The sequence below is a fragment of the Drosophila miranda genome (assembly GCF_003369915.1).
Source record: "Drosophila miranda strain MSH22 chromosome Y unlocalized genomic scaffold, D.miranda_PacBio2.1 Contig_Y1_pilon, whole genome shotgun sequence".
Classification (NCBI taxonomy): Eukaryota; Metazoa; Arthropoda; class Insecta; order Diptera; family Drosophilidae; genus Drosophila; species Drosophila miranda.
In genome coordinates, this window is record NW_022881603.1 from 29,309,267 (window position 1) to 29,597,624 (window position 288,358).

Sequence of the window (288,358 nt, forward strand, 5' to 3'; positions counted from 1 at the left end):
CTACCTTTATCGTGTGAGTGATTACAGACACTACAGATACTAGACCTTGCTTTGAGTAAGATGGGAAGAGAGCTATTACCTCTTGTAGTAATACTTGCTGTGAAGGCAGAAGCGCCCTTATTGTGGGGTCTTCTAAGGTTTCAATACGTAAATTTTGTGTCATCAAGTGCAACGGTAAAAGTTCAAAAGCCGTCCAAAAATCGATTCCTAAATAGAGATTACCCGTCAAGGAAGGTACAATATAAAAACAAAGTTCCTTGGATTCCCCTCTATACGTGACTTTTGCGGAAATTTTGCCGACTATACTTTGGCTCTTTCCGTCGGCAGTTCTAACTTTTAGGGACAGCGGCTTATATTGGACTTTATTCCGAATAACGTCGGACGCGCAACTTCCCCCTATGCAGCTAACTGAAGCTCCAGTATCCATTAGTCCTATGACTGGTTTACCAAAAAGCATAATCTGAGCATGGAGTCGTAAATCATTTGGTTTTCCAACTACAGAAGCTAAGAGCAGTCTTTTCTCAAGTTTGCAATGTTTCTTAAAATCGCTTCTTCGGCGCTGGGATCGATTTGGAGGGCTAGCAAGGTGGTCAGCGTATACGCTGTTTGACACGTCTGGTATAATAAGGTCAGTGGAAGGAGAAGAATTGATCACTCGGTATTGGTCGCTTGGTTGACCAGTTGTTTGCGTGCACTTTTCGGCGGTGCACGCGACAACGAGTTTTTTGCCGTGTGGGGGTTGCACTTCCTGCAACTAGGCTTATAAGTATCGGCCCTGCCACAACCATAGCAAAATACCCTACGTTCGGCCATGCACTCTTGGTATCGATGGCCTTTGCCACCGCAATTCCAACAGACGAACTCTACGGCTGATACTTCCAGATCTTCTTCTTCACCTACTTCTTCACTATCTGGGGCAATAGATTCGTCTAATATAGCATTGACTTGGCGGCGTGGTATCGTTCGGGGGGCCGCCAGGGGAGGCTTGGTTTTAGCTACGGACTGCATGAATATTTCTCGCGTTCGGACCAGGTGACGTAAGGATTTCACCGTCGCAGCCGACTCATATAAAATTTCATGCTGTATATCAGCCAAAAGGTTTGCTCGCAGTGTCTCAACCAAAGCTGCCTCAGACATGGGCTCAGACAGTTTATCTGCCAATGCGGCAATTACGCCATAAAAATCATCAAAGGACTCGTTTGGTCGCTGTTTCCTTAATTCGATCTCTGTTCTGATATTCCTATCTGTTCTATCGTCTTTAAATTGGCCACGCAAGGCTAGGCATAGATCTGCACAACGGACTTCAGGGACACTTTTATGATACCGCCAAAACCACTCGCTGGCGCTTCCATCAAAGAGGTTACGGGCGTATCGAGCTGTTATTTCAAAGTTACCGTCCAAAGTTTGCTTTGTAAGTGCTTCAATACGGTAAATGAAGTCCTCAATCGACATACCAGCCTTTCCCGTAAACCGCAGTTTCCAATTAGACATTATCTGGCTAACACGATCTGCCCGAAGGGATGAAGCGGAGGAACCTGTGGAAACTCCTGAGCCAACATTACGGGTTTGCCCCAAATTCGAGGGTGACGAACTATTTCCCGATTGATTAATCCCCGGCACTGGTACCTGTTCACTAGTGGACAGCCGAAAAAGTTGCTCGATCATTTGCTGTTCTAGTTCTGCTACCGGTTGTATCCGAGCTGCATTTATGTTCGGGGAGGGTACAGATGCCGTACTTTGAAGTCCATCGGAAATGGCTCGAACTAGCCGGTTAGTTTGATCAGCCATGCTGGTCGCCAAAATTCGGGTTTGCTCTACCATAGCTACTCTAATCGCGTCCACTATGGACTGCTGTATAGTTTCCGCCATAGTGGCCTGATTCTGTTGAGGGTCGACGGAGATTGGAGACCTGTTGGCATTCTCTGAGTTAGCCATCTCAAGAGGGCTTAACGCTTCAACTCTTTTGCTTGGACTTCTAGTCTGAAGGGACTGAGTAACAGATGGCATTCGTGCTCTAGACGTAGACGGACCAATGGGACTAAGATTCTCAGCTGAGGCCGATGTGATGTTCAGGTCTTGCTGACAAGTGGGACACTTCCGTTTGTTACCACTTTTAGCGGTGAAGCACACTCTGTGGAAGGTGTGCCCACAACTGGCCGACAATAGCAAATACTTCGGAGCAAATTTGGCAATGTTTCCCCGTGTCTTCTGAGAGGGCTAAATTCTCCGTACTACGAGACACCACCATTTCGGTTTGGGCACCACCAAGTATGAATATATTAGATATATATAGCAAATGCAAAAAAATAATACAAAAAAAAGTCACAGTCAATAGATATAGATATATGTAGATATCAAAACAGTTTAGGAGCCATGCAATCGTTTTTTGGGTAGGAATAGAGTAAAGCGGATTGCATTGTTTTCGGGTAGGGAAGGGACAGGAATGGGGTAATCTACTTATAACTGAAATCTGCCTCACAAGTTAATCCGTGGCAGGATAAATAATCCCTCATCCAGCGAAATCTAAAAGGTCAGATCAGAAGTATTGGGGCTGAGAAAGGTGCTGGATTAGTTCCACTAATCATCAGGTAGTATGGGAGTCCGATGTCACCTAGGCTTACCGAGGCTTGCAACCTCAGTAATCTTCTCAGGGGTTCCTCGGGACAGCCAAAACCCAGTTAATTAGGGGCAATCTTCGTAGAATTTCATCATAAACGATTTGGAATGCGCTCTCCTTTCCTGCAGTAGTGTTCTCGCTTAGCTCCTATAACAATCTTCAACTAGTTGATAGGCTAAGCTCGACCCACGGAGTTATACCCAATATAAGTTATAACACTTCCAGTGTATCGGACCTACTGCACGCCAATATACCCTGCACGATACTAGGCCCTGTAGGCCATGATGAGCTTACACGGATCCACAGTATCCACTGGATAAGTTGCAGAGGAAAGACGAGCAAAAAACCACAAAAAAAACGGTCTGGCAAGGATAAAAGTCAGGTGTTACTTTTGACCAAGTTATTTCTTTAAATGGGGCAAGCCGGATCGGCCCCACGTTGGTCGCCAAAATAAGATAAATGTAGCATATCACATACAATGATTGTTGTGTGTGGCGGTGCCACTCGAGCTGGTCGGGGGTGTATCGGGGGCAGGACTGGTGCACGCGCTGGCTCCGGCTGTATGATCGGTAGTATGGGGGGGTTCCTATACTGGTCCTTTCCTATACGTGCTCGCGTCGATCCCTTATCTTATTGTTATTTTTTTTCGCGTGCTATACCCTGCGTATGACCGTATGACTAGTGTTAGGGGGTTGGGGAAGGAGGATGAGGAGGCTGGGGGAATTAGAAGGGACAAAGGAATTAAGGGGACAGGGAAGTGGGCTTCCGCGTTGCATATCCGAACCGACGGGTAGCTGTGCTGGTGTTGGATGCAACAGCCATGGCCCTCCCAACCTTGATCATCCTAATTCCGAAGAAAATATGGCTTATGGATGATCCCTTTTCTCGCCGGGGGTCATACCTCACTCTCCCTCATCGATCCCTGCATGGCTCCTAAACAAAAATCTTCTAACAATTCATTTCCAAATCTTTAACAATATTTATTTTTATCGATAGTGCCTAAAGCTAAATACATGGGTAGAAGGAAAATGATAGATAGTTATGGGGTGAGTATAAGCTAGGGCAATAAGAGAATTAAAACTATAGGAATAATAATTTTAAATAATAGGAATAAAATATATGATCTCAAAAACAGGTGGTAGGGTACTGGGAATAATTTAACGAATAATAACAATAATAATGAATATTTAAGTAGGAACTTTTGTAATTTAAGATTTCTTCATTTTCGGTATTTTTGTATTAATGCAGAAGTAAGGGTAACTAATCACCGTCGCATAGGTGTGAAGCACCTGCTGCCGCTGATCTGCGCTAAAGCTTACAGCTTCCAAAGCTCTTGAGCTTTGCGTGGGCTTAAGACCTCTTTACAACAAAAAAAATCTCCAACATAATTTAGGGAAAAATCAAAGACTACGGGCGACCGGGCTCATGTATGGTTTTTTCTTTTGTCTCTTTATGTTAAAAGTTTATAAACGTTAACTGGGAGTTTGTTCACTTACGTACTTTCATGTTCCGGCCACGTCCAAAAGATCTTTCGGCGAGGGGAATACCTGTAAGTTTTAGAGAGAGAGCACACACACATGCACACGCATGACCACGGCTAACACCAGATTATCTTGATCTTCTTTTTCTTTTTGTTTAGGGCTTTTTTTTTTTGAGCATATATAGTTCATAAATCAAATTATTCCATCTTTAACTTCTATATTTTATACTTTATTCAATATTTATTCGTTTATTTAGATTCGTTGGGGTAGGTCTTGATCCATAGACCAAGGTGTGGGCGCACGGAAAAAGCTCCAAGCAGCTGGTTTCGTTTTATATGCACAAAGGGGTCAACGGCCTAACAAGCGCACATAAGTTCTTTGGGAATAAACGCACAATGGGCCACAAGAGGATCATACGAGTTCTGCCCGTTCCGTTGGGGTTTATTTAATACATTTAACCTTCACATGTCATGATCTGGCTTTTAGGTTAGGGCGAAGCACGGTGACAAAAAAAAATTCGGGTCAGGGTCTCTTTTTCCTTGGACGGGTCTGGTTATTCCTGGCAAGGAAGATCACTTGGCACTTTTTGTTTAAGGCTCTTGGCCCGGTGGCTGGATGGCCCACTCTCGGTCGCGACGGCTCGCGTTGGGGCGGCGAAGAGCTCGCTGCTGCCGGCGCTAAAGCTCGGAAACGGCTGAGGGGCCGCTCTCTGTCGGCGCTGAAGCTCGGGAACTGCTGAAGGGCTCGCTGTGGTGGATGGCGTTGGGGCTTTAGGTGGAGCTTCCCAACTCTACGGTGGACCGCGTTGTCGGAGGGCGTTGGGGCGTTGGGTGGAGCTTCCCAACTCTACGGTGGCCCGCTTTGGGGCGATCGTCAGAAAATTCGCACCATCCTCTGCACCGTGGATCGGGGATTGGTTTCTCGTCTGGGTGGATGGGATCTTTCTTCCGAAAGGCCGGCGGATCGTGCTGATCTCCCAAGAACTTTTATTTGATTTTTACCTTTTATTAATTTTATTTTTTTTTGAGCTGGATAAGTACGTCCGTACTGTTCGGATACCACGAGGAGAGAGCGAGCTGCTTCTCCCGGAAATCAAGGCCTCATCCCCTCGTTCTTCCCTTTTTCTTTTCGATTTGTCAAAATGACAGTGGGAGGAGGAGGCCGATTAAAACGTCAGCCAAACAAAATAATATGGGCAGCCCACGGTGACGAAGCGCACCCAGTAGATGGCGTGTTAAAAGCTTAGCTTTCTTGGACCCAACAGAAGACTTAGCCTATTCGCGTAGCATAATTTTAGGGAAAATTAAGACGTCGATGCAAACAATTTTTACTTACAACAAGCGCACTACATAATCCCCCCCACTTAAATCACGCTTGGGGTGGGACACCCAAAGTGAGATCCGCGCTTGTAACAATTCATGTCAAGGTTTTATATCCTTGGTATGAAATTTGCCTACAAGGCGGCCTTGAAGATCTTCAAGTTCGTAATAGCAGTTTCCTAGCTTCCTGCGCACTCGGGACTTTATAAAGGTTGGTGCTAACTTTGCGCTAAAGCCCTTAGCGAAATTGCTTTGCTGAAAGTTACGTCTATATACTTCCTGTCCATCCCTATAGGAAATTTGTCTCGTTCGTAAGTTATAGGATCTGGCATTTCGGAAGTGCTGGGCCTGTATAGAGCCTTTTGCTTTGCTGCGAATTATGTCGAAGGAATCTTCTCGCGAAAATTGGACACCGCGATCTTCTAACATGTCTAGGTTACGCATCAGTTTATAGCTACTGGCATCGGTTACCATATGCTGTCCAAAAGCAAGCCGATACGGGGTAGTGCTTATGGCTAAATGATGGCTAGACCGAAGTGCACAGCAAATGCTGCTTAATTTCTGATCCCAATTACGTTGATCCGGGTCAACATAACTTTTTATGGCCGCCAGAACGGATCTATTTACTCTCTCCGAAGCATTGGCTTGAGGAGAATAAAAGGCAATATAGACATGAGAGATATTATATTTGTCAAGCAAGGAGTTAAAAGTGTGAGATTTAAATTGGACCCCATTATCGCTTACGATGGTTTCGGGGACCCCGAAACAGTGAAAGAGGTCTTCTTCCAGGAAGCGTTTTATGGAATCTGCTGTAAATTTTCGTACGGGCTTCAAAAATGGAAATTTTGACAGATGGTCTAACACGACAAAGATGCCAATATTTCCTGACTTGCTTCTCGGATAAGGTCCTAAAAAGTCTACAAATAATTTTTGAAAGAATCGAGAAGGTAAGCCCGTATTTCCCATTGGTGGCTTTAAGGGTTGACTTGGATGCTTCGTGGTTTTACAGATATGGCAATTATTTATGAGTTCTTTGACATCCACCGCTAAGTTTGGCCAATAATAAGATCGCCTGAGTCTTTCAAGGGTTTTATTTATCCCACTGTGGGCACACAAGGGATCCTCATGGGCAGCTTTGAGGACGGGTTTTACAAGGGATGGGGGTATCCAAAGTTTCCAGCAGGAATCGTCTGTGATCTTGGTTCCATCGGCATGTTCCGCACGCCGAAAGATGCGTTCATCTTTGATTTTCAGATCAGGCAATCGGGAACTGTTCAACCTAATCTTCTCTTTAATTGACTGATATTCTGGTGACTTGAACTCAGGAGAATCAGGGTCGACCAACATGCTATCAATTGCCAAGAAGGACAAGTCTTCTGAGTGCGTACGGGACAAGGCATCGGGGACTATGTTATCACTCCCTTTTCGGTGTAAGATTTTAAATTCAAATCCCTGCAACTTTAAGGACCAGCGAGCCAATCGGGAGCTAAGATCAGCCTGCGACATTAGCCACTTTAAGGAGGCATGATCTGTAATGATTGTGAATTCTTGGCCCTCAATGTATGCCCTGAACTTTTTTACGGCTAAAACCGCAGCGTAACACTCTTTTTCAGTTACAGTGTACTGCCTCTGGCATTTGTTAAGCCGTTTCGACATAAAAGCAATTGGTACGTCTGCGCCCTCGTTGTTTTCTTGCATTAGAACTGCCCCTACGCCGGTATGACTGGCGTCACAGTGTATTGAGAATGGTATGGAGAAATTTGGGCTATGTAGAACTGGCGCGGAACACATTTGGGACTTTAATGACTCGAAGGCAAGCTGAGCCTCGTCAGTCCAAATAAACTTGCGCTTAGATTTCAGAGTATCTGATATGGGTGAACTAATAGCTGCATAATTGTGGATGAACTTGTGGTACCAGCCTGTCATTCCAAGAAATCGACGAACTTGTTTGATCGACTGGGGAGCTGGAAAGTCCTTAACGGCGGCTATTTTGTCAGGATCAGTGCGAATATTCCCACCACCAATCACGTGGCCTAAATATTTAACTTCTTTCCGGCAAAATTTGCTTTTCTCCACATTTATAGTAAGATTGGCCTTGGAAAGTTGGGATGCGACCAGGGACAACACCTCCAGATGGTGCTCAAAATTATCGGATATAACTAAGAGGTCGTCAAGATATATGAATATTTTATTCCGTAGATGGGCTGGTATGACTTTATCCATAAGTCGCGACAAGGTACAGGGTGCGTTGGTTAAGCCGAATGGCATGACGACAAACTCGTATAAGGGACGGCCAGGCACGGTAAACGCTGTCTTATCACGAGATTTTTTATCGAGAGGGATTTGCCAAAACGCGTCCTTTAGATCGATGCTTGTGATGAACTCTGCTTTCGGTAGTCTACTCAGGATTCCGTCTATAAGGGGCATGGGATATGCATCCTTTACCGTGACCGAGTTTACTTTCCTACAATCGATACACAATCTAACCTTGCCAGGCTTTTTAACCAGCACTACGGGCGAAGACCACGAACTAACCGATTCTTGTATAACCCCAAGCTTCAGCATTCGGTCTAATTCCTCGTACATTAGCTTCTCCGTTGCCGGTGACACCGCATAGTGGCGTTGTTTAATGGGCTTTGCGTCGGCTACCTCTATCGTGTGAGTGATTACAGAGGTCTTTCCTAGACCTTGCTTTGAGTAAGATGGGAAGAGAGCTATTACCTCCTGTAGTAATACTTGCTGTGAAGGCAGAAGCGCCCTTATTGTGGGGTCTTCTAAGGTTTCAATACGTAAATTTTGTGTCATCAAGTGCAACGGTAAAAGTTCAAAAGCCGTCCAAAAATCGATTCCTAAATAGAGATTACCCGTCAAGGAAGGTACAATATAAAAACAAAGTTCCTTGGATTCCCCTCTATACGTGACTTTTGCGGAAATTTTGCCGACTATACTTTGGCTCTTTCCGTCGGCAGTTCTAACTTTTAGGGACAGCGGCTTATATTGGACTTTATTCCGAATAACGTCGGACGCGCAACTTCCCCCTATGCAGCTAACTGAAGCTCCAGTATCCATTAGTCCTATGACTGGTTTACCAAAAAGCATAATCTGAGCATGGAGTCGTAAATCATTTGGTTTTCCAACTACAGAAGCTAAGAGCAGTCTTTTCTCAAGTTTGCAATGTTTCTTAAAATCGCTTCTTCGGCGCTGGGATCGATTTGGAGGGCTAGCAAGGTGGTCAGCGTATACGCTGTTTGACACGTCTGGTATAATAAGGTCAGTGGAAGGAGAAGAATTGATCACTCGGTATTGGTCGCTTGGTTGACCAGTTGTTTGCGTGCACTTTTCGGCGGTGCACGCGACAACGAGTTTTTTGCCGTGTGGGGGTTGCACTTCCTGCAACTGGGCTTATAAGTATCGGCCCTGCCACAACCATAGCAAAATACCCTACGTTCGGCCATGCACTCTTGGTATCGATGGCCTTTGCCACCGCAATTCCAACAGACGAACTCTACGGCTGATACTTCCAGATCTTCTTCTTCACCTACTTCTTCACTATCTGGGGCAATAGATTCGTCTAATATAGCATTGACTTGGCGGCGTGGTATCGTTCGGGGGGCCGCCAGGGGAGGCTTGGTTTTAGCTACGGACTGCATGAATATTTCTCGCGTTCGGACCAGGTGACGTAAGGATTTCACCGTCGCAGCCGACTCATATAAAATTTCATGCTGTATATCAGCCAAAAGGTTTGCTCGCAGTGTCTCAACCAAGGCTGCCTCAGACATGGGCTCAGACAGTTTATCTGCCAATGCGGCAATTACGCCATAAAAATCATCAAAGGACTCGTTTGGTCGCTGTTTCCTTAATTCGATCTCTGTTCTGATATTCCTATCGGTTCTATCGTCTTTAAATTGGCCACGCAAGGCTAGGCATAGATCTGACCAACGGACTTCAGGGACACTTTTATGATACCGCCAAAACCACTCGCTGGCGCTTCCATCAAAGAGGTTACTGGCGTATCGAGCTGTTATTTCAAAGTTACCGTCCAAAGTTTGCTTTGTAAGTGCTTCAATACGGTAAATGAAGTCCTCAATCGACATACCAGCCTTTCCCGTAAACCGCAGTTTCCAATTAGACATTATCTGGCTAACACGATCTGCCCGAAGGGATGAAGCGGAGGAACCTGTGGAAACTCCTGAGCCAACATTACGGGTTTGCCCCAAATTCGAGGGTGACGAACTATTTCCCGATTGATTAATCCCCGGCACTGGTACCTGTTCACTAGTGGACAGCCGAAAAAGTTGCTCGATCATTTGCTGTTCTAGTTCTGCTACCGGTTGTATCCGAGCTGCATTTATGTTCGGGGAGGGTACAGATGCCGTACTTTGAAGTCCATCGGAAATGGCTCGAACTAGCCGGTTAGTTTGATCAGCCATGCTGGTCGCCAAAATTCGGGTTTGCTCTACCATAGCTACTCTAATCGCGTCCACTATGGACTGCTGTATAGTTTCCGCCATAGTGGCCTGATTCTGTTGAGGGTCGACGGAGATTGGAGACCTGTTGGCATTCTCTGAGTTAGCCATCTCAAGAGGGCTTAACGCTTCAACTCTTTTGCTTGGACTTCTAGTCTGAAGGGACTGAGTAACAGATGGCATTCGTGCTCTAGACGTAGACGGACCAATGGGACTAAGATTCTCAGCTGAGGCCGATGTGATGTTCAGGTCTTGCTGACAAGTGGGACACTTCCGTTTGTTACCACTTTTAGCGGTGAAGCACACTCTGTGGAAGGTGTGCCCACAACTGGCCGACAATAGCAAATACTTCGGAGCAAATTTGGCAATGTTTCCCCGTGTCTTCTGAGAGGGCTAAATTCTCCGTACTACGAGACACCACCATTTCGGTTTGGGCACCACCAAGTATGAATATATTAGATATATATAGCAAATGCAAAAAAATAATACAAAAAAAAGTCACAGTCAATAGATATAGATATATGTAGATATCAAAACAGTTTAGGAGCCATGCAATCGTTTTTTGGGTAGGAATAGAGTAAAGCGGATTGCATTGTTTTCGGGTAGGGAGGGGGCAGGAATGGGGTAATCTACTTATAACTGAAATCTGCCTCACAAGTTAATCCGTGGCAGGATAAATAATCCCTCATCCAGCGAAATCTAAAAGGTCAGATCAGAAGTATTGGGGCTGAGAAAGGTGCTGGATTAGTTCCACTAATCATCAGGTAGTATGGGAGTCCGATGTCACCTAGGCTTACCGAGGCTTGCAACCTCAGTAATCTTCTCAGGGGTTCCTCGGGACAGCCAAAACCCAGTTAATTAGGGGCAATCTTCGTAGAATTTCATCATAAACGATTTGGAATGCGCTCTCCTTTCCTGCAGTAGTGTTCTCGCTTAGCTCCTATAACAATCTTCAACTAGTTGATAGGCTAAGCTCGACCCACGGAGTTATACCCAATATAAGTTATAACACTTCCAGTGTATCGGACCTACTGCACGCCAATATACCCTGCACGATACTAGGCCCTGTAGGCCATGATGAGCTTACACGGATCCACAGTATCCACTGGATAAGTTGCAGAGGAAAGACGAGCAAAAAACCACAAAAAAAACGGTCTGGCAAGGATAAAAGTCAGGTGTTACTTTTGACCAAGTTATTTCTTTAAATGGGGCAAGCCGGATCGGCCCCACGTTGGGCGCCAAAATAAGATAAATGTAGCATATCACATACAATGATTGTTGTGTGTGGCGGTGCCACTCGAGCTGGTCGGGGGTGTATCGGGGGCAGGACTGGTGCACGCGCTGGCTCCGGCTGTATGATCGGTAGTATGGGGGGTTCCTATACTGGTCCTTTCCTATACGTGCTCGCGTCGATCCCTTATCTTATTATTATTTTTTTTCGCGTGCTATACCCTGCGTATGACCGTATGACTAGTGTTAGGGGGTTGGGGAAGGAGGATGAGGAGGCTGGGGGAATTAGAAGGGACAAAGGAATTAAGGGGACAGGGAAGTGGGCTTCCGCGTTGCATATCCGAACCGACGGGTAGCTGTGCTGGTGTTGGATGCAACAGCCATGGCCCTCCCAACCTTGATCATCCTAATTCCGAAGAAAATATGGCTTATGGATGATCCCTTTTCTCGCCGGGGGTCATACCTCACTCTCCCTCATCGATCCCTGCATGGCTCCTAAACAAAAATCTTCTAACAATTCATTTCCAAATCTTTAACAATATTTATTTTTATCGATAGTGCCTAAAGCTAAATACATGGGTAGAAGGAAAATGATAGATAGTTATGGGGTGAGTATAAGCTAGGGCAATAAGAGAATTAAAACTATAGGAATAATAATTTTAAATAATAGGAATAAAATATATGATCTCAAAAACAGGTGGTAGGGTACTGGGAATAATTTAACGAATAATAACAATAATAATGAATATTTAAGTAGGAACTTTTGTAATTTAAGATTTCTTCATTTTCGGTATTTTTGTATTAATGCAGAAGTAAGGGTAACTAATCACCGTCGCATAGGTGTGAAGCACCTGCTGCCGCTGATCTGCGCTAAAGCTTACAGCTTCCAAAGCTCTTGAGCTTTGCATGGGCTTAAGGCCTCTTTACAACAAAAAAAAGCTCCAACATAATTTAGGGAAAAATCAAAGACTACGGGCGACCGGGCTCATGTATGGTTTTTTCTTTTGTCTCTTTATGTTAAAAGTTTATAAACGTTAACTGGGAGTTTGTTCACTTACGTACTTTCATGTTCCGGCCACGTCCAAAAGATCTTTCGGCGAGGGGAATACCTGTAAGTTTTAGAGAGAGAGCACACACACATGCACACGCATGACCACGGCTAACACCAGATTATCTTGATCTTCTTTTTCTTTTTGTTTAGGGCTTTTTTTTTTTGAGCATATATAGTTCATAAATCAAATTATTCCATCTTTAACTTCTATATTTTATACTTTATTCAATATTTATTCGTTTATTTAGATTCGTTGGGGTAGGTCTTGATCCATAGACCAAGGTGTGGGCGCACGGAAAAAGCTCCAAGCAGCTGGTTTCGTTTTATATGCACAAAGGGGTCAACGGCCTAACAAGCGCACATAAGTTCTTTGGGAATAAACGCACAATGGGCCACAAGAGGATCATACGAGTTCTGTCCGTTCCGTTGGGGTTTATTTAATACATTTAACCTTCACATGTCATGATCTGGCTTTTAGGTTAGGGCGAAGCACGGTGACAAAAAAAATTCGGGTCATGGTCTCTTTTTCCTTGGACGGGTCTGGTTATTCCTGGCAAGGAAGATCACTTGGCACTTTTTGTTTAAGGCTCTTGGCCCGGTGGCTGGATGGCCCACTCTCGGTCGCGACGGCTCGTGTTGGGGCGGCGAAGAGCTCGCTGCTGCCGGCGCTAAAGCTCGGAAACGGCTGAGGGGCCGCTCTCTGTCGGCGCTGAAGCTCGGGAACTGCTGAAGGGCTCGCTGTGGTGGATGGCGTTGGGGCTTTAGGTGGAGCTTCCCAACTCTACGGTGGACCGCGTTGGCGGAGGGCGTTGGGGCGTTGGGTGGAGCTTCCCAACTCTACGCTGGCCCGCTTTGGGGCGATCGTCAGAAAATTCGCACCATCCTCTGCACCGTGGATCGGGGATTGGGTTCTCGTCTGGGTGGATGGGATCTTTCTTCCGAAAGGCCGGCGGATCGTGCTGATCTCCCAAGAACTTTTATTTGATTTTTTACTTTTATTAATTTTTTTTTTTTTTGAGCTGGATAAGTACGTCTGTACTGTTCGGATACCACGAGGAGAGAGCGAGCTGCTTCTCCCGGAAATCAAGGCCTCATCCCCTCGTTCTTCCCTTTTTCTTTTCGATTTGTCAAAATGACAGTGGGAGGAGGAGGCCGATTAAAACGTCAGCCAAACAAAATAATATGGGCAGCCCACGGTGACGAAGCGCACCCAGTAGATGGCGTGTTAAAAGCTTAGCTTTCTTGGACCCAACAGAAGACTTAGCCTATTCGCGTAGCATAATTTTATGGAAAATTAAGACGTCGATGCAAACAATTTTTTCTTACAACAAGCGCACTACACAAGTTGAAGTCACCAAGAACTATCATACGATCTTTATCAGATAGCGAGGAAGAAACAGCGGTTAAAGCGGACAAGTGCTGCTCATAAATTGAAATATCCGAAGAAGGTGGGATATACGAGCAAGTAATTAATATAGCGAAAGCGGGAAGAATCAGTTTTACACACAGGAATTCCAGTTCCTGTTGAACTTGGACTGTGAAGTGTTCCGACGTGAAGTAAGAGTCCACTGCAATTAGAACCCCCCCTGCACGTCGAGACGAACGGTCCTTTCTAAAAGTTGTGTACCGACCTGCCAAAACCTCGGAACTAAGAATGTCCGGCTTTAACCAGGTTTCAGTAAACACAATAACGTGGGAAGCAAATGCAACACTATCCCGGAAAAGAATGCTGAGCTTACTCCGCAAGCCTCTTACATTCTGATAGGTTACTAAAAGAGAAGTTAGTTTTTTGGAAAGGTGGAAGCAAGACGGGAAGTTGAGGAAGAGGAAGTTGAGGTTGAGGGTGGCACACTGGAAAGATTTGGAAGGGATATGGGGGGCCTATTCTTCTTCTTAGCCTTAAACTCCTTCACCACCAAATGCTTCGGCCAAAATTTGGCGGAGCAAATGGTGTCAAATTGAGTTGGGTAGATGCTTATCTTAAACTAGGCGATCTCCCTGGCATAAGAGAAGTTAAATTTCTCCACCTTTAAACCCATGGCTTTTATTTTGCTTTGAATAAAAGCAATTACATCATTAGATGTGAGGTCAGGGGCCAGCCGTGAAACAAAAACTTGTCGTTTTGGTGGGACTCCCACCAGTGGTTTAGTCACCACAGGCCTAGTACCTGTGGTGGCAATATCCGGAGGTCCGGAACGTCTATTTACTGGTGGGATCGGGATAGACGGGACAACTAGCGAACTTGCGGACACCACGGACACGGATGCTGCAGACGTACTTGGCTGCACATTCTCCGAGGCGATGAATTCGGCTACCGAATCTGCATCGCCAGCAGCTGTCGTTGCCCTTGGAGTGGCAAACGAGATCAACTGCTGCACACTTGGAGTGGTCGGAGTCAGTTTTTCGGCGGCGCACTGCTGAGTGACGGTTGGCAATTGCAGATCCCGCGGAGTGACCTTTTCGCGCCTCGGAGACTCATTCAGCAGTTTTAAACCGCTAAACTGAGCCTCCATGGCTAGGAGCCGATCGTATTGGTTTTTAAAACCAACGGTCAGCTCCTTAAGGCCACTCCGCGTCTGCCTCATGAAAGATACTATGTCCTTCTCCACCGCACGGCATGCCTCGCAACTGTAATGCAAGCCATTACGTTTGGCTATAGCATCACTCACGAGGCCAGAAAATCCAGCGCATTTTGCGTGCACTACGCTGTCGCAGAGCCAGCAGGGGACATTCGGCTGATCGTGGGTGATCTGCTTCTTGCAGGTTTTTTTGGCACAGACCACAGCGTATTCCATTTTATTATTATTTATTTACAATTACTTGCAAAACAAACTGGTATCAGTCCAATGACACAATTACAATTTACAATTATTTGCAAAACAAATTGGTATCAGTCCAATGTGCCAGACAACGCTCAAAGCGGAATTGGTAAAAAAAAAAGAGAGCAGAGTGGAGAGCGGTTATAGCGAGAGCTACTAAACAGAGAGCGCTATTGCTCAGAAAGTTTAAAGAGCGAGAGAGAAAGAACAGTTATTGAAGTTGAGGGGATAGCGACAGAGAGATAAAACAACAAAAGCTACCAGACGAGAGCGGACTGCAATGCAATACTCACTCACTGCAACAACACAAACACAAGCCGACGCCGAAAAATAAAAAGTTAAATAATGTTTTAACACAAATCAAAAGGCATGCACTCGCGTAAATGAATAGGTTTCCAGATTGTTGTCTGGTTAGAAAGTATAATTAGAATTTAGTTAGGAAAACACCGGCTGTTTATTCAAAACAAAAGGAAAAAATGCGGAGCGCAAAACAAAAACACGTCTGATCACTACGAAAGATAATCGGAACGATTATGTTCAGAATGTTCATGACCTTAGCAAGAAAAGATATTACCACATTGTCTAATCTTAAGAAGGCAGCACAAGAAGAAGGATTGTACGAAGCTAGTACAACAGATTCAGGTACAAATAAAGATCAATCGAAATCGTCTCAATCAAATCGAAAGAATGTTGGAAACTATTATCCAAATTATAATACTACACTATCACAATCAAACTCAGAGTTCATCTGGAACAGGTCAGACTAATCGAACAAATCAAAATCAAAATTCCCAAAATCCTGGATTATACAATGAGTTCAAAAATTCCTTGAATCAAGGTAGGGCTCAGAATCCATTAAATCAGCAAATATCTCAAAACCAAGTTAGTGGGAGTGGACCCAACCAACCTACTAAAAGAGGGAGGGAGAGCCAGAGTGGCCAAACGAAGATGGACGTAAATTTTCATCAAGCCGCCTCGGAAGAAACCGAGGAGGACCCTATATAAACATTACCATTAATAAAAGAATATTAAGGTGTATCGCTGACTCGGGATCATCGATCAACATCATGAAAGAAAATTATACAGATTCCGAGATAAAAGACGATAACCTTACGGTCCATACCATCAATGGACCTGTCCGTTTAACTAAGAGTATAATGAGGAATGCGAACAAAACATGTCCGTCCGAACAAAAGTTCTACATACATAACTTTTCCGAAAATTATGATATTTTATTAGGAAGAGAATACTTGATGGCAAGTAAAGCCGTCATCGATTACAGAAATGACACTGTAACACTAGGAGCTATTGAAGCCGGCAAGACCGCACTGATCCCTCTACAAAAGAAGAGAAGATCGCACCTAAGTGCCTTGACCCATCTCCAGAGGGAGATCAATACTTCGCTTCCGCTCTAGACAGTGAATTAAGGGAATGTAATCAATTAAGATTGGAACACTTAAACGACGAAGAGAGGGAAGAGTTAAAGAAGGTCTTATATGAGTTTAAGGATGTGCAGTACAGAGAAGGTGACAATTTGACTTTCACAAGTACAATCAAGCACGAGATCAAAACTCAACATGAAGACCCGGTCTACAGACGACCATACAAATATGCCCAGATACATGATCAGGAGGTAAACCAGCAAATCAAAGATATGATCAGGCAGGGAATAATTCGAAAGTCGAATTCTCCTTACTGCTCGCCCATATCTATGATTCCGAAGAAGATAGATGCTTCAGGAAAGCAAAAATATCGAATGGTAGTAGACTATAGAAGTCTAAATGAAATAACAGTTAAGGACGAATTCGCAACTCCACGAATGGATGAAATCCTAGACAAACTAGGTAAATGTCAGTATTTTACGACAATCAATTTTGCAAAAGGTTTCCATCAAATACCCATGGAACCTAGCTCAATCCCCAAAACTGCGTTCTCCACTAAGCATGGACATTACGAGTTCACTCGTATGCCCTTTGGGCTAACCACTGCCCCAGCTACCTTCCAAAGATGTATGAACAATCTGCTAGAAGAGTTAATCTTCAAAGATTGCTTTGTATACTTAGATGACATCATTATATTTTCCACTTCATTGGAAGAACACTTGTTGTCACTAAGGAGAGTATTTGGAAAGTTGAGAGACGCCAACTTGAAGCTACAAATGGATAAATGTGAATTCATGAAAAAGGAAACTGAATTCCTAGGTCATGTAGTCACTACTAAAGGAATAGTACCAAATCCAGGCAAAATCTCTGCCATTGTCAAATTTCCAATACCAGAAACGACTAAACAAATAAAGTCATTCTTAGGTCTGTGCGGGTTCTACAGGAAATTCATTCCTAATTTTGCAAACATAGCAAAACCCATGACACTCAAACTAAAGAAAGGAGCTGTCATAGACCCCAAGGAAGAAAAGTACGTCGAGGCATTTGAGAGACTAAAAGTACTCATCACCTCAGACCCTATCCTTGCGTTCCCAGACTTTGACAAAATGTTCACGGTAACAACCGACGCTAGTAACATAGCATTGGGAGCGGTTTTGTCACAAGAACACAAACCGATCTGCTACGCTAGCAGAACCCTAAATGAACATGAAATAAACTATTCAGCCATCGAAAAGGAATTATTAGCGATCTTATGGGCAACCAAGTATTTCCGTTCATACCTGTTCGGTAGAACATTCGAGATACAAAGCGATCATAAACCCTTGATTTGGTTGAACAACCTCAAGGAGCCAAATATGAAATTACAAAGGTGGAAAATAAAACTGAATAAGTTTGATTTTAAAATGAAATATCTACCAGGCAAAGAAAATCATGTAGCTGATGCCTTATCAAGGGTAAAGATTAATGAAAATCTCCTTGGAGAAGCTTCCAATATCGTTGGTGCAACTGTACATAGCGCACAGGAAGACAATCTAAATCACATTGCTATCACGGAAAGACCAATTAACTATTACAATCGGCAAATTGAGCTAATAAAATGCAATGAAGATAAGGTAGAAACAATTCGTTATTTTTACAAGCTAATCATCAAGATCACGTATAAGGAAATGACTAACACCATAGCGAAGGATATAATAAAGGAATATCTATGCACCAAAAAGAGCGCATTATATTTCCATAACGAAATAGATTTTCCTCCATTCCAAAAAGCCTATTTAGAAATCATTAATTCTAACAATATAACCAAAGCTATTAAATCAAGCACGAAACTCCTAGATATTCAGAATTACGCTGAATTTAAAGAAACCATATTAAAGAATCATAAAGGCTTACTCCATCCAGGGATAGAGAAAACCGTCAATTGGTTTAGGGGAAAATACTATTACCCGGATTATCAATAACTAATCCAAAACATCATAAACGAATGTCCTACTTGTAATATTGCCAAAACAGAGCATAGAAATACGAAGTTGGCATTCGAAACTACACCGGAAATACTGAACATCAGAGAGAAATACGTCATAGATTTCTATATGGTTGGTAACCAACAGTTCCTATCATGTATTGACGTATACTCGAAGTTTGCCACTCTTGTAGAAGTAAAAAGTCGTGACTGGTTAGAAGCAAAAAGAGCCATCATGAAAGTTTTTAACGAGATGGGCAAACCAATTGAAATCAAAGCCGATAAAGATTCAGCTTTTATGTGCACAGCATTGCAAGCATGGCTGAATGCGGAAAACGTCAAAATAGAGATCACTTCCAGCAAAAATGGAATATCTGACGTAGAAAGATTTCATAAAACAGTAAATGAAAAATTAAGAATAATATCTAGCGAGGATAACCCAGAAGATAGATTCACGAAGTTTGAATTAATTCTTTACACTTATAATCATAAAACCAAACATTTTTTATTTATTTATTTATTAAATTAACAAATTATCTGTTAATAATGGTGCTTAGTTACTAAAGGCGGAAAAAGATAAGTTAAAAGTTAGCTAAATTTAAATGATTATAAATATTGCATGCAATTAGTTTAAGAGACAGTTCAGGGGATAGGGTTCGACAGAGGGAGTTATAATTATGGCATAAAACCCTAAAAGGTTCATGATCAGCATAATTAGACCTACATATGGGTAGACGGATAGGCCTAAAAGTACGGGTAGGTCTAGATGGAACGGCCAAGTCAATCTGACCCAAGAGAGTTTGGGAGTCAACAGTCCCAAGTAGGAGCTTGTGCACGAACATTACACCATTGCATATTCTGCGATGGTGCAACGATGGCAGGTCTATAAGATTTAGCCTAGACCGGTAGTGCCACAAATAGGACACCAGCTGATATATTCATTTATGCAGGCTCACCTGATTATGACACCCAACTAAATAAAGTGAATAAAATCACTCAATTAAATAAAAACCGCATAGAGTATGAAGTAGATACCCGCTATAAACTATCACCTCTAGTTAAGTCTAAGGTAACAAATCCTTTCAAAAGGACGGGCGAAATTAGACAGGTAGACGAAAAACATTATGAAGAAAAGAATAGGGGTAGGAAAATAACTCATTATAAATCAAAATTCAAGAAAAAGAAGAAATCTAATAGAAGCAAATATAATAATTCCAGAGAAACCGAGGAAGTTAATGGAATCGGCGAACTTCAACACAATTAAAATCCTCATCTTCCTCATAATTACCATCGTAATGGCACAGGGCCAAAACATAGAAATAAATCCTATAAAATCCCAAAACGGATATATGATAATCAAAACTGGATCGATTAACATACCTATCAATTACGAATACCATTATCTAACTGTTAATGTAACTAAAACCGAAGAATTATACCAAAATTTATTAATGCAAGCCACTAAATTCCAGGACATAATCCAAATAAAATATCTAGTAGACAAATTGCAAAGAGAAATGAACGGGCTAAAAATAACCAAAAGAAATAAAAGAGGCCTAATCAATATAGTAGGAACAGCCTACAAATATCTCTTTGGAACACTAGATCAGGAAGATGAAGTCGATTTGGAACAAAAAATAGAAAATTTAGCCAGCCATAGCATTCAAATGAATGAACTAAGTTTGGTAATAGATGCAGTTAATAGCGGAATAAACGTTATAAACAAACTAAATGAAGAAAAAGACAGGAATCAACAAATAGAAATTTTGATATTCAATCTACAACATTTCACAGAATATATCGAAGATATAGAACTAGGTATGCAATTAACTAGGCTCGGTATATTTAATCCAAAATTATTAAAACAAGACTACCTGGAACAAATAAATTCTGAGAAAATACTAAATATAACGAGGGGGAACGTTGTGAGTTGCTGCGGGCACCGCAACTCTACGGTTATACCCGATACTAAGTCAGTATGGCTCTCCTCCGGCAGACGCCGCTAATATTAAACGACACGACAAAGAGTGCGTGCAAGAGAGACAGAAAATCAGTCTGAGCGTGACGTCGGGCGCTGCGTAGCCACTGCAAATTGATTTGTTCCTATTGGCTATAAAAATGATCTGATCTGATCCAGATTCAGCAATCTGATAGATATGGTCATTATCTATGATTCTGCGTTTTTAGTTTTCTCAAATGTGCAATATTGTGGATGCAACAGATTTTCGTTCTTTGTGTGGGCGGAAGGGGGTGGGGCGAAATTTTGAGATACACGTTTTATAGTAAGATCTAACAGGAGTGCGGATACCAAATTTGGTTACTCTAGCCTTAATAGTCTCTGAGATTTTTGAATATCCCCAGATTTTCGTCCTTTGCGGGGGCGGAAGGGGGTGTGGCGAAATTTTGAAACAAACTCGTCTCGGTCCGATATATTAGGAGTGTGGATACCAAATTTGGTTGCTCTAGCTTTTGTAGTCTCTGAGATCTAGGCGCTAATGTTTTACTCTAAGCAAAGCCGCCTATGCTACGTGTGTGTTAGAGAGAGACAGGGCGAGAAAAAATGAAATTGTTTTCTTGATGCTGGCTATAATAATAATACGATCCAATTCAGATTCCGCAGTCTTAAAGATATGGTCATTCTCTACAATTCTACGTTTTGGTTTTCTCATATCTTTAAAATTGTGGATGCCACAGATTTTCGTCCTTTGTGGGGGCGGAAGTGGGCGGGGCGAAGTTTTGAAATATTTTTGTAGCAGTGACATATCACAGAAGTCTGGATCCAAAACATCGTTGCTCTAGCTCTTATAGTCTTTGATCACTAGGCGCTGAAGGGGCTAATATACCCCAATACTCATTTTGAGTATCGGGTATAAAAACCTCCACATGGCTGAAATCCGATACCAACGAAATTCTAATAATTTCCAACATTCCCAAAGCCATTACAAAAGTACCAATCTATAAAATCGTTCCGTATCCAGACGAATTAAATAACATGTTAACAGATATGACATACGACAAGTACTACATAAAAAACGAGGTGGAACGTTGTGAGTTGCTGCGGACACCGCAACTCTACAGTTATACCCGATACTAAGTCAGTATGGCTCTCCTCCGGCAGACGCCGCTAATATTGAACCACACGACAAAGAGTGCGTGCGAGAGAGACAGAAAATCAGTCTGAGCGTGACGTCGGGCGCTGCGTAGCCACTGAAAATTGATTTCTTGCTTTTGGCTACAAAAATGATCCGATCTGATCCAGATTCAGCAATCTGATAGATGACCATCATTATCTATGATTCTGCGTTTTTAGTTTTCTCGAATGTGCAATATTGTGGATGCAACAGATTTTCGTCTTTTGTGGGGCGGAAGGGGGTGGGGCGAAATTCTGAGATAAACGTTTTATAGTGAGATCTAACAGAAGTGCGGATACCAAATTTGGTTACTCTAGCCTTAATAGTCTCTGAGATTTGTGGATGCCCCATATTTTCGTCCTTTGCGGGGGCGGAAGGGGGTGTGGCGAAATTTGGACACGAAACGGTCAAGGTCCGATATCACAGGAGTGTGGATACCAAATTTGGTTGCTCTGGCTCTTATAGGTTCTGAGATCCTTGAACTCATATTTTGCAATTGACAAAACCGACCATGAAACCTGTGAGCGAGACAGAGCGAGAAAGAATGAAATTGTTTTCTTGATTCTGGCTATAATAATTATACGATCTGGTTGAGATTTTACACTCTAGAACATATAGTCATCCTCTACGATTCTGCGTTTTTGGTTTTATCGTATCTTTAAAAATGTGGATGCCACAGATTTTCGTCCTTTGTGGGGGCGGAAGTGGGCGGGGCGAAGTTTTGAAATATTTTTGTAGCAGTGACATATCACAGAAGTCTGGATCCAAAACATCGTTGCTCTAGCTCTTATAGTCTTTGAGCACTAGGCGCTGAAGGGGACGGACGGACGGACGGACGGACGGACGGACGGACGGACGGACGGACGGACAGACGGACAGACAGACAGGACTCAATCGACTCGGCTATTGATGCTGATCAAGAATATATATACTTTATGGGGTCGGAAACGATTCCTTCTGGACGTTACACACATCCACTTTTACCACAAATCTAATATACCCCAATACTCATTTTGAGTATCGGGTATAATGAAGAAGTATTTGTTAAAGAAACTAGTTTGAAAACCAATGACAATTGTATAAAAGGAATTTTAATGCAAATTCCCACTAAATCTCCATATTCCAAAACTTTTCAAAACTTTCAAATAAACTTTATTGAACCCAATATACTAATCACATGGAATCTTCCAAAAACAACGCTAAACCAGAATTGTGTAAACCAAGAAATCATAGCGGAAGGAAATACCATTATAAAAATCTACAACTGTTCAATCCAATTAAATGAATTTACAATATCAAACACAATGTTAGATTTTGCCCAGAATGTTTATGTCAACAACAACATAACTAAAATAAAACCACTGTCGTATGTCCAAACTAATGAAATAATTATGCAATACACCAAATATAGTAACCTATTACAAATAAGTCTACTAATTTCATTTGTCATAATTATATTAGTACTACTAAGTTATGTAGCTGTTAAATTTAAGAAAACTTCTAAAAGAGTCACGGTTAAATGTATTAACCCTATAATAGAAGCAGAAGAGGAACCAACCTCAGCCACCGCACTTGACACCCCGTCACTATACCCGAGGGTAATCGCCTAGGGACAGGCTAATAACAAACGGGGGAATATCCATAATTCCCCACATCCCATACACATTATGTTTATGTACAATTCATCCACCCCATCCACACAAGTAACAGGACCCCACTCAAGAATCAATAACTGTTTCTTCCCATACTCCAAGCTAGGGCCCCCCATAATATAAACAATGGACCACATTGTTTCATCAACATTAGAATCACGCCACTCTCGAGAAATCGATTCTTTAGAATCACGCCACTCATGAGGACCAATCAAAGCTAGACATAAAACCAAGGAGTATCACATTCCTAGCTCCGTCATGTAATGCAACACCGATCGCCAGCAGTGGATGCCTTTCATCAAAGCCGACGCATCCCCAAATATCGATCCAGGCACGTACGCCACCGACACGAAGATGCAGCCAAGGAAAGCAACGCCCGAAGCCAGAGTCGGGAGTTCCAAGAGAAGGGCTCATGGAAACTAGCCAGCAACAGAGAGATCAGTTCCGTTTGAGACAAGCAGACCCAAAGTCAAGTCGGGGAATTCATTTAAATCTTGTGACATAAAGATATTTAAGTTGTAAAATAAAAGTCTTTTTTAAAAAACTTAAAATCGAGTTGCGGATATTTAACTATATATTTATGCAAATTTATTTAAGTATATATATATTTTTTCTTATATTGTATATTTAGATACATCATTGTTTTAGTTATAATAAACAAAAAAGTCGAGAACCGACGGCGTTTGCATAATTTTTATAATTTATAATAAACCTGTTTAAAATAAGGAAATAAATGTGTAATTATATTATTGTAATATTTTATATTTTGTGGTATAAATCAAACAAATAACAGCTTTTATTTCATTTCCCGCGCCCTAGTGTACCATACCCCCACCCCCTGCCCATTCTTCATTTATTTTGTGGCGGTAGGTCAGTCCATCAAAAGACCCAAAACAAGAACCAAACTCAAATTTCAGTTCTAGCGGCCAGCAATACTAAACACACACACGCAAAGTACGTGAGAATGCATGTGCACCCATACACTAAAACAAGCTGGTGGCAAAACAGAACCAGACCTGAGAGAGTTCAAAAAATCTGAAAAAGCATACAATCACATATTTTTGTCGAAACATATTGCGTGTGTACTAACACATGCAAAGATGTTCTCTCTGCGCTCTCTCTCTCATGATGACGTCACTCTGGGGTACTGAACGCGCTAGCCAGTGTGTGACGCTTTCGTTGTATGAACTGGCACATCTATATACTGTATGGTTAGTGCATGAGTCAGAAACATGCAAGAAATGGGTACATTGTAGCCGAGAAATGGAAAATGGTCTCACATTTTATAGTATCGATAAGTCACAATTAACCCATTATGAGCCAAGGGGGTATTTTATTATTCCATTGAAAATAATGAAAGTTTAATAAATTTAGGTGAAAGAAATAGTGGTTTTCTTTTCATTTCTGAGGAAAAATGGCATGAATCTACAAGAAGAATTTACAATCGTTACCATTTTCCGACATTTACCTCAACTATTTAAATAGTTAAACTATATTTAAATAGAGGGGGCTTAAGTGGGCTAAGTACGATTTCCTATCAAGGCACCAAAAGAAAACACAATCAATGTAATCGCCGCCGCGCACCGTGCAACAACGAGATATTGTCGAATTTTTTTCTGAATTCAGAAAAATATGTTGATAAACAATACAAAATTGCCAAACAACAAAAAAAAAAACGAAAATATATTATCAAAACAAAAATATATATATGTATATAGATATAAAATTTTCGAACTGAACGGTGGATGTGCGCGTTTTCGTGCGAGGTGCGAGTGAGACGGGAGCAGCCGAGAAAACAAGTGTATAATGATGCGGGAAATAACGGTGCATGGCATCAAGTATTGAACTAAGATTCCGGTGCAAGCGTTTTCCTGAATCGTTTTAAAAATATTCGGAAATGTTGGCCCAAAATCAATCGAAATTCGTCAAGTGAAGTGCAGAATCGAAACCGGTTCGCCTCCGCAAAGAGAAAAGCCAATAGCAAAACCAAAATTAAAGCCAGCGCAAGAATTTTTGTTGTTTGGCCAAAGTAGCGCTGCCGGCGTCGTCGTCGACGTCGTCGCCGTTTGGTGCATCCGTGTGTTTGTGCGTGCGTGTGTGTGCTAGCATCTCGGTGAAAAGAAGTGAAAAAGAGAAGCAAAGTCAACGGCAAAGGAAAAGGTACGCCAAAAACAAAAGCAGAAACCTGTTCCCTGAAACAAAAACAACGACGACGGGCTCTGCTGCCACAAAAAGTGGCACAAGCGAAAATTCCTGCCTTCTTGTTGTTGTCTTGTATTATGATTTTTTTTCGGGTTTTTTGACAATCGCCAAAAGTGAAAATCAATTTGGCAGAGCGCGCGCGCATAGAGAGGAAAAGGAAGAGCAAGCGAGCGAGCGAGTCCTGTTTTTTACCCAGCCCAAAAATTGGAGAACGAAAACCTGACGAAAAAATACCACTAACCACTGAGAGCAACAAAAACAAAAACAAATGTAAACCATCGGGAGACTACAACAAAAGTAAATAAATTTGAGCCGGATTCCGGGGAAATTCGGGAAAAGCAACGAAATCAAAGAGAGAGAGAGAGAGGTCAGTATCCTGGCAATGTCAATCATGTTTTATGATACCAATACCGTGTGTGAAAGATTAGAAATAACGAAATGAAAGTCGAAAAGAGAGCAGAAAACACGTGAGAAAAATTCGAGTCTCCAGAAGATGGAAAGTGTAGAATTGATCATGCGGGATCAGTACGGGACTTGGAAGAAGAAGATGGAATTAGAGGGATATTTGTACGTGTATGGGTGAGAATCAGTTGGTGGAAAGCGCGTGGTGGAGCGAAGAAAGAATTGTAGAAGATCGAAATAATTTTGTATCGCGTGGAGCTTCAAAATGTACATATTTTCCTTTTCAAAATATTTATGTAAATGGTAACAATAAAATGAAAAAGCATTTAACAGGTGTTTTGTGTTTTCTGCATTTCTGATGCATGCCTTGTCGCTGTCCCCCTCACAGGCTCGACCTTCACCTGCATCCGGCACCCCTGAAAAGTGAACAACAGTAGTTAACCCTTTGCCCTGACCATCGGTACTCGTAATTGCCCGCACACGGTCATGGTTATTCGATTGCGAAATGGCCATTAGGTGGCGGTAGGCGATAGGCGGTACACGGCCACCCCTCGCTCTCTTTTCTATGGAATTAATACAGTCATTGGAGCCATTTGCTTTTCTTTGATTGCCGATCCGATTGGCATTTACTTTGCCCTGATTGTTGTTCTGCTTGTTTTTCCATTTAACGATTTGTATTCTTCGATATTTTTTGCTTGTTCTCGAGTGTTACTTTTCTCCTGTTTCTTCTTTTGTTTTCACACCTTGTTTTGCTTTTGTTGGTTCTTGTTCTGGAACTTCTCTCCTTCTTTATTCGATTCCTGCTGCAGTGAAGTAAAGCGTTGATACCTACATATTCTTATTGATTCTTATCATTTTCCCCTCCATAGGGGAGTTTTCGGAATTCCGAAACTCAAACTGTTTTCCTTTTCTATTTATTTTTCTTCCCCTTATCGCATCGTTTTATGGTCCCGCTATTGACCTTCCACTCTCGAGTGTTTCTTTTGTGGTTTGATTTGGGAATTGCACGCATTCCGCACGCCGCCTCTCCCTCTCTTTCTTCCCCTCTCTATTACACAAATGCACAAATTCTGTCGAGGGCCGGGGAGAGGGTTTTCTTGAGTGTTGCTTTTGCTGAACTTAGTCATGACGTGACTGGTTCTTGTTTTAGCGCATGCCATGGCTATTATATTCGTTGTTGTTGCTGTTGTTGCTGTTGCTTTTGTTGTTACACAAGCGTAACAATAAAATTTTAAACTGGTACCGCCACGAAATAGTTGAAACTTTTTATATGTGCTGTTACAATCGTGCTTTATCTGATAGTCACTCGCTTGCGGCACGTAACGTCGCTCTCCAATGGAGCTTTTCTCGTTTTTTATACCCGATACTCAAAATGAGTATTGGGGTATATTAGATTTGTGGTAAAAGTGGATGTGTGTAACGTCCAGAAGGAATCGTTTCCGACCCCATAAAGTATATATATTCTTGATCAGCATCAATAGCCGAGTCGATTGAGCCCTGTCTGTCCGTCCGTCCGTCCGTCTGTCCGTCTGTCCCTCTGGTCGGCATTGCCAATTGCAAAATATGAGTTCAAGGATCTCAGAACCTATAAGAGCCAGAGCAACCAAATTTGGTATCCACACTCCTGTGATATCGGACCTTGACCGTTTCGTGTCAAAATTTCGCCAAACCCCCTTCCGCCCCCGCAAAGGACGAAAATCTGGGGCATCCACAAATCTCAGAGACTATTATTGTGGACGTTGACATGCAATGACTGCATCTTTCAAGAGGCGATGCAGTTACTGCACCGTCAAGTGGCCCGTGTGACACCAGCAGAAGGCTGTTACGCGCGGATCCCAGGCAAAACGCAGCCCTCCTCCCGCCCAACCGACCGAGGGGCGCTGCCGCATGACGCACGGTGCGTAGCCGAACCAAACGCGAACATGCAAGAAAGATAGCTATTAGACTAACATTCGAGGAAAATTAGTACTAAACTTACTAAGAAACTAAGCATGCAATCAAAGTACAAATACCACTACAGTTACTAATTAATAGAAAGGTGTGTAAGGATTAATAATTTAATATAATATGGTAGAGGGAATTATAATCCGAGCATAAGACCTAGAGTAACCAAATTTGGTATCCGCACTTCTGTTAGATCTCACTATAAAACGTATATCTCAGAATTTCGCCACACCCCCTTCCGCCCCCACAAAGGAAGAAAATCTGTTGCATCCACAATATTGCACATTCGAGAAAACTAAAAACGCAGAATCATAGATAACGACCATATCTATCAGATTGCTGAATCTGGACCAGATCAGATAATTTTTATAGCCAAAAGGAACAAATCAATTTGCACTGGCTACGCAGCGCCCGACGTCACGCTCAGACTGATTTTCTGTCTCTCTCGCACGCACTCTTTGTCGTGTCGGTTAATATTAGCGGCGTCTGCCGGAGGGTACGGGTATCTCTACGGGTATAACCGTAGAGTTGCGGTGTCCGCAGCAACTCACAACGTTCCCCCTCGTTTGTTTTGGTGCGGCTCTGTGTGGAGGGATAGAGGGGCAGGCACGTAGAGATCTCTGAGATCAGAGCTAGATCGGCTGAGGCGGCTGGATGGATGTGTAATTGTTCCAACAAGTTTTGATATGATGCGATATACTGGCCGTACAGTGGGCCCAAATAGTGCATTTACAAATGGAAAACTCGTAAGTTTTTTGCGCTCTTCTTCATAAGGAAAGTACTATCCAAAATACTGTCTTTGATGGTAACAAATATTCTTTAAATCTTTAAAAAATGTTCAAAAATGCTACGTCCTCTGCCTATAGCTGATCCACCTACAATCAAGGCGATCCAAATATTTTCCGGTCTCAGTGTATCTCTAGGGGCTCAACCCCAGTGCGTGATTTATCAACGGTTTTTGTTTTCGTTTTCGTTTTCTTTTGTTTCATTTCAACCGAAAACAATTTACAACTTTTCGACCAATTTGCACAAATTACGAGATTCGATTCATTTAAATGGCCCAAATTCGAAAGATTCGACTTTTATGGTCACCCTGTGAGCCACAAGCAATTTTTGATTCATTTAATGAGCCCAAAAGTTGGTAGTTTTTTCATCTCCCTCTGCAGATCCGTGGGGGCGTAGATCGTAACAAATTTTGAATTTGTTGCCATTTTTGGGGTCAATTAAATGGCGAATGGATCGTACCAGAGAGGGAAAGATGGAGAGTAGTGGTCGCTTAAGCTTTAAAAGTAGATCTAGGACATGAAATATTGGCCATTGCCTTCCAGCCCGGGCACAGGGCCCACCCACCACTCACCCGTACCCACCACTCAACAAACTAGCGAAGAGAGCGAAAAGAAAAAGTGGGTAACAAACGAAGCATACACATAAAAAAAGGAGAGATGGTAGGCTCGGGAAAGAGGAAAGCGAGCAACAAAGAAATATTACCAGCACAAAACGACAAAAAACAAGGAAAATCGATTTAAACAGATGATTTGCCATTCACCCCCTCGCACATTCCTCCGCAACGGGCCTTCCTGCTTGTGGCCCCTCGTTATGTATCCCTGTCCCTGTCCCTGTCCCAGGTCCCGGTTCCAGTCCAGTCCCAGGGCCTAATATTTCACAGGCTGTTAAGATGTCGTCTGCACGGTGTTGTCGGAGACCGAGAGAGACTGAGGCGGCTGCTATTCCGCTGATTGCTGCTCAGCCAAGGACATGGTACAGTGGAGCGCCCCGCAATGGAACGCGATGGAGTGTGGGCTTGGTGTGGGAGAAAGCTTAAGTGATTGTGGATTGAATGCGGGCTATCTAACAGAACAGAATCGCTCGATGGAATGATTATAAATGGTATAGTTTCACATTCTGATTGTATCATTATTATAATGAAATCATGGCAAAGATTTCACTCTTTGGAAAATAATTACATTTGAATCATGGAATCCTCTAATTGGTATCCTATCTAATCATTATACAAAAGTATTATATGGAATAGATATACCCTATTTTCCTTTTGAAGGTTTAAAACCACTGTAACTTTAATGCCCCTCACTCGTCCTTTGCTTCGGGCTCTCTCTCTCTCTCTGCCTTGGAAACTCTTCTTTCTTTTATTTTTATCTTCAACCTCCTCCCTGCACCTTCTCTTTGCTCTTGTTGTTTTGTTTTTTCTTGTCTTTCTCTCATTTTCCTTGTGCCAAAATTCTCGTTAAACTTTTGAAGCCACACAACACACAACAGCTGTTCGTACGGCCCGGGCAGACAAGACTCCCCACACCCACACACACCCACACACATCTCTTTCTCTTTCTATATGTGGCTGATCCTTTAAGTGCTTTCTCTCTTTGACTTGTTTCCTCCTCCACCACCACCGGAGGAGGATTTTTTCCCTGGCAGAAGTTAATAGTTGAACTGAAATCTCTCCCGTCCCCGCTCTTTTGTCTGCCATGGCACTGATAAGGGAAGGGAGTAGGGAAGGAAGTAGGTGATAAACGGGAAACAGGGACCGCAGTGGGACACGTGCCGCATCAGGGGGATGGAGCAGGACCTGGACCTGGACCTGGACCTGGACCTGGACCTGGACCTGGACCTGGACCTGGACCTGGACCTGGACCTGGACCTGGACCTGGACCTGGACCTGGACCTGATCCGATCCACACCCCCCACCCACACCCACACCCACAGATTTATGGCGAACCAGATTAAAGGAAACAGCAAAAGTAAAAGAGAAAGAAATGGGGGTAAAAAGTGAAAATAGTTTAGTTTACTTTAAGAACGGAAATTTGAATTATGTCAATTAAATTTTTTTCCTCAATCTACTTTGATGAATATTGGTATTATTTTTTTTTTAATTTATGCTTAATTGAATAGAGATTTGAGTAAAATTCAAATTCACCGTTTTCTTTGGCTTGTGCCGGAAATATTGGTGCCTAAAGTGTACATTTTAGTATGTCGTATTCAAGTGTCGGGGAGTGCATATTTCAAAATGTTCCTTAATGCTCCACTGCTCCACTGCTCCACTGCTCCTCTGCTCTTTGTCATGAGAATGTAGATGAGAATACTTCGCCAATGAGAAATGAGTGGAAATGTGGAAGATACCGATTCTGGCAAGCAAGGTTCGATCTTTTATCACGTCAAAACAATGAGAGGACCTGCACCACATCCTGCCCAATCAGGCTGCGACCCTCCCCACCTGACCCTTCCGTCCTGCCTCTGTGATTTTCCTGCATAATGCAATTAAAAGAAAACACAGCAAAAGTACAGCCGAAAAACGATTTCCACAACAACAAAAAACGAGAGAACAGACGTGGAAAAAAGCAAACAAAAAATCAATAAGAGAATGTGGAATGCGCAACAGCAACAACAACAACAGAAGGTTGGGGGGGAGTGGCAGTGGAAAGGAAAATCCATCTGGCCCAAGGATTCCACTCGTTCAGTAGATATATAGTATATACGCCCCCCCCCTCCTCCACCCCCCCCCCCCCCCCCCCCCCATTTGTGTCCCCAAAGCGCCAAATGCAAAACAATCTACCAGTGTGGAAACAGGTGTAAAATGTAAACACAGTACATATGCACATAGAGTGTGTCCACACAGTGTTATTTGGGTGGAAAAGTGCTCTCTTTGAATAATTAATCAAAAGGGACTTATGTTTTCGATAGAGATTTCTGCTTTGTGCAACGATGGAAATCGTGGACGCAGAAGAACGATTGATGCCATTTGCTTAAAGGCAAGAGAAGGCCCAATAATTGCAGTAAAACAGCATGCATTGCGTGTGCATGATAAGGATTTTCCTTCAAAAAGATTACCCACCGCTGTCGGACGATATTAAGAGACTTCCCATCTTCTAAAATCGTTCAAACAATCAGAGGATGGGACCATATTTTCATTTGAAGCTATCTGAGAGAGTCAACCAGAACCAAAAGCCGATAGCCCACAACAAATAGTCGTAAATCGCGGGTTCTAATTAAAGTGTTTTTTTGTATTCTTTTTTTTTGTCAAAAGCCGCCCGTGTGTTTGTGTGAGGAGGCCTCTGCTGGGAAATGTGAAGAGGAAACAGTGTGTGTGTGTGTGTGTGTGTGTGTGTGTTAGCCAAATGGAAATGGAAAATGTCAATAGTAATTTCAATAAACTCAATTGTTTTGTTGTTTATCCACTTATCGGATGAAAGTGACAGCTAAATAAACGAATCAAATGAATCAATCGGTTTCAATGGGCATTAATTCCCTTGTTATACCCAATACTCAAAATGAGTATTGGGGTATATTAGATTTGTGGTAAAAGTGGATGTGTGTAACGTCCAGAAGGAATCGTTTCCGACCCCATAAAGTATATATATTCTTGATCAGCATCAATAGCCGAGTCGATTGAGCCCTGTCTGTCTTTCCGTCTGTCAAAGACTATAAGAGCTAGAGCAACGATGTTTTGGATCCAGACTTCTGTGATATGTCACTGCTACAAAAATATTTCAAAACTTCGCCCCGCCCACTTCTGCCCCCACAAAGGACGAAATGCTGTGGCATCCACAATTTTAAAGATATGAGAAAACCAAAAACGTAGAGTTGTAGAGAATGACCATATCTTTATGACTGCGGAATCTGAATTGGATCGTATTATTATTATAGCCAGCATCAAAAAAACAATTTCATTTTTTCTCGCCCTGTCTCTCTCTAACACACACGTAGCATAGGCGGCTTTGCTTAGAGTAAAACATTAGCGCCTAGATCTCAGAGACTACAAAAGCTAGAGCAACCAAATTTGGTATCCACACTCCTAATATATCGGACCGAGACGAGTTTGTTTCAAAATTTCGCCACACCCCCTTCCGCCCCCGCAAAGGACGAAAATCTGGGGATATTCAAAAATCTCAGAGACTATAAAGGCTAGAGTAACCAAATTTGGTATCCGCACTCCTGTTAGATCTTACTATAAAATGTGTATCTCAAAATTTCGCCCCACTCCCTTCCGCCCACACAAAGGACGAAAATCTGTTGCATCCACAATATTGCACATTCGAGAAAACTAAAAACGCAGAATCATAGATAATGACCATATCTATCAGATTGCTGAATCTGGATCAGATCAGATCATTTTTATAGCCAATAGGAACAAATCAATTTGCAGTGGCTACGCAGCGCCCGACGCTCAGACTGATTTTCTGTCTCTCTCGCACGCACTCTTTGTCGTGTCGTTTAATATTAGCGGCGTCTGCCGGAGGAGAGCCATACTGACTTAGTATCGGGTATAACTGTAGAGTTGCGGTGTCCGCAGCAACTCACAACGTTCCCCCTCATTTTTATACCCGATACTCAAAATGAGTATTGGGGTATATTAGATTTGTGGTAAAAGTGGATGTGTGTAACGTCCAGAAGGAATCGTTTCCGACCCCATAAAGTATATATATTCTTGATCAGCATCAATAGCCGAGTCGATTGAGCCCTGTCTGTCTGTCCGTCTGTCCGTCTGTCCGTCCGTCCGTCTGTCTGTCCCCTTCAGCGCCTAGTGCTCAAAGACTATAAGAGCTAGAGCAACGATGTTTTGGATCCAGACTTCTGTGATATGTCACTGCTACAAAAATATTTCAAAACTTCGCCCCGCCCACTTCTGCCCCCACAAAGGACGAAAATCTGTGGCATCCACAATTTTAAAGATATGAGAAAACCAAAAACGTAGAGTTGTAGAGAATGACCATATCTTTATGACTGCGGAATCTGAATTGGATCGTATTATTATTATAGCCAGCATCAAGAAAACAATTTCATTTTTTCTCGCCCTGTCTCTCTCTAACACACACGTAGCATAGGCGGCTTTGCTTAGAGTAAAACATTAGCGCCTAGATCTCAGAGACTACAAAAGCTAGAGCAACCAAATTTGGTATCCACACTCCTAATATATCGGACCGAGACGAGTTTGTTTCAAAATTTCGCCACACCCCCTTCCGCCCCCGCAAAGGACGAAAATCTGAGGATATTCAAAAATCTCAGAGACTATTAAGGCGAGAGTAACCAAATTTGGTATCCGCACTCCTGTTAGATCTAACTACAAAACGTGTATCTCAAAATTTCGCCCCACCCCCTTCCGCCCACACAAAGGACGAAAATCTGTTGCATCCACAATATTGCACATTCGAGAAAACTAAAAACGCAGAATCATAGATAATGACCATATTTATCAGATTGCTGAATCTGGATCAGATCAGATCATTTTTATAGCCAATAGGAACAAATCAATTTGCAGTGGCTACGCAGCGCCCGACGCTCAGACTGATTTTCTGTCTCTCTCGCACGCACTCTTTGTCGTGTCGTTTAATATTAGCGGCGTCTGCCGGAGGAGAGCCATACTGACTTAGTATCGGGTATAACTGTAGAGTTGCGGTGTCCGCAGCAACTCACAACGTTCCCCCTCATTTTTATACCCGATACTCAAAATGAGTATTGGGGTATATTAGATTTGTGGTAAAAGTGGATGTGTGTAACGTCCAGAAGGAATCGTTTCCGACCCCATAAAGTATATATATTCTTGATCAGCATCAATAGCCGAGTCGACTGAGCCCTGTCTGTCTTTCCGTCTGTCCGTCCGTCCGTCTGTCCGTCTGTCCGTCTGTCCGTCCCCTTCAGCGCCTAGTGCTCAAAGACTATAAGAGCTAGAGCAACGATGTTTTGGATCCAGACTTCTGTGATATGTCACTGCTACAAAAATATTTCAAAACTTCGCCCCGCCCCCTTCCGCCCCCACAAAGGACGAAAATCTGTGGCATCCACAATTTTAAAGATATGAGAAAACCAAAAACGTAGAATTGTAGAGAATGACCATATCTTTAAGACTGCGGAATCTGAATTGGATCGTATTATTATTATAGCCAGCATCAAGAAAACAATTTCATTTTTTCTCGCCCTGTCTCTCTCAAACACACACGTAGCATATGCGGCTTTGCTTAGAGTAAAACATTAGCGCCTAGATCTCAGAGACTACAAAAGCTAGAGCAACCAAATTTGGTATCCACACTCCTAATATATCGGACCGAGACGAGTTTGTTTCAAAATTTCGCCACACCCCCTTCCGCCCCCGCAAAGGACGAAAATCTGGGGATATTCAAAAATCTCAGAGACTATTAAAGCTAGAGTAACCAAATTTGGTATCCGCACTCCTGTTAGATCTTACTATAAAACGTGTATCTTAAAATTTCGCCTCACCCCCTTTCGCCCACACAAAGGACGAAAATCTGTTGCATCCACAATATTGCACATTCGAGAAAACTAAAAACGCAGAATCATAGATAATGACCATATCTATCAGATTGCTGAATCTGGATCAGATGAGATCATTTTTATAGCCAATAGGAACAAATCAATTTGCAGTGGCTACGCAGCCCCCGACGTCACGCTCAGACTGATTTTCTGTCTCTCTCGCACGCACTCTTTGTCGTGTCGTTTAATATTAGCGGCGTCTGCCGGAGGAGAGCCATACTGACTTAGTATCGGGTATAACCGTAGAGTTGCGGTGTCCGCAGCAACTCACAACGTTCCCCCTCGTTTTGTTTGTTTTTTATACCCGATACTCTAAATGAGTATTGGGGTATATTAGATTTGTGGTAAAAGTGGATGTGTGTAACGTCCAGAAGGAATCGTTTCCGACCCCATAAAGTATATATATTCTTGATCAGCATCAATAGCCGAGTCGATTGAGCCCTGTCTGTCTGTCCGTCTGTCCGTCTGTCCGTCCGTCCGTCTGTCTGTCCCCTTCAGCGCCTAGTGCTCAAAGACTATAAGAGCTAGAGCAACGATGTTTTGGATCCAGACTTCTGTGATATGTCACTGCTACAAAAATATTTCAAAACTTCGCCCCGCCCACTTCCGCCCCCACAAAGGACGAAAATCTGTGGCATCCACAATTTTAAAGATATGAGAAAACCAAAAACGTAGAATTGTAGAGAATGACCATATCTTTAAGACTGCGGAATCTGAATTGGATCGTATTATTATTAAAACCAGCATCAAGAAAACAATTTCATTTTTTCTCGCCCTGTCTCTCTCTAACACACACGTAGCATAGGCGGCTTTGCTTAGAGTAAAACATTAGCGCCAAGATCTCAGAGACTACAAAAGCTAGAGCAACCAAATTTGGTATCCACACTCCTAATATATCGGACCGAGACGAGTTTGTTTCAAAATTTCGCCACACCCCCTTCCGCCCCCGCAAAGGACGAAAATCTGGGGATATTCAAAAATCTCAGAGCCTATTAAGGCTAGAGTAACCAAATTTGGTATCCGCACTCCTGTTAGATCTTACTATAAAACGTGTATCTCAAAATTTCGCCCCACCCCCTTCCGCCCACACAAAGGACGAAAATCTGTTGCATCCACAATATTGCACATTCGAGAAAACTAAAAACGCAGAATCATAGATAATGACCATATCTATCAGATTGCTGAATCTGGATCAGATCAGATCATTTTTATAGCCAATAGGAACAAATCAATTTGCAGTGGCTACGCAGCGCCTGACTTCACGCTCAGACTGATTTTCTGTCTCTCTCGCACGCACTCTTTGTCGTGTCGTTTAATATTAGCGGCGTCTGCCGGAGGAGAGCCATACTGACTTAGTATCGGGTATAACTGTAGAGCTGCGGTGTCTGCAGCAACCCACAACGTTCCCCCTCGTTATACCCGATACTCAAAATGAGTATTGGGGTATATTAGATTTGTGGTAAAAGTGGATGTGTGTAACGTCCAGAAGGAATCGTTTCCGACCCCATAATATATATTCTTGATCAGCATCAATAGCCGAGTCGATTGGGCCCTGTCTGTCTGTCTGTCTGTCCGTCTGTCCGTCTGTCCGTCTGTCCGTCCGTCCGTCTGTCCGTCCTCTTCAGCGCCTAGTGCTCAAAGACTATAAGAGCTAGAGCAACGATGTTTTGGATCCAGACTTCTGTGATATGTCACTGCTACAAAAATATTTCAAAACTTCGCCCCGCCCACTTCCGCCCCCACAAAGGACGAAAATCTGTGGCATCCACAATTTTAAAGATATGAGAAAACCAAAAACGTAGAATTGTAGAGAATGACCATATCTTTAAGACTGCGGAATCTGAATTGGATTGTATTATTATTATAGCCAGCATCAAGAAAACAATTTCATTTTTTCTCGCCCTGTCTCTCTCTAACACACACGTAGCATAGGCGGCTTTGCTTAGAGTAAAACATTAGCGCCTAGATCTCAGAGACTAGAGCAACCAAATTTGGTATCCACACTCCTAATATATCGGACCGAGACGAGTTTGTTTCAAAATTTCACCACACCCCCTTCCGCCCCCGAAAAGGACGAAAATCTGGAAATATTCAAAAATCTCAGAAACTATTAAGGCTAGAGTAACCAAATTTGGTATCCGCACTTCTGTTAGATCTTACTATAAAACGTGTATCTCAAAATTTCGCCCCACCCCCCACCCCACACAAAGGACGAAAACCTGTTGCATCCACAATATTGCACATTCGAGAAAACTAAAAACGCAGAATCATAGATAACGACCATATCTATCAGATTGCTGAATCTGGACCAGATCAGATAATTTTTATAGCCAAAAGGAACAAATCAATTTGCACTGGCTACGCAGCGCCCGACGTCACGCTCAGACTGATTTTCTGTCTCTCTCGCACGCACTCTTTGTCGTGTCGTTCAATATTAGCGGCGTCTGCCGGAGGAGAGCCATACTGACTAAGTATCGGGTATAACTGTAGAGTTGCGGTGTTGCAGCAACTCACAACGTTCCCCCTCGTTTTTCATTATTTTTTATTATACATTGTTCCAAATAAGATAATGGTTTGCTCGTGTTTCTTTTACTATCTACAAATAAGAGACTTTGAAGTACTTCCCCCAGCGAGCAGTGGAGCACTGCCTTGGCTCGCATTTGCACTCTATGAAAACATATTGTTTCATTCATTTATTATTGTAGTCCGATTGTTTCTCGCTTGATAAAGCCGCAATAAACATCCAAAAAAAGCCACGCGAACTTCCTCTGCGGTTCTCGGAGCGGAGTTCAAGGTTAAAGGCGTTCGCAGGGGGCTAAGATTGTTTTATCGACATCAGAGCCTCTCTCCCTCTCTGTTTATCACTCAAAAATTCTATGGAAATGTGTATTTTGCTTGTGCATAAATTGTGGCACTTGCCGCTGCTGAAAAATTCTGTGGCACTTACTTTGATGTGTGTTTTCTAATGGAATTTGAAACAAACAAAATGGCATATCAGATTTTATGCATGGAGAGTGTGGAGGGGAGTGTGGAGTCCTGGACTATCATTTCTAGTTCTTCGGATAAGGATCTAATGAGCCGATTGTACCTGAAAGCCGTTTCAAGGGCTTAAAGTCCATGCAATTCCAGTATCGTGAATTATACTCGGCAGATTATATCGTTTCGTTTTGTATTTTATTCTAATTTTATTGTAAATACTCGTACCTCTCCCCTTGGCCAAGCAGCAAGGTCGAACCTTCGTCAAACTTGAGAGATTTCTCTAAACATATGAACACAATTATAGCCACATTAAATGGCCATTACAATTATGGCTATAACAAAAGTAGGGGCAAAAGTTGATTGCCATTCAAGAGGCAGGGCCAGGGGCAGGGGCAGGGGCAGGGGCAAAATGGTCTTCAATGGAAGGTAAATCAGCATTTTTGGCTACAGAAGCAGGAGTTTCATCGTTTCAGGGACACCAAACCTCACAGAAGTCAAGAACGTGCCAAAGTTCACAGAGGGGGAGACCGGCGCCTTTTTAAGGGGGCTTTGGGCCAGCTGAAGAAAGTTAAATCACGAAGAAAGTTACGATAGAACTTTCTCAGCTGTGAATTCAATTAAAGTTTCGTTCGCTCAAAGCCAAAATCCAGTTAATTTGCAAATAATTTTCACAATCCAATTAAAACGTATAGCCCCCCCCCCTCCCCCCACCTACCCTTTCTGTGGAAGGGGAATTATGATAAATATCCCCATGAGCAAATCTCACAAAAAAATAAGGGGAGGGGGGGGGGGCATAAAAACCGCAAAACAAAACAAATTTCTTTAATCGGAACTTCTTCCTCTCTCCTCTCCCCACCCCTCTCATTGTATCTTCTCTCCTCGCATCTTCTCCGTTTCCGACAAAAACAAAAAGAAGACAAAAAAACACTTTATAGTTTTATTTCCGCTTCTTGAATGCAACTAAATTACGCTAAATGCCGGTTTGCCGGTGACAACAGGTTTTTATACCCGATACTCAAAATGAGTATTGGGGTATATTAGATTTGTGGTAAAAGTGGATGTGTGTAACGTCCAGAAGGAATCGTTTCCGACCCCATAAAGTATATATATTCTTGATCAGCATCAATAGCCGAGTCGATTGAGCCCTGTCTGTCTGTCCGTCTGTCCGTCCGTCCGTCCGTCCTTCCCCTTCAGCGCCTAGTGCTCAAAAACTATAAGAGCTAGAGCAACGATGTTTTGGATCCAGACTTCTGTGATATGTCACTGCTACAAAAATATTTCAAAACTTCGCCCCGCCCACTTCCGCCCCCACAAAGGACGAAATCTGTGGCATCCACAATTTTAAAGATATGAGAAAACCAGAAACGTAGAATTGTAGAGAATGATCATATCTTTAAGACTGCGGAATCTGAATTGGATCGTATTATTATTATAGCCAGCATCAAGAAAACAATTTCATTTTTTCTCGCCCTGTCTCTCTCAAACACACACGTAGCATAGGCGGCTTTGCTTAGAGTAAAACATTAGCGCCTAGATCTCAGAGACTACAAAAGCTAGAGCAACCAAATTTGGTATCCACACTCCTAATATATCGGACCGAGACGAGTTTGTTTCAAAATTTCGCCACACCCCCTTCCGCCCCCGCAAAGGACGAAAATCTGGGGATATTCAAAAATCTCAGAGACTATTAAAGCTAGAGTAACCAAATTTAGTATTCGCACTCCTGTTAGATCTTACTATAAAACGTGTATCTTAAAATTTCGTATGTATCTTAAATTTGAATTAATCTTTTCAGCCCCCATCCCATGTAGATTGTTGCAAAATGTTATTTAAATCGAAATAAAATTACCCCTAAGATTCAGCTAATATTTCATTCTGTAATGCATATGTACACATGTATAGATGTACATTTACTGTATAGAATAAGGATGTATATATGTAGGTTCTTTTGGGACATTTTACTTGTGCGTCTCGAGTCTTGAGCAGAACACTGACAGATTCATTAAGAAAATAAAAACTTGCCGCTTATCAAAAATTCCGGGAAAATCTGTAAAGAGTCAAGTGTCATTTCATGCATTTGCAGACCTCTGCATATTCCTGAGCTTGCTTTTTGGTTTCTTTATTCATGGCTCGACATTATGTACCTTATGTTCCTGTCCCCTTGATCTCCTACAGAGAGAGAGAGAATGAGGTCCGTCTTCTTGCCAAAGGATGACTTCTTGCCGCCAATCACGTGCTTCTTCCACTCGGGCACCTCGGCGGTGGCGGCGCCCATGCCACGCATGTTGGCCGCCAGATTGCGAGTGTCCTCCTCGGGCAGCGGATCGATCCAGTTCTTGTTGAGGTTCGTGGGCAGGGCCTCCATTTCTGGTTCGCGCTGCAGCATTTTCTGCTCCCGCCGCTCCTTGGACAGGGCCGACTGCATCATGGCCGCCGGGGTCAACGAACCGTCGGGATTCTTGACAATTCTCACGGGCGATAGGTCGTGCAGGGCCCTGCCATGGCCCGAGAGGAATGGCGGCTCTTCCTCCACAATCCCAATCTCGATGTCCGCCTCGTCGTCCTCGTCCTTGGGCAGCAGACCTGTCTCCTCGTCAAAGTCCGGCATTTCGCTCCTGTCCAGGACCCCAGAGCTAATCATCTGTTTGATTTCGCATCGCTCGGGGCTGGAGATCCTGGTAACCCGCTTCCTTGACTCGTTCTCGTCCCCGTCCAGGCTGTTGCCCTGCAGATTTAGCATGGAGGTGCTGCTGCTGAAGGGACCATCTGGATTGCGGTCCCGCAGCGAGTCATCATCCTCGGGGGTGTGCGAGAGGGGATTCAAGTCCCTGCCCGACTCCTGATCGACTTCCTTCATGGACAGCGACACTTTCTGACCCGTCAGTGACATCACCTTGACCCTCACGGTCTGATTGCGGACCACCACTTCGGTCACGTCGGTGACCCTGCCCTCGGCTCGCAGCTGCGAGATGTGCACCAGCCCCTCCCAGCGCTTGCGCAGTCCGAAGAGCTGGACAAAGCACCCGAAGGGCACAATGTTGGCCACCTTGCCGGAGTAGATCTTGCCAGCCTCGGGATCGTCGGCCATCACTGTGCTGGGGGGCGGCATTTTCTCCTGGCGGCGATCGCCACGGTCGCCAGAGCGCGACCGACTGCGTTGTCGACGCTCGTGGCGGTCTCGAGAGCTGGACCTGCGGCGACCACGATCTCGCTCGCGATCGTCGCGGGACCTGCTTCGGCGGCGTTCCCGTTCCCGATCGCGATGCTCGCGTGATCTGCTGCTTCTGCGGCGTTCTTTGTCACGAGATCTACTCCTGCGACGCTCCCTATGCCGGTCCTCGCGTGATTTGCTCCTGCGGCGCTCCCTATTCCTATCCTCGCGAGATCTGCTCCGCTTCCGAGTATCCCTGTCCTTCTCGCGACTTCTGCTGCGTTCCCTTCGCTTGTGGGGTCGTTCTCTCGATTCCTTAATCTCTTTCTTATCATCGGTCTTGCCCTCGCCAGGCGCCAGAGCCTCAAGCTCCATCATGGCCGCGTCCACGTCACTCAGGTCTGTCTTTTTGCCAACCGAATGCTTTTCCTTGGCTTCCTCGTCCTGGCCCTCGCTCTGGCTGTATTTATCGTTGGGCATGGCCAGGCCAGGGAACATTTTCATCAGCTGCGTTTTCTTGTCATCTTTGCTGCTGCCAGAGCCGATATTCTCTTCGCTCCCGCCTCTCGGCCGACTGGGCCGCATTAAGTTGATGATGCGCTGCAGATTTTGGACGAGGGAGTCTGGAAACTCGGCGCCGTTCTCGAGCAGAGCTTTGCGGAAGGCATCGTACGATTGATTCTTGTTCTCCAAATCGATGATGAACTGGGCCAGGTCCTTGTCATTGATGCCCAAGTGATTATCGAGCTCTGTGCAGATCTTCGAGACCAGCGACAGATACTCCAATTGCTGCAAATCGCAACCGACGACGGTTAACATGGCAGCTGGCACCAAAATCAAGATGATACCCTCCAGCCAATTTGTGCAGATCAAATCCCTGACGCCGCAAAATAAACTGATCAATTATACGGTGAACAAGCCCTCCACAACGGGCACCATTGTGAAGACTCTAGGGGGCCCTGCCTCGGGCGGGCAACAGTACTTTACTCTCAAGACTTCGACGGGACAGACAACGAAATTTGTGGCTACCTCCTCGCCAGCAGGAGCAGCAGGAGCGACCCCGCCGCAGCAAAAGTATACGGTGTTCAAGAATGCCAGTGGCATGACCATGCTGCAGTTGAACAAGAATCAGTTAACCGGTGTGGACATGTCGAGCATCATTGATATGCCAATTATGTTTGCCGACAATGAGGGGAACATACCCGAAGGGGAGAAGGATCCGAAGATAGGTGAGAGTATGGGCTTTTGGATGTACGCTCTTGCGGTCGGCTCTAACCAGAAGATTCTAATCCACAGTGCCAGCCACACCCGGTCGCAATCCCAACAGCAAGAGTCCAATCATCATCAGTCAGAAGATCATAAAGGAGGCCAATGCCTCCAAGACAATGCCGTCAAGCAGCACACCCGTCACCAGCAAGGTAGGCAACAATATCGTTCTCAACAAGGGAATCCAGCAGCTGTTCACCACCTCGCCGAGCGGAGCCACCACCACAATTGTTGGCCAAAACAAGGTGGTCTATCTCAATCGGAATCAAATGAAGCCAATAAGCAATATAGTGACAACTGGCCAACGCGTGCCCGTACGTATTCTCAGCAGCACTCCGAAGAGTGCCACACCCAGCGGCAGCACAGGCAGTCCGCTTCTGTTGGACACCTTCTCGGGATCCCTAGTGTCTAGTGTCAAGGCGTCGCCCATGCCCTCGGGCACACTCCGCCACACGGGCATCATTAGCGTAGGCAACAAGACGTATCCACAGTTCCAGATGATCCACACACGCCCACACAAAGGACGAAAATCTGTTGCATCCACAATATTGCACATTCGAGAAAACTAAAAACGCAGAATCATAGATAATGACCATATCTATCAGATTGCTGAATCTGGATCAGATCAGATCATTTTTATAGCCAATAGGAACAAATCAATTTGCAGTGGCTACGCAGCCCCCGACGTCACGCTCAGACTGATTTTCTGTCTCTCTCGCACGCACTCTTAGTCGTGTCGTTCAATATTAGCGGCGTCTGCCGGAGGAGAGCCATACTGACTTAGTATCGGGTATAACCGTAGAGTTGCGGTGTCCGCAGCAACTCACAACGTTCCCCCTCGTTTTGTTTGTTTTTTATACCCGATACTCAAAATGAGTATTGGGGTATATTAGATTTGTGGTAAAAGTGGATGTGTGTAACGTCCAGAAGGAATCGTTTCCGACCCCATACAGTATATATTTTCTTGATCAGCATCAATAGCCGAGTCGATTGAGCCCTGTCTGTCTGTCCGTCCGTCCGTCTGTCCGTCTGTCCGTCTGTACGTCCGTCCGTCCGTCCGTCCGTCTGTCCGTCTGTCCGTCCCCTTCAGCGCCTAGTGCTCAAAGACTATAAGAGCTAGAGCAACGATGTTTTGGATCCAGACTTCTGTGATATGTCACTGCTACAAAAATATTTCAAAACTTCGCCCCGCCCACTTCCGCCCCCACAAAGGACGAAAATCTGTGGCATCCTTAATATTGCACATTCGAGAAAACTAAAAACGCAGAATCATAGATAATGACCATATCTATCAGATTGCTGAATCTGGATCAGATCAGATCATTTTTATAGCCAATAGGAACAAATCAATTTGCAGTGGCTACGCAGCGCCCGACGCTCAGACTGATTTTCTGTCTCTCTCGCACGCACTCTTTGTCGTGTCGTTTAATATTAGCGGCGTCTGCCGGAGGAGAGCCATACTGACTTAGTATCGGGTATAACTGTAGAGTTGCGGTGTCCGCAGCAACTCACAACGTTCCCCCTCATTTTTATACCCGATATTCAAAATGAGTATTGGGGTATATTAGATTTGTGGTAAAAGTGGATGTGTGTAACGTCCAGAAGGAATCGTTTCCGACCCCATAAAGTATATATATTCTTGATCAGCATCAATAGCCGAGTCGATTGAGCCCTGTCTGTCTGTCCGTCTGTCCGTCCGTCCGTCCGTCCGTCCGTCCGTCCGTCCGTCCGTCCGTCCGTCCGTCCCCTTCAGCGCCTAGTGCTCAAAGACTATAAGAGCTAGAGCAACGATGTTTTGGATCCAGACTTCTGTGATATGTCACTGCTACAAAAATATTTCAAAACTTTGCCCCGCCCACTTCCGCCCCCACAAAGGACGAAAATCTGTGGCATCCACATTTTTAAAAATACGATAAAACCAAAAACGCAGAATCGGTGAGGATGACCATATCTTCTACAGTGCAGAATCTGAACCAGATCGTATAATGATTATAGCCAGAATCAAGAAAACAATTTCATTCTTTCTCGCTCTGTCTCTCTCTAACACACAGGTTTCATGGTCGGTTTTGACAATTGCAAAATATGAGTTCAAGGATCTCAGAGCCTATAAGAGCCAGAGCAACCAAATTTGGTATCCACACTCCTGTGATATCGGACCTTGACCGTTTCGTGTCCAAATTTCGCCACACCCCCTTCCGCCCCGCAAAGGACGAAAATCTGGGGCATCCACAAATCTCAGAGACTATTAAGGCTAGAGTAACCAAATTTGGTATCCGCACTTCTGTTAGATCTCACTATAAAACGTATTTCTCAGAATTTCGCCTCACCCTCTTCCGCCCCCACAAAAGACGAAAATCTGTTGCATCCACAATATTGCACATTCGAGAAAACTAAAAACGCAGAATCATAGATAATGACCATATCTATCAGATTGCTGAATCTGGATCAGATCGGATCATTTTTGTAGCCAAAAGCAAGAAATCAATTTTCAGTGGCTACGCAGCGCCCGACGTCACGCTCAGACTGATTTTCTGTCTCTCTCGCACGCACTCTTTGTCGTGTGGTTCAATATTAGCGGCGTCTGGCGCAGGAGAGCCATACTGACTTAGTATCGGGTATAACTGTAGAGTTGCGGTGTACGCAGCAACTCACAACGTTCCCCCTCGTTTTTTGTATTTTTTGTATTTTTTGATGGTGTATCGGCATAATTTGCTCAAAATCGCTGCGCGGAGATATGTCGCTTCTAAGCGTCATAGCTCCGCGCGGAGATATGTCGTTTGTGGAACGGCGGAGATATGTCGTTTCAAAACGTCATATCTCCGCGCGGAGATACAGTGGGGAGCAAAAGTGAGTACATACTCATAATCACTGACTTTAGCCTCCCATAACAGGCAAACGAATAAAGCAAAAGAAACCAAATTTCTTCCCCATATAAATACTTGTATTCTTAACAAATAAACAATAATTACAAGAACGAGTAAAAATTTTTCAAAGAATGAAAAGTAAAAAACCAAAAGAACTCGCATGTACTCGGTTTTGCACTTTTTCATAAAAATTAAAGTAAATCATAATATTAACATTTTGCGCATAGACCCATATTAGATAATACTTTTTTAATACGGTTTGGAATGTTCTCTATCAAATTCCCAAAAATATCTTTTGAAATAGGATTGCACTCCGCATCTATACATCCCCAGAGATCGCTTTGGTTAGATGGCGCTGATTCGTAGTGCTCAAGCCGTCGTTTCACGATTGACCGTACGTTTTCAATCGGATTAAGGTCGGTTCTTTGAGATAACCACTCCAGCAATTTAAAATTTTGATTAACCAGTCATTCTCGAAAAATTTTCGCAATTTGCTTCGGATTCCTGTCTTGTAAACAAGTTAGTTAAATTCAGGATAAATACATTTCTCCGGAAAATTAAGAAATAACATAAATTTTTTGTAGAGGACCAACGTGCTACCATGTAAAGCAACTTCAGATTTCAACTTTCAATATTTCATATTATTCCTTATTACTATGGTCTGAAGTTGCTTTACATGGTAGCACGTTGGTCCTCTACAAAAAATTTATGTTATTCAGTTCAGAGAGAACTATTTACAACTTCTACAAGCCTAACTTCTTAATTTTCCGGAGAAATGTATTTATCCTGAATTTAACTAACTTGTTTACAAGACAGGAATCCGAAGCAAATTGCGAAAATTTTTCGAGAATGACTGGTTAATCAAAATTTTAAGTTGCTGGAGTGGTTATCTTAAAGAACCGACCTTAATCCGATTGAAAACCTACGGTCTCCTCCCTCAGACGCCGCTAATATTGAACGACACGACAAAGAGTGCGTGCGAGAGAGACAGAAAATCAGTCTGAGCGTGACGTGATTTGTTCCTTTTGGCTATAAAAATGATCTGATCTGATCCAGATTCAGCAATCTGATAGATATGATCATTATCTATGATTCTTCGTTCTTAGTATTCTCGTATTCTCAATATTGTGGATGCCATAGTTCTTCGTCCTTTGTGGGGGCGGAAGGGGGTGGAGCGAAATTTTGAGATATACGTTTTATAGTGAGATCTAACAGGAATGCGGATACCAAATTTGGTTAGCCTTAATAGTCTCTGAGATTTGTGAATATCCCCAGATTTGCATCCTTTGCGGGGGCGGAAGGGGGTGTGGCGAAATTTTGAAACAAACTCGTCTCGGTCCGATATATTAGGAGTGTGGATACCAAATTTGGTTGCTCTAGCTTTTGTAGTCTCTGAGATCTAGGCGCTAATGTTTTACTCTAAGCAAAGCCGGCTATGCTTCGTGTGTGTTAGAGAGAGACAGGGAGTGAAAAAATGAAATTGTTTTCTTGATGCTGGCTATAATAATAATACGATCCAATTCAGATTGTGCAGTCTAAAAGATATGGTCATTCTCTACGATTCTGCGTTTTGGTTTTATCGTATCTTTAAAAATGTGGATGCCACAGATTTTCGTCCTTTGTGGGGGCGGGGCGAAGTTTTGAAATATTTTTGTAGCAGTGACATATCACAGAAGTCTGGATCCAAAACATCGTTGCTCTAGCTCTTATAGTCTTTGAGCACTAGGCAGACGGACAGACGGACGGACGGACGGACGGACGGACGGACAGACGGACAGACAGACATGGCTCAATCGACTCGGCTATTGATACTGATCAAGAATATATATACTTTATGGGGTCGGAAACGATTCCTTCTGGACGTTACACACATCCACTTTCACCACAAATCTAATATACCCCAATACTCATTTTATAAAAAGCGCCCTCTCTGTTCTTAAAATTATTGTAAATATCTGAAAGTATATTTTCATTTTATTTATTATCTATCTAGAACCTTGTGATGGACCTATTTCAGGCTGAGGTAAACTCAGTCACGTCCAGGGGTCAATACATAAGAAATTTGTAGAAATGGATGGAACCTTAAGGGCGGCGTCGGGGGGCGGCCTATCGTAGAGAGGTGGATCGGGGCTAGAATGGGCGTCGCTCGTCGTGTATACGAAACGGCTGCGTAGACTCGGGGTGGGGTGGCGTCGGTGCCTCGACTAATTGGGGTGAACTTACGCAATCGGGGGTTTTTACTTTGATAATTCGACACTTTATTGTAATTCTTAGGGGTTTAAATGAACTTATTTTAATTGGTCGCCGATGTCTTCTTGTGAGTTCCGGGTACGGCGTCTGTACTCCGGAGCGGGTCTCTGCGTAAGTTTTGGTACCACGACCGTACTGTGAGCCGGATCTCTGCGTAAGTCGCTCTTTGGTTCTCGTCGCCGTCTTTTTATAGGCCCGTATTGCTGGGTCGGCGGGTTTGACAAATGCACTTCCGCGTCGGGGTGCACTTTGCCGTTCTTGGTGATCGTCGCAGATTTTCACGCCGTCGACTTTCCTCCGTCGATGAACCCGGAAGACCGCACTTGGCCGATGGCTTGGCCTGGAGTGGGGAAAGTTCGCGTGACCTGATGTCTTTGGTCATCGTTATGGAGTTGGCGCGTGTTGATCGGTGGTTCTTGCGGAGAGAGGGCGTTGGTTGCGGGGTGTGGTGCGATGCTCTCATTATAAGTCCGGGGTTGTATCGAAACCTTTTAGGTTCGTTACACCCTCCCCTTTCTTCCCCGGCGAGAGTTACGAAGACTCGTGCGTTGGGTGTGCGGCGGTGGATGAGTCTTTGACTGAGGGTTGCTGGCTCGGACGACTTCGTCTTCTCTTGGTGAGAGTGCACTGATCGATGTGGGCCAGCGCTGCGGCTATTTAAACCGTTCTGTGAGGCTGTACTCGCGGAGTACGCTCTTCTTTTCGCTTCCGTGTTGCACCGGGGGTGCGTTTTGGGATCGCCTGCCGCTTTGCTATCATCTCGTTTCTTGCCCCGTCGGCGGGTCTGCGTTGGGATTTCCGCGTTCTCTTCGCTTCGTCAGTGGGTTTGTGGGGCGCGTGGTCGTGAGCGTTACGTTACTTCTCTCGCTGGCGTCAGCGCTGTTCGATTAATTGGTGGTCGCGCGGTTCGCTGCGCTTGCATTCTCGGCGGTATTATGCCATCGGGCTCTTTTTTTTTTGCCGGTGCTGTCTTTTGGCCGGGTGTCCCGGGTCTTGCTGGTTGGAGTTGGTTGGTTGGCGCGTCGGGTTGAGGTCTCGTTGCTTTCTTCGTCGATGTCAGCATTCTCGGGTAGGTCAGTGGGTTCTTCGGACTCGTGATTGTGGAACTCTCTCAGGTCGTTGATATTTGCGGTTTTGTGTTTTCGGCTTTCGCAGTGTTGTAATTTGGCGATGTTTGGCGATGGAAAACTCTTGACCCGGTAGGGGCCGTCGAACTTCGGGGCTAGCTTTGCCGCAAAGCCCTCGGCGGCGTTTGAGAGGTGGTGATGGCGTAGTAGTACCAGTGATCCGACGGCGGGGCGCCATAGTCGCCGGCGGAGGTTGTAATGTCTCCCTTGTTCTTGACTGGCTCTCTGGATGTTGTTCCGGACGATGGCGAATACTTCTTTCAGCCTCGTCGCTTTGCTGGTGGCCGTCTCTGGCGTACTCCCTGTCCCGGGCGTGACTTCGTCGTAGAGGGCGCCGGGGAGTCGGGGCTCTCTTCCTTGCAGGAGGAAGGCGGGGCTGAATCCGGTTGTCTCGGAGACGCTGGAGTTGATCGCCAATGTCATCTCGGGTAGGAGCTCGTCCCATGTATTCTGGTGGTCGTCGACGAACTGGGCGATCATCGTTTTCACAGTCCGATTGGATCTCTCCGTCGGGTTTTCTTGGGGGCAATACGGGGCTGTGTGTTGCAGCTCCACGCCTGCGCTTCGCATGAATGTTCTGAACGATCGGCTGGTGAACTGGGTTCCGTTGTCGCAGACGAATAGTTTCGGCACGCCGAAGCTGCTCAGTATTCGTTCTCTGAAGGCTCGTTCGAGGTTCGCCGTTGTCGCTTTCTTGAGGGGTACCAGTTCGACCCACTTGGAGAAAGTGTCGAAGAATACCAGTAAGATGGTGTTCCCGTGCTTGGACCGTGGTAATGGTCCGACGAAGTCGACACACAGGGTGGCGAAGGGTTCTTCGGCTTTACGTGTGAGCATCCTGTCCACGGCCTTGCGCTGCGTGGCTTTGAACTTCTGACAACTTACGCAGCCCTGCACGTACCGACGCACGTCTCGGTGTAGTCCTGGCCAGTAGTATCGTTGTGTTGTCCTCAGGATGGTTTTCCGGACGACAAGGTGTCCTGCCGTTGGTTCGTCATGGCATTCGCGGAGTACTCTCGTCCGGCCGTTTTTGGGCACGCATAGTTTCCACGGTATGTGGTCGTCGTCGTCGGCTCCGTGCCCTAGGTAGCGGTATAGCTGCCCATTTTCGTACGTGTAGTCTGGGTACTTCTGGGGTTCGTCTTGGACTTGTTGGATCCTTTGTTTAAGCCAGGGGCATGGTGTGTCGCCTTCCTCAATGCGGGAGAGGGTCTCTAGTGGTTGTCTTGACAGTGCGTCTGCGACTACGTTCTGGTTGCCGGCCCGATAGTGCACGTCGTATTGGTATTGCTGTAGTTCGAGCGCCCATCTTGCAACTCTATCGTAAGGGCTCTCGAGGGTATTCAGCCACTTTAGTGCGAGATGATCGGTTATGACGTCGAATCGATAGCCTTCGAGATAGCATCGCAGTTCTCGGATCGCCCAGATGACGGCGAGGCATTCCTTGTCGGTGGCCGAGTAGTTTTCTTCTGCCTTGTTGAGGCGTCGACTGACGTATGCAATGACCCGCTCTTTCCCTTCGATCTCTTGGGTGAGGACCGCGCCTACTCCAAGGTTGCTTGCGTCCGTCTGCAGGGAAAATTTAACGTTAAAGTCTGGGCAGGCGAGTACCGGTGCGGTGGTGAGCAGTGTTTTCAGCTCGTCGAAGGCGTCTTGTTGTTCTTGACACCATGTCCATGCTTTCCCTTTTTTCAGCAGCAGTGACATTGGTTGGACTGCGGTGGCAAAGTTTGGGACAAATCTGCGGTACCACCCGGCCATGCCTACGCATTGTCGTAGCTCCTTCAGGTTGGTCGGTGGCCTCAGATCCTTTACGGCTGCGATTTTGTCGGGGTCCGTGTGGATACCTTCTTCGCTGATCATGTGGCCCAGGTATTTTATCCGGCGTTGGAAGAAGGCGCACTTGTCCGTGTTGACCCGTAGGTTTGCCTTCCGCAGTCGTGCGAAAACTTCTTTCACGTTGTTCAGGTGTTCCTGGAAGCTTTTCCCGACGATGATGATGTCGTCGAGATATGCGAACGCGAATGGTTCCATGTCTGCGCCGATAACGGCGTCGAGGGTCCGTTGAAACGTGGCTCCCGCGGAGTGTAAACCGAAAGGCATTACTCTTCATTGGTATAATCCGCGGCCGGGTATCGTGAATGCCGTGGCTTCCCGGCTGTCGCGGGCCATTGGTATCTGCCAATACCCGTTTTTTATACCCGATACTCAAAATGAGTATTGGGGTATATTAGATTTGTGGTGAAAATGGATGTGTGTAACTATTAGCGCCTAGTGCTCAAAGACTATAAGAGCTAGAGCAACGATGTTTTGGATCCAGACTTCTGTGATATGTCACTGCTACAAAAATATTTCAAAACTTCGCCCCGCCCACTTCCGCCCCCACAAAGGACGAAAATCTGTGGCATCCACAATTTTAAAGATATGAGAAAACCAAAAACGCAGAATCGTAGAGAATGACCATATCTTTTATACTGCAGAATCTGAATTGGATCGTATTACGCTTATGCTGGCGACGATGCCGGGTGCCTCGACCATGCGTAGGGGGCTCGTGTGTGTCCTGGGGGGTGCTTGCGCGACGTTGTACTCAGCGTGATGTACGAACGTGCGGGTCTCGATGGCGATCGTAGCGTTTGACCGACGGCTAGTTTGGGCGGTGAGGTTCACCGACATGGCTCCAGGCGTGGTGCTGGGCCGCATGCCGCCGCCGTACGAGGTGTTGCCCGGGAGGCGTTCCATGATGTCGGGGACGATCGATAGTGCGTCGGGGTTCCGATGGGTGCCTCGTGTGGCAGTGATCGCCTTTCCCGGTTCCTGCCTGAGAGGACGCGGTCGTAGCGGGTCGGTCGGTGTCGTAGGGGTCGTTTTCGCGTCGAGGGCGGTGTCGACGCGTTCGTGGGCCAGGGTGGCGGTCGAAAGGTGGTACCTCGAGCGCCTGGCTGCTGCGTGGCGGCTGTCGTTGCTGGGGCCGGGTTGTCTTCTGGAGGGGCGTCCTGGGTTCTTTTCCCTTCGTTGGTGGAACCGCGTCGGTGCCCTCGGGGGGCCGGCTCGTTTTCTTCGTGGCTTTGCTTAGTTTTGGTTTTCTTGGAGTGGGCCTGGGGCTGGTGTGCCTCGTCGTGGCCATGGGTTCTGTGTTCCTTGTTCCTTGTGCTCTCGTCTCGTGTCGTGGCGGCGAATTCGTTGGCGGCGGAGGTCTCGAGTTCGTGGGTCCGGGGGCGTGTACTTGGCTAGCGGTGATCGTCGGCGTGTTTGGGGTGGGGCGTCGGGAGCCTTGGAGATGGAGGTGTGTGGCGCCACCTTGTATTGTGGTTTCAATGGCGCACAGGAAATCTATCCCTATGATGGCTTGCTCTACCATATTGGGTAGTACCAAGAGTGGCATCTGTATCTCTTGTTCGTCTAGTTTGACGCGCGATAGCAAGATCTGAGATATCTCGCGAGCCGAGCCGTCTGCTAGGCGTATAGGGACGCATGCGGCTCGCAGGTCGTTGTCGCGGCCGAGTTTGCGGGCGAGGTCGGCGTTGATGAAGCTTCGGGACGCCCCGGTGTCGACCGTGGCTTCCGGCCGTCGTGTACTTGTAGCGGGTTTCTTAGTTGGTTGTCTGAGGAAGCGTCGTGCCCGGCTGTTCCCGTGTCAGCTGGGGACGCGAGTCGTTTCCCGACGGGTCCCGGCGGCAACAGCCCACGGTGGGCGTTCCGCGCCTGCCACATTCCCAACAGAAGAGGATCGATGGGTTGATGCAGTCGCGAAAAACATGTCCAGCTTCTCCGCAGCGTCGACAGGCTGCGCGTGGGTTGGCGATGGGGGTGGTGATCATTCTATGTGCCATTTCCTGTGCTGGATCGCCGGCCTGGTGCGGCTTCCTTGCGGGTTCCGAGGTGTTCCAGTGAGGCCTTCGGAATTAGGCCCGATTCGTCCCGCTTTCGTTTTGTTGTGCCGTTGGCCGCGTGTACCTGGGAGGTTGTCGAGGGGGATGAGGGTCGCTGGTACGTTTCGTTCCTGGATACTCTCGAACTCTGTGGCCAACATTGTTAATTGCGTCAGACTTCTCAGTTCGTGCCTTCGCACGTACAGCTGGTACGCCGGGAGGGTGTTGTCATAGATCCGGCTAAGTTCCTTGGCTTCGTCGTACCCGGCGTGGTGCATGAGCAACCGGAGCTCGATGACGAAGTCCTTAAACGGTTCACCCACCGCTTGTTTCCGGTCCCTGATCTGGTCTTCCAATTGCTCGAAGTACCGGGGAGGCAGGAAAAAGGCTAGGAATTCCTGGCGGAAATCGGCCCAAGAGGCGCTCTGGAGTCGGCTGGTGCGGGACCAACGGTTGGCTCGGTCGGTGAGGAGCTCTGCCATGGCTCGCGGCACGTAGTTCATGTCTACCCCGTACGAGAGGGCACGCTCTTCCAGTAGTTCGACGAACGACAGTGGGTCGTCCTGCCCGTCGAACTGGATTCCCCACTTTCGGATCCGTTCCGCCATCTGTGCGGCGTGACTGTAGTAATGACCGTCCGTGGGGCCATTTCCTCCTGCTGTCGGCAAGATCCTTCTCATGGGCGAAGGCCTTGGCTCCGGGGGCGGGGGCTTCGGTAGATCTTCGATGGTTATCGATGTCGGTGAGGTGCTGGCTTTGCCCTCCATGACTCCTGGAACTTGTAGGCTGAGTTTGGGGCTGTCTTCCGCTTCTCTGTTAGTGCTGAGATGTCGGGCTGGGTCGATCTGGCTCGTCCTGGCGATCTGGCGTACTGCCGCTCGAGCTCTGCCAACCTGCCCCAGGCATCGTGTTCGAGGGGCCCGGCGACTAGTTCGGCGAAATTTCTCCGCAAATCTTCCACGTTACCCTCGCGGCTGAATCCGAATTCCTCCGCGAAGGACTACAGCTCCTCTAGGCGGCGTTTGTGTATCCAGCCGGTACTCACCCCTGGGTTGGCGACGAATTCTCCAGGGTAATACCCACTGGGCTGTTCCTCTGTATGGGATTCCATCGCTTCGATTGTTACTCGAGTTGGCTGTTTCGCTGGCCTTGCGCTTTTCCTTCACTAGGGCACTGTGTCGAGCTTCGCGGCTGACGCTTCGAATTTTTTCTCGGGGTGACGGCACTGTTCGCGTTTCTCTGTCGCTGTGTCGCGCTTTCGGCTGGTATTGTGCGAGGTCGGGGTTTTCTTCTGGTCGTTTTCTTGTGTTCTTCTCTAGTGGCCGTGGGGTTTTATTCCACGAAACCTCGCTGACGTTCCCTTGGGTCCCTGCTCGGGCGCCACTTGTGATGGACCTATTTCAGGCTAAGGTAAACTCAGTCACGTCCAGGGGTCAATACACAAGAAATTTGTAGAAATGGATGGAACCTTAAGGGCGGCGTCGGGGGGCGGCCTATCGTAGAGAGGTGGATCGGGGCTAGAATGGGCGTCGCTCGTCGTGTATACGAAACGGCTGCGTAGACTCGGGGTGGGGTGGCGTCGGCGCCTCGACTAATTGGGGTGAACTTACGCAATCGGGGGTTTTTACTTTGATAATTCGACACTTTATTGTAATTCTTAGCAGTTTAAATGAACTTATTTTAATTGGTCGCTGATGTCTTCTGTACTCCGGACCGGGTCTCTGCGTAAGTTTTGGTACCACGACCGTACTGTGAGCCGGATCTCTGCGTAAGTCGCTCTTTGGTTCTCGTCGCCGTCTTTTTATAGGCCCGTGTTGCTGGGTCGGCGGGTTTGACAAATGCACTTCCGCGTCGGGGTGCACTTTGCCGTTCTTGGTGATCGTCGCAGATTTTCACGGCGTCGACTTTCCTCCGTTGATGAACCCGGAAGACCGCACTTGGCCGATGGCTTGTCCTGGAGTGGGGAAAGTTCGCGTGACCTGATGTCGTTATGGAGTTGGCGCGTGTTGATCGGTGGTTGCTTGCGGAGAGGGTGCGTTGGTTGCGGGGTGTGGTGCCATGCTCTCATTATAAGTCGGGGGACGGATTGTATCGAAACCTTTTAGGTTCGTTACAACCTGCAAATGAAGGGCACGCAATCCCCCACTTCCCAATCCGTCAGGCAATCAATCAATCAATGTAGCGATCAAGAGCCATCAGTCAGTGATGGAGCCTCAAAAGAAACTCAAAGAACGTGGGGACAGACCGTGGACAGGGCGCTTCCGTGGTCTCTTCTCTTTGCGGCTTCTCGCGCGTCGGAGATTGGAAACCCGTTTGATGCCACAGCCAGCCCATGTGGCAAAGGTAGTAATCATGAAGAAAAATACGTTAATAGAATCTTAACGGGTCGGTAATGGAGGGAGGGCATAAGGCTGAAACCCCAGAAGGTCGTGGCATATAGCCAGGCGGAAGACAGGTAACAGCAACAACTATGGCAACAGTTAGGCAACAGATAGATAATCTCTGGGAGCCACAGCGCTACAGTTGTTGGGTAACTGTAATCAATCAGTGCGGGGCCAGGCCCAGGGACAGTCCGAGGGCGGGCGGGATGCCAGTGCCAGCCAAGAACTAGGAGGCTTAATTAACTGCAAAATTCAAGCAACAAATTGTGTAATATTTAAGGCTACAGACGCCTCGGTATTCCACTGTCGGCATAATCTTTTTTTTAATGGGAATCGTTATATTTTTAACGCCTTTTCTTTCGCTTCTACAGTATTTCGTCAGAAGAAACCGATTGAGCTTTATTCCTTAAACACGAGGCTGGCAATTGACACTAAACTCATACATACATACATATGTTATTTCCAATGCGAGATCTTCTTATTAAAAAAACAAAAGCAAAGCAAATAGGAGAGCAATAGAGACACACATTCGAAGCGAGCTGCAAAAAAGGGGTCTGCAAATGAGCAATAAACCGCAAGCGAGGTGTTTGTGGGTGAGAGAGCGAGACAAAGAGTTGATCTCTATGCAGAGCTTTATCTCGCGACCGCAGGCACACACGAACACGCAAACATCCATACGCAACGACACTATGGGCAGCGCAGCCTCTGATCGAGTGAAAAAGAAGAAAAAGAAATAATTCTGCCTGCGAGATCTTCTTATTAAAAAAACAAAAGCAAAGCAAATAGGAGAGCAATAGAGACACACATTCGAAGCGAGCTGCAAAAAAGGGGTCTGCAAATGAGCAATAAACCGCAAGCGAGGTGTTTGTGGGTGAGAGAGCGAGACAAAGAGTTGATCTCTATGCAGAGCTTTATCTCGCGACCGCAGGCACACACGAACACGCAAACATCCATACGCAACGACACTATGGGCAGCGCAGCCTCTGATCGAGTGAAAAAGAAGAAAAAGAAATAATTCTGCCTGCGTGTTCCTTGCGTGTTTGTTTTTGTTTATTTAGGAATATTTTCGAGCTCTGCCAGAAAGAATTCCTTGCGAAGCATACATTTTCTTGGGTGTTCTCTCGCGGCCAGTTGCTGTCAAACCTCTTATTAGAAAGAACCCCACAAATATGGGCCAAATACCATTTATTTCGATTCGGTTCAAAATCATTTGGGCAGCTCATTTAACAATTTACACAAATGGGAATCCATTGCCATTCCCATGGACAATTTTCGAATTGTAATCGATTTCCTAAAGCCTCCCCGTGGGAGGAGTAATGTATCCATCCACCCCATAGATATTGTAGGCCGTCTAACCCGGGAATTGTAGTGACCAATATCGGTGCGTGAGTGAAAATCGCCATTTACAAAGTGCCCTCACTCTCTTCTCGATGTTTCTTATCCGATATCTCACTATTGGTATTTCCCACCGAGTGTATCGATGGTGCGGTAAATACCAATGCGCGCTGTATGCTATTTTAAATACTAGTTGAATGCCTCACTAATTATTACCTTGCTACAATTCGGCCATCCTGACCGGAGTGCTCCTGAACTCCTTACATTTAATTTAGTTTCTAGATAGGTTGATTTATTACAGTTGGGTGTGGTTTACTCTTAATATTCTAAGTTTACGTGTTACAATCATTTTCTTCATTTTGATTCCCTGTGACATTTGCATTATTACCATTTTCAATCCACGGCTTCATATTTGCCACCGCCCAAACTCCTTTATACGGGATCCTTGATTGTTGAAACCCCTCTACATCTTCTAGCAAATACCTATCATTTTTTAACACCTTTGATATCTTATAAGGTCCTTTGAACTTCGGGATAAGCTTTTTAGACACCCCTGTATGAGTGTCGAAATTTCTCACCATAACTAGATCATTATCTACGTACACGTGTGGCTCCCTTCGCTTTGAATTTGTTGCTTGTTTGTTATAAGACTGTATTTTTTCCTGATGAGTGCCTGCTACTGCTCTAATCTTTTCTATATCCCTTGTTGCCCGCTGTTCGGTTAGTTCGTCTAGATGATCTTTTAGTAAATCTGAAACCTTTCCTTTTTGTACGACCCCAAACAACATTCTGCTCGGGTGTTCATTAATTGTTCTTTGAATTGTGTTGTTCATCGCGTGTTCTACTGTTTCCACTACCATATCCCAATGTAATCCTTTTTCCGGGTCAACAAGCTTTGCAATCATGGGTCCCAAACTTCTGTTCACCCTTTCTACCTGCCCGTTGGCCTGTGGCGACCCTGTTGCTATCTTTACGTGTTTAACATTGCTCTGTTCTAAGAATTCTTCAAACTCTTTTGACGTGAAACAGCTTCCTCTGTCTGACACAATGCATCTGGGTCTACTGTAAGCTCGGAAATAATCTTTCATTGCAATTACTGCTTCCTTTGTGCTAGTGGTTTTGGTCGTATAAAGTCTTACGAATTTGGTGAACGCGTCTATTACTACTAAAACATGTTTGTTGGCCCTGCCTTTGTCGACTGGCCCGAAATGGTCGATATGTACTACCTCGAATGGTCCTGACCCTTTTGGTATGTTGTGTAAAAACCCTTCCTCTTTTCCGTGTTTTGCTGAGTACGCTATGCATTTTAGACAGTTTTCAATGTGTCGCTTGGCTTTATACCTTACGTTTGAGATCCAGTAGCTTTTCGATATAGCGTCGGTCATCTTGTCTATACCGACGTGCCCTAGTTCATCGTGGTACTTATAGAGTACGTGGCCTTCCATTTCCTCGGGTACGCAGAATAGGATAGTATTGTTATCTTTTTTCCTGTATATTATTCCGTTTCTCATCTCATAATGTTTGTGTTCTGATTTCTGTAACGTTTCTCTCAGCTCCATCAGTTTGATATCTCTGTTTTGGCATATAATTAAATTTTCTTCAAAGGTGTTTGTGTCTACCGTGAGTATCTGAACGGCTCTGCTTAGCGCATCTACGTGTTGCATTCTACTTCCTGACCTGTGTTCTAACTTGTAGTCATAATTTTGTAACTCTAACGCCCAGCGGGCAATGCGTGGATTGAGTTCTTTTTTGTTTAGAGTCATAGTTAGCGCGTTGCAGTCTGTCACTATTTTGAAGGGTATGCCTTGCACGTATACTCTAAACCGTTGTAGTGCATAAATTATCGCTAGTGTCTCCAGTTCAAAGCTGTGGTATTTTGCTTCGGTAATTGTTGTCCGCTTGGAGAAATAAAACACCGGGTGCATTCTGCCATCACCCTTCTTCTGCATTAGAATTGACCCGAAACCTAACGAACTTGCATCGCAATGTAATTCTGTCGGATCTCTGGGATTGTAAAGTGCCAAGATCGGTGCTTCCAACAAATTACTTTTGAGTTGTTCGAAACATTCTAGTTCTACGATACCGAATTCAAACTTCCTGTCTTTTTTGACCAAATCATAAAGGGGCTTAGCTTTCGTAGAAAAATCTTTTACGAACCGTCTAAAGTAAGAACATAACCCTAAGAAACTCTGCACTTCGTTCGTTTTCGTGGGGACTGGGAACCCTTTTACTGCCTGTAATCCCTTCGTATCTGGTTTAATTCCGTTACCCGATATGGAATAGCCCAGGTACTTAACTTCTGACTGTAAGAATTCGCATTTATCAATCCTTAATTCAAGTTTATTCTCTACCAATCGTCTCATCACTTCTTGTAAAATTTCCATGTGACTATCACTATCTTTTGTTGCTACCATAATATCGTCCATGTATATTATAACTTTGTCTTCCTTTACCATATCTGCAAAAATGTTGTTTGTGAATCTTTGAAACACCGCCGATGCATTTCGTAACCCGAACGGCATCCTCAACCATTCGTATTGTCCCATGGGGGTCGTGAACGATGTGTATTTAACTGAATCTTTATGCATAAATACGTGGAAGTATCCATTCTTCAGGTCTAACTTGGTGAAAAGTCTTTTCCCTGACAGTTTATCTAGTAGGTCGTCTATCAGAGGTGTTGGGTAATTGTCCTTTATCATACCTTTATTAAGTGTGCGATAATCGACGCACAGTCTCAACTCTCCCGAATTCTTTTTTACCAGTACTATAGGCGAAACGTATTCTGACTCACTGGTTCTGATGTAACCTTTTTCTGTGTATTCGTCTATCATTTTCTGTACTTGGGCTTTTTCGCTATACGACAGTCTTCTAGGTGGGCAATGAAACGGTTTTTCGTGTTCGAAATTCAACTTCATTTCCCACTTGGTTTGTGGTAAGTTTGGTCTTTCTGCGTTTACATACGCTGTCCTAAACATGTATTTAAGTCGTCCTGCGAGTTCTTGGCTACAATCTGTCCCTACTTTCAACTCCCAGTCGTTTTCTTTGTCTGGATACTGGCTTGGTAGTTCGTTGAAATTGGTTTTTACGCTCTCGCAGGTATCGCTGTCTTCCAGACACTCAACCATTGCAGAACACTCATTTTCTACCTTGCCTCCACTTTCTACTTCATGCTTATTCTCTTTATCACCCTCATCTTTAACTTCACATTCATATTCTCCTAAACACTCATTCTCTATTTTCCACTCATTTTTTTCTAAACACTCACTTTCTCCTAAACACTCATTTTCTTCTAAACACTCATTTTCTCCTAAACACTCATTTTCTTCTAAACACTCATTTTCTCCTAAACACTCATTTTCTTCTAAACACTCATTTTTTTCTAAACACTCATTTTTTATTTCACACTCGTTTTTTGTCTCACTCTCCTTCTCCTTGCAAATGTCACTTACAATTTTAAATTTGCATAAATTCATAAAATCCCTACCTAACACAGCCTCATAGCCCATCGACTCGTCTGCCACTACTAGTAATTCAAAGTTGATTCGATTTTTGTTAATAATTACAAAACTGGGTATTTTACCAAAGATGTTAAGTTTGCTATTATTTAGTCCAACATAAGCGTAATCCGCATTTTTATTCAAAATAAATTCAATTTCTCTGTTTTTCTTGTCTTTGTTAAACTTATATAAACTTAAATCATCTTCTTTGATTTCGTTCGAACTTAATCGTGAGCGCTCTTCCACTTTATTTAGGTTATTTTCCGACTGGTGCTCTAGACACGATAACTTCATAAAACTTATTGGGCTCCCTGAGTCGATGAGGCAATTTAAGGACAAGCATTTGTTATTGTAATTGCTAATGTATATATTAAATTTGTATATATAATCGTTATGTACCTTGTACTTCTTTTCGTCACAGTGTGACACCTGGTGACTCATGCTGCCGCATCCGTAGCACGCTCCTCTTTCGCGCTTGGGCTTGCGGCACTCCCCTGCCACGTGGCCCAAAGAGTTGCAGTTGTAGCAGCGAATGGGTGTTGGCGAGGCTCCAGTGTTTGCCCCTTCAGTTGAACCGTACTTCTTTGGCAGCATGATCTTCTCGAACGCCTTGAGTAGTTGATATGGAGCGCCAAAGCACTGCATGTGGGCTTGCCTACGCAGGCCTACATCTGGGATACCTTCGATGACTCCGTCAATAAACTCCTCGTCGTCAATGACTATGCGGGATGCCAGCGACACTTTGGCGTTGAAGTACATCGAGAACTCCTCGCCACGTGCCCATGAACGGGACTCGAACTTGCGACGGAGCAACAGTTTGCTTTCCTTGGGATGGAAAGTGTCTTCCATGACGTTCAACAATTGATCGATTGGCAGCGACATGTGCTCCGGACTCGAATGCAGCCACACCAATGCTTTGTCCTTAAGCTTCGACATTAGCAGCATTAGTAGCTTCTCATCCTTCAGTTTGTTCACTTTTGCGACGGCCTTAAACTGCGCGATCCAAGTTGTGACGTCATCGTTGTTTCCAGAAATGTTGCCATGATATGTTGGCAACATGTCTTTGGCGGCATTTAGCAACATGACGCCAGCGTCATTGCTGGCGGCTGGTGTTGTGTTCTCTCCTCTCCCTTCCTTCTCCCTCTCGCTCTGCAGCTTCAGCAGCTCGATTTGCAGTTTTAACATTTCAACCTCTGCTCGATATTCGCCATGGTTGTTGTTGTGCCCAGGCGCTTGCGGTGCTTTTTCGTTCTTCTCTTTGCGTTCGCTCTTCGTCGAGTCTTGATCTGCGGCCGCCTCATCTTCCCTCTCGTTCTCGCATGTTTCGGCTGCCGGTGGGCCCTGTCCCCGCAGCTCTACTGGTATTTCGTTAAGTCTCGCTGCCATGGCAGCTTTGCTTCCACCTTTTGGTAGATTGAGGGACTCCAGCCATTCGCGCAGCTGGGCGGCCGAGAACTCCTCCGTGCCGACCAAGTCCGACATGTTTTTTTCCAGCGATGGCGTCTTCGACGGACGAGATAATAAAAATTTTCGCTATTTTTCACTGGCGGCGATTGATCGTATCCCACTTCTGAAATTGTAGGCCGTCTAACCCGGGAATTGTAGTGACCAATATCGGTGCGTGAGTGAAAATCGCCATTTACAAAGTGCCCTCACTCTCTTCTCGATGTTTCTTATCCGATATCTCACTATTGGTATTTCCCACCGAGTGTATCGATGGTGCGGTAAATACCAATGCGCGCTGTATGCTATTTTAAATACTAGTTGAATGCCTCACTAATTATTACCTTGCTACAATATGTACATCCATATATTCTTTCATATAGAAGATTCGCATTTGTTGTTGCATATTTTTGCATTAAAATGCAAATCACGTCAATTTGAGGAGCAGGAGCGCCATACATACTCCCTCGTTGTCTCGTTTATGGCCTGCAACAAGAGATACACATTAAGATACAAGATACGCAGATACGCGCACACATACATTTGTCGGATACATGTGGGTTTCTCCATACGAGTGTGTGTGTGTGTGTGTGTTGAGCAGGGGAAAAAAGAGTATGCTGATTATGCGAGTGGACAAAAGGCGTGGCTCTTATACTAAGAAGGAAAACATCCTGTTTTTCATACAGAATAAATACATTGATTCCTACACCCAACAAGCAAAAACAGAGCTCAAATCTAACAAATACAGGCATTCGGAACTAATCTCCAAACACGTGTGTGGGAGGAAATTCCTATAAATTAGTCACCACTGTGACTGTGACTGTGACTGCAGGGCTCTAAACGGAAGATACAAGCAATTTGTAGCCTTTATTGATTGATAAGGCGACCATACAATACAGTACTTCCCCAAGAAAAAATATCAACAAGAAAGAAGACGGAAAGATCCTCCAGTCAAACAATAGGCGCCACAGAATTTGCATAAATATTTGTTCATAATTGCGGTGTTCCCTTTAAAAAGGGCTTTGCTGCCCACAGATTGTCGTCGGACTTCTATTGTCATTTCGAGTGCACATGAACATATTTTTAAATATTTATGTATGCATGTGTTCATGTAAATATTTTCCGAAAGAAGGGTCTTTAAAGGTTCTTTTTCCAACGAAATTACAGAACAAATTTCGAGTGAAAAGCACACCTCCCCAAAGGTGGCCCTCCACACAAAATGCTGCCAAATGTGCTGCTAAACTGTTGGCCAGCGAACATACTCACGTTGTTTGTAATGTGCTGCCCAAAACAGCATGGTCCCAAGCTTTTTGGCCATTTCATCGATTTTATCGTAGGCGGCCAAACAACAGGCGGGGTTCTGTATTGCTTTTTCCACTTTTGTGAGTTGCCAAATCAAAACAATGTTTTCATAAATAATTATGATGGATACTTGATGGACAGACAGATGATGTGACGATGCGACAGACAGGTGGATGAGTGCCACAAATGGAGGGTCACACAAATGTAATCAAAACAATTAACACGAAAAATGGTCTTTGGCCACGAAAATACTAAGAAATATCTGGCTGGCTGGCTGGTTACAGGGGAACCTGTAACCGGCAACCGGTTTTTGGGGCAACAAATTTCAACTGGTTCGAGTCTGGGCCAACACATTCTTTCTCTTCTTTCTGTCTCTTTCTCGTGTTTCGCTTAGCGCCAACGTTACGTGTCCGTTAGCACTCAATAACAATTTTCTTTTGGGCGGCAAATGTTTCAATTCTGCTCCCCGAAATCCAATTCAATTTTCGGCGAAAGTTGAATGAACCTCCTCCCCCTCTCCCTCCCCCTCCCCCTACACAAGAAGAAGGTCGTTGCGAATGCACTAAATATATTTGGGGCCACCCCAACAAATTTGTACTTATATTTGATTTGCTCTTTTCTTGTTTTGCTTCTTCTTTTCTTTCAATTAATTGAATCAATGTCAATCAGTGGGAATGTTGAATGGAAATTGTGATTGTGATTGTGATTGGGTTAAATCAAGATAAATGTTTGCCAATTCCAAGTTTTGTTTTGGCTTGAATAATTTATGTGGGAATTTCGATTGCTGTTGTCTCTCTCTCTCTTTCTCTGTCTCTTTGGTTTTGTAAAGAGGTACATACATATTCGTAGTAATATTTATGGGTAAAGGAGATCAAATATGTGTACACCCCAGATAAGAAAAAACCCTGAAATTTATATATTTTTACTTAGATTTAAACATTTAGAGTGGACATTTTTGTTCTAAATATATTTCATATTTTCATTGAATATATTTAATATTTAAATTAAATATTTTCATATTTCAATAAAATACATTTCCTACAAATTAATTATATGTCAATTATTTATTTTAAAGTGTTATATATTTAGATTAATTTTATTAATTAGTTATATATTTAAATCAATGAATATTCTATATTATTTTCCCAAGTTTGTATTTAAATATGGGTTTGCTTGATTTTACTATGCCATTTTTCTCTCAGTGCAGATGTGTTGACGATGCAGCGGATTTATATCCTAAATTCCATACATTTTCGAATAGAATTCGCTTAGAATTGATTGTTTTTTCCTTCAACTAAAGCTCTTCTCCATTTCAAGTTTTCATTGAGTCTTTCACTTTCGTTGGTTTTCCTCCTTTCTCTCTGGCCTGTATTGTTCTTCTCTCTCTCATTCCTATCCACCATTCCCCCAATACCCCCAATATGCTTTTTCTCTCTCACGCAGCTCAAATAAATAAAAAAATAAATAAATATCTTTCTTTGGTTTTCTTTACTTGCTCTGTGCCCCTCTGTGCCCCCGAACACCTGCCTGTCACTCGTCTTCTCCTATTTCTCCTACTTCTGCTTCTTGTTTTCACCTTTTCTCTATTAGGTTTTTCGTGTATTCGGTTTTCCTTGTTTGCATATTATGCACTTTTCGTTGGCTCCACCAAGTTTTTCCTGCTTTTGAATTCAAATTTCTGTAGATACGAACAAAAAACGAGGGGGAACGTTGTGAGTTGCTGCGGAGACCGCAACTCTACATTTATACCCGATACTTAGTCAGTATGGCTCTCCTCCGGCAGACGCCGCTAATATTAAACGACACGACAAAGAGTGCGTGCGAGAGAGACAGAAAATCAGTCTGAGCGTGACGTCGTGCGCTGCGTAGCCACTGCAAATTGATTTGTTCCTATTTGCTATAAAAATTATCTGATCTGATCCAGATTCAGCAATCTGATAGATATGGTCGTTATCTATGATTCTGCGTTTTTAGTTTCTGCAAATTCCGCAGTCTTAAAGGTATGGTCATTCTCTACGGAGGACGGAAAGATCCTCCAGTCAAACAATAGGCGCCACAGAATTTGCATAAATATTTGTTCATAATTGCGGGGTTCCTTTTAAAAAGGGCTTTGCTGCCCACAGATTGTCGTCGGACCTCTATTGTCATTTCGAGTGCAAATTAAATAACTGCGGTAGCGGATTGCGTTTTTAAAAAGTTTTTATTTAACTTCTAAGTTTACAGATATAGATTTAAGTTGAGGGTCACAAAGGATTCCGGACAAAGGGTTTGCGCGATCTTAGTTTTTAGCTTGACTTTTCGGTGTCGCTTCTGGATCAAGACTGACTTGAACTTTTTGATGTTTGCATCGTCGATCCCTTTCGGGAATAGTTTTTCTATAAACATTTCAATTGATTTCGCCATCCCGAGTATTGGATTTCGTCATCCAAAGAGAGAACTGTAAAATGCCTAAAGTGCAGGATCTGCAGAAAGCCGGGTGTGAGATTGTTTATGAGAAGCCGGGTGTGGGCAAACATTGGTTTTCCATTTAGGCGAGTGTCAAAGATTGGGATTGTGGCGGGGAGCCATTGAGATTGTACATCTTAGAAATCAATTAGGCGGAGGCCCAAGATTGAAATTGTTTTCGTTTTGGAAAGCCAAAGATTGTTTTGCCTGAAACTAATATGGCACCATCCTGAATGATGTCTATTTCTTTGTTTTTTTTCCCTTTTTTTAGTGCAGTTGGCTTTAAAGCCATTAAGTAAATTGGTGAAACAGGTCTTCTTTAAATTTATTTGTGCGTAATTGTTAAAAGTTTCACTTTTAAAATTATTCATTAAATAGAATTTCTCCTTACATTCACAAACTTTTTCACTTATAACTAACATTCCATCATTTTGTGAGATGGCTCTTGCATGGTAAAACTTACAAATATCTTTAATTTGAGGATATTTTATATAAATGATTATTAAATCTGCACTTCGAATTATTTTAACCGTTGCAATGTCCAGCAGATCAGACAGTTCAACAGGATGTTTTTAATGCTTATGTTTCATAAGTGTAAACGTCTCTGTCGTCTTTGAGCAATAGATAGTCACTATGCGTATAGTCAATTACTTCCGAAGTCGTCAATATAACAAAAGTCAGTATAAGTATATTCGCATACATTTTCTGGAAAAAATACTTAATATTTAATGTTATCTTTATGTATAATTCTGTTTCTATTGTTGATTACAATTTTATTCGGTCGATTTTCCTTAACTACCTGCTTTTTGTATCGGGATTGAAGTTTATTTCTTTCCCCGAATTTCTTTTCATAAACTACTTCTCCTAATTTATAATCTTTTTCTCTTCTATCTTTGTTATGTAGCTTAAGCATTTTGGTCTGAGCTTCCTTAAGTAATATTGGATTATATTCGTCAGGTTATATTTCAGTGCCGCCCTTATTATTATTTCTGAATAATCTGTTAGATTTAGTTCATCCTTGATGCACCGCGCTATTTCTGTTAGTGTGGAATGTACCCTTTCTACCTGACCATTTGAGGTGCTGTGTCTGGGATCAGCATATTAAATAGTTAAGTTACTTCTTTGTATGAATGATCTAAATTGTGCTGAAGTAAAGCTTGGTTCGTTGTCAGTCATTAAAGATGTTGCTAACGGAAAGTGTTGCAAAATTTCCATTACCTTATTTTCAATGTTTAATTTACTTTGAATTTCCTTGACCACCAAGTATTTGGAATAAGAATCTATACAAGTTATGAATGTTAGTTTTTGGGCATAGTATATGTCTAAATGTAATTGATCTCCTTCTTTTGCTGGAATGGGAGCTTCCCCAATTGGAATTTTTACAGGGTGTCTGTGATATTTGCTTTTGTTACAGATCTCACAATTTTTTATATATTCTTTTAATTTTTTGTGCAGGTTTGGCCAATAATACAACTTAGTAATTTGTTTGTAATTTTCGGCTCTGCAATGTGTTTCTACTATAATTATAGCTTTATCTTCTGAATTTAATACATCTTGGAGGAACTTTCTCGTGAAGAGAAATTTATTTATGAAGTTTTCCTTTAGCTTATTTTGGATAAGGTATAAATCTTCTAAAGTGCAGTGTATTCCTGTGGTTAAGTGAGGCTGAATAAATTCTTTTAAAATGATTAGCAGATTGTCCACCGTATCAAATTCAATAATATGTCGGGTATTTTCATAAACTCTTACTAACTCATGAACTGTGAATCTCCCTTGCGCTAATAGTAGCTGCTGTTTAAATTGGTTTAGAGGCTTGCTAGTCTCTTGAATGACGTTTTCAAAACTACTCTCTGCTGAATGCTGAGTATTTATGTCTGATTCTGAATCTGTCTGGTCGACATCACTATCTGTCATATGATTTATTTTAATCCGAGATAAAGCGTCCGCTACTACGTTAGTTGAGCCTGGCTTATAAATGATTTTTGGTGTGAAACTTTCTATGAAGTAATACCAACGTTTCATTTCAACATTTGGATTTTTTTGCGACATTGCAAAGGACAAAGGTTGGTGATCTGTATGTATTTCAATTCCACTCACTCCGTATAAATAATTTCGCAAATTTTTTAATGCCCATACAATAGCTAATAATTCCTTTTTATTAGTAGCATATAATTGCTCGGTTTTACTTAAAGTTTTAGAAATAAATGTTATGGGATTCCCATCTTGCGACAAAACTGCACCTATTGCTATGTCCGATGCATCTGTGGTTAATGTGAATTTTTTATTGTAATCTGGTTGTACTAATTCAATATGTGCTATTAAACTGTCCTTTAAATTATTAAATGCTCCAATTGCTGGTTCATCCAGCTGTATTAATGTTTTCTTGGATGCCCTTCGTGAAACTTTCCCATTTACTCCACTCAGATATTTTGTTAATGGTTTGGCAATTGTGGCATAATTTCGGACAAATTTTCTGTAATACCCTGTTAGTCCTAAGAAGCTACGTAGCTCTGTGCTATTTTTAGGAATTGGATAGTTTTGTATTGTGGAGATTTTGTCTGGATCTGTTTTAATGATATTTTGGGAAACAATGTATCCCAGAAATTTGGTTTCCAATTGAAAGAATTTAGACTTCTCTAGGGAAATTTTCATATTAGCGTTTTGCAATATCTGTATTATATGAATTAGATCTTTATAATGTTGTTCTATAGTTTTTGAAAATATTATTATATCGTCCATATAGACGTGACAAGTTTTCCCAACTTGTTCTCTAAGTATATCGTCCATTGCCCTTTGGAAAATTCTGGGAGCGTTCGTCAATCCCATAGGCATTCTTAGAAATTCATATTTGCCGTTATTTATGGAAAAAGATGTTTTTTCAATATCTGATTCCCTCATTAAAATCTGATAGAAACCTGACTCTAAATCAATGGCCGAGAAATACTTTGCCTTACCTAAATTGGCAAGGATTACTGAAGGATCTTGCATAGGGTATCTATCCGGTATGGTGTTTTCATTAAGTTTCTTAAAGTCTAATACTAATCTATGCTTAGGAGTTCCGTCCTCATTTACTCCCTTCTTTGGTACTACTATTACCGGTGAATTATATGGGCTTTTACTAGGTCTGATTATACCTTCATCTAACATTTTACTTATTTCGTTATTAACGAAATCGTTAACCGAATAAGCGTATGGAAACTGTTTGCCATATACCGGTCTATCATGTTCAGTGTTAATCTCTCCTTTTATATCCGTTCTGAACGGTAACTGTAAATCTATATTGGCATGGTCTTCTTCGATGATAGATACCATTTTCTCTCTGAGATTTTCTAAATTGTCCTCTTGGTAGGTTATTGTGTTATACAATTTCATTTTTTTCAATTCAGAATTTGCATAACTTTGTATGTCGGATATTTCTACGACGGCGCGTTCAGGATTTTTGCATCCCAAACTTTTAAATTGTTCATTGTCGGATAATTCAACGACGGCGTGTTCAGGATTCTTTAATCCCAAACTATTCAAACTTTTAGTGTCGGATAATTCAACGACGGCGGGATAATTCTTCGTCGGCGTGCTCAGGATTTTTTGATCCCAAGCTATATAAACTTCCTTCTACCTTTACTGAATCACTTTTCATTTCTTTTTCTTCTTCAAAATATTTTTTTATTATATATTCCTTTAATGGAAGGATGGTTTTTCCTTCTATAAAGGTTAATTTGTTTAAAGAAAGGACCTCGTCATATATTAGTTTCTCTTCATTGTCTTTATGACTTAAAGTCCCCTTTCCTGTATCAATAACAGCTCCGATTTTCTTTAATAGGTTAAATCCTATTAGTAAATCTGCCTCCATTCCATCTATTTCGTAAAACACTTGTTTTGTGTTGAAAATAGTTATATTATGGAAATATTTAATTATTGAAAACCCATTTACTGTAGCAACTTTCTTATAAATTGATAATTCTTTTTTATTTTCGTATGTAGAAATGGAATCGTAATCGAATAGAAACAGCGAAAACACTTCTGTTCTTTCTTTGGGTTGTATTCGGAATGAATTCAATTTATTCTTCATAAGCTTATTTAGCCTAAAGTACATAATGTTCTTGGTTGAGTTCTGTCGCTAAGGGCAGCGGCAGAACGGGATCATGTAGCATGCCATATGTATGTGTATATTTATGTTTGTAAGAATGTATATGCAGAAGGCATATACATTGGAATGCTCATTTGGCCACTTGGAATATATTGCCGACACTGCAGTTCTCACGCTGCAGGCCAGTCCACATATAAGGGACTGATCGTATTACGGCTCTTGAGTGTGGCTATGTTACGTAAACATTGCGACAAAGTGTCTTTATGTTTATGAGCGTGATACTCTACATTAACTTTGGGCATATGACCACATACATATTGTATACACTACAATACGGTGAGCATATGCTTCTTTGGCATACAACATACTACACCTCCCTTTTTAGAGAAATAACGTAATATAACTATGTAGTTATTTATTTTTATTTAAAAAAAAAAAATCCTTCTTTTTTTTGGATATTTTGTATGTTGATTATTTCTTTTTTTATTTATATATATATATATGTGTATATAAATCAATAATTAAAAACAAATATTTTTATTTTTATACCCGATACTCAAAATGAGTATTGGGGTATATTAGATTTGTGGTAAAAGTGGATGTGTGTAACGTCCAGAAGGAATCGTTTCCGACCCCATAAAGTATATATATTCTTGATCAGCATCAATAGCCGAGTCGATTGAGCCCTGTCTGTCTGTCCGTCTGTCCGTCCGTCCGTCTGTCCTTCTGTCCGTCTGTTCGTCCCCTTCAGCGCCTAGTGCTCAAAGACTATAAGAGCTAGAGCAACGATGTTTTGGATCCAGACTTCTGTGATATGTCACTGCTACAAAAATATTTCAAAACTTCGCCCCGCCCACTTCCGCCCCCACAAAGGACGAAAATCTGTGGCATCCACAATTTTAAAGATATGAGAAAACCAAAAACGTAGAGTTGTAGAGAATGACCATATCTTTAAGACTGCGGAATCTGAATTGGATCGTATTATTATTATAGCCAGCATCAAGAAAACAATTTCATTTTTTCTCGCCCTGTCTCTCTCTAACACACACGTAGCATAGGCGGCTTTTCTTAGAGTAAAACATTAGCGCCTAGATCTCAGAGACTACAAAAGCTAGAGCAACCAAATTTGGTATCCACACTCCTAATATATCGGACCGAGACGAGTTTGTTTCAAAATTTCGCCACACCCCCTTCCGCCCCCGCAAAGGACGAAAATCTGGGGATATTCAAAAATCTCAGAGACTATTAAGGCTAGAGTAACCTAATTTGGTATCCGCACTCCTGTTAGATCTTACTATAAAACGTGTATCTCAAAATTTCGCCCCACCCCCTTCCGCCCACACAAAGGACGAAAATCTGTTGCATCCACAATATTGCACATTCGAGAAAACTAAAAACGCAGAATCATAGATAATGACCATATCTATCAGATTGCTGAATCTGGATCAGATCAGATCATTTTTATAGCCAATAGGAACAAATCAATTTGCAGTGGCTACGCAGCGCCCGACGTCACGCTCAGACTGATTTTCTGTCTCTCTCGCACGCACTCTTTGTCGTGTCGTTTAATATTAGCGGCGTCTGCCGGAGGAGAGCCATACTGACTTAGTATCGGGTATAACCGTAGAGTTGCGGTGTCCGCAGCAACTCACAACGTTCCCCCTCGTTTTTTGTATTATTATTCTCAATGGTTGATCAGACCGTTTCATGAGGTATTTCAAATTTTATACCTGTATTTTTAGCCTATCTTTATGAACTGTTTGTCTCTTAGTTTTACTATCTTTAATGGTAATGTTATCTTTATCATCTATGCATATGACCTCAAATGGTCCTATATACCTAGGGTCTAACTTGTGTCCTACTTCGTTTTTTAATAGTATTTTGTTTCCTATTTCTATGCTTACTTCTGATGCTTTGTTATCATAATATTTTTTATTTCTGGCTTTATTATTTTCTAGCGATATCCTAGCTCTTTGATATGCTATTTCTAGTCTAAACTTTATTTCTTTTGCATAGTCATCTATGTTATATAATGGGTCTATTCTAGTTACTTTATTAAAATCTATAAACTGTCTTGGTAATCTGCCAAAGACTAGTTCATATGGACAATATTCATGCGATGCCGAGGGTGTTGTGTTGAAACAATAAGTAAAATATTGTATCCAAACATCCCAATCGGTTTTGTCTGCAGATATGTATGAACGAACGTATTCATTGAATGTTCTATGACTTCGTTCTATTGTCCCTAAGGTCGGGTAGTGGTGTGCAGTGGACGTTATGTTGTCTATCTTAAGATATTTGCACAAATCATTTATGATTGAATTCTTATATTCTGTTCCCATGTCCGTAATGAACGTCTTCATCGGACCGTACTTCAGAATAAAGTTTTCAAATATTGCTTTGGCAACGGTTGTTGCGCTTTTATTTGGAATTGGTATGGATACTAAATACATTGTTAAATCGCATATTAGCGTAACTGCATATTCATTGCCATTTTCTGAGCATGGTAGTGGACCTATAGTATCCACTATCACTCTATCAAAAGCCATGGTTGGTATTTCCGTTAGTGTCATTGGGGACCTAATATGAGTTGTTATTTTAGATTTCTGGCATTTTTTACATTTACGTATGTATTCTTTGATATGACGAGTCATGTTTTTCCAATAGTAATGTCTTTTTTTTTTGCCTAGCGTTTTCGAAATGCCATTATGACCTCCTTGAGTTGGATCGTCGTGAAATTTAGACAGTATCGCTTCTTGATCTTTTTATACCCGATACTCAAAATGAGTTTTGGGGTATATTAGATTTGTGGTATAAGTGGATGTGTGTAACGTCCAGAAGGAATCGTTTCCGACCCCATAAAGTATATATATTCTTGATCAGCATCAATAGCCGAGTCGATTGAGCCCTGTCTGTCTTTCCGTCTGTCCGTCCGTCCGTCTGTCCGTCTGTCCGTCCCCTTCAGCGCCTAGTGCTCAAAGACTATAAGAGCTAGAGCAACGATGTTTTGGATCCAGACTTCTGTGATATGTCACTGCTACAAAAATATTTCAAAACTTCGCCCCGCCCACTTCCGCCCCCACAAAGGACGAAAATCTGTGGCATCCACAATTTTAAAGATATGAGAAAACCAAAAACGTAGAGTTGTAGAGAATGACCATATCTTTAAGACTGCGGAATCTGAATTGGATCGTATTATTATTATAGCCAGCACCAAGAAAACAATTTCATTTTTTCTCGCCCTGTCTCTCTCTAACACACACGTAGCATAGGCGGCTTTGCTTAGAGTAAAACATTAGCGCCTAGATCTCAGAGACTACAAAAGCTAGAGCAACCAAATTTGGTATCCACACTCCTAATATATCGGACCGAGACGAGTTTGTTTCAAAATTTCGCCAAACCCCCTTCCGCCCACACAAAGGACGAAAATCTGTTGCATCCACAATATTGCACATTCGAGAAAACTAAAAACGCAGAATCATAGATAATGACCATATTTATCAGATTGCTGAATCTGGATCAGATCAGATCATTTTTATAGCCAATAGGAACAAATCAATTTGCAGTGGCTACGCAGCGCCCGACGCTCAGACTGATTTTCTGTCTCTCTCGCACGCACTCTTTGTCGTGTCGTTTAATATTAGCGGCGTCTGCCGGAGGAGAGTTATACTGACTTAGTATCGGGTATAACCGTAGAGTTGCGGTGTCCGCAGCAACTCACAACGTTCCCCCTCGTTCATTTTCTATTTGGGTCACCGGCTTGAGTAGCGCTACTCGTAATGATTTTAATATTTTATTGCCCATGTTCTTAAAAGATTCAATTGAACTTAATTCAAAGATGTTTTCGCTCGGTGCCATTTTGAGCTGGCTGATCGCAAGTATACCGGCTTGCATTTCAAGCCTTTGGAAGAACTGACCTAAGTCAAGGGTTCCATTGGTATACAGATCGCCAACATCAATTCTTGCTACAACTTTTCTTCCATGTTTCAAAAAACATATCTGATTTTGTATGTGCAAGGCCACTTCTTTTCGTACTTCGTCATTACAAATGACTTCATATACGTTGGGCTTAGAAGCGTTGTCAAGAGTTTGCATAGGCAAGTCTTCTTGTACATTTCCTGCGCAGGAATTTTTCTGTCTATTTTCTTGCCTGGTAGTGACTTTCAGGACTTTGTTGTGCATGTCTTTTAGGTCGGATATTGTAATCCTGGATAGGGCGTCTGCCACGAAATTGTCTTTACCCTTGAGATATTCGACTGTGAAATCATATTCTTCTAGATCTAATCTCATTCTGGTTAGTTTTGAACTTGGATATGTCATTGAGAACAAATAAGTTAGTGGTCTGTGGTCTGTCCTTACTGTAAAATGTTTTCCATAAATATATGGTCTGTAATGTGAAATTGCCCAGTGAATTGCTGCTAACTCTTGTTCTGTAGTAGTTTTGTTGCTTTCACCTTTGGTAAATGAGCGTGAAGCATATGCAACTGGGAGATGTTTATCTCCATATTTATACCCGATACTCAAAATGAGTATTGGGGTATATTAGATTTGTGGTAAAAGTGGATGTGTGTAACGTCCAGAAGGAATCGTTTCCGACCCCATAAAGTATATATATTCTTGATCAGCATCAATAGCCGAGTCGATTGAGCCCTGTCTGTCTGTCCGTCTGTCCGTCCGTCCGTCTGTCCGTCTGTCCGTCTGTTCGTCCCCTTCAGCGCCTAGTGCTCAAAGACTATAAGAGCTAGAGCAACGATGTTTTGGATCCAGACTTCTGTGATATGTCACTGCTACAAAAATATTTCAAAACTTCGCCCCGCCCACTTCCGCCCCCACAAAGGACGAAAATCTGTGGCATCCACAATTTTAAAGATATGAGAAAACCAAAATCGTAGAATTGTAGAGAATGACCATATCTTTAAGATTGCGGAATCTGAATTGGATCGTATTATTATTATAGCCAGCATCAAGAAAACAATTTCATTTTTTCTCGCCCTGTCTCTCTCTAACACACACGTAGCATAGGCGGCTTTGCTTAGAGTAAAACATTAGCGCCTAGATCTCAGAGACTACAAAAGCTAGAGCAACCAAATTTGGTATCCACACTCCTAATATATCGGACCGAGACGAGTTTGTTTCAAAATTTCGCCACACCCCCTTCCGCCCCCGCAAAGGACGAAAATCTGGGGATATTCAAAAATCTCAGAGACTATTAAAGCTAGAGTAACCAAATTTGGTATCCGCACTCCTGTTAGATCTTACTATAAAACGTGTATCTTACAATTTCGCCCCACCCCCTTCCGCCCACACAAAGGACGAAAATCTGTTGCATCCACAATATTGCACATTCGAGAAAACTAAAAACGCAGAATCATAGATAATGACCATATCTATCAGATTGCTGAATCTGGATCAGATCAGATCATTTTTATAGCCAATAGGAACAAATCAATTTGCAGTGGCTACGCAGCGCCCGACGTCACGCTCAGACTGATTTTCTGTTTCTCTCGCACGCACTCTTTGTCGTGTCGTTTAATATTAGCGGCGTCTGCCGGAGGAGAGCCATACTGACTTAGTATCGGGTATAACCGTAGAGTTGCGGTGTCCGCAGCAACTCACAACGTTCCCCCTCGTTTTGTGTTAGAACAGCTCCACATGCGTGTTTACTTGCATCTGTAATTATGCAAAATTCTTTATTGAAATCTGGATATTTTAATAATGTGGGTTTAATTAAAGCCTTCTTTAAGTAATCAATGCATTTTGGCATTCATCTGTCCATTGAAAGGTGACATTCTTTTTACATAATCGAGTTATGTGCCGTGAATAGTCGGCGAAATTTTTGATGAAACGTCTATATAGTAATTGCAAAATGCAACGAATCTTCTAGCGCTATCTGCGTCTGTAGGGACTGGATATTTTTCGATGACGTCATATTTTTTATCGTCGGGCAAAATGCCTTGATCAGAGCACTTGTGGCCTAGAAAAGTCACTTCGTGCATGAAGAAAGCGCATTTTTCTGGATGTAGCTTAAGGTTGTTTTTCCTACACAAATCAAAAACGTCTGTTAAGTTTTTGATCATGTGGTTTTCGGAACAACCGATGACTATTAGGTCATCCATATACAAGAATGCTTGTGAAGTATGAAGTCCAGAAAAAGCAATTGTCATCATTCTTTGAAAGGAATTTGGCGCTATTTTAAGACCATAAGGTAGTCTAGTGAATTGGTACGAGCCATTGCTCGTTGAAAAGGACGTTGAATCTCTAGAGTGTTGTTTCAGCTCTATTTGATGAAATCCAGACATTAAGTCTAGACATGAAAAATATTTGGCTCTACTGATCAAGAATATCATCTATTCTTGGAAGTGGAAATTTATCGGACAATAATTTTTTGTTTATTTGACGATAGTCAATGACTAAACGCCATCTTTTATTTTCAGATCCTGGGAGACCTTTTTTGGGTACAAGTAGTATTGGACTATTGTACTCCGAAACTGATGGTTCTACTATTTTGTCCAGAATGAGTTTTTCTACCTGTTTATTGATTTTGTCTTTGTTTGCGTATGGAATTCTATAATTTTTTGTGTATACCGGGTTCTTATCCTTCAATCTTAGCTCTTGCCTATAAAAATTATTAGTTGTTATCGATTCGGTTTCAAGTCCGAATATGTCTGTATACTGTGTGCATAAATCTTGTAGTTTTGTTTTAAATAGTGGCGGAAAGTTTTTAGTTAGCTTTTTCATGACATCTTCGTGTCTATCCTTGCTAATTTCTTGGACTATATCATAGTCACTTAGCATTTCGGTTTTTATTTTATTAATATTTAGGATTTTGGTTGAATTTGTTGTATTCAACACTCGGACAAAAATGTTGTTTTTATTGGAAATTGTATTTCCAATGAATATTCCGTCCTCAATTTCTTGATTCGGGATTAGAACAGTATGTTCTGTTGACGCTAATTTAATTTGTCGGACAACTTCAGCGCGTGCTGGAAGAATTGTGGCATTAATATCACAAGTGTGTGTGATAGGTATGTTTATTGGGAAGTTAAGATTGTTTGGCCGTAGTATTAGAGTGTCACTAATATGTGTACAATCTAATAGGCAATTGAATTTTTTAATGAAGTCTATACCTATAATGCCATCGCTAGGGATTGGAAAGTTTTGTTCAACTAAATGATAATCGTGTGGGATTATATAGTTTCCTTTAGATAATTCTACGAATGCTAACCTTTTGAAAAAACTGAACCTTCGCCGATTCCTGATATTTTGGTTGATATGTTAACATTAACATTATCAAAAATATCGATATTTTCTTTTAGTATTGAAATGTCTGCACCAGTATCTATTAATAAGGTAAATGTATTACCTGTTTTCAAAATTTTAAGCTTTATAAATATTCCTGAACTAAGATTGATGTTGTATACTATCGCACAATTTGAATATCTTAAGGGGTTTATTGGTTTTCCGAACTACTTTAAGTGGCTCGTACATTTACATTGTTGGCATTGTTTTGGCCTCTGTTTGAGTTGCCCTGGCCCCTAGAGTTTCCTCTATTTTGGCCTCTATAATTGCCCCTGTAATTATTTTGGTTATTGTTACTATAGTAATTACCTCTGTTTTGGTAATTACCTCTGTTCCATCTATTATTTTTCTTTGGACGTTGACATGCAATGACTGCATCTTTCAAGAGGCGATGCAGTTACTGCACCGTCAAGTGGCCCGTGTGACACCAGCAGAAGGCTGTTACGCGCGGATCCCAGGCAAAACGCAGCCCTCCTCCCGCCCAACCGACCGAGGGGCGCTGCCGCATGACGCGCGGTGCGTAGCCGAACCAAACGCGAACATGCAAGAAAGATAGCTATTAGACTAACATTCGAGGAAAATTAGTACTAAACTTACTAAGAAACTAAGCATGCAATAAAAATACAAATACCACTACGGTTACTAATTAATAGAAAGGTGTGTAAGGATTAATAATTTAATAAGAGGAAGAGAATTAGTGGTGGATATAATATGGTAGAGGGAATTATAATCCGAGCATAAGACCCTAAACGGTTCATGCAAGGAATAATTCGATCTACAAAGTGGAAGGAACAACGGTATAAAATTTCTAGTCAGTCTAATAGGAATCGTGAAGTTTATGCGGCTCAACAGATCAGGGCTGTCTATGTCACCCCTGATCAAGTTGTGCATAAATATCACACCAAGCATTTTTCTACGGTTAACTAAGGATGGGAGGTTTACTAATAGTAGTCTACTAGAGTAAGATGGGAGTCTTATACCCGCATCCCAGTTAAGGCCCCGCAGAGCAAAGAGTAAAAAGTTTTTCTGTACTGATTCTATAAGGTCCTGGTGTACTTTGTACTGAGGGCACCATACACAGGAGCCGTATTCTAAGATCGGACGAACAAGCGAGGTATAGAGAGTCTTTGTTATATAGGGGTCGTCAAATTCCTTTGACCACCTCTTTATAAACCCAAGCACGCCGATGTGCTTATTTACCATGGTAGAAATGTGTTCGGAAAACTTTAACTTGGGGTCTAACATAACACCCAGATCATCCACCGGGATAATTCTCTCAAGAGAACCACCAAATAGGGTGTAGGGAGCCAACAAAGAGCTAGAACGATGAAATGTCATAACTTTGCATTTCGAGGCATTAAGGTGTAACAAGTTTGCACAACACCATGACTGAAAGTTATAGAGATCGGATTGCAAGCGAGAATGAAATGAAATGTCCTTGTACTGGACACAGAGTTTAACATCATCCGCATACATAAGTACTCGAGAGTATGTTAATACTGAAGGTAAGTCATTAATAAAGAGTGTGAAGAGTAAGGGGCCTAGATGGCTGCCTTGTGGTACTCCCGAAGAAACCTTTACTGGTAAAGAGAGGGAGTTTTTGAAGAGGACTCTTTGAGACCTAGAACAAAGATAGCTAGAAATCCATCTCAGGAGGTTGGGCGGAAACCCTAAAAGGTCAAGTTTATGCGCTAAAAGGGAATGGTTTACAGAGTCGAATGCTTTACTAAAGGTGGTTATAAATCCATGCTGAGTTGGAGATATAAGTGACTTGCAGAGATGTTGCAAGTGCGGAGTTAAAACCTTCTCAAACATTTTAGGAATAGCGGATAACTTTGCTATACCTCTATAATTTTTTGCATCAGACTTGCTACCTTTTTTATGGAGAGGAATTATAAACGATTCCTTCCAGATCGGGGGGAAGCAAGAAGAATCAATGGACAGGGTGAATAGTTTAAGCAAAGGTCCACATGAGCCTCGGCGCAGTACCTGAGTACACAACCTGGAACCCCGTCTGGACCCGGTGAAAACACCGGCTTAACTAGTCGAAGATCATGAAGTAGGGAACATTCATTAACCAAGGGACTGAAAATGCCGTTCGACCTCGGTAAACCGTATGGGTACGGATGACCAGAGTAGCTTTCCTCAGAATAGGTGGTTTGGAAAAATTGGGCAAAAAGATCGGCAATTGCCTGATCATTATTTGCCGACGTAGCGAGGATGGGTGTGCGGACGTTCTACGCTTACTGTTTACGAAGCTGTAAGACTGTTTAGGGTCCTGAGAAAAACGTATCCTGCATCGAGATAGGTAGTTCTTATAGCATTGAGCATTAAGAACTGAAAAATTTGACCGAGCTATTACATAGCGAGAGTGAGAAGTAGGAGAACCCACTTCTTGAATTTTTTTATAAAGTCTTGATTTTAAGTTTTTTAGACTGGATAACTCTTTGGTAAACCAAGGGGGTTTTCCAGATCTAGTCGGACAAGAAAGCGGGACACAAGAATCGAAAAATGTGCCAAGAGCATTGTAAAAAATGTTTGTGCCTTTTATGATATCAGTGCACAAGTACAAAGCGGACCAATCAAAATCCCTAATGAGGTTATTAAGCTTCGCAAACTCGGCTTTACGAAAGCAGCGGACGCGTTCGGGCAGCCTACTCGACCGATCCAAAACAGTTGGTCCTATATCTAGCCACCTCGAAAGTAGGGTGGTAGGCGTCTTCAGGTATAGTGAGCGGAAGGGCTCGGGTTAACAACACTATGGTCGGATCCGATACAAAGCACAGATCAAGCATTCGACCCAAGGAATTTTTCACATGGTTGACTTGAGACAGGGATAGGTCAAGCAAGCCGTCAACAAAGTCATGTCGTGACATGGGCACTAGGATACTAGACTCGTTTACCGAAGACCAAACAGTTCCTGGCAAGTTGAAGTCACCAAGAACTATCATACGATCTTTATCAGAGAGCGAGGAAGAAACAGCGGTTAACGCGGACAAGTGCTGCTCATAAATTGAAATATCCGAAGAAGGTGGGATATACGAGCAAGTAATGAATATAGCGAAAGCGGGAAGAATCAGTTTTACACACAGGAATTCCAGTTCCTGTTGAACTTGGACTGTGAAGTGTTCCGACGTGAAGTAAGAGTCCACTGCAATTAGAACCCCCCCTGCACGTCGAGACGAACGGTCCTTTCTAAAAGTTGTGTACCGACCTGCCAAAACCTCGGAACTAAGAATGTCCGGCTTTAACCGGGTTTCAGTAAACACACTAACGTGGGAAGCAAATGCAACACTATCCCGGAAAAGAATGCTGAGCTTACTAAGCAAGTCTTTTACATTCTGATAGGTTACTAAAAGAGAAGTTAGCTTTTTGGAAAGGTGGAAGCAAGACGGGAAGTTGAGGAAGCGGAAGTTGAGGTTGAGGGTGGCACACTGGAAAGATTTGAAAGGGATATGGGGGGCCTATTCTTCTTCTTAGCCTTAAACTCCTTCACCACCAAATGCTCCGGCCAAAATTTGGCGGAGCAAATGGTGTCAAATTGAGTTGGGGAGATGCTTATCTTAAACGAGGCTATCTCCCTGGCATAAGAGAAGTTAAATTTCTCCACCTTTAAACCCACGGCTTTTATTTTGCTTTGAATAAAAGCAATTACATCATTAGATGTGAGGTCAGGGGCCAGCCGTGAAACAAAAACTTGTCGTTTTGGTGGGACTCCCACCAGTGGTTTAGTCACCACAGGCCTAGTACCTGTGGTGGCAATATCCGGAGGTCCGGAACGTCTATTTACTGGTGGGATCGGGATAGACGGGACAACTAGGGAACTTGCGGACACCACGGACACGGACGCTGCAGACGTACTTGGCTGCACATTCTCCGAGGCGATGAATTCGGCTAACGAATCTGCATCGCCAGCAGCTGTCGTTGCCCTTGGAGTGGCAAACGAGATCAACTGCTGCACACTTGGAGTGGTCGGAGTCAGTTGTTCGGCGGCGCACGGCTGAGTGACGGTTGGCAATTGCAGATCCCGCGGAGTGACCTTTATGCGCCTTGGAGACTCATTCAGCAGTCTTAAACCGCTAAACTGAGCCTCCATGGCTAGGAGCCGATCGTATTGGTTTTTAAAACCAACGGTCAGCTCCTTAAAGCCACTCCGCGTCAGCCTCATAAAAGCCACCATGTCTTTCTCCACCGCACGGCATGCCTCGCAACTGTAATGCAAGCCATTACTTTTGGCTATAGCATCACTCACGAGGCCAGAAAATCCAGCGCTTTTTGCGTGCACTACGCTGTCGCAGAGCCAGCAGGGGACATTCGGCTGATCGTGGGTGATCTGATTCTTGCAGCTTTTTTTGGCACAGACCACAGCGTATTCCATTTTTATATTTATTTATTTACTATTATTTGCAAAACAAATTGGTATCAGACCAATGTGCCAGACAACGCTCAAAGCGGAATTGGTAAAAAAAGAGAGCAGAGTGGAGAGCGGTTATAGCGAGAGCTACTAAGCAGAGAGCGCTATTGCTCAGAAAGTTTAAAGAGCGAGAGAGAAAGAACAGTTATTGAAGTTGAGGTGATAGCGAGAGAGTGATAAAACAACAAAAGCTACCAGACGAGAGCGGACTGCAATGCAATGTAATGCGTACTCACTCACTGCAACAACACAAACACAAGCACAAGCCGACGCCGAAAAATAAAAAGTTAAATAATGTTTTAACACAAATCAAAAGGCATGCACTCGCGTAAATGAATAGGTTTCCAGATTGTTGTCTGGTTAGAAAGTATAATTAGAATTTAGTTAAGAAAACACCGGCTGTTTATTCAAAACAAAAGGAAACGAGGGGGAACGTTGTGAGTTGCTGCGGACACCGCAACTCTACGGTTATACCCGATACTAAGTCAGTATGGCTCTCCTCCGGCAGACGCCGCTAATATTAAACGACACGACAAAGAGTGCGTGCGAGAGAGACAGAAAATCAGTCTGAGAGTGACGTCGGGCGCTGCGTAGCCACTGCAAATTGATTTGTTCTTATTGGCTATAAAAATGATCTGATCTGATTCAGCAATCTGATAGATATGGCCATTATCTATGATTCTGCGTTTTTAGTTTTTTCGAATGTGCAATATTGTGGATGCATCAGATTTTCGTCCTTTGTGTGGGCGGAAGGGGGTGGGGCGAAATTTTGAGATACACGTTTTATAGTAAGATCTAACAGGAGTGCGGATACCAAATTTGGTTACTCTAGCCTTAATAGTCTCTGAGATTTTTGAATATCCCCAGATTTTCGTCCTTTGCGGGGGCGGAAGGGGGTGTGGCGAAATTTTGAAACAAACTCGTCTCGGTCTGATATATTAGGAGTGTCGATACCAAATTTGGTTGCTCTAGCTTTTGTAGTCTCTGAGATCTAGGCGCTAATGTTTTACTCTAAGCAAAGCCGCCTATGCTACGTGTGTGTTAGAGAGAGACAGGGCGAGAAAAAATGAAATTGTTTTCTTGATGCTGGCTATAATAATAATACGTTCCAATTCAGATTCTGCAGTCTTAAAGATATGGTCATTCTCTACAACTCTACGTTTTTGGTTTTCTCATATCCTTAAAATTGTGGATGCCACAGATTTTCGTCCTTTGTGGGGGCGGAAGTGGGCGGGGCGAAGTTTTGAAATATTTTTGTAGCAGTGACATATCACAGAAGTCTGGATCCAAAACATCGTTGCTCTAGCTCTTATAGTCTTTGAGCACTAGGCGCTGAAGGGGACGGACAGACGGACAGACGGACGGACGGACAGACAGACAGGGCTCAATCGACTCGGCTATTGATGCTGATCAAGAATATATTTACTTTATGGGGTCGGAAACGATTCTTTCTGGACGTTACACACATCCACTTTTACCACAAATCTAATATACCCCAATACTCATTTTGAGTATCGGGTATAAAAATGCGGAGCGCAAAACAAAAACACGTCTGATCACTACTAAAGAGAATCGGAAGTTTTTTCCGCGGTTATTGTAACTTCTTCGATAACCGCGACCACTGTTGCCTCTGTAATGAAATACTGTGCTGGCATTTCCAGTTATTTCGGTGATGCAATGGATGTATTTACCCATTGCGTCGTTGAAAGTATTGAAGTTGCCTGCTTCAAGTATTAGGCGCAGCTTGTCATGCTCACAATTGTGAGTCATGGCTGCTATGGACTCTTTCGTCGAAAATTTGTTGGCGTTATCTGCGTCTAGCCCTTCATCAATATATGATGCTTCGAGCTGCTTGAGCAGATTGTCAATATCGGTGGTATATTGAGATGCCGTTTTTCCTTTTTGTTTAATATTGGATATTTTGGCTTTAATAACGTCAGAGGATTCTCCCTTGACGTTATCATTAAGCTTTTGGATTATGCCATTGATCGTTTGTTCACTTTGGACTTTATAAAGGATAGAGCCCGTTATCTTTGATTTGATAACTTCAATGGCTAGATCTTCTTGATCTCCTCTAGTCCTATCCGTGATTTTAAACGCTGTTAAGAAACGTTGAAGAGACTGTTTACTGCCGTCAAACTCTGGGATAGAGGATGAGACTAGTTTCACGTACTGCCGATCTTTTTCTACTTGGTTCATTTTGTCTGATATTGTTATTTCGATTTTTAGTTCCGAGTCGCTTCCGACGTCGGTGTCTATTATATCTTTGCAAAGGTCTATACTTTCTAATTGAGGATTTAATTCTGTGTCGCTTTCGACTTCAGTGTCTATTATCGGCTTTGATTCATCTATATTGTCTAGTTGACTTTCATCAAAATGAGCTAACGAACCTAGACTTTTTGGGACATGTATCTCAATACCTCTTCTTTCTGCAATGGTTGTCAACCTTGTATTCAAAGATCGTAATAGCCTTTGGCATTGATGCTGGTTTTCACTAGTTAGCTTGTTATCTCGAGAACTTACTAATTGTGTGATTCTATTATATTGTGCTACTATGTTATTGACATGGTGTATTAGCGTTTCTGTTTTTATTACTGTATTCTTGTTGATACATTTATACGACTTTTCAAAAAGTTGTTTACTTTCTATAAATTTTTCGCTAATACTGGCCATTCCATAATATTTTATTCGTTTTCTGCGTGCAATAAACAAGTATTAGGTGAATTTAATGCTGAAAAAAAAACTTTTATTTTTTTTTTTTTTTACCTAAGCTTTACCCTATTCTGAGAAATGAAATGTGAGTAGTTTTACTGAACGGCTGTTAGCTTACATAAATGTTTACAATCTTTTTTAAAAAAAAAAAAAATCCTAACAGCACGTTTGTTAGTTAAAGCCTAACAGAATTAGTATTTCGCAAGCTGCATTTTCATGCATCAGCTTGCTTTGTGGTAGGACTTATATTAAGGCAAGTTAAGGCTTGCGCATTTCTGCGGCCCCTTTGCGTTTCTTCGCTCTTTGGCGAAGTGTTGCCTTTATATTTGCAATACGCTCTATTCAGCGTTGTCGGTCCTCTTCTTCAGTTAACGACTTCAGGATGTCCTCTTCTAAATGTTTTTGGGTTAGAAGTTTCCTTACTTCTCCTCCTCGTTGGGTTTTGGGTTTCAGCTTCTTTTGCTGGCGAGCCCTGTACTCAGCTATTGTGAGTGGGCGTGGTCCATCAGCTGCACACACCTCAAGCGCCTCTTTCAGCGTCGGTGCGTCCCATCGCACACGCTCTTTGTAGCGTTGTCGGTGCCTTTTGAGGTCTTTATCTTCTTCCGTTTTCTTTTGTCGCACTTTTAATTCACTTTTAATTTTAATTGTCCATTGGTTAATTGTTCCATTGTAGTTAAAGAATGGTTATTGGCGTGTGCTCCTTCCGGTTGCGTATTTATAATTTTTTCACTAATTTATTTTTCACAAAGGGTCCTGTCACGGTCGCCATGTAGAAATGGAATCGTAATCGAATAGAAACAGCGAAAACACTTCTGTTCTTTCTTCGGGTTGTATTCGGAATGATTTCAATTTATTCTTCATAAACTTATTTAGCCTAAAGTACATAATGTTCTTGGTTGAGTTCTGTCGCTAAGGGCAGCGGCAGAACGGGATCATGTAGCATGCCATATGTATGTGTATATTTATGTTTGTAAGAATGTATATGCAGAAGGCATATACATTGGAATGCTCATTTGGCCACTTGGAATATATTGCCGACACTGCAGTTATCACGCTGCAGGCCAGTCCACATATAAGGGACTGATCGTATTACGGCTCTTGAGTATGGCTATGTTACGTAAACATTGCGACAAAGTGTCTTTATGTTTATGAGCGTGATACTCTACATTAACTTTGGGCATATGACCACTTGACATATTGTATACACTACAATACGGTGAGCATATGCTTCTTTGGCATACAACATACTACACGTAAATTCCCTTTTTTATATAACAGGAAGTTGCTCCCGTATCTATCAAAACTTTTAATTCTCTGTTTATTTTTTTATCTACTCTTTTTAAGTAGGGCAGACCTACTTCGGGGGCTGATCTAAAAAATGGTCCTCCTCAATGTTATTTATCCGCATTGCGTTATTAGCCGGTTGTTCCGACGTTTCATTTGGTTTACGTTTCTGCGCTTGATTTGCGTTAGATTGATTATTCGGTACTACGTTTTCCCTAAAATGCTGAGCTTGTTTATAATTGTTATTATTTCTCCTATAATAACCATTTGTATTCTTCCGATAATATCTATTATTATTATTATTATTATTTCCCCTGACTTGATTGCTGTTCTGTCGGTTCTGGATTTGTAATGATTCGTCTACATCCATTGGTTCTGGGGCCTGATTTTGTTGTCTATTACCCAAGAAATAGGGTTGTCCCCATGACATGTTATTCCTCTGAAAATCCCTTTTTTGGTCGAATGGTGAACTATTAGTCCTTGGTTGTCGTTGGTTGAATCTTAATGTATTGTAATTATTATTCCCTGAATTTCTGGGGCCACTGAATTGGTAGGCAAATTGGGCCCGAATGTTATTTGATTGCAATTCCTGTACCTTTGCCAAGGCATTCGGTAAATCTGGGGGATTCAATGAAAATAGGATTTCTGCAATGCCGCCGTTTAGGCCAGTGACAAAAATGCGTAAGGCATTGTCTCTAATTTTTATACCCGATACTCAAAATGAGTATTGGGGTATATTAGATTTGTGGTAAAAGTGGATGTGTGTAACGTCCAGAAGGAATCGTTTCCGACCCCATAAAGTATATATATCCTCGATCAGCATCAATAGCCGAGTCGATTGAGCCATGTCTGTCTGTCCGTCTGTCCGTCCGTCCGTCTGTCCGTCTGTCCGTCCGTCCGTCTGTCCGTCCCCTTCAGCGCCTAGTGCTCAAAGACTATAAGAGCTAGAGCAACGATGTTTTGGATCCAGACTTCTGTGATATGTCACTGCTACAAAAATATTTCAAAACTTCGCCCCGCCCACTTCCGCCCCCACAAAGGACGAAAATCTGTGGCATCCACATTTTTAAAGATACGATAAAACCAAAAACGCAGAATCGTAGAGGACTATATTTTCTAGAGTGTAAAATCTCAACCAGATCGTATAATTATTATAGCCAGAATCAAGAAAACAATTTCATTCTTTCTCGCTCTGTCTCTCTCTAACACACAGGTTTCATGGTCGGCTTTGCCAATTGCAAAATATGAGTTCAAGGATCTCAGAACCTATAAGAGCCAGAGCAACCAAATTTGGTATCCACACTACCGTGATATCGGACCTTGACCGTTTCGTGTCCAAATTTCGCCACACCCCCTTCCGCCCCCGCAAAGGACGAAAATCTGGGGCATCCACAAATCTCAGAGACTATTAAGGCTAGAGTAACCAAATTTGGTATCCGCACTTCTGTTAGATCTCACTATAAAACGTATATCTCAGAATTTCGCCCTACCCCCTTCCGCCCTCACAAAGGACGAAAATCTGTTGCATCCACAATATTGCAGATTCGAGAAAACTAAAAACGCAGAATCATAGATAATGACCATATCTATCAGACTGCTGAATCTGGATCAGATCGGATCATTTTTATACCCAAAAGGAACAAATCAATTTGCACTGGCTACGCAGCGCCCGACGTCACGCTCAGACTGATTTTCTGTCTCTCTCGCACGCACCCTTCGTCGTGTCGTTTAATATTAGCGGCGTCTGCCGGAGGAGAGCCATACTGACTAAGTATCGGGTATAACTAGTAGAACTGTAGAGTTGCGGTGTCCGCAGCAACTCACAACGTTTCCCCTCGTTTTATTTGATTCTTTTGTGATTGTTTGAGATGCCAAGCTTTTTGGCACCTATGTGTTTCAAAAATGAAAAGAGATTTTGGGTTAAACTTCATAATTCGTATTTAATCTTGGTGGCTTAGCGGAAGCCGATTGCTTGCTATTGCCAGATAAACTTTATGCGAGATCGATATGCAACCAATGCGTAGAGGGGTTAGCATAGAACTAAACTATAGACGACGGCGTTAGATCAAAGTGATTGCCGAAGTGGCGGCAGCAGATCAAAGTAGTTGCCGAAGTGGCGGCGGCAGAGAGCCCCTTTAGCGGGAGAGCGCAGCAGCTCTGCAGAACGTCAACGTTTTACAACATACAATAATACAATAATAATGTTAAAGTTACGGTTATTCTTCAGCGGCTGGCCCGAACATACTCCCCCCGTTGGGAGCTAGTCTCTCAACATATTCCTTAAGGGGCAGCAAACATAGCCGAGTGACGGCCCTCCTGATGTTTCCTGAGGATGTCTTCAGGTCAGCGACGCGACACACTCCGTCCTTGCCCAAAACGACATCGACCACTCTAGCCAGTGGCCAACGCATTGCAGGAAGATTTTCGTCCTTCACCAGAACGAGGTCGTTCTTGCAGATGTTTTGCGCGGGGGTACGCCACTTCGCGCGCTCTTGCAAAAGAGTGAGATACTCTTCGCGCCGACGGCTCCAAAATATTTGCTGTAGTTGGGTGACCCGCTGCCAGCCATCCAGAAGATTGTAGTTCAGCTTCGTTAGGTCAGGCTCGAGGATTTTCTCATGGGGGCCGCCTAAAAGCAGATGAGCAGGAGTCAAAACGTCTAAATCATCAGGATTTTCTGAAAGCGAGAGCAAAGGGCGAGAGTTAACAATTGCAGTGATCTGACAGATCAGAGTGCGCAGCTCGTCGAAGCTAAGCACAGATGGTCCAACTGAGCGGTACAGGTGATATTTTGCGGTCTTCACGGCCGCTTCCCACAACCCGCCAAAATGCGGAGAGCGAGGTGGTATGAAACGCCAGTCGATCGAGTCAGCCAAGCAGGATTCGTGGACCTCCTTCATATGCGGTTCGCTCAGACAAAGCTTCTTTAGCTCCAGAAGCTCGTTCTTGGCCCCAACGAAGTTTGTCGCATTGTCCGACCAAATTTGACTTGGCCTTCCTCGAGTGGAAGTAAAACGCTTTAGTGCGCCTAGAAACGATGCGGTGGTCAAATCCTTTACGAGCTCCATGTGTATAGCCTTAGAAGTGAAACAGATGAATACGCTAATGTAGCACTTGATCGGAGGCCTAGTGCGGATTTCTGTTCGGTAGAAAAAAGGTCCACAGTAATCTACTCCAGTGACTTCAAAAGCTCGAGATCCTTCCAAACGTTCCTTAGGTAGGTCTCCCATGATGTGTTCGACCATGCGCGGCCTAGTCCTGAAGCATCTCACACATCTGCTGACGACCCTTGACACTGCCTTAACACCTCCAATGGGCCAATATTCCAGCCGAATTTTGGATAGCAAGGCGCGAGGTCCGGCATGGAGGTTTCTTTCATGATAATATCTTATCAGCGCAAAGGTAATGGAATGTCCCTTTGGCAGAATGAGCGGGTGCTGAGCGTCAAATCCTAGCGATGAGTTGCCAAGACGACCTCCAACTCTAAGTAGTCCAGAATGATCGATGAACGGGTTAAGCGAACTAATAGAACTGGATTTCATGACTTGACCATTGCGCCGAATCTCCTTTATGTCCATCCACAAATTTGCCAGCTGAATGTGTCGAATTAGAAGATGCGTTCCTTGCCGAATATCAGAAACGGTGAGTCCTGGATGCCTAAGACGATGTATAAATTTATGCATGTAGGCGAATGTGAGCTGCATGCGAAAGAATGAAATCGCAAATTTGATTAGCAATCCTCTCTTGCGAAGCTCCAATGTTGCTATGTTGTTAGATGGAGATACAGGCCACTTATCCTTGGAGCCTAGCAAACAGGATGGGCCGTGAAACCATAGCTCTGACTGGATAAGATGGTTGGGAAGCGAGCCTCTCGAGAGAATATCAGCAGGATTTAAAGATGTGGGAACATAGCGCCATTCCATGGCTGCCGTCAACTCCTAAATTGATGCCACTCGATTTGCCACGAAAATTTGAAATTTAGCTGGCTCGTCCCTAATCCAAGATAATGCTGTTGACGAATCCGACCAGCAATAGAACCGACCTGTAAAGATTCCCATGTCCTTTACATTCTGCATGATTCTCGACTTCCGCGGCGGTCAGCTTATCGATTTTATTCCCCGCGAAGGATTCGCCAAGCCTGTGCAATCGATCATATAATGACTGACTTTTACGCTTATACAGACTCAGTCTGGAATCAGCCACCACAATATTTCCGCCCGCGCCTGTATTCGGATTGTTGTCCATGTTAACCGTTGTGCAATTCGACACAACAACGGAAAATGAAATACCGCTTAAGCGACGATGTATAGACGCGAGAGCGGGAATGCAAGACACGAAAAGTCAAGAACCGCGGCTGCAGCTGCGCAGAGAATGAGAGATTCGACGCTTAAAGTACCGGAATTTGTCTATAAATATTCCAGCCGCACTCTCACTGAATTTGCACTTTAAACTGTTTTTCAACGTGCACCCAAATGTATTTGTTGGTTGTTAAACTACCCAACAAAATATTGTATAAATAATAAGTTTTTTAACGGAACGCGATTAAGCAATGGTTTTATATCACGTCGGGGGGTCACCAATGTTTGAGATGCCAAGCTTTTTTGGCACCTATGTGTTTCAAAAATGAAAAGAGATTTTGGGTTAAACTTTATAATTCGTATTTAATCTTGGTGGCTTAGCGGAAGCCGATTGCTTGCTATTGCCAGATAAACTTTATGCGAGATCGATATGCAACCAATGCGCAGAGGGGTTAGCATAGAACTAAACTATAGACGACGGCGTTAGATAAAAGTGATTGCCGAAGTGGCGGCAGCAGATCAAAGTAGTTGCCGAAGTGGCGGCGGCAGAGAGCCCCTTTAGCGGGAGAGCGCAGCAGCTCTGCAGAACGTCAACGTTTTACAACATAGGCGGCTCTCTCTGCTCATACAATAATAATGTTAAAGTTACGGTTATTCTTCAGCGGCTGGCCCGAACAGTGATTTCACTGTCCTTTCCGTGAATCATTATTGTCTTATTTATTAACAAGGTCATTTTCTTGTTAACCTCGTTATAGAAATCTATTATTGAAAGGTTCCCTTGTCGGAGAACGCTTAAGTCCTGTTCTATTATGTAAATTGGTCTCTTGTAACTGTAAACAAAGTCAAGTCGTGAAAGTATGGCATTAAAATTTAAAACTGCCCCGTGGTTGGTCAGTGCGTCATGTCCTGGTCCTGTTATTTTGTTTCTTAAAATTGTTAAGGCAATATAATATTGCTTACTTCCTTTCTTATATAATTTCACTGCAGTTTCTGCAACCATACTACGTATTGGTTCAATCCACCATTGAAAATTGGTAGGGATTCTATTACCTTAAATGTGGTGTCATCTTTTATTGTCTCGTCTATTGTTTCTGCCTGATAATCTAATACCTGATCGGATTTAGTTTCTATTTGTTGTTTCAAATTTACTATTTGCTCCTGTACTTGTGAAATTTGAAGTGCTATCAATTGTTTGACCAGATCTGCAGTGAGATCGGTCCTTGTTTGTGAGTTAATCATTTTAAGTTTTCCAAACTCTAAAGTTAGTTGATCCACCTCAAATTTTGTTTATATGTTTGTTTTTATATTCTTGAACACCGCTGGGCTTAAACTTAATTGAACTTATATATTTGGTACTACAACTTTCGCTCACGAACTATCCGGTAGGGGTCGTCCTTCTTAGGGCCTTCCTTCTTGGTTTGGCTGACAGATCTTCGAACGGGTCTTCCTTCTTGATTTGGCTGACAGATCTTCGAACGGGTCTTCCTTCGTAAATTTCTTTGTTGTTTAACTGGGTCTTCTGGGGGTCTTCCTTCTTTGGTTTAGCTGATAGTTTCACTTTCTTTGTGTTTTGTTTTGATTGGTTTTGTTTAAAGATTGTGGTTTTTTTGGTTTTATTGTATTTTTGAATTGTCTTGATTAGCTTTTCTTGTATTTATTTTTGCACACCCTAAGCTCGGGTTTGTTTCCTTTTTATCTCACTTTTTCTTATCTAATATCTCACAGTCACTCCGCGTTTTTATATTGAAGGATTTATTCCATTAATTAATTGTCCTTCGGGTTTCGGCACGACGCAACACTTTTATTATTCGGTGCTTTTCATACAACGTCGCCCCACGTTGGGCGCCAATTAAATAACTGCGGTAGCGGATTGCGTTTTTAAAAAGTTTTATTTAACTTCTAAGTTTACAGATATAGATTTAAGTTGAGGGTCACATAGGATTCCGGACAAAGAGTTTGCGCGATCTTAGTTTTTAGCTCGACTTTTCGGTGTCGCTTCTGGATCAAGACTGACTTGAACTTTTTGATCTTTGCATCGTCGATTCCTTTCGGGAATAGTTTTTCTATAAACATTTCAATTGATTTCGCCATCCCGAGTATTGGATTTCGTCATCCAAATTAATGTCATATTTTGAAACAAATTTCGAGTGAAAAGCACACCTCCCCAAAGGTGCCCTCCACACAAAATGCTGCCAAATGTGCTGCTATACTGTTGGCCAGCGAACATACTCACGTTGTTTGTAATGTGCTGCCCAAAACAGCATGGAAGCCTCAACTCCATGTCCAATTTTATGGTCTGTCCCAAGCTTTTTCGCCATTTCATCGATTTTATTGTAGGCGGTCAAACAACAGGCGGGCTTTTGTATTGCTATTTCGACTTTTGTGAGTTGCCAACACATTCTTTCTCTTCTTTCTATCTCTTTCTCGTGTTTCGCTTAGCGCCAACGTTACGTTTCCGTTAGCACTCAATAACAATTTTCTTTTGGGCGGCAAATGTTTCAATTCTGCTCCCCGAAATCCAATTCAATTTTCGGCGAAAGAAAGTTGAATGAACCTCCTCCCCCTCTCCCTCCCCCTTCCCCTACACAAGAAGAAGGTCGTTGCGAATGCACTAAATATTTTTGGGGCCACCCCAACAAATTTGTACTTATATTTGATTTGCTCTTTTCTTGTTTTGCTTCTTCTTTTCTTTCAATTAATTGAATCAATGTCAATCAGTGGGAATGTTGAATGGAAATTGTGATTGTGATTGTGATTGGGTTAAATCAAGATAAATGTTTGCCAATTCCAAGTTTTGTTTTGGCTTGAATAATTTATGTGGGAATTTCGATTGCTGTTGTCTCTCTCTCTCTTTCTCTGTCTCTTTGGTTTTGTAAAGAGGTACATACTCGTAGTAATATTTATGGGTAAAGGAGATCAAATATGTGTACACCCCAGATAAGAAAAAACCCTGAAATTTACATATTTTTACTTAGATTTAAACATTTAGAGTGGACATTTTTGATCTAAATATATTTCATATTTTCATTGAATATATTTAATATTTAAATTAAATATTTTCATATTTCAATAAAATACATTTCCTACAAATTAATTATATGTCAATTATTTACTTTAAAGTGTTATATATTTAGATTAATTTTATTAATTATTTATATATTTAAATCAATGAATATTCTATATTATTTTCCCAAGTTTGTATTTAAATATGGGTTTGCTTGGTTTTACTATGCCATTTTTCTCTCAGTGCAGATGTGTTGACGATGGTTTGTCTCTCTGCAGCGGATTTATATCCTAAATTCCATACATTTTCGAATAGAATTCGTTTAGAATTGATTGTTTTTTCCTTCAACTAAAGCACTTCTCGATTTCAAGTTTTCATTGAGTCTTTCACTTTCGTTGGTTTTCCTCCTTTCTCTCTGGCCTGTATTGTTCTTCTCTCTCTCATTCCTATCCACCATTCCCCCTGTGGAGATAATGTTTTTTATCCCCAATCGGCCGACTAATTATTTCGAATTAAATAAAACTCGGCGCAGAAATAAAATTACGATATGTTCTTTAATGCGTGACATCCAAATTGCAAGTGTGGCTTGCCTGCCCTTTGCATTGCCGCTCCGATCGCTAAGCGCAGCTTCGCTCGGCCGACGTCGGTAGGCAGACGCAAAGCGGAGATAGCGAAGAGCGAGCTGGCAGAGAGCGTTTAGCAGGGCAAGCAAGCGCAAAGCTTTAACAAACAAATGAGTGACATAGACATAAGTAACAAACAAAATAAGCGGCTGAGGGCCAAGAATTAGGTGCTATTTGGCAAGCAGCTAATCGGCTGGGTTCTGCTCCGAACATTCACCCCCCGTTGGAAGGCAAAGGCTTTCAACAGATCCATCCTGAAGGGGCAGAACCGCTATTTTTCCAATGGCCCTCTTGAAGATGCTTGCTGGGGCGCAGCTGGCGGCTACGCTGGGATGATCGTCGAACGCAGCAATCGGCGCTTCTTTACGAAGGGGGCCTGTCGTGATTACGTCTTGATCATCGGGAACCTCTGTAATTGCATAGAATGGCAGGAAATTTGGCAATGTAGAAATTGTTGAAAGTTGAATTTCATTTAGCGTGGATATGTAGGTTTTTAATATATGGAAAAGTTCGCGCTGCAGTTCCTGATTCTCCGATCGCAGTTTTTCCACTTGCACCTGGCACTCGAGCAGCTGCTTCCTGCATTGCTGCTCTAAGTTTTGGTACTCCAGCGTTGTGGGTCGAAAATCGTCAATAGAGATGCACGAGGAATTTTCAAAAGCGGTTAAAGCTGCACGCTTATTCTCCGAGCTATCAATGCTTCCTGATACTATCCAACCAAGTTTTGTCTCCTGCAATGTTGGCAATTGGGCTGATATTCGAATCTGTCCGACGCACATTAAATCGAAGAACAAACCAGAACCTATCAACAGATCGATACGTTGGGGCTTGGAGAAATTAGGATCAGCTAGTTTTAGATTATTCGGCATTGGCCAATCCTTTGCGTCTACGCCGAAGTTAGGCTGCATTTCCGTAATTGAGTTGGTGACAATTGCAGCGAAGGAAGCTCGATAGCTTGCGTCCTGGGATTGTACAACTATATGTACAGACTTGCTCGAAGGTAGAATGGAATCTCCGATTCCAGAGATGTGAACATAAGACGAGCGATGATCCAACTGCAACTGATCAGCAAGTCTAGATGTTACAAAGTTTGCCTGTGATGCAGAATCCAAAATGGCACGACATGGGATAAGTCCTCCATAACGATCTGTTACATGGACGAGGGCAGTAGGTAGCAACACGTTCTGGCTAGGCTGAGATTTCTGGATCGAGGGCGGAGGGCTAGAACACCCGCTTGCTAGAAGCACGGTCGCGGCCTCTTGCTGGATCGATTCCTCGGCCGGTGAAGAGGAAGATGAAGCACCAGTTCCCGATGGAATGTGGAGTAGCGTGTGATGTTTGGCCTGGCAATGCCTGCAAAGTCCTGACCTGCACCTTTGCAATTCATGGCCTTTGTTGAGGCAGTTCAAACACAAGCGGCTCTTCTTTGCTTCTTTGTATCGTTCAAACGCAGAGAGATTTAGGAATGCCTGACATCTAGATATGTAATGCTCGGAGGAATTGCAATGGTTACATATGGGGTTAGGATGGTCGTTACTGGAGGTGATAAGGGTGACAGGTTTGTCTTCTCCCACCTGTTGACTAGGAATTGTTGCCATGGCTGATCCCAAACTCTCCAGCATCCGACATCTCGCTTCCAAAAATGAGGCCATGCTTGACCACCGAGGCAATCCTGACGTCGGCAAGTTCTCTTCCCATTTCTCCTTTGTTTTATGGTCCAGTTTCGTGCCTATGATGAAGATCAGCAACCCATCCGAAATCTCCTGCGGGGTCGCCAAGGTCTGAAGTGCACGCAAGTGCGAATTGATTTTGTCGCTGAGCGCGCGCAAGCCGACAGCTGAGCCCTTCTCCACCCCTTGCAGACCGAAAATAGCCTTGACGTGTGCCTGAAAATAGAACAGTTTATTATCGAATCGCAACATTAGCAAATTCAACGCCTTGACGTAATTCTCCTCAGAAAGTTCGAAGGAACGAATCGTATCCAGCGCATCCAACCATCTAGACATCCACGAAGATATTGGAATTTTTCGATGATTGGTATACGATGGTCTTTGTGCACCATTGTCGAGAACATCGAGTGGAATTCTGGCCAATCCATGTAGTTCCCCCCGAATCGCGGAAGCTGCAACTCGGGCATTCGAGAACGGCCTATACTATTATAGGCGAACAACGACGAATTCCCCTCGAGAGTATGCCGAGCCGTTGAATTGGCAACATTTACCGTGCGAGCAGCCATAAACTCCCGCGACAGCCTGGACCTAACCTTCACATAAACATTCGAAAAGTCCAGTCGGGCATCATGGGCTAACTGCAGGAAATCCAGCCTTTCAAGGCTCGTTTGAGCGGCATCGAAATCCGCATTCATTCGCTCGATCTGCTCTAAGCGAGCTTGAAGTTCTGCCTCATCTAACTCGGCAAGCTCTTCCTTGGTGAGAAAGCGATCCATGGCCTTTAGTTGGCGCGCGATGGACTCGGCCTTGTGCTTGTAGAAATAGACATCACTCGGCATTGCTGCGTTCGCGACATTGGTAGGCTCAGGTGCTGCCATGTTGAGGTTTTAAAAGAGTCACTCAGCACGACCGAAAAAGACACCCTGTATACGTATAAACGTGGGATCCGAAAGCAAAGGGAATACAGCTAATGCCTTTAGCTGTGCGGCTGTGCGAGCTGTCCGACTCCGCTTTGTACTCCGCTTGTGTGTATTAGTGAGTTCGCTGCACTGCCTACCGCACTGCACTGACCGAATTGTCGCGACAGAGAAATTAATAGCCAGCAATGCGTGTATGTAGATGTATGTAAGTGTGTTTTAGAACCGAATTGTGCTTAACCACCGAAAATTTGCTAGGGCTAACGAATGTCGATCGCGAATGATTATTAATTGACACTGCAACTCAGAGATCACGTCGGGGTCACCAAATTTTAAAACTAGGCGCAGAAATAAAATTACGATATGTTCTTTAATGCGTGACATCCAAATTGCAAGTGTGGCTTGCCTGCCCTTTACATTGCCGCTCCGATCGCTAAGCGCAGCTTCGCTCGGCCGACGTCGGTAGGCAGACGCAAAGCGGAGATAGCGAAGAGCGAGCTGGCAGAGAGCGTTTAGCAGGGCAAGCAAGCGCAAAGCTTTAACAAACAAATGAGTGACATAGACATAAGTAACAAACAAAATAAGCCGCTGAGGGCCAAGAATTAGGTGCTATTTGGCAAGCAGCTAATCGGCTGGGTTCTGCTCCGAACATTCACCCCCCGTTGGAAGGCAAAGGCTTTCAACAGATCCATCCTGAAGGGGCAGAACCGCTATTTTTCCAATGGCCCTCTTGAAGATGCTTGCTTGGGCTCAGCTGGCGGCTACGCTGGGATGATCGTCGAACGCAGCAATCGGCGCTTCTTTACGAAGGCGGCTTGTCGTGATTACGTCTTGATCATCGGGAACCTCTGTAATTGCATAGAATGGCAGGAAATTTGGCAATGTAGAAACTGTTGAAAGTTGAATTTCATTTGGCGTGGATATGTAGGTTTTTAATATATGGAAAAGTTCGCGCTGCAGTTCGTGATTCTCCGATCGCAGTTTTTCCACTTGCACCTGGCACTCGAGCAGCTGCTTCCTGCATTGCTGCTCTAAGTTTTGGTACTCCAGCGTTGTGGGTCGAAAATCGTCAATAGAGATGCACGAGGAATTTTCAAAAGCGGTTAAAGCTGCACGCTTATTCTCCGAGCTATCAATGCTTCCTGATACTATCCAACCAAGTTTTGTCTCCTGCAATGTTGGCAATTGGGCTGATATTCGAATCTGTCCGACGCACATTAAATCGAAGAACAAACCAGAACCTATCAACAGATCGATACGTTGGGGCTTGGAGAAATTAGGATCAGCTAGTTTTAGATTATTCGGCATTGGCCAATCCTTTGCGTCTACGCCGAAGTTAGGCTGCATTTCCGTAATTGAGTTGGTGACAATTGCAGCGAAGGAAGCTCGATAGCTTGCGTCCTGGGATTGTACAACTATATGTACAGACTTGCTCGAAGGTAGAATGGAATCTCCGATTCCAGAGATGTGAACATAAGACGAGCGATGATCCAACTGCAACTGATCAGCAAGTCTAGATGTTACAAAGTTTGCCTGTGATGCAGAATCCAAAATGGCACGACATGGGATAAGTCCTCCATAACGATCTGTTACATGGACGAGGGCAGTAGCAACACGTTCTGGCTAGGCTGAGATTTCTGGATCGAGGGGGGAGGGCTAGAACACCCGCTTGCTAGAAGCACAGTCGCGGCCTCTTGCTGGATCGGTTCTTCGGCCGGTGAAGAGGAAGATGAAGCACCAGTTCCCGATGGAATGTGGAGTAGCGTGTGATGTTTGGCCTGGCAATGCCTGCAAAGTCCTGACCTGCAGCTCTGCAATTCATGGCCTTTGTTGAGGCAGTTCAAACACAAGCGGCTCTTCTTTGCTTCTTTGTATCGTTCAAACGCAGAGAGATTCAGGAATGCCTGACATCTAGATATGTAATGCTCGGAGGAATTGCAATGGTTACATATGGGGTTAGGATGGTCGTTACTGGAGGTGATAAGGGTGACAGGTTTGTCTTCTCCCACCTGTTGACTAGGACTTGTTGCCATGGCTGATCCCAAATTCTCCAGCATCCGACATCTCGCTTCCAAAAATGAGGCCATGCTTGACCACCGAGGCAATCCTGACGTCGGCAAGTTCTCTTCCCATTTCTCCTTTGTTTTATGGTCCAGTTTCGTGCCTATGATGAAGATCAGCAACCCATCCGAAATCTCCTGCGGGGTCGCCAAGGTCTGAAGTGCACGCAAGTGCGAATTGATTTTGTCGCTGAGCGCGCGCAAGCCGACAGCTGAGCCCTTCTCCACCCCTTGCAGACCGAAAATAGCCTTGACGTGTGCCTGAAAATAGAACAGCTTATTATCGAATCGCAACATTAGCAAATTCAACGCCTTGACGTAATTCTCCTCAGAAAGTTCGAAGGAACGAATCGTATCCAGCGCATCCAACCATCTAGACATCCACGAAGATATTGGAATTTTTCGATGATTGGTATACGATGGTCTTTGTGCACCATTGTCGAGAACATCGAGTGGAATTCTGGCCAATCCATGTAGTTCCCCCCGAATCGCGGAAGCTGCAACTCGGGCATTCGAGAACGGCCTATACTATTATAGGCGAACAACGACGAATTCCCCTCGAGAGTATGCCGAGCCGTTGAATTGGCAACATTTACCGTGCGAGCAGCCATAAACTCCCGCGACAGCCTGGACCTAACCTTCACATAAAAATTCGAAAAGTCCAGTCGGGCATCATGGGCTAACTGCAGGAAATCCAGCCTTTCAAGGCTCGTTTGAGCGGCATCGAAATCCGCATTCATTCGCTCGATTTGCTCTAAGCGAGCTTGAAGTTCTGCCTCATCTAGCTCGGCAAGCTCTTCCTTGGTGAGAAAGCGATCCATGGCCTTTAGTTGGCGCGCGATGGACTCGGCCTTGTGCTTCTAGAAATCTACATCACTCGGCATTGCTGCGTTCGCGACATTGGTAGGCTCAGGTGCTGCCATGTTGAGGTTTTCAAAGAGTCACTCAGCACGACCGAAAAAGACACCCTGTATACGTATAAACGTGGGAACCGAAAGCAAAGGGATTACAGCTGATGCCTTTAGCTGTGCGGCAGTGCGAGCTGTCCGATTCCGCTTTGTACTCCGCTTGTGTGTATTAGTGAGTTCGCTGCACTGCCTACCGCACTGCACTGACCGAATTGTCGCGACAGAGAAATTAATAGCCAGCAATGCGTGTATGTAGGTGTATGTAAGTGTGTTTTAGCACCGAATTGTGCTTAACCGCCGAAAATTTGCTAGGGCTAACAAATGTCGATCGCGAATGATTATTAACTCAGAGATCACGTCGGGGTCACAAAATTTTATGTGGAGATAATGTTTTTTATCCCCAATCGGCCGACTAATTATTTCGAATTAAATAAAACTCGGCGCAGAAATAAAATTACGATATGTTCTTTAATGCGTGACATCCAAATTGCAAGTGTGGCTTGCCTGCCCTTTGCATTGCCGCTCCGATCGCTAAGCGCAGCTTCGCTCGGCCGACGTCGGTAGGCAGACGCAAAGCGGAGATAGCGAAGAGCGAGCTGACAGAGAGCGTTTAGCAGGGCAAGCAAGCGCAAAGCTTTAACAAACAAATGAGTGACATAGACATAAGTAACAAACAAAATAAGCGGCTGAGGGCCAAGCGGCTGAGGAATTAGGTGCTATTTGGCAAGCAGCTAATCGGCTGGGTTCTGCTCCGAACAGCGGGTATTAGGAACAGGAAATGGGTCTTCTTGGGTACGCGAAAGTGTCGGTGCTTGGAGTAAAAGTAACACAATGGCCATCAGAGTTCATTCGCATGATGATGAAATAATATATAATGCTCACCCCAGTCATAAATATTTATAATCGGACCACAAAGTGCCTTCTCACGTTTCAAAGAACTAAACAAAATATATTTTGCAAACAAAGGAGTAGATTGTTGCTGTTTTGTCCCTCGGATCTTGGTGAAATATTCCATGAAATTGATGAGAAATTGCCCTTTATTAACCTGCAAAGAAACAGAGAGAGAGAGAGAGAGACAGAAAACGATTAGATACAGTTGGCTTTCTGTTGAGTAAACAAAGTTTTCAACTGATTAACTATTCAATATTCAGGGAAAAGTTTGCCATAAACCATAATCGAGAAAAACCAATTTGTCTCCGACTTTTCCCAGAGTTTCCTCCGTTGCATCGTTACTGTTTTCACCCCTCTGAGAAGCAGTGCACGCGGAATAGTTGGGGAATGTTTAGGCCACCTTTTACTTGGCCAAGAACTGTGTAGAGGAAGTATTTACATATTCATTGAGTCGCAAGTTCCATAATTGTATTACTCGTATTAATTTCTATGGACTGGTATTTGTTCTATCGATAATTATCGATTTGGCGATAAAATTATAATTATATTCGTGGCAGGATTTGGATTCTACTTCTGTTTTATGTGCAATCGATTGGTGTTTGATCTACCGATAATAATCGATTGACATCGTGTGTAATCAGCAATAAACTATCGATAAATATGGCATGTATTTAGTACATTATTTAGATTTGTACACATTCCCTCTTTAATATCCACCAGAGTCTGTTTGAGGAAATTCGCGTGTGTATCCCTGTGTCTCGTCTACTTTTTATTCTCTGCTTCTATTCGTCTGTTTGCCTGACAGAGAGAGAGAGAGAGAGAGTGTGTGTGTGTGAGTGTGCCCACACAGTGGCTGTCAAACTGTGGGCTGGGATCCCTTTTTGTGGAACGCCTCGCTGGCTGCGGTCGCTGTTGCTGCCGCGGCTACGCGTTGCATTCATTTTAGGCGTCTGCGCATAAAATTGCATCGTTTGCTTTGCTTTACTTAGCCATGGGGCATGGGGCATGCTGCTGCATCTCCCCGTACGCGTGGCGTACCCGTCTAAAGGGTGTTTTCTATTCGTTCATTTAAAATTTACCAAATAAAACCATCAAAAATCATTGCAATCTGTTAATTACTACAACCAGTTTTTCTCGATTTGTCGGAAAGTCTTCGCCGGAGTCTTTTGAACTGTTTCCGACTGCGATTTAGGGTATCTTTGAATCGGTTTTCGACTTACTTTTGCGCTAATTTATATAAATACATTTCGGTCTGAGGTACAGGAAAAATTCCCTTCCCAGAGCCTCAGATCGGACCATTCCAAGTGCTACTGAAGGATGGACGATGGTGACGATGATGTCTGTGGGTAGCAGTGTGGACTCTTATTCAATATTCATCAAGAGCAGAGCAGAGCATTCAAGAGTACATTCAATCTTTCACTTGATGTCAAAGCCGAATAAAAACCACAACAACCAAAGCTCAAAAATACACCTCTGTTTTACCATAAACAACTTTTGCAATTGTCAGACTTCATGTCGACACTTCAGACATTCGAATGGAGTGGAGTGGAGTGGAGTGGAGCAGTAGAAGCAGCGGGAGATGGAGCAGGAACGGGAGTAGGCGTAGGACTCGGAGAAGGCAACAACGCATTGCACTTTGTGGGCGAAACTCCCAATTGCAATTCCAGCTCCAAGTCTCCGTCCCACAATATGTTGAGTGAGTTGTAAATGAAGCCCACACATGGTCCTTCTTCGCTCTCGCTCTTTGCGTTTGCCTTTGCTCAATTGGAGTCAATGTCTCGGCGGAGATTCATGCAGAGATTTTCTGTATCTGCATCTGTATCTGTATCTGCCTTGGGCCTCCCGCCAGCCGCACCGAACTGGAATGTTCTCGACGATCATGCGGCGTGTGTGAATTGCAAAATGTTGCCTCCTGACAATTATTAAGGTGATATATGTTTTTCTTTTTCTATTATGCTCACACACACACACGCAGGGAGCACAGGGAGCTTTCACACGCATGTGGCACACGGATGGGAAGAGAATGTAACGGACTGGGAGAAGCAAAAGCTCACCAACACCAAGACACACAGGAAGCAAATGATAAATGACTCGTTCATTAGTTCGCTTAGAAGAATAATAAAGGGTTAACCGTTTCTTCCATTAGATTTACGTGTAACTTCCGAATGAAATAATCATTATAGATGGAAAATATGTAAAGACCTATTATCTTAGGGCCTGAAGATTAGGCTTTCCATTAGAAAGCTTTCAAAGACTTTCCCAAGAACCTGTGGCCCGCTGGCTGGCAATCCATCCTACTATAAAAAATCATTTATTATTTTCACGTTTCTTTGACTCGTTTCACGCCCATCAGCATCCACTCTACCCCCATTCCTAAGAGGTATAATTATTTTCAGCTTGGATTTTTATACCCGATACTCAAAATGAGTATTGGGGTATATTAGATTTGTGGTAAAAGTGGATATGTGTAACGTCCAGAAGGAATCGTTTCCGACCCCATAAAGTATATATATTCTTGATCAGCATCAATAGCCGAGTAGATTGAGCCATGTCTGTCTGTCCGTCTGTCCGTCCGTCCGTCTGTCCGTCCCTATTAGCGTCTAGTGCTCAAAGACTATAAGAGCTAGAGCAACGATGTTTTGGATCCAGACTTCTGTGCTGTAACTGCTACAAAAATATTTCAAAATTTCGCCCCGCCCACTTCCGCCCCAACAAAGGACGAAAATCTGTGGCATCCACAATTTTAAAGATACGCAGAATCGTAGAGAATGACCATATCTTTAAGACTGCAGAATTTGAATTGGATTATATTATTATTATAGCCAGCATCAAGAAAAGAATATCATTTTTTCTCGCCCTGTCTCTCTCTAACACACACGTAGCATAGCCGGCTTTGCTTAGAGTAAAACATTAGCGCCTAGATCTCAGATACTATAAAAGCTAGAGCAACCAAATTTGGTATCCACACTCCTAACATATCGGACCGAGACGAGTTTGTTTCAAAATTTCGCACCCCCCCTTCCGCCCCCGCAAAGGATGAAAATCTAGGGATATTCACAAATCTCAGAGACTATTAAGGCTAGAGTAACCAAATTTGGTATCCGCACTCCTGTTAGATCTTACTATAAGACGTATATCTCAAAATTTCGCCCCACCCCCTTCCGCCCCCACAAAGGACGAAAATCTGTTGCATCCACAATATTGAGGATATGAGAAAACTAAAAACGAAGAATCATAGATAATGATCATATCTATCAGATTGCTGAATCTGGATCAGATCAGATCATTTTTATAGCCAAAAGGAACAAATCAATTTGCACTGGCTACGCAGCCCCCGACGTCACGCTCAGACTGATTTTCTGTCTCTCTCGCACACACTCTTTGTCGTGTCGTTCAATATTAGCGGCGTCTGCCGGAGGAGAGCCATACTTACTTAGTATCGGGTATAACTGTAGAGTTGCGGTGTCCGCTGTAACTCACAACGTTCCCCCTCGTTTGAAACTGTATCTGTATCTGAGAGCTGTCACTTTAAATAAAATACAAGACACAAATACGTGTAGATATGTAATGCTGTGTGTGTGCAAATAGTAAATGTGCCTAATTAGCATAATTACAGGCAACTCCAGTAAAATTTAATTAATCTGCCAGCTTGCATTTGGCTTGGTGTCGGATTCGGACTCGCCAATCGAAAGCAATTAGTGTGCAATCACACAATCGCACGAGTGCCTTCAATTGGCATTAAAATAAACTATTAAAAAAAAAAAACAACCAACCTTCGAGGCGACAAAGAAAATGTGGCCTGCACTTCAAAGGGCCTGCTCCTCATTCCTCCTCCAGTCATCGTCTCAGGGCCGCCGCCAATCAGGCCCCCGCTTGTTGGGCGGCTATGAAAAGCGCAGCGCCGTTTCGAAATAAATCAAGCACAAAGAGACTACCACAAGGAGAGGAGAAGCCGAACACAAAACAAACAGAAAAGAAGTGAATTCCAATTCGAAATGAAATGTAAATGCTGAGCCATCAAAAGATTCCAAGCTGCGCCGACAGCTGAGAGCATATGATTCGTTTGTGAGTAGCAAAAGATAGTAGCCAGAAGCGGAAGGGGCAGGCGGGAGGGGCAGGCACCAAGCCGAATGGTGGGTACCCCCTATATATGTATATTCCCAAGGACAAATCATCACGGAACAAATTGGTTGGTTGAATATCTACTCGAATCATGTAGCCCCCCTGGGCTGGACCAACCTCTAGGTCCACCGATATACCCTTCCTGGCTTAGGGTAATCCATAAAACATATTTTTATTTTATTATACCCGATACTCAAAATGAGTATTGGGGTATATTAGATTTGTGGTAAAAGTGGATGTGTGTAACGTCCAGAAGGAATCGTTTCCGACCCCATAAAGTATATATATTCTTGATCAGCATCAATAGCCGAGTCGATTGAGCCCTGTCTGTCTGTCCGTCCGTCTGTCCGTCCCCTTCAGCGCCTAGTGCTCAAAGACTATACGAGCTAGAGCAACGATGTTTTGGATCCAGACTTCTGTGATATGTCACTGCTACAAAAATATTTCAAAACTTCGCCCCGCCCACTTCCGCCCCCACAAAGGACGAAAATCTGTGGCAGCCACAATTTTAAAGATATGAGAAAACCAAAAACGTAGAATTGTAGAGAATGACCATATCTTTAAGACTGCGGAATCTGAATTGGATCGTATTATTATTATAGCCAGCATCAAGAAAACAATTTCATTTTTTCTCGCCCTGTCTCTCTCTAACACACACGTAGCATAGGCGGCTTTGCTTAGAGTAAAACATTAGCGCCTAGATCTCAGAGACTACAAAAGCTAGAGCAACCAAATTTGGTATCCACACTCCTAATATATCGGACCGAGACGAGTTTGTTTCAAAATTTCGCCACACCCCCTTCCGCCCCGCAAAGGACGAAAATCTGGGGATATTCAAAAATCTCAGAGACTATTAAGGCTAGAGTAACCAAATTTGGTATCCGGACTCCTGTTAGATTTTACTATAAAACGTGTATCTCAAAATTTCGCCCCACCCCCTTCCGCCCACACAAAGGACGAAAATCTGTTGCATCCACAATATTGCACATTCGAGAAAACTAAAAACGCAGAATCATAGATAATGACCATATTTATCAGATTTCTGAATCTGGATCAGATCAGATTATTTTTATAGCCAATAGGAACAAATCAATTTGCAGTGGCTACGCAGCGCCCGACGTCACGCTCAGACTGATTTTCTGTCTCTCTCGCACGCACTCTTTGTCGTGTCGTTTAATATTAGCGGCGTCTGCCGGAGGAGAGCCATACTGACTTAGTATCGGGTATAACCGTAGAGTTGCGGTGTCCGCAGCAACTCACAACGTTCCCCTTCGTTTTTTGTTCGTATCTAAAGAAATTTGAATTCAAAAGCAGGAAAAACTTGGTGGAGCCAACGAAAAGTGCATAATATGCAAACAAGGAAAACCGAATACACGAAAAACCTAAAAGACAAAAAGGAGAAAACAAGAAGCAGAAGTAGGAGAAATAGGAGAAGACGAGTGACAGGCAGGTGTTCGGGGGCACAGAGGACACAGAGCAAGTAAAGAAAACCAAAGAAAGATATTTATTTATTTTTTTTATTGATTTGAGCTGCGTGAAAGAGAAAAAGCATATTGGGGGTATTGGGGGTGTTCGGAGCAGAACCCAGCCGATTAGCTGCTTGCCAAATAGCACCTAATTCTTGGCCCTCAGCCGCTTATTTTGTTTGTTACTTATGTCTATGTCACTCATTTGTTTGTTAAAGCTTTGCGCTTGCTTGCCCTGCTAAACGCTCTCTGCCAGCTCGCTCTTCGCTATCTCCGCTTTGCGTCTGCCTACCGACGTCGGCCGAGCGAATCTGCGCTTAGCGATCGGAGCGGCAATGTAAAGGGCAGGCAAGCCACACTTGCAATTTGGATGTCACGCATTAAAGAACATATCGTAATTTTATTTCTGCGCCGAGTTTTATTTAATTCGAAATAATTAGTCAGCCGATTGGGGATAAAAAACATTATCTCCACATAAAATTTGGTGACCCCGACGTGATCTCTGAGTTGCAGTGTCAATTAATAATCATTCGCGATCGACATTCGTTAGCCCTATCAAATTTTCGGTGGTTAAGCACAATTCGGTGCTAAAACACACTTACATACACCTACATACACGCATTGCTGGCTATTAATTTCTCTGTCGCGACAATTCGGTCAGTGCAGTGCGGTAGGCAGTGCAGCGAACTCACTAATACACACAAGCGGAGTACAAAGCGCAGTCGGACAGCTCGCACAGCCGCACAGCTAAAGGCATTAGCTGTAATCCCTTTGCTTTCGGATCCCACGTTTATACGTATACAGGGTGTCTTTTTCGGTCGTGCTGAGCGAATGAATGCGGATTTCGATGCCGCTCAAACGAGCCTTGAAAGGCTGGATTTCCTGCAGTTAGCCCATGATGCCCGACTGGACTTTTCGAATGTTTATGTGAAGGTTAGGTCCAGGCTGTCGCGGGAGTTTATGGCTGCTCGCACGGTAAATGTTGCCAATTCAACGGCTCGGCATACTCTCGAGGGGAATTCGTCGTTGTTCGCCTATAATAGTATAGGCCGTTCTCGAATGCCCGAGTTGCAGCTTCCGCGATTCGGGGGGAACTACATGGATTGGCCAGAATTCCACTCGATGTTCTCGACAATGGTGCACAAAGACCATCGTATACCAATCATCGAAAAATTCCAATATCTTCGTGGATGTCTAGATGGTTGGATGCGCTGGATACGATTCGTTCCTTCGAACTTTCTGAGGAGAATTACGTCAAGGCGTTGAATTTGCTAATGTTGCGATTCGATAATAAACTGTTCTATTTTCAGGCACACGTCAAGGCTATTTTCGGTCTGCAAGGGGTGGAGAAGGGCTCAGCTGTCGGCTTGCGCGCGCTCAGCGACAAAATCAATTCGCACTTGCGTGCCCTTCAGACCTTGGCGACCCCGCAGGAGATTTCGGATGGGTTGCTGATCTTCATCATAGGCACGAAACTGGACCATAAAACAAAGGAGAAATGGGAAGAGAACTTGCCGACGTCAGGATTGCCTCGGTGGTCAAGCATGGCCTCATTTTTGGAAGCGAGATGTCGGATGCTGGAGAATTTGGGATCAGCCATGGCAACAAGTCCTAGTCAACAGGTGGGAGAAGACAAACCTGTCACCCTTATCACCTCCAGTAACGACCATCCTAACCCCATATGTAACCATTGCAATTCCTCCGAGCATTACATATCTAGATGTCAGGCATTCCTGAATCTCTCTGCGTTTGAACGATACAAAGAAGCAAAGAAGAGCCGCTTGTGTTTGAACTGCCTCAACAAAGGCCATGAATTGCAGAGCTGCAGGTCAGGACTTTGCAGGCATTGCCAGGCCAAACATCACACGCTACTCCACATTCCATCGGGAACTGGTGCTTCATCTTCCTCTTCACCGGCCGAGGAATCGATCCAGCAAGAGGCCGCGACTGTGCTTCTAGCAAGCGGGTGTTCTAGCCCTCCCCCCTCGATCCAGAAATCTCAGCCTAGCCAGAACGTGTTGCTACCTACTGCCCTCGTCCATGTAACAGATCGTTATGGAGCACTTATCCCATGTCGTGCCATTTTGGATTCTGCATCACAGGCAAACTTTGTAACATCTAGACTTGCTGATCAGTTGCAGTTGGATCATCGCTCGTCTTATGTTCACATCTCTGGAATCGGAGATTCCATTCTACCTTCGAGCAAGTCTGTACATATAGTTGTACAATCCCAGGACGCAAGCTATCGAGCTTCCTTCGCTGCAATTGTCACCAACTCAATTACGGAAATGCAGCCTAACTTCGGCGTAGACGCAAAGGATTGGCCAATGCCGAATAATCTAAAACTAGCTGATCCTAATTTCTCCAAGCCCCAACGTATCGATCTGTTGATAGGTTCTGGTTTGTTCTTCGATTTAATGTGCGTCGGACAGATTCGAATATCAGCCCAATTGCCAACATTGCAGGAGACAAAACTTGGTTGGATAGTATCAGGAAGCATTGATAGCTCGGAGAATAAGCGTGCAGCTTTAACCGCTTTTGAAAATTCCTCGTGCATCTCTATTGACGATTTTCGACCCACAACGCTGGAGTACCAAAACTTAGAGCAGCAATGCAGGAAGCAGCTGCTCGAGTGCCAGGTGCAAGTGGAAAAACTGCGATCGGAGAATCACGAACTGCAGCGCGAACTTTTCCATATATTAAAAACCTACATATCCACGCCAAATGAAATTCAACTTTCAACAGTTTCTACATTGCCAAATTTCCTGCCATTCTATGCAATTACAGAGGTTCCCGATGATCAAGACGTAATCACGACAAGCCGCCTTCGTAAAGAAGCGCCGATTGCTGCGTTCGACGATCATCCCAGCGTAGCCGCCAGCTGCGCCCCAGCAAGCATCTTCAAGAGGGCCATTGGAAAAATAGCGGTTCTGCCCCTTCAGGATGGATCTGTTGAAAGCCTTTGCCTTCCAACGGGGGGTGAATGTTCGGAGCAGAACCCAGCCGATTAGCTGCTTGCCAAATAGCACCTAATTCTTGGCCCTCAGCCGCTTATTTTGTTTGTTACTTATGTCTATGTCACTCATTTGTTTGTTAAAGCTTTGCGCTTGCTTGCCCTGCTAAACGCTCTCTGCCAGCTCGCTCTTCGCTATCTCCCAGCTCGCTCTTCGCTATCTCCGCTTTGCGTCTGCCTACCGACGTCGGCCGAGCGAAGCTGCGCTTAGCGATCGGAGCGGCAATGCAAAGGGCAGGCAAGCCACACTTGCAATTTGGATGTCACGCATTAAAGAACATATCGTAATTTTATTTCTGCGCCGAGTTTTATTTAATTCGAAATAATTAGTCGGCCGATTGGGGATAAAAAACATTATCCTCACACCCGCCTCACATGCAACTATTTTCAAGATTTTTCATTATGCTATAGAACAGAGAGAGAGTGAGAGAACGACCGACTATTAACTCCCATTGCCGACTTTCACTGATAATGTCTGACAATTATGTATTGCTCTAGCTGATGGCTTTTCATGCCATCGTTCATTGTAATGACATAATTAAGCAGCTTGTCCGAGAGGTCAGAGTTTCGTGTGCGAGGTCAAGCACGTGTCTTTCAACCCGTTCGACCCATCCTTCCAATTAGCATTCACAGTGGAGAACGGGGTGACACGAACGTGTTAACTCGTGAGGTAAACGGGTCTGTGGAGAAGAGGCAAGAGGCCTCTTCACCAGCCAGAGACTTCTTCATCCGCATTGATTTTTGTACAGAATTAGCATTTTCTCCCCCTCTGGTGGGCCGGCTTGGGAAACAATCTCAATCTCAACAATGAGGAAGACGAATTTGTACAGTTTACGCTTGGCTGACTCCTCGTCCAACTCGAAGCAGGGTCTAATGGCTTTTTAAAGTGACCAAAATTTGGCTTGTGCCCCGCGTTAAGTGGGTAAATTAAATGCTGACGCTTGGCCAAGAGGTGGGCCAACCGAACGAAGTGCTGGAGCAGAGGAATGGAGGGGAATGGTAGGGGCTCGTACAGTGAAAATCAGCTAAATGATGGCTTCAGAGCTTTTTATGGGGCATGTCTAGAAGTGCATTGACCAAGAGCTGAGTAATTGCCGATCGAGATGGTTGAAATACGAAAGCCAGTGAAAGGTGAAGGCAAATGAAGAGTGAGTGGGACAGGGAATAGAGGAGTAAAACGATCGATAGTTATGTAGAAAGAAAGAAAAACAATTACCCGTCCTCAATAACTTTTAAAGAATTCGGTAAAGCATCCATATGGCCTAAGACAAGTCCAAGATGTTCCGTACCATTGGAATCTGTCTAAAAGGATCTCTTATTTGTAAGATCTATCTATCCTTCGTTTCATTTATCTGATGAACAGCTGATTCATCATTTCTTCCCACAGAATGAAGTTGGTGGCGCCTTTGACCCTTTGGTGCAATGGGAACTAGTTCTAAGTCCACTTTCGTGTGATCCAGATCATGGTTATCCTTCCTTAAACGAGTGGCATTCGATAGCTTAAAGATCAAACTGCAAACCAGTCACAAATTTTTAAATAATCAAAAACTTATTGGTATTTAAGTCGTATCCAAATTGTTTGCCATTTCCTGCCATCATTTCATTTCAATCGTTTTTATTGGCCATCTATTTTGAGCTAGTACCAGTTCTCAAATTAGAACACAATAAATTGCCCAAATAAAATGAATTTCATTTGATCTATACGCAATCTGGACAGAGCTCTGCCCCACAGTAGCCAACAGTCGAAACATTCAAACAAAAGCTGAAATTGAAATTGGAATTCACTTGGAAATCCCGTATCTCGTATTTTGTCAACCACTTTCCGCTCTAGGAGATCGCTTAGTCGATTCCCTGGGCTTATTCATTGTGCACTGATTTATGAATACACGCGATGCTTGAGAGTGGCTCGGGATCTGGGGCGAGTATCTTTTGTCGCCGGTATTTTTGGCACTAATTTGACAAGGTCGCCCGCCAGCTGTGGTGCTTTTAGTCGGTCTGGTAGCCGCAGCGGTGTTTGGCTCAAAGAAATCACGACACAAACACGCTCGAAGTGATTTCATTTTGCAGCTAAGCTTTTATTTTGGCTTTTGTTTGTATTTTTTGTGTGTTTATTTTGCATTTTGGTATCTCTGTATCTTTGTATCTGCGAGTCCCGCAGTCAGCGCATTTAAAATGAAATTTGCATAAACATTTGACGTCTCTTGACATAGGTGCGAAATAGTTGCCGTGAAATGTGGTCATTCATATTAATTTAGTGGGTCACCTCACCGCCTCCCTGGCTGTAGCTCAGACGGTGACCCCGATCGTGCGGATTTCCTGTTAGAAAGGCTCTGATTGTTCCCAGTCCAAGAAATCTCTTTGAATTGATAATGAATAGTCAAATTTGGCTTCGTGACTGACTCTGGCAGACAATTAACCCTAGAGCTGCTCCACAACTGCTGTGGTTGCACTCTGAACCCGTGTGCAACCCTTCCCCTTTCCTTTGGGTTTCCTTCCATTCCATTTCATTCGTTATGTAAGGATGATTTCGGTGCGATAGGAGCTCCGGCAAAAGGCAAAGCTAATTAAATTATAAGCAAGTCCAAGACTTAACCCGAGATGCGCAAGTGAATGGGGTCGCCGCAAGAGGCACAAGAAGAGGTGGCCTTCCCCGCCCCCACCAAAACTTGTTAAATAATAACCAAATGGATGTTCGTTGTTGGTGTTGATTTGACCATAAATTTTGTATGCTGTTGACGCCGAACCAAGCGACCTGCCCCATTCCCGGGGCTATAGATACACATTCACTAAATCTAAGGCAAGCAGAAGTATATACATATGTGTAGGATATGCTTTTATTTGTATTTCTATTGGTTGGGACTCCCCTCTGAAACAGACTTGTGATAGTTTCATTGAATAGGAGATATATTGTGTTGAAAATGGAGACCGAAGAATGTAGTGTCTCGGCTAATAGTGCGCAATTTTGGTTTTTGAAGGTTCCCCTCTGGAAATTTCGACCTTGAAGATGCACTTTTCACTGGTAGAACGGTGCGGTATGTGTGGTATAATGGTTGGTGCTCTGTCTGTCATATTGATTCCTAAGAGGTCTAACCTTCACTTTTTATACCCGATACTCAAAATGAGTATTGGGGTATATTAGATTTGTGGTAAAAGTGGATGTGTGTAACGTCCAGAAGGAATCGTTTCCGACCCCATAAAGTATATATATTCTTGATCAGCATCAATAGCCGAGTCGATTGAGCCCTGTCTGTCTGTCCGTCCGTCCGTCTGTCCGTCTGTCCGTCCCCTTCAGCGCCTAGTGCTCAAAGGATATAAGAGCTAGAGCAACGATGTTTTGGATCCAGACTTCTGTGATATGTCACTGCTACAAAAATATTTCAAAACTTCGCCCCGCCCACTTCCGCCCCCACAAAGGACGAAAATCTGTGGCATCCACAATTTTAAAGATATGAGAAAACCAAAAACGTAGAGTTGTAGAGAATGACCATATCTTTAAGACTGCGGAATCTGAATTGGATCGTATTATTATTATGGCCAGCATCAAGAAAACAATTTCATTTTTTCTCGCCCTGTCTCTCTCTAACACACACGTAGCATAGGCGGCTTTGCTTAGAGTAAAACATTAGCGCCTAGATCTCAGAGACTACAAAAGCTAGAGCAACCAAATTTGGTATCCACACTCCTAATATATCGGACCGAGACAAGTTTGTTTCAAAATTTAGCCACACCCCCGTCCGCCCCCACAAAGGACGAAAATCTGGGGATATTCAAAAATCTCAGAGACTATTAAGGCTAGAGTAACCAAATTTGGTATCCGCACTCCTGTTAGATCTTACTATAAAACGTGTATCTCAAAATTTCGCCCCATAATGACCATATCTATCAGATTGCTGAATCTGGATCAGATCAGATCATTTTTATAGCCAATAGGAACAAATCAATTTGCAGTGGCTACGCAGCGCCCGACGTCACGCTCAGACTGATTTTCTGTCTCTCTCGCACGCACTCTTTGTCGTGTCGTTTAATATTAGCGGCGTCTGCCGGAGGAGAGCCATACTGACTTAGTATCGGGTATAACCGTAGAGTTGCGGTGTCCGCAGCAACTCACAACGTTCCCCCTCGTTCTATTACTAATTTGTTTGTTTTTTAGAAATAAATGTGCCTTTTCCCTGGACTGGGGTAAATTCTTAAATTATTTATTCATTTTACCTTTTTATTTATTTTTTTTATGATTTTTTTTATATTATTTGTATTTAATTTATCTTTTAATATTTTTATTTTTTTGTTTTTATTTATTTGTATCTATCCATTTTATTTCCGTCTAAATTTGTGTCATAACGACGAGCGCTTCGGTTGCTCGTTTCGCGCGTCATGCAGCACTGCCCCTCGGTCGGCTGTATTTGCGTCTAAGAATCGCACTTGACGGTGAAAAATCATAATTAATTATTGTCTAAGCCGGTGAAAAATGTTTCGATTACTGCACAAATGTGTGTCTGTTTTTGTATTTGAAGATTTTAGAAATAGTGTGGAATACTAGTGTTTTTTTCACATAAAATCCTTTCAGTTCTGTTAGCGAAAGCATAAACCTGCTATTCCTGCATAAACCTGTTTTTTTTTTTTTTTTTTTTTTTGATTTTTTGGGCTTTTGGATGTCGTCAGGCGTTGTCAACGCTGTTTTCGGGACTGTCGGCGGCACCATTTTAATTTCATTTGATGGCCATAAATAAGCCCAATGGCCAAATGAATGATTTCTTGCCAACAGCCCAGCGACGGGGCAGATGGAGTGCCTTGCAGACGCTGCCACTCTGCAGTGGAGTCGTGATTACAGCATCGTGTGTTCGCTAGTTGCTGGACAGGCTAATAATTCGATCAGCTGCACAGAGAGCGCCTCTTTGGACCACTTTGCATACGGCGAGGGCCGCTTTAATAATGGCCGAGTGTGTGGCAGCCAGCCCGATGGGCGGTCCGGCAATCTCTGCAATGAAATTCAATTAATTAGCCCGGCCAATAGCGTTTGCTGGTAGTTCTTTTCTTCTTTGGCTGGTTCTGCTGTTGCTGCTTTCCGCTGTGCAACAGCTTCTCTGTGTGCCTCTGTTGTAAGCTGCAATCAAAATTAATTAAGGCATAAATGGAGGCAGGCAAGAGAAGCCAGGAATGATGGTACCAGGGGGGGAGGGGTAGCGACTATTGGCATGGGGGCATGTGGCATGTGGCATGTGTAGCATGTAGGCATCGCTCGCTGCTGCTATATGTATTCTCTATGGCGACCTGCAACTTTATTGCCTTTTACCGCAATGTTGCACCAATTTCCATTGCACCTGCAGCGCGTCCGACTCCGACTCCGACGATGTCTTTGTTTTTCCTTCTGGCAGCAGCCGTAGGAACAGTAGCAACAGCATCTAGTGCATAATAAGATGCTGTGCTGCACGGCCAACAGGCAACAAGCAACCAAGCAACAGGCGGCAGTCAATCACTGAGTCGCCTCCTCTCCTGGCCTCCTCAAAAATGTGCGCCAGCTGCAAGTGGATGCTGATCCTGATGCTCTCCGTTGAGGGTGCATAAATTAATTAACCTAGATGTCCCCAGTGATGTCTCTTCTGGCATTTCATAGTGAAACGATTGAACGAGAGATCTCCATCATTCAGGCAGACTTTGAGTGCAGTTTCCGAAGCATTTCCTTATGGGCAAAGTGCAGTTTCACTTATTGTTTTGTGTGTGATTGATCTATCAATAGATAGATATCGGTAGCGTATAGCAACCACCAGAGTGGTGGAATATATTGTATAACCGTCCCCCTTCCCCCTTCACAAATGTTGATAATTTGTGGCCACGCAGAATCGTAGTAAATGATAATATCTAACAGATTGCCGAATCTGCATCAGATCATTATTGTAGCCACTCATTCTCTATCTCTCTCCCTTTCTCATACACAATCCTCCTCGTGCAATGTGCGACATCTGGCGGAGGAGAGCGGGATGGTAACACACATACCAATCGGGTATAAATGTAGGGCCGCGGTCCTTGCCGCAACTTTCCCAACCAAAGTGTTCCCACGGAATCACGGGAGCCACAGTCACTTCTGAATCACGTTCCAAATCGGAGCTGGTTCCCTGCGTATATCATGACCCCTGACGTTCTCTGGTCATTTGGCGAATTCTCAAATGAATTTATTGACGAAGAAAATCAACATAAATTTTAATTTATTTCAATTAATTTTATAAATATTAATCACTGTCGCAGCCCTTGTAATTGCTGTGAAACACGAATGGAGAGAAAGAGAGAGAACTTTCCCATAGCTTCAGAGAGAGAGATAGCTTAGAGATAGCATAGCTTCAGAGACAGAGAGAGGGAATCCGGAGGTTAGGGGGGTGCATGGCGCTGCAGTTGGGGCCTGCATCTCCAGCAGAGTGAAATGTTAATATAATGTTAGCATAATGTTGCCGCTGCACGATGCAGATGCAGATGAGAATGATAATGATGCCTTCCAGACGCAGACGACACCTGAGAGAGTGCTGCCTGAGAACCAAGAGACAGGGAGAAATTTGAGAAATGTGAGCAGTAATTAAATGCAAAATCTAAAGCTCAAGAAAGAAGACGAGACGCCAAGACGACAGCGTCAACGATTCAAGATAATGCATAATTGTGGAAGACAAAAGGAAACGTGTCCGGGAGAGAACGCGAGAAGGCCAGAAGGGGAGAAGGGGTGCCTCGCTGCATGCAAAATATGAGAAGAATATGTAATGACTGGGGGCCATGGATTCGCTCATATGCTGCACTGCTGCTGCTGCCACAAAACGGCGTTCAAATTAATGGCCAAGTTTCACATGGCTGAAAGCAGCGGCGGCACAGATGCCACACAATTGCCAATGGAAATTGCTGCTATCTCTCGCGTGTGTATCTCTGTCTCACAGCCCCCCCCCCCCCCCCCCCCCTGCCAAAGTTGTGTGCACAAGATACAAGATACTCGTTGGCACAAGTGGCAAGATACAAACTAGAACAACAGAATTGAATGGAAGAAGAGCGCTGCCAAGGCAGATACCCAACGACGATGGAATGCTCTTTGGAAAATCCATGAAGAATCGGAAAAAGACTACTCTTTTAATGGGTAGAATTCATAGAATTCGAATGACATTTCCAGGGTCTTAGTCCGTACGAATCATCTTTTTGAAACAATTCTCTGGAAAGGAGTACTCCTTCTTCGACCTGCTTTTGCCCATCGCGTAATCAAATGTCTTTCAGCTGTGTTTAACATTTCTCCGACAGAAGTTCTTGTTATTATTTAGAAGCCACTGAGGAATGCTCCTCGTAAGACAACATTCAATCAGACGGCGACAAGAACAGTGGCAGCAACCGGAGTGCCAGAGAAAGATACCACAGATATTAACAATACTACATGGTTATAGAAGTGGTAATTAATGAGTCTCTCCCGGCCCCAAAAAGCCTCCTAACAAGTGCTGCCTCCTCCGTTGGGTTCCTCATCCTGCTGCTGGCACTTTCCTTTTGGCCATAAGGCCTATTTGTGTGTGCACTGCTTTTTGTTTGCTCCCGCTCCTGGGAGAGCTCGTAAATATACACGAGAAAGCAAGAAACTTTATTTGGGTTAGCGATTGTTTAAAAATGCATACCAGATGGAGGGCTCTGGGAAGAGCTGGCAAAAGTAGCTCTGGGCGGAGGGCTGGGTGACCTGGAGGGTCTTTAAAGAGCTGAAAGTGCCGCAGGAGTGGCACGAGCTGAATACAGCTCCGGCAGGAGGCAATTCAAGTGGCGATAAGGAGAGAAGAGGGAAAAAACACCCAGCTAGAGGAGCCAGTGGAGCTGGAGAACATTGAGGGTGCTAATGGCGCAGAGAGGGAGGTGTTTCCATCTTCTTTTTCTTAAGAAACTATTCCTGGGAGAGGAGCAGTACACAAGCCACGCGTCATACAGCAGAGCCCCTCGGTTGGTAGCAAACTCTAGCTTTAAGCAGCGCCTGAGGGGTGTACTAGTCGAGGTGCACGTGTGAGGCGATACCACATAAGGCCATAAAGTTGTGGCAAATAAAATCAGTGCCACTCTATTATTTATATGTCAATCAAGAGTGCTGGCTTCGGGGTGTACGAGTATTCAAAGCGAGTCACCCACTGAAACCCACTCTAACCACTGAAAGCCGCAGAGCAAAAGTTTTTAATTTTAAAATTATGGCCTGGCCAAGTAAATGGCTTTCTCAGATACAGAGAGAGAGAGAGGGGCACACACAGTGGGTGCAACTGCAGCAGCAACGGCAGCAGCACGAGGAGTGTGGAGTGTGGTTCAAGTGGCTTTTGCGTCTCTCGGTGAATGCAATTTGTTTAAAATTGATTATTAATGGTTTTGTCATTGAGCAAATTGCGAAGGATTTAAGGGAGTTAAGGGGGGGGGGGGGGGGGCGAGGGCTTTTTCTTGTATTTGTTTCTTCTTTGCTTGTGTTTAGTATTTTCTTGGTATTATTTTGTTGTGTTCCTCTTTCCTAGGTCGCCGTCGCCTCACGATTGCCCCCCCAAATCCGATTATTATCGGGTCTCACGTGAGTGCATGCTTCATTGTATTTTTCACTGTTCCTTGTTTTGCTGTTGATTTTTACAGTTTTCGTTTTCTTTTGAGGAAAATTGCTTTGAACTTGAAAATTTTCCCACGTGACGCGAGCAAAATGGACATAGAGAATCAATCCCTTTCCGTCTCTCGTCTCACGTCTCCTCTCGTTCTTCCTTACCTCTTGCCTCTTGCCTTTGTCGTGCCACATGTGGCAGTGGCACCCCCACCTCCAAGCTGCACTTTGCATGTCATCGTCAACGATATTTGTTTATAATTTTCTGTGGGAACTGAAATTGCTGCCGAAATTTCGAGTGACTGGCCTTTCGCTTATGGCAATCCCTCTAGGATAGACAGGTGTTAAATAGGTCCAAGGTGTATCTAAACGTAAAGATATTGTTGGGAATCAGGAATTGGAACCACAGTTCCAATGAAAACTCGGAAAAATTGAAGTATTCCAGTGGAATAGTCGAAGAACGTCTGGGGTTTGGCCTGAGCAATGATTTTGTGAGGACCAAGTGGAAAAACGAAGCTGTTCCCGCATATCCATTAGCGCTCATGGAAGCTGCTACCAAGTGCTTCTGCCTTTGAAGCCACTTTCTATGAAGGTACTCGGGAGGTTCGTGCCATTTCTTGGATCCAGCTGGCAATCCAATCGAGAGTTTAGTGAACACTGAACACTCTGCGAGCACGTTCCTCCAAGTTGGCAAAAGTCGCACAAAGCGACCACCTTTTTACGATTGCCGGCCAGGGCGAGACTTTGGCTGAGGCTCTCGGCCATCCGCGATGCGATGGCGAGAAGGTAATTAAAAAGAATTTAGCACATGGTCACAGCGACACAGAGACACAGCCTAAACATGGGAGCTAGGGACAGTTCACGAATGTCAAGTTCAGGGCTAGCTTGAGCCAAAGGGCCCCAGGTCTCGGGCTGGTCGGCTGGTTCTGGACAGGAATCACCTGTCTGTCTGTCTGTCTGTCAAAGTGAGTAATTAATTTGGGGGCCTCTTAATCTATCAAACCTCGCACCAGCCACGCCTCATGGGAACCGCTGTGATTGAATTTTACTTTCGATTTAATGAGTTTTTGTGTGTTTTTTTTTTACTGTGTAGCGATCGAAAAGATTGAATTCTTTGTGGAAACAGTTCAATGAGCTTTCCTTTAATTAAACACAAATTAAAAGGGGGTTTTTACTGTTTTCGTGGAAGCTCGTTTTACGAGTAGAAGGGGCCCCCAAGGGAATCCAGAGAAGGAGCATTTCTCAAAGCTATTCCTCTTTCTTATGCAAACTGTATTTATGTAGCTCCTACTTTGATTGAGAGGCATGCTTCTGCCTCAGCTCCTCCACTGATGTCCCCTCTAATTGCCCATCATAGGGGAGGCAGCAGGCTGGGAGAGGCCCCATATGTTCCTCTGCTGATGCTGATGATGATGATGATGAAACCTAAGCGGCTTAAGATTCAGAGACCTCTAAATGCACAGAGAGCTGCGTAATCAAATGCATGTAATTTGAGTTTAATGAGTGTCAAAGTTATTAAAAATCATTTGCTGTTTGCTGGCCAGTTATGGCAGCCGCCAACTGGCTTTAGGCTTTGGGCTTTGGCTTACGGCCAAGTCGACTCGCGTCGCGTCGAGACACCATGAAAGGCAAAACTTACAAAATAGTTTCGGATCATTTTTGGGTACGTCATCAGGCCTAATTGCTATCCATCTGCCTCTCGCCAACGTTCTGGCCAAACGAAATGTGTCAATAGGTTTAAATGGCGTTTGGTTTAAGACCAAAATTGAGTTATTAGTGGGACAGGACACCGAAACTACAGACAAAAATCTCTCAATAAAGTGGTTTTCTTCTGCCAAAAAAACGAGTGGGGCAGCTATTCGAAACTTATTCAGAATTCATGCTAACGAATCCACGTCTGATCTCATTTACTGCCTTTCCTGCCAAGAAATCCTAATGAATGCTTTGAGTAGATTCGCTCTGGCATCAGCCATGAATCAATTCAAAACACCAGTGCCAGTGCTTTTAAAATTCCCAGGCGCTGCGATGGCTGCCAATTGGAAAATGCAATTTGTATGCTCAAATTGTGGGCGTTGGAGCCGAGCTGTGGATGTGTATGGATCGTATGGTGGCACTGCACCCACAACATAACACTTTGTCCCTCACTCGTACTCGGACTTGCACTCTCCTTGCACTCTCCCTGCACTCCACTCAATCATTGATTTGATTGTCATTTGCTCCGTGTGTGTGCTGGCAGCTGCCTGCTCACATGGCGTATGATTGATGGCCCAGCAGCCACAGGCAGCAGCCACCAGATGACGATGAAGGAGTCCTTCTCCGGAGGAGTCTGACATTCTCGTAAAATATGAAACTATCCCAGGCTGCTGCTGCTGCACGTAAATTGAATTTAGTAAGGAAATTGACAAAAATCATATTTACACGTTAAATTTAAATTAATCCTGAGAAGAGAGAGGGAGTGAGAGAATGCTTACTGATACCTTTCCTTTCCTTCTTTCTCTTGCAGTTGTCCACTTATCCAGAGCTGCACTTGATCGAACGCCTGCCTGAACAAGTCTTCCGTCGGCGAGAGAGCGGAGTGGTGAGTGTCAAATCTGTATATAAATATGTACATACATATATACCCAGCAAACCAAACGCTCACAAATGATATCGCATACGAGTCAAATGCGAGACTTAACCTGATAAAACGCTCGCACTCGGACAAATGATAGAAATATGATACCTGTATCGTTCAGTTTGTGGCAGTGAAAGTATCATTTATGATAGCTCGCAAAGGAGTCGTTTTCGAGCCTTATGCGATATCGTTTGCGAGTGTTTTGCGATACAAGAAGTAGAGCTAATTTTTGGCTCGCTTGCGAGCTCGTTTGCGAGCATTTTGCGGGACTCTCGCAAAAGGCACGTTTGTTGGTTTGCTGGGTACGCTCCTGTTCTTACATGTCTGCTTATGCCTTTCATGCTCTCTTTCGATCCATGTGACGCAGTCCGTGAGAGCGGCCTCCTTTAATGCGCGTTAGAGTGAGATATCTACAAAACAAAGACAAAATGAGAGGGCAGCGAGAGGGCAGCACTTCATTCTATTGCTCGCTTTCTCTCTCGCTCAGCAACAATGCGCTTCATTCGGGTGAGACGCTCTCTCTCTGCAAAGACGGGACTTTCGAACGGGGCTCCTGCTATTTGTTTTTGTTTATTTAATTTACTTATGGGTCGAGTCAACATTTATTAATGTTTACCCTTTATTTTATAATCTCGCCGGACTGTGGCTTTTTTATGGTCATGTTTTTGTTCTGCTGTGCTTTTTTTCGGCCCGATTTCAATTTCGTTTCATTTAATTTTAGCTGATTGCACAAATCCCACCATTTTTTTTAGTATTAATTAATAATTAATAGATCTCTGATTAACCGCACGATTATCAATTGATTTTCGAGCTCGAATTCGTTTGCCATACAAATATTATGCATATTGTATGTACAATCGCACTTCCATGCAACGAAGTTTTCTACGAATTTTCCGTACAACGAATTCCCCTCGAGATTCACTGTATGGAAGTTCGAATGTACTATAAATCATCCACGGATTACACCAACAAGTCACACCATTCCAATTGAACTGTAAAACCGATCTTGGCACCTCTTCCATTGGGACTCCTGTCGTGTTCCTGTGTAAAGGCGTGTATCACGATGTCGAGGCACGTGTGCGGCGCCTCCCTGTCCACCTTTCATACTAGCAAGTGGACTTTGGGCTTCATTCAATTCTGCTTTCAACAAGGTTAGGTTAGGTTAGGTTGAGGCGGCTGCCGGGCTCGCTCGGAACCCGTCACACTTAGACCGGTTTCGGCCCGTTCTGATACCGCATAGGATCATTTCCTTCCTGCGTTGTGAGACTTCCTGTCAGCAATTATCCCATCCAGATGCTCTCACAAAGTTCGCTATCCTCCTGGGACATAGTTTGGACATCTCTGAGATGTCGTGTAGAAAGGCTGAGCCCAGGTGCTGTAGCATTCTTCTGCTGAGAGCTGGGCAGGAGCAGAACAGATGTTCCACTGTCCCACAAAAATCGTTATGTGGGGCGCCCAGCCTATTAGCGTGGGTGCCTATTAGCCAGTGTCCCGTGAGGGAACGTGTGACTACGCTGCACCTTTTCCTGCTTAACTTGAGGAGCTCGGAGGTGCGCCTCATGTCCATGGTCGGCCATGTTTGCCCAGTTGTGCGACATCGTGGCACTTTTTGCCACATATCGTTTTTTAGTCGCTTGTATTGCTCCCTTATAATGAGCTTACAGGTGGCCATTGGCATACAGATATCCTCCTTGTCTTGGAGAAGGGGGATTGTAGTGCCAGATCTGGCCAGCTCGTCCGCTATACAGTTGCCCTCGATGTCCCGGTGGCCCGGGACCCAAATCAGGCTAATAGCAAATTGCTGAGCCATCTCGTGCAGAGATTTGCGGCAGTCTGCCACGGTGGCCGAGTTCGAGGAAATCGCGCTTAGCGATTTGAGAGCCTTCTTCACTCTGTCTTTGACATTCAGGTTCCAGCGAAGCTTCTTGTCAATTACCAACCCTAAGTAACTGGCACTGTCCTTGTAGTATTGGAGGGTTGAGGGGCGGGACCTTGTATTTATTTGTGAATAGTACGAGTTCCGTTTTTGAGGGATTTACTCCCAGACCGCGTGATTCTGTCCAATCCGACAGTTGCGCTAGCTTTGTGGACATTAAGTCGCACAGTGTTTGGGGGTATTTCCCCGAGAAAATAATCGCAACGTCGTCCGCATAGGCCACGACTTTGCAGCCCCCCCCCTTCTAGGTCACATAGAATCTTGTTGACTGCTATGTTCCACAGAAGAGGAGACAGGACACCACCTTGCGGGGTGCCTCTGTTGACATACCTTGACTGGGCGGACGATCCCATCGATGATGTCACCGTCCTGCATGTGAGCAATTGATCAATGAGCATCACCAAGTGACGGTCCACCCCCAGGTCAGTCAGGGCTTCTGTAATGGCGCCCGGTACAACGTTGTTGAAAGCTCCCTCAATATCGAGAAAGGCTATGAGTGAGTACTCTTTGTGATGCAGAGATTTCTCTACCGCTGAGATCACTTCATGAAGAGCCGTTTCCGTGGATTTTCCTTTCCGGTAGGCATGCTGTGCGCCTGACAGCAACTGAGGGTGTATAGTTGTCCTCAGTTGCAGCCCGACGAGTCTCTCAAAGGTTTTGAGGAGGAAGGACGATAGGCTGATTGGTCTAAAGTCTTTTGCAGCTGAGTGCGAGGCTTTCCCAGCTTTGGGAATGAAGACTATCTTTGCCTTAAGCCATGTTCGCGGGATTGTACCCACAGCCAGTATCTTCCTGAAGATACCTTGTAGCCAGTTGATGGCCGTATCCCCGGCCTTCTGAAGTTGGGCCGGGATTACCTGGTCTGGGCCTGGCGATTTGAACGGGTTGTGAGGATGTGATCCATCGAGGTTACCGGTCCCTCTCCTGGAAGATGTGCCGTCTCGATGGTTGCACCCTGGAAAATGTGTGTCTAGTAGAATGTGCAGGGACTCCTCACTGGAGTTAGTCCACGTGCCGTCATTCCTTTTAAGATACCCTACCGAGGGGTTAGTTTTTGAGAGAATCCTGCGAAGCCTTGCGGCCTCTGACGTTTCCTCAATTTCCGAGCAAAATTTTTGCCAAGAGGCCCTTTTTGCTTTCCTTGTTTCCTTTTTATTATACCCGATACTCAAAATGAGTATTGGGGTATATTAGATTTGTGGTAAAAGTGGATGTGTGTAACATCCAGAAGGAATCGTTTCCGACCCCATAAAGTATATATATTCTTGATCAGCATCAATAGCCGAGTCGATTGAGCCCTGTCTGTCTGTCCGTCTGTCCGTCCGTCCGTCTGTGCGTCCCCTTCAGCGCCTAGTGCTCAAAGACTATAAAAGCTAGAGCAACGATGTTTTGGATCCAGACTTCTGGGATATGTCACTGCTACAAAAATATTTCAAAACTTCGCCCCGCCCACTTCCGCCCCCACAAAGGAGGAAAATCTGTGGCATCCACATTTTTAAAGATACGATAAAACCAAAAACGCAGAATCGTAGAGGATGACTATTTGTTTTAGAATGTAAGATCTCAACCAGATCGTATAATTATTATAGCCAGAATCAAGAAAACAATTTCATTCTTTCTCGCTCTGTCTCTCTCTAACACACAGGTTTCATGGTCGGTTTTGCCAATTGTTTTGACCACCAGGGGGGTTTTTTTTTCCCGCTAGGTTTGCTAGAGGGGCACGCTGCCGCGAAGGCTTTGTTGCATGCCTCTGTGAACCTGTTCACTAGGCGATCTAGGTCGTCTTTTGTGTCAGGGCATGATGGTGTTTTGGAGGGGAGTAAGGCCTCCAGGGCTGAGCTATATTTTTCCCAGTTGGCTTTCCTGGGATTAATATAGTCCTTAGGTTTCGGAAACTCGAGGGATAGTGTGGTCTCGATGTATCTGTGGTCAGAGAAAGAGTGGTCATCAAGGACTTGCCAACTCTTGACTATGTCTAACAGGTTGGAAGACACTAGGGTGATGTCAATAACCTCCTGTCGATTTTTAATTATAAAAGTGGGGTCGTTGCCCCGATTACAAATAAATAGATTCGAGTTAAGGATGAAGCTGCTTTCAACAAAGTTATCCCACATAAAGTTGTACCTTTTAAATGGGCGAATACTTTCGTCAGTCTAGTCCGCATCTTTCAGCCTTAATTCTATGTTGACTACATTTGGTACATTCTTTGGCAACAACTTTTCTTGTTATCCTTTTCTGACGCTCCGAAATGTTGCCCAAAAACACACACAATCCAAATAAACAGAACTATCACACCATTCCCCTTTGAATAAATTCCAAGTTCTCAAAGATGTGTGTATGCATGTGTTTTCCTTTTCGATGCAGCATCCGTGTTGTGTTTTCCTCTCTAAATGGAGGTTGGATGTGGGACTTGGGATGGCTGGGGGACTGGCTGTAGGAATAAGTTGTGTGGTTTTTAGTTGGTTTTCAGTTTCAGTTGATTTGGCGGTTGATTTGCTGCTGTTTTTGCTGCCGGTGGTCTGTGTGGTGGTTCTGTTCGCTCTCCGACAAAGGACTGATTGCTGGTGGCCACAGAAAAGAGTTAAGGGCCCGGAGTGGCCCCTGGCTCTGGGGTCAGAGTTAATTTTTCGTATTGTATTACCCATTTCTGAGCTGCTGGTGGTGGTCTCCTCCTGCTGCTCCTCCTTCTGCTCCTCCTTCTCCCTGGAGGCTTCTCTCGTTCGGATTTTTATTCCATCTTGAGTTTGTTTGAGGAGCATAATGATGCCACTTGATTGAAAATGAACGTGACTGGAAAACAAGTGTCGGGGTTAAAGTTTTCTCTTCTTTTATTTTGCTTTCCATTCGCTACGTTCCGTTCGTGAGCTCCTCCTGATCCTTCTCCTCTGCTGCTGCTGCTGCTGGTTCTCCTTCTACCCTTGGAATAAACAGAAAATGGCAAAATAAATTAGCCAAAAGATGTTGATTGTAGTGGGGCGGATCGAAGCTCCACTCTCCCACAACGCAATTGATGTAGCCGTCATAAGAAATGAAACCCGTTATGTTTCGTGGTATATATATAATTATGTAAGTGTATTTGGTTGGACGGTCGCGCGGTAGATCGGCCGTCTGAAGCGGGGGTGAAATCGTAACTGCTTAACTCTATGCCTTATGGTGCTGCCGTGAGCGCCGTGTGGATCGTGGATTGTGGATCCGAGCGCCCCTCCGAGCGCGCGAGAGCGAGTTGGGACCGGGGCGCACGGAGTTGGCACAGTGCGCGGAAATTGTTTACGGCTGGCCTGAACATCCACCCTTGCGAGATCGGATGCGATGGAATATTCGCGGCCAATTCCGGAATAATTTAGGCTGTGGCATTTAGTTGTAAGCCCGGCTTAGTCGGAGAACGGATGGAAAAACTGCAGAGCTTCTTTGACTGAGCGGATACGGCATTATTTAGGCCGGAGAGCTGTGCCTGGATACGTTGGAATGGCAATTTGATCATGTACACAAGACGTTCTGTAATGAACGTCGCCTCTGAGCCAGAGTCGATCAGAGCGCGGGCGTGGAAAGTTTTTCCCAGGTGGCAAATATTAACGATGGCCGTGCCTAGGAGGACAGCACTCGTGCCGGAGGCGAAATATGACTGAACGTTTGGCTGGGCTTCGGACGAACTTGGATTTTGTACGCTTGGTACTCGTAGATGTAGCTCGGGCCACCCTGAGGAATTTTGTGCCGTTGTGGAAATCGCCTCGCTGGAGTTGGCTGGATTGCTACGGTGCAGAAGCGTATGGTGCCGGTCTCCACAAATTATCAATTGTGGGCGCTTTGGCATGCTCGTATCTGGTGGCCCCTTGCAAAGCAGTTCAAACAAAGCTGCTTTTGCTTAATGTAGTCGTAGCGAGCGCCAGCGGGAATTTGAAGGAAGTAAGGGCATAACCGGATTGGATGATACTCTTTGGAGCAGAGATCACACGTGCTCCTCGTTTGATTCACTGTGGTCTCGAACGAGTGGGCACTCCTAGGATAAGGACTTCCTTGAGACCGAAACGGATTGCTTCTCGAATTGTCTGCAGTGCGTATGCTCGCCCTGGAGTGGGCCTGACTCTTCATGCCTGGATGGTCGTCCTCGGTCACTTTGAGAGACAGGTACCGCTCCGCCAGGAACTTGTCCATGGCGTGCCAGGTGGGAATTTCGGACTTGAGCGTCACGGATTGCTCCTAAAGCTCTAAGGTCGTCTTTGGCAGCTTAGCGGAAATGAGGTACACTAAAACTCCGTCAGCGAAAACGCTGTCTGTGGAGACCTCGGAATGGGTGAGTGTCGTGAGGCACTTGTGGACGGCCCTCTGGAGCTCTTTTAGCGCTGCTGCTGAATCGCTACGGATTTGGGGCAGACTGAAAAGGATCTTCAGCTGGGCCTTGAGTATCAGCCTCTTGTTTTGGAAACGCTCACGGAGGGCGTTCCATGCGGACGCGAAACCCTCGTTCGTAAGTGGAGCCTGTGCCACTATGTCGTGAGCGCCACCGCTGGTCTTTTTGTTGAGGTGGAACAGTTTTTCCACTGGAGCCAACCTTGGGTTTTCTATGTAGATGGCGGTGAACAGCTCTCGGAACGTGGGCCACTGCTGGTAGTCCCCACTGAACACTTCAGTGTCACATGGAGGGAGGCGGCAACCGCCGGAAGTCGGTACTTGAACGGCCAGTTGCGGCGTGTGAGGGACAGTCGGGGGCTCGAGCTGATCGTTCAGTTCGGCCAGGCATTGCGCGTAGACCGCGTAGCAGTCATCGTCCATCTCTTGGACATAAGCTACACCCTCTGGATCCTCTTCCGCCACCGTCACCGAACAGGCCGCAAACTCCGCGTCCACCTTTGCCCACAGGCTTCGGAGTTGTTCTCGCTGGCGCTGAGCTTCTGGTCGAAGCGGGTCAGTCTGCTTGCAGCCAAGGCAAACTTAGACTGTGCGGAACTGGCGGCCATAGTGCTAGGAGCCGTGCGAGGGACTCCCGAGGGGAGCAACAAATCCTGGAAGGCATGTGGTGCGTGAGCCCTGGACGTGGTCGGACCTCGATAAGCTGGGGCCGGACGGGAAGATGTGGGCGTAGTGACTAAGCCGTTGGAGCTGGGTGGATGGGTCAAACTCAGCGAACTCACCCGCTTAAACTTCTTGCGAGATTTATTCTCAACAGTGGGCATTTTTGCTGATGGATCTGCGATAACGCGTAGTAGAGTCGCAAAGGTAGGTGAGCGGAAATGGCGACGTGGAAGTTCAGAACTACGAACCGTGGATATGTGGTTTTGGTGGAATTTATTGCGAGTATTTAAATTATGGAAATAGTACACCGTGGCCGAAATATATAGATATAAATACTACGATTGAACTACGGTTGAAAACAATACAGTCTCGAAATGCAGGGTAGCGCGTCACTTGGCGTTCCACCGGCAAGCGTTCAAGCGCGGCACCGAAAAATATTCTCCCAACAACTACAACGCAGGCAAACGGTGGAGAAGCGAAAGCGAAAAGAAAAACGAAAAGAATGCACCGCTGCTGCTGCTTGTATGTGTGTATGTATGGCTGTAAGTGCTATGTACCGCGGCTTGGGTTGAAGAGATGTCAAACAACGGGTAAAACGGTGGATAACCGTTTTATATACAATATGTATATTATATAGATGTGCAAGAATATGCTAATTTAAAATGCGTACGTATAGATATGTAAGATAAATACATATGTATGTGCAGTATGTATGGATCGTTATTTTGTTGTGTGAAGGCATAAGCCTCCACAAAAGAAAACCTGACCACAACACCATCCCCTGAAGGGACAGCCCCGGGGGGGCTTATTATCCCATTATTACTTCATTTTTTATTACTTCATTTTTTAGTACTCTTATGACAAAGACAACGCTGAATCTTTATTTTCCCCAAATTAAAAGTAAGAAATAGGCTAAGAGAACCCCAAATGGTGAGGCCTTTTTACTTAGTAGTAGAATTAAGAGAACCGACACGAAAGAGAGACGCATACTACGCAACAAAGAGAGCCAGCATGGAAGAGAGCGAAGCGGCAGAGAAGCCGTCGATCGGTCTTACGCCCACGCAGCCAAGGGAGAGAGCCGACGGCGAACCATGCAAACACCCCCGAGCCGAGGCCGGCAGCCGAAAGCTGCGCAGCAGCGAAGCGGCAGAGAAGCTGCAAAAAGAAAAGCAGAGGCCTGGCACGTGCCAGCGCGGGCCAGGCTCGGGAGTGATCTCCAAGGGCTGAACCAGAACGGTTGGGAAAAATAAACAGTGCCCCGACCCCGCGAGAAGTGAAAAAAAAAAATATATAAGTCGTGACCACCGTGACGAGGACCGGCCGCCGGACCCAAGGAAGGGAAAACAAGGGTGAGCCACCTCACGTATGTGAGCTCTGGGGGGATAGATCATCGGTGCAGTAGGCAGGGGGTAAGCTCAGGAGTAGGAGTTTCCCAAAATGTTAAATGCGTATCGATATCCACATGGTAGCTAGTAAATTTTTGTCGTTTATTCCCCCACAATAAAGACACCCATCTCAACCCACCCTTCCCACCGGCTTCAGAACTTTCGCCCGTAGGAGTCCCTCAGCCCCTCCCCCTCGCTTCCCTATTCCCTGGGGGCCCGGCGAAGTGGATGTGAGTCGTGAATCATGCGGCATCCACCAAGCTGGGCTTCCCTTTCCCATACCTTTCTCCCCTGGGGACCCGGCGATGCTGGATGTGAGTCGTGGATTCACGCGGCATCCGCAAAGCTGGGTTCCCTCTCCTACACCCTGGCCCTGGGGACCCGGCGATGCTGGATGTGAGTCGTGGATCATGCGGCATCTGCTAAGCTGGGCTCCCCTCTCCCCTACCCTTCCGACCCTTGACCCAAACCCCCTTCTCCCGCCACGCATGCCCCCAACGCACGTCTCTGCAGCTCCCCAAGCACGGGTTCACCCACGCCTCGATCCACCCCACGGGTGCGCTTTCGCTGCGAACGGCTCTCCCCTTAGGTCCTCACACAACAAATTTTGCTGTGGGGAAGGACTGGGCCATGGACAGACTGAGAAGCTGTACCTCGGCCTGAGAACTTCCTTACAGATGGTGCCCGAGCAGGGACACACGAGGGGAGAGTCCGTGAGCATAGGGGAGAAGTGAAAAGCAGTGAAAAGTGAAAAGGGAACTAAGCAGCAGCAGAAAACTTCAAATCAGGGATTAGCAGCCCAAAATCAGAGCCCCGGCGAATAGCCAGCACCAATCTTTGATCCCTCGACTTGTGTACAGCTGAGGCTGGTTTACCTAATACCCCCCCAAGCAACAGCCGCCGGCACGTGTCCCAGACGCGCCGGCGAAAACCACGCGGAAAACCACGCAGCCAGCCACCTACGCAGTAGAAAGAGACGGGGAGAGACGCCGAAGACACCGCGTGCCGGGAGAAAATGGCCGCGGACAGCGCCTAGAACTTTGGCACGCGACGGCGACAAAGCGGCACCAGCGACAGAGCAGCAAAGCAGCCGCGACAGAGCAGCGAGCCAGCGGCGGAGCGGAGAAGTGCAGGAAAGCAGCGGCAGCGGCGCAACGACAGAGCAGCAAAGCAGCAGCGGCGTCCCAGCGACAGAGCAGCGAGGCAGCGGCAGAGCGGAGAAGGCGCCGCGACAGAGCAGCGGGACAGTGACAGAGAAGCCAAGCAGCGGTAGAACAACGGAGCAGCGAGGGACAGCCGGCGAACGCAGAGGAGCCCTCGGTCACAAAGGGATGGCCACGGCCAATATAAGGCGGAGTAGGAACACGAGTCAGGGAGTCACTACCGAGCAGTCAGGGAGCTACCACCGGACAGTCAGACAGTTAATACCGAGCAGTCAGAGAGAGATTACCGAGCTTCCACAGGGAACCGTTCCCTGTACCGTGCCACGTATCCTTCGATAGGATCATCCAACCCAGTGCTGTGTATCCTAGTACAGGATCAACAATCGAGTACCGTGCCGCGTGTCCTTCGAACAGGACCCCCCACCTCAGTGCCGTGTATCCTAGTATAGGATCACCGATCCAGTACCTTGCCACGTATCCTTCGACAGGACCCCCCACCCAGTGCTGTGTATCCTAGTACAGGAGCCCTGACCCAGTACCGTGCTGATAACGACTCACACCGGTGCCCCGATTAGTGGAACAGGATCAGGATGAACATCCGCTGGATAGCGTCCCGCAGGAAGGACGAGCTGCAGAGCCTGGCTAAGGAGTTTGGACTAGGAGAAACCGGGACGGTGGAGGATCTACGGAGCCGGATCACCGCATTCATCGCACGCCCTGGGCACCCCGAAGCCGTGCAGGCAAGGCTGGATGAACTGGCTACGCACTTTGGGAACATACCGAGCCCCAGGGACCACCGGAGCCCAGCCACGTCACCCGGGCCAGGGAGCCGGACGAAGATGGAAGACAGCAAGGAGGGACCAAAACTGCGATTGATTATACCCGAGCTGCCCAGCACGAGCCAAGGATCCACCCACGGATACCGTGAGACAGCAACCGAGACACCGGCCGCCCAGGACGAGCCACCACAACGAGCTACCCAAGGACCACTCCAAGGAACCAGACCAGAGGCGTCCAGCAAGAACCACGAGCCAGTACCCATTACCACTGGACCCCTGGCCACGCCTAGCCACCAGACAACCACGGAAGGAGAACAGCCACGTTTTCCTCAGGGACATCGGGTCTCACGCCCCGGAGGGGGTGAGATCTCGTACTCGTTACTGGCGGACAAACTCCGGAAATGGGGATTTACTTTCGACGGCCACGCGGACCCACTAGCGTTCATCGAAAGGCTCGAGGAGCGAGTGGAATCATACGGCGGGAGCACCGAGCAGTTGCCGCGAGCCATCTCCGGTCTCCTTACAGGGACAGAATTGGACAGACTTTCGGAAAGAATTCCTAGAATTCTTCCTGCCCCAGATACTTCCAGCGGCTGGAAGACACCATACGATGTCGGGAACAGAAGCCCAAGGAATCCTTCCGGGATTACCTTATCGAATTACGTCTGATGATGCAGCGAGCCTAGTACACTCGGGAACAGGAACTCGAACGGATCTACGAAAATCTCCGCCCGGAGTATCAAATGTACACGCGCAGACAGGATTTCCGATCCCTCACAGAATTGACCCAGCTCGTCTCTGCCTACGAAACCGCGCGGGACCGAGAAGCACTCCGCAGCATCGGGACTGCACAGAACCATCGACCCCGTGCCGCCTTTACCGGCAATGGAACCAAACCCCAACGGGGCAAAACACACGAGACACCCGGGAAAACCGAGATCGCCAACCGAGGAATCGGCCAGGAGGAAGAGCAAGCGATCGATGTACAACGAGCCTTCCGGAACTGCGGGGAAAACGGCCATTTCAGTGGTGTGTGCACAAACAGACAGAAGCTGTTCTGTTGAGAATGTGGCCTCCGAGGGGTCCGGACCATCAACTGCTGCCGGAAACCCGCGTCGGGAAACGGATCGGGTCTCCGCCCAACTGGGACATGGACGGAGGCGCGCACCCAGGAACAGGAGAAATCCACCCATTAAGAATGACCGGAGGAAGGATCGCTGCCCTGGTGGACATCAATGGGAGAGCATTTGCTTCCACCCTCGACACTGGAGCCACACGATCCTTCATCAGTGAGCGGCTGGCGAAGGAGATTGGGACGACCAAGAACAGGCGAGAGGTGAGGACCAGGATCCGCCTGGCAGATGGAACTAGGAAGGAGATCAACCAAGCGATAGCAGTCACAGTGCGCCTGGATCAACAAGAAACACAGGTATCTCTTCTTATACTCCCCACGGTATTGGACGACTTCATCTTGGGACTCGACTTCCTCTGTGGCATCCGCGCAAGAATCCACTGTGGACGGGCATATCTACAGCTGAAGTTGCAGCAGAAACCCGCCGGGACGATACCATCATGCACCGCCCAGCCACGCCAACGGGCCGTCACGTTTGCGGACTCAACTGCCATCCGAGACCAGCCCTAGATCAACACCCCACAGCCAACCACGAACCATCCAACCGACAACAAGACCTTACCCGACAAGATCAAGCAACAACCCCAGGACTACGCCACCACAACAGGACACGAAGAAAGCTACGACGGAAAGAACTGCGACACCGATGGATCCAACCATGGCCAGTTTCCCGGCACGAATCCCGGACAACGCAACACAACAAGGACTTTGGCAGAGACAGCTACGGCTCGTCGGGCCAGCTCGTCGAACCAGGAGTCACCAACAGGATACAGCAGGAAGCAAGGGACTTTGGCAGAGACAGCTACGGCTCCACTGGATCAATCCAGGGCCATCTCGTCGAACCAGGAGTCACCAACAGGACCCAGCAGGAAGCAAGGGACTTGGCAGAGACAGCTACGGCTCCACTGGATCAATCCAGGGCCAGCTCGTCGAACCAGGAGTCTCCAACAGGACACAGCAGGAAGAAAGGGACTTTGGCAGAGACAGCTACGGCTCCACTGGATCAATCCAGGGCCAGCTCGTCGAACCAGGAGTCACCAACAGGACTCCGCAGAGAGCAGAAGACTTCGGCAGAGATAGCTGCGGCTCCGCTGGATCAATCCAGGGCCAGCTCATCGAACCGGGAGTCACCACGTAGTCACCCAACACGACAGACATCACGCAAGCCACGAACCCCGATACCACAGGACGAGATCACAGAAACCCCGACGACGGACTACCTGGAGCCATTAGCCGACGCCGAGATAGCTCGGGAAAGCAACCCGTTTCGCCCAGCCGACTCGGATGACTACGAGAACGCGATCTTGGCCACCATTACCGCCATGGAATTGGAGGACCTATCGCCGTGGCAGCAAGACCCAGACCCCGAACCACCCCCCACGCCGGCAGGCAAGTTTCTGGAAGAAGAATTGGCGAAATTCGACGGACTAACTGGAGTCTCCCCCATCGCCGAACACACGATAACAATGCGAGACAACAGGCCCGTGAAGCAGCGCTACTTCCCGAAGAACCCGGCCATGCAGAAGATCATCAACGCACAGGTGGACGAGCTGCTCCGGGACGGAAGGATCGAACCATCCCGAAGTCCCCACAGTGCCCCAATCGTTTTGGTAGGAAAGAAGACCGGAGAAATGCGAATGTGCGTGGATTATCGCCAGCTAAATGCCCGCTCGGTGCCTGACGCGTATCCGCTGCCACGGATTAACCACATTCTCGAGAGACTACGCCACGCTCGCTACATCTCCACGTTGGACCTCAAAAACGGATACTGGCAGATCCCGGTGGCCAAGAGCAGCAGAGAGGCAACAGCATTTACCGTCCCCGGCAGAGGACTCTTCCAGTGGAAGGTCATGCCTTTCGGCCTGCACTCAGCCCCAGCGACGTTCCAGCGAGCCTTGGACAGCGTCATCGGACCCACCATGGAGCAGTACGCGTTCGCGTATCTCGACGACATCATCGTCTTCGGAGCCACACTAGAAGAACACATCGACCACCTTCGCGAGGTCTTCAGGAGGCTGCGAGAGGCGAACCCCCGACTAAACCGAAACAAGTGTAGTTTCTTCAGGAAGAGTTTAGTCTACCTCGGCCATGTCATCAGTGAACAAGGCATCCACACGGACCCAGACAAGGTCAGCGCAGTCCAGAAACTAGCACCGCCCACCACAATGAAAGAACTGCGACGCTGCATCGGGATGGCATCCTGGTACCGTCCCCAACTTCGCCACGGTGGTCCAGCCCATGACCAACCTGCTGAAAAAGGATCAAAAGTGGGAGTGGACAGACGAACAACATCAGGCATTCGAGACTCTCAAGGAAAGACTCACGCAAGCACCAGTCCTGGCATGCCCCGACTTCGCCGAGCGATTCGTACTCCAAACGGACGCCAGTTCGTATGGCCTCGGAGCAGTGTTGACACAACAGATCGACGGAGCAGAAAGAGTCATCGCCTACGCAAGCCGTCGACTACTCAAGGCAGAGGAAAACTACTCGGCCACCGAGAAAGAGTGCCTTGCCATAGTCTGGGCAATCAGGAAGCTCCGATGCTTCCTGGAAGGATACCACTTCGATGTAATCACGGATCACCTCGCCTTGAAGTGGTTGAACTCCATCGATAATCCAACAGGACGCATCGCCCGCTGGGCCTTGGAGCTCCAGCAATATCGGTTTGACATTCACTACCGTCGAGGAAGCCAGAACGTTGTGGCTGACGCCCTCTCACGACAGCCAGTAGAAACCCTGCAGCGAGTGGACGAGGACCGGGACCCCTGCCCCTGCCCCTGGCTGCAGAAACTCCGCAAGCGGATCCAGGAACAGCCGGAAGGGCAGCCGGAGTTCATCATCGAGAGCGACCAAATATACAAACGAGCCAGCAGCAGAACCAGCGAAGAAGACCCTATCAAATTGAAACTATGTGTCCACAGGGACCACCGCCGACGCGTGCTGGAAGAGTGCCACGACCATCCGACAGCTGGACACCTCGGGATCAGGAAGACAGCGACACGAATAGCCCAGAGGTACTACTGGCCCGGACTGCACCGAGATATCGCCCGATATATCTGGCAGTGCGCCAAGTGCCAGCAGTACAAGGTAAGCCAAACCAAACCAGGAGGGAAAATGCACACTCGCCAAGCCCAAGAACCATTGGACATCGTCTGCGCCGACTTCATCGGACCATTGCCCCGATCCAAACACGGCAATACTATGTTGCTGGTGTTCCTCGACGCGTTCAGCAAGTGGGTGGAGTTGGTCCCCCTCCGCAAGGCCACCACCGCATTACTGGAGACCGCTTTCCGGGAACGGATCCTGAGCCGCTTCGGAACCCCACGGAAATTCGTATGCGACAACGGGACCCAATTCACAAGTCGCTCTTTCCGAAAGTTTTGCAAACTCGCAGGCACGGAATTGGAGTATACGGCGCCCTATACCCCACAACAAAACCCCACGGAACGAGCCAACAGGACGATCAAAACCATGATCGCCCAGTACATCTACGGAGACCAGCGGACATGGGACGAGCTGCTGCCCGAACTCACCCTAGCCATCAACAGCAGCACATCGGACACCACAGGCTTCAGCCCAGCATTCATCGTACTCGGCCGGGAACCTCGGTTGCCTGGAGCCTTGTACGAAGAGGCGACCCCAGGACTAGGCGAAGTGACAGAGATCCCAACCGACAACCGTACAGGAAAATACCCAGCATGCATCACAGACGCAGAGCAGGAACTACAACCTACGTCGACGCGAATGGAGACCCACGATCGGGATCTATCCACCTATCCAAAGCGGCGGACAACTTCGCTGCCAAACTGGCTTCCAAATATGAGGGGCCTTACAAAGTAGTAAAATTTATTTCCCCCACCATAGCACGACTCCAGAAGCACCCGGGAAGACAACGACGAACGGCCGGACTAGCCGACCTCAAGGCCTACCACGACCATGAGCACACCCTCACCAGCGACGACAACGAGCTCCCCCTCACCAGCGAAGACGAAGAAGACAACGAAGACAACGATGATGGCGACCCCAGCACCAGGAAAACCGCGAGTTCATGAGGGCCACTTATGGTAGTGCGCTGCCATAATGTCCTCGCCCCACAAGGGGCAACCGCGTACACACGCAGTAAGATAGCTTAACACCCCTTAAGGGATTAGAGTAAGAAATAGCCAGAAACTAGAGAACGCACCGATCGGGGAAACCCAGAGCCCAGGGCACACAAGTGGCACAGGTCAAACAAGGTTTCTTCCCCCCACCAGATCCGACATGGACAACATGGACAACCCAAGGACGAGCGACGCACAGCCTCTAGAGGCAGAGGATGACACGGAGGGGCATCCTAGGGGTGCGTCGCCGCCCAGCTCAAGGCAACCACGGTCCACGAGGCCAAACACAAGCAAGTCACCACTCCCCGACCCCGCAAGCAGAACCGGGCAACACCACGCAGCATGGCCCATCAACTGGAGCGATACGGCGACCACCCAGGCCGCCTAGGCCATCCCGACGTCGGGCCCGCCCCGAAGGCCCACCGTCGCCACGCCGTGCGACAACCATGACCTCGGCATGGCTCAACGACATCGTCCATCCGAGCACGTCGCGAGACAACCCGTCTGTGATCCTCACAGTGGAGGCAATGCGATCATCGGACTCAGACGAGGAGGTCCGAGCAGGCCGGGCCCAGCAGGAGCCCCCCAGACGCCCACGACGCCGCAAGCATCCAGGCCAAGGAGCAGTCACCGCCGTCACCCCACGCGCGACGCGAAGACGCGTCGAGCCAGGACACGTCGACCTGGACCCCAACTCCGAGGTGCAGAACAGCTCCCCAGTCGCGCACAAACTGCGGCTGCGGTCCCCACCACCACCGCCCTATTACCTGTACCGCATGGAAAACCCGCAGACCCCACGGCCGAACCACGACAGCAGCTCCGACGAGGGGTTCACCAGCCCGACGATGGAGGCCGACAAGCACTGGGAGCCGACCCACCTGGCAAGCACCGATGATGAGGTCTTGCATGACCACCGTTTCGGAATAGCGGGTGGCCGCCCATGGGTCAAGCACTCTGTCCTGAACCTAAACCGCAAACTGGAGGCCGGGCGGGCCACGACGGGCTCATACTCGGACGTGAGCGAGGACGAAGATGGGCCGGCCGATTGCCAGAAGAGCGCTCCAGCCAACATCGCGGTTGACGTGGCACCCTGGACCACCTGGCAGGACGCCGACAAGACCCTGCAGCTGCTGCTCGCCCATCCACGACCCATCACCCCATCCAGGCCAGAGAGGGAGATCATCCCTGCGTCGGACAACGACACAGCAAGCAGCGACGAGGTACAGCTCCTAGGAGAGGACGACACCACTCCGCTACGGATCCGCGACAGCAGTCCGGACGAAGCCCTGCCCCGACGGCTCCGGAACATCGCCCTTCAGGGCGAGGACGAGCCACCGAGACGCGTAACCGGCAATGAGCTGCCCCAGCTACTCCAGGAACTCGGCCTGGAGGACGGACCCGTGTCCCCGATACCCAGGAATGACGGGGACGAGGAGGTAGCCCGCATTCTGGGAGGGCAGGAGAACCCAAACGGCCCGATCCCGGACACCAGCTGGGACGACGGTTGGCACGCCCAACTGCAGGAGTGGGACGCGCAGGAGGAGGCGGCATCCCCGGAAAGAAAGAAGAATCGCGATTGGCAGCCGCTGGACTACGCACCAATGTAGTGGCTATCGCCAGCTCCCACCGACCACAACGCCCCGAACCCGGACCCGACAGACTGCACGGCCCGAGAGGCCGAACCAGGAAACCCGAGTCACCCAAAGGAGGACAACGACCTGTCATTGGGCTTGGAAGAGGCCGAGGCGGGCGTACTGCTCACAGCGTTCGAGGAGATGCCCGAGCTGAACGTGTTGCAGGAGGAACAGGCATGGCCAATCGCCCCAGTCGCCTGGCGGGTAAGCACGCCTGACCGCCGCATCCCGCAAAGCCTGCTGGAAGGCGCCAGCGCTCAGGCAAACGCGGCGCGGCACGGGCGCAGCCGGATCGGCAGCCTAGAATACCACGACGGCCAACGCTTCCGCGTGTCCATCAGCGGAAATTTGGTGCGCATTTCACCGCGCCCCACCCCGAAGTAGGAAGGGAGTGTGAAGGCATAAGCCTCCACAAAAGAAAACCTGACCACAACACCATCCCCTGAAGGGATCAGCCACGGGGGGGCTTCCCATTATTACTTATTATTATTATTTATTATTTATTATTTTATTATATTATTATTATTTATTATTTTCCCCAAATTAAAAGTAAGAAATAGGCTAAGAGAACCCCAAATGGTGAGGCCTTTTTACTTAGTAGTAGAATTAAGAGAACCGACACGAAAGAGAGACGCATACTACGCAGCAAAGAGAGCCAGCATGAACGAGAGCCAAGCGGCAGAGAAGCCGTCGATCGGTCTTACGCCCAAGCAGCCGAGGGAGAGAGCCGACGGCGAACCATGCAAACACCCCCGAGCCGAGGCCGGCAGCCGAAAGCTGCGCAGCAGCGAAGCGGCAGAGAAGCTGCAAAAAGAAAAGCAGAGGCCTGGCACGTGCCAGCGCGGGCCAGGCTCGGGAGTGATCTCCAAGGGCTGAACCAGAACGGTTGGGAAAAATAAACAGTGCCCCGACCCCGCGAGAAGTGAAAAAAAAAAATATATAAGTCGTGACCACCGTGACGAGGACCGGCCGCCGGACCCAAGGAAGGGAAAACAAGGGTGAGCCACCTCACGTATGTGAGCTCTGGGGGGATAGATCATCGGTGCAGTAGGCAGGGGGTAAGCTCAGGAGTAGGAGTTTCCCAAAATGTTAAATGCGTATCGATATCCACATGGTAGCTAGTAAATTTTTGTCGTTTATTCCCCCACAATAAAGACACCCATCTCAACCCACCGGTTTCGAACTTTCGCCCGTAGGAGTCCCTCAGCCCCTCAGCACCTCCCCCTCGCTTCACTATTCCCTGGGGGCCCGGCGAAGTGGATCCACCAAGCTGGGCTTCCCTTTCCCATACTTTTCTCCCCTGGGGACCCGGCGATGCTGGATGTGAGTCGTGGACTCACGCGGCATCCGCAAAGCTGGGTTCCCTCTCCTACACCCTCGCCCTGGGGACCCGGCGACGCAGATGTGAGTCGTGGATCATGCGGCATGTGCCAACGCACGTCTCTGTAGCTCCCCAAGCTACTGCTGTGGGGAAGGACCGGGCCCTGGACAGACTGAGAAGCTGTACCTCGGCCTGAGAACTTCCTTACAGTTGGTAGTATAATTAGTTAAATAAGGAGGCGCAGTGATTTGTTATTTTATTTACTTATAAAACCGACAAACTATGGAACGTTGAGCATGCACGGAATAAACCACAAAAATAATTGCAAAAATATGCCTTTATGTTTTTTGCCAGCCGCTTGGATTGCGTTGCGATGTGTACATACATGTATGTATGTAAGTTAACGTACCCAATTCTATTGAGCTCTTATACGAGTTGTAAACAATCTTTGGCTTTCCAAAACGAAAACAATTTCAATATTGGGCCTCCGCCTAATTGATTTCTAAAATGTACAATCTCAAGGGCTCCCGCCGCAATCCCAATCTTTGACACTCGCCTAAATGGAAAACCAATGTTTGCCCACACTCGGCTTCTCATAAACAATCTCACTCCCTGCTTTCTGCAGATCCTGCACTTTAGGCATTTTACAGTTCTCTCTTTGGATGACGAAATGCAATACTCGGGATGGCGAAATCAATTGAAATGTTTATAGAAAAACTATTCCCGGAAGGGATCAACGATGCAAAGATCAGAAAGTTCAAGTCAGTCTTGATCCAGAAGCGACACCGCAAAGTCGAGCTAAAAATTAAGATCGCGCAAACCCTTTGCCCGGAATCCTTTGTGACCCTCTACTTAAATCTATATCAGTGAAGTTAGAAGTAAAATAAAAACTTTTTAAAAACACAATCCGCTCCCGCAGTTATTTAATTGGCGCCCAACGTGGGGCGACGTTGTATAAAAAGCACCGAATAATAAAAGTGTTGCGTCGTGCCGAAACCCGAAGGACAATTAATTAATGGAATAAATCCTTCAGATATAAAAACGCGGAGTGACTGTGAGATATAAGATAACAAAAAGTGAGATAAAAAGGAAACAAACCGGAGCTTAGGGTGTGCAAAAATAAATACAATATACAATACAAATACAAATACAATACAAAATACAAATAAATACAAAAGCTAATCAAGACAAATCAAAAATACAAAAAAAACAAAAAAAAACCAAAGTTTTTAAACAAAACCAACCAAACCAAAACACAATGAAAGTGAAACTATCAGCTAAACCAAAGAAGGAAGACCCCCAGAAGACCCAGTTAAACAAAGAAATTTAAGAAGGAAGACCCGTTCGAAGACCTGTCAGCCAAATCAAGAAGGAAGACCCGTTCGAAGATCTGTCAGCCAAACTAAGAAGGACGACCCCTACCGGATAGTTCGTGAGCAAAAGTTGTATTAATAAATATATAAGTTCAATTAGGTTATAGTAGATTATAAAAACAAACATATAAGAAAAATTTAAGGTGGATCAACTAACTTTAGATTTTGAAAAACTAAAAATGATTAACTCACAAACAAGGACCGATCTCACTGCAGATCTGGTCAAACAATTGATAGCATTTCAAATTTCACAAGTACAGGAGCAAATTGTAAATTTAAAACAACAAATAGAAACTAAATCCGATCAGGTATCAGATTATCAGGCAGAAACAATAGACGAGACAATAAAAGATGACACCACATTAAAGGTAATAGAATCCATACCAATTTTCAATGGTGGATTAAACCAATACGTAGGATGGAGGGAAGCTGCAGAAACTGCAGTGAAGTTATATAAGAAAGGAAGTAAGCAATATTATATTGCCTTAACAATTTTAAGAAACAAAATAACAGGACCAGGACATGACGGCATTGCAGAAATCCTATTTTCATTGAATCCCCCAGATTTACCGAATGCCTTGGCAAAGGTACAGGAATTGCAATCAAATAACATTCGGGCCCAATTTGCCTACCAATTCAGTGGCCCCAGTAATTCAGGGAATAATAACTACAATACATTAAGATTCAACCAACGACAACCAAGGACTAATAGTTCACCATTCGACCAAAAAAAGGATCTTCAGAGGATTAACATGTCATGGGGACAACCCTATTTCTTGGGTAATAGACAACAAAATCAGGCCCCAGAACCAATGGATGTAGACGAATCGATACAAATCAAGAACTGACAGAACAGCAATCAATTCAGGCGAAATAATAATAATAGAAATTATCGGGAGAATACTAACGGTTATTGTAGGAGAAATAATAACAATTATAACCAAGCTCAGCATTTTAGGGCAAACGTAGTACCGAATAATCAGTCTAACGAAAATCAGGCGCAGAAACGAAAGCCAAACGAAATGTCGGAACAACCGGCTAATAAGGCAATGCGGATAAATAACATTGAGGAGGACCATTTTTTAGATCAGCCCCCGAAGTAGGTCTGCCCTACTTAAAAAGAGTAGATAAAAAAATAAACAGAGAATTAAAAGTTTTGATAGATACGGGAGCAACTTCCTGTTATATAAAAAAGGGAATTTACGAAAATAAAAAAGAATTATCAATTTATAAGAAAGTTGCTACAGTGAATGTAGGGTTTTCAATAATTAAATATTTCCATAATATAACTATTTCCAACACAAAACAAGTGTTTTACGAAATAGATGGAATGGAGGCAGATTTACTAATAGAATTTCACCTATTAAAGAAAATCGGAGCTGTTATTGATACAGGAAAGGGGACTTTAAGTCATAAAGACAATGAAGAGAAACTAATATATGACGAGGTCCTTTCTTTAAACAAATTAACCTTTATAGAAGGAAAAACCATCCTTCCATTAAAGGAATATATAATAAAAAAATATTTTGAAGAAGAAAAAGAAATGAAAAGTGATTCAGTAAAGGTAGAAGGAAGTTTATATAGCTTGGGAAATCCTGAGCACGCCGACGAAGAATTATCCGTCAATAGTTTGGGATTTAAATATACCGAACCCGCCGTCGTTGAATTATCCGACACTAAAAGTTTGAATAGTTTGGGATTAAAGAATCCTGAACACGCCGTCGTTGAATTATCCGACAATGAACAATTTAAAAGTTGGGATGCAAAAATCCTGAACGCGCCGTCGTAGAAATATCCGACATACAAAGTTATGCAAATTCTGAATTGAAAAAAATGAAATTGTATAACACAATAACCTACAAAGAGGACAATTTAGAAAATCTCAGAGAGAAAATGGTATCTATCATCGAAGAAGACCATGCCAATATAGATTTACAGTTACCGTTCAGAACGGATATAAAAGGAGAGATTAACACTGAACATGATAGACCGGTATATGGCAAACAGTTTCCATACGCTTATTCGGTTAACGATTTCGTTAATAACGAAATAAGTAAAATGTTAGATGAAGGTATAATCAGACCTAGTATAAGCCCATATAATTCACCGGTAATAGTAGTACCAAAGAAGGGAGTAAATGAGGACGGAACTCCTAAACATAGATTAGTAATAGACTTTAAGAAACTTAATGAAAACACCATACCGGATAGATACCCTATGCAAGATCCTTCAGTAATCCTTGCCAATTTAGGTAAGGCAAAGTATTTCTCGGCCATTGATTTAGAGTCAGGTTTCTATCAGATTTTAATGAGGGAATCAGATATTGAAAAAACATCTTTTTCCATAAATAACGGCAAATATGAATTTCTAAGAATGCCTATGGGATTGACGAACGCTCCCAGAATTTTCCAAAGGGCAATGGACGATATACTTAGAGAACAAGTTGGGAAAACTTGTCACGTCTATATGGACGATATAATAATATTTTCAAAAACTATAGAACAACATTATAAAGATCTAATTCATATAATACAGATATTGCAAAACGCTAATATGAAAATTTCCCTAGAGAAGTCTAAATTCTTTCAATTGGAAACCAAATTTCTGGGATACATTGTTTCCCAAAATATCATTAAAACAGATCCAGACAAAATCTCCACAATACAAAACTATCCAATTCCTAAAAATAGCAGAGAGCTACGTAGCTTCTTAGGACTAACAGGGTATTACAGAAAATTTGTCCGAAATTATGCCACAATTGCCAAACCATTAACAAAATATCTGAGTGGAGTAAATGGGAAAGTTTCACGAAGGGCATCCAAGAAAACATTAATACAGCTGGATGAACCAGCAATTGGAGCATTTAATAATTTAAAGGACAGTTTAATAGCACATATTGAATTAGTACAACCAGATTACAATAAAAAATTCACATTAACCACAGATGCATCGGACATAGCAATAGGTGCAGTTTTGTCGCAAGATGGGAATCCCATAACATTTATTTCTAAAACTTTAAGTAAAACCGAGCAATTATATGCTACTAATAAAAAGGAATTATTAGCTATTGTATGGGCATTAAAAAATTTGCGAAATTATTTATACGGAGTGAGTGGAATTGAAATACATACAGATCACCAACCTTTGTCCTTTGCAATGTCGCAAAAAAATCCAAATGTTGAAATGAAACGTTGGTATTACTTCATAGAAAGTTTCACACCAAAAATCATTTATAAGCCAGGCTCAACTAACGTAGTAGCGGACGCTTTATCTCGGATTAAAATAAATCATATGACAGATAGTGATGTCGACCAGACAGATTCAGAATCAGACATAAATACTCAGCATTCAGCAGAGAGTAGTTTGGAAAACGTCATTCAAGAGACTAGCAAGCCTCTAAACCAATTTAAACAGCAGCTACTATTAGCGCAAGGGAGATTCACAGTTCATGAGTTAGTAAGAGTTTATGAAAATACCCGACATATTATTGAATTTGATACGGTGGACAATCTGCTAATCATTTTAAAAGAATTTATTCAGCCTCACTTAACCACAGGAATACACTGCACTTTAGAAGATTTATACCTTATCCAAAATAAGCTAAAGGAAAACTTCATAAATAAATTTCTCTTCACGAGAAAGTTCCTCCAATATGTAGTAAATTCAGAAGATAAAGCTATAATTATAGTAGAAACACATTGCAGAGCCGAAAATTACAAACAAATAACTAAGTTGTATTATTGGCCAAACCTGCACAAAAAATTAAAAGAATATATAAAAAATTGTGAGATCTGTAACAAAAACAAATATCACAGACACCCTGTAAAAATTCCAATTGGGGAAGCTCCCATTCCAGCAAAAGAAGGAGATCAATTACATTTAGACATATACTATGCCCAAAACCTAACATTCATAACTTGTATAGATTCTTATTCCAAATACTTGGTGGTCAAGGAAATTCAAAGTAAATTAAACATTGAAAATAAGGTAATGGAAATTTTGCAACACTTTCCGTTAGCAACATCTTTAATGACTGACAACGAACCAAGCTTTACTTCAGCACAATTTAGATCATTCATACAAAGAAGTAACTTAACTATTTATTATGCTGATCCCAGACACAGCACCTCAAATGGTCAGGTAGAAAGGGTACATTCCACACTAACAGAAATAGCGCGGTGCATCAAGGATGAACTAAATCTAACATATTATTCAGAAATAATAACTAGGGCGGCACTGAAATATAACCTGACGATACATTTAACGACCAATCAAATGCCATATGACATATTGTATAACAAAATAAAACACAAGCATAATCCAATATTACTTAAGGAAGCTCAGACCAAAATGCTTAGGTACCATTTGGAAATGGATAGCAGGCAGCCCTGATCATGACGACTTTTTGAAAATACAAAATAAAGTAAATGAATTAACTGAAAATAATAATAAACAATTTGTAATAAATTCCAAATTTTTCAAAGAAATTGAAATGCTATCAAATTCATTAAAAAATGTCATCTTCAATGAAGAAACGATACTGAGAAAGCATCGTTTAAAATTAATAACTTTTGACCTACTAAATTTAGTTGATACTATAACCCTCTTAAAAGTAAACATTTTCAATACAAAAATTTAAAATAAAAACGAAATAGAGGATATTTATAAGCATGAAAAACATCCTGTTGAACTGTCTGATCTGCTGGACATTGCAACGGTTAAAATAATTCGAAATGCTGATTTAATAATCATTTACATAAAATATCCTCAAATTAAAGATATTTGCAAGTTTTACCATGCAAGAGCCATCTCACAAAATGATGGAATGTTAGTTATAAGTGAAAAAGTTTGTGAATGTAAGGAGAAATACTATTTAATGAATAATTTTAAAAGTGAAACTTTTAACAATTACGCACAAATAAATTTAAAGAAGACCTGTTTCACCAATTTACTTAATGGCTTTAAAGCCAACTGCACTAAAAAAAGGGAAAAAAACAAAGAAATAGACATCATTCAGGATGGTGCCATATTAGTTTCAGGCAAAAATATCGTAGACAATACTACTTTGTTAGGATCGTATCTCCTTATATTCAACAACACAATTGTAATAAATAATATAACCCACATAAATGATAAGGGTAAAATTCTAAGATATATATCGCAATATAGATATAGCGATTTTGAATTAGTTGATTATATACAATCGAATGATAAGCAATTTTCTTTTGATAATGTTAATATTTTAAATCCCCTTATAACATTAGGTAATACGGCCTTACCATTAACAACATTATTCTTAATCATTTTGATATTGATAATGTTATTTTACTTCGGCTATAAATTAACCAAATTTGTACTTATTAAATCAATAAGAATACCGTCAGAAGAAATAGTGGAAAACAACATTCAAATACTGTCAGAAGAAATTAGAGCTCTATCAGAACTTCAAAATGTATCGGGACGAAACATTTAAGAATGGGGGGAGTTAACGTACCCAATTCTATTGAGCTCTTATACGAGTTGTAAACAATCTTTGGCTTTCCAAAACGAAAACAATGTCAATCTTGGGCCTCCGCCTAATTGATTTCTAAGATGTACAATCTCAAGGGCTCCCTCCGCAATCCCAATCTTTGACACTCGCCTAAATGGAAAACCAATGTTTGCCCACACCCGGCTTCTCATAAACAATCTCACTCCCGGCTTTCTGCAGATCCTGCACTTTAGACATTTTACAGTTCTCTCTTTGGATGACGAAATCCAATACTCGGGATGGCGAAATCAATTGAAATGTTTATAGAAAAACTATTCCCGAAAGGGATCAACGATGCAAAGATCAGAAAGTTCAAGTCAGTCTTGATCCAGAAGCGACACCGCAAAGTCGAGCTAAAAATTAAGATCGCGCAAACCCTTTGCCCGGAATCCTTTGTGACCCTCTACTTAAATCTATATCAGTGAAGTTAGAAGTAAAATAAAAACTTTTTAAAAACACAATCCGCTACCGCAGTTATTTATTTTCCTAACAGAATTATGTGCGCATTTCCGTTTCCGGCACACGCAACACTGCACCAAGAAAGAGCAGCATCAGCGAGCAAAATTCTTCTTCGATTTGGCCGAAGGCACAGTGGGACGAAAACCATTCAAATGGGAAGAAAGAAAGGAACTAGAACGTCCCTTCGACAGATGTGTTTTACAAGTGAAATCTTCAACCATTTCGTTCCACAGGTGGCTAAAGCTTTAGCTTCATCCAATTTCAAATGTGCATGGACCATTATGTATAAACGATTGTAAAGGCGTGTTCGAGTGCCACATGAAACTGCAACTGCAACTGCAGCACTCTGTGGCACTCTGTGGCAGTATTGTCGCAGTGGGGCTCGCTATCCACTGACCCACAAACGGGTCTCGGCCCCCAAAGAGACTGCAGGGCCGAAGACCCGTAGCTGAAACTAATCCCAGCTAAGCCCCATTCGATGTGGCATATTTAAAACTCAATTTACACAGACATGACCCCTGCCCCACACCCCGACCTTTAGCCCCGACAGCTTCGTGTCATTTCCAGTTGGTCACACTTTTGCACAAATAAAATTTCATCGCCTTCCATAAAGCCTTGAGAGGGAGGGAGAGGCGAGTGTCACAACCACTTAACTCGAGGTGTTGCCCCGCCCGAACGAGAGGTGGCGGCAGGCAACAAGTGCAGGAGAGAGCCCTCAAGACCATTGACAAGTCTGTCGCTCTCAAGTAGGCCAAAACCTCGACCAAAAAAAAAGAACAGAAAAGCGCTGCTGAAAAGTGTCCGCACAAAATTTTTCATGTGCCAAAATCCATGACAACATTTCGACTGCAGATGGAAGATGAAAAAGAGGGTAAAAAGGGAAGAAGAAGTAGAGGCAGAGGAACCATCAGGAAAAAACGATATAGAAAAAGCAGTAGATTAAATATTTAATATATACTAATTTGAAAGAAGCTTTAGATTAAATACTTCATATAATTTTTAAAAATCTTGAAGTACACAAAAAACAGTCAACTCTTGATTGTTAAGCCACATTGGGAGAGAGAGAAAGAGAAAGAAAGGGCTAGACTGGAGACTTATTTTCTTCATTCGGGGACTATCTCTGGTAGAAAATATTTTTTTTTTTTTTTTTTTTTTTTTTGTACATTGACATGCAAAGACTGCATCTTTCAAGAGGCGATGCAGTTACTGCACCGTCAAGTGGCCCGTGTGACACCAGCAGAAGGATGTTACGCGCGGATCCCAGGCAAAACGCAGCCCTCCTCCCGCCCAACCGACCGAGGGGCGCTGCCGCATGACGCACGGTGCGTAGCCGAACCAAACGCGAACATGCAAGAAAGATAGCTATTAGACTAACATTCGAGGAAAATTAGTACTAAACTTACTAAGAAACTAAGCATGCAATCAAAATACAAATACCCATACAGTTACTAATTAATAGAAAGGTGTGTAAGGATTAATAATTTAATAAGAGGAAGAGAATTAGTGGTGGATATAATATGGTAGAGGGAATTATAATCCGAGCATAAGACCCTAAACGGTTCATGCAAGGAATAATTCGATCTACAAAGTGGAAGGAACAACGGTATACAATTTCTAGTCAGTCTAATAGGAATCGTGAAGTTTATGCGGCTCAACAGATCAGGGCTGTCTATGTCACCCCTGATCAAGTTGTGCATAAATATCACACCAAGCATTTTTCTACGGTTAACTAAGGATGGGAGGTTTACTAATAGTAGTCTACTAGAGTAAGATGGGAGTCTTACACCCGCATCCCAGTTAAGGCCCCGCAGAGCAAAGAGTAAAAAGTTTTTCTGTACTGATTCTATACGGTCCTGGTGTACTTTGTACTGAGGGCACCATACACAGGAGCCGTATTCTAAGATCGGACGAACAAGCGAGGTATAGAGAGTCTTTGTTATATAGGGGTCGTCAAATTCCTTTGACCACCTCTTTATAAACCCAAGCACGCCCATGGCCTTATTTACCATGGTAGAAATGTGTTCGGAAAACTTTAACTTGGGGTCTAACATAACACCCAGATCATCCACCAGGGTAATTCTCTCAAGAGAACCACCAAATAGGGTGTAGGGAGCCAACAAAGGGCTAGAACGATGAAATGTCATAACTTTGCATTTCGAGGCATTAAGGTGTAACAAGTTTGCACAACACCATGACTGAAAGTTATTGAGATCGGATTGCAAGCGAGAATGAAATGAAATGTCCTTGTACTGGACACAGAGTTTAACATCATCCGCATACATAAGTACTCGAGAGTATGTTAATACTGAAGGTAAGTCATTAATAAAGAGTGTGAAGAGTAAGGGGCCTAGATGGCTGCCTTGTGGTACTCCCGAAGAAACCTTTACTGGTAAAGAGAGGGAGTTTTTGAAGAGGACTCTTTGAGACCTAGAACAAAGATAGCTAGAAATCCATCTCAGGAGGTTGGGCGGAAACCCTAAAAGGTCAAGTTTATGCGCTAAAAGGGAATGGTTTACAGAGTCGAATGCTTTACTAAAGTCCGTGTAAATAACATCCGTCTGTAAGTTACATTGAAAGCCTTTAATAATGAAAGAGGTAAACTCTAACAAGTTCGTGGTGGTTGATCGCCGCCTTATAAATCCATGCTGAGTTGGAGATATAAGTGACTTGCAGAGATGTTGCAAGTGCGGAGTTAAAACCTTCTCAAACATTTTAGGAATAGCGGATAACTTTGCTATACCTCTATAATTTTTTGCATCAGACTTGCTACCTTTTTTATGGAGAGGAATTATAAACGATTCCTTCCAGATCGGGGGGAAGCAAGAAGAATCAATGGACAGGTTGAATAGTTTAAGCAAAGGTCCACACAGAGCCTCGGCGCAGTACCTGAGTACACAACCTGGAACCCCGTCTGGACCCGGTGAAAACACCGGCTTAACTAGTCGAAGATGCCGTCGACCTCGGTAAACCGTATGGGTACGGATGACCAGAGTAGCTTTCCTCAGAATAGGTGGTTTGGAAGAATTGGGCAAAAAGATCGGCAATTGCCTGATCATTATTTGCCGACGTATTACAAAATGATAGCGAGGATGGGTGTGCGGACGTTCTACGCTTACTGTTTACGAAGCTGTAAAACTGTTTAGGGTCCTGAGAAAAACGTATCCTGCATCGAGATAGGTAGTTCTTATAGCATTGAGCATTAAGAACTGAAAAGTTTGACCGAGCTAATACATAGCGAGAGTGAGAAGTAGGAGAACCCACTTCTTGAAATTTTTTATAAAGTCTTGATTTTAAGTTTTTTAGACTGGATAACTCTTTGGTAAACCAAGGGGGTTTTCCAGATCTAGTCGGACAAGAAAGCGGAACACAAGAATCGAAAAATGGGCCAAGAGCATTGTAAAAAATGTTTGTGCCTTTTATGATATCAGTGCACAAGTACAAAGCGGACCAATCAAAATCCCTAATGAGGTTATTAAGCTTCGCAAACTCGGCTTTATAAAAGCAGCGGACACGTTCGGGCAGCCTACTCGACCGTTCCAATACAGTTGGTCCTATATCTAGCGACACCTCGAAAGTAGGGTGGTAGGCGTCTTCAGGTATAGTGAGCGGAAGGGCTCGGGTTAACAACACTATGGTCGGATTTGATACAAGGTCCGATAGGATCCGATAGGTCAAGCAAGCCGTCAACAAAGTCATGTCGTGGCATGGGCACTAGGATACTAGACTCGTTTACCGAAGACCAAACAGTTCCTGGCAAGTTGAAGTCACCAAGAACTATCATACGATCTTTATCAGATAGCGAGGAAGAAACAGCGGTTAAAGCGGACAAGTGCTGCTCATAAATTGAAATATCCGAAGAAGGTGGGATATACGAGCTAGTAATGAATATAGCGAAAGCGGGAAGAATCAGTTTTACACACAGGAATTCCAGTTCCTGTTGAACTTGGACTGTGAAGTGTTCCGACGTGAAGTAAGAGTCCACTGCAATTCTAAAAGTTGACCTGCCAAAACCTCGGAACTAAGAATGTCCGGCTTTAACCAGGTTTCAGTAAACACAATAACGTGGGAAGCAAATGCAACACTATCCCGGAAAAGAATGCTGAGCTTACTACGCAAGCCTCTTACATTCTGATAGGTTACTAAAAGAGAAGTTAGTTTTTTGGAAAGGTGGAAGCAAGACGGGAAGTTGAGGAAGAGGAAGTTGAGGTTGAGTGTGGCACACTGGAAAGATTTGGAAGGGATATGGGGGGCCTATTCTTCTTCTTAGCCTTAAACTCCTTCACCACCAAATGCTCCGGCCAAAATTTGGCGGAGCAAATGGTGTCAAATTGAGTTGGGGAGATGCTTATCTTAAACGAGGCTATCTCCCTGGCATAAGAGAAGTTAAATTTCTCCACCTTTAAACCCACGGCTTTTATTTTGCTTTGAATAAAAGCAATTACATCATTAGATGTGAGGTCAGGGGCCAGCCGTGAAACAAAAACTTGTCGTTTTGGTGGGACTCCCACCAGTGGTTTAGTCACCACAGGCCTAGTACCTGTGGTGGCAATATCCGGAGGTCCGGAACGTCTATTACTCTGGATGATTCTGCCTCACTGTTCAATGGATATTGGAAGCTTGAGAACCGTCCTGTACGTGCCATGGGACCCTTCTTATGTAATAACACTACCCGTCATGTGTCTGTGGCCCTACGGATAGAGAGAGTGTGGCACACCTTAGCGGCGGGATGTGTCCAAACCAAATAAATGTCAGACCGAAGACCAAAGACAATAGACAACAGAAAAACAGAGAGACAGACAAACAGATAGACAGCTGATAAAAGAGGAAGGTGGATCAGGGACAGGGCCAGAAGTTGCTACTTTGACAGCCGCAAGACAGCTGTCTGTCTGTCGCCACTGGGGGGTTGCAGAATATTAACAAAAAAACACTCACCAAAAAGGGGGGCAAAAAACCGACAGCATAAATTTTGATTTACTTTACTGACAGTCCCCCATGCCATCCGCAAAGGTCGAGCATAATTTTCCCATTAGTTCAAGTGAAAAATCGCTGCCAATCAGTGAATGTGCGAGACCATTGGGGACGGGTGTGGAGCAGATGCAGATGCAGAAGCTGAGGCCATTTGCTGATCAGCAGAATCTGTAAATCAAAGCAGGCCCCCCCAGGCAGCACCACATTATAGATCCACAACTTTTCCAATTAAAAGCGAAATAAACTTTCGGAAAACGCATTGAAAATTCAATCAAAGCAAATGCTGACTGGAATAAATTCGGCTATAAAAAAACCCATCAAACGGTAAGGCCAAATCACATGCCAAGTAAATCCTTTGACCTGATCTAACCTGACCTGTGCCTCCGGTGAGAAGGGAGAGCCAGTAGATCAGTGGACTATCGGTAGATCGTTGATATATTCTTTATCATAGTACAGATAGTCGTAGTCTAAGTAGTACTTACACTAGACCTATGGAGATGGTAGTGCAATTTCGTAGTCCCGTCGAATCCCGTAGTTCTCGATGCGACTTCTTACCAGTAGATTGCGATTGAAAATCCCCCTCACTGGATTATTCGGAAATAAGAAAGTGCCAAGAAAGTGCTCAACTTCATTGAAAGCCGAAATACACAGGGATCTTACACATAATCCTATAATACAGGCGCTATAAAAGATCGATATGTGACCTCGCATAGAACCGTCGTCTTAAGAAAGATTCCATTAGACGGAAATTCACAGGCGCGCATGATTTTGGTTTCATCTTCGAGAAGATTTTGTCCATTCGCTTATGGGAAATCATGGGTAAGAGCAGCGAGTCAGCAGCGCATCATCTTTGCCAGAGTACACCTAACATAGTCATTGGCTTTTATCTTTCTGCCCTGATTAGGAGCGCCGCTAATGACCTCCAATCGATTTATGAGCGTCTGCCACGTGGCGTATGAGTCGTTGCCAATTAAAGACTTTGCGGCAGAAAATACTCCAATGATTGGCCCAATCCAAAGCCACTTTCGACTTATCAGCGCCGCACGTCGGCCTCTCTCCCTAGCAAATATCAATGCCCTGGCCACGTTCCCGTCTTATCAAACAGAAGTCTCCTCTGACTCTCGCGATTGTTGCGTGGCTGATAATTTCACTTCAACCACTTGGGGAGGCATTCGTATGAGTTTTTTGTTTGTTTTTATACCCGATACTCAAAATTAGTATTGGGGTATATTAGATTTGTGGTAAAAGTGGATGTGTGTAACGTCCAGAAGGAATCGTTTCCGACCCCATAAAGTATATATATTCTGGATCAGCATCAATAGCCGAGTCGATTGAGCCCTGTCTGTCTGTCTGTCTGTCCGTCTGTCCGTCCGTCCGTCTGTCCGTCCCCTTCAGCGCCTAGTGCTCAAAGACTATAAGATCTAGAGCAACGATGTTTTGGATCCAGACTTCTGTGATATGTCACTGCTACAAGTATATTTCAAAACTTCGCCCCGCCCACTTCCGCCCCCACAAAGGACGAAAATCTGTGGCATCCACAATTTTAAGGATACGATAAAACCAAAAACGCAGAATCGTAGAGGATGACTATATGTTCTAGAGTATAAAATCTCAACCAAATCGTATAATTATTATAGCCAGAATCAAGAAAACAATTTCATTCTTTCTCGCTCTGTCTCTCTCTAACACACAGGTTTCATAGTCTGATTTGCCAATTGCAAAATATGAGTTCAAGGATCTCAGAACCTATAAGAGCCAGAGCAACCAAATTTGGTATCCACACTCCTGTGATATTGGACCTTGACCGTTTCGTGTCCAAATTTCGCCACACCCCCTTCCGCGCCCGCAAAGGACGAAAATCTGGGGCATCCACAAATCTCAGAGACTATTAAGGCTAGAGTAACCAAATTTGGTATCCGCACTTCTGTTAGATCAAACGTATATCTCAGAATTTCGCCCCACCCCCTTCCGCCCCCACAAAGGACGAAAATCTGTTGTATCCACAATACTGCACATTCGAGAAAACTAAAAACGCAGAATCATAGATAATGACCATATCTATCAGATTGTTGAATCTGGATCAGATCGGATCATTTTTGTAGCCAAAAGCAAGAAATCAATTTTTAGTGGCTACGCAGCGCCCGATGTCACGCTCAGACTGATTTTCTGTCTCTCTCGCACGCACTCTTTGTCGTGTCGTTTAAGATTAGCGGCGTCTGCCGGAGGAGAGCCATACTAACTTAGTATCGGGTATAACTGTAGAGTTGCGGTGTCCGCAGCAACTCACAACGTTCCACCTCGTTTTGTTTTGTTTTTGTTGTCGCTGAAGGAAGGCAGTCTCTGAGGCAGTATCAGTCTCCCCTGTGGCATTGACGGACTGATGTGGCGGCGACGGAGCTGCGTTTCGGTTTGCTGCAAATGTAAACCAATTTACAAATTAAGTATTCAGCAGCGCCAAGTAAACGGGTTTTACTTACGTGACGGAGAGAGTGTGAGAGAGAGGGGGGGAGCACGAGAGGGGAGTCCATCAATGAGGATTTACCCCATTTGCCTCATGAATATGTGAATGAAATTGCCAGGGAAATGGGTAAACCATCACTAAAGACCAAGGCATTCTGTCACATTCCGTTCTATCGTTTGAGGGAAAATTTAAGGTCCCAGGTCTTCGCAAGAACCAAGTAACGAGGCATCTTGGGCTCTAATCTGAATTTTTATAGGGAATACCTATAGGCACCTGCAGATCTCTTGAAGCCGTACAATGAAATCTCACTAATTTGATGATTTTTCTTCGCTTTTTAGAGATCCATGATATGTCACAATCAACGGAAGATTACTTCTACGAACTTCCACGAAATGTCCAAACGAAACGCATTCCACCAGCAAAAGATACGAACCTACCGACCAATCAAATAAGCAGCCAAGAGAGGGAGAGATTAGCATTAAGGAATCATCGAATCGAATCGAATCGATAAATCGTAAGCCGCAAAAAGGAAGCAGAAGCGATAGAAAGGAAGGCGTTGTTTACACAGGAGAATACCCTGTAGAGAAGCCCCTGCCTGCCGCACAGGGGAGCCAATTGCGGAGAGTTGGAGAGAAAAGCCGCCAAAATTACGACGTATCACCCACCAACGCCCAAAGTCAAACAGAACCCGGCCAATATGGACGCCACGTCCGGGCCGGGGGCGTTTGACGATGAGCCGCCGCCAGAGCCGCGCGACGGATGGCTGCTGGTGCGCATCCATGTGCCGGAGCTGAACGTCTACAAGTGTCTGCAGTTCCCATCGGAGCGTCTCGTCTGGGATGTCAAGCAGCAGGTGCTCGCCTCGCTGTCAAAGGTCTGTACAGCCGCCCAGCCCAGCCCATCATCATTATCTCGTCATACTGTATATAGAGCGAAGTGCGCAACACACATGTTTGACCTGGAATCGTGATGCTACCTCCTAGAATTAGATCTATGGCGAGCGATAGACGATAATCATGGAATGTCTCTATTCGCATTCATTCGCATGAAACGAAATACTCTCTCGTTTTTTGTTTGCTTCTCATACACAAATTTAGAATAATAATTGTTAAAGTTATTTTATTTGTAAGACAGCAGAAGATTAGTGTACAGAATTATATGTGCTTCCGAGTAACATACGCAAGAGACAGACGCCGAAAGAAGAATATCGATATGAGAACATCGATATGAGAACATCGATATGAGAACATCGATATGCAGCAGGGCACATGCGCAGTGTTGTTAGAGATCAATATCTAATTATCGTGGCGGTCACTTTGAACACTCCTCCTCAACACAACGCATGTTTACAAACTTTAAATATACTTAACTAATATCCAATAACATGTCAAGCACTTATAAACGATCTTTTAAACCAAATGCGAATACAAATTTATGGTGCTTAACCTTGGCTAAGTTCTTTGTGAGGACATCTGCTATCATCTCATCGGTTGGCAGATACGCAATGTTGACTTCACCTCTCTTGAGAACCTCTCGAATATGATGTATCTTGACGTCGATGTGCTTTGTTCGTGCATGAGACATGGGGTTTCTAGCAAGCTGCTGTGCTCCAATGTTGTCGCCGTACATCTGAATAGCTGACTCCTTGGACATCAGCTTCAAGTCAATCAGTAGGCTGCGAAAGTATATCGCCTCTTTTGCTGCAGATGATAAGGCTATGTACTCTGCCTCCGTGGAACTGAGGGCAACCGTCGATTGCTTTCTTGACTCCCAAGGAACCGCTCCTCCTGCCAACATGCATACATAGCCAGTGAATGACTTTCGTTTCGTCATATCACTTGCCCAATCTGCATCAACAAAACACTCAATTGCCTTTCCTTGCTTTGTGTAGCATATCTCTTAGTCGATAGTTTTTGCCAAATATCGAAGGATGTGCTTGGCTGCCGCTTCATGCTCGGAATGAGGATCCTTGTTACGTTGTGCTAATTTGTTCACCGAATGCGCAATGTCCGGACGAGTCATAACAGCAAGATAAGATAACTCTCCAATTAGCTTTTGGAACGATGTGATGTCGACCCTGCGGCAGTCCTCTTTGTTGCATGCCACCTGGTAACCAGCTTCAAGAGGCGTGGACGACTGTCGAAAATCTTTCAAATTGTACTGTTCGAGCAACTCTCTAATATACTTCCGTTGGCTGATTGAAATCGCACCCGTACTGCCTTCACGTTTCACCTCAATACCTAAAAAGTATTGCATAGGCCCGATGTCAACCACATCAAATTCTGCTGCGATCTTTATCTTGATATCAGATATATCATCTAGGTCCTTGCACGCCAAAATAATGTCATCTACGTAGACAGCTATTAGACACATATTTTTACCTGGCTTACAATACAGACAGGGTTCGTTGACAGTCGGTATAAAACCAATGCGTCTCAGCGTTGCATCCAACGTAGAGTTCCACACTCTTCCTGATTGTTTTAGGCCATATATAATTTTGTGAAGCCTCAAAACGTGATTTGGGTGAACTTCGCTGATGAAGCCCTCAGGTTGTCTCATAAAAACCTCATCTTCCAATTCGCCGTTAAGATACGCCGTGACAACATCCATTTAATGTAGGTGGAGACCATGTTCGACTGCAAGTGCAATTATCAACCTGATAGTTGCGTGGCGTACAACTGGTGCAAATGTTTCCTTGTAGTCGATCCCGTAGCGTTGGCTACAACCTTTCGCCACCAGACGTGATTTGAGCCTGTTCACGCTTCAATCCGGATTGGACTTAACTGCGTAAACCCATCTGCATCCAATGGACTTTTTCCCGCTAGGCAATTTAGTAAGCCACCACGTGCCGTTCTTCACGATAGATTCGTACTCGTCCTTCATTGATGCTTTCCATATCTCGCCTTCAGTAGACCGTTCAGCTTGTGCGTAGTTTTGTGGAACTTGTACGTCTGCTGCCAGTATCGCATTGAGCATATGATACTGCTTCCTTGGTCGTCCTGGTTTGCCCGTCCGTACTATGGTCGGGCGTCCTGGTCCTCTTATTGGTTCTGGAATTACAAGAATGTCATTACTAGACCTAATCTCCTCCTGATTTTCTGGCTCATTTTGTGGATCTTTAAATTGCTCGCTATCCATTTCGGGTTCAGAGTCCTGGTTTTGTTGAACCTCAATTGATGCCATGTCATTGGAACATGATGCATCTAGTTTGCCCCCTTCAGGTTCTACAAAAATGACATCCCTACTCTCTACGAGTTTCCTGGTTTCTTTACTGACCAAACGATATGCTTTGGCCGTATCCGAGTAGCCCACCATTATATACTCTAAGCCTTTCTGTGCAAACTTTGATTTCTTTGTTTTATCTAGAGCTATCGCTACTGAGCCAAAAACTCTTAAATGCGATACCACTGGCTTTCTACCTGTCCATGTTTCAAAAGGTGTCACCCCGCTCAAGCAGCTGCTTGCCACTCTATTTCGCAAATACGTGGCACTTCGAATCGCTTCTGCCCAATAGCATTCACTTAACCCAGCATGCAGCAGCATACTTCTTGCCATTTCTACCAATGTTCTGTTGGCCCTTTCTGCAACTCCGTTTTGTTGAGGTGTATATGGCACTGTTAAGTTTCGCTTTATTCCATTTTGGTTTAGGTAATTATCAAAAACGTTTGATATGTATTCTCGGCCATTGTCGCTTCGTAAAACCTTGACTTTTCTCCCAGTTTGGCACTCAACTTGACTTTTAAATTCTTTAAAAGCCTCGAAAACCTGATCTTTGGTTTTTAGGAAACTTACTGATACATATCTTGAACAATCATCAATAAATGTGGCGAAATATCGGTTGCCTCCCATTGACTGCTTTTGCATTAGACCGCATACATCAGTATATATTAAGTCTAGAACGCCCTTTGACCTGTTTGTGCTCGATTGAAATAACCATTTCACGCAAATTCGCACGCAAATTTTACTTTTTGCGCATGTTGCACACACTTGTTTTGGCTTGTATATGCCCTTGAGACCTATTACCATCTCCTTGTTAACCATTTCCTTTAATGCGTCAAAATGTACGTGGCCGAAACTATTGTGCCATTTGAATGCATATGCCTCAACATTTACAATGTTCATACACTTTTCCTGATTGTCCTGAAACATAAACAATCCATTTTCCAGATGTGCCTTTATAACTATTTTTCCGTTTTCAAAAATCATCGCTTGATTTTTCTCAAACACAACTTTTTTTCCATGTTTTAATAGTTTTGTGACCGATATAAAATTGTACTGCAAATCTGGTACCAAGATAACCTTTTCCAGCGTAACGGATCTATCACCGAACTTTACTTGAACAGTTCCATGCCCTTCAGCAATAAGTGATTTACCGCCGGCTAAAAATACTTTTTGATTATCTTCCGTGAACGACACAAAGCGTTCCTTGTCACAACATAGATGCGCCGTTGCGCCACTGTCTATGCACCATGCATTTAACATCTGGTCATTTGGCTTAGCTAAATTTAGGATTGGTACATATTTTTCTGGTTCCACTTTGGCATATTCGGTTACGCAAAGCATTGTACCCAATCTTTCCCCGCTTTTACTGTTTGCGCCCTTGTTGTTTGCTCCTTCCTGCTTGCTTTTAGCACGGCATTCCGATTTAAAATGCCCTTCCTTTCCGCACTTAAAACACTTTATGCCCTTCTTAAAGTTTTTCTTAAAATTGTTGTTGTCATAACTGACGTGTAGTTCCGCGCTCCTTGAAATTTCCTTGCTAATGCTATCTTCCTGCCTATTCGCTTCTTCAGAAATTTTTATTTTTAGCATGCTCAAGCTCGGCAAATCATCTCGCGTCTCAATCGCAACAACAAAACTTTCATACGATTTGGGCAAACCATTTAGCAACACAACTGATAAGATCTTTTCATCAACCTTTATGTTGACCTCTGCTAAAGCCTCGTGTACCACCTGGAATTTCCGCAAATATTCCTGTGCACTTATACCATCCGACATTTTTAACGTCAACAATTGTTTAATTAAAAGCACTACCCTTGCTGGTCCGCTTGGCCTGTGAATTTTATTTAGCTTTTGCCATGCCTGTGACGACGATACAAAATTTTTAATATTGTTTAGTTGGGTCGATTTAACACAAAGTAAAATTGACGCCAACGCCTTTTGATCCTTTAGTTCAAAAGCTGCACGTTGCTCATTTGTTGTACTTTCACTAAGCTCAATTTTACCACTGACGATTGGCCACAAATCATTTTGTATGAGAACACTTCTCATCAAAACTTCCCATGTGCTATAATTGTTTTCGTCCAGTTTCTCAATATTGAAATTCATATTTCCACTCATTTTTTATACTTATTGTCCCACAGTGCAAAATTTGTAACTGTCGATCGTCTCATGCACAAAGCAACTACGACGACAATACTGTTGTCCGTGTCTTTCTTTTGTTTTTTTGTTTTCTTGTAAGTATCCCTCCGAGTTGCTATTTACACACACACACTCGCGATTTTCTAAGGCTTGGTATACACACTTTTGGGTATACACACTCGCGGTTTTGTGCGGCTTGGCATACACCCTTTTTGGTATACACACTTGAGTATCCGTTCGCTTTTGTGTTTCTTGATCCGTTGGGACTGCTTTATTTTGGACTTTAAACCACGGCAACGGTCCGATTCGCTGCAAAAATCTAATCAAAAAAAACGAGGGGGAACGTTGTGAGTTGCTGTGGACACCGCAACTCTACGGTTATACCCGATACTAAGTCAGTATGGCTCTCCTCCGGCAGACGCCGCTAATATTAAACGACACGACAAAGAGTGCGTGCGAGAGAGACAGAAAATCAGTCTGAGCGTGACGTCGGGCGCTGCGTAGCCACTGCAAATTGATTTGTTCCTATTGGCTATAAAAATGATCTGATCTGATCCAGATTCAGCAATCTGATAGATATGGTCATTATCTATGATTCTGCGTTTTTAGTTTTCTCGAATGTGCAATATTATGGATGCAACAAATTTTCGTTTTTTGTGTGGGCGGAAGGGGGTGGGGCGAAATTTTGAGATACACGTTTTATAGTAAGATCTAACAGGAGTGCGGATACCAAATTTGGTTACTCTAGCCTTAATAGTCTCTGAGATTTTTGAATATCCTCAGATTTTCGTCCTTTGCGGGGGCGGAAGGGGGTGTGGCGAAATTTTGAAACAAACTCGTCTCGGTCCGATATATTAGGAGTGTGGATACCAAATTTGGTTGCTCTAGCTTTTGTAGTCTCTGAGATCTAGGCGCTAATGTTTTACTCTAAGCAAACCCGCCTATGCTACGTGTGTGTTAGAGACAGGGCGAGAAAAAATTAAATTGTTTTCTTGATGCTGGCTATAATAATGATACGATCCAATTCAGATTCCGCAGTCTTAAAGATATGGTCATTCTCTACAATTCTACGTTTTTGGTTTTCTCATATCTTTAAAATTGTGGATGCCACAGATTTTGTCCTTTGTGGGGGCGGAAGTGGGCGGGGGGAAGTTTTGAAATATTTTTGTAGCAGTGACATATCACAGAAGTCTGGATCCAAAACATCGTTGCTTTAGATCTTATAGTCTTTGAGCACTAGGCGCTGAAGGGGATGGACAGACGGACGGACGGACAGACGGACAGACAGACATGGCTCAATCGACTCGGCTATTGATGCTGATCAAGAATATATATACTTTATGGGGTCGGAAACGATTCCTTCTGGACGTTACACACATCCACTTTTACCACAAATCTAATATACCCCAATACTCATTTTGAGTATCGGGTATAAAAACACAATGCGAATTTGTTCAACTTGTTCTTTTGCCTTTCTATGTACACACATACACTAATGAGTCTATGCCATTTTTTTAGCACTGCTTTTCACTAAGCACCAAACAATGTTTATTGTTTCTCACTGTTTCTGTTTTATACTGTTTCTGGGTGAATTGGTGTCTGGGCCCATAACCTGTTAAAGTTATTTTATTTGTAAAACAGCAGAAGATTAGTATACAGAATTATATGTGCTTCCGAGTAACATACGCAAGAGACAGACGCCGAAAGAAGAATATCGATATGAGAACATCGATATGAGAACATCGATATGCAGCAGGGCACATGCGCAGTGTTGTTAGAGATCAATATCTAATTATCGTGGCGGTCACTTTGAACAATAATCGATGGTAGCGAAATATGAAGAAAGCCAGTCAGCCGCTCTAAACAAAGCCGGGACGCAGTTCCTCGTCGTAGGCGTAGACCAGTTCCACGTAGTACGAAAAGACCACCAGCCAGGCGTAGATCAAGACACCTGAAAAGTAAACGTTGTAGATGTACGTGTATCTGTAATCTTTAGGCGAAAAGTTACCCGATGTGAAAATTGTCAGCAAAATCAGCACCAGAACCAGGTTGTACAAGATCAGGACCAATATGTGGACTATTATCCAGATTGGTGTGAAGATCAGAAAGGGTGTGAAGAGCATCTCGTTGTTCTGCGGGGCGGACAAGAGGGTGGGGGGGATAAAGATGAGGGACTATGAGGAGGGTCCATCCACCCTACTCACATTATGCACTCCGATGCAGAGCAGGGAGGAGGCCACAATGACCATCGTTGTCTTGAGGGCGGCCGGGGCGGTGTGTCCATTCGCCTGGTACTCGTTGGGGTAGACGCACTCCATCATGAAGGCGGTGCCGAACACGATGTACACGTACCACGTGAGGAAGACGCACCCGAAAAGCAGGGTGCCGATGCGCAGCGAATAGCAGAAGCAGCAGCTCGAAAAGATCTTCTTCAGATACTTGCAGTGACAGGCCATGTTGTGGCTGCTCAAGGATATTCGATTTCAATTTAAATTTCTACCTTAGACACAAAATTTGAAATTACAAAAATATTTTGGAGCAAATGATTTTGTACTGAGTTGTGAGCCTGTCTGTATGTTCTTCAACTGATTGAGCAAGAAAACACACTACAGCTACAGATCGTTGACAGACGATTGCTTGATCAGAAAATATTCTCATTCTGCAGTTCGGAGTAGTGGGAATAGACGACCAGCAGGACGTACAGATGAATCACTGCGGGGTTGTGGCACTGCATGAGATCTAAAATCCATTGAGTCGTCCCATACTCACGCAGGTTCAAGGCCTGTACTAGGGGTCGTCGCATGAAGCCGGAGCCGACGTGATTGTCCTCCACATTGCTCTTGGTGGAGCCCGCGATCAGGCTGCCGATGAGGGTCAGCACAAAGATAATCGTAAATACGCTAAAGGTTATCAGCCAGGGCCACAAGAGCCTCGCCCTTTTCTTCAGGGCGCCCACGAACAGGGCCACGGACACGGCCACCGCGATGGTGCAGGGCACGGACAGAAACAAGTAGAAGATCTGACTCTCGGCGTACTCTGTGCGGGGAGCGGAGAGGTCAGTGATCAGTGATGGCTGCACAGCCTCCGGAGGACGATACCCAGGCACCTTCGATTAGTCCATACATCAGCAGGGTCACCAGCTGCAGGCTATAGGTGAGTCCCGTGTAGATGGCGACCAAGAAGCATCCGTACTTCAAGCTACAGCAACCGCAACATGTTCTTAATAACATGCTCAAATAGGGCTAATATATTGTACGAGAATTTTGAAGGTAAACTCGAGGTTTATTCGATAGTAACACAGGCATATAGATGACAATTAGGCGACAAAATCTTCGAATTCGTCGTCTGCGTATTTCAGGAAAATGTAGAAGGAGTGGACTACCATTAGCGAGTAGATCAGCAATACTGTGGGATATCCAGCGGTTATGGAGGATGGATCGATACGGAGATCGATGATCACTCACCTATGATCAGTATCTCACAGAAGATGGTAACCACGGGCGGGTTTGCTGTAGCGATATCGACAATGCCCAAAATGATGTAGAAAAAAAGTATAATAAAAAAGACAGTCAGCCAGAAGAGGACCGGTCCTCGGCGTTTCTGAAATAAAGCAGTCACAAGAGGAAAATGGACTTAGGCTTTGCACCCTTTTCGGATTTGATTGTTAACCCACCCTGCGGGCACCGTAGATTAGCAGCCCGGAGGAGATGATGCCCATCATTAGTATGCCCGCCATGAGGATGACTGCCCACGCCTTGTCGGTTGTTTCTCTCACGAAAATGCAGTCGGTGGAGTAGCTGACCATCTCGCCCACATGGAAGGATAGGAAGAACAGCGCAATGATGAAGCACCCCGTGTCCAGCGGCAAAAAGAAGCAGCATTTCTTAAAAAACATCTTTTGCAAGCTATTATTCTATTTAAGAAATAAAACTCACAAATAATTTTGATTGAAAACAGTTGACCGAAAAGGTAGGGAGTCTTTGTTTGCCAGCTAAAAGCGAGGTTGAGTTTGTTGTTTACCGTAACCGCACGAATGTTGACTGTGAAACGCGGTAGTGCGCAGCCAACTTCACGCCGTACATGAATCGAGACACACGTGCCTGGACACCAGGATACGCGTTACTCCGTTTGGCCCTATGGCTTAACGATGGGCATTCCCCTCGGAGTACTAAGAGTCTAAATGTAGCGTTCCATTGATTGGCACCGCATTCAAGGCAGAAGCTGCCACGTGCCCTTGCAGCAGGCTCCGCCCCTGCCCTGCCCACAGCTCTCTTTTTGAAGTTCAATGCAATTCGGGCAATCAAGACCCAACTCCGGACTGCCGGAGTCGTGCCCAGAAAATCGTGACGTTGCAGATAGAAGAGATATTTGACAGCTGAATGGCAGCCCGCCTGTCAAGGAAAACTCCAGAGAGAGCGAAAGAAGTACATTTTGAATGGATCGAAGATTAAATACCGTGGATGATTCACTTCTCTGTGCTAATCCTCTTCCTCCATGAGCATCCCGTCCAGGGGCACATCACGTTTTTGTATGCCGGAAACTGAATTTCCGCTTGAACAAACGCTGCCTGCTTCTGCCTCATCCTTTGTGGCTCTTCCTGTGTTAATTAAGGCCCGAACAATGGCCCAAATCGATTGAACACATTTAATAACAATTTGCCGGACAAATTGTTGTCCAAACATTGCCGAATCCGATGCGGGGGCCGGGTCAGGCCGCGCCCATTTCGTTATTGGAACCGCAACATTGCAAACCGAACGGAAACTGGACCGAACCTGAACATTCAGCTTTCAGCGTGAACTCGGTTGAACCGAAAACACAATGACCTCCAGTTAATTGCATGGCCTGGTCCCGGTTCCGTTTTGGGCCAAGTCAGCAAGTGGCAGTCGCAGTGTCAGGCAGTGTCAGGCCGTGTCGACAGTGTTCGGGGGCGATGGAGTGGTTTCAGTGGTGTCTGTTTCGGTTTTTAGTGAATTATGTTGTAAATTCTGTGTGTTGCTATGTGTTGCGGTGTGGGAACAGACTGGCGGCCACCTTCTGTCGATAGATATCGGATCAGATTGGATTTTGATTGGATCTTGAAGCCGACTCTCGGCTATCTTGAATTCCCCTATCATATAGCATATCAGGTTCTTAGCACACTTCCTGCTTTCCCAGATATGTAAGGGCTCATATAGGAGGTACATAAGTATATCAATCAGACGTCAGGTCGCATATCTTATTGCGATAGAGAGAGAACTATTTATATTGTACGCATAGTAGGTGCCATAAAGAACACAATTCGTGGCATCATGGCGCAAATATTTGCACCTCAATCGAGGTGTTGCCTTCGCAGGAACTGAAGAACTGATTAGATTCAGTCCGAACCAAAGGCCAAAGACACCGTTTTATCGGATCCTCAAGCTTTATCAGGTTTCATCATAAATTTATGGCCCAAAAAAAGTATTTTTACAATCGGCGAGGGTTGCTTCAACTCTACGCTGCAGTGCCGTCCATCAATCAATCAGTCAGCTTGGAGTGTCAATCATTCAGTGCTCCACTCTAGAGCACTAGGGTGTGTGCGTGTGTGGGCCTCTTGGGAGTCTTTTTGCATCGCCACTTCCGCCTGCTAATCAAATCCAATCAAATCCACTCAAAACCGAAGCTGTTTTCTATGATCTGTTTGGGTACGAGTCGTTGTGGCTTCTGGGTGGGCGTTACGACGTACCGGTTTCCATTTAAGTTGTTTTCCATGTACTACCACTCGTAATGCTCAGGGCTCTGTGGCTCTGTGGCTCGAGGTTTAGCTATTAAACCACTTTGGCTCCATGGCTCTTTGGCAGATAAGAAACCAGTAAGCAGATCTTGGCCAACTGTTGGCCAACGCATATGGAAATCATATATTTGGCTGATCTCGCGGCTATGTCGCGGCATATTCGAGGCTCGACTCGAGACGCCCAAGCGAATCCTTCAGAAGAGAATGCCCGACAATCCTTTAGTTTTCGATTGGGTTTCGATTGGGGTATTCCATCAGTAAAGGCAGTCCTTCAGTTTGATTCCTACCGAGAATCCATAAACGCTTGAAGCGAAGTGTAAAAAGTATCTCCAATCGAATGCCAGGCAGAGGCTGAGGGGAGCATCAGAGAAGGGACCGACAGGCCAAGGGCCATGAAGCAGAAGAGTGCAGCCATAAAGGGGTGTTAAGAGAGATATTGATTTTAGCCAGAGGGAATGAGGACGTTGGACTCTTCGCGGTTTAGATTTATGGCTGGAGCAGAGAAACTTAAATCAATTGGATAAATGCCTGCCACCGAAAGTCCCTTGAATTTGTGTCCAAAAGCCAGGCAATGGCAATGGCAATTAGGCCATGGTATAATGGCCAATTCCTCAATTAGGCCAAGTTAATGGGTAACGCGAGAGGCAGGCACACATCTTTACTGCGAGATGTTTCTATCAAAAGTGCATGATAGATGCATGATAATGATGCTGCATAGTTTGGGCACGCACGACATCATTTCATTTCAGCGACTGGCTGCTGCCCCACTCCGTGCCCCATTCTCGCTCTTGAGCCAAAGTGGCATAAAGACCTACATAGATGTAAGCGAAGACACAAGGACGTGTGTGTGAGTGTGCCGCCTGTCTATCGTTGAATCTCTGTCTCTCCATTGAACCGTTAATTCCGGCAAGAACTTGGCTTGCAACAAAGCCATACTTATTCTTCCTGCGGCCTTCGGCGCCTTCTTTTGCGAGTAAATGTCACCAACCAGTAGCGAGACCTCCTTGAGGCTCGGCTATTGTTCGGAACAATAAAGATGCCTCCGATAGGGAGCGCAGAGTGTGGAAGTAGAAGTGTTTATATGTACCAAAAGAGTATATATAAGAAGAAACTGTATTATCTGGGGTATGCATGTAAAGGTCATAGTTTTTTGCCCCGATTTAAAGCATGCATCTCATATTCGACCATCAAAATATTCACAAAGTGTACAAAATTCCATCCTGCCATGCCTCGAACACTGCATATGCGTGATATGCAAAGGAAACGTCAGACATGAATACATAATGTATGTATGTATGTACATTGCTTATGTAGTTACATAAGCAAAATGGAATGCGGCCTGACAGCCACAGAACCGCAGGCAAACCACTGAAAACAGCACGAATTCCGCATTTCCTATTATTATTAATTACATTTTGTTTATTTTTGTTGGCGTTAATTTAATTTGTCGCGCTCTGGCGTTTTATTTAATTTAATTTTGCTGTCAAACCAAAAAATACAAACCTTACCAAAACCAACGATGACAACTCTGGGTATGGAATCGGAAATGGTGCCCCTTGCAACCCTGGCAACCGCTGGCAACCACTGGCATCACCCATCTCGTGTGCGTATACGCAATGGAACAATGGAAATTGGCCACCATCGGAAAATGCAATCGTATCTGCCGTTGCATTCGTCTTGTGTCGTCTACATGAATAAATGATATGCCTACGGTGAAGTGGCTCAGGTGGCCAGAAGTGGCCTTCTGGTTTAAGGTTGGTGCTTGGCTCTCTACCTATCTATCTATATATATGAATATAAGTATCTATGTACTATGTATAGATAATTCCATTCCATGATGGCCTTAAAGCCTCAAAGGAAAACCCTCTGGAGTTACAGAAAACCGAGTCGAATTTTCAATTAAATTTATATACATATGTTATACCACACAGACGTTAAGTATTAATAATATTATTTTAGTTTCCACACCATACATATTTGTATTTGTAGGCGGAAAAGGGATGGCCTCCGCCTCATTGAATATTTATTAATATTTAAGTTTAAGTTTAATTTTAATGGACACGAGGCCTGCGGCGACTCTCTGCATATTTTACTAGCCACAAAATTTGCTTTAGTCTGCCACAAAACGGGGCAACTTCAGTTCCAACTACGAAATGTGTCAAGTACAGCAAACAGTTACAGATTTATGGCTCGAAGCGACCACGTGACCAGCAACTCCTTTTCTTTCCACCTCGAATCCCTCTCTAGAGCTCTGGCGCTGCACTCCGTCCTCCTCCTCCCACCTTCTCCTGGCTACCCATGTAATTCAATTAAAATACAAAAAAGGAAAAAGATTTTAGCGCTTCAGGCGTCAGGCAATTCGCAAATGGACCACGAGAAAAGGAATTGGGAATGGAAATGGGAGTAGTACTCCATGCTGCCACATGTCTCTGTCCGTTTTACACAGTCTGTGAGTGGTTTGGGGTCGCCTTTGGACAGTTCTCGATAGCATTATCATTTGCAGAGAGACAACCGCAAGGGAAGGGCAGGAGCCAAGAGGGAAACCACAAAATATTTTAACTGAATTTCTGACATGTTTTTTATTTTTTTTTATCCGTAGGCAAACAAATAATTTGGGAAACTTTTGCGGCATGCCCCCAAAAAAGAGAAGAAAACGAGGGGGAACGTTGTGAGTTGCTGCGGACACCGCAACTCTACATTTATACCCGATACTAAGTCAGTATGGCTCTCCTCCGGCAGACGCTGCTAATATTAAACGACACGACAAAGAGTGCGTGCGAGAGAGACAGAAAATCAGTCTGAGCGTGACGTCGGGCGCTGCGTAGCCAGTGCAAATTGATTTGTTCCTTTTGGCTATAAAAATTATCTGATCTGGTCCAGATTCAGCAATCTGATAGATATGGTCGTTATCTATGATTTTTAGTTTTCTCGAATGTGCAATATTGTGGATGCAACAGATTTTCGTTTTTTGTGTGGGCGGAAGGGGGTGGGTCGAAATTCTGAGATATACGTTTTATAGTGAGATCTAACAGAAGTGCGGATACCAAATTTGGTTTCTCTAGCCTTAATAGTCTCTGAGATTTGTGGATGCCCCAGATTTTCGTCCTTTGCGGGGCGGAAGGGGGTGTGGCGAAATTTTGACACAAAATGGTCAAGGTCCGATATCACAGGTGTGTGGATACCAAATTTGGTTGCTCTGGCTCTTATGGGTTCTGAGATCCTTGAACTCATATTTTGCAATTGGCAAAACCGACCATGAAACCTGTGTGTTAGAGAGAGACAGAGCGAGAAAGAATGAAATTGTTTTCTTGATTCTGGCTATAATAATTATACGATCTGGTTGAGATCTTACATTCTAAAACATATAGTCATCCTCTACGATTCTGCGTTTTTGGTTTTATCGTATCTTTAAAAATGTGGATGCCTCAGATTTTCGTCCTTTGTGGGGGCGGAAGTGGGCGGGGCGAAGTTTTGAAATATTTTTGTAGCAGTGAACATATCACAGAAGTCTGGATCCAAAACATCGTTGCTCTAGCTCTTATAGTCTTTGAGCACTAGGCGCTGAAGGGGACGGACAGACGGACAGACGGACGGACGGACAGACGGACAGACGGACGGACGGACAGACGGACAGACGGACGGACGGACAGACAGACATGGCTCAATCGACTCGGCTATTGATGCTGATCAAGAATATATATACTTTATGGGGTCGGAAACGATTCCTTCTGGACGTTACACACATCCACTTTTACCACAAATCTAATATACCCCAATACTCATTTTGAGTATCGGGTATAAAAACTGTAAAGTTTGTATGCAGCTGTGACAGACAATGGTTCTAAGACTGGCACTAACAAATCCATCATGAAAAAGTAGCTCTTAGTCGTTCGGTATAGGGGGATCCAATATAGGAATCCTGTCCGATTTATTCGCTTCTAGCTCTTGCTTAAGCCGGTTGTGTTTTTTTCTTGCTCCCGCATTCTCCGCCCTTTGCCACAATATCACACAACATTGTTGTGTCTTTGTTTTGATTTATTATCGCATCTCTTTAATTTGATTCTACCTTGTGTTAACCACCAGTGTTTTGTTTGTAAACAAGTGTTAAATATAAATTCAATATTGCAACGTAACACATCGGACTCGTGCAGGCAATTTGTTATTGTTTTTTTGCCCAGTCTGCTTTTCGTTATCGCTTCTTCGGTGTGCACTGTTCTCGCGCATCAGCGGTTGCATCGCCCACACTCTCTCGTGAGCATAAGCGGGCTTCTCGCATTGTTGCTCTCACTCTCTCTGGATTGCCTATACTCTCCCTCTCTGTGGACTTTTCTTTTGTGTCTCTGCTTTGGTGAGTTTACTGCTCGTTTTCTGCACTTCGTTGGATCATCTGCTTTGAATTATTGCCGCTGCAGCTGATTGTCTGGCTCGCTCTGCTGTCTGCTCTCCTACTTTACCTGCTATCTCACTCCGTTCTTCTTTTATTCGTGCACAGTGATTCTACTACTGTCCATAATGGCAATTGTTTGCAGTGCAAAGAAATGTGAATTCGGTGGTGTTATCATTGGTGGTTCATTTCTTAGCTGCTGGCTGTGCGACAATTTTGCCCACATAAAATGTGCTGGTGGTGGAAATTTTGGCCGGCTGAATGATCTGATCTCGAAACGCATGGGCCTGTCTTGGTCATGTCTGGCTTGTCGGGAGATTGAGGCCGAAATGCGCACATTTATGAGACAGACTCGAACTGGGTTTCTGGATGTCCGGAAACAATTTGTGGCTCTCAACGAGAAATTTCTTGCCCTTGAATCACAGTTTCTTGGGCTCAAACTCTTGAGCGAATCGCCTAGACGGAAAATTCCGCATATTGTTACCAATCTCTTGCAACCTAATCCGATTGGTACGCCTGCCTCCCACCTTCATCCATCGGAAGCATTTCCGTGTAGTCATGCCACGCCGTTGTCTGTAAATCCGCCAACGGTGGTTCCGGAGTTCTTTACACCGAGCAATGTGCTTCCTTCGAGCACCCAACTCCCCAACAGCATCAATCCCATCCCTGCAGTTTCTGTGGCCGTCACTTCTAACGCGGAGAGTGCTCCTTGTGCGGGTGTGCTGGTTGCTGAAGACGTCTTGCCAATTCCTGCTCCAATTCCTGCTCCAATTCCTACTCCAATTCCTGCTACAGCCATTGCTGCCAATTCCTCTGCCCTTGTACCGAGATCTCTTTTAGGAGTGGCTCCACCATCTCGATCTCGCTCGGGACTTCAACTTAAAGCAGTGGTCCCTCGGAAAGCAATATTTGTTTCTCGTCTTATTCCTGAGGCTACAACGGAGTATGTTAAACAACATCTTGCCGCTAAACTTAACACTTCGCCTGTTGATATAGTTGTGACTAAATTTACATTTAAACATAAGCGCAACATATCATCCTTTAAAATTCTTCTCCCTGATTCTTTACTATCCTGTTCTCTAGAACCGTCAATATGGCCTGAGCATACAATTGTGCATGAGTTCCTTCTCAAAGATTCGAACTCGAATCCAAGAATTACCGAACATGCTCCAAAAAACTGATGTACTATTTTTCCATGCACTATCAGAACGTTCGCAGTTTGCTGGGAAAATTGCGTCAAATTCATACTAATAGCGCGTCCTTTGATTTCTATGCCATCGCGTTTACCGAAACCTGGCTTAACTCCTCTGTCAATGATCACGAAATTTTCATTGATAGTTACACTATTTATAGAATGGACCGCCCATCTTTTGAAGGTTGGGTTCTGATTGCAGTTAAATCTGTTTTCTCATCTGAGTTATTCCCATCCAATAACATTCATGGAATTGAATTTGTTGCAGTCAAAGTTCGTGTTGGCTCCGCATTTTTCTATTTAACCTGCTCTTACATTCCTCCCAGGTCTGATGATGAGCTTTACTTACACCACCTTTCAGCAATTAATAATGTTGTTTCTACATTAGGGTGCAATGATCGAATTATTGTCATGGGGGACTTTAACCTCCCATTTCTTTCTTGGCTGCCTTGTGATGACGCTAACCTGTTGTTTCCCAATTGCCATAATGACTCTATCAATGGGCTAAAAACATTAGGGACAGACTTCTTGACCTTGTTTTTGTTAACGATGGTTCTCTTGCTACTGTATCTAGAGCAAGCCCAATATCTCTCCCTGAAGATCCTTACCATCCAACTTTGTTGATATCACTGGAGTGTACACAATCTGGAGGTGCTGACAGTTCCATGGCTCCTTGTCACATAAAGTGTTTTCGCAAAACAAACTTTATTGATTTAGATCTACATCTCTCGTGTGTTGATTGGTCGTTTCTTTATTCATTACCGAACATAGATGCAACTGTTAACTCGTTTTATAGTTCTATTTACTCCGCCCTTAATACGTTTGTTCCAGATATCACTGTACCTGTATCGTCCAAGCCTCCCTGGTTCTCCAAGTATTTGTCATACTTAAAAAATAATAAATCCCGGCTCTATAAAAAGTACCAGAAGTCGGGCTCCACGTTGGCCTTAGCTCTATACTCCTCCGCTCGCTCTCTGTTCCTTGCCGTCAATAGTCAGTGTTAGTCAGTATTTGCTTCTAGCTCTTGCTTAAGCCGGTTGTGTTTTTTTTTCTTGCTCCCGCATTCTCCGCCCTTTGCCTAAATATCATACAACATTGTTGTGTCTTTGTTTTGATTTATTATCGCATCTCTTTAATTTGATTCTACTTTGTGTTAACCACCAGTGTTTTGTTTGTAAACAAGTGTTAAATATAAATTCAATATTGCAACGTAACACATCGGACTCGTGCAGGCAATTTGTTATTGTTTTTTGCCCAGTCTGCTTTTCGTTATCGCTTCTTCGGTGTGCACTGTTCTCGCGCATCAGCGTTTGCATCGCCCACACTCTCTCGTGAGCATACGCGGGCTTCTCGCATTGTTGCTCTCACTCTCTCTGGATTGCCTATACTCTCCCTCTCTGTGGACTTTTCTTTTGTGTCTCTGCTTTGGTGAGTTTACTGCTCGTTTTTTGCACTTCGTTGGATCATCTGCTTTGAATTATTGCCGCTGCAGCTGATTGTCTGGCTCGCTCTGCTGTCTGCTCTCCTACTTTACCTGCGATCTCACTCCGTTCTCTTATTATTCGTGCACAGTGATTCTACTGCTGTCAATAATGGCAATCGTTTGTAGCGCAAAGAAATGTGAATTCGGTGGTGTTATCATTGGTGATTCATTTCTTAGCTGCTGGCTGTGCGAAAATTTTGCCCACATAAAATGTGCTGGTGGTGGAAATTTTGGCCGGCTGAATGATCTGATCTCGAAACGCATGGGCCTGTCTTGGTCATGTCTGGCTTGTCGGGAGATTGAGGCCGAAATGCGCACACTTATGAGACAGACTCGAACTGGGTTTCTGGATGTCCGGAAACAATTTGTGGCTCTCAACGAGAAATTTCTTGCCCTTGAATCACAGTTTCTTGGGCTCAAACTCTTGAGCGAATCGCCTAGACGGAAAATTCCGCATAATGATACCAATCTCTTGCAACCTAATCCGATTGGTACGCCTGCCTCCCACCTTCATCCATCGGAAGCATTTCCGTGTAGGCATGCCACGCCGTTGTCTGTAAATCCGCCAACGGTGGCTCCGGAGTTCTTTACACCGAGCAATGTGCTTCCTTCGAGCACCCAACTCCCCAACAGCATCAATCCCATCCCTGCAGTTTCTGTGGCCGTCACTTCTGACGCGGTGAGTGCTCCTAGTGCGGGTGTGCTGGTTGCTGACGACGTCTTGCCAATTCCTGCTCCAATTCCTGCTCCAATTCCTGCTGCAATTCCTACTCCAATTCCTGCTACAGCCATTGCTGCCAATTCCTCTGCCCTTGTACCGAGATCTCTTTTAGGAGTGGCTCCACCATCTCGATCTCGCTCGGGACTTCAACTTAAAGCAGTGGTCCCTCGGAAAGCAATATTTGTTTCTCGTCTTATTCCTGAGGCTACAACGGAGTATGTTAAACAACATCTTGCCGCTAAACTTAACACTTCGCCTGTTGATATAGTTGTGACTAAATTTACATTTAAACATAAGCGCAACATATCATCCTTTAAAATTCTTCTCCCTGATTCTTTACTATCCTGTTCTCTAGAACCGTCAATATGGCCTGAGCATACAATTGTGCATGAGTTCCTTCTCAAAGATTCGAACTCGAATCCAAGAATTACCGAACATGCTCCAAAAAACTGATGTACTATTTTTCCATGCACTATCAGAACGTTCGCAGTTTGCTGGGAAAATTGCGTCAAATTCATACTAATAGCGCGTCCTTTGATTTCTATGCCATCGCGTTTACCGAAACCTGGCTTAACTCCTCTGTCAATGATCACGAAATTTTCATTGATAGTTACACTATTTATAGAATGGACCGCCCATCTTTTGAAGGTTGGGTTCTGATTGCAGTTAAATCTGTTTTCTCATCTGAGTTATTCCCATCCAATAACATTCATGGAATTGAATTTGTTGCAGTCAAAGTTCGTGTTGGCTCCGCATTTTTCTATTTAACCTGCTCTTACATTTCTCCCAGGTCTGATGATGAGCTTTACTTACACCACCTTTCAGCAATTAATAATGTTGTTTCTACATTAGGGTGCAATGATCGAATTATTGTCATGGGGGACTTTAACCTCCCATTTCTTTCTTGGCTGCCTTGTGATGACGCTAACCTGTTGTTTCCCAATTGCCATAATGACTCTATCAATGGGCTAAAAACATTAGGGACAGACTTCTTGACCTTGTTTTTGTTAACGATGGTTCTCTTGCTACTGTATCTAGAGCAAGCCCAATATCTCTCCCTGAAGATCCTTACCATCCAACTTTGTTGATATCACTGGAGTGTACACAATCTGGAGGTGCTGACAGTTCCATGGCTCCTTGTCACATAAAGTGTTTTCGCAAAACAAACTTTATTGATTTAGATCTACATCTCTCGTGTGTTGATTGGTCGTTTCTTTATTCATTACCGAACATAGATGCAACTGTTAACTCGTTTTATAGTTCTATTTACTCCGCCCTTAATACGTTTGTTCCAGATATCACTGTACCTGTATCGTCCAAGCCTCCCTGGTTCTCCAAGTATTTGTCATACTTAAAAAATAATAAATCCCGGCTCTATAAAAAGTACCAGAAGTCGGGCTCCACGTTGGCCTTAGCTCTATACTCCTCCGCTCGCTCTCTGTTCCTTGCCGTCAATAGTCAGTGTTAGTCAGTATTTGCTTCTAGCTCTTGCTTAAGCCGGTTGTGTTTTTTTTTCTTGCTCCCGCATTCTCCGCCCTTTGCCTAAATATCATACAACATTGTTGTGTCTTTGTTTTGATTTATTATCGCATCTCTTTAATTTGATTCTACTTTGTGTTAACCACCAGTGTTTTGTTTGTAAACAAGTGTTAAATATAAATTCAATATTGCAACGTAACACATCGGACTCGTGCAGGCAATTTGTTATTGTTTTTTGCCCAGTCTGCTTTTCGTTATCGCTTCTTCGGTGTGCACTGTTCTCGCGCATCAGCGTTTGCATCGCCCACACTCTCTCGTGAGCATACGCGGGCTTCTCGCATTGTTGCTCTCACTCTCTCTGGATTGCCTATACTCTCCCTCTCTGTGGACTTTTCTTTTGTGTCTCTGCTTTGGTGAGTTTACTGCTCGTTTTTTGCACTTCGTTGGATCATCTGCTTTGAATTATTGCCGCTGCAGCTGATTGTCTGGCTCGCTCTGCTGTCTGCTCTCCTACTTTACCTGCGATCTCACTCCGTTCTCTTATTATTCGTGCACAGTGATTCTACTGCTGTCAATAATGGCAATCGTTTGTAGCGCAAAGAAATGTGAATTCGGTGGTGTTATCATTGGTGATTCATTTCTTAGCTGCTGGCTGTGCGAAAATTTTGCCCACATAAAATGTGCTGGTGGTGGAAATTTTGGCCGGCTGAATGATCTGATCTCGAAACGCATGGGCCTGTCTTGGTCATGTCTGGCTTGTCGGGAGATTGAGGCCGAAATGCGCACACTTATGAGACAGACTCGAACTGGGTTTCTGGATGTCCGGAAACAATTTGTGGCTCTCAACGAGAAATTTCTTGCCCTTGAATCACAGTTTCTTGGGCTCAAACTCTTGAGCGAATCGCCTAGACGGAAAATTCCGCATAATGATACCAATCTCTTGCAACCTAATCCGATTGGTACGCCTGCCTCCCACCTTCATCCATCGGAAGCATTTCCGTGTAGGCATGCCACGCCGTTGTCTGTAAATCCGCCAACGGTGGCTCCGGAGTTCTTTACACCGAGCAATGTGCTTCCTTCGAGCACCCAACTCCCCAACAGCATCAATCCCATCCCTGCAGTTTCTGTGGCCGTCACTTCTGACGCGGTGAGTGCTCCTAGTGCGGGTGTGCTGGTTGCTGACGACGTCTTGCCAATTCCTGCTCCAATTCCTGCTCCAATTCCTGCTGCAATTCCTACTCCAATTCCTGCTACAGCCATTGCTGCCAATTCCTCTGCCCTTGTACCGAGATCTCTTTTAGGAGTGGCTCCACCATCTCGATCTCGCTCGGGACTTCAACTTAAAGCAGTGGTCCCTCGGAAAGCAATATTTGTTTCTCGTCTTATTCCTGAGGCTACAACGGAGGATGTTAAACAACATCTTGCCGCTAAAATTAACACTTCGCCTGTTGATATAGTTGTGACTAAATTTACATTTAAACATAAGCGCAACATATCATCCTTTAAAATTGTTCTCCCTGATTCTTTACTATCCTGTTCTCTAGAACCGTCAATATGGCCTGAGCATACAATTGTGCATGAGTTCCTTCTCAAAGATTCGAACTCGAATCCAAGAATTACCGAACATGCTCCAAAAAACTGATGTACTATTTTTCCATGCACTATCAGAACGTTCGCAGTTTGCTGGGAAAGTTGCGTCAAATTCATACTAATAGCGCGTCCTTTGATTTCGATGCCATCGCGTTTACCGAAACCTGGCTTAACTCCTCTGTCAATGATCACGAAATTTTCATTGATAGTTACACTATTTATAGAATGGACCGCCCATCTTTTGCAGGTGGGGTTCTGATTGCAGTTAAATCTGTTTTCTCATCTGAGTTATTCCCATTCAATAACATTCATGGAATTGAATTTGTTGCAGTCAAAGTTCGTGTTGGCTCCGCATTTTTCTATTTAACCTGCTCTTACATTCCTCCCAGGTCTGATGCTGAGCTTTACTTACACCACCTTTCAGCAATTAATAATGTTGTTTCTACATTAGGGTGCAATGATCGAATTATTGTCATGGGGGACTTTAACCTCCCATTTCTTTCTTGGCTGCCTTGTAATAACGCTAACCTGTTGTTTCCCAATTGCCATAATGACTTTATCAATGGGCTAACGGATATTTCCCTTGTCCAAATTAATGCCGTTAAAAACATTTTTTTTTTTCATGTGGAAAATTTGTATTTTATTGTAAACAAGTTTACTGCTACCTTTCGTGGCAACTTAATCTAGTTTTACATTTAAGGGGAAAAACAATTGATCACAGGAGATACATACTTAAACTTAATGTGACATATATGGAGTAGGTACATACATTATTTAGAATATTTACAAAAAGTTAATGAGATGTTATAGGAGGGATCTAGTAGGGAGATCCAGTGGATGACTCCTTTTGAGTCTTCTTTTCCTTGGCGGGTTAATTAGACGTCTGGCTAGCGCATTAGGGTGACCACCAAGTCGTTGCAAGTACCTTGCTGCATGTAATTGTATAACATCGCCCACTTTGGGAACCTTTAGGTCCCTCTCGATGTCGCTGTTTCGTATGTACCATGGAGCATTGCATATTCGTCGTAGAATTTTTGACTGAGCAACTCTAATTTTATTTAAGTTGGTTTTTGACGCGATGCCGTAAACTTGAAGTGCGTATTTCCATATGGGGCTGAGGATGGACTTGTATATCGTGACTTTGCTGTACAGCGATAGCTTATTTCTTGGTGCAAGTAGCCACGCCATCTTTCCCGCTTTCGCCATCACAGACTGTCGAACCATGGTAGTATGGGTTTTGATATTTAGTGACCTGTCGAGTACAACACCCAGGTATTTGTACGAGCTCTTGTGCGTAAGTGTGGAGCCCAGCATATTAATGCCTCCGCAAGAAAGTGTTCTCGTAGCAAAAGTAACATTAGCACATTTGCTGCTGTTGATGCCTATGTTCCATTTCTGAGCCCAGACCTCAAAGCTGCTCACATATTGTTGCAGAGCTTCCGTAGCTAGATTTATGCTTGGACTTCTGGTCAGCACTGCAGTGTCATCCGCGTAGGTTGCTATCAACACATCGTCCTCGTCCAACCCAGTTATTACCCTTGAGGAAGGCATATCGGCTGTATATAGGGTATATAACGTTGGTCCAAGAACGCTGCCTTGTGGGACGCCTGCACAGATTGGGCGCTTCGATGATTTTGCTCCATTTACAACAACTCTAAAACTTCTGTCCATTAGAAAGCTACTCACCAGCTGGAATAGCTGCGGCGGCAATATGTTTCTCAGCTTAAAGAGGAGGCCATCATGCCCCACCCTGTCAAACGCTTGATGAATGTCCATAAACACAGCTACCGAATACATTTTTTGCTCCATTGCATCAAGCGCGAAGTTGACCACTCGATGAAGTTGTTCTGGCGTGCCGTGACCTTGTCTAAATCCAAACTGCCACTTTGGAATTCTTTTCTTTACAGGTTCAAGCTGCATGATGCGGTTCAGTATCATTCTTTCCGCCATCTTCCCTAGCGCTGAGAGCAGGCTAATTGGTCTGTAGCCATCGACTTCTGTGTGTTGTTTTTCTGGCTTAGGTACCATGGAGATTAGCGCCATCTTCCAGCAGGTAGGAAAGTGTCCTATCCTAAGAATGCTGTTGAGGAGCAGCACTATAAATATATGCTGATCATGAACCTTTTAGGGTTTTATGCCATAATTATAACTCCCTCTGTCAAACCCTATCCCCTGAACTGTCTCTTAAACTAATTGCATGCAATATTTATAATCATTTAAATTTAGCTAACTTTTAACTTATCCTTTTCCGCCTTTAGTAACGAAGTACCATTATTAACAGATAATTTGTTAATTTAATAAATAAATAAAATAATCATTACCTTTCACAATGTAGTAGTAACTTTCGTAGTGATCCTAAAAAATTCTATTCGTTCGTTAATTCTAAGCGCAAGTCAAACGTTTTTCCTCCGTCCCTTCATTACCAGAACAAAACAGAAGCTTCTGCTGTTGGTATTGCAAATTTATTCGCTAACTTTTTCCAAACAACGTACTCGTCTCATATTTACAACGCATCCACTCCGTATACGTACCAGCTACCTCAAGCTAACAGCATTTTTCTGCCCTTTTTCGAGGAAAGCGTTGTTCTGGAAGGTTTGTCATCTATGGACATATCGGGTCCAGATAAGGTACCAAGTTGCATCTTAAAACACTGTGGCCAGTCCCTTTGCAAGCCCTTGACCTTTCTCTTCAACCTCTCCTTGGAACAGTCTTGTCTCCCAGTAATTTGGAATGAGTCCTACATCATTCCGCTTCACAAAAAAGGTTCAAGATCAAACATTGAAAACTATCGTGGTATCGCAAAGCTTTCCGCCATCCCGAAGCTTCTTGAGTTCCTGGTCACCCGGCAACTGCAACATCTTTGTTGCCGCTTGATATCTCCGTCGCAACACGGTTTTTTCAGACATCGTTCAACATCGACTAACCTTCTTGAGTTTTCTAACCTAATCCACCGTGGTTTTCAAATTGGTTTGCAGACGGATGTAGTTTTTACGGACTTCAGCAAGGCATTCGATTCTGTGAACCATGCTCTGCTTATTCAAAAGCTCTCTTTATTAGGGTTCCCAACGAATCTTCTAGATTGGATTTTGTCCTATCTCTCTAACCGTACTCAACGTGTTTTGTTTTCTAACGTGTTGTCAAATACTGTTAATGTTACTTCAGGTGTGCCACAGGGAAGTCATCTGGGCCCGCTTCTGTTTATTTTATTTGTGAACGACCTTCCTCAAGTTATAACATACTCTACTACACTAATGTATGCTGATGATGTCAAAATCTGTCTTTCTTACTCTGATTGGTATTTGCACACACGCCTTCAACTTGATCTAAGTGAACTACTATTGTGGTGTTCAACTAATCTTCTTTTTCTGAACCTTTCCAAATGCAAACTTATGACATTTTACCGTCGCGCTCCTCATTTTGTCTCATATGTTCTAGGAAATCATGTCCCTGAGCGAATTTCGAGTTCAAATGACCTCGGAGTCCTTTTTGATCATAAGATGTGTTTCAACACCCATATAGCTGCAACTGTAAATAAAGCTAAGGGTGTTTTAGCGTTCATCAAGCGTTGGTCCAAGGAGTTTGACGACCCGTACGTTACGAAAGAACTGTACATCTCGTTAGTACGTCCTATATTGGAGTATTGTTCTTGTGTGTTATTGAATCCGTGCAAAAGCAATTTTTAATTTTTGCCCTTCGGAACTTTAACTGAGACTCGGGTAGAATCTTGCCACCCTACCGGTCTAGGCTAAATCTTATCGACCTGCCGTCGTTGCACCATCGCAGAATATGCAATGGCGTAATGTTCGTGATGTTATAATCATTTAAATTTAGCTAACTTTTAACTTATCTTTTTCCGCCTTTAATCTAAGTACCATTATTAACAGATAATTTGTTAATTTAATAAATAAATAAAAATTGAAATATCTTGTCCATGGCTCTGTAGTATCGGTAGAACCGTTTGAAATTGTAACTTTGCGAAAAACACTGCTCTATACCGAAGAAAATAGGCTCATAATACGGGTAGTTCCGTTCAGTTAAAAAAAATACAAAAACACATAAAAATACGATAATATTCCTAACAAAAGTAACATCTACTGGAGTGTTTTCGGTTGTGGCTAAACAATGGCATTTCCATTCGCTTATGGGTAATTTCTACAGCGAATCCACATACGTCATTCGGTTTATTCGACGAATGTGGATGCTCCAGTAGAACAGGGGTAGAACCTCCTCTAAAACTGTAAAGCGACTGCTTTGAGGTCGCATCTCTCTCCCTCTCTTAAGTGGAAGGCAGCACCCCCTCCATGTGTGTGTGTGTGTGTCGCTTTTTAATGGGTTTTTATGCTTCTTTTTTATACCCGATACTCAAAATGAGTATTGGGGTATATTAGATTTGTGGTAAAAGTGGATGTGTGTAACTTCCAGAAGGAATCGTTTCCGACCCCATTAAGTATATATATTCTTGAATAGCATCAATAGCCGAGTCGATTGAGCCCTGTCTGTCTGTCCGTCTGTCCGTCCGTCCGTCCGTCCGTCCGTCCGTCCGTCCGGACTGTCACTGCTACAAAAATATTTCAAAAATTTCCAAATTTGGTATCCACACTCCTGTGATATCGGACCTTGACCGTTTCGTGTCCAAATTTCGCCACACCCCCTTCCGCCCACGCAAAGGACGAAAATCTGGGACATCCACAAATCTCAGAGACTATTAAGGCTAGAGTAACCAAATTTGGTATCCGCATTTCTGTTAGATCTCACTATAAAACGTATATCTCAGAATTTCGACCCACCCCCTTCCGCCCCCACAAAGGACGAAAATCTGTTGCATCCACAAAATTGCACATTCGAGAAAACTAAAAACGCAGAATCATAGATAATGACCATATCTATCAGATTGCTGAATCTGGATCAGATCGGATCATTTTTGTAGCCAAAAGGAACAAATCAATTTGCAGTGGCTACGCAGCCCCCGACGTCACGCTCAGACTGATTTTCTGTCTCTCTCGCACGCACTCTTTGTCGTGTCGTTTAATATTAGCAGCGTCTGCCGGAGGAGAGCCATACTGACTTAGTATCGGGTATAACTGTAGAGTTGCGGTGTCCGCAGCAACTCACAACGTTCCCCCTCGTTTTTTTTTTTGTATTCTATTACTTTTATTATGCTTTAATACTAGTTCTTATATAAGGTTAGCAACTAGTTGTGGGGGTCTGGGACTGTGGTTTGTTGGTGGGGTAATGGAGCGTAGCTATGCGGTACGGCCGCAAAGCATTGCTTTGCACAGCCGTTCCTCCTTACTCCTCCGACACTTTCCTTTCCCTCTCCGCTCTCCGTAGTTCCCGCATTATAGTGGCGGCGAACCTAGTGGTGGCATCCCACGCCTTGGGATTCGCTACCATGAGCGGCACGATCCCTCTGACGCTAATGCTGGTGGCTAGCTCATCCATTCAAAGAAGACGTGGTGAGCGTCCTCCACGATACCTCGACCACATGATGGGCACCAGTCCTCCGTTTCGTGTCCAAACCGCTTCAGGTACCATCTGAAGCATTCGTGGCCGCTCAGCATCTGAGTGAGGTGGAAGTCCACCTGTCCGTGCTTCCTCTCCAACCACAGCTTGATATCCGGAATCAGCTGGTGGGTCCAGCGTCCTTTAGTCGAGGAATCCCACTTCATCTGCCACCTCCTGACGGTCTCGTGCCTGGGTGATTCTCTCGACTCCGGTGGGAGGATTGTGGGTGTCCCTGCGAGATAGCTCGTACACCTCGGCCCTTTCCCTCTTGCTCTGCTATTGGGACTAGTCCCGCGATGACCAGGGCTGTGTCGTCAGATATGGTTCTAAACGCGCAGGCGATCCTGATGGCACATAAGCGGTGCGTTGCTTCGACTCCTCGCATATAGCTCGGCACCTTCGTCGCTTTGGACCACACTGCGGCAGAATACAGGAGCTGAGAGGAGACGACGCTGGTGATCAGCTTCCTCCTTGCTTGCTTTGGCCCCCTGGTGTTGAGCAGGATTCGCGAGAGTGCTCGGCAAGTCTGTGCGGACTTTGTGTTGGCGTACTCCAAGTGCTCTCTAAATGAAAGCCTAGTGTCCACCATTACTCCTAGGTATTTAAGAGCGCTTTGCGAAGTAATGTCGTGTCCGCCGACCGACACTCGGGCCGTCTCCACCTTCTTCCTGCTGCTAATCAGAACAGCCTCGGTCTTGTGGGCCGCCAGCTGTAATCCCGCTATGGCGAGCCACGTCTCCACGGCACGGATTGCCCCGTTTGCAGCTGCTTCAACTGCTGCAAGGTCCTTGGCTACCACTACGATGGCGACGTCATCGGCAAACCCGACGACCGTCGTGCCCTCGGGAAGATTCAGTCGCAGAACTCCATCATACATCGTATTCCACAGGAGCGGCCCTAGCACCGACCCCTGCGGGACTCCAGCAGTCACTCTATATGATCTTATCCCTTCGCTCGTCTCGTACAGCAGCACCCTCTCACTGAGGTAGCTGTCCACTATTCTCAGGAGGTATTCCGTGATCCGTAGCCTCCGTAGGGCTTCCATCGTTTTACCCCAGTCCGCAGAGTTGAAATCGTTTTTTATATCCAGGGTAACCAGCAGGCAGTACTGCTTTTGGCCCGCTCTCCAGCGGGTCCCACTTATTGCATTCTCCACTATGTTGGTGACTATGCCAATGGCATCCAGGGTTGATCTGCCTTTCCGGAAGCCATACTGGTTGGGCGACAAGCCGCCGGCATCTTCAATGGCACGGCTGAGCCTACGTGCAATGAGCTTTTCGCATACCTTCCCCGCGTTGTCCAGGAGACAAATTGGTCTGTACGAGGAAGGCTCGCCTGGTGGTTTCCCTGGCTTGTTGAGCAGCAGTAGCTTTTGAATCTTCCACCTATCGGGGAAGGTACCTTCTAGCAGACACTTATTGAAGACCTCGGCGAAGGCGGATGGCTGTAGTGCCAATGCCAGTTTTAAAGCCCTATTTGGGATTGCATCCGGGCCTGGGGCTTTTTTGCTGGGCAGGCTCCTACCGGCTTCCAGGATCTCCGCTTCCGTGATCATTTCGATGCCCGTGATCGGTGCGTCGCTTTCTAAGGGGCCTGGACGCCTCTGTTGCTCGCTGGGGAACAGGGTGGGCACTATGTCCTCGAGGGTGCTGGGGTCCGTTGGCGCCTTGCTCCCGGCACTTAGCCGCTTCATAACGATGTTGTAAGCCCTGCCCCAGGGGTCTTGTTCCGCTGTGTTGCAGAGCTGGAGAAAGCATTCCCGCTTGCTGCTCCGAATTGCATGCTTCAGTGCCTTCCTGGCGGTCCTATACTCCTCATGCGATGTGACGAACCGAGTCGTGCGTCGCGCTCTCTGCATAGCTCGTCTGGCCCTTAGACACGTTGTCCGGAGCGTGTCGATATCGGCGTTCCACCACACGATTGGCTCGTGGTGCCGCATGAATGGCTTCCGCTGTCTCATGCTCCTGTCACAGGCCTCCTCCATTCGCAAGGCGAGCTGGTTGGCCGATTCGTTGGCACTTGTGTCCCCGAGGGCCTCCCACGTCTCGAGGCTTCTAGCCAGAGCGCTGGTGTTGCCCCACGGTTTCTTGCGTCTTCAGCTAGTTCCTCAATGATTCGGGCGAAGGACTCGAGGGGTAGACTGGGCGCTAGGTAGCAGCTGTATACCCATAGGTTGCCAGCTCTCGCGCGCACAAAGTTTGCAGGGATCGCCTCCACATGCCCACAGGGATGCCTTCCCTGTTCTGTCGGTTGCCCAGGATTCGTTGTCACCTGATTTGTACGGCTCGCTGAGTATGGCCAGGTCCGATTTGAGTTCTCTCACCGTCTGCAGGAGCAGATCCTGTGCGGCCCTACAGTGATTCAGATTGAGCTGGATCACTTCCATCCTCTTGTTCCGGCTACCTCTCCTAGCTTCGAGAAGGGACACTGCCGGCTTCCCGATTGATGGCCCCTGTCCTCTCGGCCTCTCCCGGCGCAGACGAAGCAGGTTGCCTTGTTTGGACAGTCTGCTATCTTGTGCCCATTGACGCCGCAGCGAATGCAGCATCCAGTTCGGTCCACCGCACTATGGCAGTTTGGCGCAATGTGCCCAATCTCCAAGCACTTGTAGCACCTAGGCTGCGAGTCGTTCTCCTTGATCTTACATACCGTCCATCCCACCTTGACCTTGCCCTTGCCGAGGACCACTTGAACATCCCTGCTCGGCAGTCCAATTACGGCAGTCTGGGTGTCCCGGTATGATGGGCGTAGGCTTCTCACATTCACCGAGTCGGCTTTGATGGCAAATTGTTCAGCTAAGGCCTTGACAAGGTCCTCCGCGGTTACTAGCGGGTCCAGGTCGCTGATCGCTAGCACCCTCGTCCTCGTGTCTTCGGAAAGGGCTCGTACCTCCGCTACTCCATCCAGTACCGATTCGAGGCTCTCCTTAATCCTTGTTGCGCTTTCTTTATCGCCTCTGTTCAGCTCAAGGAGCAGGTTACCATTTGCGGTACGGCGGACCTTGTTGACGCTCGTACTCAGGTCCTGAAGCTGACCGTCTTCTCTCCGGGTAACCAGGGCCAGAACCTCGCTGTAGGTTTTTCCTTTCGCCTCGACGACCACGGCGTCCGGGCGGTGAGGTTTCCTAGCCGGCTTCTTGGCTGCCCTCGTCTTATTGGCCACCTCCCTCCATCCGCTGACCGGAATCTCGGGGCTCTTAGTCTGGCTCATAACGCTGGGCGTCGCCACGTCTTCTTGTGGCGGCAACGGGGCTTTCTTCTGCGGCCTCCTGGTTGCGTTGGCGCCTTTTGGCTGCCTTGGCCGCGTGGGGGGAGGGGGGGACCCGGATCCACCAGTGGCTGGCTTAGCCTACGCCACGGCTCCGTTTACGCCGCGGCATCCTTCTTCCAGACTGTCGTTGTCTGCTGCTCTTTGTCCATGCTCATGCTCTTGGTGCTCTGTGAGCATTTTGAGCACAAAACTGCGGCGTCGAGGCCTTCCTGCCTGGCGCTTCTGCCCGCTGCTGATGCTTGGCTTGCTTCATTGATGCTCGTGTGAAGCTCCTTCATTCGCACGAACATGTTTCTCGTCGCCATGTTGATGTGGCGCGTATTCTTATCCATCATTCTGCTATGGACTTCATCCAAGATATTTCCCAGCTCTTGGAGGTTTTCGAGGCAGGTTGCCTCCTGGCAGGCCTTACTTCTCTTAGGCGGCGTTTTTCTTTGCAAACTCTCTGGGCTGGCTGGGTTCCGTACCCTCTTAGGGGTCTCCCGGGCGTCCGGGTCCATGCTCTGTAACTCTGCTCCTGGAGCTGACGCAGCTGCTGGCGATCGGGCGAGCTTGCTGCCCTTCCTGAAAGCCAGGTTTTCGTCCTCTTCCATTCCTTTGCTCGATGTTCCAGTTAATTCTGGGTCGATTTTAATTTGAAATTTCAAATTTCGTTTGGCGCGTAACTCTGCTCCGGCACTCCGGCAGCCCTGTTCCGTACGAGGCTGTCCGGCAACACCGTCCGAGCTGCCACCCTGCGCGATCACCTGACTGGCAGCTCAGTGATCAGCTGCTGAGTGGGAGGCTCCCGGGGGGGAACCGTAAACAGAAAAAGAAAGACAAATTTGAGTGAGAAAATTGTCTTGCTTCGACTCCACCAACAATGTGTATAGCGGAAGGCGACAAACAAGAGTTCACCCCTCTCCCCCTCCTGCACGGAGCGCACTGGATATGCCCCTGCAACAGAACGGGTGGTCGGCCAGGGCCGATTTCATACGCAGTACGTACCGGTGCTTCAGTGACCTGCTCTTAACAGCTTTCCTTTCAGTTGCCAGGCGTGGCGCGGATTTTTTTGCCGGAAAACTTGGAGCTCGTGATAAACACAACCGGGTCAACCGCACTGCGTGTGAGTGTGTGTCTGTGTGTCTGTGTACATCAATTTGTTTTAAAATATAGCAATGTTTATACGATATCCAAGCGGATAGATGGTGGCGGGGAGCTCCCTCGAAACTTTGCTGCCATAACGGATATTATAATTATAAAGAATCATGTGTTGGGAAGGGAAGGGAGGCAGACCAGCATTGCTGCCAACACCATACAATTATTAACCATTATCGAGTCGGCTTTATCGTTGTTGTTCTCTCATTTTGCTTGCAGGTAAGATCCAAACCGAACCCGACCGACCCGTATATGTACGTACGTTCGAGTAGTGTGCCCTGAGTGCCATTGAGTGAGGGCAAAAGTCGCAATCGTCGTCGCTGCCGTCGCAGAGAAGTCCTCGTCGAGTATCTCAATCTCGCACTTCAGCCACTTATGGCGTACTTAAATCACAGCTCAATTGGTGCGATTCGAGGCGACTCTGCTCGAGAGCTGGCACAAAGGAGGTCCCGGCCAGAGCTTACCTATGACCAAATGCGGACAGAGAACTCTTTTCTTCTTGGGAGAATGAAAACCACGGCCAACACTATGTACGCCCCAAGCTGAGGGAGGAATACTCCTGTTCCTGTGCTCTTCCAGTCCGCAGCCACTCGAGCGGTGGCAAAGAGAGCGAGGCAAGGGGCAGGGGCCGGCGGTGCCTCCATCTTCAAGAATGCCAGCAATTTAGTGGGCGTGGCCAGGCCCTAGTTGAAACTAACGTCAAAGAAAAGAACATTTGACGCCAGCAAAAATGCTCGCAGCGCGGAATGGGTAAGGGGCAAAAAGGGGAGGACAGTAGGAGGATCGCAGCGAAATATCTCGAGTTCATTTCTGGCCAAATTGACTCTCTGGCTAAAAGGAGAAGCAGCAGCAGGAACCAAACTTAGCCTGGAAGCCAAACAAGCCGCAGAGCCAAACAAGTCTCTATATTTGTGCACCCCTGTAAATGTTTTGGCCCAAACGAAGGCTGGCGTGAGGCGCGTACTTACTGCAGGGTATCCATCAGGTCTGCCCCCCATTCGAATCGATTTGTTTTTCTTCTAGCCTCTGCCAAGACTGTTTTTCTCTACCTTTCGCTGGGGCCCGGGCTCTGTGGCAATTTCTGTTTTCTCGCAGTTTTTCCACCTCGTTTATCGGAGACACCAGCGAGGCCCCAGCCAGCGAGTGTCCTTCAGCTGCAGGCGGCCGTTGCACGGCTGTCTATTGGATGCAAGCCGCCGCTGCTGCCAAGCCTGCCATGTGGCTGGCTAAATTAAAGTAGCAGAAACCCGTTTGCCGATACGGCGCACGTGCAGCAGTCATCGAGTCGCCCCGCAGCCACCCGTTTGGGGAGCAGAAGGAGGGAGCAAAAATGTTGGGGTTTCGCATTTGTTTGGTCGTTCGTTGGTGGCATAATTCGCGCGCCAGGCGACGCCCCAAAACGTACACAGATGCTGGCCGGTGGGTGGTGGCGGCTGGCTCTGGTGGGGTGTCGTGTGTCTCTTTGTCTCTGGGGGGAGCTGCCATCGATTTACGAGCTGTGAGATTTCATGCATTGCCGCCTTTCCCGACCAATTGGCAGCATTTTTTTCCCCAATTGTTTGCTGCCGAACACTTGGCATCATGGCCCTGGTCCCTGGTCGCTGGTCTCTGGCTTTATGGCCAGCTGATAGGGAAATCGTTGCCACATCGGTAGCTAGGGGCCCCAGCTGAAATTTCCCTAATTAAAGGCCCAAAGAGTAGATAAATTCTAGGGATAAATTGTACGTATACCTATACTTTAGAATAGTGGGTGAAAATTCTTTAAAATCCTTAATAAATTTGGTTTTGGCATTCCTTTGGTTGTGCTTTATTCCCTGCTCTATATTCAAGTGAAACATATTTTTTTTTAGACATAATTTTGTGCGGCTGAGAAGCGCTGCTCTCTTTTACCTCAAGCTCTGGACCGTAAATAAAGGGCAGCCAGGCCACGCCGCAAGTCTGCCCACTTTCCTGGCCAGGGCTTTCACGAGAGGGAGCTGCCCCAGAGATTGATTTAATGCACCGATGGGGGATAGAGAGAGGGAGACTGAGCCAAGAACGGAGAACGGAGACAGAGCTCTCAGATGCTGCCCAAGCGCGTTCCGTTGTCAAATATGACTGCGGTCAGTTTTTGCAACGGGGAATTGCTGCAGCAACTGGCCTGACTCTTCCACTGACTCTGCCCCTGCCACGGCAGCTGCTGCTGCATAAATTTACGTACTCAAGTTGCTTTTACCATTTGTGGGCACCCTTTTTGCCTCCATTTACCGTAAGCTGCTGCTGCCATTAAGCCACTAAGCCACTAAGCAGCTAAATTCAAATCGAGAGACGAGCACCAAAGAACATTCATCCATAGCTTGGGCCCTGCTGTACATGCAGTGCACTCCAGGTAAAAATAGCAAACAGAATGTTAATCTTTGACAGTTATGCCAGCTGCTTCGAATACTAGACTAGTTTTCCCCATATTTCCGTCTGTATCGCGTATCTCTGTTTAATTTCACATTTGGCCAGCAGCTGGGTTTTATCAGCCAGCAGTGGTAGGCCATGTGTGCCGCTGCTGCTGCTGCTACTCGGAATAGCCTGAAAATATTGTTGACCCCCACCACCAACCCCAAACACACAAATTTCACGCCTGAAACTGCGGCATTTTTGCAAATCTTGAGAGTTTTCCGATTTTGTTTATGGAGCGCAACGATTTGAAGTGAGCTCCCATTTGCCGCATTCCGACGTTAATTGCATTGCTGACTGATAGATTTTGTTGTACCCCTGCAGGGGGGCATTATTGGCATTGTTCAGAGTCTACGCTTTAAGGAGTATGTGTCAGAGATGGACTAGCAGATAAGAACAGATTTCCTCTATATTGAACAAGGCGACGTCGTCCGCTGTCTTGAGGACCATCCCCATCTCTCGGCTCTCAGAGAGACAAGCGCTTGAAAGAGAGAGCAAACGTTTAAAGTGCTGAACGTTTGCATCGCACTGACAGTCGGATGGTCCTCGAAAGAGAGAAGATGTGGCGACGACTCCACCTTATTACTCTGTCCACACTCTCCCCCGATCTCTCTCAGCCACTAATACAATAAAAACCAATAAAATAAGCTCGAAAGAGAGATGCTCTCTGCAAATAGGGGAGCTTCGTGTAATAGTCTTTATTTTGTAATCTATGCGTATGCTTCAGTCGATGGCCAAGTTGATTGCCACTGCCACACGACACCAATGGGAAGGTCTCACAGCTCATCTGAATCGCATCTGTTTTGATTTGATCTGTTCTGATCTGCTTTGATAATTCGATTAGGCGACCAAAGGGCTAAGGCCCCGAGCTGTCATCTGGGGTTGAGGTGACAACTCCCATCCACTCGGCTAATTGCGGCATTGCTGCCTTGCTGCCTCTCTATCCACACCTTTGTTGCGCTTTCTTTCCTGTGGCAACTGGCGGCTGCAACTGTTGACCGATTGGAGTCTATTTGGGTCACATGAAGCTGCCAGCCAGCACTAGGCTGGACGGCTGCACCACACATCATGCCTCGTGCCGCTGGCCGCCTGCCGGCTGCCGCTTGCCACTTACTGCCTTGCATCGTGTTGAGGTGCACTGAGACGGAAGTTTGTTTACCAACTTGTTTGCCAGTTTGTTTGTCGGTTTGTCCGCTCGTCCCCTTGCTGTTGCATTGATTGGCCGAATGGCTGCCAGCATTGCTAGCGGACATGGACACGGACACGGACACAGAGAGGCCATGGCTATGGCTGCAGTCCGAAAGTAAATCTAGAAAGAGGTCAATGGGCATGTGGCTTGGATGGAAAGGGAGTGGTGCAGGATGGAATTGTTTTGTGCCTAGATGGAACATGGAACAGGGCATGGCATTGTTTCACTTGTCGAATTTAGATTAAAATTCTTGTGCTCAAACGAAAAGTTAAGCAAATAAATTCCATTGCCTTGGCCAAGATAGAGAGAACGTTCGAAAGAAAGAACAAATGGGAGAAATAAAGCCCAATGCGGATTGGATTGGATTGGAGCTACGATCAGATCGGATTGGAGCGCACGTTTGCCATCAAATCGATTAGCGATTTGAGTGCTCAAGCAAATGATCAGTTCAGTGAAAGAGGAAAATGATCGCTGGACATAGACACGTTGCCCATGTCCGAGGCGACTCTTGGCTTGGATCATCATCATCAGCATCGTCATGATCACATTGTCATTATCACTAACAGGCCTCGCCGTTTTTATACCCGATACTCAAAATGAGTATTGGGGTATATTAGATTTGTGGTAAAAGTGGATGTGTGTAACGTCCAGAAGGAATCGTTTCCGACCCCATAAAGTATATATATTCTTGATCAGCATCAATAGCCGAGTCGATTGAGCCATGTCTGTCTGTCCGTCTGTCCGTCCGTCCGTCTGTCCCTCTGTCCGTCCCCTTCAGCGCCTAGTGCTCAAAGACTATAAGAGCGAGAGCAACGATGTTTTGGATCCAGACTTCTGTGATATGTCACTGCTACAAAAATATTTCAAAACTTCGCCCCGCCCATTTCCGCCCCCACAAAGGACGAAAATCTGTCGCATCCACATTTTTAACGATACGATAAAACCAACGAGGGGGAACGTTGTGAGTTGCTGCGTACACCGCAACTCTACAGTTATACCCGATACAAAGTCAGTATGGCTCTCCTCGGGCAGACGCCGCTAATATTAAACGACACGACAAAGAGTGCGTGCGAGAGAGACAGAAAATCAGTCGGAGCGTGACGTCGGGCGCTGCGTAGCCACTGCAAATTGATTTCTTGCTTTTGGCTACAAAAATGATCCGATCTGATCCAGATTCAGCAATCTGATAGATATGGTCATTATCTATGATTCTGCGTTTTTAGTTTTCTCGAATGTGCAATATTGTGGATGCAACAGATTTTTGTCCTTTGTGGGGGCGGAAGGGGGTGGGGCGAAATTCTGAGATATACGTTTTATAGCGAGATCTAACAGAAGTGCGTATACCAAATTTGGTTACTCTAGCCTTAATAGTCTCTGAGATTTGTGGATGTCCCAGATTTTCGTCCTTTGCGGGGGCGGAAGGGGGTGTGGTGAAATTTGGACACGAAACGGTCAAGGTCCGATATCACAGGAGTGTGGATACCAAATTTGGTTGCTCTGGCTCTTATAGGTTCTGAGATCCTTGAACTCATATTTTGCAATTGGCAAAACCGACCATGAAACCTGTGTGTTAGAGAGAGACAGAGCGAGAAAGAATGAAATTGTTTTCTTGACTCTGGCTATAATAATTATACGATCTGGTTTGTTTTGGCTGATTCGGGCTACGCTCTAGAGAGTTTTGTTCTGACTCCTTATAGGAGCGCGGAGATAGCCACCTATCAGCACAGATTCAACATAAAGCATACTGGAGCACGAAATATTATAGAACGCACCATTGGAGTCCTTAAAAGCCGTTTCCGTTGCTTGCAACGCACTTTAAATTACCCACCAATATTTTGTTGCCAAATTATAAATGTATGCTGTGCCCTGCACAATATTTGTAGAAGACGTAATGTCTTAATCGAGGAGGATGTTCGATTTGACGACCCTTTAGACACTGAAAATGAATTCGACGACACTGAAAATAATGGATCATCTATACGCGATGAAATAGCTCAGGCCATTCCTTATTAAAATGCAAAATTTTTCATGTTTTCTTCTTTATGTCATTCGATATTCTTTATAACTAATAAAGCTAAGTTTCACAAAAAAACTAATAGGAAACTAATTATTTCGCAAATTTGTCCAAAATTTGGCTAAATTTGTCTACAAGCGCCTTTTGGACCTCGAGCTTCTCCTTCTCTAACGATTCCATTCGTTCGAAATGTTCCGAAATTTTCTTGGAAATTGCCGACATTTCATCCAGCTGAGCAGCGCAGAGATCGTTGAGGTCCATGGTCTGCGCTGGTCTAGTTCGACGGCGCTTCGGCATGGGCTCCTCCTTCTCTGAGGGTTCGTCCTTCTCTGGGGGTTCCTCCTCAATGGGGTCTTCCATCACGCACTTAACCCCAGTGTCGGCCTCCTTGGTCGTACGGGGGGAAGTCCATACGCTGGCCCACCTACTCCTTCCACCATTTCGTAGAGGCCACATAGCTTGGCCACTTCCTCCTCCAATTCCCCAAGCGATTGCTGAGCGAAGGGCCCTCCACCTGTAGCTCGAGTTTCTGATTACTCGTAATCAGTAATATAATATCTGGAGTAAACCCTCGTCTCCCAGCCATATTTAAGTGTATCCCATGTTCGTTTTGCTTCGTTCTGGTTTTTGTTTATTCCTTGTTTTTGTTGTTTGTTGGCTTGCCATGCAGCCAGCCGCATTCCTTCCTTGCTCTCCTCCCCCTTTGCCTCCTTCTGCCTCGACAGAATTTGTCGCATGTTTTCTGCCCAGACAGCCGTGGAGAGGGGAGGGCTTACAGAGGAGTCTACTTATACAGTCATAATCGGAATATACACGGGTATGCCACAGATGGATGTACATACATACATATGTATGTTCTCTGTTTGGGTTTTTGTTTTTAATGTCTGCTTTTGCTTGTTTTTGTTTGTTGCTGCCGGGTCTTGTTTCTATGTAAATATTGATTTTCGCCAGTTCTGTGAGGAATTTCCAGCATGAAAACCGAATGAAAAACGATACTCTGTGGCTGGGAAGGAAATATGCTTTCGGGGTATAAAGCAGCTTGCTAGCAATCCAGTTGCTGCTTGTCAAACTGTACAGTTGAAGGTGTACTGTGTAGCAGCAGAAAATCTCCTCTAATAAGTCTTGAATAGTGGAACTCTGCCACTACTTGGAAAAGTCTTGGAAAAGTTTGCTATGCTGGGAACCGAAACCCACCGCCAACCGCACCCCCGTCATGCAACAAAAGACGAGGCATGACATTTCCAGCGACATGAAAATATCTTTGCAGCATGATTCTGTCATGGTTTCTGGTCTGGCCCGAGCTTGGCTTCGCTTTTGAAGTTCTCGGGTCGGGGGCAGGGACTGCTGCCACATTCCATGCAACTTTGTCAACGGTTAATCCTCTGAAAGGTCTCCTTTCTCTTCTTCAAGTTAGAGCAGCAGCAGCTCCTCTCCGTCTGGTGCCCCCTGCTGCCTCTCACTGGCATTTTGCAGATGGAAGTTTTAATGCAAATGCCTTTCACCAGCACTCACAGGAGGTTTATAGTGCCTGCCGCCCCTCTGTGTCTCCCCCGCTTGCATCCATAGCGTGTGCATCGACCGTGTGGCATGTCCGCATCCTTTGACTGCAACTAAATTCCTGCAATTTCCTCTCTTAGCTCACCTTTCGACGCTGTCTGTCGAACGAATGTCATGCCCCTTTGTGCCTAGTCCTGGCACTCCTCGCAGCATTCCTGCAGCACATCCCATCCCTTGGCTGTTTGTCTAAATGCAGCAAAGTGTAAGAAATATGAATGGCTTATGGGCGTAGCGCGATGCGCTGCCACCACGCCCCTTCAACTCGCACGAGCAGGCAATATGCAGCATGCAGCATGCAGCAAGTTCAATGCACTTGACTGTGATAAATGTTCAGTAAGCGGCCCTAAAAGAAGTCTTCAACTTCAACACTTTCTTCTCTACAGAGCTCCAGCTCCATTCTCAGCCTCATCTGAAGCGCTAGCTCCAGTTTATTTGGCTAGAACCGATTCTGTTTCTCTTTCTGTTTCTGATGCTGTTTCTGATGCTGTTCTGGTGCTGTTCTGATGCTATAGACAAACATGACAAGACAAACATCTTGGGCACCGCCACCAGGCAGACATACACCTAAAAGGAGGCGCACTTTTGCCCACGAAATATCTAGCGAAACGAAAAACTAGTTTCGAAACTTCTCTGCGGCAACTACTTTATATGATAACCAAGCTGTGCAAGCAGAAAGAGGAGGAGGAGGAGCAGGAGAGTGCTGCAGTGTAGTCCTAAGGGTTCCCACTCAGCCTAGAATCCGGATGGGATGGGATCCGATGCCATGCGATGGGATGTTGCTTGTAAAGTTTGCTGAATAGCTTTGACTTTGAAGCAGCGCCAGCTGCAGGCGGCAGGCAGCCGAACACGTCATTGACCTCCGCGAGACGGGAGTGTGCTCTGTTCTGTGCACTGAGCAAAAATCCAGGGTCCCCGAAGCCAGCGAATACTTTCTCAGCTGGCAAAAGCCGAAAAGGCAATCAACTTGAAATTAATTACAGAAATCCGCATAAATTAATGTGCAACACCCAAATAAACCAAATGTCAACTGAGAGGGGTAAAGGGTACCCCCTCCCCCCGCCCGAGTAATACAGAACCAAGAACATTCCCAAGTCCAGTGCCGAAGTGCACGAAATTGGCGGAGAAAATCGAGCACGAAACTCATTTCCAGGCGGACAGCCGGTTTGGGGTTCGAGTCGGCTTCGTTTCAGTGGAGCCAGGCATTGTTCGAGAGTCAGGCAAACTCCAATTCAAAGTGTGGCTGCCCGGCTGGGCTGGGGCTCTGTGGCTAACCACAGGCATCCTCCTGCTCCCTCCTCCAGCTATGCTGCTGCTGCTGCTGCTCCCTTTTGGCCAAACGAGCTAAATTTATAAGATGATGTGACCAAGTCCAAGACCAAGACCAAGACCAAGTCTTGACTCGTGTGCCGGTGTGCTTGTGCGCTGGAGGAATACATAAATTGATGCCGAAGCCTCACGTTGGTGCCTGCAACTTGAGAAGTCGAGGCATCAGCGGAATCGGATAATGTGCCAGAACAACAAAGACCGCTGCTGCACAATAGGCAGAGGAAGTGCAAAAGCTGAAGCCCCCGTAAATCTAGCGCATAATAAAAGAAACGGAATTTTGGCACTTAAAAGTTCGCCAAGACCTATCGGGAGCTAATGCAGAGGAAGTGCTCCCATTTACCCCTAATGACATTGAGCATAGCCTTCCCTATGCCTTCCCGAAGCTACGATTATCTTTGGCTAAATAAAGAAACCCAAATGATTCAGGGACGGACTCTGACGCACACTTTAAGCTATATTTGTGCTCAAAATGGGTATCTTTTGTCCCACATAAAAGACTGTATTTGCACAAGTGTGTATAATATATTTGCTTTTAATTGAAGCAAATACCGAATACCGAACACCGAAAGCGGAATTTCTCTCTCTAGAAATTTCTAGACAACAGCCATCAAAAACACCCCAGCAAGACTAAAGCAGACTCACGTCTCGCACACGGCATGTATTTTGTTTTTGCACTCTCGGTCACTCTACTCTTCAGTTTTCGCTTGTGCGTGTCTGCCTGGCGCCAGTCTCCGACGAATAAACCTTGAAGCCTTGAGAGCAAAGGCCTTCAAAGGTGGCCTTTTTCCTCTCATTTTTACACACTTTTTACTCAACTCTGGCCCATAGTGCAGCATCTCTGCATTGCCCGTTTCCGTTATCATTTGGGATCTTCTCTGTTTTTCTTTTTCTGTCTTTTTGTCAAAAATTCTGTTGTGGAGGGCGCATCCCTCCACGCAGTTTGGCCCCCTTTGGATGCCCTTCACAGTATCCCCAAAACGTGGACGTTTTTTTATGAGCCGTCTTACGGATTGGAAAATCGGAATCAGAACTCATAAAAATGCAATTTGCGCAAACAACTTGACTTTGAACCACAACCTCCTCCCCCGCCGGTCTCCCAAGGAGGGGTAGGGCAGGGCCCGGCAGGGCAACCCTCGAGAGCCGGAGGTTGGACCACTCCCTCGACGCTTGACAGCCTGGCGGCAGGCGGGCTCATGGGGGTCTAGGGCAGCGACGTGTCTGCAATTTGCATGTGCATGACTGAGGCTCAGACTGAGACTGGGACTCCGACTCCGACTGGGACTGAAACTGAGACTCGGATGGGTGTGATTTCGGAAGGGAAAAGGAAAAGGGATGGTGTGCACGGGGTGGTAGAGAGGGTGGCGCCATAAAAACCATTTGGCGCAAAGCAGTTAACTTGTTTTGTTGCTTCTGAAGGAGAGGGTGAGTGGTGTGCGGCATGTACGAGGGGACTGGGGCTTTACTGACACTTTTGGGGCGTGTTAATTTGTGTGGTTGAAATTTATGCGACCCAGGGGTGGGTTTTCCCCACGAAGAAGACCTGCTGCATGCGGCCGTATACTCGTCTACCCGTAAATTGTATCTGGGAAACAGCTATATCAGCAAAGTCCTGGGCTACGTGATAGGCAAGGGACACTGCATTGAACTGGGGATAGTCTTGCAGCCTTTTGCTAGTCTCTCGTTAAACTGTTCTCAGGGCTCCACTGGCTAATGATTTTGGCAGATTGATTGATTGTAGAACCAACAAATACGCACCTAAGAACTACAAATTAAGGCAAGGGAACCCTGACCCAGTGGCCTGCCCTGTCCTGGGGGGATGGGGCATTCAATCAAAGAAAGTGACAGCCTAAGAAGTATTCCCATTCCACGGAACTGTCATGCTCTGTTTCGATGTTTTTTGTATTAACTGATGCATTAGCCAACACTGGAAAATGGGGGAACCTTCGACGGGAACTCTTCTTCTCTCTAATGGCAACATTTGGCACATTATGAGACAACATGCAACTGCCTGGGGGCTCAACTCAAGGGATCACACCTACACCCACATACACCCACACACACGCAGTTTGCATAATTAATGCAGCGGCAAACCCGTTATACACTTGAGCAGAGGGAGTCCTCTCTTTCTCCCCCTCTCTCTCTCTCTCTCTGTCGCTCTGCCGAAGAGAAGAAGGGAGTTTTTTGTTTAATTAAAACAAGAAATTGCCACTTAAAGGCAACGCAACGGTAAATAATGACAGTCTCTCTCCCGTCCCCCGTCCCGTGCCTATCCCGTGAGAGGCAGTCGCTAGATGGCGCTCATTAGCGAGGACATTGTGAAGGATTCTGTGTACAGGGTACAGCATCCTATATACACACACATACAGTATATGTCTATGTATATGATGTATGTTGTACTCTTTTATGAGAAGGAAGTTCGCCCACTGGCAAGCCGGAAGTCCTTTGTAGGACTCTCGCGCACACACGACTTGAGCACGCGAATGGAGCACCTGATTCGCACATAGAAACACTCTTACCTTTGCACTCACCCTTATCCTCTGTTGTTTTTGTTGCAGGAACTTAAGGAGAGCTTCAACTACGGCCTCTTCGCCCCGCCCTCGAACGGGAAGGCGGGAAAGTTTCTGGATGAAGAGCGTCGGCTGGGCGACTATCCATTCAACGGCCCCGTCGGCTACTTGGAGGTGAGTGTGCGTGGATTGATCCCTCTTAAATGCTCCTCCTTTGCTTCCTTTCGTGCAGCTCAAGTACAAGCGACGCGTCTACAAAATGCTGACCCTGGACGAGCGCCAGCTGAAGGCCCTGCACACCCGGGCCAATCTGCGCCGATTCCTCGAGTGCATCAACGGGGGGCATGTGGAGAAGATAGCCAAGATGTGTGCCAAGGGACTGGACCCCAACTTCCACTGCTCGGAGAGCGGCGAAACGCCGCTGAGCGTGGCCACCGGTGCCAAGAAACCGAACAAAGTGCTCATTGCCTTGGTCAATGGCGGGGCCCTGTTGGACTACAGGACCAAGGGCGGGACCACGGCCCTGCACCGGGCTGTGGAGCACCACTCCCTGGAGGCGGTTAGGTTGGGATGAGTCTCCAAATGCCACACGATCCATATACTAATCATCTACCTTCCTTTCAGTACCCTCCTGGAACTCGGGCCTCGCCCAACTACCGCGACGGGCGTGGGATCACGCCCCTGTACATCTCGATAACCAGAAAGTGCGAATCGAAGATCACGGAGAGCCTGCTGCACGACCACGCGACGCTCGGTATCCAGGATAGCCAGGGCTGGAACGAGGTCCATCAGGTCAGTCGGTGGCGGTCCTTTGAAAACGCCAGTCCCGTAGACTCCCAGATTCGTAACTGCCAATGCTTATCCTCCTCATCGAATCTCTGGTGAAGCCCCCGCCCGCATTCCCCCGGCTGGTGTCTGTACCCCTGCCCCCAAAGTGCTGAATGCCAATTAATATTTGAATTCTCTCTCTTTACTTTCTCTCCTCTCTCTAACTCTAAAAAACAAAAACAAACGCAAAAACAAAAACAAACGCTTTCTAACTCTTTTGTAACCCGCGGGTTGTATCTGTATCTGCATCTGTATCTGCAACTGTATCTGCATCCTTCCGCCCTGTTCAATCTGCAATCCGCAATCCGCAATGAGACAGGCCTGTCGGCACGGCCTGGTTCAGCACTTGAAACACCTCCTGTTCTACGGTGCTGACATGGATGGCCGCAATGCGTCCGGCAATAGTCCGCTGCATGTGTGCGCCGTCAACAACCAAGAGGCTTGTGCCCGAATGCTTCTCTTTCGCGGCGCCCAGCGCGTCGCCCAGAACTTTGCCAACCAAACTCCCTATCAGGTAAAAAGTCAACCGTATATCTAGAATGCAATTATGCTGCTACTGTAGTTACGCTTGCAGTCTAGCCTTTAAGTATCTTATATTTACATTTAGTTTCAATTGGTTTTGGGTAGTGTGGATGGTGCCTGGTCATCTAATGCCAATGTCTCTCTCGATCTCCCTCTCTCTCTCTCTTCCCTAGGTGGCTGTCATAGCTGGCAACTTGGAGCTGGCCGAAGTCATTGAGAAGTACAAATCGGAGGATATTGGTGAGTGCATTCTCCATTGCTGCATTGCTACATTCTCTATTCTCCATCCAACATCCTCCATCATCCACTCCGAACACTCGACTCGTACTCGCAACAGAACTTCATGGTCATTTTACTCATATACCCACTCATATTCATATATTCGAATGGAACTGAAACAGTTTACAGTTTATATATTTTTATACCCGATACTCAAAATGAGTATTGGGGTATATTAGATTTGTGGTAAAAGTGGATGTGTGTAACGTCCAGAAGGAATCGTTTCCGACCCCATAAAGTATATATATTCTTGATCAGCATCAATAGCCAAGTCGATTGAGCCATGTCTGTCTGTCCGTCTGTCCGTCTGTCCCTCTGTCCGTCCCCTTCAGCGCCTAGTGCTCAAAGACTATAAAAGCGAGAGCAACGATGGTCTCCAACCAAATTTGGTATCCACACTCCTGTGATATAGGACCTTGACCATTTTGTGTCAAAATTTTGCCACACCCCCTTCCGCCCCCCCAAAGGACGAAAATCTGGGGCATCCACAAATCTCAGAGACTATTAAGGCTAGAGTAACCAAATTTGGTACACACACTCCTTCAAGATGTCACTATAAAACGTATATCTCAAAATTTCGCCCCACCCCCTTCCGCCCCCACAAAGGACGAAAATCTATTGCATCCACAATATTGCAGATTCGAGAAAACTAAAAATGCAGAATCATAGATAATGACCATATTTATCAGATTGCTGAATCTGGATCAGATCAGATCATTTTTATAGCCAAAAGGAACAAATCAATTTGCACTGGCTACGCAGCGCCCGACGTCACGCTCAGACTGATTTTCTTTCTCTCTCGCACGCACTCTTTGTCGTGTCGTTTAATATTAGCGGCGTCTGCCGGAGGATAGCCATACTGACTTAGTATCGGGTATAACTGTAGAGTTGCGGTCTCCGCAGCAACTCACAACGTTCCCCCTCTTTGTATTTGTTCTCTCTCTCTCTCTCTTTCTCTCTGTTTGGATTTGTTTACTCTCTACTCAATCTATTACTTATTATATTGTACAAATCGGTCGTACCCGTATAGTTTCCTTCCCTCCTTTCCCCCACCCCCTTGAGCATTCATTCATATCATTCATCAATCAACAAACATCAATCAGGCCTCCTTCATATCAATGTAAAATAATATTCACACATTTTCGTAACTCGTATTTCGTATTTTGCATTTTGCATTTGCTTGTTTGCGATACATACTCTTTGCTCTATGATTGTTACTCTTAATGTTTACCCACTGTTACTGTTACCGTTACTGTATCCAAATAGTATCCAATATCTGTATGTACCACAATCCATTCCATTCAACCGTGTCTCTCTCTCTCATATCACGTCACGTTTCGTAGCGAAGTTTGTTTGTTCTTTGGCAGGACATTACTAGAATGTCCTTGACCGAATGCTTTATTTGTAAGATTCGTGTACCTGTCAGACAGTAAGTACGAGTAAGTAATCCTCCAACGACAAGGGTCCACCGTCTTAGAAACCCCCAAAAGAATAGATTGAGTAGAGCTCCAACATTTCTCCGATCATCGAACAGAGAGGAGGTGGTGGAGGAGCAGGAGGAGTGGGGCTTGCGACTAACACACACACACACACACACACACACAAACACACACACAGTTTTGAGTTTGAGTTTCCAAGTGCGGTCGTGTTTGCAAGCGAGCTCCGAGTTTTCTACAAACAAAATCCGTATCACGCCTGGAATCAAAACAGAAGACGGTTCAAGTCAGGCTTTCAGCGTCCCGTACTCACTGCGCATGGTGGCTGGCGGCGGAGACTTCCCAGTTGGTTGCAGGGGCAAACGCAGACGAGCAGATAGGCCAGGGGGGGTGATCGTTGGTTTTGGCGCATTTCTCTATCCATCGTGTTGGTGGTAGGAAAAATAAAAACAACTTTCACTCAAATCGCTTCACTTGCCTCGATTTATATTCACGGATCAGCTGATCGAGCAGAGGTGCTTACAGCACGGAGTTGCCGGACAGCGTAGGACAGTCATAGGGTTGCCAGATAGGGCCAACCAGTTTGAAAGTTGAGCGCCAACCGGAAAATCGCGCGGGCCCCAAATTTTAAATTTTAAATTTCTAATTTCAAAATCGAGTATTTGGCAGTTATAAACAGGAAGAATGGAGGAGGAGGAAAAGCGGGTCTTTGAGAGGAGAACTAGCCTGCAGCGTTCCCCACCACAGTGGCAGACGCCCCGAGGCATTTGGCCCAGGGAGCAGGCAGTTGAGAAGCCGGCCCAGCTAAGCCTTGGTACCGGAACTCCACTTAAGGCGCCCCTTAGAGTTCTGCCAGCACTGACTGTGTCTGCACCAGCAGAAGTCCCTGTCAATCCCTTTGACTTAAGCAGTGCTTCCACAGACAAAAGCGGTACAGGACCAAAGGCCGACGGAGATCTGCGGTCGATCCTGGCTTCGCTGGTAGAAAAGTCGACGGAATTGTCGAAGATGCTGAGGGACGCCCGTTATCTCAACAAGGAGATGAAAGAGTTGGCGCAGAACGTGGTGAGGATGCAAAAGTCCGCGCTTCACAGCTTCGACGCAAAGTTTCAGAGGAAGGAGAGGGTGGAGCGGCGTGATCAGGAGACGCAGTGCTCCCCTCAACACGATGCGCCGAAAAGGAAGCTGGACAAGCCGACGAGGAGCTCGCCGAAGCGGAGAAACAATATGAGTGGCCATCCCACGTTGCAGTCCCGCGAACAACCGGCAAGGAAGACCGAATCAGCTGCACCTACCGAAGGTGAATGGGAGAAGGTGAAGAGCAGAGCGCACGCCCGGAAGCCAAGGCCCCGTCCGGATGTTATTATCATCGAGCCAAAAGGGGAAATGACTTACGCGGAGATCCTTAACCTCGTCACCCGCAACCAGAGCGAGAAGATGAAGAAGGTCGGCGAGAGTGTGAGCAGAGTGAAGCGAACAGCCAAAGGTGCTCTTCTATTGGAGCTCAAAGACGCCTCGAAGGAGACCGCGCAGCTGCTTCGCGAGGACATAGGCACTGTCCTAGGAGGCAAGGCGGAGGCGCGAGCACTCACCCAGCAGACGAGGCTAGAGATGCTCGACTTGGATGAGATGGCTACCTCGGAGGACGTGAGGAAGGCCTTCAGCGAGCAAATGGGGATTACACTCGATGTGGACGCCATTAAGAGTTTGCGCCCAGGCTTTGGTGGTACCCAGCGGGCTATTATTTGCCTGCCGGCGACCCTTGCGACGAAGGCGCTATCCGTTGGTAAGGTTAAAGTGGCATGGTCCGTCTGCCGCATACGGGAGCGAAATCTTCCGTTAAAGTGCTTCAGGTGCCTTGAGATCGGCCACGTTGCACTTAATTGCAAAAGCTCTGTAGACAGAAGCGGGTGGTGCTTCCGCTGTGGGTCTGAGGAGCACAAGATAAGCGACTGCCACAATGAGGCAAAATGCTTCCTTTGTGTCGGAAAGGGCAAGCCCCACTCACACGTAGCTGGTAGCCACAGGTGCCCCATGGCACCCAAAGAGAAGGCAAGTCAAAACGCTGGACATGGTTAGGTTTTACCAAATAAACCTAAACCATTGCGAGGCTGCCACAGATCTGCTCTCTCAGTCGGTGCGTGAAATGAGATCGGACGTTGCAATAATTAGCGAACCATACATTTCCCCCGAGGATGGATTCTGGGTCCAAAGCTCCTCAGGAAAAGCAGCAATATGGGCTTGCGGTAAGCCTCCTCTGCGGCCCTCAGTGTGCGCTGAGTTCCGACATTTCGTCAGGGCAAAACTGGGGAACTTATGGATTTACAGCTGCTATCTCCCCCCAAGCTTGAGCCGTCATAGCTTCGCTGCGGCGATGGACGAATTGGCCGACGACGCCAGGCACCACAAACCAAATGTGATTGCTGGCGACTTCAATGCTTGGGCCCAGGAGTGGGGCAGTGACATCTCCAGAAGCAGCAGCTCGGACGCCATATACAAGGGACACGCACTGCTTGAGGCCTTCGCTGCGTTGGACGTAGCATTGTTGAATCAGGGGACCGCGAATACCTTCAACAGGGGTGGCTCTGGGTCAGTCATCGACCTTACATTCGCCTCTAGCAGCCTTTCCCCTCTGTCCACCTGGCGCCTGGGGAACCACTATACGGCCAGCGACCACGAGGCAGTGGTGTTCTCGATAGGCGGAGAAGGTGGTTGCAGACTGACCAGGGCAACGCAGACAAACCGGAGAGCAGCCTACAATCACGAATCAATGCGGATTCCAAGGTTCTTGGAGGCGCTGAGGAATATGGAGGTCGGAGGCTCAGCTCAACAGATGGTCAACCAGCTTCTGGAGTCCCTACTGCTCGCATGCGATGCCAGTATGAGTCGCAAGAGGCCATTCAAGGGTAAGCAATCGCCGACCTATTGGTGGAATGACGAGATCCAGGAGGCCAGACGCACTTGCCTGTCAGCTAGAAGGCGATATCAACGGGCTCGCAGAAGGAGTGGCACTAGCTGGCCAAGGCTACAGGCGGAGTACTGCGGAGCTAGAAAAGCGCTAAAGAACGCCATCAAGGAGAGCAAGAGGGAGTGCTTCCTGCAGCTTTGCGACTCAGCCGAGAAGGATCCGTGGGGACGTGCCTACAAGACGGTAATGAAGCGAATTCATGGCAGCAACGCGGGGTCGCCGTCTGACCCAGACCAGTTGCGGACGATTGTTGAGGCATTGTTCCCATCCGGGGCTCACGGTCTTGCCAGCAGTGCCGTCGCACACCAGCCTGCATACTCGGTCGAACCGGTCACGGAGGACGAAATCGTCGCCCTGGCCCAAAGCTTAAGGGCCAAGAAGGCTCCAGGCCCTGATGGAATCCCCAACCGTGCGGTAAAACTGGCGATGGCATACAACCCGCACGAGTTTGCTAAGGCATTCACGCAGTGCCTGCGGGAAGGACTATTTCCGCCGCAGTGGAAGTTGCAACACCTGGTGCTCTTGCCAAAGCCAGGAAAGCCGCCGGACGATCCCTCCTCGTTTCGACCGATTTGCTTAATCGACTCGCTGGGGAAGACTCTGGAACAGATAATCCGTAGAAGACTAGACAACGCCGTCGAGGATGCTGGGGGACTTTCACCAAACCAATACGGCTTCAGGAGTGGGAGGTCAACGGTGGACGCCATAGGCAGGGTAGTTGACATAGCCTCCAAGGCAGTGGAGGGAACTCGATGGAAGGGCGGCAAGAAGGAATACTGCCTGATTGTCACCCTAGACATCAGGAACGCCTTCAATACGGTGAAGTGGGAGTGCATCCTGGACTCACTTAACCGGCGCGGTGTACCCCAATACCTTCAGGCAATCGTAAGGAGCTACTTCGCGGGAAGACTGCTGGAGTATAATACGGAGGCCGGCGCGCAGACTCACGGCATAACGGCAGGAGTTCCCCAAGGATCAGTGATGGGTCCCCTATTATGGAACATTGCCTACGATGGAGTCATGAGATTAGCTCTCCCAGGCGGATGTCAGCTAACCTGCTACGCAGATGATGTCGCCCTGACGGTGGTGGCCAAGCACCTGGACGTCGTCGAAGCAAATTGTGACACCGCAATCCAGCTGATTGCAGACTGGCTCCGCTCTGCGGGACTAGAGATAGCCGCTCATAAAACCGAGGCAGTATTGGTGAGCACCCGTTCGACTGTGGAGACCGCTCACATCAGGGTTGGCGACCAGAGACTATTGTCGAAACGAGCCATTCGGTATCTGGGCGTGATGATCGACACCAGGCTCAGTTTCCGTGAACACCTAAGCTACGTCCAGGAGAAAGCGGCAAACACGAGTCGGGCGCTGTTCCGAATACTGCTGAACACCCGTGACCCGAAGCAGGAGAGGAGGATTCTGCTGACCAGTGTAGTCCGCTCAGCCATGACCTACGCAGCAGACGTATGGGCGGATGGAATTAAAGTTGCCAGCTACGCTAGGGGCGTAAAAGCCACTCATCGCCTCTGCGCGCTCCGGATCTGCTGCGGCTTTCGGACCATATCCGACGACGCTGCCCTAGTCCTGGCGGGTGTCCTTCCAATTGACCTTCTGGTGCTTGAGGAGAGGGCCGTGGCCGAGGCCATCCGGGCCGGCGCGGCAAGGAGAGACGCGCGCAAGCAGGCCCGTGAAGGAAGCCTCAGAGCATGGCAAAGCCGCTGGGACGGCTCTGATAAAGGACGGTGGACACACCGCCTGATTCCGGATGTCCGATATTGGATCGGCAGGCGACACGGTGTGGTCAATTTCCATTCCACACAGCTTCTGAGCGGACACGGCTGCTTCAGCCATTACCTTTGGAGGTTCGGCCACGAGAACTCGCCGAACTGCTCGTGGTGCGGCGACGCCACTGAAGACGCTGAGCACATCATTTTTCAATGTGGGCGGACAGCTCACGCCGAACAACCTGATCGAGAAGATTGTGGCAGACCCCATGGTATGGTCGGCCTGGAGCAACTTTGCAGCCGGCGCCATGAAGGAGCTGCGTAGGTGCGAGCGCCGAAGGAACGAGAGTGGCTAGGAGGAACCATGGTCCCTGCGAAGCAATGCTTTGCGGCCGTCCCGCAGAGACCCGGAACTTCCTGCCGGTCTCTCCAACTCAATACAGCTCCCTGTCTAGCTTTAGTTAAGTCCCAGGCTTATAAAATTTAATAAAATTAAGAGTTAATACAAAAAAAAAAAAAAGAAAAAAATACAAACACACACACACACCGAACCACTTGCACCACAGCTACATATACACACACACACATGTCCATATAAAGAGAAATACTATCCTTACTATCCTTACACCACAGTACCCTTCCGCGGACCGCCGCGCTACAATCCGAAGCGGCGCTCGGGCATCGGCTGGCTGAGCGCCAATGGAGCCGCCGGGGCTGCTCTGCTGGCTGCGGCTGGCGGTGGTCTTGGTGGTGCAATGATCAGTGACAGTGCCCATCCGAATGGCCTCGGAAACGAAAACGGAATCGGAAACGGAACGGGCAATGCCAGTGTTGGCGGTGGGGGTCTGATGATGATGATGATGCAGCATCAGAACCACCAACAGCAGCAGCACAACCACAATCCCCATCATCTGCACCACCAGCACCAGCACCAGCTTCAGCTGCATCAGCATCAGCTGCAGCTGCACGGCCCGCCCTCGCCGTGCCCCTCGGAGCACATGCTGGGCGGCTACAGTTCGGCCAGCTCCAGCCTCTCCGAGGGCTCCTCGGGACACCGTTCGCACGAGGACGACATCAGCATTGTCACAGGTAATAAATCACTTCCGTCTCTTCCTTTTTAATTTGCCTTCAAGCTTATGTTTAAGTTTAATCTTTTGAGTTCCCAAAAGATATAATAGCTCGAACACAACGAGCGGCTAAGTATATACTTCTTATACTCCTACAATACATATACATATATATATATATATGGGCATGCATTTTAAGTAGATTTTTCATACCAAAGAAAAGTACAAATTGCATGTTTTATTTATACGATTCCTCTGTGGATATTGATTGAATGTTAGCAAAGGGATGCCGTGATCCTGATTCCATTTCTGATGCAATTAAGGAACACTGTTGCCATGATTCACTCGCACATCATACCGTCTCGTTTCGTTTCGTTTCCTTCGGATGAATCACACAGTTCCGCAACGCATTGTTTCTTCAACCGCTTTGCCTCCACATGCCAGAGGCTTCTGTGTCCCCCATCACCCCACACAAACGCAAACAAAAAGTGCATGTCTTTCGAATGAGTGGCCCCGCACTCTGACCCAAACGCTGACTCTCATTCTGACTCTTTCTTTGCCTCCGCACAGACAAATCCCTGGGCGATACGAGCGACATCATCAGCGACTCGTCGGGCGTGGGAACCAACTCGGACTCGGCCGCCTGCTCGATTGGACACCCCAGCACCAATGTCGTGTGCATGGAGCCGTATGTCGGCAACACAGTGGGGCACATCCGGCTACAGCCCGGCGACGTCATCGAAGTGGTGGGCAGCACCGACTGCGGCCTGCTCGAGGGCTATGTGAGGGGCACCAATCAGTCGGGCTTCTTCCCCGCCGACTGCGTCCAGGAGGTGAATCTGCGCCAGAAGCACATCACCAACGTGATGACCGCCAGCACGGGCATGCCCGCCCCCAACCAGCAGGCCCCACTGCAGCACCAGCAGCAGCAGAAACAGCAGCAGCACCAGCAGCAGCCCTCCTCCTCGGCCTCCTACCAGGGATCGCCGCAGCTCAGCCTCGGCGGGCACTCGGGCAGCTCGAGCACCCTGCTGCAGCAGCCCCACCATTCGCCCTCGCTCTCGATGACCAGCAACGGGTCCTGCCAGCAGCCACAGCAGATGGCAGAGAGTAACGGGGGAGCAGGCGGTGCCCCCATGGGCTGCCACAACAACAACAACAACTCCATTGGACAGTACAGCAGCGCCACAGCGCCGCGCATCAAGAAGAGGTACGGGGTCCAGTCTCCGAAATCGAATCCAACCTAAATTAATCCATATCTCTTGCAGCGCCTACAATGCCCCACGTTCGGTGGTGCTGCACCGCGCCAAGCGCGGCTTCGGCTTCATTTTACGGGGGGCCAAGGCCAGCTCCCAGCTGATGCAGCTGCGACCCTCGGAACGTTTTCCGGCTCTGCAGTATCTGGACGACGTGGATCCGGGCGGAGTGGCCGACATGGCCGGCCTGCGGCCGGGCGACTTCCTGCTGACCATCAACGGGGAGGACATGAGCGCCGCCTCGCACGAGCAGGTGGTGGAGATGATCCGCTCGGCGGGAGCCCTGGTCAACATGACGGTGATATCGCCGCAGTTCCCCCACCAGATGCAGGCCACTGTCCAGTGCCTGCCCAGCGGGGCCAGGGCCGGCAGCCAGCACTTGTCGAGTGGCCCGAGCACTCCGCAGACGTCGCACCGCCAGTGCGCCACATTGCCGCGCAAGATGTCTATGGGACCGGGCAGTCATGGCGGCGGCTCCTCGGCCGGAGGGAGTGTGCGGATGGCACCCATGCCACCGCGAAGGGACCCTAAGACGACGCTGAGCGTTGGACGGGCCAGGGCCAAGTTCATGGTGGCTGGCCTCGAGAACGGCGGCGAGAAGGAGGACGATGTGCAGCACACCAAGTCCATTTCGGTGGAGTCCATTGCCACGTCCATTGCGGCGTCCGTGGCCACAAGCAACGGCAACGGCAACAACAATCAGACAGGACCCGGCACCCCCGTCCAGCTGCGGACGGCCAGCATCAAGGCCCGGCCTACATCGAGTCGAATCACGGCCGCAGAGCTGGAGGAGCTCTTCCAGCGGCAGCAGGGCGATGGCAGTGCCGCCAATGCCAGCCGTTATGCCACCATGATGACCAGCTCCCGGTTCCAGTCGGGCACGGACAGTGGCGCGGCCACGCCTCCCGCCACGAGCGGATCCCCTATGAGGAGCGGACCCCTGGTCTACGGCAGTGTGGCGGAAATGAAGCGCAAGACGGCCAGGAGCAAGCACGGAGGGATCATTGGCAGCGGCAGCGGCGGCACTCTGCGTGGCAAGCCAGTGGCCACGCCCACAGTGGGTGGGGCTGGGGGAGTAGGCGGCGCTGGAGGACGCGACTTGAAGCGATTCCACTCCACGCCCGACCTGCACGGCGCCCAGCTGCACGGCTCAGTCTCGTCCATCTGGCAGGCGGCCGACAAGGGTCATCACTCGCAGGACGATGTGGCCACGCTGGACGCCTCGCTGCAGCGTCTCAACACCATGGAAGCCAAGGGGGCAGTCGGCGCAGTGCTTCCGCCACCCAATCATACCCCACCGCCGCCGCCTGTCGGCCAGGTGGTCAAGGTGGAGACCCGAAGCAGCGTCTCGGAGTACGAGAGCACCATCTCCTTGCAGCAGAAGCTGAAGAAGCGGACCGAGAACGATGCCGTGACCAGTGCGGCCATCGATGGCGTACAGAGCAGTTTCAATCCCTCAGCCAACGCCAAGATCTATGCCTCGCCCCAGGAGCTGCGCAACGTGATGGCCTGGAAGCTGCGTCAGGCGCAAGAGAAGCCGCCCCAAGAGACCTCCTTGAGCTCTCAGCAGCAACAGCAACAGCCACTGCCACAGGTACAGCCACAGGCCCAGCACCAGGTCAGCCAATATGCAGCACCCACACAGATGCGTCCGCAGCAGCAACAACAGCAGCCTCAGCAGCAGCCCACTGGAGCGACCTCCCACTATGCGGCGCCTCAGGTGCAGGTGCCAGTGCAGCAACAGCAACAGCAGCCGGAGCCCCAGTCCCCGCCTGCACCACCGCCACCACAGTCTCAGTCACAGTCTCAGTTGCAGTCCCAGCCGGCGCCTGCTGCAGCTCAGCAAGCAGCACAGAATGAAAATGGGAATGGTGGTGGTGGAGGTGGAGCCCCGCCTATCCCCGAGCCGGACTACAGCTGCAGCGAGTCGGATGGGGAGGACGAGAACTCGATTCTGGTGGCACGCAACACGAAGCTCAACGAGAAGATAGCCCTGTTCGATGTGCCCGAGACCAGCGGCAACAGTCAGACCAGGTAAGCGAAGTCGAACCCAAATCAGTGGCGCATCTCTAGAGATCTACATTAAAGCCGGAGATCAAGTATCGGTTTGTACACAGTGCCCAAAGTCGCATATCAGCTATAGTACTCCTTGAACCCCACCCGAGATGGGCGTGTGAATGAGTTGAGTTATCCTTCGAGTGGTTTTTTATAGAAAGTCCTCGACTCTAATAGAATTGGCAAAGTCTTAACTACCTAATGGATACCTGATTATATCCGGTGCTTGCATATGTCTCTCTTTGGACTTTGGACTAGCATTCGGACCAAAGCCACGCCCTTAGACTCCTCCTTCACATACGAGAACGTACACCTTATCATCGTGCGCAAATATATCTTTAGATGTCGATATGTCAACCCTAAGTTAAGTCCTCTTTCAGCTGAATCTTTTCTAGTATTTCCACGTAACTAATTGTATTGGCAACACATTCCATAGGAGTGCCAACTCATAGATTCCCGATCATGTCCGGTGCTTGCATCCATACGAATTGAAAATTAAAGTTTTACTCAAATATGCATGGCTAATATAATATAATACCTATGTAGAAATGGTATTATCCTTTGAAAAATAAACCCGAAGCTGAATAATTAAAGTCGCTTTGTAGGGCAGGGTTCACACAGGTTTTTATACCCGATACTCAAAATGAGTATTGGGGTATATTAGCTTTGTGGTAATAGTGGATGTGTGTAACGTCCAGAAGGAATCGTTTCCGACCCCATAAAGTATATATATTCTTGATCAGCATCAATAGCCGAGTTTATTGAGCCCTGTCTGTCTGTCCGTCTGTCCGTCCGTCCGTCCGTCCGTCCGTCCGTCCGTCCCCTTCAGCGCCTAGTGCTCAAAGACTATAAGAGCTAGAGCAACGATGTTTTGGATCCAGACATCTGTGATATGTCACTGCTACAAAAATATTTCAAAACTTTGCCCCGCCCACTTCCGCCCCCACAAAGGACAAAAATCTGTGCCATCCACATTTTTAAAAATACGATAAAACCAAAAATCGTAGAGGCTGACTATATATTCTAGAGTGTAAAATCTCAATTAGATCGTATAATTATTATAGCCAGAATCAAGAAAACAATTTCATTCTTTCTCGCTCTGTCTCTCTCTAACACACAGGTTTCATGGTCGGTTTTGCCAATTGCAAAATATGAGTTCAAGGATCTCAGAACCCATAAGAGCCAGAGCAACCAAATTTGGTATCCACACTCCTGTGATATCGGACCTTGACCATTTTGTGTCAAAATTTCGCCACACCCCCTTCCGACCCCCCAAAGGACGAAAATCTGGGGCATCCACAAATCTCAGAGACTATTAAGGCTAGAGTAACCAAATTTGGTATCCGCACTTCTGTTAGATCTCACTATAAAACGTATATCTCAGAATTTCGCCCCACCCCCTTCCGCCCCCACAAAGAACAAAAATCTGTTGCATCCACAATATTGCACATTCGAGAAAACTAAAAACGCAGAATCATAGATAATGACTATATCTATCAGATTGCTGAATCTGGATCAGCAAGAAATCAATTTGCAGTGGCCACGCAGCGCCCGACGTCACGCTCAGACTGATTTTCTGTCTCTCTCGCACGCACTCTTTGTCGTGTCGTTTAATATTAGCAGCGTCTGCCGGAGGAGAGCCATACTGACTTAGTATCGGGTATAACTGTAGAGTTGCGGTGTACGCAGCAACTCACAACGTTCCCCCTCTGTCTAAATAGTCTTTTGGTTTAGCTAAGAAGGCATCTTGAGGATTTCTGATTTTTCTGGGGGATTGTCTTCCCTTATCTGTGGCTGGAAGTCGCACGAGTTTTAATTACAGACCCGTCGACCTCACCTACCATATTCTCACCCTATACCTGCCACGTATGATGGTATCTGGGACCTGGGCGGAGACTTGTTTTTTGGGTGCCTCTGAACTGAACTGCAGATTTGCTAATTTTCCCTTTGTCTCCCACTCAGTGGCAGCAGCTCGAACTCCGGCAGTGCGTCCATCTCACATTCGCTGTCGGTGGAGGAAATCCAACGCATACGCAGTAATCTCAAGACCTCCAAGTCCTCGCCCAATGGCTTCGCGAAGAAGCCTGACGAGGAGCAACAGCAGCAGCAGCAACAACCACAGCCATCTCCAGGTCCAGGCGAAGATGAGTGCGACACTAGCAGTTCTGGTGTAAGCAGCGATCAAGATGGTCTGATGGCCATAGCAGGAGGAGGAGGAGGAGCTGCAGCAACAGCGGCAGTCGCCAAGCCCACTGACACCATCAAGAAGAAGCCGACAGTGACCATTGTGGAAGAGCCGAAGACTATACCCGATCAGCCCATGGCCTCCACCAAGCCCATGGCCAAGACAACAATCAGCATTGGAGCAGCAAGTGGACGATCCACCACCAAGCTGACTGTCAAGCAGTTGGTGCAACAGCAGCACGTTCCCGTTATACAGCAGCATCAGCAGCAGCTTATCACCAAGCCGACAGCCACTGTGGCTACAATGGCCAGCAACATCAACATGAAATCTCTCGGCGGCAACAATGCCACATCAGTGATGAGTCCACAGGTTCTGGGGCGCATACCCAACGTGCATCATCATCAGCAGCAACAGCAGGCGAATCCCAACCAGAAATTAATAGCCACGCAGCAGCAGATCCTGCAGCAACAGCAACAGCAGCTGGCCCACCAGCAACATCTGCAGCAGATCCTCAAGGCGAAGGCAGCCGCCGCCGGAGGAGCTAGCAACACGGCCGCCCTGGTGGCCAAGCATCAGCAGCAGTTGCACAAGGGAAACAGCGGCCACGAGTCGGAGATGGAGCAGCGTTCCGACCTGGAGGATGACGACGGAGACCTGAGCCCCTCGCCGCCTGCCAAGGCCTTCCAGCGGCACAACTCGCTCACACGCAAGCAGGCGGCGGCCATTGCCATGCAGCGGGGCGTGACCCGCACCTCGGCCGTCTCGCTAATGCAGTTGCCGCCGCCACTGGAGGCCGACAGCGATGGTGAGGTTCCGCAGCACACATTGCAACGCCAGCATCCCCATCCACACCCACACCAGCTCCAGCAGATCCAACACCAGCAACAGCAGCAGCAGCAGCAGATGGCCACGCATATTGTGGGCGTCTTGCCTAGCGGACAGTTGGTGGCTGTTGCCTCTGCTGCTGTTGCTGGTGGTCCAGGCGGGGCGACTGTAGCGCAGCCTGGCAACAACAATATGCAGCTGTGCACCGAGAACTTGGTCCTGGCGCCGCCGCCGCAGTTCTGCGATTGTAACGATGCCAAGCACGCGCCGCAATCGCAGCCGCATCTGCCTGGCGGCCAGTATCATTCTCAGCAGCATCAGCAGCAGCAGATTCAACAGCAACAGATTCAACAGCAACAACTCCAACAGCAACAACAACAGATGCTGCACCACTATCAGCGTCTGTCAGGCGGCACTTTGGGACGAGTTCGCATCGTTGGCTTCATGCCCAAGGCCAATCACCATCGGCTGCACTAGGCTGAGCTGGAAGAGCTGCACGAGCTGCGGGAATCAAATCTAACATTTGCCAAATCGTTAAGTCGTTAATTAGAGTTAGTCAACTGTCATTGCCATTCACTGCCTGCACCCGAGGAAAGACGCCACAAGTAGAGAATTAAGCAACACGAAGGCATAGAATACATAGCAGGCATAGCAATGGATCCATTTCAGACACAAATCAAATCGTTGCTACTTCTGTATATTCACAGCAAATACACAACATTCAAGTTCAAAGCGCTAAACCCACAAGAAAGTAATTATAAATGCAAATATTGCCAATAGAGACGGATGTTAGGTGCGTGCATGTGTGTCGTGTCCGATTTGTCGAGGCAGTGCCCAGTACCAGAGGGAAGCTAAACGAAACACAATCTTAAATTACTTTTATTATATTTATTGAGTGTGATATAAATTTATGTAGGCTGACCGAGAGCAGCAACTAAACAAAAATATTTCTAATCCGACAGAAAGTGTGCGCGTTTGTATGCAATATTGTATTATGTTAGTCACCAAAACCACACCCAAATGCCTGTTCCAACCATTGAAAACAAACTGAATCGAACTGAATGTATTCGTTTCTCTAGTTTGCTTTAGATCTGCACAGTGTCGATGAAATGCCCCAATAGAAGTAGCCACGTATATATGTATGCATAGCCGATTTAGTTCGTAATGTTGAGGGGGCCGCCAGGGCAGGTTCATTTCTTCAGTATCCATCCATTGATCAATCGAGTTCGTGTTCGTGTTCGTATTCGTATTCGTGTTCGTGTTCGACTAGTGCACAAAATATTTAAGCGACATTAACATTATTAATCCAATACACAACTAGCGCAGGTTTTATATGCCTAAAAAAACGGGAGAATGCGATAGACAATGCAACAATAAGATTTGTATTTGAGCATTTAGCCAAATTTCCAGTCAAGTCAAGTCAACTAAATTAAATACTAAACCGATACTAAAACTTGTAATGTTTTTAAACATGAATATAACACGATATACCATAGCCTCGGACATTTTATAATATAAAAAGAAGAAGAAGAAGAAAAACAAAAACAATTTGGAAATCCAAAACGAAAACAAAACGTAAATTTTTGCTCGTAAAATTTACAGATTTTTACTTTAATAGATTTTTTGTACAATTGTTTTTTAGAGAAACCCTTAAACTTGCCGAATGAGGAAAGTCGCGTATTATATTGAAAGAGGTTCTCACATATTTGCCAGCGCTTAACGCAAATATCGTCATTGGCAACCAAAACTTACAGAATGCGTTTTCACGAGTAACAATTATTATATAACTAAGGCTGATCTTATTGCATAATTCATACTAAAACACAACCACAGATAAAGATATAGATACGATACAGGCTCTGAAGCAGAAACAGAAACAGAATTCACAGAATCACACATTTATAGATGAGACAATTGAATAATAACGAAGAACTCCAATCACCAAACAAGCGATTGATACATTTACACTGTTGAAACGAGGCTGCAGGCTCTTTGAGATATGCAAGAATTGAGTGGTAATACGAGTATAGTGAAATCTTTCGAATTGTCAGGCCGCACCTTTTCCCTAGAATCTAAGTGTTGAAAAGTTAGTACCCATAAAGCTAAACCATAAACATAATACAACATACAAGTAATTATCGGCAGATCTAGCATCTAACCAGATTTTATCACACTTTTTAGTTCTCGCAATAGTTGCTAATTATTTGTAAATTGTTTTAGTTCAAGCCCACGCCACACATACACCCCCTTACATACGAGTATATACAGAAACATGTATGATTAGCCGTCAAGCTTGCTAGTTACTAAGTTAAACTGCCTGGGATATCCATGTGGATTGCTCAGTTAAGTCCTACACACGTCTAGATACATACATTCTTAAACCTATATTATGCGCATTATATGTAAACCGATTACGTTCAGCTGTTCAGCTTTCAATTGCGAATGCCGGAAGCTATACGAGTATAAACGAATATTGAATATGCATACACCACAATGATAATGTTAAACGATTAAAGCACACTCCCCTACACACACCCACACACACTTTAAAAGCATATATTTAAAATTATGGCAAATATCTATCATAAGTCATCAAATATGCAATTATGTATTATGAACATGCGTATGAAGAATCAATAAATATGAATGAAAACTATTTCAACTGTTTGCTGAGCAGAAATTCCATCTTAAATTCGAACTTAAATATAATTAAAATGCTGGTATCTTTCTGTACGCTATATGTTGGCAATATAACGCATGATCTTATCAATCGATTGGCATCAGAAAAAAGATATCTATATTTTTACGATTTTTGCAAGAAACATCTAATAGTTGCATCATTAAAAAAAATGGAGAACGTTTGATTTTTATAATTCATGGCATACTTTGGGGTTTCTGCCATGTAGGGCATATATATTCTCACGAATCTCGGAAAAAATCATTATTAAACTTCCATAAAATCATTTTCGTAGTCGACATTCTGGAATCTGGATTCTCCTGATCGTGGGAGAGTGGGTACTTTTATTGGATGTGCTAATAATTAAAATTATCGTGCATTTAATTAATTATGGCTAATAGGGTCAATAAGCAAATCGTTGAGCATTGTTCTCCAAATCGTGAGAATATCTTTGGGATATAATACCTATGTAGAAATGGTATTATCCTTTGAAAAATAAACCCGAAGCTGAATAATTAAAGTCGCTTTATTAGGGCAGGGTTCACACAGGTATTTCTAAATAGACTTTTGGTTCCGCTAAGAAGGCATCTTGAGGATTCCTGATTTTTCTGGTGGGGGATTGTCTTCCCTTATCTGCGGCTGGAAGTCGTACGACTTGTAATTATAGACTCGTCGACCTCACCCACCATTTTTTCACCCTATTGTTTTTTGGGTGCCTCTGAACTGAACTGCACATTTTCTAATTTTCCCTTTGTGTACCCCACAGTGGCAGCAGCTCGAACTCCGGCAGTGCGTCCATCTCACATTCGCTGTCGGTGGAGGAAATCCACCGCATACGCAGTAATCTCAAGACCTCCAAGAAGAACAGCAACAGCAGCAACAACCACAGCCATCACCAGGTCCAGGTCTAAGTCCAGGCGAAGATGAGTGCGACAGATGGTCTGATGGCCATAGCAGGAGGTGGAGGAGGAGCTGCACCCGCAGCAGCGGCAGTCGCCAAGCCCATCTGCCAAGTGGCCAGTATCATCCTCAGCAGCCTCAACAGCAGCAAATTCAACAGCAACAGATTCAACAGCAACAACTCCAACAGCAACAACAGCTTCAACAGCAACAGCTTCAACAACAGCAACACCACAATCAGCGTCTGTCAGGCGGGGCTGACGCTGTAGCCGTTGGCACTTTGGGACTAGTTCAAATCGTTAGTTGCTAATTTTTTCGTACATTTTCTTAGTTCCAGCCCACGCTACACATACACCCACTTACATACGAGTATATACAGAAACATGTTTGATTAGCTTGCTAGATATTAAGTTAAACTGCCTGGGATATCCATGTGGATTGATCAGTTAAGTCCTACACACGTCTAGATACATACATTCTTAAACCTATATTATGCGCATTATATGTAAACCGATTACGTTCAGCTGTTCAGCGTTCAATTGCGAATGCCGGAAGCTATACGAGTATAAACGAATATTGAATATGCATACACCACAATGATAATGTTAAACGATTAAAGCACACTCCCCTACACACACCCACACACACTTTAAAAGCATATATTTAAAATTATGGCAAATATCTATCATAAGTCATCAAATATGCAATTATGTATTATGAACATGCGTATGAAGAATCAATAAATATGAATGAAAACTATTTCAACTGTTTGCTGAGCAGAAATTCCATCTTAAATTCGAACTTAAATATAATTAAAATGCTGGTATCTTTCTGTACGCTATATCTATATAACGCATGATCTTATCAATCGATTGGCATCAGAAAAAAGATATCTATATTTTTACGATTTTTGCAAGAAACATCTAATAGTTGCATCATTAAAAAAAATGGAGAACGTTTGATTTTTATAATTCATGGCATACTTTGAGGTTTCTGCCATGTAGGGCATATATATTCTCACGAATCTCGGAAAAAATCATTATTAAACTTCCATAAAATCATTTTCGTAGTCGACATTCTGGAATCTGGATTCTCCTGATCGTGGGAGAGTGGGTACTTTTATTGGATGTGCTAATAATTAAAATTATCGTGCATTTAATTAAATAGGGCTAATAGGGTCAATAAGCAAATCGTTGAGCATTGTTCTCCAAATCGTGAGAATAAGTCGATAGCCAAAACATGAGTGACATAAATGTTTTTCAAGTGGCACAATTCCTTTTTCAAGCGTTTGTCATTGTTGCTAATTGACTGTCTGTTGCGAACCAGAGCCCGAAAGTGTTAGGCATAAAGGTCGTGTAAGAGACCCGATAGAGATGACTACTCGCAATAGTATTATTGGAATAACTGATATTCAAAAACTGAAGATCAACATCAAGATGACGCTTAAGCTAAGATGCTGTTCATTGTGGCCCACCACAATGGAAGGTATTCCTTCCATTCCTCAGGCAATTACATTTCGTTTTGCCAATAATTTAGTTCTTGTTTTTGCCTTACATTGGGTTCTTTAATATTCTGGGGTCACAAAAACGATTGACCTTTGCTGACAAGTGCAAACACCGGACCTAATCGGGAATCTAAAGGTTTAAAGGCGTTGCCAATTCGTTTAGGGAAGGGAATAGAAATATTCTATAAATATTCTCCTCACTGGAGAATTTTCCTTTGGAATGGGCAGAAAATAGACTTAAGCCGAGAATCCTTTCAGGAGAAAGGTTATTTATCTTTGGGATATAATACCTATGTAGAAATGGTATTATCCTTTGAAAAATAAACCCGAAGCTGAATAATTAAAGTCGCTTTATTAGGGTAGGGTTCACACAGGTATTTCTAAATAGACTTTTGGTTCCGCTAAGAAGGCATCTTGAGGATTCCTGATTTTTCTGGTGGGGGATTGTCTTCCCTTATCTGCGGCTGGAAGTCGTACGACTTGTAATTATAGACCCATCGACCTCACCCACCATTTTTTCACCCTATTGTTTTTTGGGTGCCTCTGAACTGAACTGCACATTTTCTAATTTTCCCTTTGTGTACCCCACAGTGGCAGCAGCTCGAACTCCGGCAGTGCGTCCATCTCACATTCGCTGTCGGTGGAGGTCTGATGGCCATAGCAGGAGGTGGAGGAGGAGCTGCACCCGCAGCAGCGGCAGTCGCCAAGCCCATCTGCCAAGTGGCCAGTATCATCCTCAGCAGCCTCAACAGCAGCAAATTCAACAGCAACAGATTCAACAGCAACAACTCCAACAGCAACAACAGCTTCAACAGCAACAGCTTCAACAACAGCAACACCACAATCAGCGTCTGTCAGGCGGGGCTGACGCTGAAGCCGTTGGCACTTTGGGACTAGTTCAAATCGTTAGTTTCTAATTTTTTCGTACATTTTTTTAGTTCCAGCCCACGCTACACATACACACACTTACATACGAGTATATACAGACACATGTTTGATTAGCTTGCTAGATATTAAGTTAAACTGCCTGGGATATCCATGTGGATTGATCAGTTAAGTCCTACACACGTCTAGATACATACATTCTTAAACCTATATTATGCGCATTATATGTAAGCCGATTATGTTCAGCTGTTCAGCGTTCAATTACGAATGCCGGAGTATAAACAAATATTGAATATGCATTGGCATCAGAAAAAAGATATCTATCTTTTACACCATTAAATTTGCAAAACATCGCCGATGGGGTTCGATTTTTTATTTTTTTAGTACGACTGGTTAAAGTATATGTTAAATCATGCCATACTTTTGGTGTTGGAAAAAAATGGAGAACGTTTGATTTTTATGCCCGATACTCAAAATGAGTATTGGGGCATATTAGATTTGTGGTAAAGTGGATGTGTGTAACGTCCAGAAGGAATCGTTTCCGACCCCATAAAGTATTGATTGAGCCATGTCTGTCTGTCCGTCTGTCCGTCCGTCCGTCCGTCTGTCCGTCTGTCCGTCCGTCCGTCCGTCCGTCCGTCCGTCTGTCCGTCCCCTTCAGCGCCTAGTGCTCAAAGACTATAAGAGCGAGAGCAACGATGTTTTGGATCAAGACTTCTGTGATATGTCACTGCTACAAGAATATTTCAAAACTTTGCCCCGCCCACTTCCGCCCCCGCAAAGGACGAAAATCTGAGGCATCCACAAATCTCAGAGACTATTAAGGCTAGAATAACCAAATTTGGTACACATACTCCTTTAAAATGTCACTATAAAACGTATATCTCAAAATTTCGCCTTACCCTCTTGCGCCCCCACAAAGGACAAAAATCTGTTGCATCCACAATATGGCAGATTCGAGAAAACTAAAAACGCAGAATCATAGATAATGACCATATCTATTAGATTGCTGAATCTGGATAAGATCAGATCATTTTTATAGCCAAAAGGAACAAATCAATTTGCACTGCCTACGCAGCGCCCGACGTCACGCTCAGACTGATTTCCCCCTCGTTTTAATTCATGCCATACTTTTGGGGTTTCTGCCATATAGGGCATACATATATCGGGAAAAATCATTATTTAATATTCGAAGTCGATATTCTGGAGTCTGGATTCTCCTGATCCTGGGAGAGAAGGTACTACTGCGTAATTACTGTGCTAATAATTAAAGTACTTGCTTTTTCTGTACGCTATATTTCGGCTATACTAGTGCTTTCAATTAAATAGGGCTAGATAATTTATACATTATAATTACTTTATACATATGTACTCGCTTACTTTAAACACGTCGCAAATCGTGCTTTTTGCCTCTGGCAACCCGTCTGGTTAGTTAAAAATTGTTCCCCAGCGACATCGGTTCTGTTCTAGAAACGCGATAACGCTACCGGGAGGGGGTCAATAAGCAAATCGTTGAGCATTGTTATCCAAATCGTGAGAATAGGTCGATAGCCAAAACACGAGTGACATAAATGTTTTTTAAGTGGCACATTTCCATTTTCATGCGTTTGTCATTGTTGTTGATTGACAGCGATTAGAGGTTGTAGAACCAGTTCAAATTGACACAACACAACATATTCATATTCATTCATATTCATATTCATATACGTGCTTACGTCAATTACAATAGTTTTTCCATCAGAGACTGTAACAACTGCTGCATGACTCAGCACTTGCCCAGCCGTGGAGGCACTTGCCTGATAAGACCGCCCAGTGAGAGTGCATGAAATTGAACAGAGCATCTTATCAAGGAACAAACATTGTAGCTACGCATAATTCGGAGAATGTCTGTTGCGAACCAGAGCCCGAAAGTGTTAGGCTTAAAGGTCGTGTGAGAGACCCGATAGAGATGACTACTCGCATGCCAACAGTATTATTGTAATAACATATTTCAAACCTAGAAGCATGATTTGCCATGCTTCGAATAAAAGTCAACCGCTATCGTGGTTCGTAATCAAAATTTACAGCCGCCCCACAGAAATAACTATTAATTGATTGGTAAATGAAACGATAATTTGACTATAATTTGAGCACATAAATCGGTGTGGAGTGGGTGGCGGGAATCAGTGTAGGGTATCCTAGCGCTATCGCTAGATCTTACTACAATTTCTGATGGTCTGTGTCAAGTGCGTCGACGCTTAAGCAATTATCAATACTTATGTTTATCTCCCCGAAGTGGGGTTCTTAAACTGTTAACAGCAGTATAGGATTACCAAAGCGCCCGCCCTCCGCACGAGTAGACGTAGACGGGTCGCTTCGATGATAAGGATAAGTATCAGTATTGTATACTGAAATTCGTTTGTCGTTATTTCGCTGTCATTTAGTAGCTGGAGAGCCATCGACAGAGTCGCTAGTACCGGGTACTTTTCTGTCAGATCCGTGGAGTGCTTGTACTAATAGACAATTGTAAGGAAGCGATCCTGGGCTGGGGTACATATCTCAGTCTACTCCAGGGTCGAAATTACAGTAATATTTATAATTTGCCGGGACTCCGTATTTCGGACCGACGATGGGGGACGGGGCCGCAGTCCCGCGGACGGGAGCGATCGTAGCGTGGGACGGGGCAGTTGGTTTCACCGAGAACACTCCGGTTATCGCCGAATAGCGCCTTCAGGGCCCCACCGAACTCAGAATCAATACGGAGGTCTTTACTATGCGATAATACCGACAGGTGTCGCCGAGAGTACCTAGGCTATCGCCGGACAGTACTATCGGGACCCCGCCGGCCTGAGAGTTACTACGAAGCGGAAAGGGGGACTATGCTATGCGGGAATACCGACAAGTATCGCCGAGAGTACCTAGGCTATCGCCGGACGGTACTTACGGGACCCTGTCGGCCTAAGAATTACTACGACGCGGAAAGGGGACTTTGCTATCGCCGAGAGTACCTAGGCTATCGCCGGACGGTACTCACGGGACCCTGCCGGCCTAAGAATTACTACGACGCGGAAAGGGGAACTTTGCTATGCGGGAATACCGACAAGTATCGCCGAGAGTACCTAGGCTATCGCCGGACGGTACTAACGGGACCCTATCGGCCTAAGAATTACTACGACGCGGAAAGGGGAACTTTGCTATGCGGAAATACCGACAAGTATCTCCGAGAGTACCTAGGCTATCGCCGGACGGTACTTACGGGACCCTGTCGGACTAAGAATTACTACGAGGGTCAGGGATATCGACGAGCATCACCGAGAGTGCCTAGGCAATCGCCGGATAGCACTTACGGGACACTGTCGAACTAAGAATCACTACGGGGGTCAGGAATATCGACAGGCATCGCCGAGAGTGCCTAGGCAATCGCCGGATAGCACTTACGGGACACTGTCGAACTAAGAATTACTACGGGGGTCGGGGATATCGACAGGCATCGCCGAGAATGCCTAGGCAATCGCCGGATAGCACTTACGGGACGCTGTCGAACTAAGAATTACTACGAGGGTCGGGGATACCGGCAAGCATCGCCGAGAGTGCTTAGGCAATCGCCGGATAGCACTTACGGGACACCGCCGAACTAAGAATTACTACGAGTACGAGAATACCGACGCGTTTCGCCGAGAGCGCTTAGGCAATCGCCGGATAGCACTCACGGGACACTATCGGCCTAAACATTACTGCGAAAGTCTTTATCATACAGGGCAGGTATCGCCGAGAGGGTTTAGGCAATCGCCGGACAGCCCCTTCGGTACCCAGGGAACTACGGGGATCAGGCGAGACACCAACAGGAGTCACCGGGGGGCGCTTAGACGATCGTCGGATAGCGGCCTCGGGACCCTGCCGGGTCACAAACTACTGGAGGGAATCATGCGGAGGGAACAACGACAGGTATCACCGAGAACGCCTAGGCAATCGCCGGACAGCGGCCTCAGGATCCTGTTGGGCTACGAACTACTGGATGGAATCACACAGACTCGGGCAAGAGGCGGGAGGAAAGGCAGAGAAGATGAAGCCCCGGGCCTCCAGGTTCCCTAGTGTATAGATTGTTGGAGGTCGTGCTATGTTTCTGTTATATTCGTTACATTTCACTTTATTCTTGCTTGGTTCCCTACCTATCGCACCGCTCAGCAGCCCGTATACACGTCTAGAGACTAGCTTACCCCTGAACTCCCACGCTTGTACTCGTCGAAAGCCTCCTCTTTCCCGTGGGTGCAGCGTAGATGCAGGATCTCCTCTCCGTAAGTGTAGTATCGATGCAGAGTCTTCTCCCCGTAAGCGCAGCGTCGATGCCGGATCTTCCCGTGTCACTGATAGCGTTGGCGTGGACTCGGGCCGCCACGTGTTTTTACTTTTTCCAAGCCACTCGAATTTTTCCGCGAACACGTCCGACTCCTACGACTGCTTCCAAACGACTTTTTCTTCCACGTTTTCCCAGCTCAGAGCCGGCGTTCTGCTGGCTCTCCGATCCAGCGTCGTCGTGGGCGGCTAGCGTCGTCATCTTCCGCGGCGGCAGAGGGCTGGCGTCGTCGTTCGGCGTCTACGCTGCGCCGGTGACTTTCGTCTCTCTGTCTCGCTGCTGGCGCGTCGTTACTTCGCTTTAGTTTTCCGCGTCTCTCTTCTGCCGTTGCTGCTGTGGGCTTACCGTTCCAGAGCTTCGTTGCTGCGTCGACGCTGGCGGCTTATCTTTTCGGCGCTTCTCGTCTTCGGCCGTCGCTGAATTGATGCTGTTGGCTACCGTTTCGGCTCTTGGTGTATTTCTCTCTCTCTTTGGCTTCCGCTGCGTTGTTGTTGTCGGGTTTTGTTTCTTGGTGTATTCCTCCCCGTTTTGGCGTCGGTGCCGTTAGGTTTCGGTTTTTGGTGTATTCACGCCGTTGCTGCGTCGATGCCGTTGGTTTTCGGTCCTCGGTGTATTCCTCTCTCGTTTTGGCTGCTGCTGCGTCTTTGTTGTTGGGTTTTTGCTCTCTCGGTGTATTCACGCCGTTGCTGCGTCGATGCCGTTGGTTTTCGGTCCTCGGTGTATTCCTCTCTCGTTTTGGCTGCTGCTGCGTCGTTGTTGTTGGGTTTTTGCTCTCTCGGTGTATTCACGCCGTTGCTGCGTCGATGCCGTTGGTTTTCGGTCCTCGGTGTATTCCTCTCTCGTTTTGGCTGCTGCTGCGTCGTTGTTGTTGGGTTTTGGTTCTGAAAAGCCTGTGGCGTCCACCGTGATCGCGACTTGACCCCCCTTTAAAGAAGATAATAAGCCACGTGGGGCTTAGAGACCCCTCGGGCCGTATAATATATAAAATTAATGTTATGTAGCCTTCGTGGCCTTCCCCCTCCTTAACCTAAAACTGAAAAGTCAATAAAGAAAAGTCAAAAATCTTAATTCTAATAACGTAATCTCGGGTCCCTCCAATGGTAAAATGACGGCGAACTGATGGGCGGAAAAAATGTGGGTGGAGCGTACGCTCCCTCACATCCACTCCATACTTCGGGGTGCCGAAGAGTGACGGTGACGGCCCGGCTGCGGGTAATCTTTATGCGGAAGCAAGTGCCGTCATGGACCTCCAGTCGCCGGACTCCCAGTCGGTAGGCGCGATCGCGTAAGAATACGGTGATGTTGGATATGAGGTCCCGGGGCAACTGTCGACCTGGCGCGTTGGTCCGCCATTGGGGGGAGCCTCTGCCCATTCCGGGTCGTCCTGCACCGCGGCTACCGTAGGGTGGAGTCGGAGGATCTGCAGCAGGGCGGCCATCTCGCCATACTCCAGCGGGAGGCTCTCTTCGGAGTCGAAGTCAACTACTCCCTCATCGGGACGTTGTGGGGGTAGTCCGGCGTGGGCGGCTACGAGGGGAGGCGGGACGTCATCTGACACCGATGGGTTGGCTGGTGCCCACTGCTGGTTCGCCTGGGGCGCGAAGCCCAGGCTCATGAGGGACCTGGAATCGGACCGAATTCGTCCTCGTCGTGTACTGCTAGAGGGGTGGCTGCCCGACCTTGACCGGCCAGGTTCCACTCGGCCCAAAGGGGCGAGTCCCATTCGTTCCCGCGAGCCAGTGGGTGTCTGTTCCCTTCGTCCTGCAGCGTGGACGCCAGGCTTTGAGCGTCGCGTATTATCGTCTCGTGCTCGTCGGTGTCCGTTGTCGCGTTGTCGTCGTCGATGGCAGCCCCATAACTCCCGAACCAACGGCGATTCAGGGCGGCGACGTCGTGACTGGGCGCCGAGCGGAAACCTGCGGTTGCGAAGCGGCCATCGGGCTCTACTTCCTTTTCGGCGTCAGTCCCCGGGTCCTGGGTTTGTTGGTCGATCCACCCTTGGATGGCTGCCGCGCGCTGGCACCATGGCATCCTATTTTGTTGTCGAAGTGTCGCCTCTCCGACCCGCCTCAGCTGGGCGGATGGCCCATTGGGGTCGACGATCCAGCCGCGAGCCCGGTGTGTCGTTGGTTCGTCGGCAGGTGCCGGGACTTCAGGCTGCTGGTCTCCGCTAGGGTGTCCCGTCGTATCACCATTTGCCCCTAGGGGCCGAGCTTGCCTTCCGTCTCTTAGACGCTTCATGTCTTCAGTCGATTCTAGGGAGAAAATGCCTGTCGGTTAGAACCTGCCTGTCTTAACTAGAAGTATTAATACCCTCCCCCTATCCTGCTTGAGTGGTGCGAGTAAGAAGTTGTTTACATTGGGTGTAGTACTTATCTAATCCCATAAGGGGATGTATACGTAGCTTACGGTTTCGTGGGTCGCGCCCCTTACGGGGCGAGGACTTGACGGTAGCGCGCTACCGCAAGTGGCCCTTGCGAAGTCGGCAGGTCATTCAGGTCTTTCCAACATCGTTGGGTTCTCCTCGGGGTGGTCCACTCCGTGGAACGCCTTTAAGTCGGCTAAACCTGTAGTCGAGGTTCACGGTAACTGGGTTGGTCGAGTCTGATCTTCGAAAAGGGTTGCGTTGTCGACCGGCCGCGGCATCGGCTAACGGGGCGAGTTGATATTTCGTCCTGTGTGTGTCCAGCGGTGTCGCAGTCGTCTTCGTCGAATCTTCGTTGCTTTGGGTGTTCTTCGAGGCGGACGGTTTGGCCCTGGGTGTGTCCAGCGGTGTCGCAGTCGTCTCCGTCGAATCTTCGTTGATGGTCCTGACGCGGTCGTATCGAATCGTGGGTTGGGTTCGAGTGGCGTTGCTGGGTCTGGCGTGTTCGAGATCCTTGGGCGTTGTCATGGTTACGTTGCTGGGTCTGGCGTGGTCGAGATTCTGGTGCGTTGTCATGGTTACGTTGCTGGGTCTGGCGTGGTCGAGATTCTGGTGCGTTGTCATGGTTACGTTGATGGGTCTGGCGTGGTTGGGATTCTGGTGCGTTGTCATTGGTACATTGCTGGGTCTGGCGTGGTCGGGATTCTGGTGCGTCGGCTTCGTCCGGGGGGTCGCTGTTGGATTGGTCGAGCGGGTAGGGGCAGCGGATGCAGTCGCGGGACTTTCGTCACTAAAAGTAACCATGCGGGGCCGAGTCGAGGATGATGTGGGGATCGGTTTGGTTTCCCGGATCGCCCGCTGGGTCAACTGCAAGTACGCTCGTCCGCATTGTATTATGGCCTGGACGCCGCAAAGGAAATCGAGCCCCAGTATGATTTCGTCCACTACCATGGGTAGGACTAATAGAATCACCCGCGTTTCCTGTTGATCCAGACGTACCTTGACCGAAACTGCTTTCGTCACCTCCTTTGCTGTACCGTCCGCCAGGCGGACGGTAGTCCTTATATTCCGTGCGTTCCCTCCGGTACTTACTTCATGAGCGATGCGTTGACTGACGAACGACCGCGTTGCTCCTGTGTCGAGGGTAGCTGTGTGCGGTACTCCTTCGATGGTTACTAGCGCGGCGATCCTGCCTCCTTCCAAACTTAAGGGATGAGTTACTCCTGGGGGCCCTGGAGGTATGTCTCCGATCGGTTCCCTGACGAGCGGAGACTCGGCCCGTTTCCCGACTCGGATAGCCTAGAGCAGTCGATCGTCCGGATGCCGCGGCGGCCACACTCCCAACAGAATAGCACTCGCCGATTCCGGCATGAACTGCTGAAATGACCTTCCTCCCCGCAATTCCGGCAGGCCCGGCGTGTGTTCACCGGCCGGTCTCCATCCTGGGTCACTACGCGGCTTGCCGTCTCGGCGCTCCGGGAGGGCCCGGTGTCGTCTGGAGGAGCATGCTGTGGGGTGGATAAACCGGGTCCTTGGTATGATGGCGTTCTGGCTTTCGTATTTGGGCGGTCGTTAGCTGGGTGGGTTTGTTCGCGGTCCCGCGTTGTCTCGTACGCTACTATCAATTGGGTCAGTTCTCGCAACGTCTCGAACTCATGTCTACGGGTGAACAGTTGGTATTCCGGCCGAAGGTTCTCGTAGATCCTGTCCAGCTCCCTGTCTGGAGTATACTGAGCTCGTTGCATCATGAGTCGGAGGTCGAACAAGTAGTCCTGAAAGGCTTCTCTTGGTCGTTGGTGACGGGAGCGGATCGTATCTTCCAAGCGCTGAAAGTATCGCGGGGGTAGGAAGAACTCCAAGAACTCCTTCCGGAACTCGGTCCATGGCTTGCCTTGCATCTGGAACGTCCTAAACCATCCTTCTGCCTTGCCAGTTAGTAGCCCGGAGATGGCTCGCGGCAGTTGCGCTGGGTTTCCGCCATATGAGTCGACCCTTTCTTCCAACCGTTCGATGAAAGCCAGCGCATCCGAGTGTCCGTCGAACTTCAGACCCCAATTGCGCAGTTTATCGGCCAGGGCGGCGAAGGAAATTTCTTCCCTTCCGGGTCGCGAAGTTCCGGCTTCCTCGGGGAGGCGGTGCTGTTGGTGATTGTCACCATGTCGCCGGTCAGTCGTGGTTTCAAGCCGGCCAGAGTCGCCGTGAGCTGCACGCGGGAACTCGGGAATTATGATAGATAGAGGCTGCTCCGCACAGATCCCTTCCTTCCGCTCTCGCTGACTCGGTCCCGGCGACGGGGACGTGTTCCTCGGGCTTCTCGGGCTGGGCGCGCTGCCGAAGACCATTCCGAGCTCTTTGATCCGTTTTTCGATGGCAGTCGGATGCTCACCGCGCGAAATAAAGGCCGAGATCCGGCTGCGCAGTTCGTCCACTGTCCCGGTTTCACCGAGGCCGAATTCGGCGGCGATGGCCTGCAATTCGTCCTTGCGCCGATACGAAATCCACTGTACCCCCATGTCGAAGCACGGTGGTCGAACTGGCACTTCGAGGTCTTTCGCGTTTCCGACGGTAGTATCACGTATTGACCCTCCGGTAGAATCTTTTCTTAGGTAACGCACTGAATACCGGAGTCCTTGGGGCTAGTCACGGAAGCGCGGCGTATGCACGGTTAACACGGTTGTCCAGTGGAGGCGTCCTTGGCGTCCTTGCTGCTTGGGGTCCTGGTCGATAGTCCTTGCTATCGTTGTCCTTGGAATTGTCCTGACTGTTGATCCTGGCTAGGCCGGTCGATAGTCCTTGCTGTCGTCGTCCTGGGGATTGTCCTTGTGGTCCTGGTCGTGCTGGGTTCGTTGATTTAAGCGTTGGATGTCGTCCCGTGTTGATGGCTGAACGCTGACTGATCACTTCGAAGGCCGTGCGTTTTTTTCGGCTATAGTTTTGTAGGCTGGGCTTTGAATGATCACGCTGAAGACCGTGCATTGTATGACTGCTCTGAAGACCGGGCGTTGACTGCTCGCGCTGAGGGTCGGGCATCGACTCTTCTCGCTGAGGGCCGGGCGTTGACTACCGGCTATTGTTTTGTAGGCCGGGCATCGAATGATCGCGCTGAAGACCGGGCATCGAATGACTGCTCTGAAGACCGGGCGTTGACTATTCTCGCTGAGGGCCGGGCGTTGACTATCCTCGCTGAGGGCCGGGCGTTGACTATTTGCTATCGTTTTGAGGGCCGCACATGGACTGATCACGTTGAAGACCGGGCATTGAATGACTGCTCGCGCTGAGGGCCGTGCATTGACTATCCTCTTCTGGGTCTGAGTACGAAATATATAGCCGGGCTGGTTGGTCTTCGGGAGGATTCCGGCCTCTACCGCTCACGACTCGCTGTTCGCCGCGTACGTGTCGCTCTCTCTCTAACGATTTCTGCCCAGCTTCGGCTCGGTTCTCTTTCTCTGCCGCCTCGCCGCGGCGCTCTCCTCCTCATGTGGGCGCAGCGGCCACGTGCTGACGCTATTGCTAGCGAGGTTAGGGAAGCCAGCCTCGGCAGTACGTGAATAATGGGCGACCTCACGTGCGGTTTTTTTTTTAGAGATATACAGCTATTCTTCTCCTAATGATTCCGACTGGCCGTGCTTGCGCATGGTACAGTCCCGATTCCCCCTGCTACTCTTTCTTCTGATCGACTGTTCCACTTAGCGCCCCAAAATATAACGGAATCCCGGAGTCCCTGCTCGGGCGCCATCTGTAAGGAAGCGATCCTGGGCTGGGGTACATATCTCAGTCTACTCCAGGGTCGAAATTACAGTAATATTTATAATTTGCCGGGACTCCGTATTTCGGACCGACGATGGGGGACGGGGCCGCAGTCCCGCGGACGGGAGCGATCGTAGCGTGGGACGGGGCAGTTGGTTTCCCCGAGAACACTCCGGTTATCGCCGAATAGCGCCTTCAGGGCCCCACCGAACTCAGAATCAATACGGAGGTCTTTACTATGCGATAATACCGACAGGTGTCGCCGAGAGTACCTAGGCTATCGCCGGACAGTACTTACGGGACCCCGCCGGCCTGAGAGTTACTACGAAGTGGAAAGGGAGACTATGCTATGCGGGAATACCGACAAGTATCGCCGAGAGTACCTAGGCTATCGCCGGACGGTACTTACGGGACCCTGTCGGCCTAAGAATTACTACGAAGCGGAAAGGGGACTTTGCTATGCGGAAATACCGGCAAGTATCGCCGAGAGTACCTAGGCTATCGCCGGACGGTACTCACGGGACCCTGCCGGCCTAAGAATTACTACGACGCGGAAAGGGGAACTTTGCTATGCGGGAATACCGACAAGTATCGCCGAGAGTACCTAGGCTATCGCCGGACGGTACTTACGGGACCCTGTCGGCCTAAGAATTACTACGACGCGGAAAGGGGAACTTTGCTATGCGGAAATACCGACAAGTATCTCCGAGAGTACCTAGGCTATCGCCGGACGGTACTTACGGGACCCTGTCGGCCTAAGAATTACTACGAGGGTCAGGGATATCGACGAGCATCACCGAGAGTGCCTAGGCCATCGCCGGATAGCACTTACGGGACACTGTCGAACTAAGAATTACTACGGGGGTCAGGGATATCGACAGGCATCGCCGAGAGTGCCTAGGCAATCGCCGGATAGCACTTACGGGACACCGCCGAACTAAGAATTACTACGAGTACGAGAATACCGACGCGTATCGCCGAGAGCGCTTAGGCAATCGCCGGATAGCACTCACGGGACACTATCGGGCTAAACATTACTGCGAAAGTCTTTATCATACAGGGCAGGTATCGCCGAGAGGGTTTAGGCAATCGCCGGACAGCCCCTTCGGGACCCAGGGAACTACGGGAATCAGGCGAGACACCAACAGGAGTCACCGGGGGGCGCTTAGACGATCGTCGGATAGCGGCCTCAGGACCCTGCCGGGTCACAAACTCCTGGAGGGAATCATGCGGAGGGAACAATCGCCTAGGCAATCGCCGGACAGCGGCCTCAGGATCCTGTCGGGCTACGAACTACTGGATGGAATCACAAAGACTCACTTTATTCTTGCTTGGTTCCCTACCTATCGCACCGCTCAGCAGCCCGTATACACGTCTAGAGACTAGCTTACCCCTGAACTCCCACGCTTGTACTCGTCGAAAGCCTCCTCTTCCCCGTGGGTGCAGCGTAGATGCAGGATCTCCTCTCCGTAAGTGTAGTATCGATGCAGGGTCTTCTCACCGTAAGCGCAGCGTCGATGCCGGATCCGGGCCGCCACGTGTTTTTACTTTTTCCAAGCCACTCGAATTTTTCCGCGAACACGTCCGACTCCTACGACTGCTTCCAAACGACTTTTTCTTCCACGTTTTCCCAGCTCAGAGCCGGCGTTCTGCTGGCTCTCCGATCCAGCGTCGTCGTGGGCGGCTAGCGTCGTCATCTTCCGCGGCGGCAGAGGGCTGGCGTCGTCGTTCGGCGTCTACGCTGCGCCGGTGACTTTCGTCTCTCTGTCTCGCTGCTGGCGCGTCGTTACTTCGCTTTAGTTTTCCGCGTCTCTCTTCTGCCGTTGCTGCTGTGGGCTTACCGTTCCAGCGCTTCGTTGCTGCGTCGACGCTGGCGGCTTATCTTTTCTGCGCTTCTCGTCTTCGGCCGTCGCTGAATTGATGCTGTTGGCTACCGTTTCGGCTCTTGGTGTATTTCTCCCTCTCTTTGGCTTCCGCTGCGTTGTTGTTGTCGGGTTTTGTTTCTTGGTGTATTCCTCCCCGTTTTGGCGTCGGTGCCATTAGGTTTCGGTTCTCGGTGTATTCACGCCGTTGCTGCGTCGATGCCGTTGGTTTTCGGTCCTCGGTGTATTCCTCTCTCGTTTTAGCTGCTGCTGCGTCGTTGTTGTTGGGTTTTTGCTCTCTCGGTGTATTCACGCCGTTGCTGCGTCGATGCCGTTGGTTTTCGGTCCTCGGTGTATTCCTCTCTCGTTTTGGCTGCTGCTGCGTCGTTGTTGTTGGGTTTTGGTTCTGAAAAGCCAGTGGCGTGCGCCGTGATCGCGACTTGACCCCCCTTTAAAGAAGATAATAAGCTACGTGGGGCTTAGAGACCCCTCGGGCCGTATAATATATAAAATTAATGTCATGTAGCCTTCGTGGCCTTCCCCCTCCTTAACCTAAAACTGAAAAGTCAATAAAGAAAAGTCAAAAATCTTAATTCTAATAACGTAATCTCGGGTCCCTCCAATGGGAAAATGAAGGCGAACTGATGGGCGGAAAAAATGTGGGTGGAGCGTACGCTCCCTCACATCCACTCCATACTTCGGGGGTGCCGAAGAGTGACGGTGACGGCCCGGCTGCGGGCCCGTCATGGACCTCCAGTCGCCGGACTCCCAGTCGGTAGGCGCGATCGCGTAAGAATACGGTGATGTTGGATATGAGGTCCCGGGGCAACTGTCGACCTGGCGCGTTGGTCCGCCATTGGGGGGGAGCCTCTGCCCATTCCGGGTCGTCTTGCACCGCGGCTACCGTAGGGTGGAGTCGGAGGATCTGCAGCAGGTCGGCCATCTCGCCATACTCCAGCGGGAGGCTCTCTTCGGAGTCGAAGTCAACTACTCCCTCATCGGGACGTTGTGGGGGTAGTCCGGCGTGGGCGGCTACGAGGGGAGGCGGGACGTCATCTGACACCGATGGGTTGGCTGGTGCCCACTGCTGGTTCGCCTGGGGCGCGAAGCCCAGGCTCATGAGGGACCTGGAATCGGACCCTCCGTCGTCGCGTTGGGGTCCTACTCCTTCCCCTGCATCGCTTGCGTGGGACACGTCGGAGTAAAGTGGTCCAGCACCGTCTCCGAATTCGTCCGCGTCGTGTACTGCTGGAGGGGTGGCTGCCCGACCTTGACCGGCCAGGTTCCACTCGGCCCAAAGGGGCGAGTCCCATTCGTTCCCGCGAGCCAGTGGGTGTCTGTTCCCTTCGTCCTGCAGCGTGGACGCCAGGCTTTGAGCGTCGCGTATTATCGTCTCGTGCTCGTCGGTGTCCGTTGTCGCGTTGTCGTCGTCGATGGCAGCCCCATAACTCCCGAACCAACGGCGATTCAGGGCGGCGACGTTGTGACTGGGCGCCGAGCGGACACCTGCGGTTGCGAAGCGGCCATCGGGCTCTACTTCCTCTTCGGCGTCAGTCCCCGGGTCCTGGGTTTGTTGGTCGATCCACCCTTGGATGGCTGCCGCGCGCTGGCACCATGGCATCCTATTTTGTTGTCGAAGTGTCGCCTCTCCGACCCGCCTCAGCTGGGCGGATGGCCCATTGGGGTCGACGATCCAGCCGCGAGTCCGGTGTGTCGTTGGTTCGTCGGCAGGTGCCGGGACTTCAGGCTGCTGGTCTCCGCTAGGGTGTCCCGTCGTATCACCATTTGCCCCTAGGGGCCGAGCTTGCCTTCCGTCTCTTAAACGCTTCATGTCTTCAGTCGATTCTAGGGAGAAAATGCCTGTCGGTTAGAACCTGCCTGTCTTAACTAGAAGTATTAATACCCTCCAATCCCTATCCTGCTTGAGTGGTGCGAGTAAGAAGTTGTTTACATTGGGTGTAGTACTTATCTAATCCCATAAGGGGATGTATACGTAGCTTACGGTTTCGTGGGTCGCGCCCCTTACGGGGCGAGGACTTGACGGTAGCGCGCTACCGCAAGTGGCCCTTGCGAAGTCGGCAGGTCATTCAGGTCTCTCCAATATCGTTGGGTTCTCCTCGGGGTGGTCCACTCCGTGGAACGCCTTTAAGTCGGCTAAACCTGTAGTCGAGGTTCACGGTAACTGGGTTGGTCGAGTCTGATCTTCGAAAAGGGTTGCGTTGTCGACCGGCCGCGGCATCGGCTAACGGGTCGTGGTGTGGAGCGATGCTGGTTTCCCGTGGGGTCGTTCGCTCTGATTGAGCCGCACTGCTGTCCATTTCTGATTTGGCTCGCGTCGATCGTATTATATTTTTAGCGCCGCCGGGTCCGTCTCGGTCGGGGCTTAGATGCGTTGTCCTTGTATTGCTGCTGGGTCTAGCGTGGTCGAGGCTTCGATGCGTTGTCCTTGTATTGCTGCTGAGTCTGGCGTGGTCGAAACTTAGATAAGTTGTCCTGATGTTACTGCTGGTTCTGGCGTGGTCGTGGCTTAGCTCCGTTATCTTGGTAGGGGTACTCTGGGTGGTTTTCGAGGCAGACGGACTGGCCCTGGGTGTGTCCAGCGGTGTCGCAGTCGTCTCCGTCGAATCCTCGTTGCGAGCCCCAGTATGATGTCGTCCACTACCATGGGTAGGACTAATAGAATCACCCGCGTTTCCTGTTGATCCAGACGTACCTTGACCGAAACTGCTTTCGTCACCTCTTTTGCTGTACCGTCCGCCAGGCGGACGGTAGTCCTTATATTCCGTGCGTTCCCTCCGGTACTTACTTCATGAGCGATGCGTTGACTGACGAACGACCGCGTTGCTCCCGTGTCGAGGGTAGCTGTGAGCGGTACTCCTTCGATGGTTACTAGCGCGGCGATCCTGCCTCCTTCCAAACTTAAGGGATGAGTTACTCCTGGGGGCCCTGGATGGAATCACAAAGACTCACATTATTCTTGCTTGGTTCCCTAACTATCGCACCGCTCAGCAGCCCGTATACACGTCTAGAGACTAGCTTACCCCTGAACTCCCACGCTTGTACTCGTCGAAAGCCTCCTCTTCCCCGTGGGTGCAGCGTAGATGCAGGATCTCCTCTCCGTAAGTGTAGTATCGATGCAGGGTCTTCTCACTGTAAGCGCAGCGTCGATGCCGGATCTTCCCCGTGTCACTGATAGCGTTGGCGTGGATCCGGGCCGCCACGTGTTTTTACTTTTTCCAAGCCACTCGAATTTTTCCGCGAACACGTCCGACTCCTACGACTGCTTCCAAACGACTTTTTCTTCCACGTTTTCCCAGCTCAGAGCCGGCGTTCTGCTGGCTCTCCGATCCAGCGTCGTCGTGGGCGGCTAGCGTCGTCATCTTCCGCGGCGGCAGAGGGCTGGCGTCGTCGTTCGGCGTCTACGCTGCGCCGGTGACTTTCGTCTCTCTGTCTCGCTGCTGGCGCGTCGTTACTTCGCTTTAGTTTTCCGCGTCTCTCTTCTGCCGTTGCTGCTGTGGGCTTACCGTTCCAGCGCTTCGTTGCTGCGTCGACGCTGGCGGCTTATCTTTTCTGCGCTTCTCGTCTTCGGCCGTCGCTGAATTGATGCTGTTGGCTACCGTTTCGGCTCTTGGTGTATTTCTCCCTCTCTTTGGCTTCCGCTGCGTTGTTGTTGTCGGGTTTTGTTTCTTGGTGTATTCCTCCCCGTTTTGGCGTCGGTGCCATTAGGTTTCGGTTCTCGGTGTATTCACGCCGTTGCTGCGTCGATGCCGTTGGTTTTCGGTCCTCGGTGTATTCCTCTCTCGTTTTGGCTGCTGCTGCGTCGTTGTTGTTGGGTTTTGGTTCTGAAAAGCCAGTGGCGTGCGTCGTGATCGCGACTTGACCCCCCTTTAAAGAAGATAATAAGCTACGTGGGGCTTAGAGACCCCTCCGGCCCTATAATATATAAAATTAATGTCATGTAGCCTTCGTGGCCTTCCCCCTCCTTAACCTAAAACTGAAAAGTCAATAAAGAAAAGTCAAAAATCTTAATTCTAATAACGTAATCTCGGGTCCCTCCAATGGGAAAATTACGGCGAACTGATGGGCGGAAAAAATGTGGGTGGAGCGTACGCTCCCTCACATCTACTCCATACTTCGGGGGTGCCGAAGAGTGACGGTGACGGCCCGGCTGCGGGCCCGTCATGGACCTCCAGTCGCCGGACTCCCAGTCGGTAGGCGCGATCGCGTAAGAATACGGTGATGTTGGATATGAGGTCCCGGGGGGGGAGCCTCTGCCCATTCCGGGTCGTCCTGCACCGCGGCTACCGTAGGGTGGAGTCGGAGGATCTGCAGCAGGTCGGCCATCTCGCCATACTCCAGCGGGAGGCCCTCATCGGGAGGGTCCCTCATCGGGACGTTGTGGGGGTAGTCCGGCGTGGGCGGCTACGAGGGGAGGCGGGACGTCATCTGACACCGATGGGTTGGCTGGTGCCCACTGCTGGTTCGCCTGGGGCGCGAAGCCCAGGCTCATGAGGGACCTGGAATCGGACCCTCCGTCGTCGCGTTGGGGTCCTACTCCTTCTCCTGCATCGCTTGCGTGGGACACGTCGGAGTAGTGTGGTCCAGCACCGTCCCCGAATTCGTCCTCGTCGTGTACTGCTAGAGGGGTGGCTGCCCGACCTTGACCGGCCAGGTTCCACTCGGCCCAAAGGGGCGAGTCCCATTCGTTCCCGCGAGCCAGTGGGTGTCTGTTCCCTTCGTCCTGCAGCGTGGACGCCAGGCTTTGAGCGTCGCGTATTATCGTCTCGTGCTCGTCGGTGTCCGTTGTCGCGTTGTCGTCGTCGATGGCAGCCCCATAACTCCCGAACCAACGGCGATTCAGGGCGGCGACGTTGTGACTGGGCGCCGAGCGGACACCTGCGGTTGCGAAACGGCCATCGGGCTCTACTTCCTCTTCGGCGTCAGTCCCCGGGTCCTGGGTTTGTTGGTCGATCCACCCTTGGATGGCTGCCGCGCGCTGGCACCATGGCATCCTATTTTGTTGTCGAAGTGTCGCCTCTCCGACCCGCCTCAGCTGGGCGGATGGCCCATTGGGGTCGACGATCCAGCCGCGAGTCCGGTGTGTCGTTGGTTCGTCGGCAGGTGCCGGGACTTCAGGCTGCTGGTCTCCGATAGGGTGTCCCGTCGTATCACCATTTGCCCCTAGGGGCCGAGCTTGCCTTCCGTCTCTTAGACGCTTCATGTCTTCAGTCGATTCTAGGGAGAAAATGCCTGTCGGTTAGAACCTGCCTGTTTTAACTAGAAGTATTAATACCCTCCCCCTATCCTGCTTGAGTGGTGCGAGTAAGAAGTTGTTTACATTGGGTGTAGTACTTATCTAATCCCATAAGGGGATGTATACGTAGCTTACGGTTTCGTGGGTCGCGCCCCTTACGGGGCGAGGACTTGACGGTAGCGCGCTACCGCAAGTGGCCCTTGCGAAGTCGGCAGGTCATTCAGGTCTCTCCAACATCGTTGGGTTCTCCTCGGGGTGGTCCACTCCGTGGAACGCCTTTAAGTCGGCTAAACCTGTAGTCGAGGTTCACGGTAACTGGGTTGGTCGAGTCTGATCTTCGAAAAGGGTTGCGTTGTCGACCGGCCGCGGCATCGGCTAACGGGTCGTGGTGTAGAGCGATGCTGGTTTCCCGTGGGGTCGTTCGCTCTGATTGAGCCGCACTGCTGTCCATTTCTGATTTGGCTCGCGTCGATCGTGTTATATTTTTAGCGCCGCCGGGTCCGTCTCGGTCGGGGCTTAGATGCGTTGTCCTTGTATTGCTGCTGGGTCTGGCGTGGTCGAAACTTAGATAAGTTGTCCTGATGTTACTGCTGGTTCTGGCGTGGTCGTGGCTTAGCTCCGTTATCTTGGTAGGGGTACTCTGGGTGGTTTTCGAGGCAGACGGACTGGCCCTGGGTGTGTCCAGTTGTGTCGCAGTCGTCTCCGTCGAATCCTCGTTGCTCTGGGTGTTCTTCGAGGCGGACGGACTGGCCCTGGGTGTGTCCAGCGGTGTCGCAGTCGTCTCCGTCGAATCTTCGTTGCTTTGGGTGTTCTTCGAGGCGGACGGACTGGCCCTGGTTGTGTCCAGCGGTGTCGCAGTCGTCTCCGTCGAATCTTCGTTGCTTTGGGTGTTCTTCGAGGCGGACGGACTGGCCATGGGTGTGTCCAGCGGTGTCGCAGTCGTCTCCGTCGAATCTTCGTTGCTTTGGGTGTTCTTCGAGGCGAACGGACTGGCCCTGGTTGTGTTCAGCGGTGTCGCAGTCGTCTCCGTCGAATCTTCGTTGCTTTGGGTGTTCTTCGAGGCGGACGGACTGGCCCTGGGTGTGTCCAGCAGTGTCGCAGTCGTCTCCGTCGAATCTTCGTTGATGGTCCTGGCGCGGTCGTATCGAATCGTGGGTTGGGTTCGGGTGGCGTTGCTGGGTCTGGCGTGTTCGAGATCCTGGGGCGTTGTCATGGTTACGTTGCTGGGTCTGGCGTGGTCGAGATTCTGGTGCGTTGTCATGGTTACGTTGCTGGGTCTGGCGTGGTCGAGATTTTGGTGCGTTGTCATGGTTACGTTGATGGGTCTGGCGTGGTTGGGATTCTGGTGCGTTGTCATTGGTACATTGCTGGGTCTGGCGTGGTCGGGATTCTGGTGCGTCGGCTTCGTCCGGGGGGTCGCTGTTGGATTGGTCGAGCGGGTAGGGGCAGCGGATGCAGTCGCGGGACTTCCGTCACTAAAAGTAACCATGCGGGGCCGAGTCGAGGATGATGTGGGGATCGGGTTGGTTTCCCGGATCGCCTGCTGGGTCAACTGCAAGTACGCTCATCCGCATTGTATTATGGCCTGGACGCCGCAAAGGAAATCGAGCCCCAGTATGATGTCGTCCACTACCATGGGTAGGACTAATAGAATCACCCGCGTTTCCTGTTGATCCAGACGTACCTTGACCGAAACTGCTTTCGTCACCTCTTTTGCTGTACCGTCCGCCAGGCGGACGGTAGTCCTTATATTCCGTGCGTTCCCTCCGGTACTTACTTCATGAGCGATGCGTTGACTGACGAACGACCGCGTTGCTCCCGTGTCGAGGGTAGCTGTGAGCGGTACTCCTTCGATGGTTACTAGCGCGGCGATCCTCCCTCCTTCCAAACTTAAGGGATGAGTTACTCCTGGGGGCCCTGGAGGTATGTCTCCGATCGGTTCCCTGACGAGCGGAGACTCGGCCCGTTTCCCGACTCGGATAGCCTACAGCAGTCGATCGTCCGGATGCCGCGGCGGCCACACTCCCAACAGAATAGCACTCGCCGATTCCGGCATGAACTGCTGAAATGACCTTCCACCCCGCAATTCCGGCAGGCCCGGCGTGTGTTCACCGGCCGGTCTCCATCCTGGCTCACTACGCGGCTTGCCGTCTCGGCGCTCCGGGAGGGCCCGGTGTCGTCTGGAGGAGCATGCTGTGGGGTGGATAAACCGGGTCCTTGGTATGATGGCGTTCTGGCTTTCGTATTTGGGCGGTCGTTAGCTGGGTGGGTTTGTTCGCGGTCCCGCGTTGTCTCGTACGCTACGGTCAGTTCTCGCAACGTCTCGAACTCATGTCTACGGGTGAACAGTTGGTATTCCGGCCGAAGGTTCTCGTAGATCCTGTCCAGCTCCCTGTCTGGAGTATACTGAGCTCGTTGCATCATGAGTCGGAGGTCGAACAAGTAGTCCTGAAAGGCTTCTCTTGGTCGTTGGTGACGGGAGCGGATCGTATCTTCCAAGCGCTGAAAGTATCGCGGGGGTAGGAAGAACTCCAAGAACTCCTTCCGGAACTCGGTCCATGGCTTGCCTTGCATCTGGAACGTCCTAAACCATCCTTCTGCCTTGCCAGTTAGTAGCCCGGAGATGGCTCGCGGCAGTTGCGCTGGGTTTCCGCCATATGAGTCGACCCTTTCTTCCAACCGTTCGATGAAAGCCAGCGCATCCGAGTGTCCGTCGAACTTCAGACCCCAATTGCGCAGTTTATCGGCCAGGGCGGCGAAGGAAATTTCTTCCCTTCCGGGTCGCGAAGTTCCGGCTTCCTCGGGGAGGCGGTGCTGTTGGTGATTGTCACCATGTCGCCGGTCAGTCGTGGTTTCAAGCCGGTCAGAGTCGCCGTGAGCTGCACGCGGGAACTCGGGAATTATGATAGATAGAGGCTGCTCCGCACAGATCCCTTCCTTCCGCTCTCGCTGACTCGGTCCCGGCGACGGGGACGTGTTCCTCGGGCTTCTCGGGCTGGGCGCGCTGCCGAAGACCATTCCGAGCTCTTTGATCCGTTTTTCGATGGCAGTCGGATGCTCACCGCGCGAAATAAAGGCCGAGATCCGGCTGCGCAGTTCGTCCACTGTCCCGGTTTCACCGAGGCCGAATTCGGCGGCGATGGCCTGCAATTCGTCCTTGCGCCGATACGAAATCCACTGTACCCCCATGTCGAAGCACGGTGGTCGAACTGGCACTTCGAGGTCTTTCGCGTTTCCGACGGTAGTATCACGTATTGACCCTCCGGTAGAATCTTTTCTTAGGTAACGCACTGAATACCGGAGTCCTTGGGGCTAGTCACGGAAGCGCGGCGTATGCACGGTTAACACGGTTGTCCAGTGGAGGCGTCCTTGGCGTCCTTGCTGCTTGGGGTCCTGGTCGATAGTCCTTGCTATCGTTGTCCTTGGAATTGTCCTGACTGTTGATCCTGGCTAGGCCGGTCGATAGTCCTTGCTGTCGTCGTCCTGGGGATTGTCCTTGTGGTCCTGGTCGTGCTGGGTTCGTTGATTTAAGCGTTGGATGTCGTCCCGTGTTGATGGCTGAACGCTGACTGATCACTTCGAAGGCCGTGCGTTTTTTTCGGCTATAGTTTTGTAGGCTGGGCTTTGAATGATCACGCTGAAGACCGTGCATTGTATGACTGCTCTGAAGACCGGGCGTTGACTGCTCGCGCTGAGGGTCGGGCATCGACTCTTCTCGCTGAGGGCCGGGCGTTGACTACCGGCTATTGTTTTGTAGGCCGGGCATTGAATGATCGCGCTGAAGACCGGGCATTGAATGACTGCTCTGAAGACCGGGCGTTGACTTTTCTCGCTGAGGGCCGGGCGTTGACTATCCTCGCTGAGGGCCGGGCGTTGACTATTTGCTATCGTTTTGAGGGCCGCACATGGACTGATCACGTTGAAGACCGGGCATTGAATGACTGCTCGCGCTGAGGGCCGGGCATTGACTATCCTCTTCTGGGTCTGAGTACGAAATATATAGCCGGGCTGCTTGGTCTTCGGGAGGATTCCGGCCTCTACCGCTCACGACTCGCTGCTTGCCGCGTACGTGTCGCTCTCTCTCTAGCGATTTCTGCCCAGCTTCGGCTCGGTTCTCTTTCTCTGCCGCCTCGCCGCGGCGCTCTCCTCCTCATGTGGGCGCAGCGGCCACGTGCTGACGCTATTGCTAGCGAGGTTAGGGAAGCCAGCCTCGGCAGTACGTGAATAATGGGCGACCTCACGTGCGGTTTTTTTTTTAGAGATATACAGCTATTCTTCTCCTAATGATTCCGACTGGCCGTGCTTGCGCATGATACAGTCCCGATTCCCCCTGCTACTCTTTCTTCTGATCGACTGTTCCACTTAGCGCCCCAAAATATAACGGAATCCCGGAGTCCCTGCTCGGGCGCCATCTCTAAGGAAGCGATCCTGGGCTGGGGTACATATCTCAGTCTACTCCAGGGTCGAAATTACAGTAATATTTATAATTTGCCGGGACTCCGTATTTCGGACCGACGATGGGGGACGGGGCCGCAGTCCCGCGGACGGGAGCGATCGTAGCGTGGGACGGGGCACTTGGTTTCACCGAGAACACTCCGGTTATCGCCGAATAGCGCCTTCAGGGCCCCACCGAACTCAGAATCAATACGGAGGTCTTTACTATGCGATAATACCGACAGGTGTCGCCGAGAGTACCTAGGCTATCGCCAGACAGTACTTACGGGACCCCGCCGGCCTGAGAGTTACTACGAAGCGGAAAGGGAGACTATGCTATGCGGGAATACCGACAAGTATCGCCTAGAGTACCTAGGCTATCGCCGGACGGTACTTACGGGACCCTGTCGGCCTAAGAATTACTACGACGCGGAAAGGGGACTTTGCTATGCGGAAATACCGGCAAGTATCGCCGAGAGTACCTAGGCTATCGCCGGACGGTACTCACGGGACCCTGCCGGCCTAAGAATTACTACGACGCGGAAAGGGGAACTTTGCTATGCGGGAATACCGACAAGTATCGCCGAGAGTACCTAGGCTATCGCCGGACGGTACTCACGGGATCCTGCCGGCCTAAGAATTACTACGACGCGGAAAGGGGAACTTTGCTATGCGGAAATACCGGCAAGTATCGCCGAGAGTACCTAGGCTATCGCCGGACGGTACTTACGGGACCCTGTCGGCCTAAGAATTACTACGAGGGTCAGGGATATCGACGAGCATCACCGAGAGTGCCTAGGCAATCGCCGGATAGCACTTACGGGACACTGTCGAACTAAGAATTACTACGGGGGTCAGGGATATCGACAGGCATCGCCGAGAGTGCCTAGGCAATCGCCGGATAGCACTTACGGGACACTGTCCAACTAAGAATTACTACGAGTACGAGAATACGGATAGCACTTACGGGACACCGCCGAACTAAGAATTACTACGAGTACGAGAATACCGACGCGTATCGCCGAGAGCGCTTAGGCAATCGCCGGATAGCACTCACGGGACACTATCGGGCTAAACATTACTGCGAAAGTCTTTATCATACAGGGCAGGTATCGCCGAGAGGGTTTAGGAAATCGCCGGACAGCCCCTTCGGGACCCAGGGAACTACGGGGATCAGGCGAGACACCAACAGGAGTCACCGGGGGGCACTTAGACGATCGTCGGATAGCGGCCTCGGGACCCTGCCGGGTCACAAACTACTGGAGGGAATCATGCGGAGGGAACAATCGCCTAGGCAATCGCCGGACAGCGGCCTCAGGATCCTGTCGGGCTACGAACTACTGGATGGAATCACAAAGACTCACTTTATTCTTGCTTGGTTCCCTACCTATCGCACCGCTCAGCAGCCCGTATACACGTCTAGAGACTAGCTTACCCCTGAACTCCCACGCTTGTACTCGTCGAAAGCCTCCTCTTCCCCGTGGGTGCAGCGTAGATGCAGGATCTCCTCTCCGTAAGTGTAGTATCGATGCAGGGTCTTCTCCCCGTAAGCGCAGCGTCGATGCCGGATCTTCCCCGTGTCACTGATAGCGTTGGCGTGGATCCGGGCCGCTACTTTTTCCAAGCCACTCGAATTTTTCCGCGAACACGTCCGACTCCTACGACTGCTTCCAAACGACTTTTTCTTCCACGTTTTCCCAGCTCAGAGCCGGCGTTCTGCTGGCTCTCCGATCCAGCGTCGTCGTGGGCGGCTAGCGTCGTCATCTTCCGCGGCGGCAGAGGGCTGGCGCCGTCGTTCGGCGTCTACGCTGCGCCGGTGACTTTCGTCTCTCTGTCTCGCTGCTGGCGCGTCGTTACTTCGCTTTAGTTTTCCGCGTCTCTCTTCTGCCGTTGCTGCTGTGGGCTTACCGTTCCAGCGCTTCGTTGCTGCGTCGACGCTGGCGGCTTATCTTTTCTGCGCTTCTCGTCTTCGGCCGTCGCTGAATTGATGCTGTTGGCTACCGTTTCGGCTCTTGGTGTATTTCTCTCTCTCTTTGGCTTCCGCTGCGTTGTTGTTGTCGGGTTTTGTTTCTTGGTGTATACCTCCCCGTTTTGGCGTCGGTGCCGTTAGGTTTCGGTTCTCGGGGTATTCACGCCGTTGCTGCGTCGATGTCGTTGGTTTTCGGTTCTCGGTGTGTTCACGCCGTTGCTGCGTCGATGCCGTTGGTTTTCGGTCCTCGGTGTGTTCCTCTCTCGTTTTGGCTGCTGCTGCGTCGTTGTTGTTGGGTTTTTGCTCTCTCGGTGTATTCACGCCGTTGCTGCGTCGATGCCGTTGGTTTTCGGTCCTCGGTGTATTCCTCTCTCGTTTTGGCTGCTGCTGCGTCGTTGTTGTTGGGTTTTGGTTCTGAAAAGCCAGTGGCGCCCGCCGTGATCGCGACTTGCCCCCCTTTAAAGAAGATAATAAGCTACGTGGGGCTTAGAGACCACTCGGGCCGTATAATATATAAAATTAATGTCATGTAGCCTTCGTGGCCTTCCCCTCCTTAACCTAAAACTGAAAAGTCAATAAAGAAAAGTCAAAAATCGTAATTCTAATAACGTAATCTCGGGTCCCTCCAATGGTAAAATGACGGCGAACTGATGTGCGGAAAAAATGTGGGTGGAGCGTACGCTCCCTCACACAATAGACAATAACATGAAAATCGAGTGGGCTCCCCTACACGTCCCGCTGGCACGACGCCTGCAGACCCTGGTCACGGCGGTTCTCACCGTTACGTTCTTCACGCTGCCCCTTTTAGCCTGCCTCGTTGTTGCAGTCCTGCTGGTAACCATAGGAGTGCTTACATTGGTCAGCTTGCTCATCTGCATAGTGTTTATCTTTCTCAGTTCTATGGGGGCATCATACTCCGCACGTTGCTGCTCATTTATTTTTTTGTTTATATTTTTGTGGATCACAAGAGAAACTACTCCATCTTGGAAGGCAATGGGTAAGTCTGTAAAATAATTATTGTAGAGATAATCGTATCATATTCAAAATCTCCCTTAGCTGGATGATAAACCGTTCGAATCGTCTATATCGGAACTATCGCGACTATTTTCCCGTGGAGCTAGTAAGGACAGTGGACCTGCCACCAAACAGAAACTACATCTTGGCCAGCTTTACTCATGGCATACTCGGGTAAGCAGGCCGACAGATAGCCAATCTTATCGGGCTACTCAAGTGAAGACACATAGAACTGAATATATACATATATGTATTAAAATGATCCCTGAAATAGAACTGGAGTTTGCGTCAACATGGGCCTGGACATCGGCAAATAGCTGGAGTTGTTTCCCCAAATCCGTCCCAAGGTTGGCACCTTGAATCAACACTTCCGAACACCGCTTCTCCGTGAAATTGTGCGCTGGTGGGGAATGGTGTCGGTGTCCAAGGAGTCCCTGGTCCGATTGCTAACCAAATCGAATGATCCAAAGCATGCGGGTAATAGCGATGGCTTCACGTCCTATGCGGTGGCCATACTGGTAGGGGGCGCCCAGGAAGCCATGGACTCGCATCCCGGGAAGTATATTCTGACCCTGAAGAACCGCAAGGGATTCGTCAAAATGGCCATTCGAACGGGGTGAGCTAATGCTGGAAATATGTTATGCAAATACGGAAGTAACCTTCTTTTCCATCCAGATCACCAATTGTTCCCACGTTTTCCTTCGGGGAGGTGGATATATTCGATCAGGTGGCCAATCCACCAGTCTCGTTGCTGCGTCGCGTGCAGTCTGTGGTAAAGAAACTGACGGGAATATCCCCGCTTATACCAGTGGGTCGTGGCATCTTCAACTATTCCGTTGGCGTCCTGCCCCAACGCCGTCGCATCGTCCAAGTTGGTGAGTATCAGCGCAGTCCGTATGAAAGAAAATCCGCAATCTCTAATAAACATTTTGATTCCCCAGTTGGCTCCCCCATCGATGTGGTAAAGAGTGAGCAACCGGATGCCGCCTATGTGGACAAAGTCCATGGTCAAGTCAAAGAGGACCTCGAGAGGATGTTCGATCTTTATAAGGCGAAATATATACCGAACTCAAAGAACAGCAAGCTGGTTATACAGTAACCGCCTCAGATATTCTCAGGACAAAAGTGATCTTCAGTGTAGATGGGTTATGCTTTCTAAGCATTTAAGTACAAACACAACACACACACAAAGTCGAGTTTAAGGATTATGTTTAACGAAAGCATACTATACATATGTTTTGTTGTTTTCCTTTTATTAATTATTACCAATTCGTATTTGGAAAAGCTTAAATTAATTGCGCATTTTGTGCCACGATGCCATGTTCTGATCATTCATTAATTGAATTATCATCTTCCGCCTTGTATATGCTTTAACAACTATAAAGAATTTGGTTTTGGTAAGAGTACGTGCTACGCTAGGAAAGATTCAATCGCAGAATTTCATTAACGTACAATTTAATTTAGTAACACTTATCCAATTTCTTGCTTGTTTTCTTTTTCTTTTTATTTTAATTTTTATTTTCCGTTTTTAAACCCTTAAGCAATGGCAATATTTTGAAATCGTATGGAATATATAAGTTCAATTGGGATGCTAGTTTTAAGTACTTGCAGTTGGTTTAATTTTTCAAAGTTTTCAAGTACTCGTAGACTTTGAGACTTATCTACAAATTTTCAAATATTTTGAAAAGTATTCGCCTATATGGATATTTTATGGTATATTCTTTGAGAAAGGAACACTTGGCATAAATTTGGTTTTCGATTGGAGTTCTCTTGTTGAGCTGAATAGGAGGCAAGGCCGTAAATACATGGATACATTAGCATATATGTACCATATGTTCCATTAAAATAACGATCTCCTAAGCTCTCTTCAAGCGTAACTTTTGAGTAGACTGTACTTTTAAGTAAGTAAGTATTCACGGTAACGCTGATGATTGTTAAGATCTGAATTCTGCTCTCACTATCGCATTCCGGTTAATTGCTGTCGATACAAAATATGTATTTGGCATAATTGTATATATATACATATATGTATGTATGTTTATTGTAGTGGATGATATATATCCTCGACGATTATACATATACATATGTACAACATACATATAAGAACATTTCCAAGAACTATGTCTCTACTTGGTTTCTCGTTTTACAATAGGTACTAGCCAGGCTTCTGCTGCTGCTGCTGCTGCTGCTGCTGCTGGCAATGTGCTGCGGTGTCAGGAAAGCGCATTGCATTGCTTGCATTAGCCCTTCATCTATAGTTCCTCGACTTTACTTTGTTTACTTTGGTGTTTTGGTTTCTTTAAATCAATCACTGAGTGCATTTTGCTTTGCATGTACATAATTGCTATATTAATCAACTGTTGAGTGTTGGCTGTGGATCTATGTATGTATCTCGGAGTACTCGTAGATGTTGGTTTCTCTGGCGGCATTTGCTTATCAATTGGCAATTGAGTGTGTTCAGGATTCGGCGTCTGTCGATTGTGGTGTGTATGCGTATGTGTGCGTGTTTTGTTGTCTGATTGCTGCCAGCGAGAGCGAGTGCCATAATTGATTCGACTAATTACAATACGTATGTATATCTATATAAATATATACTATGTATATTTATGCATACATATACTGAGTTGTATATGGCGACGGCGTGCTCTTGGCTTAGAGTCGGGACTTGGGGTTCCTTTTGAGCGCAAACGGTGCTTGGAAGATAAAGGGGGACGTGTGTGTGTGTGTGTGTTTGTCTGTCCTTCGCCTAAACATATTTTCATATCAAGTTGAACATTTAACATTAACTATTCGTTAGGTTCTTTATTGGTGTTTCGATTCCTGGGAGGAAGGGGCCGTCCTCACGGTGAGCTCTAGTAAGTATCGTATCTACAAAAGGTATGCGTTCCGAGTGTTGATTCGCTTGCGTTTATTCTCCCCTTTGGTTTGTAACTTGTTGATTGTTAGTTTTGTGTGTATTTAGTATATTTATTTATGTATAAATACAATTGAATTTATAGTACGTATGTATTGTATGTATTTATGTGTATATATCGGGGGATCAAACTGCATACGACGCTTTAGGCTCTAGTAATAATACATTAATAATACAATTTGTAATTGCAAAGATAACTAACAATACAATACAATATATATATAGTTAAATATGCGACACTTCAGTTTAAGTTTTAAAAAAGGTTTTATTCTTTCACTTAAACTTAGCGTACATTGGTTAGTTATTTCCCCGACGATGACTGAGGTCTGATGTCTTGAACGGAATTAACTTTGGTTGAATTCTCCGACGGTGTCGCGATTGACGTTTGTCTTGAACAGAACTGAGCTGGCTTCTTAGATGTAGACTATTTATATTATGATGCTCGGCTTGGGATTCGGATTTGGATTCGGAGGCGTTGGCTTCGACTTCGGCTTCGGAGATGGAGTACGTGAGTCGATCGATATGTGGGAAAGGCGGCTTTTGATGAAAGGCTTCCGCTGCGTATGAGCGGTGTTGCATTACTTGGGGGTGGCTGAGAATAGGGCCTCTGATTGGTCAGCTAGGATGGTGTGATTCTTGAGAATCGATTCGTAATTGATCTCTGAAGAGTGGCGTGATTCTGGTGCGGCTGGATTCTAGTGCGGCATCTATTGTTTTATGTTCAACTTCTAGTTTAGGGTGTTTTTTTACATTGCCTGCAATCGGCTACGCGTGGTCCATTTCGAGCGTGAGATTGTTTATGAGGGTTCGAAGCTGAGGGTGTCGTATTGTTTATAGTATTGTGGGTGCAGGGTAATAGACATAGACAAGGGTATGCGGAGCATGGACTATAGATATGTCACTCCCCCATTGTTAGATTTAAGCCTGTCCTCAGGCGATTATCGTTGGATATAGTTCAGGTGCGTCTAAAACTGTGCCTGCTGGGGATTCCTCGTCTTCGTCTAAGGGTGTTTCTATGTGCGGGTCGGTTTTAGGCTTATTGCTTTTACTTAGATTAAACAATTTGTAGCTTAATCCTATTATGATTATGACAAATAGTAGTATTAAGCTTATATGTAATACATTATTTAATCGCGTATTTTCTATTACGATTTCTTTGGTTTGCAAATAAGACAATGGTTTAATTTTTGTTACGTTATTGTTGATGTAGATGCTTTGTGCAAATTCTGGTATGGAGTTGGATATTAAGAATTCGTTTAACTGTACACTGCAATTATGTATTTTTATACCCGATACTCAAAATGAGTATTGGGGTATATTAGATTTGTGGTAAAAGTGGATGTGTGTAACGTCCAGAAGGAATCGTTTCCGACCCCATAAAGTATATATATTCTTGATCAGCATCAATAGCCGAGTCGATTGAGCCCTGTCTGTCTGTCCGTCTGTCCGTCTGTCCGTCCGTCCGTCTGTCCGTCCCCTTCAGCGCCTAGTGCTCAAAGACTATAAGAGCTAGAGCAACGATGTTTTGGATCCATACTTCTGTGATATGTCACTGCTACAAAAATATTTCAAAACTTCGCCCCGCCCACTTCCGCCCCACAAAGGACGAAAATCTGTGGCATCCACATTTTTAAAGATACGATAAAACCAAAAACGCAGAATCGTAGAGGATGACTATATGTTCTAGAGTGTAAAATCTCAACCAGATCGTATAATTATTATAGCCAGAATCAAGAAAACAATTTCATTCTTTTTCGCTCTGTCTCTCTCTAACACACAGGTTTCATGGTCGGTTTTGCCAATTGCAAAATATGAGTTCAAGGATCTCAGAACCTATAAGAGCCAGAGCAACCAAATTTGGTATCCACACTCCTGTGATATCGGACCTTGACCGTTTCGTGTCCAAATTTCGCCACACCCCCTTCCGCCCCCGCAAAGGACGAAAAACTGGGGCATCCACAAATCTCAGAGACTATTGAAGCTAGAGTAACCAAATTTGGTATCCGCACTTCTGTTAGATCTCACTATAAAACGTATATCTCAGAATTTCGCCCCACCCCCTTCCGCCCCCACAAAGGACGAAAATCTGTTGCATCCACAATATTGCATATTTGAAAAAACTAAAAACGCAGAATCATAGATAATGACCATATCTATCAGATTGCTGAATCTGGACCAGATCAGATAATTTTTATAGCCAAAAGGAACAAATCAATTTGCACTGGCTTCGCAGCGCCCGACGTCACGCTCAGACTGATTTTCTGTCTCTCTCGACGCACTCTTTGTCGTGTCGTTTAACATTAGCTGCGTCTGCCGGAGGAGAGCCATACTGACTTAGTATCGGGTATAACTGTAGAGTTGCGGTGTCCGCAGCAACTCACAACGTTCCCCTCGTTATTAATGCGTTACCTTCTACTTTTATTTCTTGGTTTAGGCAATCTTGGTTTAATATGGTTTTTGGTAATTTCCAAGTTAACAATATATTGGGTTCTATGAAACTTATTTGAAAGTTTTGGTGTACTTTGGTGTATGGACATTTTGTTTCTACTTGTTTGACTATTCCTGAAATACATTCGTCATTTATTTTTCGTTTTGATTCTTTTTCATATACCTCGTTTTCTAGAACGTAATAATTGTTTTGCGTTAGGTCAGTGAGGATGTTATTATCTTCATCTGGATATGGGACAATTTTAAGTATAGGAATATTTCTGATCTCTCGTGGGATGTTGGAAATTATTAGTATTTCGTTAGTGTCTGATTTCAACCAGGTAGATGTTTTGATATTTAATAATTTCTCTGAATCGATGTGTTTCAAGTAATCCTGCCTCAATAATTTTGGATTAAAGATCCCTAATCTTGTTAGCTGCATGCCTAATTCAATATCCTCTATGTACTCTGTAAAATGTTGAAGGTTAAATATTAATATCTCTAGTTGCTTATTTCTATCATTATCCTTGTTTAATTTATTGACAACTTCTATGCCAGAATTTACTGCTTGAATTACTAAGTTTAATTTGTTAGCTTGAACACTGTGGCTAGCCAGATTGTTTATTTTCCCTTCTAATTCGACTTTATCATCTTGATCTAATGTTCCAAATAGATATTTATATACTGTGCCTACTGCATTTATAAGGCCTCTTTTGTTTCTTTTGGCTATTTTGATGCCGTTGAATTCACGTTGCAATTTCTCGATTAAATATTGAACTTGGATTACGTTATTAAATTGGGTTGCCTGTTCTAGTAAACTCTGATATGTTTCATCTGTTCTTGTTATATTAATTGTTAGATATTGGTATTCATAATTAATGGGTATGTTAATGGTATTTGTTTTGAATATGAGATATCTGTTCGGGCCAGCCGTAACTTTAACATTATTATTGTATGAGCAGAGAGAGCCGCCTATGTTGTAAAACGTTGACGTTCTGCAGAGCTGCTGCGCTCTCCCGCTAAAGGGGCTCTCTGCCGCCGCCACTTCGGCAACTACTTTGATCTGCTGCCGCCACTTCGGCAATCACTTTGATCTAACGCCGTCGTCTATAGTTTAGTTCTATGCTAACCCCTCTGCGCATTGGTTGCATATCGATCTCGCATAAAGTTTATCTGGCAATAGCAAGCAATCGGCTTCCGCTAAGCCACCAAGATTAAATACGAATTATAAATTTTAACCCAAAATCTCTTTTCATTTTTGAAACACATAGGTGCCAAAAAAGCTTGGTATCTCAAACATTGGTGACCCCGACGTGATATAAAACCATTGCTTAATCGCGTTCCGTTAAAACACTTATTATTTATACAATATTTTGCTGTTGGGTAGTTTAACAACCAACAAATACATTTGGGTGCACGTTGAAAAACAGTTTAAAGTGCAAATTCAGTGAGAGTGCGGCTGGAATATTTATAGACAAATTCCGGTACTTTAAGCGTCGAATCTCTCATTCTCTGCGCAGCTGCAGCCGCTGTTCTTGACTTTTCGTGTCTTGCATTCTATACATCGTCGCTTAAGCGGTATTCCATTTTCCGTTGTTGTGTCGAATTGCAAAACGGTTAACATGGACAACGATCCGAATACAGGCGCGGGCGGAAATATTGTGGTGGCTGATTCCAGACTGAGTCTGTATAAGCGTAAAAGTCAGTCATTATATGATCGATTGCACAGGCTTGGCGAATCCTTCGCGGGGAATAAAATCGATAAGCTGACCGCCGCGGAAGTCGAGGTGCGCCTTGATATGTTGGCAGAAATTCGAGAGGAATTTAATAAGGCCCATAATGAGTTGGAGGCTCTCGATCAAAACGAGATTGGGAGTGAGCTGCGCGAAATCTTCGATACTCTTTTCATATCGTTGAAAGCTGAGTTGCTGGCTGCTGTTGAAGTAAGCCAGTCACACGCCGCTGCCCATTCTACGACTCTGCCAAGCCATTCCGGACATAGTACCATCATCATGGCTCACAAGCAGCGACTTCCTGAGCTGAAGGTGCCTAAATTTTCTGGTGGATGATACGTCGAGTTCTCGGATTTTATGGCAATGTTCAAATCGGTGATTGAAGCGGATGCGGATCTCAGTGACATCGAGAAATTCCAGCACCTTCGCTCTTGCCTCGCTGATGCGGCTTTGGATTCGGTTCGATCGTTAGAGCTCTCCAGTGCCAATTATCGTGCGGCTCTGGATATACTTAATAAACGCTTTAATAACAAAAGACTTGTTTTCCAGGCACACATCAAGAAGATTCTTGGGCTAAAGAGGGTAGACTCGTCTTCTGCTAAAAGGCTTCGGGAGTTTTCGGATGCAGTCAATTTACGCATGCGAGCGTTGCAGACATTGGGAACTGCTGAGGAGATTTCAGGATTCATGGTCATCAACATGCTGCTGCAGAAGTTGGATTCGAAGACGCAAACCAAATGGTAGGATCACACATATTCGGATGCTATACCTACCGCAGAGGAATTCTTCGAATTCTTGCAGCAACGCTGCCAGAAAATGGAGCGGTTGGAATATGCTACAGCGACACACGCTACTAGCGATTAGGTGGGAAAAAACCATTCCTATACGCAGGTTAAGAAAACGTTTGTAGCTTACTCCTCCCGATCTGGCCGTTCAACCGGACACTCTTTCCGCTGCTCAAAATTCTGCTAGCAGCTCGTCTCTACCTTCGTCTACCTCTCTTGCTGACCAAGGTCTTCACTCTGATGTCGTGCTTCTGGCTACAGCCGTGGTTCTCGTAAAGAATCGGTCTGGCGTTTTAGTTCCTTGTCGTGCCATCTTAGATTCAGGATCGCAGCTGCATCTCGTCACATCCAGGTTCGCCCAGCAGCTTCAGCTTAGGAGAACTCAATCGTCTGCACTTGTGTCTGGGCTGGGCGATACCAGCGTTTCTACTGAGGGATTCACCATAAGCATTTGTATGCATTCTCGCACCTCTGCTTACACAACTACACTTACTGCTCTCATCGCCCCCACGATTACCGATTCTCAACCAAGTATTACAGTAAATGTATCCGATCCATCTAACATTCAGCTCGCTGATCCTGCATTTTTCAATCCTCAACGGGTTGATCTTCTCATTGGTGCGAGCGTTTTTTATGATCTCCTCTGCGTAGGGCAAATCAAACTCACCGATGGACTGCCTCTTCTGCAGAAGACCCGGCTTGGGTGGATCGTATCTGGCGGTGGACAGAAGGTACCAAGCTCGGCGCTTTTGGCTACGCACAATTGTCCAGATTCGATAGCTGAGATGGAAGCAAGGTTGGATAAAACTCTTCGTATGTTTTGGGAAGTCGAGAATTGTGTGGAGGCTAGTTTGAATACCAAAGAAGAAGACGATTGTGAAGCACATTTCGTAAGCCCCCTTTCACGGTTGCCATCCGGGGAGTATGCAGTTCGTCTGCCGCTAAATAACAATACTGATCGTTTAGGAGAATCTTATGCTCAGGCTTATCGACGGTTCATCAGTCTGGAGCGAAAACTGGCGCGTAATCCTACACTCAAGGAGCGGTATTCCGCCTTTATGAGGGAGTACATTGATTTGCATCATATGCACCAGTCCTACCCTCTTGGCTCAGCTGCTCTGCGGCAGGAGTTTTACGTGGATGACCTTATTTCGGGCGGTAATTCGGTCGCACAGGTCATGGACAAGATTCACCAAACATCAGCTTTACTGTCCCGTGGTAATTTTAGACTTAGGAAATGGTGCTCCAGGCACCAGGAAGTACTTGAGGGAACCCCTGAAGATGACATAGAGAAGTTCCTAAAGTTTAATGATGGAAGCGACATTGCCAAAACTCTCGGCTTAGCGTGGGACCCTGCTTCGGATCAGCTGCTTTTTGCCTTGTCCGCACTGGACACAAACTCAAAGCCATCAAAGCGATCGGTTTTATCTACGATTGCGCGGTTCTACGACCCTCTTGGATTGATAAATCCAGTCATTGTCAGCTTACCCCTGAACTCCCACGCTTGTACTCGTCGAAAGCCTCCTCTTCCCCGTGGGTGCAGCGTAGATGCAGGATCTCCTCTCCGTAAGTGTAGTATCGATGCAGGGTCTTCTCCCCGTAAGCGCAGCGTCGATGCCGGATCTTCCCCGATAGCGTTGGCGTGGATCCGGGCCGCTACTTTTTCCAAGCCACTCGAATTTTTCCGCGAACACGTCCGACTCCTACGACTGCTTCCAAACGACTTTTTCTTCCACGTTTTCCCAGCTCAGAGCCGGCGTTCTGCTGGCTCTCCGATCCAGCGTCGTCGTGGGCGGCTAGCGTCGTCATCTTCCGCGGCGGCAGAGGGCTGGCGCCGTCGTTCGGCGTCTACGCTGCGCCGGTGACTTTCGTCTCTCTGTCTCGCTGCTGGCGCGTCGTTACTTCGCTTTAGTTTTCCGCGTCTCTCTTCTGCCGTTGCTGCTGTGGGCTTACCGTTCCAGCGCTTCGTTGCTGCGTCGACGCTGGCGGCTTATCTTTTCTGCGCTTCTCGTCTTCGGCCGTCGCTGAATTGATGCTGTTGGCTACCGTTTCGGCTCTTGGTGTATTTCTCTCTCTCTTTGGCTTCCGCTGCGTTGTTGTTGTCGGGTTTTGTTTCTTGGTGTATTCCTCCCCGTTTTGGCGTCGGTGCCGTTAGGTTTCGGTTCTCGGGGTATTCACGCCGTTGCTGCGTCGATGTCGTTGGTTTTCGGTTCTCGGTGTGTTCACGCCGTTGCTGCGTCGATGCCGTTGGTTTTCGGTCCTCGGTGTATTCCTCTCTCGTTTTGGCTGCTGCTGCGTCGTTGTTGTTGGGTTTTTGCTCTCTCGGTGTATTCACGCCGTTGCTGCGTCGATGCCGTTGGTTTTCGGTCCTCGGTGTATTCCTCTCTCGTTTTGGCTGCTGCTGCGTCGTTGTTGTTGGGTTTTGGTTCTGAAAAGCCAGTGGCGCCCGCCGTGATCGCGACTTGCCCACCCTTTAAAGAAGATAATAAGCTACGTGGGGCTTAGAGACCGCTCGGGCCGTATAAAATATAAAATTAATGTCATGTAGCCTTCGTGGCCTTCCCCCTTCTTAACCTAAAACTGAAAAGTCAATAAAGAAAAGTCAAAAATCGTAATTCTAATAACGTAATCTCGGGTCCCTCCAATGGTAAAATGACGGCGAAATGATGTGCGGAAAAAATGTGGGTGGAGCGTACGCTCCCTCACACAATAGACAATAACATGAAAATCGAGTGGGCTCCCCTACACGTCCCGCTGGCACGACGCCTGCAGACCCTGGTCACGGCGGTTCTCACCGTTACGTTCTTCACGCTGCCCCTTTTAGCCTGCCTCGTTGTTGCAGTCCTGCTGGTAACCATAGGAGTGCTTACATTGGTCAGCTTGCTCATCTGCATAGTGTTTATCTTTCTCAGTTCTATGGGGCATCATACTCCGCACGTTGCTGCTCATTTATTTTTTTGTTTATATTTTTGTGGATCACAAGAGAAACTACTCCATCTTGGAAGGCAATGGGTAAGTCTGTAAAATAATTATTGTAGAGATAATCGTATCATATTCAAAATCTCCCTTAGCTGGATGATAAACCGTTCGAATCGTCTATATCGGAACTATCGCGACTATTTTCCCGTGGAGCTAGTAAGGACAGTGGACCTGCCACCAAACAGAAACTACATCTTGGCCAGCTTTACTCATGGCATACTCGGGTAAGCAGGCCGACAGATAGCCAATCTTATCGGGCTACTCAAGTGAAGACACATAGAACTGAATATATACATATATGTATTAAAATGATCCCTGAAATAGAACTGGAGTTTGCGTCAACATGGGCCTGGACATCGGCAAATAGCTGGAGTTGTTTCCCCAAATCCGTCCCAAGGTTGGCACCTTGAATCAACACTTCCGAACACCGCTTCTCCGTGAAATTGTGCGCTGGTGGGGAATGGTGTCGGTGTCCAAGGAGTCCCTGGTCCGATTGCTAACCAAATCGAATGATCCAAAGCATGCGGGTAATAGCGATGGCTTCACGTCCTATGCGGTGGCCATACTGGTAGGGGGCGCCCAGGAAGCCATGGACTCGCATCCCGGGAAGTATATTCTGACCCTGAAGAACCGCAAGGGATTCGTCAAAATGGCCATTCGAACGGGGTGAGCTAATGCTGGAAATATGTTATGCAAATACGGAAGTAACCTTCTTTTCCATCCAGATCACCAATTGTTCCCACGTTTTCCTTCGGGGAGGTGGATATATTCGATCAGGTGGCCAATCCACCAGTCTCGTTGCTGCGTCGCGTGCAGTCTGTGGTAAAGAAACTGACGGGAATATCCCCGCTTATACCAGTGGGTCGTGGCATCTTCAACTATTCCGTTGGCGTCCTGCCCCAACGCCGTCGCATCGTCCAAGTTGGTGAGTATCAGCGCAGTCCGTATGAAAGAAAATCCGCAATCTCTAATAAACATTTTGATTCCCCAGTTGGCTCCCCCATCGATGTGGTAAAGAGTGAGCAACCGGATGCCGCCTATGTGGACAAAGTCCATGGTCAAGTCAAAGAGGACCTCGAGAGGATGTTCGATCTTTATAAGGCGAAATATATACCGAACTCAAAGAACAGCAAGCTGGTTATACAGTAACCGCCTCAGATATTCTCAGGACAAAAGTGATCTTCAGTGTAGATGGGTTATGCTTTCTAAGCATTTAAGTACAAACACAACACACACACAAAGTCGAGTTTAAGGATTATGTTTAACGAAAGCATACTATACATATGTTTTGTTGTTTTCCTTTTATTAATTATTACCAATTCGTATTTGGAAAAGCTTAAATTAATTGCGCATTTTGTGCCACGATGCCATGTTCTGATCATTCATTAATTGAATTATCATCTTCCGCCTTGTATATGCTTTAACAACTATAAAGAATTTGGTTTTGGTAAGAGTACGTGCTACGCTAGGAAAGATTCAATCGCAGAATTTCATTAACGTACAATTTAATTTAGTAACACTTATCCAATTTCTTGCTTGTTTTCTTTTTCTTTTTATTTTAATTTTTATTTTCCGTTTTTAAACCCTTAAGCAATGGGAATATTTTGAAATCGTATGGAATATATAAGTTCAATTGGGATGCTAGTTTTAAGTACTTGCAGTTGGTTTAATTTTTCAAAGTTTTCAAGTACTCGTAGACTTTGAGACTTATCTACAAATTTTCAAATATTTTGAAAAGTATTCGCCTATATGGATATTTTATGGTATATTCTTTGAGAAAGGAACACTTGGCATAAATTTGGTTTTCGATTGGAGTTCTCTTGTTGAGCTGAATAGGAGGCAAGGCCGTAAATACATGGATACATTAGCATATATGTACCATATGTTCCATTAAAATAACGATCTCCTAAGCTCTCTTCAAGCGTAACTTTTGAGTAGACTGTACTTTTAAGTAAGTAAGTATTCACGGTAACGCTGATGATTGTTAAGATCTGAATTCTGCTCTCACTATCGCATTCCGGTTAATTGCTGTCGATACAAAATATGTATTTGGCATAATTGTATATATATACATATATGTATGTATGTTTATTGTAGTGGATGATATATATCCTCGACGATTATACATATACATATGTACAACATACATATAAGAACATTTCCAAGAACTATGTCTCTACTTGGTTTCTCGTTTTACAATAGGTACTAGCCAGGCTTCTGCTGCTGCTGCTGCTGCTGCTGGCAATGTGCTGCGGTGTCAGGAAAGCGCATTGCATTGCTTGCATTAGCCCTTCATCTATAGTTCCTCGACTTTACTTTGTTTACTTTGGTGTTTTGGTTTCTTTAAATCAATCACTGAGTGCATTTTGCTTTGCATGTACATAATTGCTATATTAATCAACTGTTGAGTGTTGGCTGTGGATCTATGTATGTATCTCGGAGTACTCGTAGATGTTGGTTTCTCTGGCGGCATTTGCTTATCAATTGGCAATTGAGTGTGTTCAGGATTCGGCGTCTGTCGATTGTGGTGTGTATGCGTATGTGTGCGTGTTTTGTTGTCTGATTGCTGCCAGCGAGAGCGAGTGCCATAATTGATTCGACTAATTACAATACGTATGTATATCTATATAAATATATACTATGTATATTTATGCATACATATACTGAGTTGTATATGGCGACGGCGTGCTCTTGGCTTAGAGTCGGGACTTGGGGTTCCTTTTGAGCGCAAACGGTGCTTGGAAGATAAAGGGGGACGTGTGTGTGTGTGTGTGTTTGTCTGTCCTTCGCCTAAACATATTTTCATATCAAGTTGAACATTTAACATTAACTATTCGTTAGGTTCTTTATTGGTGTTTCGATTCCTGGGAGGAAGGGGCCTTCCTCACGGTGAGCTCTAGTAAGTATCGTATCTACAAAAGGTATGCGTTCCGAGTGTTGATTCGCTTGCGTTTATTCTCCCCTTTGGTTTGTAACTTGTTGATTGTTAGTTTTGTGTGTATTTAGTATATTTATTTATGTATAAATACAATTGAATTTATAGTACGTATGTATTGTATGTATTTATGTGTATATATCGGGGGATCAAACTGCATACGACGCTTTAGGCTCTAGTAATAATACATTAATAATACAATTTGTAATTGCAAAGATAACTAACAATACAATACAATATATATATAGTTAAATATGCGACACTTCAGTTTAAGTTTTAAAAAAGGTTTTATTCTTTCACTTAAACTTAGCGTACATTGGTTAGTTATTTCCCCGACGATGACTGAGGTCTGATGTCTTGAACGGAATTAACTTTGGTTGAATTCTCCGACGGTGTCGCGATTGACGTTTGTCTTGAACAGAACTGAGCTGGCTTCTTAGATGTAGACTATTTATATTATGATGCTCGGTTTGGGATTCGGACTTGGATTCGGAGGCGTTGGCTTCGACTTCGGCTTCGGAGATGGAGTACGTGAGTCGATCGATATGTGGGAAAGGCGGCTTTTGATGAAAGGCTTCCGCTGCGTATGAGCGGTGTTGCATTACTTGGGGGTGGCTGAGAATAGGGCCTCTGATTGGTCAGCTAGGATGGTGTGATTCTTGAGAATCGATTCGTAATTGATCTCTGAAGAGTGGCGTGATTCTGGTGCGGCTGGATTCTAGTGCGGCATCTATTGTTTTATGTTCAACTTCTAGTTTAGGGTGTTTTTTTACATTGCCTGCAATCGGCTACGCGTGGTCCATTTCGAGCGTGAGATTGTTTATGAGGGTTCGAAGCTGAGGGTGTCGTATTGTTTATAGTATTGTGGGTGCAGGGTAATAGACATAGACAAGGGGATGCGGAGCATGGACTATAGATATGTCACTCCCCCATTGTTAGATTTAAGCCTGTCCTCAGGCGATTATCCTTGGATATAGTTCAGGTGCGTCTAAAACTGTGCCTGCTGGGGATTCCTCGTCTTCGTCTAAGGGTGTTTCTATGTGCGGGTCGGTTTTAGGCTTATTGCTTTTACTTAGATTAAACAATTTGTAGCTTAATCCTATTATGATTATGACAAATAGTAGTATTAAGCTTATATGTAATACATTATTTAATCGCGTATTTTCTATTACGATTTCTTTGGTTTGCAAATAAGACAATGGTTTAATTTTTGTTACGTTATTGTTGATGTAGATGCTGTGTGCAAATTCTGGTATGGAGTTGGATATTAAGAATTCGTTTAACTGTACACTGCAATTATGTATTTTTATACCCGATACTCAAAATGAGTATTGGGGTATATTAGATTTGTGGTAAAAGTGGATGTGTGTAACGTCCAGAAGGAATCGTTTCCGACCCCATAAAGTATATATATTCTTGATCAGCATCAATAGCCGAGTCGATTGAGCCCTGTCTGTCTGTCCGTCTGTCCGTCTGTCCGTCCGTCCGTCTGTCCGTCCCCTTCAGCGCCTAGTGCTCAAAGACTATAAGAGCTAGAGCAACGATGTTTTGGATCCATACTTCTGTGATATGTCACTGCTACAAAAATATTTCAAAACTTCGCCCCGCCCACTTCCGCCCCACAAAGGACGAAAATCTGTGGCATCAACATTTTTAAAGATACGATAAAACCAAAAACGCAGAATCGTAGAGGATGACTATATGTTCTAGAGTGTAAAATCTCAACCAGATCGTATAATTATTATAGCCAGAATCAAGAAAACAATTTCATTCTTTTTCGCTCTGTCTCTCTCTAACACACAGGTTTCATGGTCGGTTTTGCCAATTGCAAAATATGAGTTCAAGGATCTCAGAACCTATAAGAGCCAGAGCAACCAAATTTGGTCTCCACACTCCTGTGATATCGGACCTTGACCGTTTCGTGTCCAAATTTCGCCACACCCCCTTCCGACCCCGCAAAGGACGAAAAACTGGGGCATCCAAAAATCTCAGAGACTATTGAAGCTAGAGTAACCAAATTTGGTATCCGCACTTCTGTTAGATCTCACTATAAAACGTATATCTCAGAATTTCGCCCCACCCCCCTCCCCCCCCACAAAGGACGAAAATCTGTTGCATCCACAATATTGCATATTTGAAAAAACTAAAAACGCAGAATCATAGATAATGACCATATCTATCAGATTGCTGAATCTGGACCAGATCAGATAATTTTTATAGCCAAAAGGAACAAATCAATTTGCACTGGCTTCGCAGCGCCCGACGTCACGCTCAGACTGATTTTCTGTCTCTCTCGACGCACTCTTTGTCGTGTCGTTTAACATTAGCTGCGTCTGCCGGAGGAGAGCCATACTGACTTAGTATCGGGTATAACTGTAGAGTTGCGGTGTCCGCAGCAACTCACAACGTTCCCCCTCGTTATTAATGCGTTACCTTCTACTTTTATTTCTTGGTTTAGGCAATCTTGGTTTAATATGGTTTTTGGTAATTTCCAAGTTAACAATATATTGGGTTCTATGAAACTTATTTGAAAGTTTTGGTGTACTTTGGTGTATGGACATTTTGTTTCTACTTGTTTGACTATTCCTGAAATACATTCGTCATTTATTTTTCGTTTTGATTCTTTTTCATATACCTCGTTTTCTAGAACGTAATAATTATTTTGCGTTAGGTCAGTGAGGATGTTATTATCTTCATCTGGATATGGGACAATTTTAAGTATAGGAATATTTCTGATCTCTCGTGGGATGTTGGAAATTATTAGTATTTCGTTAGTGTCTGATTTCAACCAGGTAGATGTTTTGATATTTAATAATTTCTCTGAATCGATGTGTTTCAAGTAATCCTGCCTCAATAATTTTGGATTAAAGATCCCTAATCTTGTTAGCTGCATGCCTAATTCAATATCCTCTATGTACTCTGTAAAATGTTGAAGGTTAAATATTAATATCTCTAGTTGCTTATTTCTATCATTATCCTTGTTTAATTTATTGACAACTTCTATGCCAGAATTTACTGCTTGAATTACTAAGTTTAATTTGTTAGCTTGAACACTGTGGCTAGCCAGATTGTTTATTTTCCCTTCTAATTCGACTTTATCATCTTGATCTAATGTTCCAAATAGATATTTATATACTGTGCCTACTGCATTTATAAGGCCTCTTTTGTTTCTTTTGGCTATTTTGATGCCGTTGAATTCACGTTGCAATTTCTCGATTAAATATTGAACTTGGATTACGTTATTAAATTGGGTTGCCTGTTCTAGTAAACTCTGATATGTTTCATCTGTTCTTGTTATATTAATTGTTAGATATTGGTATTCATAATTAATGGGTATGTTAATGGTATTTGTTTTGAATATGAGATATCTGTTCGGGCCAGCCGTAACTTTAACATTATTATTGTATGAGCAGAGAGAGCCGCCTATGTTGTAAAACGTTGACGTTCTGCAGAGCTGCTGCGCTCTCCCGCTAAAGGGGCTCTCTGCCGCCGCCACTTCGGCAACTACTTTGATCTGCTGCCGCCACTTCGGCAATCACTTTGATCTAACGCCGTCGTCTATAGTTTAGTTCTATGCTAACCCCTCTGCGCATTGGTTGCATATCGATCTCGCATAAAGTTTATCTGGCAATAGCAAGCAATCGGCTTCCGCTAAGCCACCAAGATTAGATACGAATTATAAATTTTAACCCAAAATCTCTTTTCATTTTTGAAACACATAGGTGCCAAAAAAGCTTGGTATCTCAAACATTGGTGACCCCGACGTGATATAAAACCATTGCTTAATCGCGTTCCGTTAAAACACTTATTATTTATACAATATTTTGCTGTTGGGTAGTTTAACAACCAACAAATACATTTGGGTGCACGTTGAAAAACAGTTTAAAGTGCAAATTCAGTGAGAGTGCGGCTGGAATATTTATAGACAAATTCCGGTACTTTAAGCGTCGAATCTCTCATTCTCTGCGCAGCTGCAGCCGCTGTTCTTGACTTTTCGTGTCTTGCATTCTATACATCGTCGCTTAAGCGGTATTCCATTTTCCGTTGTTGTGTCGAATTGCACAACGGTTAACATGGACAACGATCCGAATACAGGCGCGGGCGGAAATATTGTGGTGGCTGATTCCAGACTGAGTCTGTATAAGCGTAAAAGTCAGTCATTATATGATCGATTGCACAGGCTTGGCGAATCCTTCGCGGGGAATAAAATCGATAAGCTGACCGCCGCGGAAGTCGAGGTGCGCCTTGATATGTTGGCAGAAATTCGAGAGGAATTTAATAAGGCCCATAATGAGTTGGAGGCTCTCGATCAAAACGAGATTGGGAGTGAGCTGCGCGAAATCTTCGATACTCTTTTCATATCGTTGAAAGCTGAGTTGCTGGCTGCTGTTGAAGTAAGCCAGTCACACGCCGCTGCCCATTCTACGACTCTGCCAAGCCATTCCGGACATAGTACCATCATCATGGCTCACAAGCAGCGACTTCCTGAGCTGAAGGTGCCTAAATTTTCTGGTGGATGATACGTCGAGTTCTCGGATTTTATGGCAATGTTCAAATCGGTGATTGAAGCGGATGCGGATCTCAGTGACATCGAGAAATTCCAGCACCTTCGCTCTTGCCTCGCTGATGCGGCTTTGGATTCGGTTCGATCGTTAGAGCTCTCCAGTGCCAATTATCGTGCGGCTCTGGATATACTTAATAAACGCTTTAATAACAAAAGACTTGTTTTCCAGGCACACATCAAGAAGATTCTTGGGCTAAAGAGGGTAGACTCGCCTTCTGCTAAAAGGCTTCGGGAGTTTTCGGATGCAGTCAATTTACGCATGCGAGCGTTGCAGACATTGGGAACTGCTGAGGAGATTTCAGGATTCATGGTCATCAACATGCTGCTGCAGAAGTTGGATTCGAAGACGCAAACCAAATGGTAGGATCACACATATTCGGATGCTATACCTACCGCAGAGGAATTCTTCGAATTCTTGCAGCAACGCTGCCAGAAAATGGAGCGGTTGGAATATGCTACAGCGACACACGCTACTAGCGATTAGGTGGGAAAAAACCATTCCTATACGCAGGTTAAGAAAACGTTTGTAGCTTACTCCTCCCGATCTGGCCGTTCAACCGGACACTCTTTCCGCTGCTCAAAATTCTGCTAGCAGCTCGTCTCTACCTTCGTCTACCTCTCTTGCTGCCCAAGGTCTTCACTCTGATGTCGTGCTTCTGGCTACAGCCGTGGTTCTCGTAAAGAATCGGTCTGGCGTTTTAGTTCCTTGTCGTGCCATCTTACATTCAGGATCGCAGCTGCATCTCGTCACATCCAGGTTCGCCCAGCAGCTTCAGCTTAGGAGAACTCAATCGTCTGCACTTGTGTCTGGGCTGGGCGATACCAGCGTTTCTACTGAGGGATTCACCATAAGCATTTGTATGCATTCTCGCACCTCTGCTTACACAACTACACTTACTGCTCTCATCGCCCCCACGATTACCGATTCTCAACCAAGTATTACAGTAAATGTATCCGATCCATCTAACATTCAGCTCGCTGATCCTGCATTTTTCAATCCTCAACGGGTTGATCTTCTCATTGGTGCGAGCGTTTTTTATGATCTCCTCTGCGTAGGGCAAATCAAACTCACCGATGGACTGCCTCTTCTGCAGAAGACCCGGCTTGGGTGGATCGTATCTGGCGGTGGACAGAAGGTACCAAGCTCGGCGCTTTTGGCTACGCACAATTGTCCAGATTCGATAGCTGAGATGGAAGCAAGGTTGGATAAAACTCTTCGTATGTTTTGGGAAGTCGAGAATTGTGTGGAGGCTAGTTTGAATACCAAAGAAGAAGACGATTGTGAAGCACATTTCGTAAGCCACCTTTCACGGTTGCCATCCGGGGAGTATGCAGTTCGTCTGCCGCTAAATAACAATACTGATCGTTTAGGAGAATCTTATGCTCAGGCTTATCGACGGTTCATCAGTCTGGAGCGAAAACTGGAGCGTAATCCTACACTCAAGGAGCGGTATTCCGCCTTTATGAGGGAGTACATTGATTTGCATCATATGCACCAGTCCTACCCTCTTGGCTCAGCTGCTCTGCGGCAGGAGTTTTACGTGGATGACCTTATTTCGGGCGGTAATTCGGTCGCACAGGTCATGGACAAGATTCACCAAACATCAGCTTTACTGTCCCGTGGTAATTTTAGACTTAGGAAATGGTGCTCCAGTCACCAGGAAGTACTTGAGGGAACCCCTGAAGATGACATATAGAAGTTCCTAAAGTTTATTGATGGAAGCGACATTGCCAAAACTCTCGGCTTAGCGTGGGACCCTGCTTCGGATCAGCTGCTTTTTGCCTTGTCCGCACTGGACACAAACTCAAAGCCATCAAAGCGGTCGGTTTTATCTACGATTGCGCGGTTCTACGACCCTCTTGGATTGATAAATCCAGTCATTGTCAGGTGCAAAATCTTCCTTCAGCAGCTTTGGAGAGAAAATTTGGATTGGGATGAAAGCCTACCCTCAGCGTTGCATTCAACTTGGATGGACTTGAGAAATAGTTTGGCAAGCATTTCTCGGATCTCATTTCCTCGCTTGGTTCTTCGTTCTAGTGTGGCTACAGAAGTTCACGGATTCTGTGATGCCAGCTTGGAAGCATATGGCGCTTGCGTGTATGTCGTGTCCAGGGAAGCCCAGTCTTTGAGCCACGTTTTGTGCTCAAAGTCGCGAGGGGCGCAGCTAAAGACTATATCGATTCCTAAGCTGGAATTAAGTAGAGCCCATTTGCTTGCGAAAATCATGCAGAATGTAAAGGACATGGGAATCTTTACAGGTCGGTTCTATTGCTGGTCGGATTCGTCAACAGCATTATCTTGGATTAGGGACGAGCCAGCTAAATTTCAAGTTTTCGTGGCAAATCGAGTGGCATCAATTCAGGAGTTGACGGCAGCCATGGAATGGCGCTAAGTTCCCACCTCTTTAAATCCTGCTGATATTCACTCGAGAGGCTCGCTTCCCAACCATCTTATCCAGTCGCTCTGACGGCCCATCCTTTTTGCTAGGCTCCAAGGATAAGTGGCCTGTATCTCCATCTAACAACATAGCAACTTTGGAGCTTCGCAAGAGAGGATTGCTAATCACGTCTCCACATGCCGATCTCACGTCCGGATGCAAATTTGCGAATTCATTCTTTCGCATGCAGCGCACATTCGCCTACATGCATAAATTTATACATCGTCTTAGGCATCCAGGACTCACCGTTTCTGATATTCGGCAAGGAACGCATCTTCTAATTCGACACATTCAGCTGGCAAATTTGTGGATGGACATAAAGGAGATTCGGCGCAATGGTCAAGTCATGAAATCCAGTTCTATTAGTTCGCTCAACCCGTTCATCGATCATTCTGGACTACTTAGAGTTGGAGGTCGTCTTGGCAACTCATCGCTAGGATTTGACGCTCAGCACCCGCTCATTCTGCCAAAGGGACATTCCATTACCTTTGCGCTGATAAGATATTATCATGAAAGAAACCTCCATGCCGGACCTCGCGCCTTGCTATCCAAAATTCGGCTGGAATATTGGCCCATTGGAGGTGTTAAGGCAGTGTCAAGGGTCGTCAGCAGATGTGTGAGATGCTTCAGGACTAGGCCGCGCATGGTCGAACACATCATGGGAGACCTACCTAAGGAACGTTTGGAAGGATCTCGAGCTTTTGAAGTCACTGGAGTAGATTACTGTGGACCTTTTTTCTACCGATCAGAAATCCGCACGAGGCCTCCGATCAAGTGCTACATTAGCGTATTCATCTGTTTCACTTCTAAGGCTATACACATGGAGCTCGTAAAGGATTTGACCACCGCATCATTTCTAGGCGCACTAAAGCGTTTTACTTCCACTCGAGGAAGGCCAAGTCAAATTTGGTCGGACAATGCGACAAACTTCGTTGGGGCCAAGAACGAGCTTCTGGAGCTAAAGAAGCTTTGTCTGAGCGAACCGCATATGAAGGAGGTCCACGAATCCTGCTTGGCTGACTCGATCGACTGGCGTTTCATCCCACCTCGCTCTCCGCATTTTGGCGGGTTGTGGGAAGCGGCCGTGAAGACCGCAAAATATCACCTGTACCGCTCAGTTGGACCATCTGTGCTTAGCTTCGACGAGCTGCGCACTCTGATCTGTCAGATCACTGCAATTGTTAACTCTCGCCCTTTGCTCTCGCTTTCAGAAAATCCTGATGATTTAGACGTTTTGACTCCTGCTCATCTGCTTTTAGGCGGCCCCCATGAGCAAATCCTCGATCCTGACCTAACGAAGCTGAACTACAATCGTCTGGATGGCTGGCAGCGGGTCACCCCACAGCAAATATTTTGGAGCCGTTGGCGCGAAGAGTATCTCACTCTTTTGCAAGAGCGCGCGAAGTGGCGTACCCCCACGCAAAACATCTGCAAGAACGACCTTGTTCTGGTGAAGGACGAAAATCTTCCTCCAATGCGTTGGCCACTGGCTAGAGTGGTCGATGTCGTTTTGGGCAAGGACGGAGTGTGTCGCGTCGCTGACCTGAAGACATCCTCAGGAAACATCAGGAGGGCCGTCACTCGGCTATGTTTGCTGCCCCTTAAGGAATCTGTTGAGAGACTAGCTCCCAACGGGGGGAGTATGTTCGGGCCAGCCGCGGAAGAATAACCGTAACTTTAACATTATTATTGTATGAGCAGAGAGAGCAGCCTATGTTGTAAAACGTTGACGTTCTGCAGAGCTGCTGCGCTCTCCCGCTAAAGGGGCTCTCTGCCGCCGCCACTTCGGCAACTACTTTGATCTGCTGCCGCCACTTCGGCAATCACTTTGATCTAACGCCGTCGTCTATAGTTTAGTTCTATGCTAGCCCCTCTGCGCATTGGTTGCATATCGATCTTGCATAAAGTTTATCTGGCAATAGCAAGCAATCGGCTTCCGCTAAGCCACCAAGATTAGATACGAATTATAAATTTTAACCCAAAATCTCTTTTCATTTTTGAAACACATAGGTGCCAAAAAAGCTTGGTATCTCAAACATTGGTGACCCCGACGTGATATAAAACCATTGCTTAATCGCGTTCCGTTAAAACACTTATTATTTATACAATATTTTGCTGTTGGGTAGTTTAACAACCAACAAATACATTTGGGTGCACGTTGAAAAACAGTTTAAAGTGCAAATTCAGTGAGAGTGCGGCTGGAATATTTATAGACAAATTCCGGTACTTTAAGCGTCGAATCTCTCATTCTCTGCGCAGCTGCAGCCGCTGTTCTTGACTTTTCGTGTCTTGCATTCTATACATCGTCGCTTAAGCGGTATTCCATTTTCCGTTGTTGTGTCGAATTGCACAACGGTTAACATGGACAACGATCCGAATACAGGCGCGGGCGGAAATATTGTGGTGGCTGATTCCAGACTGAGTCTGTATAAGCGTAAAAGTCAGTCATTATATGATCGATTGCACAGGCTTGGCGAATCCTTCGCGGGGAATAAAATCGATAAGCTGACCGCCGCGGAAGTCGAGGTGCGCCTTGATATGTTGGCAGAAATTCGAGAGGAATTTAATAAGGCCCATAATGAGTTGGAGGCTCTCGATCAAAACGAGATTGGGAGTGAGCTGCGCGAAATCTTCGATACTCTTTTCATATCGTTGAAAGCTGAGTTGCTGGCTGCTGTTGAAGTAAGCCAGTCACACGCCGCTGCCCATTCTACGACTCTGCCAAGCCATTCCGGACATAGTACCATCATCATGGCTCACAAGCAGCGACTTCCTGAGCTGAAGGTGCCTAAATTTTCTGGTGGATGATACGTCGAGTTCTCGGATTTTATGGCAATGTTCAAATCGGTGATTGAAGCGGATGCGGATCTCAGTGACATCGAGAAATTCCAGCACCTTCGCTCTTGCCTCGCTGATGCGGCTTTGGATTCGGTTCGATCGTTAGAGCTCTCCAGTGCCAATTATCGTGCGGCTCTGGATATACTTAATAAACGCTTTAATAACAAAAGACTTGTTTTCCAGGCACACATCAAGAAGATTCTTGGGCTAAAGAGGGTAGACTCGCCTTCTGCTAAAAGGCTTCGGGAGTTTTCGGATGCAGTCAATTTACGCATGCGAGCGTTGCAGACATTGGGAACTGCTGAGGAGATTTCAGGATTCATGGTCATCAACATGCTGCTGCAGAAGTTGGATTCGAAGACGCAAACCAAATGGTAGGATCACACATATTCGGATGCTATACCTACCGCAGAGGAATTCTTCGAATTCTTGCAGCAACGCTGCCAGAAAATGGAGCGGTTGGAATATGCTACAGCGACACACGCGAGAAGCTGGTAGGTGGGAAAAAACCATTCCTATACGCAGGTTAAGAAAACGTTTGTAGCTTACTCCTCCCGATCTGGCCGTTCAACCGGACACTCTTTCCGCTGCTCAAAATTCTGCTAGCAGCTCGTCTCTACCTTCGTCTACCTCTCTTGCTGCCCAAGGTCTTCACTCTGATGTCGTGCTTCTGGCTACAGCCGTGGTTCTCGTAAAGAATCGGTCTGGCGTTTTAGTTCCTTGTCGTGCCATCTTAGATTCAGGATCGCAGCTGCATCTCGTCACATCCAGGTTCGCCCAGCAGCTTCAGCTTAGGAGAACTCAATCGTCTGCACTTGTGTCTGGGCTGGGCGATACCAGCGTTTCTACTGAGGGATTCACCATAAGCATTTGTATGCATTCTCGCACCTCTGCTTACACAACTACACTTACTGCTCTCATCGCCCCCACGATTACCGATTCTCAACCAAGCATTACAGTAAATGTATCCGATCCATCTAACATTCAGCTCGCTGATCCTGCATTTGTCAATCCTCAACGGGTTGATCTTCTCATTGGTGCGAGCGTTTTTTATGATCTCCTCTGCGTAGGGCAAATCAAACTCACCGATGGACTGCCTCTACTGCAGAAGACCCGGCTTGGGTGGATCGTATCTGGCGGTGGACAGAAGGTACCAAGCTCGGCGCTTTTGGCTACGCACAATTGTCCAGATTCGATAGCTGAGATGGAAGCAAGGTTGGATAAAACTCTTCGTATGTTTTGGGAAGTCGAGAATTGTGTGGAGGCTAGTTTGAATACCAAAGAAGAAGACGATTGTGAAGCACATTTCGTAAGCCACCTTTCACGGTTGCCATCCGGGGAGTATGCAGTTCGTCTGCCGCTAAATAACAATACTGATCGTTTAGGAGAATCTTATGCTCAGGCTTATCGACGGTTCATCAGTCTGGAGCGAAAACTGGAGCGTAATCCTACACTCAAGGAGCGGTATTCCGCCTTTATGAGGGAGTACATTGATTTGCATCATATGCACCAGTCCTACCCTCTTGGCTCAGCTGCTCTGCGGCAGGAGTTTTACGTGGATGACCTTATTTCGGGCGGTAATTCGGTCGCACAGGTCATGGACAAGATTCACCAAACATCAGCTTTACTGTCCCGTGGTAATTTTAGACTTAGGAAATGGTGCTCCAGTCACCAGGAAGTACTTGAGGGAACCCCTGAAGATGACATAGAGAAGTTCCTAAAGTTTAATGATGGAAGCGACATTGCCAAAACTCTCGGCTTAGCGTGGGACCCTGTTTCGGATCAGCTGCTTTTTGCCTTGTCCGCACTGGACACAAACTCAAAGCCATCAAAGCGGTCGGTTTTATCTACGATTGCGCGGTTCTACGACCCTCTTGGATTGATAAATCCAGTCATTGTCAGGTGCAAAATCTTCCTTCAGCAGCTTTGGAGAGAAAATTTGGATTGGGATGAAAGCCTACCCTCAGCGTTGCATTCAACTTGGATGGACTTGAGAAATAGTTTGGCAAGCATTTCTCGGATCTCATTTCCTCGCTTGGTTCTTCGTTCTAGTGTGGCTACAGAAGTTCACGGATTCTGTGATGCCAGCTTGGAAGCATATGGCGCTTGCGTGTATGTCGTGTCCAGGGAAGCCCAGTCTTTGAGCCACGTTTTGTGCTCAAAGTCGCGAGGGGCGCAGCTAAAGACTATATCGATTCCTAAGCTGGAATTAAGTAGAGCCCATTTGCTTGCGAAAATCATGCAGAATGTAAAGGACATGGGAATCTTTACAGGTCGGTTCTATTGCTGGTCGGATTCGTCAACAGCATTATCTTGGATTAGGGACGAGCCAGCTAAATTTCAAGTTTTCGTGGCAAATCGAGTGGCATCAATTCAGGAGTTGACGGCAGCCATGGAATGGCGCTAAGTTCCCACCTCTTTAAATCCTGCTGATATTCACTCGAGAGGCTCGCTTCCCAACCATCTTATCCAGTCGCTCTGACGGCCCATCCTTTTTGCTAGGCTCCAAGGATAAGTGGCCTGTATCTCCATCTAACAACATAGCAACTTTGGAGCTTCGCAAGAGAGGATTGCTAATCACGTCTCCACATGCCGATCTCACGTCCGGATGCAAATTTGCGAATTCATTCTTTCGCATGCAGCGCACATTCGCCTACATGCATAAATTTATACATCGTCTTAGGCATCCAGGACTCACCGTTTCTGATATTCGGCAAGGAACGCATCTTCTAATTCGACACATTCAGCTGGCAAATTTGTGGATGGACATAAAGGAGATTCGGCGCAATGGTCAAGTCATGAAATCCAGTTCTATTAGTTCGCTCAACCCGTTCATCGATCATTCTGGACTACTTAGAGTTGGAGGTCGTCTTGGCAACTCATCGCTAGGATTTGACGCTCAGCACCCGCTCATTCTGCCAAAGGGACATTCCATTACCTTTGCGCTGATAAGATATTATCATGAAAGAAACCTCCATGCCGGACCTCGCGCCTTGCTATCCAAAATTCGGCTGGAATATTGGCCCATTGGAGGTGTTAAGGCAGTGTCAAGGGTCGTCAGCAGATGTGTGAGATGCTTCAGGACTAGGCCGCGCATGGTCGAACACATCATGGGAGACCTACCTAAGGAACGTTTGGAAGGATCTCGAGCTTTTGAAGTCACTGGAGTAGATTACTGTGGACCTTTTTTCTACCGATCAGAAATCCGCACGAGGCCTCCGATCAAGTGCTACATTAGCGTATTCATCTGTTTCACTTCTAAGGCTATACACATGGAGCTCGTAAAGGATTTGACCACCGCATCATTTCTAGGCGCACTAAAGCGTTTTACTTCCACTCGAGGAAGGCCAAGTCAAATTTGGTCGGACAATGCGACAAACTTCGTTGGGGCCAAGAACGAGCTTCTGGAGCTAAAGAAGCTTTGTCTGAGCGAACCGCATATGAAGGAGGTCCACGAATCCTGCTTGGCTGACTCGATCGACTGGCGTTTCATCCCACCTCGCTCTCCGCATTTTGGCGGGTTGTGGGAAGCGGCCGTGAAGACCGCAAAATATCACCTGTACCGCTCAGTTGGACCATCTGTGCTTAGCTTCGACGAGCTGCGCACTCTGATCTGTCAGATCACTGCAATTGTTAACTCTCGCCCTTTGCTCTCGCTTTCAGAAAATCCTGATGATTTAGACGTTTTGACTCCTGCTCATCTGCTTTTAGGCGGCCCCCATGAGCAAATCCTCGATCCTGACCTAACGAAGCTGAACTACAATCGTCTGGATGGCTGGCAGCGGGTCACCCCACAGCAAATATTTTGGAGCCGTTGGCGCGAAGAGTATCTCACTCTTTTGCAAGAGCGCGCGAAGTGGCGTACCCCCACGCAAAACATCTGCAAGAACGACCTTGTTCTGGTGAAGGACGAAAATCTTCCTCCAATGCGTTGGCCACTGGCTAGAGTGGTCGATGTCGTTTTGGGCAAGGACGGAGTGTGTCGCGTCGCTGACCTGAAGACATCCTCAGGAAACATCAGGAGGGCCGTCACTCGGCTATGTTTGCTGCCCCTTAAGGAATCTGTTGAGAGACTAGCTCCCAACGGGGGGAGTATGTTCGGGCCAGCCGCTGAAGAATAACCGTAACTTTAACATTATTATTGTATGAGCAGAGAGAGCCGCCGATGTTGTAAAACGTTGACGTTCTGCAGAGCTGCTGCGCTCTCCCGCTAAAGGGGCTCTCTGCCGCCGCCACTTCGGCAACTACTTTGATCTGCTGCCGCCACTTCGGCAATCACTTTGATCTAACGCCGTCGTCTATAGTTTAGTTCTATGCTAGCCCCTCTGCGCATTGGTTGCATATCGATCTTGCATAAAGTTTATCTGGCAATAGCAAGCAATCGGCTTCCGCTAAGCCACCAAGATTAAATACGAATTATAAATTTTAACCCAAAATCTCTTTTCATTTTTGAAACACATAGGTGCCAAAAAAGCTTGGCATCTCAAACAATATCCATTCCTTGAGTTGATGGGATCTATCTCTATATTCTGTCCGGAAGACTGTAGGACGGTGAACATTAGTAAGATTATAATCTTAATCATGTTGTAGCTCCGGATTCCCAGTACTCTCTTCGGGTACTCTGCAATTATCGTATTTACTTTTATTAGATTTTTTTTCTTTTGAATTTCGTTTTATAGTGGGTGATTTTCCTCCCTCTATTTTTCTCTTCAAAGTGCTTTTCGTCTACCTGCCTAATTTCCCCTGTTCTTTTGAACGGGTTGGTTGTTTTTGTTTTAACTAGGGGTGCATTTTTGTAGCGTGTGTCTACTTCAAAGTCGATTCTATCGTTATTCAAATGATTGATCTTCCTAACTTTATTCAGTTGGGTGTTATGATCTGGTAGTCCGGCGTACAGGAAGATATCGGCTGGGGATCTTTTTGTAGTATTATGAACCGTTTTATGGTTATAAGTGTATAGAATTAACTCGAATTTTGTGAGCTTGTTTTCTATGTTATCCTCACTTGAAATTATTCTTAATTTTTCATTGATCGTTTTATGTAGTCGTTCTACATCAGAAACTCCGTTTTTACTGGTAGTGATTTAGATTTTCACATTTTCCGCATTCAACCATGCTTGCAATGCTGCGCACATAAAGGCTGAATCTTTGTCGGCTTTAATTCCCTGTGGATTGCCCATTTCGTTAAAGACTTCAATGATGGCTCTCTTGGTTTCTAACCAGTCACGACTCTTAACTTCTATAAGGGTAGCGAATTATGCGAATTAGCGAATGCATGATAGGAATTGTTGATTGCCTACCAAATAGAAATCCATGACATACTTTTCTCTGATATTTTGTATTTCAGGGGTGATTTCGAAGGTTAGATTGGTGTTACGATGCTCTGTTTTAGCAACGTTGCACGTAGGACATTCATTGATAATATTTTGGATTAACTTTTGATAATCGGGGTAGTAGAATTTTCCTTTAAACCAATTAGTGGTCTTTTCGATACCTGGGTGAAGTAGCTCTTTATGATTCTTCATTATTTGTTCTTTGAATTCGGAGTAGTTCGGAATATTTATGAGTTTGGTACTGGATTTAATCAGTTTAGTGAAGTGATTTGGACTGATTATCTCCAGGAATGCCCTTTGGAACAGTGGGAAGTCTACTTCGTTATGGAAATATAGTGCACTCTTTTTGGTACACACATATTCCTTTATTATATCTTTTGCTAATGATTCTGTCATTTCGGTATATGTGATTTTTATCAGTATCTTGTGGAAATAGTGGGATGTTTCTACCTTATCCTCATTACCTTTAATCAGTTCTATTTGCCTATTATAGTAATTGATTGGTATCTCTGTAAGTGGAATATAATTTGTATTATCTTCTTGCGCGCTATGGACCGTTGCACAATCACTATTAATGGTTTCCCCGAGTAGGTTTTCGTTAATCTTTACTCTTGATAGCGCATCGGCTACATGGTTCTCCTTTCCGGGTAAATATTTTATTTTGAAGTCAAATTCATTTAATTTGATCTTCCATCGTTGTAGCTTCATATTTGGTTCCTTGAGGTTATTCAACCAAATCAAGGGTTTGTGATCACTTAATATCTCAAACGTTCTACCAAACAGGTATGATCTGAAATACTTAGTTGCCCAAACTATAGCTAGTAATTCCTTTTCTATTGCTGAATAATTGATTTCATGTTCGTTTAAGGTTCTACTTGCATAGCAGATTGGTTTGTGGTCTTGCGACAACACTGCTCCTAATGCAATGTTACTTGCATCGGTTGTTACCGTGAACATTCTGTTGAAATCTGGGAATGCGAGGATGGGGTCTGAGGTGATAAGTACTTTCAATTTTTCGAAGGCCTCGACGTATTTTTCCTCTGTTGGGTCTATGACTGCTCGTTTCTTTAATTTGAGTGTCATAGGTTTTGCTATATTAGCGAAGTTCGGAATGAATTTCCTATAGAATCCACATAAACCTATGAATGATTTTATTTTTGTGGTTGTATTGGGTATTGGGAAGTTTATTATGGCAGATATTTTCTTTGGATTAGGAACTATGCCGTTAGTTGTTACTACATGGCCTAGGAATTCCGTTTCTTTCTTCAGGAATTCACACTTATCCTTTTGTAGCTTTAAGTTGGCGTCTCTCAACTTTCCAAATACTCTCCTTAGTGACAACAGGTGTTCTTCCAATGAAGTGGAAAATATAATGATGTCGTCTAAGTATACGAGGCAATCTTTGAAGATTAACTCTTCTAGCAGATTGTTCATACATCTTTGGAAGGTAGCGGGGGCAGTGGTTAGCCCAAAGGGCATACGAGTGAACTCGTAATGACCATGCTTCGTGGAGAAAGCTGTTTTTGGGATTGAGCTAGGTTCCATAGGAATTTGATGGAATCCCTTAGCTAAATCGATTGTTGTGAAATATTGGCACCTACCTAGTTTATCTAGTATTTCGTCCATTCTGGGTGTAGGAAATTTATCCTTTATTGTCACCTCGTTTAGACTTCTATAATCTACTACCATACGATATTTCTGCTTTCCTGAAGCATCTATTTTCTTTGGTATCATAGCGATGGGTGCACAATAGGGAGAGTTCGACTTACGAATGATTCCCTGTCTAATTATATCTTTGATTTGTTGAGTCACTTCTTGATCGTGTATTTGAGCATATTTATATGGTCGACGATATACAGGATCTTCGTGATGGGTTTTAATTTCGTGCTTTATAGTACTAGTGAAGGTCAAAATGTCACCTTCTTTATACTGAACGTCCTTAAATTCATAGAGAACTTTCTTTAGTTTCTCCTTTTCTTCGTCATTTAAATGTTCCAACCTTATCTGGTTGCATTCCCTTAATTCATTCTCTAATGCGGAAGCGAAGTATTGCTCTCCTTCAGGAGATGGGTCAAGGCACTTAGGTGTAGTTATATCTTCCTTTGAAGATGGCTTAACACCTTTGTGTGCGGTCTTGCCGACGGCAATTGCTTCTCCACTTTGGATGATTGGGTATGACCTTTCTCCTAACGTTACCGTTTCATTTCGGTAATCGATGACGGCTTTGCTGGCCATCAAATATTCTCTGCCTAAGAGTATGTCATAATTTTCAGAAAAATTATGAATATAAACTTTTTGTTTTGTCGGACAGTTTTTGGTTGCATTACGTGTAATGCTCTGAGTCAGACGGACGGGTCCATTGATGGTATGGACGGTGAGGTTGTCGCTATCGACTTTGGAATCTGTATAGTTTTCTTTTATTATATTTATTGACGATCCCGAGTCCGCGATACCTCTTAATTTTTTATTATTTACGATTATTTCTATATATGGTCTTCCTCGATTTCTTCCGAGGCACTTTGCTGAAAATTTACATCCATTTTCATTTGTCCGCTTTGGCTTTCCCTACATCGTTTGCCTGGCTGATTTGGTGCACTGCTACCTGCCTGAGTCTGATTGATTTGATAGTTAGTGGGATTCAGTACTCTGCCCTGGTTTAAGGAATTTCTAAATTTGTTAAATAATCCTTTATTATTTACGGCATTATTTCCTGAATAATTTCGATTCGATCCATGATTATTTCTGGAAGTACTTGGGTTTTGATTGTTATAATCGTTACTACTATAGCGAGGGTAATAAGTTCCAACATTCCTACGATTGTTATTTCCGTTTCTTGAGTGTTCGTGATTCTTGTTATCGGTTACGAAATTTTCGTAGATTCCTAACTCTTGAGCTGATTTTTCTAGATTAGCCATAGTAGAAATGTCTTTCTTTGCTAAAATGATGAACAGTTTATTGGGTAGAGCATCTTCTATGGTATGTCTGGTGGCATTTGCCAGAGCGTTTTTAAAGATTATCTTATTTTCTGGGCTAGTCTCCAGATTTAGTTTACTTACTATAACATTTGACTTAATTTCTAGTTCCTCTACGAACTTACGAATATTCCCATTGAATTTGGTGTCGTGTAATTGTTGTAGCAGCGTTTCGTATGGAGTGTGGTTGTTGAATTTGCTGATTAGGGCTACTTTTAGATCGGTCCAGGTGTTGGGTTGAAGGCTTTGTGATAAAAGTTGTGCTCGTCCGCACAGTTGACCCTCAGTGGCTCCGTACATGATGCTTTGTTGCCGGATGTCTTCTGTTGGGTACAATTCGGAGATGTACTCAATCCTGCTTATGAACGAGCTAAGGCGTTCTTGGCATCCGTCGTATGGTGGGATTTGCCTGATTGACTTCAAGGATTGTGTTCGGAGCAGAACCCAGCCGATTAGCTGCTTGCCAAATAGCACCTAATTCTTGGCCCTCAGCCGCTTATTTTGTTTGTTACTTATGTCTATGTCACTCATTTGTTTGTTAAAGCTCTGCGCTTGCTTGCCCTGCTAAACGCTCTCTGCCAGCTCGCTCTTCGCTATCTCCGCTTTGCGTCTGCGTACCGACGTCGGCCGAGCGAAGCTGCGCTTAGCGATCGGAGCGGCAATGTAAAGGGCAGGCAAGCCACACTTGCAATTTGGATGTCACGCATTAAAGAACATATCGTAATTTTATTTCTGCGCCGAGTTTTATTTAATTCGAAATAATTAGTCGGCCGATTGGGGATAAAAAACATTATCTCCACATAAAATTTGGTGACCCCGACGTGATCTCTGAGTTGCAGTGTCAATTAATAATCATTCGCGATCGACATTCGTTAGCCCTAGCAAATTTTCGGCGGTTAAGCACAATTCGGTGCTAAAACACACTTACATACACCTACATACACGCATTGCTGGCTATTAATTTCTCTGTCGCGACAATTCGGTCAGTGCAGTCCGGTAGGCAGTGCAGCGAACTCACTAATACACACAAGCGGAGTACAAAGCGGAATCGGACAGCTCGCACAGCCGCACAGCTAAAGGCATTAGCTGTAATCCCTTTGCTTTCGGTTCCCACGTTTATACGTATACAGGCTGTCTTTTTCGGTCGTGCTGAGTGACTCTTTTAAAACCTCAACATGGCAGCACCTGAGCCTACCAATGTCTCGAACGCAGCAATGCCGAGTGATGTAGATTTCTACAAGCACAAGGCCGAGTCCATTGCGCGCCAACTAAAGGCCATGGATCGCTTTCTCACCAAGGAAGAGCTTGCCGAGTTAGATGAGGCAGAACTTCAAGCTCGCTTAGAGCAGATCGAGCGAATGAATGCGGATTTCGATGCCGCTCAAACGAGCCTTGAAAGGCTGGATTTCCTGCAGTTAGCCCATGATGCCCGGCTGGACTTTTCGAATGTTTATGTCAAGGTTAGGTCCAGGCTGTCGCGGGAGTTGATGGCTGCTCGCACGGTAAATGTTGCCAATTCAACGGCTCGGCATACTCTCGAGGGGAATTCGCCGTTGTTCGCCTATAATAGTATAGGCCGTTCTCGAATGCCCGAGTTGCAGCTTCCGCGATTCGGTGGGAGCTACATGGATTGGCCAGAATTCCACGCGATGTTTTCGACAATGGTGCACAAAGACCATCATATACCAATCATCGAAAAATTCCAATATCTTCGTGGATGTCTAGATGGTGCTGCGCTGGATACGATTCGTTCCTTGGAACTTTCTGAGGAGAATTACGACAAGGCGTTGAATTTACTAATGTTGCGATTCGATAATAAACTGTTACATTTTCAGGCACACGTCAAGGCTATTTTCGGGCTGCAAGGGGTGGAGAAGGGCTCGACTATCGGCTTGCGCGCGCTCAGCGATAAAATCAATTCGCACTTGCGTGCACTTCAGACCTTGGCGACCCCGCAGGAGATTTCCGATGGGTTGCTGATCTTCATCATAGGCACGAAATTGGACCACAAGACCAAGGAGAAATGGGAAGAGAACTTGCCGACGTCAGGATTGCCTCGGTGGTCAAGCATGGCCTCATTCTTGGAAGCAAGATGTCGGATTCTGGAAAATTTGGGATCGGCTATGGTAACAATTCCTAGCCAGCAGGTGGGAGAAAGTAAACCTAGCACCCTAATCACTTCCATTAACGATCATAATAGCTCAACATGCAAGTATTGCAAATCCTCCGATCACTACATATCCCGATGCCAGGCATTTATAGATCTCCCTGTTTTTTCTCGATACAAGGAGGTGAAGAAGCGCCATTTATGTCTAAACTGCCTCAACAAAGGCCATTCATTGCAACGCTGCAAGTCAGGGGCATGTAGAAATTGCCAAGCCAAGCATCACACACTGCTCCACATGCAGTCGGGCGCTGACGCTGAGTTGCCGTCGCCGAGCACGGAATCGACCCAGCATGATCCTGCAAGTGCCCTAGTAGCAAGCAAATATATTAGCCCTCCCCCCTCGAGTCAAAAATCTCTGCCTAGCCAAAACGTGCTGCTAGCTACTGCAATCGTATATGTCAGGGGCCGTTTTGGATCGCTTATTCCATGTCGTGCCATTTTAGATTCCGCTTCTCAGGTTAACTTTATAACATCGAGACTCGCCAATCAGCTGCAGTTAGATCCTCACCCGTCTCACGTTCAAATCGCCGGTATTGGAGAGTCAATTCTACCATCCAGCAAGTCTGTGGACATCGTCCTGCAATCTCAAGACGAAAGCTATCGCGGTTTCCTCTCTGCAATTATCACTGCCTCAATCACAGGAATGCAGCCTAACTTCGGCCTAGACGCAAAGGATTGGCCAATGCCAAATAATCTAAAACTGGCTGATCCTAATTTCGCCAAGCCCCAGCGTGTCGATCTGTTGATAGGTGCTGGTTTGTTCTTCGAATTAATGTGCGTTGGACAGATTCGACTGTCAGACCAATTGCCAACATTGCAGAAGACGAAACTTGGCTGGATAGTGTCAGGAAGTATTAAAAACTCTGAGAAAGCCCGTGCGGCGCTAGCAGCCGTTGAAGATCCCCCTGTCATCTCCGCTTGCGAGACTAATTTGTGCGATATTGTAAGGCGGTTTTGGGAAGTCGATGGAGATTATTCGCCCTCATCAATTTCGGAGGAAGATGTTCATTGCGAACAGCATTTGGTCACAAACTGCATTCGCCTAGAGTCCGGAGCTTACTCCGTGCGTTTGCCAACCAAATTCAGTCTAGAGGAATTAGGAGAATCGTATCAGCAGGCGCTACGTAGATTTCTCAATTTGGAGAGGAAGCTAGCAAAAAATGCACAGCTTAAGGCAAAATATATGGAGTTTCTCCAGGAGTATCGTGATTTAGGACACATGTCACGCCACTTGTGTGGCGATATCTGCAAAATGTACCGCTGTGTACGCGTTTCCCATCCCGATACGCACGTGCAGTGCATCCTATGGCGCAATGACCCGAAGGAGGAGATTCAGGTGTTCAAGTTGGAGACTGTTACTTACGGAACCAAACCTGCCGCTTTCTTAGCAATTCTTGCTATGCATCAATTGGCAAATGATGAAGAGTTGCGTTTTCCGCTTGGCGCTGATGTTGTTCGAAGAGATTTCTATGTCGATGATCTCATATCTGGAGGGGACAGCATTGATTCTGTCATCAAGATTCGTCAGCAGGTAAAGGAGCTACTTTCGAAAGGATGTTTTCCCATACGTAAATGGTGTTCCAATGAACCCGCTGCTTTGGAAGGCGTATCGGAGGTGGATCGCGAAAAGTTCCTTACCTTTCATGACGGGACTGAAGTAACCAAGGCGCTTGGTCTAGTTTGGGATCCCACCACGGACAATCTTCTGTTTAGCTTCGCTCACGTCGGAACCGCTGCAGGCCCAACCTCGAAGCGTTCGGTCCTGTCTACACTAGCTAGGTTCTACGATCCTCTAGGGCTCATCTCTCCCATCATCACAAAAGCTAAAATATTTATGCAGTCGCTATGGAACGAAAGGCCGTCAGCCATCGGGTGCTACAGGGGGACAAACGGATGACGGGTCGGCTCGCACAACTGTGAACTCGGAACTGAGGCGCAGCCGCTCCGGTTAGTAATACCCGGTGCGGTCTGCGTCTCACACCCCCCCTAGGACACAGAGGGTTGCGAGCGAACCGTCACCCGCCGTAACTGTGCACACCGGTGGAAGTGCGACTATACTCTCCCCGTGAGGGCGGCTGGAAACAGGTCCTAGCACGGTCATGTCTCTGCTAGGATGCTGGCGAATGGTAGTCGGGCGGAGAGAAGTAAACTCTCAGTGAAATTACCCCAATCCAAGGTGACACTGTTATATGCCGAGGGATGCATGGCCGGGGGGGTGCCCGGTCGCTAATATGCGGACTCTGGATACCTGCCGACCTCCAGTTTAAATCAGGCTTCCCGGGGCAAGCGGGCTATGCCTCGGGTGACCATCCCCTTCCCGCCTACTCGTGGGAACTACTATGTCAAACACTCTAAATATAAAAACCAACAAAACCGCAAAGGAGCTCGGTACTCCTCTTAAAGTACCGGAGGGACAAGCCAATCCCTCTGCACCAGCGCCTGGGAAACCGGGTCCAAAGAAGACGGGGAAGGAGACTGAGTCGGTCCACCGTCTTCAGGCAGCAGCCGCAGCGAGGGGGGGCCCGAAAAGCCAATCGGGTCCTTCCAAGTCGGGTGGCTCCAAGGGCGAAGCGGATACCGGGGTGGCTGCCAAGCAGAGCGTAATCGCGGCTGGTAAGCGCACCGGGACCGAAGAACCCATGGGAGTCCCGGCGGGCAGCGTCTCTGCACCACGGGGAGGAAAGCCGTCGTACCAGGACAGGAGACGAGCGGCTTTCATCCTGTCCAACGAAGACCCGAACTTCAGGGCGTCAGCCGAAGGAAAGGAGCAGAGGCTGTGGGCCTCCTCAATCCTTCCACTGTTCCAGCCAGCCAAAGCCGGAAAGGGCGCAACCAAGGCCCCCAACAAGCGGCAACGCTCTGCGGAGGACCCCGCAAATCAGTCAGGCCAAGCCCAGCAAGCCAAGCGGGTGAAGACCCACCTCACGAACCGGTCGTGACAGGGGCGCCGAGGACGGCCATGTCCCTCGCGATAAGTGGCACCTGGTGGAGAACGAGCTCCAGGACCGGTTCCTACTGGAACTAAAGGAGAACGGCGGACCACCGCCAAAGTGTGAGGACGCAGGGTGGCATCAAGGCAAGGTGAAAGCCATCGCCTGCCAAGACGCTCGCTCTGCGGCCCTCTACATGAAGGCGGTGGCGGCCCTAAAAGAGGTCTATCCAGAGGCGAAACTGGAGGCCGTGAAGTGGGAAGATGTCCCTAGTCGCCCGAGAGCCAGAGCGTGGGTCTCGGCTAAGCCTGCAGAGCCTGAGAAGATCCTCAGGTTACTGCAGGTCTGCAACCCCCACCTTCCTACAGCCGATTGGAAGGTGGCAAAGGTAGAGGATATCCAAGGGCAGAGGCGCCAGATTATCCTCGTCCTAAATGAGGAATCCATTGATCTCCTCGCAAAGTCGGACGGTGTAGTGGATTATGGCTACAAGAAGGTCACCATATCCACTTACAAGTCCGATCGCAAGGGCAGGCAAGCGGAGGTCGAGCCAGACCCGGAGCTGCCGGAGATCCCGAAAGAGGGGGCCTCGTGCGAGGAAGACAACCCGGCGTCGGATGCGGCGTCCATGATGTCGGACGATATCTTGGACGACTACGCGTTCGACGAGAGCGACCTAGCCAGAGGTCTCAGCCACATCGTTGTCGGGGAGGAGCCGGAGTCCCCTGACAGCGATCTAGAAGCAACAATGGTGGAGGCGAGCCTCAGGAATGTCGTTGACGCTCCTGCAGATAAACCTCCACCATTGTAAGGCAGCATGCGCTGCTCTACTGCTCCACCTGGCCAAGGGTGGAGCCGACATAGTCCTCATTCAGGAGCCCTGGATCCTCGGAAACAGGGTCTCCGGTCTGAGGACTTCTGACTACAAGCTATATGTAGCTGAAACCGCAGGTAAAATTCGTACCTGCATTATTGCAAAAAGAGAGTTGCACTTATTTTTGCTCCCAAATTTCAGCAATGAAGACCACACCGCAGTGAGCCTCGAAGGCCAGGAGCGCTCACTGAGGATCTGCTCCGCATACATGGGGCATGAACAACCAGACCCCCCTCCACACGCACCTCTCCGGGCTCTAATCGCAGACTGCTCGGCCAAGGACATCGGCCTAATTGTGGGGTGCGATGCCAATGCACATCACTGTCAGTGGGGAAGCACTGACACAAACGAAAGGGGTGAGTACCTTTTCAGTTACTTACTGACCACTCAGATGGTCTTACTAAACCGGGGTAGTGATCCCACCTTTATCATTAAAAACCGCAAGGAGGTCCTGGACCTCACGCTTGCCTCTCATGAGATACAGCGTAACATTGTATCCTGGAGGGTCCTGGAAGAGCACTCCTTCTCGGACCACAGGTACGTGGAAACTGTCTTCTCCTTCTCAGTACCGAAGCCAGTCCGATTCCGGAACATCAGGCGGACAAACTGGACTCGGTACTCTGATTACCTCTGTCGTGTTCTCCCTGAGCCCCCATCTGAGGAGGAGTTCTCCACGGAGGCCACGACTCGTCTTCTTAAGATCTTTACCGACGCCTGCAATAAGGCGCTCGACAAAGCATGCCCCTCTGGCAAGAACAGAGGCCGGAAGAAACCTGAATGGTGGAATCCGAAACTGGGTGAACTCCGGAAAGCCTCCCGGAGACTCTTCAATAAAGCTAAGGCTGAAAACGTTGAGCAAAACTGGGCCGAATACAAGGCCAGTCTGTCAACCTACAACAAAGAACTTAGAAAAGCCAAACGCGCCTCCTGGCGTAAGTTCTGCAGCGAAATCGAGAGTAACTCAGAAGCCTCACGCTTGCGCAGAGTTCTCTCGAAGACAACACCCACCCTGGGCTACTTGAAGAACACCGACCAGTCGTGGACTACGTCCAGCGAGGAGTCGCTAAATCTTCTCCTAAATACCCACTTCCCTGGCTGCGATGAAAACAGACCCAACTACCTCGCGCCTCCTTCTGTCGCCTCAAATGCCATCTTGAGACTGCTAAGCCAGGAGAACATTTCCTGGGCGATCAGAAGCTTTAATCCCTAGAAGTCCGCGGGGCCAGACGGCATTTTCCCTGCCCAACTGATTCACGCGGGACATAAAGCCATTAACTGGCTCAAAATAATTTACGAGGGAATCTTCTCCCACGGGTGCATTCCTGACACCTGGCTTCAGACCAAAGTCGTATTCATACCCAAGGCAGGCAAGCCCTCGCACACTGCCCCAAAAGATTTCAGACCCATAAGTCTATCGTCTTTTCTTCTAAAGGCGATGGAGCGGCTCCTGGGGCTGCATCTAACGGCGTGCATTCCGTCCAGTCTGATCTCAGACTCCCAGCATGCCTATCGGAAGGGAAGATCCACCGAAACGGCCCTACACTCGATCACATCGATCATCGAAGCATCCCTTAATTTTAAGGAGTACACCCTAGTAGCCTTCCTCGACATAGAAGGCGCCTTTAACAACATCCTTCCGACCGCCATCACGGGCGCACTGACGGATCTGGGCGTTGACTCCAGGACGGTGAGCCTGATCGATCAGATGCTACAATGCAGGACGGTTGAGGCATCACTGGGGACGTCAACGTGTACCAGATTTGTCAGCAGAGGCACACCGCAGGGCGGAGTCCTCTCGCCCCTTCTATGGAACGTGGCAGTGAACACACTGCTGCGGGAGATAGAGGGGGGTGGCTGCCGTGTGGTGGCGTACGCGGACGATGTTGCCATAGCATTCTCCGGAAAATTTCCGCAGACATTGTGTGAGTGCATGACAAGTACTCTCACGAAAATGTCGAAATGGGCAGACAAATGCGGGTTAGGCGTAAACCCGTCTAAAACGGAACTGGTGCTTTTCACTAGGAAGTACAAAGTTCCGGTACTGATTCCCCCAAGACTATGTGGGGAAACGCTAGTCTTCAGCAACAACGCCAAGTATCTTGGCCTAATCCTCGATAGAAAGCTCGATTGGAAATTGAGCATAGAGGATAGAGTAAAGAAGGCCACAGTGGCCCTCTATACTTGCAGGAAAGCCATCGGACTAAAATGGGGAATGACCCCCTATATAGTTCGGTGGCTCTACACCGCCATCATACGACCAATCATGCTCTATGGAGTGGTGGTATGGTGGCCAGCCTTGGACAGAAGGACATGCCTCAATAAACTCAGCAGAGTTCAGTGCATGGCAGAGCTATGCATAACTGGCGGGCTACGCACTACTCCAGGGGAAGCCCTGGATACTGTGCTGGACCTCCTCCCTGTGGATCTCATGGGAAAGAAGGTGGCAACACTTTCCGCCCTCAGAATGAGAGAAGCCAGACTGTGGAAAGCATCCGCGGTTGGGCACTCGGGAATCCTGATGAGACTCCCGCAATTACCAGAGAGGACAGATTACTGTATCCCCAGTGATCACCTCTCGACGCCCTTCCAGGTATCAATCCCATCTAGGGAGGACTGGGAGATGGGCGAACCAGGACCTGCAAATGCGGTCCACTTCTACACTGATGGCTCAAAGCTAGACGGCCGCGTGGGAGGCGGAGTCTACTGCAGCGAGCTGAACATCAGTCATTGCTTCAGGCTCCCGGATCACTGTAGTGTGTTCCAAGCGGAGGTTGAAGCCATCAAGGAGGCCATTTCGATCGTCTCCAAATTACATCTAGATACGCACTTAGTGTGCGTCTTCTCGGACAGCCAAGCAGCTATCAAAGCTCTAGGCTCAATATCGTCGAACTCAGCGACTGTAAATGACTGCCGCAGGTCTCTGCACGAGATCGCAGAGCAGTTAGATCTCTTCCTTATATGGGTCCCCGGCCACAGGGACATCGAGGGGAATGACGCCGCCGACGAGCTAGCCAGGCAGGGTACTACGATTCCTCTCCTACCGGAGAGGGAGCAAGTAGCGATGCCCTTGGCTACGTGCAGGCTCCTAACGCACGAATTGTTCGAGCAAAATGCCAATAGGAGATGGCAGCAAACCGTTTCCTGTAAAGTCTCAAGATTGATATGGCCATATCGATCGAAAAAGCGCTCAGCAGAGCTGTATAAACTCAGCAGAGCACAGTGCTCTGCAGTTACTAGAGCCATTACGGGACACTGGCAGATCGGCACTCACGCCTCTAGACTGTCAATCCCTCATAACGACTTCTGCAGGAGTTGTCGCGACGAGGAGGAGGAGGAATCGGTCCCCCACTTCTTCTGCCACTGCCCAGCCCTTGGAAATCGGCGTCTTCGTATTCTCGGGGCCGCTTTCCTCACGGACATTTCGGACCTGTCCGTAATCAAACCAGGGACCTTGTCCAAATACATCCAAGCCACCGGATGGGACTGCCCTTAACCTGCAGTAGTATGCTCTCAAGGTTCGGGCAACGCGAAGGGGCACATGCCCATGCGGCAACACAACAGACCTTTTATAGGTCAAAGTGAGCTTGGGGGCGGGAGGCTCTTATCCCCCCCCTCCCGGCTACCGCCTTAACCTAACCTAACCTATAGAACGAAAGCCTAAAGTTGAATTGGGACGAAAGCCTGCCCCAGGATCTACATACGACTTGGATTGAGCTGACTTCGCAGTTGTCGATGGTTAAAAACTTTAAGTTTCCACGTTACGTGCTTCGGCAGCAAGCCAGATTAGAAATGCACGCGTTTTGTGATGCGAGCCAAGCAGCATATGGTGCCTGTGTATACATGCGTTCGGAAGCTCTTGGCATTGTGCAAAGTCATCTCTTATGCTCTAAATCCAGAGTCGCGCCCTTGAAAAGTATGACTATCCCCAAGCTTGAGCTGTCCGCTGCCCTCGTATTAGCCGAACTAGTGTCCACCATAGTTAAGGGATTATCAGCTCCATGCCAAATACATTGCTGGTCGGATTCGTTCATAGCCCTTGCCTTGATTCGAGAATCCCCATTGAATTTTAATATATTTGTTTCTAATCGAGTTCAGCGGATTCAGGAGCTCACCGCTGGAATGACTTGGCATCACGTGCCCACAAAGTTGAATCCTGCCGACATCATATCACGTGGATCCACGCCCGCTGAACTAATGGATAGCAGCCTTTGGATCTCTGGACCACCATTCTTGCGTCTTGAGAGCTCAGAGTGGCCTGCAGGCTTGCAATTGCCGACCGATGTACCAGAACGTCGTCATGCAGCATTGGTTGTTTCAAACGAAAGGGATGTATCGTACGATTGCAAATTTCAAAACTCATTCGGATCCATGCAGCGCGTCTTTGCTTACATATATCGATTCTACATTCTCAAGGACAAAGGCATAGCGCGGTCGAAGGGTCAACTTACCGTAATCGACATCAAAAATGGTACGCATTTGCTCATAAGGGCAATACAGCAGCAACAATTTTCGGAAGAGATAAGGGCCCTCGCCAGCAAACAGGCCCTACCCCCAAAAAGCACGATGGCCTCACTGAATCCATTTCTGGATAGCTTTGGATTGCTGCGTGTTGGAGGCCGCCTCCAAAATGCCGAATTGGACTACGACGCGAAGCACCCGATCCTGCTTCCTAAGGGACATCCTGTCACTGTCTCTATTATTATCTTCTTTCACGAAAGGTTTCTCCACGCAGGAGCTCAAGGATTGCTCGGACTGCTTCGGCAAAAATTCTGGCCAAATGTGTTAGATGTTTTCGTTTGAAGCCAGTGCTAAGGGAACATATCATGGGAAACTTGCCTGCGGATCGCGTAAGGACTAATCCAGCATTCCACACAACGGGCGTTGATTTTTGCGGACCCTTTTATCACAAATCGGAAGTCAGAAGCAGGCCTCCTATCAAATGTTACATCGCTGTCTTCGTATGCTTTAGCACCAAAGCAACTCATTTGGAAGTCGTTCGGGATCTATCTACAGAATCCTTTCTGGCAGCATTAAGGCGTTTTATAAGTCTACGTCCCAAGCCTCGAATCATCTGGTCAGACAACGCTACAAATTTTGTAGGAGCAAAAAATGATCTTTTGGAGCTTCGGCAAATGTTCCTCAGTGATCCTCATACGTCGGCTGTGTCACATCTCTGCGTTTCTAGTGGAATCGACTGGAAATTCATCCCCCCTCGCTCACCTCATTTTGGGGGTTTGTGGGAGGCGGCTGTTAAAGCAGCTAAATATCATTTTCATCGCATCGTCGGGACCTACATTTTTACTCTTGATGAAATTCAGACCTTGGCTTGTGAAATCTCTGCTTTGTTAAATTCCCGTCCGCTTTATGCAATTACAGAAAGTCCCGATGATCTAGATGTGCTCACGCCAAACCACTTTCTCAATGGAGCCCCGAAAGCTGCATTCGACGAGCCAGATGTGGCGCATCTCCGGGTCAACCTACTATGTCGATGGCAGCGGCTGTGTCAAATGAAGCAGGCGTTTTGGAGAAAATGGAGCACGGCGTATCTTTCGATTCTTCAGGAGCGGAGCAAGTGGCGGTCATCGTCTCCAAACATCAAGCTAGGAGCGTTCGTCATGATCAAGGAGGAAACGCTGCCACCATTAAGGTGGCCGCTTGGCCGCATTGAGAGCGTCATACCAGGAAAAGATGGAACCATCAGAGTAGCCGTCATCCGCACTCAAAAAGGCCTTTTCAAGAGGGCCGTTGGAAAAATAGCGGTTCTGCCCCTTCAGGATGGATCTGTTGAAAGCCTTTGCCTTCCAACGGGGGGTGAATGTTCGGAGCAGAACCAAGCCGATTAGCTGCTTGCCAAATAGCACCTAATTCTTGGCCCTCAGCCGCTTATTTTGTTTGTTACTTATGTCTATGTCACTCATTTGTTTGTTAAAGCTCTGCGCTTGCTTGCCCTGCTAAACGCTCTCTGCCAGCTCGCTCTTCGCTATCTCCGCTTTGCGTCTGCCTACCGACGTCGGCCGAGCGAAGCTGCGCTTAGCGATCGGAGCGGCAATGTAAAGGGCAGGCAAGCCACACTTGCAATTTGGATGTCACGCATTAAAGAACATATCGTAATTTTATTTCTGCGCCGAGTTTTATTTAATTCGAAATAATTAGTCGGCCGATTGGGGATAAAAAACATTATCTCCACAGATTGGTTCAGGTGTATTTCTGATAGCGGCATGTTGATTTCTTTTTATTTATTTATTTTTTTCTAATATTAATTGAGTTTCAATCGTGTGTAGATTCTTTGGCGGATCTCTTTAGTATTAGCGTTACTTTTTCTCTGATCACTGTAGGTTATTACGCACTGTAACTGTCACTACGCCAATTGATCGTCTTAAAAAAAGGATTCACTTTTAACTGAGATCCTACCGACTGCGCCAGTTAAATATGCGACACTTCAGTTTAAGTTTTAAAAAAGGTTTTATTCTTTCACTTAAACTTAGCGTACATTGGTTAGTTATTTCCCCGACGATGACTGAGGTCTGATGTCTTGAACGGAATTAACTTTGGTTGAATTCTCCGACGGTGTCGCGATTGACGTTTGTCTTGAACAGAACTGAGCTGGCTTCTTAGATGTAGACTATTTATATTATGATGCTCGGTTTGGGATTCGGATTTGGATTCGGAGGCGTTGGCTTCGACTTCGGCTTCGGAGATGGAGTACGTGACTCGATCGATATGTGGGAAAGGCGGCTTTTGATGAAAGGCTTCCGCTGCGTATGAGCGGTGTTGCATTACTTGGGGGTGGCTGAGAATAGGGCCTCTGATTGGTCAGCTAGGATGGTGTGATTCTTGAGAATCGATTAGTAATTGATCTCTGAAGAGTGGCGTGATTCTGGTGCGGCTGGATTCTAGTGCGGCATCTATTGTTTTATGTTCAACTTCCAGTTTAGGGTGTTTGTTTACATTGCCTGCAATCGGCTACGCGTGGTCCATTTCGAGCGTGAGATTGTTTATGAGGGGTCGAAGCTGAGGGTGTCGTATTGTTTATAGTATTGTGGGTGCAGGGTAATAGACATAAACAAGGGTATGCGGAGCATGGACTATAAATATGTCACTATATATATATCTATATTTCTTTCCAAATTCCGTAGTATAAGTAATCATTTTTATATATGTATATGTGTATATATGCCCGTCATCTAATCAAATTTCATTTTGTTCAGCACTGCTAACATTTTTTGGTTTATTTTGGTAATCTAATAGCATCGTCCTGATCCACAGTCCTCCTACTTATCCTCATCCTACTAATAGTTCAACGTGTGTATTCTTATGTCCTTCGCCTGCTGTCAATTAATAAATCTTCTGAATCAACTAATTAGCTAATTTCCATGCACTTCATAAAAATGTTTTTCATAATTCTCGCTTTTGGGGATTTAGGATTTACATATCTGTACGTAGATTTATCATTTATCTAATTGGTTGGGGCGTGGGGGCTAAATACATTTAACCGTGACTCTTTTAGAAGTTTTCTTAAATTTAACAGCTACATAACTTAGTAGTACTAATATAATTATGACAAATGAAATTAGTAGACTTATTTGTAATAGGTTACTATATTTGGAGTATTGCATAATTATTTCATTAGTTTGGACATACGACAGTGGTTTTATTTTAGTTATGTTGTTGTTGACATAAACATTCTGGGCAAAATCTAACATTGTGTTTGATATTGTAAATTCATTTAATTGGATTGAACAGTTGTAGATTTTTATAATGGTATTTCCTTACGCTATGATTTCTTGGTTTACACAATTCTGGTTTAGCGTTGTTTTTGGACTGAACCAGATTCCATGTGATTAGTATACTGGGTTCAATAAAGTTTATTTGAAAGTTTTGAAAAGTTTTGGAATATGGACATTTAGTGGGAATTTGCATTAAAATTCCTTTTATACAATTGCCATTGGTTTTCAATATAGTTTCTTTAACAAATACTTCTTCATTTGTTATGTAGTACTTGTCGTATGTCATATCTGTTAACATGTTATTTAATTCGTCTGGATACGGAACGATTTTATAGATCGGTACTTTTGTAATGTCTTTGGGAATGTTGGAAATTATTAGAATTTCGTTGGTATCGGATTTTAGCCATGTGGAGGTTTTTATATTTAGTATTTTCTCAGAATTTATTTGTTCCAGGTAGTCTTGTTTGAATAATTTTGGATTAAATATACCGAGCCTAGTTAATTGCATACCTAGTTCTATATCTTCGATATATTCTGTGAAATGTTGTAGATTGAATATCAAAATTTCTATTTGTTGATTCCTGTCTTTTTCTTCATTTAGTTTGTTTATAACGTTTATTCCGCTATTAACTGCATCTATTACCAAATTTAGTTCATTCATTTGAATGCTATGGCTGGCTAAATTTTCTATTTTTTGTTCCAAATCGACTTTATCTTCCTGATCTAGTGTTCCAAAGAGATATTTGTAGGCTGTTCCTACTATATTGATTAGGCCTCTTTTATTTCTTTTGGTTATTTTTAGCCCGTTCATTTCTCTTTGCAATTTGTCTACTAGATATTTTATTTGGAATATGTCCTGGAATTTAGTGGCTTGCATTAATAAATTTTGGTATAGTTCTTCGGTTTTAGTTACATTAACAGTTAGATAATGGTATTCGTAATTGATAGGTATGTTAATCGATCCAGTTTTGAATATCATATATCCGCAGTCCCGCGGACGGGAGCGATCGTAGCGTGGGACGGGGCAGTTGGTTTCACCGAGAACACTCCGGTTATCGCCGAATAGCGCCTTCAGGGCCCCACCGAACTCAGAATCAATACGGAGGTCTTTACTATGCGCTAATACCAACAGGTGTCGCCGAGAGTACCTAGGCTATCGCCGGACAGTACTTACGGGACCCCACCGGCCTAAGAATTACTACGAAGCGGAAAGGGGGACTATGCTATGCGGGAATACCGGCAAGTATCGCCGAGAGTACCTAGGCTATCGCCGGACGGTACTCACGAGACCCTGCCGGCCTAAGAATTACTACGACGCGGAAAGGGGAACTTTGCTATGCGGGAATACCGACAAGTATCGCCGTGAGTACCTAGGCTACCGCCGGACGGTACTTACGGGACCCTGTCGGCCTAAGAATTACTACGACGCGGAAAGGGGAACTTTGCTATGCGGAAATACCTACAAGTATCGCCGAGAGTACCTAGCCTATCGCCGGACGGTACTTACGGGACCCTGTCGGCCTAAGAATTACTACGAGGGTCAGGGATATCGACGAGCATCACCGAGAGTGCCTAGGCAATCGCCGGATAGCACTTACGGGACACTGTCGAACTAAGAATTACTACGGGGGTCAGGGATATCGACAGGCATCGCCAAGAGTGCCTAGGCAATCGCCGGATAGCACTTACGGGACACTGTCGAACTAAGAATTACT

At 46.1% G+C, this 288,358-nt stretch overlaps 7 protein-coding genes and 2 pseudogenes across 9 annotated transcripts; 3 read left to right on the plus strand and 6 right to left on the minus strand.

Moving 5' to 3' along the window:
• The first annotated feature begins 24,685 nt into the window (after window positions 1-24,685).
• LOC117189749 (SH3 and multiple ankyrin repeat domains protein 1-like) lies at window positions 24,686-212,740 on the plus strand. Its single transcript, XM_033394826.1, is given in 13 exon segments — window positions 24,686-25,680; window positions 118,684-118,758; window positions 152,384-152,919; window positions 194,988-195,113; window positions 195,172-195,503; window positions 195,564-195,580; window positions 195,583-195,731; window positions 196,087-196,281; window positions 196,463-196,529; window positions 203,330-203,785; window positions 204,334-204,973; window positions 205,032-207,053; window positions 209,037-212,740. Coding segments are annotated over 11 exon segments (5,706 nt in total). The 5' UTR covers window positions 24,686-25,680; window positions 118,684-118,758; window positions 152,384-152,742; the 3' UTR covers window positions 210,562-212,740.
• Window positions 39,856-41,886, minus strand: LOC117191587 (ATP-dependent RNA helicase DHX8-like). Its single transcript, XM_033396411.1, has 2 exons — window positions 40,061-41,886; window positions 39,856-39,963 (listed from the first exon to the last, which is right to left on the minus strand). Exons 1-2 carry the CDS (start codon window positions 41,884-41,886, stop codon window positions 39,945-39,947), a joined length of 1,845 nt encoding a protein of 614 aa, XP_033252302.1. The 3' UTR covers window positions 39,856-39,944.
• On the minus strand, window positions 59,863-61,468 carry LOC117189752. Its single transcript, XM_033394827.1, has 2 exons — window positions 60,056-61,468; window positions 59,863-59,985 (listed from the first exon to the last, which is right to left on the minus strand). Exons 1-2 carry the CDS (start codon window positions 61,136-61,138, stop codon window positions 59,956-59,958), a joined length of 1,113 nt encoding a protein of 370 aa, XP_033250718.1. The 5' UTR covers window positions 61,139-61,468; the 3' UTR covers window positions 59,863-59,955.
• On the minus strand, window positions 159,194-159,882 carry LOC108159173. Its single transcript, XM_017292219.2, has 3 exons — window positions 159,611-159,882; window positions 159,415-159,538; window positions 159,194-159,357 (listed from the first exon to the last, which is right to left on the minus strand). Exons 1-3 carry the CDS (start codon window positions 159,860-159,862, stop codon window positions 159,266-159,268), a joined length of 468 nt encoding a protein of 155 aa, XP_017147708.2. The 5' UTR covers window positions 159,863-159,882; the 3' UTR covers window positions 159,194-159,265.
• LOC117189753 lies at window positions 159,976-160,702 on the minus strand. Of its 3 annotated transcripts, none has more exons than XM_033394830.1 (3): window positions 160,513-160,700; window positions 160,176-160,442; window positions 159,976-160,065 (listed from the first exon to the last, which is right to left on the minus strand). In XM_033394830.1, exons 1-3 carry the CDS (start codon window positions 160,634-160,636, stop codon window positions 160,061-160,063), a joined length of 396 nt encoding a protein of 131 aa, XP_033250721.1. In that variant the 5' UTR covers window positions 160,637-160,700; the 3' UTR covers window positions 159,976-160,060. The 3 variants fall into 3 exon arrangements, with proteins under 3 accessions (XP_033250721.1, XP_033250720.1, XP_033250719.1); XM_033394829.1 differs by having other exon boundaries at window positions 160,027-160,118; window positions 160,513-160,698; XM_033394828.1 differs by having other exon boundaries at window positions 160,027-160,442; window positions 160,513-160,702.
• Window positions 160,655-161,438, minus strand: LOC117189754. Its single transcript, XM_033394831.1, has 3 exons — window positions 161,080-161,438; window positions 160,871-161,006; window positions 160,655-160,811 (listed from the first exon to the last, which is right to left on the minus strand). Exons 1-3 carry the CDS (start codon window positions 161,299-161,301, stop codon window positions 160,723-160,725), a joined length of 447 nt encoding a protein of 148 aa, XP_033250722.1. The 5' UTR covers window positions 161,302-161,438; the 3' UTR covers window positions 160,655-160,722.
• Window positions 212,741-221,376: 8,636 nt separating the features above from the next.
• On the minus strand, window positions 221,377-239,511 carry LOC117190894. The gene is made up of 3 exons (XM_033395901.1): window positions 239,481-239,511; window positions 232,875-233,592; window positions 221,377-222,005 (listed from the first exon to the last, which is right to left on the minus strand). The coding sequence occupies exons 2-3, from the start codon at window positions 233,576-233,578 to the stop codon at window positions 221,603-221,605; spliced, it is 1,107 nt and encodes a 368-aa protein (XP_033251792.1). The 5' UTR covers window positions 233,579-233,592; window positions 239,481-239,511; the 3' UTR covers window positions 221,377-221,602.
• A 1,177-nt stretch (window positions 239,512-240,688) lies between these two features.
• On the plus strand, window positions 240,689-242,142 carry LOC117190749 (annotated as a pseudogene).
• Window positions 242,143-251,601: 9,459 nt separating this feature from the next.
• LOC117190767 lies at window positions 251,602-253,030 on the plus strand (annotated as a pseudogene).
• Window positions 253,031-288,358: the final 35,328 nt, after the last annotated feature.

Excerpts from the sequence above, each read along its gene's own strand:
- LOC117190894 (XM_033395901.1), bottom strand. The coding sequence starts at position 233,578 with ATGAAGCGTCTAAGAGACGGAAGGCAAGCTCGGCCCCTAGGGGCAAAT. Across the intron at positions 222,006-232,874 it reads GACGGAGGGTCCGATTCCAG|GTCCCTCATGAGCCTGGGCT; the intron begins GTCCCTCATGAG and ends GTCCGATTCCAG.
- LOC108159173 (XM_017292219.2), bottom strand. The coding sequence starts at position 159,862 with ATGGCCTGTCACTGCAAGTATCTGAAGAAGATCTTTTCGAGCTGCTGC. Across the intron at positions 159,539-159,610 it reads TCTGCATCGGAGTGCATAAT|AACAACGAGATGCTCTTCAC; the intron begins GTGAGTAGGGTG and ends TCCGCCCCGCAG. Across the intron at positions 159,358-159,414 it reads GCTGACAATTTTCACATCGG|GTGTCTTGATCTACGCCTGG; the intron begins GTAACTTTTCGC and ends TTTACTTTTCAG.
- LOC117191587 (XM_033396411.1), bottom strand. The coding sequence starts at position 41,886 with ATGTTAACCGTCGTCGGTTGCGATTTGCAGCAATTGGAGTATCTGTCG.
- LOC117189754 (XM_033394831.1), bottom strand. The coding sequence starts at position 161,301 with ATGTTTTTTAAGAAATGCTGCTTCTTTTTGCCGCTGGACACGGGGTGC. Across the intron at positions 161,007-161,079 it reads TAATCTACGGTGCCCGCAGG|AAACGCCGAGGACCGGTCCT; the intron begins GTGGGTTAACAA and ends GCTTTATTTCAG. Across the intron at positions 160,812-160,870 it reads CTGTGAGATACTGATCATAG|TATTGCTGATCTACTCGCTA; the intron begins GTGAGTGATCAT and ends GATATCCCACAG.
- LOC117189753 (XM_033394828.1), bottom strand. The coding sequence starts at position 160,636 with ATGTTATTAAGAACATGTTGCGGTTGCTGTAGCTTGAAGTACGGATGC. Across the intron at positions 160,443-160,512 it reads GATGTATGGACTAATCGAAG|AGTACGCCGAGAGTCAGATC; the intron begins GTGCCTGGGTAT and ends CTCCCCGCACAG.
- LOC117189752 (XM_033394827.1), bottom strand. The coding sequence starts at position 61,138 with ATGTCGGACTTGGTCGGCACGGAGGAGTTCTCGGCCGCCCAGCTGCGC. Across the intron at positions 59,986-60,055 it reads GTGACGAAAAGAAGTACAAG|ATTGCCTCATCGACTCAGGG; the intron begins GTACATAACGAT and ends GCTTGTCCTTAA.